Source organism: Nelumbo lutea, chromosome 1 (assembly GCF_056320005.1).
Source record: "Nelumbo lutea isolate HS-2025 chromosome 1, American lotus-T2T, whole genome shotgun sequence".
In the NCBI taxonomy this organism is placed as follows: Eukaryota; Viridiplantae; Streptophyta; class Magnoliopsida; order Proteales; family Nelumbonaceae; genus Nelumbo; species Nelumbo lutea.
Genome location: NC_142684.1, coordinates 207,106,364 through 207,394,721, shown reverse-complemented (window position 1 = coordinate 207,394,721; position 288,358 = coordinate 207,106,364). Strand labels below are relative to the sequence as shown.

General features: G+C 38.0%; 11 protein-coding genes, 4 long non-coding RNA genes, 3 other non-coding genes and 2 pseudogenes across 37 annotated transcripts in view; 7 read left to right on the top strand and 13 right to left on the bottom strand.

Annotated features, from left to right (window-relative positions):
• Nucleotides 1-8,561, top strand: part of LOC148880636 (SNF2 domain-containing protein CLASSY 3-like) — an 11,129-nt gene extending 2,568 nt beyond the window's left edge. Inside the window, exons 3-6 of one of the 2 annotated variants that reach the window (XM_088962611.1) lie at nt 1,916-2,074; nt 2,197-4,228; nt 4,498-4,608; nt 5,498-8,561. In XM_088962611.1, the coding sequence (XP_088818737.1) occupies nt 1,916-2,074; nt 2,197-4,131 (2,094 nt within the window). In that variant the 3' untranslated portion in view covers nt 4,132-4,228; nt 4,498-4,608; nt 5,498-8,561. Of the gene's footprint in view, nt 1-1,915; nt 2,075-2,196; nt 4,229-4,497; nt 4,876-5,497 lie in introns of those variants that run through there. The other variant, XM_088962610.1, reaches the window with a different exon arrangement.
• A 3,565-nt stretch (nt 8,562-12,126) lies between these two features.
• LOC148880635 (uncharacterized) lies at nt 12,127-16,345 on the top strand. Of its 3 annotated transcripts, none has more exons than XR_016104615.1 (4): nt 12,127-12,299; nt 12,667-12,740; nt 14,914-15,005; nt 16,044-16,345. It is a non-coding gene; the product is annotated as an uncharacterized LOC148880635 (long non-coding RNA). The 3 variants fall into 3 exon arrangements; XR_016104616.1 differs by having other exon boundaries at nt 12,163-12,299; nt 12,639-12,740; XR_016104614.1 differs by lacking the exon at nt 12,127-12,299 and having other exon boundaries at nt 12,601-12,740.
• Nucleotides 16,346-23,831: 7,486 nt separating this feature from the next.
• LOC148880634 (eukaryotic translation initiation factor 4G-like) lies at nt 23,832-37,086 on the top strand. 8 transcript variants are annotated; one of them, XM_088962603.1, is made up of 11 exons: nt 23,832-23,961; nt 24,459-24,677; nt 24,834-24,961; nt 25,116-25,271; nt 25,522-25,586; nt 25,729-25,785; nt 27,489-28,679; nt 28,771-28,935; nt 29,025-32,287; nt 36,166-36,360; nt 36,464-37,086. In XM_088962603.1, exons 2-11 carry the CDS (start codon nt 24,499-24,501, stop codon nt 36,789-36,791), a joined length of 5,727 nt encoding a protein of 1,908 aa, XP_088818729.1. In that variant the 5' UTR covers nt 23,832-23,961; nt 24,459-24,498; the 3' UTR covers nt 36,792-37,086. The 8 variants fall into 8 exon arrangements, with proteins under 8 accessions (XP_088818729.1, XP_088818734.1, XP_088818733.1 ...); XM_088962608.1 differs by having other exon boundaries at nt 23,876-24,239; nt 24,873-24,961; nt 25,125-25,271; XM_088962607.1 differs by lacking the exon at nt 23,832-23,961 and adding an exon at nt 23,965-24,239 and having other exon boundaries at nt 24,873-24,961.
• Nucleotides 37,087-38,490: 1,404 nt separating this feature from the next.
• Nucleotides 38,491-39,913, top strand: LOC148880633 (uncharacterized). The gene is made up of 2 exons (XR_016104613.1): nt 38,491-38,996; nt 39,694-39,913. It is a non-coding gene; the product is annotated as an uncharacterized LOC148880633 (long non-coding RNA).
• An 811-nt stretch (nt 39,914-40,724) lies between these two features.
• On the bottom strand, nt 40,725-44,399 carry LOC148880632 (metacaspase-1-like). The gene is made up of 5 exons (XM_088962600.1): nt 43,683-44,399; nt 41,669-41,999; nt 41,433-41,553; nt 41,121-41,324; nt 40,725-40,953 (listed from the first exon to the last, which is right to left on the bottom strand). Exons 1-5 carry the CDS (start codon nt 44,047-44,049, stop codon nt 40,894-40,896), a joined length of 1,083 nt encoding a protein of 360 aa, XP_088818726.1. The 5' UTR covers nt 44,050-44,399; the 3' UTR covers nt 40,725-40,893.
• A 3,644-nt stretch (nt 44,400-48,043) lies between these two features.
• Nucleotides 48,044-51,921, bottom strand: LOC148880631 (metacaspase-1-like). The gene is made up of 5 exons (XM_088962598.1): nt 50,990-51,921; nt 50,285-50,615; nt 50,031-50,151; nt 49,659-49,880; nt 48,044-48,396 (listed from the first exon to the last, which is right to left on the bottom strand). Exons 1-5 carry the CDS (start codon nt 51,372-51,374, stop codon nt 48,337-48,339), a joined length of 1,119 nt encoding a protein of 372 aa, XP_088818724.1. The 5' UTR covers nt 51,375-51,921; the 3' UTR covers nt 48,044-48,336.
• Nucleotides 51,922-69,065: 17,144 nt separating this feature from the next.
• On the bottom strand, nt 69,066-69,137 carry TRNAT-CGU (transfer RNA threonine (anticodon CGU)). Its single transcript has one exon. It is a non-coding gene; the product is annotated as a tRNA-Thr (tRNA).
• Nucleotides 69,138-73,538: 4,401 nt separating this feature from the next.
• Nucleotides 73,539-77,553, top strand: LOC148880629 (large ribosomal subunit protein eL43z-like). Its single transcript, XM_088962597.1, has 5 exons — nt 73,539-73,685; nt 75,561-75,600; nt 76,214-76,302; nt 76,406-76,488; nt 77,188-77,553. Exons 1-5 carry the CDS (start codon nt 73,683-73,685, stop codon nt 77,249-77,251), a joined length of 279 nt encoding a protein of 92 aa, XP_088818723.1. The 5' UTR covers nt 73,539-73,682; the 3' UTR covers nt 77,252-77,553.
• Nucleotides 77,554-82,235: 4,682 nt separating this feature from the next.
• On the bottom strand, nt 82,236-90,089 carry LOC148880628 (Histone H3 K4-specific methyltransferase SET7/9 family protein). The gene is made up of 3 exons (XM_088962595.1): nt 88,595-90,089; nt 85,396-85,654; nt 82,236-82,900 (listed from the first exon to the last, which is right to left on the bottom strand). The coding sequence occupies exons 1-3, from the start codon at nt 89,779-89,781 to the stop codon at nt 82,724-82,726; spliced, it is 1,623 nt and encodes a 540-aa protein (XP_088818721.1). The 5' UTR covers nt 89,782-90,089; the 3' UTR covers nt 82,236-82,723.
• Nucleotides 90,090-102,075: 11,986 nt separating this feature from the next.
• LOC148880627 (casein kinase II subunit beta-1-like) lies at nt 102,076-122,240 on the bottom strand. Its single transcript, XM_088962596.1, has 5 exons — nt 121,452-122,240; nt 119,125-119,343; nt 105,975-106,084; nt 105,713-105,878; nt 102,076-102,716 (listed from the first exon to the last, which is right to left on the bottom strand). Exons 1-5 carry the CDS (start codon nt 121,684-121,686, stop codon nt 102,586-102,588), a joined length of 861 nt encoding a protein of 286 aa, XP_088818722.1. The 5' UTR covers nt 121,687-122,240; the 3' UTR covers nt 102,076-102,585.
• A 17,760-nt stretch (nt 122,241-140,000) lies between these two features.
• LOC148880625 (uncharacterized) lies at nt 140,001-156,147 on the bottom strand (annotated as a pseudogene). The gene is made up of 3 exons (XR_016104612.1): nt 155,710-156,147; nt 155,117-155,633; nt 140,001-140,492 (listed from the first exon to the last, which is right to left on the bottom strand). The product of XR_016104612.1 is annotated as an uncharacterized LOC148880625 (transcript).
• LOC148880626 (small nucleolar RNA R71) lies at nt 146,073-146,179 on the bottom strand. The gene has a single exon (XR_016106274.1). It is a non-coding gene; the product is annotated as a small nucleolar RNA R71 (small nucleolar RNA).
• A 2,126-nt stretch (nt 156,148-158,273) lies between the features above and the next one.
• Nucleotides 158,274-160,490, bottom strand: LOC148880624 (small ribosomal subunit protein uS4y pseudogene; annotated as a pseudogene). The gene is made up of 3 exons (XR_016109650.1): nt 160,285-160,490; nt 159,783-160,161; nt 158,274-158,657 (listed from the first exon to the last, which is right to left on the bottom strand). The product of XR_016109650.1 is annotated as a small ribosomal subunit protein uS4y pseudogene (transcript).
• Nucleotides 160,491-160,903: 413 nt separating this feature from the next.
• LOC148880623 (NAD-capped RNA hydrolase DXO1-like) lies at nt 160,904-194,946 on the bottom strand. The gene is made up of 13 exons (XM_088962594.1): nt 194,557-194,946; nt 193,130-193,377; nt 192,551-192,616; nt 192,361-192,439; nt 192,119-192,198; nt 191,995-192,018; nt 191,720-191,844; nt 189,313-189,529; nt 188,965-189,018; nt 164,076-164,122; nt 162,401-162,485; nt 161,655-161,718; nt 160,904-161,546 (listed from the first exon to the last, which is right to left on the bottom strand). The coding sequence occupies exons 1-13, from the start codon at nt 194,882-194,884 to the stop codon at nt 161,437-161,439; spliced, it is 1,527 nt and encodes a 508-aa protein (XP_088818720.1). The 5' UTR covers nt 194,885-194,946; the 3' UTR covers nt 160,904-161,436.
• A 3,599-nt stretch (nt 194,947-198,545) lies between these two features.
• On the bottom strand, nt 198,546-218,495 carry LOC148880622 (uncharacterized). Its single transcript, XR_016105686.1, has 4 exons — nt 218,409-218,495; nt 212,764-212,837; nt 200,156-200,290; nt 198,546-198,764 (listed from the first exon to the last, which is right to left on the bottom strand). It is a non-coding gene; the product is annotated as an uncharacterized LOC148880622 (long non-coding RNA).
• An 8,939-nt stretch (nt 218,496-227,434) lies between these two features.
• LOC148880621 (rac-like GTP-binding protein RAC2) lies at nt 227,435-233,074 on the top strand. Its single transcript, XM_088962593.1, has 8 exons — nt 227,435-228,001; nt 228,091-228,178; nt 228,819-228,928; nt 229,050-229,113; nt 230,026-230,090; nt 232,026-232,091; nt 232,477-232,614; nt 232,780-233,074. The coding sequence occupies exons 1-7, from the start codon at nt 227,903-227,905 to the stop codon at nt 232,573-232,575; spliced, it is 591 nt and encodes a 196-aa protein (XP_088818719.1). The 5' UTR covers nt 227,435-227,902; the 3' UTR covers nt 232,576-232,614; nt 232,780-233,074.
• Nucleotides 233,075-239,332: 6,258 nt separating this feature from the next.
• LOC148880620 (uncharacterized) lies at nt 239,333-248,525 on the bottom strand. The gene is made up of 3 exons (XR_016104611.1): nt 248,214-248,525; nt 247,991-248,021; nt 239,333-239,800 (listed from the first exon to the last, which is right to left on the bottom strand). It is a non-coding gene; the product is annotated as an uncharacterized LOC148880620 (long non-coding RNA).
• A 9,494-nt stretch (nt 248,526-258,019) lies between these two features.
• On the bottom strand, nt 258,020-258,091 carry TRNAM-CAU (transfer RNA methionine (anticodon CAU)). Its single transcript has one exon. It is a non-coding gene; the product is annotated as a tRNA-Met (tRNA).
• Nucleotides 258,092-276,662: 18,571 nt separating this feature from the next.
• LOC148880618 (uncharacterized protein At1g28695-like) lies at nt 276,663-281,194 on the top strand. The gene is made up of 3 exons (XM_088962592.1): nt 276,663-276,923; nt 277,079-277,438; nt 280,562-281,194. The coding sequence occupies exons 1-3, from the start codon at nt 276,735-276,737 to the stop codon at nt 281,051-281,053; spliced, it is 1,041 nt and encodes a 346-aa protein (XP_088818718.1). The 5' UTR covers nt 276,663-276,734; the 3' UTR covers nt 281,054-281,194.
• Nucleotides 280,306-288,358, bottom strand: part of LOC148880617 (Pentatricopeptide repeat (PPR) superfamily protein) — a 15,047-nt gene continuing 6,994 nt past the window's right edge. For 2 of the 8 annotated variants that reach the window (XM_088962589.1, XM_088962591.1), the window contains exons 3-6: nt 284,738-284,814; nt 283,684-283,807; nt 281,374-283,476; nt 280,306-281,030 (exon numbers count right to left, since the gene is read on the bottom strand). In XM_088962589.1, the coding sequence (XP_088818715.1) occupies nt 281,381-283,444 (2,064 nt within the window). In that variant the 5' untranslated portion in view covers nt 283,445-283,476; nt 283,684-283,807; nt 284,738-284,814 and the 3' untranslated portion in view covers nt 280,306-281,030; nt 281,374-281,380. Of the gene's footprint in view, nt 281,031-281,157; nt 283,808-284,737; nt 284,815-288,358 lie in introns of those variants that run through there. The other 6 variants (XM_088962588.1, XM_088962590.1, XM_088962585.1 and 3 more) reach the window with 4 other exon arrangements.

Below are 288,358 nucleotides of genomic sequence, written 5' to 3'. Positions count from 1 at the left end.
GTCCAGACTGCAGATTGGCAACTTTAGAGTTCTGGGAGAATGGCTCTCATTCTCTTACCATGATAGATAGAAACATCAACTCTGTGCACATGGAGTTAACAGGCTGATATGGCATATCATGATTGGCCTAATATCTTCTAGTTATTGCGAAGCATTTGGAGCTGCTGGGTCATATAAAGAAAGTAAAGAAATGGACTTGCTTAGTTTTCAGTATTCTTTCATATGAAAATAAGGAAATTACTTTCTTCTTGATTAAACAGTGCCTTGTTAAATAAAGTAGTTACTTTGAAATAAAGAAATCAGTTTTTTGAACAAAAAATGTTTTTGTTAAATATAAATACCCATATTACATATTCAAATTAATTATTTTTTTCTAAACAAAAGAGGAACACACCTATTTAAAATTATAAATCACCTATTATTACTATTTTTTATCAATAAGACTACTAAAATTTAATTGGCACAAAAATACATATTACTTGCTTGTATAAAAAGGCCATTACCCAATATTGGTCACAGTTATCTGGGGTCTTGGGAGGGGTGGACTGGAATGTACTATAGTACAAGGCACAAAAGTTGTCAAAGGTTAGGCCCAATTGGCTTTGGAAATTCTTTGAAGGCTGAGCTGATGGCTTATTACGAGGCCTCAAATTAGCTAAGCAATTGGGATTTATAATGATTGAGGTGGAAGGAGACTCACAAGTACTCATATCTTGGGCTAAATCCATTATTCCTCGGTCCCTAAAGTATATTCTAAGGGAAGTGGAAACGATTGCAGAAGAAATAGTGGCTGAAATTAAATGGATTAGAAGGAGTGCAAATGGTTTAGCTGACACCTTAGCTAAGCAAGGGGCTATGAAGCAAGGACTGTTTCGGGCATCCTTGTAATTTGGAATAACAAAGTAGGCTAAAAAAGTTGTACTTATCTTTTCTTATTTTCAATTTTTTTAATAAAATCAAATTTCTACTGATAAAAAAAGGTTAGGCCCATATCCAGTCCACCCCTCCCAAGACTTCTGATGTTTTATGTTTCTCATAACCTTAAAACAAGACATAAGTGAGAAAAATAGAAAGTAAATTGGATATGGAAAAGATAGTTGAAAAGGAAGAGGGGCTATTTTTTCTAGCAGGGGAAGAATTTGCATGAAAGATTTTAAGGAGCTGGAAAAAGTATGTTTTTGGGTGTGGATGGTCCAAATGTAGTTGGTTGATGTTTGGGTCATGACTGGGGCTTGGGGTATGGAGGAAGATTTATTGCGTATTATGTGATGTTTTAGGACTTTGGCAGCAAGGTTCTTTACTGGTTTAGGGCCTGGGAGGGGGATAAGTTTGTATTCTAAGGGTTATAGGAGGATGCTGGTGAGTGGGATTTGAGTTTTTTCTTTTTTCATGTGGGTGATCCTTATCACCTTTTTTGTAATCTTTTCTTATTTCTTAATAAAATTTTCCTTTTATATTTATTACTAAAAAAGAGATAAGTAATATATGTGAATATGTGATAAGATGTATTAATATAACATAACAATAAGATGCACATTTATGGGACAGTCACCTTGTAACTTTTGTCACCTAGATGTTTTCTTTATTACTTAGTGGATACCTTTCTAATAAAGCTCATGGTTTTCAGTCTATGACTAGACAAAGCAAACTTTATGATTGGACCCTATTCTTGTATAGATAACATGTAAAATAACCAAAACAGCCTTGCTGCCCAAATACAAAAATATATAAAAGTTCAAAATGAAAAATCCTATATTTTGTTCTTTGGCTTTGCAACCACTTCATGTATAGATGGATATGATTGCATTTCTATAGAGAGTGCAATCTTAATGTTTAACCTGTTCCTTTGTTTCAAAGTTTATGCATGCATATCATATAATAAATTGTAATTTAGAGGCTGGATGATGGTTTGCAGGTAGAAAATGAGTACTCTAATGTACCAGAGAGTGAAATGAATCAAGACACTCTTTGTCGTCTAGGGAAGCATGAGCTTATCCTTGATGAGAGGATTGGGATCAGATGCAAATTTTGCTCTTTCATAAAGCTGGAGATCAAATATGTATTACCACCTTTGGTAAGTCATTTTAGTTTATGTGGTCATTCTAATAACAATTAATGTTTCATTTAATTGCGCTTATATTAATTGAACCACTAGTTTTCCTTTTTCCTTTCTTTATTGGGTTTTGCATGTTATAGGGTACAAATCCAGTAGAAAGATCTGGCAAGAGAACTACTTCTGCTGAGGATGACGCCTCTTTGTTGGATGGGCTTCACTTTGAAGATGCAAGTGTTGATTTATGTGGTTCTTCAGTTCGTACTAAAGGTACGGTATGGGACATCATTCCTGGTGTCAGAGAGACCATGTATCCACACCAGCAGGAAGGTTTTGAGTTTATGTGGAAAAACTTAGCTGGAGATGTTGACCTTGAAAATCTGAACAAGTCTACAGGTTCTGATGGTGTGGGTGGATGTGTCATTTCACATGCACCTGGTACAGGGAAGACCTTGTTGACAATAATTTTTCTCCAAACATACATGAGGCAATATCCTAGTTGCAGGCCACTCATTATTGCTCCTCGCAGCATGCTACTTACTTGGGAAGAAGAATTCAAAAAATGGAAGGTTGACATTCCATTTCATAATTTAAACAAATTAGAGTTTTCTGGCAAGGAAAAATTGGCAGCTCTTTCCCTGATGAAGATATCTGCACATCGAAATAAGAACTTCACTCGTATGATTAAGTTGTTTTCATGGAATTCGGAGACAAGCATCCTTGGCATTAGCTATCCTTTGTTTGAGAAGCTTGCTGGGGAAAGATTTGTACTTGATAAGGAAGGTGAGCAAATAAGGAAGATCCTCCTTCAAAAGCCTGGTCTATTGGTCCTTGATGAAGGGCACACTCCTCGTAATGAGCGCAGTCAAATTTGGAAAGCTTTGTCAAAAATTGAAACAGAGAAGCGCATCATCCTCTCTGGGACTCCTTTCCAAAACAACTTTAACGAGCTTTACAATACACTATGCCTAGTAAGACCAACATTTGCAGAGAAGATCCAATCTCAACCAAGGAAAATCTACCAAGGAAAATTTGTGGCAGAAAAGAAAGAAGCTAAAGGGAAATGGACTTCTCTAACCAGTTCTATTGGAAAACATGATGATAGATTGGAGGAACTTCGGGCTATGATTGATCCATTTGTTCATGTTCATAAGGGGAACATTCTTAAAGAAAACCTTCCGGGATTGAGGGATTGTGTCATTGTGTTGCATCCACCTCCTTTGCAAAAGAGACTTCTTCAGTCCATTCAAGGGATCCAGAATCCACTTGAATTAGAGTATACGGTATCTTTGCTTTCTGTTCATCCTTCCTTGTTAATAAGCATGAAGGGTTCGTTCCCTAGAAAAGAAGAGTGCAACATTGAAGAATCAATTAATGAAGACATGCTAGAAAGGATCAAGTTGGACCCCAATGAAGGAGTAAAAATAAGGTTTCTCATGGAACTCATTCGGCTTAGTGAAGCAATGAATGAGAAGGTTTTGGTATTCAGTCAATTTATTGAACCTTTTTCTTTTATAAAGGAACAACTTAGATCTTTCTTTGGCTGGACTGAAGGAAAGGAGGTTTTGCAAATGGATGGGAAACTTGATGTAAAGATTCGACAGTCCTCAATCAATCTTTTCAATGATCCAACTAGTGAGGTTAGAATATTACTTGCATCAATGAAAGCTTGTTCTGAGGGAATAAATTTGGTTGGAGCTTCACGGGTTGTTCTACTTGATGTTGTTTGGAATCCATCAGTAGAAAGACAAGCTATAAGCCGAGCTTATAGATTGGGGCAAAAAAAGGTTGTGTATACTTACCATCTTATTACATCTGGAACGAAGGAGGGAGAGAAATATTGCAGACAGGCTGAAAAGGACCGGTTGTCAGAGTTGGTTTTCTCATCTAGGCACATGGATGGTGATAAACTAAACGCTTCACCAACAGTCTTGAAAGATGAGATGGAAGATAAAATCTTGGAAGAGATGGTTCGGCACAACAAACTAAAGGGCATGTTTGAAAAGATCATATATCAACCAAAAGATTCAAATTTATTTGGAGACTTTTGGCTCAACAACTCTCAGACAAGCACCTAACAGAGAATCTGTTAATGTGGTGGTAAACAATGTCCTTGCTGGTTGGCATTTGAATGCAACTGTCTTTACTCAACAAGGCCCTAGTGGCTACATAATGGCAAGTCTTTCAACTAACTGTTTCTGTTTAACTAGTGAATACTAAATAATCTTGATCCTGTTCTTACATGGTATAGTTTGTCTACCTAGGAGATATATACTAATTGCATCTATACTTATACACTTGCTTAGGCTCTGGTGCTTTAGGGGCTGTTTGATAACAGGATGAACAAACTATACCAGTCTTAAATTTGCCTTCAATTTTTTTTGGAGTTCAAGTTCTTTTCATATATGATTCCTTATTCTATTTTCCTTTTATTTATGTTTCAGGTCCTGTTGCTAAAATTCGATCGCCGAAAAAGGTGTATTGCAAAATTCCTTTATAGGCACAAGTTAGAAGTGATTCTGAAAATCAGATATCCCCTCTTGCACTGGTAGCAGGTAGTCATTCTTTTGTGGCTAAGCTTGTAAAGTTCTATAGAACTGTCACGTTTTGACAGTATACATTTCAGCTTCTTTATTGTTTATTAATTTCAAAATTTCTCTTTTCATTTCAGTTGTAAAGATTCCCATGCTTGTATAAAAGCAGAATCTGTATCTCTTCTAGTCATTTTATTTCATTAATAATTTTTTGGAGTTACCAGTATTGTAGAAATTTGCTGTATAGATGAAAAGCTGAAAATATACATTTGGAGTATAGTTCATGCTGAAGATCCCTAAGACCAAGAAATTGCAGAACCCTCTGATACATGCGTTTTCTCTTCAGCAACAACAATAATGCCATCAAGGCAGTAAAAGTTATATCAAGTATAATCATCTATTTGGAATCCTTTGTAGGACACCAATATGATCGTCCCATAATGCACTCTGGATGTGCTGGTCTATTGACTGGATCCAGTTCTGGATCTCCAATGAGAAGATGACAGGTATTGGGTGTGTGTGAGGAGGACATTTGAGACTAAAAAAGTTGAAAAAAAATTTTGAATTTTAAGAAAACCCAAACCCTAAAAGTAATTGACAACAATTGTCTTTCCTTTCCCTTCCTTGCTGCTGGCCCTCTATTTGAATCACATACCCAGCAGAAGGTTTCCTAATAATCTGAAGTCTGAACAGGTATACAGCTTTCTCTCTCTCTCTCTCTGCTGCATCATATTATGTTTTTGTTCTAATATTTCAGGTATTTAGCAAAGCTCATGGTTCTCTGCAAGAACCCCTGATTTCAGATTAAAGTGCATTATTTTTTTCTGCATATTTTTACTCTTTGAAGTATTTTATATATTTGCATATTTTCTTTCTTTTTCTTTTTTAAATATCTCTTGTTCTGTTTCAGGTATTTATCCACCTTAGTATGCAACAATAGGCATTTTCCCGACTGTGTGGTAGCCCAGTGCACAAGGCTCCTGCCAATGAGGGCTCTAGTGAGGGACAAAAAACTTCCTGGCGAAGCAAATAAAGATTGAAACATGGGCATAATTTTGATGTGACCATCTTTTTGTAAACCAAAGATGGAAAACCTATTTATTTTTCATCTTCTCTCTTTTTTGGTCCTCTTCTTCCTTGTTAAGTTTATTAATATTGCTAGGAATTCCCCTATAATTACTCATTTACTTTGAAATGATGTTTTTTTATTTAATATAAGATTCTAGAGGAGGCTAGCGAATTGTTGAGTATTTTGGGAAACTTTCAAGAAATTTATAGGCAGGTTATAAATTTTAAGAAATCAGGAATTTATTGGAAAGGGGGTTGATCATAAATGTGGTAAGATGCTAAGGAGACAATTGGGCATTGGTAATCTGAATAATTCAAAAAATACTTAGGAATTCTTCTTATTTTGGGCAAAGAGAAAACTGAATCTGTTATTCTTGTTATAGAAAAAATTAATAAAAAAATTGAAACTGGAAAAGAAATGTGTTGTCTCAAGAAGGGAGGGTTACTTTTAGTTCTTCAAACCCTACAAATTATTATTCAATTTCATAATCTTCTCTAAAGCTCAATGATGAGAACACACAAACAGGCAATCAGAACCTGATGCCATTTTGAATGTCTGCAAATTTCCATGGTTCAGGGTCTTTTCCCATTGCTTGTAGGAAGGGGTTGGGAGATTTTTTGGATCTGCATTTTTCGTTTGTATTCCCATGGCCGGGATAGGATTTTTTGAATTTTTTGAAGTGGGTTCTCTGTAATTACCTGGGATGGGTTTTTCATAAGTTTTTGTGTTTGGTTATAGGGTTGGCTTTGTCGAAAGGTTTTTTGTTGTTAGGGTGGGTCTTTGCTGGGTGATTTCTTATTACCCTGTTGTATCCTTTGATTCCTTTCTCTCCTTTTCCTTAATAAAGTTTATTTTTATTTATCTTCAAAAAAAATCTTCTCTAAAAGAGATGGATAAAATTCAAACAAATTTTTAGTGGAATAAAGATAAAAAGGACTATGGGTCCTTTGTTGGTGTTCATGGGATCAACTTTGTAAGAAGAAGAAAAATGTTAATAAGGCTTTACTATTCAAACTGCGATAGAAATCCATTAACTTTAGGGATGCTCTTTTGGTTAGACTTTTGAAATCTAAGTATTCGTCTAATAATGATTGGTGTCCTAGAAAGGTTAAAGCTCACGACTCGCCGATTTGGAAATGTATAGCTAAAAGTCCAGTGGAGATGAAGGTAATATGGGAGAATGAGAGTTTTTAATCAGCCTTGTTGGGGAAGTGGGTATTGGGGTTTGGGTGGGAGAGGGAGGCATTGTGGAGGAGGGTAATTGTGAGCAAATATGGGGTGGTGAATTTTGAATGGGACCCGAGGGATGTATCTTCTTCTTATGGGGTGAACGTTTGGAAGGGTATAATGAATTCCAAGCTTCAGTAAAAGCTTGTGTTTCATGGAAGGTGGGAGATGGTCCTACAATTTGATTTTGGGAGGATGAGTGGTTAAATGTAGGGAAGCTTTGTTGTGGTCTGTCCTAGATTATATAGGCTGAGCAGAAAAAAATATCACCATTGATAATTTTTTTGAATGGAGGCAGGGTGAGGTTTGCTGGTGCCCACTTTTAGAAGACCTCTCCTGGATAGAGAGGTGGAAGAGTGTATAGTGCTGCTGGTCAGACTTCAAGAGACAGCAATTCAGCCCGTTCTGATGAGAGATGGTGGAAGGAGAGCAAAAATGGCAGATTTTCAGTTAAATCATTCTACAAAGCCTTGGTGGGGAATCAGCTGGAAAGTGATCACATTGGAGGCATGTGGGGTAACCCAATTCCCCCCAGAATTGAAGCTTTTGCATGGCTGGTGGAAATGAACAGCATCCTTACTCAAGATCTTTTGAAAAAAACGGTTCCTTGGCTAAGAGATACATCCTCTGTGAAATGGATTCAGAAGATGCGATGCATTTGATAGTCGACTGTGTTTATGTGAGCTATATATGGTTATTCTACTTTTGCCTCTTCAACATGGGCGGATGCCGGATGGGATACCCAGTCACATAAGGAGATCTTTGAAAAGTGGCCAGGAATCATTAGGAGGAAAAGCTAAAATTATGTGGAGTTGTGTTCCATTTGCAGTCTGCTGGGTGGTGTGGAAAGAAAGAAATAGAAGAATCTTTTCCAACAAAGCAAGAGGAGAAGGAACGGCTTTGTGCTGTTATTAGTTCAAGACTGGTGGAGTGTATGTTATCTCTCCTAGAATTCAAAGACTTGAGGAGAGAAAATTTTGGTTCTGATTTCTGGATTTCTTTGAGTCTTTGTTAAATGATGCAAGAGTATATGTTAGTCTGTTATTTTGTTCTTCTTTATGTCTTATTTCCTTTTAGCTGTATTTTGGGTGATGACTTGTCACCTGCTGCATTGTACCTTCTTCTCATCTAATGAATTTTCTTTCTTATTTATCTTCAAAAAAAAAAAAAAGAAAGGAAAAGATTCAAATTCAAGTATGTAGAAATTCTTATCTACCTTTTGGACTAATGCATGGATATTGGGCAAAAATGGTTTTTAAAGTTCAACGGGTCCTGCGGTTTTAAGACTAATCTAAAAGTGTGAGATTTAATGGATAGTGAAGGTGGTAGGTGCCTAGGTGGAATTTTGGGATGTTCAGAGAAATATTTCTTGAAGAGACTGTAAATGATATTGCTCAGACATGTATTTTTGCAAAATTCAATATGGTTTGATTGAATAAAAAATGTGTTATTTCTGTCAAAGATTTCTGCAATATTTTGCAGGTTAGAAGTACTTCTCTGAATCCTATGGTGTCTAGGTTAATAAATAAGGTATGGAAGCTTAAAAACCCTCTGAGGTTTATGCCAAGGTTTTGTGTTTGTTAAATGTGATTTATTTAAATGGGTGTAATTCAGATAGTATGGAGGAAACTTTATATCATCTTTTTGTAGAGTGTCCTTTTATGAGGGCTATTTTGTTTACCTGTCCTTTAGGTCAGGGTAAGTAGCACTTTAGATAGCCATGCTATTATTTATACTTTGTGGAATATATTAGATTCTCTTCATAAAAACGTGTAGAGAATGCATGTCTTGTCTTGGATAGCTATATGGTTATTCAGAAATGATAGGATTTTCAAATCAAAATAATGTTCTGTTAATAAGATATGTTTTCAGGTAAGAGGAGATTTAGTTTTTATTGTGGTGAAAATTTTAGTAACATAGACAAAAGGAGTTTCAGTTTCAGGTATTTAAATGGGTTGGTCTCTTGGTTGATTTGGTCAAGTTAAATTGTGATAGTGGAGTTAAAAATGATGGGCCTTCTACTATTGGTTGTGCTGCAAGAGCTAATGAAGGTATTTTTCCTGGTGCTGCAGTTGTAATAATTCAGAAGTCCCTACATGTACTGCAATTGGAACTCTTAGGTGCTATTCATGAGATTGTAATTATATTTAGGATGATATTAGGACCTAAAGTACTTTTTTTTATTCTTTGAAGTTTAGTTTGTAAATAGGAGTGGTAATAGAGCTGCACATACTGCAGCACAAAATATGAAAATTTTCAATGGGATGATGTACTGGTGGAATAAGCCTCCTGTGTGGTTGGAGAATAAACTGAACTCTGTTTCCTATTGTATCAAAAAAAAGAAGAATGTACTTAAGTCCAGTCTTTGTTGTTTTAAACTTTTAATTACCAAAAATAAAAAACCGCCCCTTAACAGAGGCATTAGATACCCACACGCTTGCCTACAGATGTACTCTAGACATCTATCGTCTTCTCACTAGGGATCAGGCAGTAAATAAGTAACCAACAGATCCTGAATGGAAGTGTCTTGCTTTGAGTGGCGAGAAAGCAGTCAAAGCAGGATTTGATGAGGCCAGGGATGGAGATGGAATGAGAGGCCAGACAGAGTTGTAGCCAATACCCATTACGAAGAATAAGACATGAAAAAGAAATAAGTGAGGAACTTTCTGCAAATAGTAATTCACTAGCATAACTCAAATAATAAAAAAATAAATAAACGAATGGAAGAAGGTTTCTTAATTCTTAGTCCTATGTCACCTACCAATTTTCGACTTTCCCAATATTTTATTATAGAAAGTCAACATTATAAAAATATGAGTGATTAGATTGAGTGTTGAAATGGTGGTGTCCCCGTTGGAGATTTGGATTGATTAGCACAAGTGCCAAATCTAGCATGCAATTTTTGTAGTATTACAGATATCATTGATGTGGAAGGCACACGATATTCAACATTTAAAGATTCTTCTTGTCTTTTGCCTCAATTTTATAGCTTTAATGTCAATTGTTTGTGGGAGGTTTGGTGGTTAGGTGGGTATTACCATGTACTTTCCTTGTGGGATTCGTCTTTTCTAAATCACGAATAAGACATTATTTCTTCCTGCTTTTAGTCTCTCACCATCATTCATCAATCACCTAGAAATGATAAAAAAAAAAAAAAAAAAAAAAATTCAACTATGTAGTTGCTAATAACCAAAAGCTACAATTAGTTATTGAAGAATCTGTGATTAGCTTGGGTTGTGATGGGTGGAATTGGCTCAAATAGGGGAAATATTTGGGTCGCATCTTGAAGCTTGAATTCTGATGAATTCTAATATTTCTGCAGTCAAATAGGATGTCATTGTGATAAAAGATTGTTTTTATGTTTGGACAATTTATCTTTGAAGTCCAATTACTCTTTTGTTTGAGTTGTTATTTTGTTGATGGGTGTGGACATGATAGTTTCATCTATTCAAGCACGGATACAAGGAGTATTCTTCTTATTATGAAAGTTTTAAAATGCTAGAAAGAGTAAGGTTGTTTTTGTTTGCGGTGCAAATCTGATTTAGATACAAATTTTGCACCCAGTCTAGAAATCCATTTATTTGTAATTATTATTTGGACTCCTACCTAATACAAAATTTATGCCTTTTTCATCTCATTTATATTCATTCACAATGCAAATTTTACGTCCCAAAAAACTGCAAATTTTATATCCCAAAAACTGATGTAAAAGACCGAGTAGAAAAATTTTATATTAAGTGGGTGTACCACAACATGGTTGACTTTCAGAGGCGAAGATAAATTTAAAATGTTTTTTTTTTTTTTTTCTTTGAGTTGAAAAGATAAATTTAATTAGTTCGACATAAGAAACAGTATTTCATAAGTCACCTTTGTCTTAACTCTTAAGTTGAACCGTCTATTTATCAAACAGAAATGGTCAAACCTAACACAAGAGACAAATATATGATAGTTTGCTAATCCAACTAACTCCAACCACATTCATTAAGACCAATAATATGTAAAACCAAACTTTTCTATGAACATAAATGGAGAAACTGGTACTTTCAACCCCTTGGGTCGGTCCACCTCAGCCTCAGCCAACCCAATGCAGCTTTGGTTTCATTTGGGGGGCGAGATGTTTAAGAAACGAGTCTGGATCTGATCCTTATTCTTCACACTAATCTCACAGCATATTCCAGTTACATGTCGGGAAAATCTCCCATCTCCGGTTCTTTGTTATTTTTTATGGAAGATGTTTTTAATACACAGTGAGATGTAGTTGTGAGGCCGGCTTGAAAAGCGTTTTATAAAGAGCAGATCCCAATTTTTAAGGTTAGGATCAAAGCCTCGTGCAAACAAACCCAACTGAACTTGGCTGGGGTTTTAAGTCTTGACTTGGGCATTGTGAATAATACACATGGGTGGAAGGTGCTGTGCGGAGAGAAAAGTGCCAAGCAACTGGTTGGTGAGGTTTCCTGAGATTATAGCGGAGATTTGAGATCGAATCCTGCCTGCACCTGAGTTGGGAATGAGCTAGTGTAGGCCTTTCAAAAAGAATAAAAAAAAAAAATTATTCATTCATCTAGAGCTAAAACAATAAAAGGAAAACTTGGTATATGGGCCAGCTAGGGTTCATGGTCCCACCATGGAAGCTAGTTGGGTCAATATGCCAGCTTTAAAATGGCCACAAGTGTTCAGTTTTTCATTTGTACTCTTGGATAGAAAGTAAAAGCTGCAAATGCCAGAAAGCTTCGAATTAACATGATTAATTATCCGTTTGGCTTCTAGCTTTGCAAGATGGTCCCCACATAGAAAGTCCTGCAGCTATGTTTGGTGAAAAACCCTGAAAGTCCCAATTTTCTTTCATTCAGTAAAAAATCAACTTTCTGTTGAAGCTAATTTTAGTAGATTTTCAAAGCACGCGTGTAAAAACAGCTCAATCAAAACCGAAACCTCCCAAACAGGCCCTAAAAATCTTCTAGAGTTCTTCACCGCGTGTTATTTTATATGTACTATTTTGGTGTTTTTGTGTTTAATCGCCCAATTTTGTTTTATACATGTAAAACAAAGTCTTTGTCCACAACACGATATGTATCCGAGTGAAAGTTACGTGTAAAACAGAGCAAGTCCGAGTGTGTCCATGTGGCGTTTCATGCAAACAGAGTATATAGAGCATCTCTTTGCATGAAAGTTACTTGTCCGAGTGACACGACACGTGTCCATGTGGCGTTTCTCCTCGCTCTCTGTCTTCCCGCTACCTACCTCTCTTTCTCTCTCTCTCTCTTCTTTCTCTTTCTCTTGTAGCGTTTCTTTCTCTCTTTCTCCTCTCTCTCGTCTGTCTTCTCTCACCGTGGATTCTTGGGAGGGGAGCTAAATATTGGGCTTCAGATATGTGGCAATTCCGTTAGACGGCTTGGGGTTTTCCGTGTTGGAGAAAGTCTGCTTATTTAAGATTCATTTTATATAATTTATTGCCTTTTTTTTATCGCTCTATTTAGGATTTTTGATTAATCTAGGAATTGAATCTTTTGGTTTTCAGTATATTGGTTGGGGCATTACTGATTTACTTTTGAATAATGTGCATGCTAAATTAATCATCATTCCAGTATTTGTGAAACATTCTGCTTTTCACCCATGGCAGCATTATGTTCAGAGACATGGTCTCCTTTTGATGATTCAGTAATTGTATTTTATCATTGGTATTTAGTTGTCTTGAAGTTGTTACAGTCACGGAATAGGAGAGGATAATTAATGGTGAATTTAACCTTCTTTTTAGATTACACCAGTCTTGAAAATGATTGCAGAATACAAGGACCTGTAGATGAGGCAGAACATGACAATCAGAAGAATACGGTGAGACATCATTGACACTGACAGGGTAATTTCAAGTTTGGATAATCTCATCTATTTGTTTATGTTTTAGCATCTTCAATTGCATCCAAATGGCATCATGCAACATTTCATTTTAATTGTACTTCATTTCATGTTGGCATCGCTTTAATTCCAGTGTTTGGTTCCTGAGAACACTTGTTATTTGCATTTTTTCTGTAAAATTTGTTTGTTTGTTTATGGATGTGCAAGATATGTTATATTGAAGTTCTTAGGAAAACTATAGATCTGTTTAGGGAATCCATTAATTTTCCCCAGCAGAGATTAATACATTGGCTCTAGAAAACTTTTGGGAACTTTCAATTACTTTGTTAGCACTGCTTGTGTTATGGTTGGTTGGTGGTTCTTAATACTTGAAGGGCACATATTATTTACTCTCTGTAGTTATGAGATGTTAGTTGCCAACATTTAAAGATAATAATCTCAAGAAGGAATCAAACCTGTCATGGGTATTAATGGCCCCAGGAAAGTTCTACACATTATTTAGAAATATAAGTTTTCCATGCCGCCAACCTTCCTTCCCACTGCCACTAGATTTGAATCACTAGTTTGGGCATTAAATTTTAGAATTTTGAGAAAATACTTGAAAATAAAAAATAAAGAATTATACTCAAACGATGAAGAGATTTCACCTAACCGGTACATCCATATCAAAAAAGAACATACATCATAAGACAATTGTAGTTCTAGAGGGGTTATTAATTATTACAATTGATACTTATAAAAGAAAAATTAGCTATTGCTGTTGATTATTTCATATTTTCTGAAGTTATGGAAAGAAAAGAAAAACAGGGAAGGGGTGACTTTTTATATTCATGGTTTCTTGAAAAAGTAGTAGAAACTGTAGTTGTGAATACAAGATCTGGGCAAAGAGGTTTCAAAAAAAAAAAAACACAATTTGGGGTGTAGGGTGGAGAAATATCCAATTAGATTTTTGGGACCTTGGGTGCAAATCCACAATTTTTGCCTTATTGATATCAAGTAATTGGAAAATGCCAGAAATGGTTAGCAATGTGGAAGAGGAAGTACATCTTTAAACAATAAATGAGGAAGACTTATGCTCGGGCAAATCTCCTTGTTTTCTATCTTTTAGTGTTCCAGAATCCTAATAAGTTGAGGGACCTTAATAGGATTGGATATCTATGTGCGAGGAGCAATCAAACCTTTGGACATCCATCATCTGCAAGAAATTTAGGATGAACACAAATGGGTGGGACAATAACATCAACTCACACCATTTTTGCAACTATAGTTTGAGATCCTCTTTCCCATGCATATTTCAATTTACCTTGCATAAGGATGCTATAATTTTTGGCTTCATATTTCATGATGACAATGGTTTGGACTGACATTTACAATTAAACATCTTCCTACGAATTCCAAGATAGAGGAATTTGCCTCTCTTATCAACAGTCCTAGGGATGCTTTTATTCTCCATCTACCCTTGATACTAGAAATTGGTTGCCCCAAACCCAATCATTATGTCTCTTACCACTAAATATTTTCCCCATAGGCCCGGACTTTGATTTTTAACCCTGATTAGCATGTATTGCTTGGAAAAAAAACTGCCTTTCTTTTGTTCTACCTAGAGTATGCTTCTCTTTATGGTTGGCAACCCTAGGAAAGATTAGCACTTTTGATTCAGTCCTAAAAGATAAGGATGCCCATCCTATGGTCAATTTGGGAAGAGAGAAAATAGGTTCTACCTAGGGCAAGAAAAATCCAAGGAAGCACTTGTGGAGGTTGTCACGATCAATTACAAGCAATTTCTTAGAATTTTGTACGATCTATTGGTGTAATTGAATCATTTTGATCTTTGATCTCTCAATGGAAGTTTTTACTTTGAAACCTGTGATTAAGCAGTGCTTTCAATGATCAAATTTTATTGCCTTCTTTTCTTTTCTTTTTTCTTTTTTCTTTTTTTTTTTTTTTTGTGAAAATGTGAACTCCGACAATGAGAATGATAGATCTCATGACTATTAAGTAGGTAATTGTCATTTGTCAATGTCACCAATATTCTTGAGATTACTTTTGTTTCTTTTTTCTTTTTTACCGGTGCTACAAGTGTTTCGAATTTAAAGTTAAGCAGAACATTCATGAGTAATTCTTTTCCTATGAATTAGGTAGGAATTTTAAATGTTTGATCTGCAATGCATGGGCAGTTGGGCTTCTAGTATGAATCAACATGGTTAATACCGCTCGGGAGAAATTGGCCTGCAAGTGTGCAACAGATTAAAAAAGCTCAACCATGTTGGTAAGCTTTACTTTGTTTATGTTTGTTCTAGCTCTCCCCTCCTCTTCATTTTCCCCCTTGATTGCCATTACTAGCTATCTGAGGTGTCTATATCAGGGTGCTGTTTTGCTTTCACTTTTATTTTTATTTTTGGGTTGATTATAATTCACTGCATTCTATATAAGTGCTATCCAGTATCAGGATTGATGTAGAAAGCTTATTTATTTATTTTTAACAAACTACACATCTTTTTAGATTGGATGAATGAAACATGCTAGGTTGATTTTGGCCGATGCTTTTTCACTGACGAGGAACCACCACCAAGGCAAAAGATATTTCTTAGTTTCGCTGATCATAAGAGATATCTCTTAGTTTCATTGATCAGAAGAGATATCTCTTAGTCTCCAATTAAGTTTACCCTAATTTCTACTCCTTTATTATTTAATTCATATTGCATATATTCTGCTTTTGTTCTGGTTATTTAAAAGCCCTTTGTCTCTAAGGAATTTATCCATAATCATATATAATTTTATGTTGTGAATTATCTGTAACTATTATTTGTGAAAATTATTAAATTAACAAAAATTTGTCATAATTATTTCAATTTGCCACACTTATCATTCATTTATTGCAATGATAAAAAAAATTGATAAATAAAAATAATAAGAGTAATTTTTAAAATATTTTTTGTTTCTTTTGTAATTTGATAATTATGGAAATTCCAGTATTATAGTAATTCTGTTATTCACGAATTATTTTAAAATTTTCAAAATTCTGTAAAATTTACAACAACAATTATCATTATACTATTTGTAATAACTAACAGCAAATTATTTTTAGTTATGGGTGAATTATTAGAAACTATTGAAATTGTAAGAATTATTTGTTTCAAAATTAGTTTTTTCCAATTTCATATAAGTTAATCTCATTAGAAAATATAAATAATAATATAAAAATGTGGATTCCTTCACCGAAAATGTGCAGTATTTAGATACCCTAGACATTGGGGCTGTCTTTTAATCACCTTGGCCTTTTAATCTAATTCTGATATGGTTCCAGGCATTGATCTGCTCGGTTGTGCTGTTGATCGTTGTAGCTGTTCTTGTTTTTTAACTAATGGTGCTTCAGTTTCACCAATGCTTCTCACCTTTGTATTATCCCAGTTCCAAAAGAAGGCCCCTTCATTTGAACTTAGAACTTTAACCAAGAAGATGATAGAGTAATGAAAAGCTGAAGTTTGGTGTTTTCCTCTATTGCATGCTGCTGGATCAATTTAAGTAGAGATGCATGCAGGGAATCATTGTTAACAAAATAAATTGAATATGAATTTTAATTTATTTTAAGTAACTTTTTTTCTAAAATACTTTCACTAAAAAATAACTTCCCAACTTCCTTTTTTTCTATACAATAATTTCATTTCTCCAAGAGCCCCTCGGCTAGTCAATACGAATTCCGAATGCACACCCAAACACAAATCGGAAGCGTACGCGTGTTGATAATGTGAGACATTGACATGACTAATGGGGGAAGAGAAAGAAAAAGACATCAACTCAAGAGATGATTTCAACCGTTTGATTTCTGTTGACAGTGGAAAACTCTCTATAAAAGTTACGATATACGGACCAGATGGTAAAGATGATTTAACCATGCTGATCTCATCAATTGAACTTCAATATATTAATTGCTTATTCATGCCAAGCCGGTTGGAGGGATTGTCTGCATCTTTCACAGCTGCAATGGATACCTCTTGATGTGGCTGTTAATCACAATAAAAAAAAAACACTTTTTTTTTCTCATAAAAAGTAGCTTTTTAAAGTTCCTTTCTTCTCCTTGTAGAAGGTATAAAGTCTTCCTTTTTTTCTCTTTTTTCCTTTTACCCTTTCTAAATATATATAATTTTATTTGCTATTCAAAGACTGATGAAATGTATGAAGGAAAATAAGATCTTTTATCTTGTGAAAAAGTATGTAATTCCGCTTTTTCATGGTGGATGGCAAGAACTTGAAATGTTGGATGAATTGGTTTCAACATTCATGTGAAATGGAAACTCCTATTTACTTTTGGTCTTCCATGAAGGAGTGAAATAAAGTCCTATCTCGTGGATGAATCACCCTTATTAGTCCCAAAAACTGACAAACATATGATATTTGACCAATCATGTTATGCCTCATCAGCCTAATATGGACCCATTTATACCAATATTTTAAAAATCAACCCAGAATTGGAATTGTTTTGGCCATTGGTTCGATTGCCTAATTCGAACAGACAGCCCGTTCTGACAAAAATAAATAAAAAAATAATTAAAATAAAATGGTCAAAAACTGTTGAACATGTCAAATTGGTCAATTATTCAACCGTCTGAGTCAATAGGTCAATGACCAATTCAATAGTTTTTTTTGCCAGAAATCAGGTTTGGGGTAAAATAGAATCGGTTGCCTAAATGGTTTTCGAAACGGTTTTAGATTTGAAGAGTCTTAGGTGACATGGTGTATCATGTCACCTAGATGAATGACGATTCAAGAGCATTGACTTATACAAAGCGGACATGGTGTATTTGAACCAAAGATAAAAGACCACTCTCTTGCCATTGTTTTACATGTCATCGTATAAAATTTATGACATATACTAGATTATGGTTCATAAAAACTCCCAAATGCATCATGCTCGAGCTCGATTCGAATTAGAGACTTGAGTTCGACTTGAGTCAAAAACTCGGAAGTTTGAGTTCGATTACCTTTGATTACAAGTTAGTGTTGAACTGAGGTTTTTCTAGTATGCGGTGTGTCAAGCTAAGGTCTCTCTTAATTGATAAGGTGCTGAGCTGAGGTCTCCCTTAGTTGACAAGGTGTCGAGCTTAGGTCTTTCTTAGTTGTCGAGGTGCTGAGCTGAGATCTCCCTCAGTGATCGAGGTGCCTAGCCGAGGTCTCCCTCAATGGTCGAGGTGTCGTCTAGCTCAAGCTCGATAAGAATTAGAGACTTGAGCTTGAGCTTAGAAGTTCGAGTTTGGTTCAGCTCGAACTCGACTACCTTTGGTTGTAGGTCCCCTAACAACCGAGATGCCAAGTTGAGGTCTCTCTCAGTTGGAGAGAGAGTGGCATTCTTGTAATTTATAAGGAGAGAGAGATGGCAATCTTGTAATTTGTAAGAAAAAGATAGAGAGTTGGTAGGAGAGAGAGTGGCATTCTTGTAATTTGAAAAAAAAGTAAAAGAGAGAGAGAATTGGTAGGAGAGAGTGGCATTCTTGTAATTTGAAAGAAAAAAAAATAAAAGAAAGAGAGTTGGTAGAGAGTGGCATTCTTGTAGTTTCTATGAAAAAAAGGTAACAAATATTGTTATATTCAATTTTCCTCATACTCAGGCATTCTTACGTATACATCTCAGCTTAATATATTTATATAGATAGTTCACTCGTTTCCATATAAAAATTAAGGGATTTGAACCACCACTACTCACATTAAATAAAGTTCTTGAAACTATATCATATCAAACTACAAATCATCTTATTAGAAACAAGTTTTTCTTAATCATATCCTAAAAAGAAAATTCTCTCTCTCTCTCTCTCCTAATTTACTTTTTTTCTCACTTTAGTTCGATCTAGGTGTTACACTCTTGGCCTAGCAAATGGGTTTAGTGATAGGAGTTCAAATCTGCGCCCCACAACGTCCCACAAGCCACAACACATCACCTTCGTGTATTGGGAACATCTCCCGATGATGATATCATCGGTTTTGGTACTATCATTGGGAGATGTTTTCAATACACGGCGGGGATGTGCTATGGGACGTTGTGGGGCACCCCCTTGTGGGGCGCAGATGTGAACTCTAGTGATAGGGTGTGTAGATGATGCCTATTGGCACATGAAGTGGAGAGTAAATTCGCATAAGTGCCCCACATATAGTGCCCTACATGCACCCCACCACACATCCCAACCATGTATTGGTAACATCTCCCCATGACAAATAATCACTCTAAGATGCCTTGTGGAGAGCCTACTTTTATGTGGGTTGAACCTGCACCTCTTTAATCCTAAGGATGCCTTGAATTTGCATGGACTCCCCACAGCACAATCCAACCCCGTATTGGGAACATCTCCCATGAATCCATAATAAGTACGGAAGATGTTTCCAATGCATGCTGATTGAAATATACATGTGGGGTGCCAGTCTAATTTACCCTCAGGATCTACTTGACATTGAGTGGATTGGCTTTTTCTAGTTAAAATAATCTATTTCTTCTCCATTTCATCTTTTTACCTAACAAAACAATTCCTTTTATCCTTAAACTAGTGATCTGACACGTTTATTTTCATGTGGTGCTAAAGCACCCGCCTTCATGTCTAAGCACACTCAAAAAGAAGATAAAGAGGTCCACTTTATATAGTTTTGCTTTATATGTTGTAATTGCATAAAAAAACAAGGTTCTTTGCTTTTCTAATAATCATTCGGAGATAAGAGGAATCAAGCCCATTAATGGCAAGATCGGTTAAGATATTTGTTATCTAAAAAAGCCTTATGTATCTTTATTTGTTTTATTAATTCATCTACAATAAACTTGATTTAATAAGTAAAATTTGAGAATATTCTTATTTATGCTCTGTGGGTTGATTTATTTTCTTACATCAGAATTATGAATAATTCATCTTGTTAAAATATTCTTACTAAAAGATGTAAACAGTTCATTTAAAAATCAGATCTTCTTCATGTAGTTCTTTTGGGTTAACTATTTAAAGCATCCATGAAGTTTAAGAACCTAATTAAACCCTGAATTTTCCGAAAATTTTAGGTATTGTTTGGCAAGTCTTTTTAGGAAGATCTTCTGACAGCTTAGATGAATAAAATATGTAATAAGCTTTTGGAGTCTTGTCTTTAAAGATATAGATTGTTTGGTAAATATCATTGTCTATCATGATTTTTAGAGTTGTTGGATATAATATTTTAATTAGGTGTAGAAAGACAGGAAGATTCATTTGAAGTTTTCATATTTTGAACTTTCATGAGCTTTTTAGGGCATAAATCTTTTCTAGCTTCACGTCTTTTATTGCCAAACAGGCTGACTCCATTTGGCAAGTCTTTTTAGGAAGATCATCCAACAACCTAGACTACCAAAAGATGTGATGAGCTTTTTAGGTATTGTCTTTAAAGCTATGTTTGGTTTGAAGAAAAGGTAGGGAAAGGTAGGGAAACTCATACATGGTTTTTAAAGGTTTCCCTACTTTTTCCTTCAAACCAAAAACAACCTAAAGATCTAGGCCATTTGGTAAGTATCTTAGTCTACCATGATCTACATAGCTAATGAATGAAAGATTTTAGGCGTAGAAAAAACAAGAAACTTCATTTGAAGCTTCCATTTTGGGCTTTCATGAGCTTTGTAGGGGATAGATCTTTTTGGATTCATATATTTCATTGCCAAACAAAGAAAGAGCTTGAAAGACCACACAAAAAGACTTATCAAATGCCTCTACTTTTTTGTAAATCGTGTTAAACCAGATAGAAGGACTTTTTTTGCCTTCAATTATTCTTCAATATTTCAAGGCTTACCTCCATTGAACAAAAACATGAAATCTAAACTGCTACATTAATTCTTGAAACCACACTTGGTCCATTACAAATATTCATCATTTATTTGTTTAATTCAAAGTTTCAAGGAAAAACTTAAGGTTGTGTTTGGTTGCAGTGCAATTTTATTTGCACTAGTACAAATGCATGGGAGTGCAAATGTAAAAAAAAATGCAAATTCTCATTTAATTTTGTTTTGGGTTTTGCTTTATTCTGCTTCATGTCTTAATTTACTTCATTGTACTGCAACCAAATAAAACAAACTAAAATTTAAAATAAAAAAGGTCAAAATTTGCATTCAAGTATTTGCACTGCCATGGCTTTGCACCAGTGCAAATTTATTTGCATTGCAACCAAACATAGCCTAAACACACAAACCAAAGGATCAATGATTTGTAAAGGTGGAGCAGCTAGAGCTAAAGAGTCTCACACCAATTTTTGTAATTTGAGGTTGAAACTAAACTACATGGAAAGCCATGAAAGCAAAGGAAAATAGAAACGCTTGGCTTTCATATTCTTTCTATTCAAGAAACTCATTTCAGGAAAACTGTCCAAAGATCCTCTTCTTTACCTGGGAATTTCTTTTAATTCAATAATGGATTCGGTTCTCTATCTGACTCCCTAAGGCTGAATTTGGCATTCCTTATTTTAAAGACTTATCTCCTTGTGGCCATTAAAATACCCTTATAAAGGGGTCGCTTGGCAAGTCTTTTTGGGAAGATCTTCTAGTAGTTCTGATAGTCAAAAAATGCATTTAGCTTTTGTATGAAGATCTGAGTAGCTCGAAGCTAGTTTGGCTACCGTGTATCTTTTTGTGTCTTTCTGCGTGAGAGTAAAATGAGAAATATGCAAAAAAGTTCCATTTGAAACTTCTTGAAATCAGCCTGAAATGGGCTTCTCACATCTTTTCGATGCACAAACTTTTGATGGCTAGATCTGTTGTTATGAACCAAACGGAAAAAGTCTGCGGCGCAATCTGCCCCGCTTGTAAACAGCGAAAAGACACACCCAATGGAGTCTGAGATTTTAATTACAAAAAAGAGATAAATTTTTAAAATAAAGAATGCCAAATACAGCATAAGCATTAAAATAGCAAAAAGCCAAGACTCATCAATGCTGAAATTTGAGGGCTCATGCCAAAACCAAAGTGGATTACTGTATTTCTTTTTCTTTTTGCAATTCTAATCAAACCACTGAAACACACAGAGAACTGAGCAACCTTCTGTTACTTTTGCAACGCTGAAACACTGGAATTAAGGTCTCATGCAAAATTGACAAGGCTATTGCCATTTTCGGTTCTGGCTTTCTCTTTTTTAACCTCTGAGTAATCGGATATGAGTTCTCTTCCTCCAAATTGATTTTAAATCGAGTATTTTCTAGTGCACTAGAGAATATATATATATCAATACGTGTATCAGGCAATATCGGCACTTTTTTTTTTTTTTAAATCTAATTCAAGGGATTGGTTTAATGTCCTTCCAGTCCTGAACCAGTCAAAACCCCAATACATCCTCTATAAGGATATATCGGAGTGTTCCCGATATAATATATATCAACCGATATAGATTGATACGTAACGATTTTTTGAACTTTGACCAGAAATATTTTAGCTAAGCTCGATTCTCCACTATCTTCACCACTTAATGGCTTGAAAAAAATGAGAAATAAAAGCACTACTCTTTCACAACTTTTTGGGGCTGTTTGAATGATGGTTTGATTATGAATAATGAATAATCCAATTCATCCAATTACATCAAACAACCTCACCCACCAATGAATTATAGACTCATTACTCATTTAGGCTATGTTTGGTTTGATAGAATATGAGAGAGAATTCGAGCGAAATTTCTTAACAATTTCCCTCAATTTTTTTCTTCATTCTCTCTTACTTTCTATCAAATCAAAAACATCATGTAATCTACGCTGCAGGCGGAGTAGGATATGCTCACAACAGAAATTGTACCAACATGTATATCTATATCCACTATCCACACATCTCACCATGAGGCTGGGGTCCACCATAAGAATGGAACCAATGACTTGGCTTTGATAACCGATGGTTGGACTGGTTGACATGAGAACAGGTCCATTCCACCCTAAAACTGTCATTGGGACAAAAACCATTGAATTGGTCGATGACCCAATGACCCTGGTGGTTGAACCATCAATCCATCGACTCAGACAATGATTTTGACTGTATATTTTATTTTAATTAATTTTTAATTTTTATTTTCCATAAATCAGAACACACCATCCGTTCAAATCAGACAGTCAGACCGTTTGACCCCAAAACCATTTTTTAAAACCTTAAGCAGCCATATCTGGAGGATGTGCGGACACAAACCATGTTAAAACAAATTTTTGTTGTGAGCACATTCGGCTGATGGCGGAAATGCACTTATTGCTTTGTTTTTTAATGGATAAAAATAGTTCTATGTATATGTATAGGGGGTTTAGTAATCAACTCAATATGCTTTTCAGCCGTTAAACAATGAATTATTCAGTTCAGCCAAATTATATCAGCCCCACCAATGTTTGGTTTGATAGAATATAAGAGACGATCTGAAAGTTGACCAGATGTTCTTTGAAATTTCTTAAGAAATTACCCTCAGCCTTTTTGTTTCTCTCTTATTTTATATCGAAACAAACACCACCTTAATCTTGTAAAATTTCTTAAGGACTTTGGCTCAACTTTCTGTCTCTTATTTTTATATCAAAACAAACACAGCCTTAATACTGGATCAGGCCCAATAAATTAGTCATATATATTTCCATCAAGGGGATTGGCACCCACTGGTAAATAATGAAAAAGCTCAAGGTGTCAGACTCATAGTTTCACTGATTAACTGGCTGACCAGTAGAGTAGGGCTAGTCCGGCCCGAATCGGCCCAACCCGCAAATCTCTAAGCTTGGGCCTTAGCCAACATTAAGCCTGAAAATTTGCTAGCTGGGCCTGAGCCCAATACGAAACACGGGGAAGATAAAAAATTTGATACAAAGGGACTTAGATGAGAAAGATCCTAAAAAAATGCAAATATCTAACGGCTAAAAGCCATTGATATGTGTCAAGTTAAGCGGGACCCAGGTTGCATCTGGACTGGTGGCTCCCGACCAAGGCGCTCTCTAGAGAGCAGAGCTAAGTAAACAGGTAATAAAAAAAAGATTTGAGGGTATTTTTAGCATAAAGCCATAAACCACGTGTTATTTCCTCAATCTTCGATTGATAGCGCAAAATTACACGAACGACCTCCGTTATTTCCAACAATTACTGCAGAAAGTCGGTTGAAGCCCAGCCCAACGTCACTCCTCACACAAACAGAACTCCTAGGTAGAGAGGAGAGAGATATCAAACTCCTCCAGAGAGCGAAGAGCGCAACCCTTCGATTTTCTCCCTTAAAAACCTACTTTTGACCGTCTTGCAGGTTGGTTTGTTACTCTCTCTCTCTCTTCCTTGTTTTTTAATCCTTCTCTCTCTATTCTCTCTCTCCTTTTCACTCTTTTCTCTCTCTCCATCCCTTTCTCTCTCTAAAACACATTGATACCAAAAACACCCGAATCGAGTCTTGTTCATTCACTGTGTCTCTATTTCTATTTCTCCTTCACTCTCCCGCAGCGCCATGATTCCCGCCAACCTATTTCATCCGTTTGGCACTTTTTAAAACCCTAATCTTTATTCGTCTTTCCCATTTCATCACTCTAGGTAAGTCGTTCAAGCCCTCCAATGTTAAAATCGAATCGACATTCTCTTATTTTATTTTTCCTCATTTCGTAATCTCGCAATTATCCAACTTTCATGGCAGTTCGAGTGTAATTCTGATTTTTAGGGTTTGCGCGTTGATTTGGCAGTGTTTTGATTGTTTCTGTGGCCTGATCGGTGGATCTGTTTCTGATTTTTCTTTGGTTTTTGTTTTGGGTGCAGATAACAGAAGAAAGAAAAGGAGAAACGAGGGTCTGGATTTATGTCCCTCAATCAATCCAGGTCTGACAGGAGCGAGGCCCAGTTAAGGAAGCCTGGTCGATCCGGAAGCTCCGGTCAGCAGAGGAACTTCTCAAGTGGTGGTGGGAAGGGCGGCGGTGGGACCGCCCCTCCACCCTCTTCTTCGAGTAACTTATCTTCTTCGTTGTCTTCGAATCGAAGGTACTTAACCCTTTTATGTTTTTTTCTTCGTTATTTTCTAGTTATTCTTCGACATCTCTGTGGGTAATGATGATTTCGAGAGAATTGTATCGGAAGGTTAGGGCTTTTTTCCCCTTGTATTATCGGTTGTGTGGTGTTGCCTGTATCCTCTATTAGTTTTAAGAAGTCTAGCAATGGACATGGAGGTCAATCTAGGGTGAGCGCGGGAAGTGCAAATTCAGAATCCAATGCTTCTGCTGACCGTCCAGTGCAAAATGGGGCCTGCGTACAACCCCCATTACATGGTATGTAGTTTTATCTGCGGCTCCCACTGCTGTACTTGTTTTGAGAATATGGAAAGGAGATTCTTTACAAGAAAGAGAGAATTGGTGTTCATCTTTCTTTTCTTTTCTTTTTCAAATTTATGGATTCCGTTTTCTCTTTCCTAATGGGTTATAGGTGTGCAAGATGCACCAGTTTCAAGTGCTCCCTCGAAGTCTACTGACTCGTCTATTTCAAGAAGTACCCGAACTGCACCTGTGCCAAAGGTTCCATCATCTCAAACGGTGGCTTCTGGAGGTTCCGATTCAAATGCACCGAAAACACCTGCCAAAGGTACCTCTTGACTTCCCCTGTCTGTACCTTATCCTTGGATAATAAAAGTTCTTCTCTAGATCGTCCGAAGTCCACCTTTTTTCTGTATGGCTCTGATTGCTTGTGCATCATCATAATTTTCTCGGTCCCCCAGTAGATTTTATTTGTGTTACTGCCGATTCAAATTCCAGTAGTTTCTTGTAGGAGACCAAATTATGATGTTATTTTAAACTCAACACTGGTTGTGTTTTGCATCGGCATTTCCCTGCAGATGTGTCTAGGACATTCCCTCTTCAATTTGGGTCCATAAGTCCTGGTTTTATGAATGGGATGCAGGTAAATTCCCTCTCTTTTGCATTTTATGCAACTTACTAATTCTTTCTTTCCTCTCCAATTTTCTTTTCCATATTGTTTGTTATTTTATCCTCATTCTAATCTTTATAGAGGAAAGAAAAATGACTTCTCTTTGTGCTTGCAGATACCTGCTCGAACAAGCTCAGCTCCCCCAAATTTGGATGAGCAGAAAAGAGACCAGGTTTGTGATGTCTGAAGAGGCCATGTGGTTATAACTTTCATATCAGGGATGCTTTATACCCTGCCCCCCCGCCAAAAAAAAAAGATTTCTATCCAAACCTTAGTGCCCAGAACTGTCCATACATATCCTGGTTCAGTTTTGGTTCACTGATCATACAGACCCGAAACAGGATTGCAAGTGAACTATGATGCAAATATATTAAATGCAATTACATATTTATCAGTCATGATTCAGAGAAAAAGCCACACTTCAGATCTATTATGCACTTAATATTCTATCCACTTTTGCGTTCACACTCCCTATTGAATTTCACTTATTCACCAAACAACCGATCTACTAAATACTCTCCCTCTTCTTTCTCTTTACATCATGCCAATATCTCACCCTTCTTTCTCCTCCGCCCACTCCTACCACATATCAACCACAAATGCACTGCTTAAAAACATTTGTCATTGTCTCATCATACACCAAAATAGTTGATGGTACAACTACTTGCTTAACTAAACATTGTCCCAATCATGTGGGGTAGGCTAACATGAAACTTGTTTCATTCATTGCTATATTCATTATTAAACTATGAGCCCTCGAATCATTTTTCACTACTTTAACCCATCCCCTTTTGTCATGGCCTCCTTTCTTAAGGACGCTTCAACTTGCAATCTTTAACATGCAATGTATCACCCCTTCTGTGGTTTGGAGTATCAAAGATCAAATTGGTGATATAACTTATAATCGTTGAAGTTTGAACATGGTCATATTCAGTAACTCCTAGTATTTCCTATATTGGCAAGGTCAAAAACTGATACGCGTATCATATGATACAGACATACAGTACAACAATGTTGCTAGATGTATTCATGTAGATGTATGATACAGACATCCTAGTACATATCATATGATACAGACATACGCGTAGTCTGTATGATACAGACAACCATGTGCAGAATTCATGTAGATGTATGATACAGACATACGCGTATCATATCATATGATACAGACATACTGATACACGTATCATATTCATGTAGATGTATTCTGCACATGGCCAAATCATCCTAGTCTACTTTTCCTTGTTTTATCGCCTACCGGGGATACTCTTAGGTTCCTAGAAAGGTGTTCATTTCTGATCTATCTTTTTTGGTTTTCCCACTCATCCATCTCAATGTTTGCTTTTTTGCTCCACTTGTATGGCTATTATCATAATACATATGCAAAATAGACTCCAATGATTTGATCCAACTCCTGGTTCTTGTCATCAAGGTCCAAATAGATGATCATTTTTCTTTTGGTTCAATGGTAAATGATATGCCTGGAATTTACTGCATGGTGAGGAATTGTGGGTGGTAAACTATTGTAATTATGAAAAATTATTAAAAAAAAAACTGTTGTAATTATGAATGTGAATATTGGGGGTGAAGGGACTCAAGTACTTTGCTAAAATCTCTGCAACATCTCTGCAAGTGTCTTACCATGTATATGAGAATAAATACCTTGTGAAAGAAACAGCTATGTGAAAGTTGGGTGTAATTTATGCTCTTTGAGGTGGAAGCAACCAACAAATGGTTTTTATTTGTTTTTTACATTATAAGGCCCTAATAACTTGGTCATATTTGGAAAATCAAGTATAGCATTCCTGAAGCCATTATGTGAATCAAGAGATGCTAGCCATTGTTTGTCTGAGACTATAGTTCTTTAAAATGCAGGCACGGCATGATTCTTTTAGAGCTGCCCCTACGATGCCAATTCCTTCTATTCCTAAGCAGCAAGCGAGGAAGGACGTGGGTAGCGCTGGCCAGTCAAAAGCTGGGGAGTCCCATCCCTCTTCCCAGATCAAAAGGGAAATGCATGCTCAGGTTCCATCTGCACCTGCTACCGTGGCAACACAGAAATCTTCTATTCTTCCCATGACTGGAATGTCTATGCCAATGCCATTTCAACAGCAACAAGTTCCTATACAATTTGGTGGACCCAATCAACAAATTCAGTCACAGGGTTTGTCCACTACTTCGTTGCAAATGCCAATGACCTTACCAGTTGGAAATGTCTCTCAAGTGCAACAACAGGTGTTTGTTCCAAGTCTTCAATCTCATCCATTGCAGCCTCAAGGGATAATGCATCAAGGCCAGAGCCTTGCTTTCACTCCTCCGATGGGTCATCAGCTAGCTCCTCCGTTGAGCAGTATGGGAATTGCGATTACCCCTCAATTCACACAACAGCAAGCTGGAAAATTTGGTAGTACTCGTAAAGCTGTTAAGATTACTAATCCTGTAACTCATGAAGAGTTGAGGCTTGATAAAAGGACAGATTCTTATTTAGATGGTGGGTCATCAGGCTCAAGGTCTCATCCTAATGTTACACCTCAATCCCAGCCCATTCCGTCTTTTAATCCTCCTCATCAAATAAACTACTATTCTGCAATTCCACCTAATTCTTACAATCCCATCTTCTTCCCTACTCAAACATCTCTTCCTCTATCAACTAGTCAGATGACTTCTGGTTCTCCAGGAACGAGATATAACTATACAGTTGGTCAGGGTCCACAAACTGTTTCATTTATGAACACTTCTGGTCTTAATTCTACTAAGATTTCCCCCCCGATGCAGAACACTACTGAACCAACAAAGTTGGAATATGCTCATGATACTGTTATATTAACATCGTCTGCTCCATCAGCTCCAGTTCCAGTGACAGTAAAGCCATCTTCTGGTCCACTTGGGGAAAAGGTTGGATCATCTTCAACTGTAGTTGGCAAAAGTGAAACACCAAAAATTTCCATTACTTCACCTGTTGTAGGAAAATCTGAATCATCAAAACCTTCGAGACTACCAATAGGAGTTAGGTCAGTTCATCCAGAAAGGGACTTAGATGGTAGTTTGGAGAACTCCATTCAGCAGGCAAAATCTCTTTCTGAAACATCATGTTCTATTCCATTATATGTAGCAGGTAAACAGTCTTACTAATTCACTTGGTTCTGTTTCTGTGCAGAAACCACTTTCTTCTGCTACTGCTGCCTCTCCTGAGGAATCCTTGTCCACTATGACCAATACTGAAGGCAAAGGAAAAGAGACCATTAGAAGGTCAGACTCTATCAAGGACCATCAAAAGAGACAGAGCAAGAAAGACGTGCGACATTCTCAACCCCAAAATCAGGTTTCATACTGTAATGTTCTTTGTGGTTTTTGTAGTTCTTCCTTTTTCTTTGTTGGTTTTGCTTTATTTACTTTTAGATGCTGGCTTAGGTGCAGGCAGATGCCTCTGATTTTGCTAGTATCTCAGAGTCCTCTTCATCAAGGGTTTCTGGGGAAGTTTCCCAACACCGTAAGGATATTCAATCTCCTCCTTCAGAAGTTGGTGGATCATATTTGAGTTCATCTTCTTTGCCATTAGATGACCGTAGTATTTTGAGGGATGGAGTTTCTGAAACTGTAGGAGGTAAAGTAGAAACTCAAACTTTATCAGAATCTTCTGGAGAATTATTAGACACAGTACGGGAACAGGTGCCTGATAGTTATGCAGGGAATGTTGATGCTTCTGAATCAGTGATAAGTAGTGTTCGAATTGGTGAGGGATCATCCTATGAACCATTGGACACATCTGGTGTTGGCACTGAATTACCTGAAGTGACCAAACAAGGTAACAACAATTTTGAAAATCACGCAGGATATAGTTCTTCAGAATCCCTGGAAACAACTAAACAAACTGAGCAGAAGGGTTCCAGTTTGAAAGAAACAAATCTTGGTACTGAAATTGGGTCTAATACTGGGCAGGAGTTAAAGGAAGACTCTTCAAAGTGTGTTTTGGAATCTGGTAGAACAACTGATAATTTAGTACAAACTTCAGTAACAACGTCTGATTCCATCAATGTTGAAACAACAACTTCTAGTGTTGCCTCATCAACAGTTTCTCGTGAAGATAGCTTTTCAACTTTGGATTCCTCTTCAACTAGAGGTGAACGTGTCAATCGTCAAGGTGATTCTGCAACAGATTCTGGTACATTCCACCTGGAGCAAGCTCCTATTCCAACTCAAGTTTCCTCTGAAGTGACTGCAAAACTTGAACGAAAGGGTATTGAGAATACAAATGGTGGCCCAGTTTATGCTGTAGTTTCAGTCTCCAAGGATAAACCTGTTATAGAATTGAATAGGGTCAAGAGTATTACTAAGGGGAAGAAAAAGAGAAGAGAGATTCTTAAGATAGCAGATGCTGCTGGGACAACTTCTGATCTCTACATGGCATATAAGGGTCCAGAAGAAAAGCAAGAAACTTCTGTTTCTTCAGAGACTGCAGAGAGTACTCCCAGTGTTTATTTGAAGCAGGCACATGCAGGAGATGGCACTGAGAAGGATGCTATAGCACATGAAGAAGATGGTCAAAGTAAAGCTGAACCAGATGATTGGGAAGATGCAGCGGACGTATCCACACTCAAACTGAAAACCTCAGATTGTGGGAAGCTTGTTTGTGGTGGCTCAATGCATCAAGAGGAAGATGGAAATGATGTTATGGGAAAAAATAAATATTCTAGAGATTTTCTATTGACATTTTCAGAGCAATGTAAAGATCTTCCTGTAGGTTTTGAAATTGGATCTGATGTAGCTGATGCTTTGTTGTGTGTTCCTGTTGGTACAGCTCACATTATTGATCGTGAGTCATATCAGGGTTTTGGGAGAATTATAGATAGGTCTTCTGGAGGACCAAGGCCTGATCGTCGTGGAAGTGTTATGGGAGATGATGACAAATGGAGCAAGTCACCTGGTCCTTTCTCATCAGGAAGAGACATGCGCTTGGATGTTGGTCCTGGAAGTGCTGCTGGAAATTTTCGACCAGGTCAAGGTGGCATTCACGGTGTTTTAAGGAACCCACGTGGCCAACCTTCCCCTCAGTATGTTGGTGGAATTCTCTCTGGTCCAATGCAGTCTTTTGCACCTCAGGGAGGGATGCAACGTAACAGTCCTGATGCTGATAGGTGGCAGCGTGCAACTGGTATTCCAAAGGGTTTGATTCCTTCGCCTCAGACTCCTTTACAGGTAATGCACAAAGCTCACAAGAAGTATGAGGTGGGTAAAGTGTCCGATGAAGAAGACCGCAAGCATAGACGATTAAAAGCTATACTTAACAAGCTAACCCCCCAAAACTTTGAAAAGCTTTTTGAGCAAGTCAAAGAAGTTAATATTGACAATGCAGTCACACTTCGTGGTGTCATCTCACAGATCTTTGATAAGGCCCTCATGGAACCAACTTTCTGTGAAATGTATGCAAACTTCTGTTATCATCTTGCTGGTGAGTTGCCTGATTTCAGCGAGGACAATGAAAAGATCACCTTTAAGAGATTGCTACTTAACAAGTGCCAAGAGGAATTTGAGAGAGGGGAAAGGGAACAGGCAGAAGCTGATAAAGTTGGGGAAGGTAATGCTAAACTATCTGAAGAGGAGAGGGAGGAGAAAAGGATTCAGGCACGAAGACGGATGCTTGGTAATATAAGATTGATTGGAGAGTTGTATAAGAAGAAGATGCTGACTGAGAGAATAATGCATGAGTGCATCAAGAAATTACTTGGTCAACATCAGAATCCTGATGAGGAAGATGTTGAAGCTTTATGCAAACTAATGAGCACAATTGGGGAAATGATAGATCATGCTAAGGCCAAGGAACATATGGATGCATATTTTGACATGATGATACAGCTGTCAAACAACATGAAGCTATCGTCTAGAGTGAGATTCATGTTGAAGGATGCGATTGATCTGAGGAAGAACAAATGGCAACAGAGGAGAAAAGTTGAGGGGCCAAAGAAGATTGAGGAAGTGCACAGGGATGCAGCCCAAGAAAGACATGCACAATCTAGTAGACTTGCTCGTGGTGGTTCAGGAATTAGTTCTTCAGGAAGAAGGGGGCAACCCATGGATTTTGGCCCACGAGGGTCAACCTTGTCTCCAAATGCTCAAATGGGTGGTTTCCGAGCATTGCCATTTCAGAATCGTGGATATGGTGCCCAAGATGTTCGGTTTGAGGATAAGCATCCATATGAAAGCAGGACATTGTCAGTTCCTTTGTCACAAAGGCAGATGGATGATGACTCTATCACTCTTGGTCCCCAAGGTGGTCTTGCAAGGGTTATGTCTATCAGAGGACAGCCACTGATTTCCAGTGTTCCAGTGCCTGATATTCTTCCTAGTTCTGGTGACTCCAGAAGAACGGCAGCTGGTTCAAATGGTTATGGTCCTGTATCTGAGTGGACAAATTATAATTCGAGGGAGGAACTCATGCCAAGATACATTTCAGACAGGTTCATGGGACCACCTGCTTATGACCAAACAAGTTCACAAGAGCGCAATACATATTCAGGGAATCGGGAGTTAAGACCACTGGAGCATTCATTTGATAGATCTGCAGCACCTGCCACACAAATGTCAGCATCTTCTGCTGGCTCGCAAGCTTCAGAAAAATTGTGGCCTGAAGAACGTCTTCGAGACATGTCCATTGCAGCAATTAGAGAGTTTTACAGGTATCCTCATGTCTTGACATCTGTTTTGGATTATCCTGTCATTTATCCTGCTGCCTTGGTTTCATTGCTTCAACCATGTAGACTTTGGTGTTTCTACTGGGTAGGTTCACACTGTATAAATATTAAAAAACTTGTGGGGGTGACTATTAGGAAGGGGTTGCCTCTTTTCAGCCCCAACCTATATAAAAGATGTTTTCGAAACTTTGGGAGGACCATCCCCTATTCACCCCAGCTCTACCCTTTCTTCCCTGCTTGTCACTTGAAGAAGGAATTTTGTTTATATCATTTCCCTGTGATGGGTGCAGCTTTTTTTTTTTTCTTTCTATTATTCTGATTCTTCATTTTGATCCTTTACTAAGCATTGCTTAGAAAAAAGTTATCCTCTTATTCATATTTGCCTCATTTTTCACTAAGTAAGACCATTGGCTGGACTGGGCCGGGCCCGGTCCAGGTATGTAAGATATCTATGTGTGTGTGTGTGTGTATGTGTATATATACATACACATGTAATTTTTGGGTAATATCACATAAAAAATCCTTGGGTTCCCTTTACTCTAAATAGTCAAAAGTACCACAAGAGGAGCAATTTCTTTTCTGAGACCCTGCAACTGTCAGCTCGAGTAAATCTTCCACTGATTCTGGGTTATAGCCAATCACTCCAAGAATGCCTTTCACCCTAGTGTTTTAAAAGCGCAAGGTGCAGGGGTCAATTTGTGCCTGAGGCACAAGGCGAGGCGTACGCCTTTTTAAGCAAGGCATAAAAATTAATAAAAAAGGCTAAAAATAAAAAGCCAAAACAAATTAAAAAAATGCAAAAAAAATTATTAAACATAATATTAATAAAAATATAAACTTTAATTTTAAAATAAATGTTTTAAAAAACCTATTATCTAATATTAAAATACATAAATATAACATGTAAACCATATTCAAATGAGAATTTAAAAATAAAATATAAAATATAAAATCAAGCATATAAAACCCACAATCTCTTTTTTTTCTCGATTGCCCTACTTCAAGTAGCTAATGTGATGTAAAACATATTACATTCCTGACTCTACGAGTTGCCTTTGTACCATGCCTCTCGAGGCAAGCCCAAACAAATTCACGTTAGGTCTTAAATTCTTAGTTCTCACACAAAAAATAATGATTTTATTGCTTGCTCACCGAAGCTTTAAGAACCCCCTATTTGGTAATTCTATTCATTTATTCATCGCAAAAAGTTCAAAGTTTCAAAAGGTGCACGCCTAGACTGAGGCGCAAGGCACACCAAGCGCACACCTAGGTGCACCAGGCATGCGCCTTTTGAAAGGGCTGCGCGTAGGACCTGGGCGAGGCGCCTACCCTAAATGTGCCTCGCTTGTGCGCCTAGATGTACCTTTTAAAACACTAGTTTCACCCACATCCACAAGATGGAAGAGTTTGCAATAGATGAACTAGTGATTTAAAAGGCGCGTCTAAGGCTTGCGTGGCACATTTTAGGGTAGGTGCCTCACCCAGGTCCTAGGCGCAACACTTTCAAAAGGTGCACGCTTAGTGTGCCTAGGCATGCGCCTCAATTTGCTAATGTTCATTCATTCATCTTAATAAAATATCCTTTTAGAAGGCAATTAAAATTATAAACTCATTATTTTTTGTGTCAAAATTAAGAATTTAAGACCCTAACATGGACTTGTTTGGGCTTGCCTCAAGGGGCGTGGCACAAAGGCGTCTCGTAAAATAGGGAATGTAATATGTTTTACATCACATTAGCTACTTGAAGTAATGCAATTGAGGAAAAAAAGAGATTGCGGGTTTTAAATGCTTGAAAATGTTTTATATGTTCGATTTTATTTTTAAATTTTCATTTGAATACGCTCTACATGTTATGTTTATGTATTTTAACTTTAGATAATAGGTTTTTAAAACATTTATTTTAAATTTTAAGTTTAAAATTTTTATTAATATTATGCTTAATATTTTTTGAAATTTGACTTTTTTTTTTTAATTTTTGCACCTTGCTTCAAAAAGGTGCACGTCTCGCCTTGTGCCTTGCCTCGGGCGCAAATTGACCCCTGTGCCTTTTTTGCACCTTGCGCTTTTAAAACACTGAGATGAACAAGTGATTTGCATTCTCTGTGGCCTCAATACACAAAGAATCAGGTGTCCCTTTGCTTCTCCACTCCCCTCCTAATCAGATTTCCTTTAAAGGATATTTTCAGTCATTCAGGAGCCTTCTAAACAAAGGCCTCTGAAGAGCTCTGTCATCGATTCTTTCATAATTATCCTTAACAAGTCCATTGCTGTCCTTGTATATGTTGTATAGCTAAGGAAAATTTCCTTTAATGAACTGTTATCCTTGTTGAATATCAATCCAGAATCTGACCCTATTGCCTTAACCCGATGCTGAACTTAATCCCTTTTGAAAATTCTTTGTTAGCTTTTCCATTACCTTTCCATATAGGTTTCTGTGGTCACATTTATTTTTTCATTTTACAATTTATGATCTACTACTACCCACTCAAGTTATTCAAAAACTTGATGCCCCATCTTATCAAGAACAATAAGATGAAATAGGTCAGAAAGGAAAGCAAGTGGCAAGTTCACCAATAAATATGTGAGCTCACTTGCTGATAACTTGAACCATAGGGGAGGGAGCTCCCCACAGGTCAGCAAGACAGAGATTGACAAGATCCTTTGGAAAGTTATTTCTCATTTAAATGGATGAACTTGGCCTTTATTGTTTAGCAAGTTCGTTTGTCTATTGCCTTAACTGTGGATATGACTGAACTTCGCTGCTAGTCCAGCTTCTTGAACTAGACTCTTGCAGTCTTCAAGTAAAATTTTTAACCTCCAACAAGGTTAACTTTTCTCTTTATTTAATTTCCTTAGAGAGAGAACAGTCAAAGGGGTTCTAACTTGAGTGGATAGTAGATCATAAATTGTAAATAGCACCGCTCTTAGCTTTTATTCTCTGCAGTGTTGCAGATATCATTTGGGCATCTTTCCTCAACCCCCATGCACCCCAGCAAACAGTGAATGCTATAATATTCCATAAAATATTAGGTCTTTTATTTTTTTTCTCACAGGCAAAGAACAGCCAAAAGGATAGATTCTTGTAATGTTGAATGTAGAGGAAAGACGCCAAAATGGTATCTGCAACATTGCAGTGAATAAATCTGCAACATTTCATTTTACAGCTGTCCAAAAATGTTCTATTAACACCACTCTTAGGTAATTCATCTGCTAGTCTGTTTGGGTGTTGCACCTAAGCTACACTGATGGCAATTGCCCTTGCTAAACTTACACACTGCCATGTTGCATTGCTGCTGCCTCTAAACCCATCCCACTACTGTTTTTGAATTGCCTTTCACGACCAAATTTCTGAAATTAGATGCTTTCTCAAGCCTAAAGCCCATGCAAAATAATAGCTTGTAATTCTTTAATAACATTCCAATGACCTACCTGAAAACATAGCTAGTTATAACAGCTACTCATCTTTTCTAAACACCCCTCTATACATAATTGCTCTGGATTCCCTATACTGCATTCAGAACAAGGTGGTTTTCTCCTAATGACATTTCCTTGACCTATTTGTCCTGAACAATTGACTTGCCACTTGTCTTAATGATATTCAGAACCACCTATCCTAATGACAATTGGTTGCCATGGAATTGAGATACCACTTTGTGAAATGGGGGCAGCCATGTCCAAATGACATTCAGAACCACCTATTTTTTGTTCTGCAATGAATATTTTGAAAGGTTTTGCAAGTTTTGTTCAAGTTATACATATACAGAAAGAGAACAGCATGTTGTAGGTATACCCTTTGTGAGTAATAGATTCTTCTATTGCCGTTGCAATTTATATGCTAAAAGTATACTGGTTTTTGTTTTCAGTGCCAAGGATGAGAAAGAGGTGGCTTTATGCATCAAGGACCTGAATGCCCCAAGCTTCTATCCATCAATGATTTCAATCTGGGTTACAGATTCTTTTGAGAGAAAAGATATGGAGAGGGATCTTTTAGCCAAGCTTCTGGTGAACCTCACCAAGCCTCGGGACGGCTTATTGACTCAACTTCAACTAATCAGAGGGTAAAGTCCCATATTTGATAGTGATAAACCAATAATTGGTTAACTTGGCCTCTTAAACTTGAATATCCTCCATCTTATTGGTGTTTGATTTTGTATAAATCAGGTTCGAATCTGTTCTGGCAACGCTGGAGGACTACATTACGGATGCCCCAAAAGCAGCTGAGTTTCTTGGCGGCATCCTTGCCAAAGCGATCTTAGAGAACGTAATTCCGTTGAGAGAGGTTGGACGGGTAATACATGAAGGCGGAGAAGAACCAGGGCGCCTTCTGGAGATTGGTCTTGCGTCAGAGGTTCTTGGCTGCACCCTTGAGATAATGAAAGTAGAGAAAGGAGAGTCGATCTGGAATGAGATCCGATCCAATTTACGGTTAGAGGATTTTCGACCCCCAGATCCAAAAAAATCAAGTAAAAAGTTGGATGCATTTCTTTAGAGGACGGTGACGACGGTACCAACCATTGTAAAAATGGCAAGAAGAAATCCATGTCTAGGCTCTAGGGGCCTTCTGGGTTTTGCTCGGGGGTATATATTTGGATCAATTCTTCGCCATGGCCTATTATTATTATTATTTTTCTTCAATAGCTCTCTTAAATGGCCAAGGTCCAATTGAGCATACAAAATGGTGGCAGGTGGCGTGGCTTTACTTCACACATATAGTTTTTTATCTTTTCTTTTCTTAAACTAACCAATAGATTATAGAATACACTAGCACCTTGACATCTGCTGCATTTTTGCTCCATTTGGGTTTTGAGAGATACGTTGTCTTTCTACAAGACGCCTGCCTATCCAATTTCAACCTACCTACCTGAGAATTCCGATGTAATCTTGGTAGTTTGTCGTTGTCAAGCAACAGAACCCAGGATAGCCAACACCAACGATTACTGATTACTTACCAAGGATCAAACCCGTGTCGAGAGTATTGACATGGAGGGGCCCCATCTCAGTCTGTTAAAGCAACAATAAACAAATAAATAGTGTTCATTTTTTTTCAAACATCAGCATTCATCGATGATAAAAAATATTTACATGATTTTTAGCAGTAGAGTTATACGTGATAGTGACTGGGCCAGCTTGTTTCACTGCCTATTAATGAGTAACTTTGTTGATGCCCATGGTCACTGTATCGGATCGAATGCAATTAAAACATAAAAAAAAAGGATTTTTGGACTGCAATCCCCCGAAGAAATTCTTCTCCTATAAACCACATCCTAAAATTTTGTTTTATACAATTGGATTGTTCCATTGCGACTTGGTGATTGGGGTTCAAGTCTTGGAAACAGCCCTTCTATATTTACAGGGGTAAGGTTGCTTTTATCTGTCTTTCCTTAGGCCCCACATTGGCAGGAGCCCAGTGTAGGGGTGTCAATGGACCGGTTTTGGGTTGGACACCGTCTGAATCGGAAGTGATATGGACGGACTAGATGGTTTTAAAAATGATATGGACGCGGAACGGTCTGAATATGAATAGTCTATATATAATACGGACCGAATATAGACAAAACCTTTGAATCAAATGGTCCGTTCATTTGTTTGAAGTTCTCTCCCAAATTTTCTTCGAAGATCTAGCGCTCTACGCCAGTACACCTCCACCGCTCCCTCCGGCAATCGAACGAAGAAGAAGGTTTCTCTTCGGCAGTGGTATTCCTCGAACTCTGACAGTACTTCTAGCGGTGGTTTCTCTCCGATGGTGGTGTTTCCCTCCGGCGATGATATTCCTTGAACTCCGACAGTACTTCTGGCGGTGGTTTCTCTCCGGTGGTCAGTTTACGTCTAGAGTCTAAACTTTAACCAGATTCCATATGTATTTGGTTATTGCTCAAGGTGCTGTAAAAGAAATTTGCTACTAGGTCAGAAATCCACCAAACTTATCAAAGAAAGTTTCTTACATATATTGGAAGAAAACCAACTTCAAACAATTTTTGTTATCAAAAAATGAAACAAAAGCTAGAATGCAGTAATAAATCAAAACAAAACATGAGGGTTTATGTTTTTCAACCTCAGAGTTGTAGATTATTTTATTGGGATATCTGATGAAATCTGTATTCACTCAATGGAATCAATAAATATTTCAGCTGTAGGTATGGAATCGAAATGATGCTAAGGGAACCTTTGTAGATGGAAATCATACTCTGTATATTGCTGCTCCACACAGAAGGAGAATGACTTCTCAGCTAGATCCACCACCTTTGCACTGGCAAAAGCTGTGACAACAACATTTCCTGTGAACCCATGTGGTAAAGGGGGAGATATCTTGGACCTTATGTCCACTACAAACAGAATGGTCGAAGTCTCATCTGGGTCATCAAACACTGCTTTGGATCTTGCTCTCCATAGGTGAGCTACAATGGACTCAAAGTTTGAACACTTGGCCATGGCCTTGCCTTTGAGGATGCTGAGCATGCTAGAGGTAAAACAGAGGAGCTTGCAACTGTACTTGCTGGAGAACTGTAACAGTCGGGTGCGTTGGTTGGGCGAGGAGAATGAGGAAGTTACTGAAGCTATCTCTAACTTCTCTGTGTACTCAGTATGTGGGTATTTGATCTGAGGTGGATTTCTTGTTTTCAGGCATGTCCTGTCATTGTAGATGGCTTGGGTATTCAGGCCTTCCCCGCTGCAAATGGATGCTTTTGCCTTTGTGGTGATATCTTTCACTCAAAACTGATGGACTTGTGAATGGCCAGATTAATTGTCTTAAAACTGTTTAGTAACTGTACATATGCATTGACAACATTTTGTTTATTTTCTGAGAAATTAGGAAAAATCTATTCTTTATTGAGTATTATTTTCTAAGGAAAACATTTTGTTTTTCTTCATTATTTTAGTTGCAACCAAAATATTTTCTAAGGAAAACATTTAATTTGGACCAGATTGGGTCCAATCCGATCCATTTGCATTTCAAGTGGACTGGACTGGATTCGGTTTGTATGAGATATGGACCGGATTTGGTCCAATCCATTTGTAAATGGACCTGGACCAGATTGGACCAAATCCAGTCCAATTGACACCCCTAGCCCCGTGCACTGGGTTACCCTTTGTATTATAATATACTAAACATGTGTTAAATTATGCTTCATTGTGACCTTGTTGATCAGGATTCAAATCCTGGAAATAGAAACAGCAGGGGTAAGGTTGCATACATTTGTCCCTCCCTAGACCCCGTATTGGTGGATGCACTAGGCTGCTCTATATATCTATTATTGTTTTTTTTTTTTTTTGACGCCTTGTATTATATATATATGTTTATATTATATGCAATTACATAAAACTTATAACATGTGTTGAGTTAAAAGTAATTATTTTTAAACTTCCTTTTTTTTTTTTTTTTTGCATTTCAGGCATAACAAGGAAGATGCTAATCAAATCCAAATCTGATTCGAGTATGTCATCAAATTTTGGATCGTAGGAGATTTGCTAATCGGATTGAACGTGGACGGATTGAATGTGGATGTATTTGTATCCGGTCTGATTACAGCTTTGGTGTTGTAGTTCAAACACTCCCTTAATCTAGTGTTAATTGAAGGTCAATTCTGAATGGATTGTGTTGGATAGCTGACCCGTTTGGTTCCTCTTTAATTTGAAACTAGTTAGTTAGATAGATAGCCACGTCTTTGAAAATACAGATAGATAGATAAGCACTAGTAGAACTTGTGCATGTGCACGAATGCACAAGTAAATATAAAGAAATATATAAGAGCAGGCTTCCGGGGAGAGAGAAAGTAGGAGACACAGGAGACAGAAGATTAAGGAAAAAATGGTTTTTGGAGTGGAAGAGAGCTGGTACGAATTCTATGAATTGGAAGCAAGTTAGGAGAGATGACCATAGTGACTAGTGACTGGTCATTTGTCAAGGAAAGAAAAGATAAAAAGAGAAAATTGAAAATACGGAGAGGGAAGGAAAACACGCACAATCTACATGTGAGCTAAATTTTACAATTGTTTTAGAAAAAATATTAAAAACCACAGTAAGAGCAGGGTAATGTCTCCATGAGGCTGAACTGTTTTGCTGCTGGGTTCTGAACTGTCCGGTGATCAACAGGTCAATGGTTCAACTGCCCGGTTTGGATGGTTTTTTACCAGATTAACGGTTTTTACCAGACTCAGGGTTTTAGAAAAGGTTCAAATGGTTCATTTGTCTGGATCAACAGTGGTTTGAAAACATTAGTACGGATATATCATATTATTTGACAAGGTTATTTTTTAAGTGAGCCAATACATTAACTTGTTGAGAACCAACTCATAAACATAATATCTAGTTGTTAGGGATCTGACATGGACCAGTTTTTTCATTCCATTTTGCACTAGAAATGACCAGTCATTGAGGAAAAAATTCCACAATACAAGGCATGTTTAATGTAATGATTGAGGGTTGAGTAGAAAGTTGAATTATAGTGGGAAAAGTCCTCTTCTTTGTATAGATGTGACAGTCTGAAAGAAAAAAGAGGGATCTTCCAATATTTAGACATTACAAGTTTCACAGAACAATGTAATACAATTTGGAATCAGAACTCTGTAGGTCATGAGAGAGAGAGTATGGGTCATAAGGAGAAAGGTTTGTTATACACATCAAATTGATTGCTGGCTGTTAACTGCGGCTCCTGTAACAAATGAAAAACAAAAGGCCTATAAATCAATTTGTAACAAGAAAGATCACCCCATTGTGCAACTGTTTGTGTGTGAAGCAAGCTCATGTTCACATGATGCCTAATTCTAGGTCAGTATCAATGTGGTAATTAACAAGATTTTTGGTGGTGGGAACTGATACCTGTCTCACCCTGCCATTGAGACTGCTTCCTGTGAGAAAATTCGAGAGAAATGTTATTCGACCACCACCACCATCCTTACCCATATCATCAATAGTACTCCTAATTGAATTTAGTATGCTCCCATATGTATTACGGTGTCCGCGCTCAATTGCTTGAATGAAACCATAAGTCATGGCACCCGTATAAGTAGTTTTTGATAGAACCTGTTCATTTGAAACATTAGCTTTAATTGATTGCTTGGTCAATTAGATAACAATGGAACTGGGAGTAAAATAGGGGGGAAATGCCTAATCGGAGATTGTTCCATTTACCATAGTGTCAATAGATTTTTGGTAATCATCACAAGAACTAAAGCAGATTGCTTCTCCACCATTTGTACCTTTCCACACTCCTGATGGAGGATTATGATCTTCCCACCTATACCTCCCACTCCTGCACTAATAAAGGAAATATAATTAGTAAGTAGGATTGAGTGAACATTGGAATGTGGCGTCCATGTTTACAAACCCAGCCATCAACCAAAACTAGTAAGCAAAGAAATACTGACTTGTCCATTCTGCAGAAATATGGCAAATCTAGTGCAGTTCCACTATGGCAAGCATCTATTATTGCATGCAGCTTCACCCCATGAAGAAGCGGTCTGACAATCAATGCATTTAGTTCATCATCAACAATCATTCCTTCACTAAAATAATCTAGAGGACAAAGGCATTCATCATAGCCATCAACTTCGTCTCCATTATTGTTCACCAGCTGTAAGCCATGGCCAGAAAAATGGAATACCAGAGAATCTCCGGGTTGACAATCTTGTACTAGCCAATGCAATGCCATCATCATGTTTCGTTTGGTTGGAATTTTGTATGACTCAGTTGCATCTTCTGCAGGTCAGATTCCAGAAAATTGTTAAGGTTGTGAGTAGGAAGCATATAAGAAGATCCATACACCAATAGGAAATTTAGCACAATTTCATTCTTCATAAGCAAAATAAACTTAAAAAGGAAGTAATGCAACAAGGAAGATCATCTTACCCTCTAATCATCCTTGAGAGAAAATTCCTAGAAGGGAAAACAGATTGTCACAAAGAAAAAACAGTTATGTAAATGAAGATAATAAAATTTTCTCTGTGTATGTGTTTGTATGTATGTATTCTTCATATTTACAAAAAAAAAAAAAAAAACACTAGAAAAAGGTTGGGTTGATTAATTAGTATTATACAAATTAACCTCCATGAAGGGAAATCAGCAGAGTGATCTCTATGCTAGGGAGTCTAATCAAGACAATATACCAAGCATGCATTGATATTATGCCATGATTTTCCCACTTATCAGTATGTGATAACTCCCAAGAGAATGCAGCACTGTAGATATGGAAGCCCAAAAGAATAGTTTCACCTCTTGAAATGTAGGGTACCAACCATGGAGGAGTCTCTGAAATAGATTGCGGTAAGAAAAAAAATGGACAACTCTTTTGAGTGAAAATAGGGCAAGTTATATTAATCACCGGAGATGTGCCGGTTCATGGATTTTGAAGTTGAAGCCAAAATTTAATTGATCTACCATTTTATAACTTGGCTCAGAGAAGGTTTGAAAGAAACAGATAAACTGGTAGAATTAGAGCCTAAACAAAACAAAACACAAATTTCCAATATACGACATTTTATCATGATCACAAAAGAACACTATCCTGGTATAAAGGTAGAGGCATTTCTCCAACCTAACAGAGGCAGAACTTCGTACAAGACACTTAAATTTGAATTGATCCCATATATGGTGCATTTCTCAATAATAAAGAGTTCATTATTTAATCAGGGAGGACAAGTATGATAGCTTAATCTAGTTTGTCATCTACATTGTTTTCACTTTTGAAGCAGTTTTGGGCTTCCATCATCTCTTTATCTGGTAACACATGGTTCCTTGGTTACAAGTCATAGTCTACATTTGAATCCAACATTTGTATTCTCAATCATCAATATGAAATTCAACCATAAGAATTTTGATTTAATTATATTTAAAAATGACAGGTTCAATCCTTATGTGTAGGGGATGGTACCCTTGATTATTTCTATTAATATATTACACAACACACACACACACACACACACATATATATATATATATATATATATATATATATTTATCAATGACAAATCCAACCCTTGAATACAGGGGATGGTATCCTTTATTTTTTCTTTTAATATATATACTCACTACTTTTAAATGAAAGAAGAGTTAAATCAAATGCCTGTTAATTGAGACATTGTCCTAACCAGCTAAAGAATGTGGCTCCAGATTAACTGTGTTTGAAGCACAGCTAAGTAGGAAGCTTGGGGTCTTGGACAACCTTGTGGATGCTAATGCGAGAAATGGCATAACTTCAATTAGAAACTCTCTTAGGGAGTAGGTTAATGAGAGCACAAGATGCCTTTGTAACTGAATACCAAAATAAAAAATGAAAAAAGAAAAGAGATCACAAAGAGCAGACCAGTGATATGAACTGCATTGCAGCAGTAGATATATCATATATGGACTAGAAACAAGAATCAACTCAATTTTGAGTCTTGCCTGTGAGCATGAGGATGGAGGATTCCGGGAAGTCGAATTCTTTCATGAGGAGGTGGCGCATGCATTGGGCGTCGTTGATGAGGCCAAGAAGCTGTTGCTGGGTGTTGCGATACGAAATGCCACATACGACCGCTTTCTTGGGGATGTGGAGAGACGGAGGAGGAAGGGGCGGAGGGACGCCGCCGTAGGGTGGAGGAGGCGGGTAAGGGGGGATGTAATGGTAATTATGGTAATGCGGAGGAGAAAGGCAAAAGGGGTGGAGGGTGCTGGTGATGGCTCCGCATATGGTGCATTGAATCATGTTGGCGACCGGCGGGAGCTGCAGTGCCGCCCGGCAGTTGGAACACTGGACGAGCATAACATACATCGTATAAGAAATTCAGAGAGTGAACAGTGGCGAGTTTGGAAACAAAGCTTTGATAAACCAGGGAGAAAAGCACAGAAACAGACGCAAAGAAAAGGAAGAACAAGGCTGAAATCCTGTTCTCTGCTGAATGTTCTGAGATGTGTTTTTTGGTTGTAGAACAGTACTAGAAGCAGAGTAAACGCGTGAACTGATGCGTGATTGTTATTGACTTCGGCACTGAGTCGTCGGGGAGGGAAGTTTCCGGGAGATAGAAGTTACGACCGTTTCTTTTTTTCGTTTTGGGTAGTTAACAAACACTTAACAGGGTTACAGGGGACTCACTTGAGTAAAAAAATTTACAGGACACAGAGAAGTTTTCTTTCTGGCTAGTTATCATAGAGAAACATAACAGGGGGGATCCACAGTAATTCCCAGTTGATCAATCTCTGACTCCGTACGTCGCCGCTGGCTCGTTCCAGCCCAATAGTAAACTCCCCGCGCGAGACGGCGAGAATCGAGACTATGGCCTATGGGTGCAAACCGGGCAGGCTGGGTCGGGTTTAGGTAAACCCAGGCCCAACCCCAACCCCAACCCAAGAGGCTAAAGCCTGGGCTTGGCCTAGGCATGAGGTTAAGGCTTAAGTTAACTATCCAATGCAAGCCCGGTCTGTGTTAAAATTTGATGCACTCGGATTGGGATTGGAACTGAGTCGGGTTCGGATTGGTCTATCATTTTACACTAAAAGTTGATATATATACATAATTGTGCTGACCTTGGGTTGGGCTAAAACTATCTAAAGACTAGGCCTGAGTTTAATCCGAAAAATTAAAAAGCTTGAATTTGGAAACTAGACCTAATCCCAGGGCTCAGGTTGGACCCGCCTAAGTTACTCCTAAGCATGGATGCCCAATCGCACTTCAAGAACATCTCCACCTGTCCAAAATTCAACCCTACCTGTGAGCCCAACCCAAAAAGGTGGGATAGGGTCTCCTATCTTAGTGACCCGAACTAGAAGGTGACCCAAACTGACCTTAACTGAAAAGGAGCCAGTGGGGGTGAATTGGGCCCCGGTTACCATCCGGTCATCTATTTTAAAGCCAACGCTTTCAAATTGATGTTGACTCGAATAATTGAATCATTCAAACCATTTGAGTTGAATGATTAAACCTATATATATATATAAGCATTGACTTGGTCAAAGTCTAATTGATAGGTGATTGAACCATTGAATCATATGACCCATGGGTCAACTCTTACCTATGTAAGGGACTAGCCTTTGCCGACCTGATAGCTGACCCGACCAAAAGCAAACCCAAAAAATGTCTTCACCTGACTCAAAGCAGATTGGAACAGGATTTTGTTGGGAGGAGATTTGGAAGTTGTTGCTTGTGAGAGTTCTGATTGGTTGGATACAAAATCACAATCTATCATGAGTGAACACATCAGTGTATTGCCTTGTGGGTATGTGTGGGTAGCAGATTCGAGCTTCTTTTCAATATGGCACGGAAGCCAAATCTTGCTTTTTATGAGTAATTTTTTTAATAGAAGTGGAAAGTAGACATGGCAAAAAATTGACCCAACCCGTGAACCCAACCCAATCCAACCTGAGAAAACAGAGTTAGGGTCTCATATTTAGCCACCCAAATGTGAAAATGACCGACCCGACCTAACCCGTAAAAAATTGGGTTGGGTCATGGGTCAACTTGCTGACCCGATTGTCAAGTCTAATTGGGATTATTTATGCATTGTTAGAAGTTTTCACTCTTTAATTTTTTTTATTTAGTTTTTACTTTTATTATTTACTTTTTAAATTGTTAAATGTTTAAATTTTTTATTTTATATTTAGAATTTTAAGGTTAATTCTTTTTACTTTGACATTTTTCATGTAATTTTTCTTAATTTTTTAAATTTCAATTATTTTTTGGAATGACTCGAATTGACCCATGGGTCAACCCTAACCCGAACATTTAGGGTTAGGGTCTAGCATTTGATAACCCAACCCGGAATTCAACCCGACCCGAAGTACCTTGACCCAACCCGACTCCGACCCACACAACCCAATTGCCAGGTCTAGTGGAAAGTTATCCAAACCAAACTACTTTTATTTGGGAGTAGGGATGGCAATTTTCTCCATTTCCCTGATTCTCGTGGGGATTCATCCTAAATGGGGTAAGGATGGGGATGATTTTTCCCCTGCAGGGACGAGGATGGGGAAATCTTCATCACCGTTAGCGGGAACGGGGAGAGTACTCCCCACCCCGCGGGACCCCAATCCCTACTTCATAGGATCCCCACTAATATATATGTATATATGTATGCATACGTTATATATGTAAATATGTAAACATATATCTATGTGTTAATGTTTTTAAAAATATGGTTGAATATTTTTTAATATGATTGTAAATAATTATTTTATTTTTATTTTTTTAAATAAAATAAAAAATAAAAACAAAATGGTTAGCATTATAAAGAATCACGGGGAATGGGGATAACCTTGTCCCCATTAGCGGGGTTGGGGATAATCGTCTACAAGGTTATCCCCGCTCCCTGTCCCCGTCCCCGCCCCGTTGCCATTCCTATTTGGGAGTTCAATTCTTCTATAGACGGTTTTGTTGTAATCCATAATATGAAATTTATTTAATTTTTTAATTAAAGTTCTTGTATCAATACTTTTGTCTTATTTTCATTTCTTTGTTAGGTCTGTTTGGTTCACAGGAATAGAGGTAGTGATATAATCCATTCGGATTTCAACTATTTGGTTGGATGGAATTGGAGTTTCATTACCATTATTGTTGGAATGACATTCCCCTCTTTGAGGGAATAGGGGTTTGAAATCAAAATTGGTATGGACCATTCGGATTTCAACTGTTTGGTTGGATAGTATCGGAATCTCATTACCATTCTTGTTGGAATGGCATTCCCCCTTTGAGGGAATAGGGGTTTGGAATCAGAATTGGTAAGGTCCATTTGGATTTCAACTGTTTGGTTGAATGGAATCGGAGTCTCATTACCGTTCCTATTGGAATGGTCATTTCCTCCCCCTCCCTTGGGAATAAGAATCAAAACAGGTGGTCAAATAGACCATTCCCATTCCAATTCCAACCGCAACCAAACGAACCCTAAGATCATATGCATATTTTCCATATATGTCGCCTGGCCCAAAGATATGGGTATGTCATAATTTTTAGAAAATCAATATAATTAATATTTAAATATATAAATTTCAATAATCAATTGTTTTAACATTTAATGACAAATAACCACATGGATATCATTAGAGTATTAATCTATATCTTCGATACAAGCAGAATAAAGATCAATTTTGGCCAATTTCATCCATGCCATAAATCAAAAGCGATGAAAATTGACTGATACATGTCAATACTTTAAATATTGGTTCACAGGGGAAGAAATGTCAAAAATACAATGCAGGATGGTTTTCAGCCCGTTACAATCATTTGGGTTTACTGTTTTAGTGGTTTTGTGATTCATTTTTCTTTTATGCTGTGTCTGGTTTGAAGGAAAAGGTAGGAAAATGATGGGATATCTGTACAAACCTTGTATAGGTTTCCCTACCTTTTCCAACAATGTCACGTTCGGTTTGATGCTAATTTGTTTCGTTTGAAGTGATGGTGCAGTTATTTAGATAAATTAAACTTCCATAAATGATGAAACCCCAGTCGATCTTACATTACTTGCATGGATCATAAGCCATTATAACTAGCTAGCGTAGGATTTGGATGGATTATTTCTTGGGTTAACAACCACTCTGACTTGAATTAAGGGTTTAAGGGTTGAGAGATGATCACACCCCCAACTGCAAATCGTGTATTAATTGTATGTATTTTTCTTTTCTCTTTTTGTTAATGGATATGCATTTCCTCTGTGAAGATCTGAGCTCAGTTGGCTTATCAAATCTTATTTAGCTCAGTTGCATCAACCCTTTTTTGTGTTCCAGTAAAAATGTAAAATATTATGGTTATGACTCAGTTTGATTCAATGTAAATGAGATTGAGAACAACCTTTACACTATATAAACTATAAAGGGTGGAAATATTAATGAACATTTAGAGTGAACTGTGTGTGTGTTTCTTTTTTTTTTCTTTTTTTTTATGTCCTGTCAACATTGAAACACAGACAGTCTATGTTGAAAACAGAGGAGTTGGTTACATTGGATAAAAGGTAAGGAAGTTTTCAATACACATATTGAGTACCACAAAGAAGTCAAGCACCTTGTCATTCGCCACCATAATCTGAAGCCATTCTGCAACTTTTTAAGTCATGAGGTAGATATAGAATACATGTCATAGGGAGAAGCGCTTTTTATAAACATCAAATATATTGTAGGATGTTAACTGTGGCTCCTGCAACAACAAAAAAAAAAAAATTGATAAGAACCTGTGATATCAAATCTTCCACTTACATGTTGGAATGGTATTTGGGTCATTGTTGAAGCATTTGATAAAATGCATAAATAATTATGTTGATGAATTTTTGTAATGTGTTTAAGGTAATAATTTGTTTTCATGATATAGAGAATCCGGTAATGTAAAATCTTGAAATCTCCCCTGCAATTACCAGGTACAGACAATGAATGGCACAGGCTTATGAAAGTAGCACAGGGAAACATGCATGAAGCTACAAACATGGATACACAGGAATTGCAATTTGCAAAGCTTATATTCAAGCAAGCTAGTGCATGCACAATTTCATTTTTTGAGGGTTCTGCCACTTGCTAAGATAAAATTCTAATTCACTTTTTGGGTGTTTCCTGAATCATCTTATGCTTTATATACTAAATGTATATCATCCTCAAGATTTTACAAACTCCAAACCTGAGCCTATTGCTGGTAGCCATTACCAGTAGAATGTTTATTCATTGAACTGGACTATTACTTTCCTTTGGAACCTCCATATCAAATGCAAAGGCAACCAATAATCTGTTTCCATTTTTTTTCCTTTTATGGGTGGGTTCGATTCGTGGGTGGGTGGGGTGGCAGTAGGAGCTTCTACAGTTGGCATTTAAATAAATCTGAAACTGCAACATGTACAATTAGTCCCTTTAATATTCCTTCAAAATGGCCAAAAAAGGGCCATCCAATTATTCATAATTTTTGTTTTCCAGATGACAATACTATCTATTTAACTTCTTACAGATCTGAGCCTCAAGATTCCCTGTATGTTTAATATCTTAGATGTCTATAAGATGTGGTATACCGACTAAATGGAATGTAGGTATCATTGTCCATGCACTGGAAAAGAAAAATCTTCATCCAATTACAGTCAGTCACTTCCCATGTGCTTTGAAAAACTAGTTTAGGTTCTGTTAAATGATAACACATTAGAGAAAAGGCAAAGGAAGCACAAAATAAAAGCAATGAAAACTCATAAATCTAAAATGGGAAAACAAAATCATACATCCAGAAAAACCAAACAAAAACAATAAAGAAGGGAGAAAACAAAGAATGAACTTAGGCACAATGGAATTAACTTGTATAGTCTGGTTGTTTTTCTTCTAAAAGAATTTCCAACTTTTCCTGATTTCAGTTTTTTTTTTTTTTTTTTTTTTTGTTATGGTGCTGAAAAAAAAATCTGACTGCTGTGTAACAGTAATGGGAGATGATACCTGTCTTGACCTGCGGCTGACGTTACCTCCTGTCAAAAGCATTGTTTGGAGAGATGTCACTGGACCTTCAGCAGAACCTCCAGAAGAACCATTACTTATAATATCACAAATGGCATTCCGCATTGAATTTAACATGCCCCCATATGTAACCCCTTTTCCACACTCAATGGCTTGAATGAAACAGTAAGTCATGGCACCTGATGCAGTTTTTTGAGACAAATCCTGTTCATAGAGAGTACAGATTAAACTTGGTAGGTTAGTGTGTGATTCATAAAATGCCAATCACTTGCAACTGAAACAAAGATGCAATCCATTCAACATTTCCTAATTAAGCAGTAAAGAATATATCCAATTAGAGAGCCTAAACTTTACCGACATATCAACAGATTTTTGATCATCATCACACCCACTGAAGCAAATGGCCTCCCCACCACTTGTTCCTTTCCATACTCCCGTTCGGGGGCGATGATCCTCCCATACACAATTCCCATCCCTAGTTTTATGTAATAAGAAATAAATTAAAGTAGTATTGTGAAAATTGGAATTTAATCCCATCTTAAGTTCAGAATATCAGAATTGTAATTGGCATCTTAATTTTACATTCCCATCCATCATCAAATACTAACCTATGCATTCTGCAAAGAAATGGTAAATCTAGTACAGTTCCACTATTGCAAGCATCTATTATTGCATGCAGCTTAGCCCCATGAGGCAGAGGTCTAACGATTGTTGCATTTATCTCATCATCAACAATCATCCCCTGAGTTTTAAAGTCCAGGGGACAGAGGGTTTCATCATATCCATCAATCTCATCCCAATCATCATCCATTTGCTGTGAACCGTGACCAGAATAGTGAAACACCAGAGAGTCTCCTGATTGACAATCCTGTACAAGCCAATGCAATGCCATCCTTATGTTCTGTTTAGTTGGAATTCTGTATGCATCATTTTCTTCTTCTGCAGATCAATTCAACAAAAATGATTACTGATAGGAACTAGTATGAGAAACAAAAAGTATCAGAAAATCTTAACAGAACCTCTTGCCTTCTATCACCTCATTGTGTATGGTCAATCAAGTTCTTGACTACATTCTGAAAATACAAGGGTGCAACTTTGACACATGATTTGCAAATTCCAACATTACTTGTGTAAAATGAAAGGTATCGTTCATTTGTTCTTAGAAGATAAAATCTGATCATTTGCGGAAAATTCTATTGTTAATGTTGCTGCTGCTCAAAATTCGTGTTGAATGGAAACGGGATCTAATTTTTCTGAATATTTCACAAACGGATTCAATTGTTAATTTTTCTGAATATGTTAAGGGATCGTACCAGTAAGCATGAGGATGGAGGATTCCGGGAACTTGAAACGATTGATGAGGAGGTAACGCATGCACTTGGCGTCATTGATGCAGCCCTTGAGCTCGTAGGGCGCGTTCCGATACGATATGCCGCATATGACCGCCCTCTTGCGGCCGTAGGGAGATGGAGGGGGACCCAGTGGCGCGTGATTGTAGGGCGACGGTGCGGCCGCCGGTGGTCGTGGAGGTTGGTAAGGCGCAGCTGAGTACTTATTACAGGAATATGTACGAGCAGGAGGAGCTCTGCAGGGATCGGCGACGTAGGTGATGGCTCGGCATATGTAGCACCTAATTGATGTGGCGCAGGGAGGAAGTCTCAGTGGCGTCTGGCAGTTGGAGCAGTTAACAAGCCACATGACGGGTCCGATGGAGAAAAGGACTAGAAGCAAAGATTGGAAGCAGGATACCAAGTACAGAAAGAGATGGAAACCTAGAGAGAGAGAGAGAGAGAGAGAGAGAGAGAGAGAGAGAGAGAGAGAGAAGGAAACCCAGACAGAAAGAGATGCAGAGTGAAATGGAGGAGACTAATAAAAACTTGTCATGAAATAAGATCAATCCCAGAATGCTCTCTGAGAGAGGTTTGATTTGATTTATATAATGGGTTTTCAGTAGATTGGCATTTAGAATAATATCAAGAGGAAACAATAAATAAATTCTGTTCAAGAGAGATCAGTGGCTGTAACCTGGAAGGATTTTGCTTTGCAATGTCTGCTGGTTTTTGTCAAGTATTTGATATTTAACTTCAAAGAATAATTTCAGTTTTTGATAAACGAATCAGTTCTTTCGTTTGTTAGCCACCTTTCTACCGTGTTTTTACAAAATTGACCGTCGTTTAGAGACGATCGCGGTTAGTTGCCGGTTGGGACTTCCCTCAACTGTCGATCTGTCCAGCCAAAAACCAACAAATCTCTTGACATATATAATGACATTTGTCGTGTTCATATCTGTCCCAACAGAGAATGAAGTCCGGATCTGAGCGCTCCCACAACCATACACGTATGCCTATTTCAACTATAAATAACCTCCACTAACAGTTGTATGTCAATTTTTGTTGATCATCCCAACACATTTCACGTAGAAACATCAACAGTAATAGACATAGCCTTAAATAAGACCGTATTCTGTATTATTGTTGTTTCGATCAAAACGTTTTGTATGTTGCATTGATTAATATAAACAATTAAGTGTATCAAATAACAGAGAAACGTTTTGAGTTGATTAATACAAACGCTATACTTTTAAATGTTAATTCAAAACATTTCAAAGAAAATCAACAATGGTACTAAATACAACATAAATATGTGCGTTCCTATTAACCCAGATAATATGTTATGTCATCGTGGAATTTGCTTTAGTTCTTACCTGGTTTTCAAAATCGGACTAGAAAAATTGAGCCGTTTTATCTCAGAATTGTTATTTTACAAAAAAACCGTTGATTTGATTAATAAACCGCTGATTCAGACAGTTCAACCATTCAACAGTTTTTGTCTTTTTTTTTTTTCAGAATGGACCATCCGTTCAATTCAAACAGTCGGACCGTTCGACTTAAAAACCAGACCCCTAACCTGTTCGTTTTCCAGTTCCATTTTAAAAACCTTGGTTCTTACCTTGACTCTATGCTGCCAAAAAAAAAAAAAAAAAAAAAAAAAAAAAAAAAAAAAAAAAAAAACAAGAAAAAGAAGTCAAAATATCGTACAGAATGGTATTTTGATTGGAATGTGTCCACTTCTTTCATTGGACGAAAATGGTTGCAGATAATGAGAACAAATTCTGATGTGGTCAATCAGACATGCTTTGCAAATTTCTATTTAAAACTTTATTCTTGTTAAATCCATCACCATCATCAAAGCTTTTGTTCTAGTTTGAAGACTTATCTTTTCACTGGTTGGGGATTCCTATTCCAATGTTCTAGTTTAAAGACTTATCTTTTCTACATCTTTTCCTTACTGAAGCGTAAGCAAAACGTTATTCCTTTTTCTTTTTTATCTAAGAAATCAGATATCAAAGTTTCACAAGGCAAAGCCTGCATTCCTGTGTATATGGAGCTTGAATTTTCAAAGTAAGAGTCCAGAGATAATAAGACATTACTACAACCAATAGTTGTAACTTGTAAATCTTTTTCTTTAAACAAGGGGTGAAGGGTGGGAAAAAAAGTCATCTGATAGACAATGACATATTGCAAATTTCAGGACCATCTTATCATCAATGAATCTCAAATGTCTACTTTCGGCTTCTGTTTTTTCTTTAGCTGGGACTCACTAAAACCTCCCTGTTCAGGTTTGTCAGCGTGAGAATATAAGATTTTAAACATTGTACCATGGTTTTTAAAAACGAACCGGTTAGGGGTCCGATTACCAGTTCGAATGGTCCAACCATTTGACTCGAACAGTCAGTCCGTTCTGACAAAAAAATAAAAAAATTTAAAAATTAAAAAAATTGGAAAATGGTCAAAACGGTCAAAGCGGTTTGAATGGTTAACCGGCCAGTTCAGTGGTTTGCTGACCAAAATCAACAGTTTTAGACATGACTCATCACAAGTAACAGTTCAGCATCATAGCTTGACCGCGACTAAGTAATGAGTTCGTAGGACAGCTTGCTACGTCATGGCTCACTACAGGGAGAGCTCGCTACAACGCGAGCTCGAGGACCCCCGGTGTACTAAAAGGGAATACTCCAAGATGAGTCTACCCCAGCTCACGAGCTAGGATAACCAGCTCGCTCCAATACTTAGGCAAAAAAACTGACTCAAAGGCCACTTCAAGAGAAATCACCTTGCAATACCCTCAGGAGCTTGCGACAAGGTAGCTCACGACAGGATAGCTCGCTACAAGGCAGCTCGCTACTAAGCGACGTGGTATTTTTAGGAAGCTTCTATCTGACAAGACTGTACCTGTCAGTCTGTGCCCACGTCTCTTGACATGTGGTGGTGTGTCTGTCCTTCTGGGACGTGTCACTCATCCGATTGGGTAGTACACTGCAACGGTTACTTGCGCAGCCCTGGCAGATAATGGCTGCGACAGAGGTCCAGTGGCGGTTACGCCCGATTTGATAAGAACGCTCATATATAAGAGCCCCCTAGTTGAAGGAAAGGGCTCTCTCGAATATCTGATATCTTATCTTGAATATCTCAAACTTTCTCTTGAGCTAACTCAGTGATCTAACGCGACCTACACTCTTAGCCTTCTTTACACTCTTTACTACTTTCTCCAGCATTCTAACTTAAGCATCGGAGTATTCCCACCGGGCAAGTCCCCCGGGATTCCTTCACCGCTCTCTTCTCAGGTACCGTCCATCCCCAGCGAGGAGCCAGTCAGCTGCCAGCTAGGAGTGCTCAGATTGCGTAGCATCATTTGGCATTGTCTATGGGAAACGCTTCAAAAAAGCCTTCCTCTAAGTTTCTATATTTTCCCTTCAAGAACATAGCATTCATGGCCTCCTCCAGCAACGTCGGGCATGGTGCAACCAGAACACTTCTGGAGAGCAACCCCAGCTTCCCACTGTCTATATCGAACAGTTGTAGGCTTAAATGCAGCAGTTCCAACAATTCCAACTCAAACAACAACAAGTGTTGCATCAGGTCTCTTAGTACCAATATCAGCAGTAGTTCCTTTCCCTACCTCAGGCCCAGCAGCCACTCCCTCTTAGGCACCCGGCCTCGAAGCAAGCCAAGCCCTCCCACCGGAGCGAACGACCTCACCGGGGAGAAGCCTCTCAAGCCCAGGAGCTGCTCCCTCCTAGGCACCCGACCTTGAAGTAAGCCAAGCCCTCCCGCTAGAGCAAATGACCTCACTGGGGAGAAGCCTCTCAGGCCCAGGATCTCTCCAAGAGCCAAGTCTCTTCCCATGGCAGAAAGGAGAGGCCAGTCACCCCCGCATCGCAGCCTATGGGTAGGTCGGGGGCCTCCCAGCTAGTCAAGCCCGTATCACCCCAGCACTCACAGTTCGAGCTCCTGCTCGCAGAAAATCCGTTTGAGGTCCTAGCCGCAAACATCAGGCAGGGTCCTTCGGTCTAGAGCTACCACCAGTAGTCTGATCCCATCGAGCTAGGTAACACTGAAGCAAGCAGCACCAACGCTAAGCCGACAAAGCAACAACGAAGACGTCGGTGAGCTCGTCGAACTGCTACCCATGTCTCGCCCGAGCTCAAAGGTAAAGAGGAGGTGAGCTCAGGTGAAGTAAAAGCTACTCCTCTCCTCTCAATTCCTTCCTCATTGTCTCTAGAACTTCTTGTTGTCCCCATGCCAAGAGACTTCAAGCTCCCTCCACTGGACAAGTATGACGGATCCTTCGATCCTTATGATCATGTGGACGCCTTTCAGTCCCATATGCACCTGGCAAGGGCTAGTGAATCCTGCATGTGCGTGGCCTTCTCCACCACCTTCAAAGGGGTAGCCTGCACATCGTACTGAAACCTCACGCCCGGTTCGATAAGAAGCTGGGTGCAGTTCGTGCAAGTTTTCACCTCCCACTTTGTCACCAGCAAGAGGTGCCCAAGAACTCAAGAAAGCCTCCTCCGCATAGTTCAAAGGGAAGGGAAGTCCATTCGAAGTTACATCAAGTGGTTCAATGACGCTTATTTGTAGATACCCGATCTGGATCCCGTAGTTCGCCTCACTATGGCCAAGCGAGGCATCACCCACAAAGAGTTCAAGTGGCACGTAGTTGTCAATCAGCCCAAGACTGTGACCGAGTTCCTCAAGCTCGCAGATCGGTTCATAGGGACGGAGGAAGAGGTCAACCAGAAGTGCGAGCAGGCCCTTGAGAAAAGAAAGAGGGAACCAGAGCCCCTAGCTCAGGGCAACAGCAAGAAGAAGAAGGACCAAGCTCGGGGGCAAAGCCAAATCAGCCTTTTCGAGCTACAGCAGCAGAAAGAGACTATACGCCCCTCAACGTGAAGCGGGCCGAGATCCTCATGGCGATCAAGGACGCCTCGTATGTGAAGTGACCACCTCAGCTGAAGGCGGACCTTAATGTTAGAAATAAAAATTTGTATTGTAGTTTTCATAAAGACCATGGTCACAACACTGAGAACTGTAAAAACCTCTGCGACGAGATAGAGGAGCTCATCCGTCGTGGGTATCTAAGAAATTTTGTACAAAATAGTAATAGTAATAAAGCAGGTCGGTAGGGGGAGCAGAGTAGAGATGCTCCCGAGTCTAGCAGGCCATCAGGGAAGAACAAAACCCCCCGAAGCGGCCAAGAATGGAGGACCTCATCTTCTTCACAGAAGACGATGCACATGGGTCCACTACCCCCATGATGACACGCTCATCATAAAGGTGAAGATCAACGACTTCAAAGTCAGATGCGTCCTCGTCGACTCAGGCAGCTCAGCGGACATCCTCTTCAAAGCAGTCTTCGACCAACTTCAGCTCCAAGAGAGCGACCTGAAGCCCGCGAACACTCCCCTAGTAGGCTTCAGCGGAGAGGAAGTCAGGCCCCTGGGAAGGATCACAGTACCTGTGGAAATCGGCACATGGCCTAGCATAGTGAGGCTCAGCCACGATTTCTTAGTGGTCGCAACCCCCTCGCAAATGCTACATCACCACCCTTAAAGGGAAAACCAAAGTGGTCGTCGACCTCGAGCTGGAGCAACCTACAAAGCAGAGCGAGGAGCGAGTTGCGCCCGCAGAAGAGACCACCTCCATCCCAGCCTCGACGGAGGACCTAGCTCGATCACTCCAGATCGATGCTTCCATTGAGGAGCCTCTACGATCTAAATTGGTATGCTTTTTACTCGAAAATTTAGATGTTTTTGCATGGTCTGTGACAGAAATGCTCGGCATAGGCCCTAGCATTATAATTCATAAGCTTAATACTGATCCTGTAGTTAGGCCCATTAGACAGAAGAAATGCAACCTAGCCCCAGAGCGATGGAGGGTAGTCGACGAGGAGGTTGGGAAGCTCCTTGCAACCAATTTTATCAAGGAAGTCCATTACCCAAGCTGGGTGGCCAACCCCATTCTGGTGAAAAAGGCTAATGGTAAATGGCGCATGTGCATCGACTACACCGACCTGAACCGAGCTTGACCAAAGGATTGCTTCCCACTTCCTAGGATTGACCGTTTGGTGGACGCGACCTCGGGGCATGAGTTGCTGAGCTTTCTAGACACCTACTCGGGCTACAACCAGATCAGGATGGACCTGTCATAAGAGGAAAAGACTGCCTTCATACCCGAGCTTGGCCTGTATTGCTATAAGGTCATGCCCTTTGGGCTAAAAAATGCTGGGGCAACCTTTCAAATACTTGTAAATAAGTTGTTTGAGCCATTGATTGGCCAAAAAATAGTGTTATATAGACGACCTGGTCGTCAAAACCCAGTTTTCATGAGACTTGATACAAGACTTGCATTTAGTTTTTGAAATTCTAAGTAGATTTAACATGAAGTTGAACCCGAATAAGTGTGTCTTCTGTGTCACCTCGGGTAAATTCCTGGGATACATTGTTAGGCGTGACTTTGAAGCCAACCCGGACAAAATAAAGGCCATCCTAGACATGAGACCAACTCGAAAAATGAAGGAGGTTCAGAGGCTGAATGGCCGAATAGCCGCCCTGAGCCGCTTCATGTCCAAGTCGGCAGACCGTTTCCTACCTTTATTTAAGGAAATTAAAAGCAAAGGGTTTGAATGGACCCAAGATTTCCAACTCACGTTCAACGAGCTCAAAAAGTACCTCGCTAGCATACCGATTTTAACCCGGCCCGAGCAAGGTGACATTTTAGAGTTGTACCTCTCAGCAAGTGATCAAGTGGTCAGCTCGGTACTAATAAAAGAGGTAGATCGGGTTCAACGACCTATCTACTATGTTAGTAAAGTGTTGTAGGGAGCAGAGACAAGATATCCAAAGATAGAAAAGCTGGCCTACGCACTAGTTATTGTAGCCCGAAAGCTCTGTCGGTACTTTCAAGCTCATACTGTTGTCGTCCTCACCAACAAACCTATGATGCAAGTTCTGCTCAAGCCTGAGGTCTCTGGTCGACTGACGAAGTGGGTCATTGAGCTCAGCGAGTACAACCTCCAATACAAGTTGTGAACTACTATCAAGGCCCAAGCTTTAGCAGACTTTGTCGCAGAGTGCACTTTCAGCTCCGAAGTCCTCAGGCCGGTTGAGCACGAGGCCCCCAGTTCGGGCGAGCTCGGAGCTCCCAGGCCGGTTGAGTCCGAGCACCGTGAGGTAGTAACTAGTGCATCATCTCTCCCAGTTAGGCCAAGTACGAACTGGGATGAGGAGCCCTGGATCCTTCACATAGATGGCTCCTCGAACCAACAGGGCAGCGGAGCTGGAATAGTTCTACACAGCCCAAGTGGCACAAAAATAGAGTACGCACTACGCTTCGAGTTCGCGGCATCCAACAATGAAGTGGAGTACAAAGCGTTGATAGCCGAGCTAGCTCTAGCCAAAGAAGTGAAAGCCAAGAATATCGTCATCTGCAGCGATTCACAACTCGTGGTCAATCAAATCACATGCGAATACGAAGCTCGTGAACCGACTATGATAGCCTACTTAGCCAAAGTAAGAAAGGCTCTGCTCAACTTCCAGTCACACTTCATCAAGCAAGTCCCAAAGTCGGAGAACACTAAGGCCGATGCCTTGTCTCGGTTAGCTAGCACCAATGATAACACCATGAGAACCGTATACATAGAGAACCTGCCTCGGCCTAGAATTCTCGGGGGGGCAGAGGAGGTCGCTCCTGTTGGTCAAGCAGAGCCGAGCTAGATTGACCCGCTCACGAGCTTCCCACTATACGGGACCCTCCCTGTAGATCGCAATGCTTCTAGAAGGGTAGAGCGTCAGGCGGCCAAATACGTCATGATAGACGAACGGCTGTACTGAAGATCCTACACACTCCCCTACTTGCACAGCTTGTGACCTTCTGAAGCTGAGCTCGTACTCTACGACACTCATGAGGGTCTGTGCGGCGGACACTTGGGAAGCAGGGCCCTCGCCTAAAAAGCGCAACGACAGGGATACTACTGGCCAACAATGAAAGCAAATGCTATTGAGCTCGTTAGAAAGTGTGACAAGTGCTAGAAGCATGCCAATATCCACCATCAGCCCGCTGCTGACCTCAAGTATCTCATCAGCCCATAGCCTTTTGCACAATGGGGCATTGATATACTCGGACCGTTTCCACCAACGACAAGCCAGAGGAAGTTCCTAGTGGTAGCAGTGGATTATTTCACCAAGTGGGTAGAAGTTGAACCTCTCGTGACGATCGCAACTTGAAATGTCAAGAACTTCTTTTGGAAGAACATAGTGTGCCACTTCAGGTTACCTCGGGGAAGGAACATACGAGCTCGAAACCCTTGAAGGGAAACAAGTACCTCGGGCATGGAATATTGTCAACTTAAGGCAGTATTGCATGTAACTACTGAGTAGACCACGAGTCACTCTTAGAGACTAAGGGCCAAAAATGCCGAGCTAACAAAGACCTCGGCACAATAAGACCTAGTCGCCTCTATGGCATGGGCTAACTACTGAGTAGACCACGAGCCACTCTCAGATCCCAAGGGCCAAAATGCCGAGCTAGCACGACCTCGGTGCAATGAGACCCAGTCACCTCCATGGCATGGGCAAACTCCAAGAGTGGACTATAAGTCACTCCCTCATGCTAAGGGCTAAAACACCGAGCTAACTAAGACCTCGACACGATGGAAGACTTAGACGCTTCACCGGTAAAGGCAAAGTATTAAGTATCAGAGGCGTAGGCAGCTCGGGTCTGAACCCTATGAAGCATAGCTCGTCTCAGTATATTGGCTGAACCTGACAAGGAACAACCTACGAACATACATTTCAGGCATACATGGTAATTACTTCGAGGTATACTAAAAAAATACCTCAAGCATTAAGGGTTAGCTCGGGGTAACAACTACCGAAAAATCCTACTTCTGGTATGTAGCTCTAACAGTCCGAGTGATGAAACCACTTCGACAAAAAATAAAGAGCACACCATACTTAGCAGAAAAAGAAAAATTCCATTACTAATTCATAAATAAAAACTAGACTTAACAGCCCGAAGAGATTTCAACAAAAGTAAATAGGGCACAACCGCCCAAGAAAGAGATTTTGAAAACCGAGTTCTGACACCCGGGAACCACCAGAATTCAGTCAGAAGAAAAAAAAAATAGAAGAGTCGCTAGCCTCAAGGGTCCACCTCCTCCACCTCGTCATCATCCTCCTGGGAGTCAGGCTCCTCCTCTTCTACCTGGTCCGTCATCTCAAGATCCAGGCCCTTCATCGTTATGTCGTTGAGGTTGAGCCCAGAGAACTTCATCCGGACCAACCAGCGGTAGAGCTTGAATCCGGAGCAGCACGAGCTTGAACTATACTCCACTTGGAGGTCATGATAATCCTAGGAGTCCTTGAAGTCCCAGACCACTTTAGCCCCCTCGGCCTCCACCATGGTCTCAAAGTTCCGAGTTCGGTCCTGAAGCGTAGACTCCAAGTTTCGAACCTGCTGGCGAAGAAGCTCCCTCTCCGCCGCCACCCTCGACAACTCCTCCCTGTAGCGAGTGCTCTCCTCAGAAAGCCTAGCGATCTGCACCTCCTGGTCCCGGACGAGCAGCTCCTGGGCCTCGCTCCCCTTTTGAGCCTGAAGGACTTCACCTCGGGCCCGGTTGAGCTCGCCCTGGAGCTTTTGCACGGTTGACCTCTGAGCATGAGCATCACCAAAGTGGATGTTTGTCTGGAGGGCCATGGCGTGGATGGCGGAGTTCACCTGCCAACAGGAGGCTAAGGTCAAAAAAGAGAAAAGGAGAAAAAAGAAAGAAGGAAGAGAAATGACACTTACCAACATGCAGTGGGCAGAGGCAAACCTGGCGAGCTCCTTGGGGTCCATCTCTCCCCAGCTAGCGACCTCCTCGTGGCAGATCACCCTTCAGCCTTTTCGTGCATCCACGATGTAGTCATTAACATCATCCCAGTTCCCGATAGGGAACTGCGGGAAGGGGAAGGGGCAGGATGGCCCAGACAAAGGAAACTACCCTTGCACCGGGAGCTCGGGCCCTTCTGTGCCACCTTCTGTGGAGACCCCCTCGAATGGGACATGTGGAACCTCAGGTGGTGGAGAAGCGAAGACTAGTCAGTAGACTCGAACTCAGCACCCCCAGAAGTGGAGGCTTGGTCAGGACGCAACCTCTTGGCCTTGCGCTTCTGGTTGCTGGGCAGAAGGCGCGTGCGTCAACACCAGACATGATGGCTTCCAAAAAAACCACAAGGTATTAGTTCAGTAAAAAAAAATTAACAAGGCACTACACGACCTAAAAGGAAACCTACCCGGGCTCAGACAGGCCTACGCGAGCTTCTCCTTAGTCAAGTAGTCCGACCAATGGAAGCCAACTGCTGCCCAGGACTGCAGCGTTTTCTGAACTTCGGGGTCCAACTCAACCCCTGAATCATGGATGACGGCCTTCCAGTGAGCTGGGAAGGGCCACCCTTCGGGGTTGCGAACAACAAAATAGTCCCGCTTCTAGGCCGGGATCCTATTCGGCAGCTCGTATAAGAGCTTGAAGCTGCGGTAGGGAGAAAAATAGTAGGAACACCTTTCTGGAGGCACTCTAGGAGAAGTATTCTTGATGCAGAGGATGGTGGAGAGGATATCAAGATTGAGGGGAAGGCAATACTCATAAAACAGGCGCAGACTAGCCTTGAGTTGTTCCTGAAAGATCACTATCTTGTTGGGATCATGCTCCCAAGGAAAGTTACTAGAAGGGAGACTATAGATGAGGTCTCCGGGAAGGTTAAAATGAAGAACTAAAGATCTAAGTCTCTCCATCGACATAGAGGAGGGACCGATGTTGTCGGGATCCCTGCCCCGAGAAGTGGAAGTCGTCTCGCCAGAGGCCTCCCGAGCCTCTGAAGCCTGCCCCAAGCTCTCCCTGAGCTCGAGGGGGCGTCATCCTGGTTACCGTCTCGGGAATAGACGTGGTACGGATATCCAGACATATTGACAAGATGATAAGACTCACCAAAAAAGAAGAGACGGTGTGAACGGGAAAAGAGCTCGAGTAGCTAGATGGAGACGCGCCTCAGAACTGAAGACAAGGTAAGTTAGCGTAAAAGAAAGTGAGGCCTGGGGCCCCCCTATTTAGAGTCACTATATCGTCAAATCAACGGATCAGATTGAGATAGATCTGATGGTTCGTAGTCAAGCTGACCACACGTCTTCTAAAACTGAAATGTGGCTGGCTGCACATCTTCCATGATTGAGGTAATGATGGCTGCACGACCTCCAGAGTTAAGAGCCACTTTGGCGCTTTTCTCGGCGTTCGAAAAGTCAAAAATCCCCTGACTTCCGCACGCACATTTAATGCGAGCAGTCAATCAAGTTTGAACATCGGTCAAATCCACCTGTCACACTTCGTGAACTCCTCATGCTAAGGTAACACTCTTAGCCTGAGGAGTGGGGGCAATTGATGGAGGGTGATTTGACCTGACCCCTTGAGATAGTGACACGTGGACATGACTCAGCACAAGTAACAACTCAGCATCACAACCTGACCGCGACTAAGTAACGAGTCCGCAGGACAACTTGCTATGTCATGGCTTGCTACAGGGGGAGCTCGCTACAGCATGAGCTCGAGGACCCCCGGTGTACTAAAAGGGAATAATCCAAGACGAGTCTACCCCAGCTCGCGATCTAGGATAACCAGCTTGCCCCAATACTTAGGTAGAAAAACTGCCTCAAGGGCCACTTCAAGAGGAATCACTTTGCAATACCTTCAAGAGCTCGCTACAAGGTAACTCGCGACATGGTAGCTCGCTACTAAGCGACGCGATGTTTTTAGGAAGCTTCTATCTGACAAGACCGTACTTGTCAGACTGCGCCACGTCTCCTGACCGACAACGCAATCCTACCAACCCGACAAGTCTGCGCCCACGTCTCTTGACAGGTGGTGGCGTGTCTGTCCTTCCGAGACGTGTCACTCATCTGATTGGGTAGTACCCTGTAATGGTTACCTGCGCAGCCCTGGCAGATAATGGTTGCAACAGAGGTCCAGTGGCAGTTACGCCCGATTTGACAAGAACACTCATATATAAGAGCCCCCTAGTTAAAGGAAAGGGCTCTCTCGAATATCTGATATCTTATCTTGAATATCTCAAACTTTCTCTCGATCTAACTCAGTGATCTAGCGTGACCTACACTCTTAGCCTTCTTTACACTCTTTACTACTTTCTCCAGCGTTCTAACTTAAGCATCGAAGTAGTCCCACCGGGAAAGTTCCCCGGGAATCCTTCACCGCTCTCTTCTCAGGTAATATCCGTCCCCAACGAGGAGCTAGTCTGCTGCCAGCTAGGAGTGCCCGGATTGCACAGCATCAACTCCCTCCATGTATTAAAATGCCATTATCCAATGTTGGTCCCATCTATTTGGGGATCTTGAGATGGGCATATTGGATATCATCTAAGCTTTTGGTAATTTTTTGTACAAAGTGGCTACTCTTGAATTGAATTCATTTTTTTTGTGATTGTCGACCTGGGATTTTATTATTAAGCCGAGGTCCCATTTGTTTTCTAAATTCTTAAGGGGAGAATTCAGTCAATAGAATTGTGGTTCCCATTGATTGATTTTCCCATGTTTTTTTTTCACATATTCTAGCGGGATCCATAGAAAAATCACTTACTTTGCACACACAAAAAAGTTTCCAACACATGATGGGATAATATTCTCCTTTCTTTTTAATTCTTTATTTTTAAGAATAGAATGGTCATGGTCTCACTTACCAAAATAAATGCATTTACCTGGGTAAATGACCAAAAAGAAAGAGACCGGATATGCTCCTCACACAGGGCGCCTCACATCGACCTCACACATATCCTATCATGCATTGGAAACATCTTCCATACTTATAAGTTATTATTCACGAGAATTGTTCTCAATACACGGTGGATGTGCCAGTGAGGCGTCCATGTGTGAGGAGCAGATCTCGTTCCAAAAGAAAATGAATAAGGCCTAAGTAATTTCCCCTTTAATTATTATAAATTGTGCATCTTTCATCTCTTGCACCTCAAACAACAAGCTGGAATCACAAAAATGGTAACCAATGAGGGGTATTGACCAAAATTCATAGGGGATTATGTCTTTCCAGCACTCTGGCAACACAGATTTTTCCATTCTCGCCTAAATGCTTCAAAGCCTATCACAATAGAGGAAGATGATAAGTAAGGAGCGGATGGAATATCTCTATTTTCCATTTTGTATCCCTCTATTCTTGGCTAGTAGTGAGTTCAAGTATGCTATGTAGCCAGACAAAGAAAGCTCATAAGTCATAACTATAAGTTGTCTGTGACATTTGTGTACAACTTATGCATATGGAGTTTGGATAGACTATAGTTAAAGTCTGTGCATATGGGCCCACGTGAACACTGACATGTTTTTACTCTTTGATAGGTTGCCTAGTCAAATGTAGAGGTGTAAAATGGGTCGTGCTAGGCTAGCACGACCAAAGACCATGCAGGCCTGGATTGGGCTGGTCCGTGGACTAAGCCTTGGACCAGGCTGGGTTGTAGACCAGGCAAAAGTTATTTATTTAAAAAATTGAAAAAAAAAATTTAATTTTAATTTTATATGAATTTTGATGTATATAATTGCTTATATATACAATAGTTAAATAAAATTGAAAAAATTTATTTATTTTATTAATATATTATATACTATATTATTATATAATTATAATTTATATACTATATTATATTATATATATAAATATATTATATAAAATATATATGGGCCATACCAGCCCGGCTCGTTGACCTGAAACCCCAAGCCTAGCATGGCCCATCGACCCATACAATCATGTCGGGCTACGACATAGCTCGTGGACCATTGGGTTGGGCCAGCTCAAAATCGTGTTGGGTCGTGTCGGGCCGCAAGCGGCATGGCCCGATTTACACCTCTAGTTAACTGTGCATGATTTTTAACTGCAAAAAGGAGATAAGTCCTTAAAATATGGAATGTCAAATGCTGCCTAAGAGAGTCATTGTCAAGGAGAAAAGGTACAAGTTAAAACATGGTTCAAAGGCATCGTTCATTTGCATCTTTGTAACTTACCCGGGTAAGTGCACTTACCCAAGTAAATATTTCCAAGGTAGCATTTACCTTGTTAAGTGTAGTTGCCCATGTTCTTTTGATATATAGGATTCCAAGGTAAGTAACAAAATGACATTTTTATCCAACAAAAGGCTAATATAAAAATGGGCAAAGTTGTCCCATTATGCTATATAAAATTTCCCCCTCAAGTGTAAAAGTTACTCACCCGAAATATAGTAAGTTTTACATAGGGAAGTGGAGTTTATTTTACCATGAGAGCCATTTGTAAATGCAAAAAGAACATTGTAAAGTTGGTCAATGAGAAAAAGATACCCCTTGACCAATTTTCCCAAGATTATTTACCTGTAAACCACGGGCCTCAACAAACTCGATTGTCAATTTCTTAGTATTAAATGTTTTACCAATTGAAACCAAGGATTAAAGTATTGGTATCAGGTATCGTATCAAACAACTTGGATATGGATACGGACGGATACAGATATACTTTGGAAATGCATGGATATGGACGAGAATATGAAAACACTTGGATATATACATTAGGGAAACATATATAAATTCCATAAATACATTAACAATACTACATGTAAAATTAAATGGCTACAAATAATGTATACATATATAGAAATGTATATTTTAGTGGTATATGAAAAAAATATATAATAAGTTATATAAGGGAAAATTTCTTAAACTACCCTTATGGTTTAGCTAATTGACTAACTCTACCCTTACTATTTACATATTATCTTAAAGTACCCCTATTGTTTCTGATAATTGATATCACCTAGTAATGGAAAAACATTGTATTAGCATTCAGACTCATGATCAATGATAATTTCTCAAGTTTTAGTCATGGGTTTCGTGTAGAACATGAAAAATAATAAGTGGGTATTTATTAAAATTGCGATCAACTTGAGAAAATTTCTTTATTCATCTCTAACTTTTCTATTATTCCATTAGCTTCTTTTATCTTCTAAGGTTTAAGCTAATTAATGAATGCATGGAATCTAGCTATACTACTAAGTTCTTGATACAAGAGCGGAGATTCTCATGCACACCATACAACTATTGTGTCCTCAAATTCACAGGGATACAAGGGCGTGTATGGATGATTTTGAGGGCTGGATGCAACAAGAGAATGGAAAAGGCCAGGTGGGGGAATCATAGGGAATAAAAAGAAGAAGTTACCGTCACTCGATAAAAAATTTACAAATTTTACAAATTTTTTGTAGATGCACGTAGGATATTTTTAACAAGGCTAACTCACCATTCAAGGGCAGTTTGGTCATGAAAATTGTATTCACGCTGATGTGACAACTTCTTTTAATCATTACAAATGGTGCTCCAATGGATGATTAGACATGATTGTTTTTTGAGATTTTGAAAAGTTATGGTGAGTGAGCTTTAGACAATTTCCTTATAAGTTTTATATCTCTCATTATTAATGGCAGAATTAATTTATCAATAACGACAACTTTTTAAAATGGTCATTAAAAGATGTTGAACAATACCAAAGATGCACAAATTTTGACGTTAATAGTGTCTTATAATAATGAATTTTTAATCATGTCGTTAAATATTGGTTGTTAAAAAGCTTATTTATCATAGAAGATAAACCTTGACAGAAATGGACAAACGCCAAGTGGAATATAGGGGAATTCCAAGCATCTAGTGGATGTGTAGAAGATTAAATAGATACACTTAAAGAACAACATAGAAATGGAGTTGCAGGTGGAGACGAAGACAAAGACTATAATGGAGTGGAACCATAAAAGGGTATTTTAGGAATTTTAAAGTATATATATGTCACGTGATGTCATATGTGAAGAGAGTGTAACAGAAAGTTAACGGTAAGGGAGGATTTAGACAATTGTTAGAAAACTTAAGGGTGAGTCCAATTATTTTCTATTTTACTTTTTTTTTTTACATTAACAAAGAAGTCAACCAAATTTTAATTCTCAAATGCAAATTAAAATATCATTAATAACTTATAAAAATATATAACCTCAACTTAAAATATATCAAATCTATTAAAATTTGTAAGCTAAATATCACATGAAAATTTATAATTTTTAATTACTAAAATTAGATGAAGATATCAAAACAAAACCATATGTATACTTGCGATGAGCTCAAAAATCCATCCCAAGCTTGCGACGAGCTCAAAAGGCTATCTTAAACCTATAATGAACCCAAAGAGTCGTCCTAGACCTGACACTTGAGAAAGCCATGATGCAATGCCTCGAGAGTGATCGAGCTCACAACTAAACACGCCAGTCATACCTGGATCTTGCCTTTTCCATGTGACTACGAGGAAACCTATGCTAGATTGTAGCATGCACGTGCCAAATGAGGATCATTAGGAAAAAAGAAACTTTGTCCTTGGAGAATCTCATTGGACACGTGGTGTAACCCCAAGAACCGAACCCTTTTTGGATCATTCTCCTTAAAGTCTTGGGATCCCCCTTATAAAATGAGGGGAAAAGAACAATGAGCACACATTCTTTTACTGCTTTTGTTGCCCAACTCTATTGAATCTCCTAACCGGCGAAGCAATACCCATTATCTCCCCTTGCGACCCTAGTCCTAGTCCTTCTTCATCCTTCAAGGAAACCACCCTACCTTGCCTCACCACAACACTTACAATATTCTTGAATATTGTATAAATATTTTTTTATTTTTATAAAATAATAAGTATGTTGTTATTTAATGTAAATTAAAATATTAATTAATAATTATAAATATATATAATTTTTAAGATATATACCATGTAAAAATTTGTAAATTTTAAGTACTAAAATTTATTATTCTATTATTAATATTTTATTTGTATTAATTTCTTGATATTCAAATAATCATTTGATATAAATGTAGATTTGATAAATTGTTTACTCCATTATTTTGTAAAATACTAATTTTGAATATTATTCTTTTTTAATTTTTAGTTGAAGTTGTTACTTTTTAGACATAAACGTGTATCGCTTATTAGGATTGCATTTAGAGAATAAAATTAGTAAATATTATTTTATTTCATTTTTAGTTCAAAAAAACTAAGTGGCTTAATGATTTAAGGGCTTAGGTGTTAAATTGCTAAGCACACTAATCAATCTAGGTTCCAATCGCCCTAATGTGTTTGCCAATACAACGCAATATGGGCCAACACGTGTCCATATCGATCAGATACACATGATTTACAGGACACGTTACAATAAAGGAAGTATTGATACGTATCGGGCCATATCAGCTGATACATATTGTGCCAATGGCTTACCAATACGTCCCTCTAGGGATTGTATTGGGTCAGCCGCCGGTTTAGAGGATAGTTGGACCTTAAACTGAACCCTCTAAATCGGTTTCAAAAAATAAAAAATAAAAAAAATATACCAACACAAGCCGATACACTGACCCTTGTCAATATTTAGAACCTTGGCTACAATATTTAAATCCTTGATTGAAACTTTTTATCCTTTTTTTTTCTTTTTATATTAAGATGGTCATTATTATTTAACTCTAATCTATTTTATGTACTAGTGACCTTGAAATTTGATATGTATCATATACCATTTATATTTTTAACCTTCAGCTAAAGAATTTATATGGCTGATCTCATATATTTAAGACGAGGCTTAAATGATGATGATATTCAATTAAAGATGGAGAATGTAGTTCTAATTCTTCATAAATCGCTAGGATTAATTTGCATAGATCCAACAAAAGAATTTATTTCTAACATTTGTCAGAATAACTATCTAACTTTCTTAACATTTGTTAACTTTATTTTTATCAATGATCAAATTTGTGGTATAACATTTATCGTTTCTTTTGAATTAAACAGGTATTTTGGGAAATTTTTAATAGAAAAAATATATAAAAATGTATCCCAAAATCAATTTTTGAAAAAAAACAACTAAAAATAATATAAAGGCATGTGGTTTTTAGTACTGATATTTTAAAATTTAAACATTGATTTTTATATGAAAAATGATTTTTTTTTAAGGAGAGCTCCTGGCGAGGATCGAACTCGCGACCTTTCGCTTACGAAGTGAACGCACTACCACTATGCTACGGAAGTAACCCAATTTATTAGATTTCACAAAAGCCCCATTCCATGCAAAACGCTAAAAGCGGTAGGAAGAGAAAAGCTATGGCTAATGGTGAAAAAGAAAAACCATCCATCCTAGGTTGTTTGAGAACCTCTTTCGCATGACACGTAATTAAGGGTATGGGGTAAAAGAATAATTGCAAAGGGACTGAGTGGGGTAATGTGTCAAGTCAAGGAAGCTTTCAAACTCAAACACCTCAGACTGTCCTCCTAATCAGCCAAAGTTATCCCATTGGTAATGCAATTGATCCTAAAGATGTGAGGAAAATAGACCTGTTCATGGATCGGGTCAGGCTTGGGCTAGGCTTTGCCTCTTTATCAACAGAAAATGTGTAGGCCCGAGCCCGAGCCTAGCCCAACCCATGATCACCACCTTTTTAATAATAATAATAATAATAATAATAATAATCTTGAACAAATGAACAAAAAATGGATATGGTCTAAAACTCACTATGACTTTTTTTTTTCATTTCTCATAATTTCATTAGGACTTTTCAAAACCTCCAGAGAGCTCCTATCAACGAGTTTTATTGTCCAAAACTCACATTTTGTTAGATTTTTGTTAGATCACTATTGGTGACCAATATAATCCATGAAAGCAAGTATGGGACAAGCCTAGGCTCAACTCTAAAATTTATAGGCCTAGTGTGGGCCCTAGTCCTTCATGGGTAAATTTATTATTAAAAAGACATTTAATAAGCTTCATTGGCCATTCAAGGGTAGTTTGGTCATGTAAAATACTTAAACGCTTACATGGACAACTTCTATTAATGGTCAATAACAATGATCTAATGGAAATCTTAATGAAATGGACTTTTGGACAATAAAACTCACTAACAAGGGCTCCTTAGAGGTTTTGAAAAGTCATGGTGAATTTTAGAAAAATGTGAAAGAGTCATGATCGGGTTGCCTGACGGGTCAGTCTAGCCCGATACGTTATTTGTCGGGCTTGGACATTATTTCAAGCCTGTGGACTCGGGCTCCAACCCAAAACACTAGGCCCTACTTTATTTTTGGGTTGGGCTTGGGCTTTCTCAAAAGAGCTTGGCTTGAGCCCCGCAGTAATATTTAGTATAACAAAATAACATGTTTTGTATAATAAAAATATATATAATATATTTTTTTTCTTTGTTATTTTTCCCTTTATTTGCAATCCATGGTGAGATTTTTCATCATTTTTAAGTTTTAAGGTCATTTAATAGGAATAAATCATTTTTTTGAGTTATAAAGCCCCAAGTCCCTCTTGGGGAACTTGGAGATTTAGAAACATTTTGGCAAGAAGAGAGGTGTTAAGGGATGGGGCATGCTAGAGTGTGGCCATAGGGAAGGAGTTGTCTTTGTGGGAGGACATGTGGATTGATGGAATCCCTCATTTCAAACCAATGGGTCCTCAACCCAGATATAGTGAGAAAGGTAAAGTAGCTGATTTGATAGATATGCAAATCATAGAAAGTTACTTGAAGTCTTTGACCATAATACCATTGACAACATAAGTAAAATTGAAATTCGTAGGCTTGGGGGGTGGATATTCTAATGTAGAAGCTAGATCCAAAAGGCAAGTTCTTAGTTAAATCAGCTCATCAGAGTCTAGCTAATAAAATGCAACCAGCTATTCAAAGAGTAGTCCAAAGCCCCTCTGGCAGCAAAATTTGGAAGAAAATTTGGGCCCTGAAAATCCCTCAAAAGATAAAGCGTTTCATTTGGAAATGTTGCCATGATAGTATAGCTGTGAAGCAAGTCTTAGTGAGAAGGCAGATAGGAACTGAAGACCTTTGTCCAATCTGTGGTAGAGTATCTAAATCTGTTATGCATGCCTTGTTTATGTGCGGTCATGCTAGAGCAGTTTGGTTTGGCAGTGAATTAGCCTTTCACATGGACATTTTCATCTCTTTTAACTATTTCTATGATTGGTGGGAATGGTGGATTAGTCAGGATCAGCTTTTGTCTTGCGTGGGTGATGATGCTCTGGAATTATCTGCATTTGTTCTGTGAAATATATGGAAAGCCATAAATGGCTTCATCTTTGATTCTGCATCTCCCAACCCTTATGTTGTTCGCAGGTTGATGATGGAAGTGAAGAGAGTTTCCCTTCCAATATCAATAGACTATTCTTAGCCTAAAAAGATGGTGGACAAGCCTTTTTTGCAAAACTAGATGGAGTGTGAAAGTTGCATTGCTATGACTGATGGAAGTTTTTGGAGCTGGTAGAAATGCCTATGGTTTTTGGTTTTCTATTGATAGAGGGCATTTCATTTTTGCTAAGTCTAGACCTTACAAAATTACTTCTGCTCTCTATGAAGAGGCCACAACAGTTCTTGAGTGTGTTTTGTTTATTTATGGTATGGGCCTAAGATTTGTTAATATTTTTTGTGACCCCTCTACTATTGTTTCTATCATCGCCAGGAACTCTTTTGAGTGTGATCCAGTTATTTGGCCGATCCTTCACAACTTGTATGCATTGTCTGACTTTTCCTTGAAGGTAAGTTTAGCAAAAAGGGACTCTATTGAAGCAGCACATAGACTAGCTGCCAAGGGCCAGATTGGTGTTCAGGAATTTTGGGGGCAACCCCCACAATGGATGCTTCCCCTCTTTAGTGCTGAAGATGTTTTGCAGGTGTCTGACCTGGTGGGAGGGGTTTTTGGCCCTCCTTAGTTTTTATGGTTTTTTTGTTCTCTTTTTCTATTGTTGTGTTTTATTTGTTTGATCAATCAAAAAAAGTAGGGTGTTCATTTTCAACCCAGAGCAATGCCCTGAAAATTTTAGGCAAATTTTCAAATCAGGTCTGGCCCGACCCATGATCACCTTTACAAAATTATTATTGTAATAATAATAATAATAATAATAATAATAATAATAATAATAATAACAATAATAACTTGAACAAGACAAAACTTTGCAAAACCTCCAGAGAGCTACTATTAATGTGTTTTATTGTATGAAACTCACTTTTTATTAGATTTTTGTTAGATCACCATTAGTAGCCATTAATAGAAGTTATCTACGAAAGCAAGTATGGGATAGGCCTAGGCTCGACTTTAAAATTTGTAGAACTAGTTCGGGCCCTAGCCCTTCATGGGTAATTTTATTATTAAAAAGACATTTAATAAGCTTCATTGGCCATTCAAGGGTAGTTTGGTCATGTAAAATACTTAAATGCTTACATGGACAACTTCTATTAATGGTCTGTAATGACGATCTAATGGAAATCTTAATGAGATGGACATTTGGACAATAAAACTCACTAACAAGGGCTCCTTGAGGGTTTTGAAAAATCATGGTGAGTTTTAGAAAAATGTGAAAGAGTCATGGTCAGGTTGTCTAACGGGTCAGCCTAGCCTAATACATTATTTGTTGAGCTTGGACATTATTTCAGGCCTGTGGGCTTAGGCTCCAACCCAAAACACTAGGCCTTACTTTATTTTTGGGTCAGACTTGGGCTTTCTCAACAAAGCTTGGCATGAACCACAACCCAATAATATTTGATATAACAAAAAACATGTTTTTGTAGAATAAAAATATATATAATATATTTTTTTCTTTGTTATTTTTCTCTTTCTTTAGAAGCCATAGTGAGATTTTTCAACATTTTTAAGTTTTAAGGTCATTTAATAGGAATAAGTCGGTTTTTTTATTGAGTAAAAAAATATATATATATTTTCCCTATTTGTTGATCAAGCTTTAGGCTCGGGCCTGGGCTTTGAGATTTAAGCAGGGTTGGGCTTGGGCTCAAGTTTTAGGCCCAATGGTTGGGCCAAGCTCAGGCTCAGGCCTAGATGTATTTTTTGTTATTAAAGAGGCAAAACCCAACCCAACCGAGGGGGGCTAGGGATGCAAACAGATCGGATCAGATTCCAATTAGGGTATATCCGAATCCGATCTGACACTATCAAGGGGAGATCCAATCTGATCTCAAAAACGTGGATTTGAATTTGACTCCAACAAGATTGTCAGATTTTCGGATATAATCTGATCCGATATGATTTATTTTTTAAATAATTAATTTAGTAAAAGAAAAATAAAATATAACAATTTAAATAAAAAACACAAAAAATACAAGTATCTATTCAACTAATCATATATATACATCTTTTTTATAAAAAAATAAATAATATAATAAATTTACAAAAATACAATACAAATAATATATTTATAAATAAATAATATATTATATTACATAAATAAATAATATATATCGAATCGACTAAGAATGATCTGAATCCAATACAAAGATCCGAATTCTACAAAATAAAATCGGAGCTCAAATCATGACCCGATCCATTTGCACCTTGGGCGGACGGGGTATTTTTAATTTACCATTTTACCCCAAAAACATTCTTCCTCATAAAAGCTTAGCCTGGTGCGCATTGCGCACTGCGGCGCAAAATTATAGCATGCGTGCATATAGTATAAAAACTAAGTAGCCAACGACCAAAGGTTTTCCCGACTTTGCTTCTGTCTAGGGTTTCAGCATCTTTCGGTCTGCTACAGTCGGCCTCCGCTTTACCCCAGCCACAATGGTACATGAATCTCTCTCTCCTTTGTTCTCTTCTGTCAATGTAGAAGTACCTCATTAATTCTACTTAAATTTGATTTTTATATCAAAGAAGACATTTACATTTTCTGCAATCTTCATCTGTATTTATGGTTTTCTATTCTTTTACCCAAAACAAAATGATTCTGTACACGATGATATGAACTATGAAACATGGACTTGGTAGATCTTTTAGAGTGATTTCAAACGACCTAGAAGCTCTAGCTGTTTAGTGCTTACTTGCTTCTATATGACAAAAGATGAAGCAAAAATAAAAATAAATAGAGCCTGATCTTCCTCAAAAGATAAGATAAAAAAGTGTCAAACGCGTAATCTGCTAAAGGAAAAGAATTAGGATCGTTAACTTTTTGGGTGTGTGAACTCCGAATAGTAGTTTTGGAGATTATGTGGCTGAATGTCATTTCATTAGATCTTTGAGCTTGTTATACTTGGTCCATGATTGGTAATTTGGATTTCTGGTATTTGGGTGAATCAGGGCCGGATGCCTGTATCATTGTTTTTGTGTGAACTCCGAATACCACCTTGTCTTTTCCAGATGCCCGTATCAATTATTTTATTATCTGCTTCACATGACTTCCTGTATATTAGGGTACCTGCTTTGTGCGAGGTGGTTGATTCAATTGGGAGAATGTCATTTTAAAACATCGGCCCTCAGCCCTCTCTTTCGGTTGTAGGCATTTTCATGGCCACTTCTATCGAATAGTCTCTAAGGCTTCTCATTACACTGTTGTTTTTGCCCCTTAACGGGTCTCTTACCACTCCAAGCACTGGTCCTGATGGAAGAAGGGGAATTAATAGACTTAATAGAAGCAATTCAAAGTTGATGACTGATGAGTATCTGATAGAAGTAATAGGATATGCAATCTATTCAGTCAAGTATTACATTTAAAATTTGTGATAAAACGGTGCTGAAAGGTTAATTTAATGTGGGGCTTTAAGCCTCTGAGAATGTTGGCGGAAAACTGATCTTTGGTAAAATTAATGTCTTCTTTAGTTAACCATTTAATAGATTAAGTAGAAGAAATAGAAAAGATGAATGACTATTTGACAAAGAGTTAATTTGGTCTCTAATTTAGTTGCAAATTATCCATCATATACTACAATTTGATCTAAACGTTGCATGCCTAAATGACTGACTTGCTTAACCAGGGACAGTGCCAATTATTCATTAAGGTGGTGGTTAGCTATATAGCATTTTAATCATATTGTCTTAAGTTTATATGCTGTGATGTTTAATTTTATATACCTGAGACTATTTATCCTTGGTAAATGTCTTACTAATCGTTCTCATTAACAAGTTAAGCAAGAGTTCAGGTCTGATCCCTTCCTATAGGGTTGGTTGTTGGGATGAAAAGGAGAAAAAGAACGGGATGGGGTTTTGACGCAAGGACCAATATATGAAATTAGAATTTTTTATTAAATAAACGATATAGTATTTCTCTTTTATTGTTTTTAAATGTGCCAAGTTTCTTACCACTTTTATTTCTTTAAGTTGATAGATAATTAGATATTCTTTAGTGCTGGTTGACAAGGTAATCAATAGTTGATGACAACTATGCAAATATATGCCAAACAGCTGTTATGGTTAGAACTGCAAAGATGTATGACAAGTCTTTGCATTATTGTTGCCATGTTGTGTTGTACCATAGTGATGATCTTTACGTTAATAACATGTATAGTATTTTTTGTTTGCTTCACCATTATAACAAGGGGGATATATGCATGTGAAAACCTAACTAAATATGTCAATTGCCTTAATTGTTATTTTGTAAACTGAACTTACAGTGTTAAGATTTTTTACCCAGATTTGAGTTTTAATGACACTCTTGCTCTGATGCAGACGAAGCGAACAAAGAAGGCAGGCATTGTTGGGAAATATGGTAAGTGCAATTCTTTTTAATAGAAAACTTATCTTTTGAAGTATGGACTTTGTCCAACATATGTCCTATCCTTTTTTCTCAGCTTTTAGTTTCTATGTTAGACCAGAAGGTCCATCATCAGTTGGTACTTTTTCAGTGCTGATAAATGCCGACTCATCAAATCTCCTGGTGGAGCTAGCTAGGCTTACTGAAAGTAAATAATTCATGGTTGATAAATCTTGTTGAACTCTTAGCAATTGAACATTGTTTTCCCCACTCCCCCCTTTTCCCTTCTTTGTTGATTTTTGGGCAACAAAAATGGTCTAGATCAGATGTGCTCTCTCTGTCTCTCTCCCTCTCCCTCGCTTTTCAATCTTTCCATTGCAATGTAATGAGGTACTACATGCTAGATCTGTTGTTTCTGGGATCACAGTAGCAGATAGGGTCCATTGACATACACCACATGGGGAGCTTGTATTTCTGCAGGTTTGAATCCTTTTATCAATGTGAGTGGTACTGACTGACCACCTAAACTACATGGTCATTGGTGATAACTGGCTTCTCTAATTGAGTCTGATATATAGTACATTTATAACTGTACTCGGTAATGGTGCTTATTTGATCTTTATTTCAGGTACCCGTTATGGTGCTAGTCTTCGGAAACAGATTAAAAAGATGGAGGTTAGCCAGCATAGCAAATATTTCTGTGAGTTTTGTGGGAAGGTACTTCTTTTCTTTCAATCTTACCCAGGCATTCAGTTACGTTGTTTCAATTTAATGATGTCAAATGCAAGTACTTATTCTAATGGATGGTGAGATATTTCAGTATGCAGTGAAGAGGAAGGTTGTTGGAATTTGGGGCTGCAAAGACTGTGGCAAAGTTAAAGCAGGCGGTGCTTATACATTGAAGTGAGATTCTGATACCTTTACCTTTCCCAACCTCCACCTCCTCCCTTCAGAAAGGATAAATTACATATTACCCCCTAGGGTTTGGGGGTAGTGACACTTAGCCCCTGAGCTTTCATTTGCAATGAAGACCCCCTTAACTTTTGGATTCCAACACTTTACTCCCTTGTTAGCATTCGTTAGCTTAGAAAAAGATTCTTGTGTGACTGTCATGTGCTTGTGAAACATCTCTAAATGCCCAAACTACCCTTTCCTTATTTATAGGACCATTTTGCCTTTTCTCTTGCATATTTATGTTTACTTGTGCTTTTGTTTGATTAGGGTTTAAGTTAAAGTTGGGCATTTTAGTAATTTGAAAGGGCGTTTTAGTAAATTAACTATGACAATCAAGTTTAATGAAGAAGGCCGAAGTGTTTCAATCTGAAAGTTCAGGGGGTCTAAGGCTGCATTTGGCATTCCAATGCCCCTATTTACACTGAATTTTTAATTACAAAAGGGACACAAGTCCTTCAAATAAGGAATGCCAAATGCAGCCTTAGTCACATTAAATTTTGGGGGCTAAAGTGTCTCTACCCCTAAAGTAGGTGGTAATATCTAATTTACAGAAAAAAAAACGATAAAATCTTACTCCCCTTGACATTGTAATTGCCTTTTCCTTTGTGATACTCACTATTCTTTTTCCCCAATTTTTCTTTGATGCAGCACTGCCAGTGCCGTGACTGTTAGAAGCACCATTCGCAGGCTGAGGGAGCAAACTGAGGGCTGAGACCCTTCGCTCTTTTTTACCTTTGCTTTTTTTTTTTTTTTTTCCATTTAGCAACATTGAAACTTTTGTAGGGATTTTTTCTATTTAATTTGAGAATCCGACTAGGTTAGAAGTTAGATGCCAAACTTGATGAAGCTATTGGATCTAATTTAAATTGTTGTTGAGGGAGGGGCTTATGAGTATATGGCTTGGATTGCCATTGTGTGAACATTCTCAAGTCAGTGTTGTGAGATCAGGGTTTTTTTTTGTATTTTGAAGGTGATAGAAATCTGAATTTAAAGTAGCAGCAGTCAGATTTAACACATTTATCTGTACCATGAGGTCATAAAGTGAATACGTGCCTTGTCTTTGGTACAGGTCATAAAATTTAAATATTTACACCTCACCTCTATACCATGAGGTTTCTTTTAAATATTTACACCTCTCTATTTTGAAACCTCCCCTGCGCCCTTATATTTGATATTTCCATTAAAATGACATTTTTCACGTTCATTGTACTTCAAAATTTCAAATAAACCCACTGAAACTAAAACACCCAAATTACCGAGTATCGGAAGCCTCATTTATCTGAATTCATTTTTGCTGTAAGGGATAGGCAAAACATTGCCGCAAACCTCGATATTCACGGTTTTGTTTGCTGCAACACCAAAGACTAAGCAACTGCAGAAAACAATCCATAAGATTGGCTTTGCTTGTTTTTGATTCTGGTGCAATACCAAAATCAATTTTGCTCATCTCATATCTGGTGTTGCATTAGAATTAATCTCATTTCTAGGCTACTATGCTTCTAAACTCAAGCAAATCCATCTCATATTGATGCATATTTCAGCCGCTTGGTCTTTCTTTTACTCTTTAGCTGTCTCACTAACGTTATTGCATTGTATGAGATTCAAATACAAGTCTAATATATTGGAATCCATTCCGGAAAACTCAAAAAACCTCTAAGGGGCCTTCAGCTGGTTTTTTCCTATCCCAAACGAGCAAACAGAAGGTTTGATCTTTGATTTATTTTCAGAATCACAAGGGACTTCTTGTTTCAAACAGACCATTTAAAAGAAATCCCGAAGGTTTGGATAAGGGGCAAAGTTTGGTTCTTCAAAAATTTACTTCTACTTTATATTACATGCAAATGGATCTTAATAAATTGCTAACTGAGGCTGATGATATCACCCCATAAGGGGGTTATAGCCCATTTCGAAAATAGGAGCGATGTTTTATTATTTATTGAAAACATGAAGGGAGGTTTAAGTCTTTTACCCTAAATTTTATTATATAATGTTAGATTGTATCTTTATTCTGTATGTGTACATGTGTATTAATGTATAAGATATGCCCTTACACTAATTTTATGAACAAAAAAAACTTCCGAATCATACAAAATCCAAAGATAAACATTGTGTGAGAAACTGGTTGTGTATGAACTGCTCAATCCCTTTGTGGGTTTACTGCAATCATGGTATTCCTCATTTCCTCAATTTGCACAAACATCAAATTCTACCGTGGAAGACCTAACAGGAAAAGGAGTAAGGACCCTGAATACCATGAATACGAGCTTTCTGATGAGCTCTAGCATTAAGGATTCGACTTCCTAGAGAGATCAAATTATCAGTTGCAGAGTATCGGGATGTATAGTTTATTAGGATAGAAAACCAGTAAATGTCATGTCACAACTAGATGGAATGAGATTAAGTGATTAACCGCACCATTTAACTGACCTTAACGATTTCGTACCTGATACCAATAAGTCGAAAACCAAAAAATCAAACCGAAAATCGAATTGGAAAATGTGGTTAAGCAAAGCTATCGATTTGGTATTTTTGAAAAACTAAAGCATCGGTTTATTTTCGGTTAACCTATATATATATATATATATATATATATAATATTTATAATATATTATATACCATTTATTATTTATAATATAATATTATACATATATTTATATAATATACATTATAAATATAAAAAACCAATGAACCGAACTGATCAAAAACTGAAATTGACGGACCGATTAACCAGTGGTACTGGTTCAGTTTGCAAAAAATTGCCCACGAACCATGGACACCCTTACTGATAGTAAGTATTACAACCATATAATAATGCATCAATTGAGAGAGAATCCTTTCCCCAATAGTCCATCTTAATTAGGGGTGCTCACGGTTCGGTTAACCAAACCGTGGGCTAACTTTTGAAACTGAATCGGGGTTACCGGTTTTTGAAAAACTAGTAACTGAAATGGAACTGGAGTTGATTGGTTAACCGGTTCGGTTCGTCGGTTTTTCAGTTTTTTATTATTTACAATGTTTATTATAGAAAAATATATAAATATATAATAAAATACTAGAAATATGTATAACATTATATTATATTTTAAATAATAAATAATATATTATAAATATATATTTATATATAATGCATATTTATTAATTTATAATGTATAGAAAATGTATAATACAAATATACATAAATATATGTATAACGGTCTGTTCAATTAACTGCCGGTTTTCTATTTTGGTTAACCAAAACTGAACTGATACCTTCGATTTTTTTAAAATATTGAACCAAAACTAAACAGACCGATTTGATTAACCAAATCTTTGGTTCAGTTTCGATGGATTTTTTTGATCAATTCGGTTTTTCAGTTTTTTTTACTCACCCCTAATCTTAATGGTATAATTCAAACTCCAGGGTACCGCTCGACTAGAACTTCTCTTCTCTGGTTACCCTCTTCTCCGTGCTATACTTGATGTTGAGGTTTTGGTTGCGAGTTATGAGTTTGCAATCTTCATTGATTAATTCCCATCTCCACGTAGTTTGCAGCTCTTCTTGATGGTGATCTTTGAATCTCCTTCAAATGTAATTGAGCCTTGAGTCTTAGGGCGGCCCACACCTCGGCAACTGTGATTGTAGTTTTACCTATTGCCTATTGGGCCTATTTTAGCCCTTATGATTTCTCCTTTATTTATTTCTAGCTATGAAATTTATGTAAACTTCATTCTGATTAGGACCTTTCCATTTAATCCATGTCATGTTTTTGGATATGTCTCTTTTTATTCCATCTTTTGTAGAGTTTGCACTTGATACTCCATCAGATTTGGGGGGATTGAATTGAACCTCCTATTGTTGAATTTTTTTTTCGTTTTATTTTTCTAAAAAAGGTAACTTATTTTTATTTTCCAAGAATAGATTGAATATTCACTTTTCTCCTGTCATTTTGTTCCACCATTCTACCACATTTTGATGATGGCTGTTAATGTGAACCTGGCTTGGGAGGAGTTCATCTAACTTTTCATTATATGATCCTTGTATTGAATATCACATACTGAGCATTCCAAATGCAAATGGCCCCCACTGTTAAATCACATCTTCCAATGAATATCATTATTGAAGATGGCTTTGGAGCGACTGTCTTTTTTTTTTCTCTTTGGTCCTCCATCTGCCTAACAAATAAATAAATAAAACACAGACTACAGTAGTGCAACTGATTACTTGCCCACTCAGATTCAAGATTCAACCAGGGAAAGGGAGCAAGCAAGTATTCGTAAGAACCAGAAACTCTTTTCTAATAGTCAAAGATATCAGTCAAAATCTGAGAAAGATGACATGACCACTTAGATGCAGTATGGCTCCCATCCAGAGAGAGAGAGAGAAACAATACATTAACAATGCTTTGTACAAGATAGATTCTATTTGTTTCCTTTGTACAAGAGTGGACCCTAGTTGTAGAATGAATATATCTTTGTTAGAAAGCCACACTCCACATGATATATATGTGCTAAGATCAGACATGAGTCATGGCATATGGTTCATGCTTTCCCCCATGCTGGCAGGTTGGTGCCATGGCCCTGTGAGCAGTGATTCCTTTTGCCGTACAAGCTACAGACTGAAAGCTAGCAGAGATCTACGCAATTATAACAACAAGACCATTACTTGTTGCAGAGTTCGGTCAGGAACATTTCATAACAATGAGTTGCTCTTGGCAGTTTAGGTTTCAGAGAGATGCAGGTTGATACAAGCCAGCCATTCTGTTTTTGTATTGTGTTGCACAACTAGCCATATGACTGCACTGTGGAGAAGCATGCATTTCGAGCAATGCACCCTATTTACAGGCTACCTACCCTACTAGCTGTTTTTGTTAATAAGCACCCCTGATCTTTGTAGATTCTTTTTTTATTTCCTAATAGAATCTGAATGACCGACGTTTGGGTCAACATTGGCTCCATAAACAGTGTAGAATCTAATGATCAATTTGCAAATAATCAATCTCTCATTGATGAATTTATGCATACCTTCAACTGAATAAGCCAATGCACTGAATCAGTCAAATTTTACTTAACCAACCAACCAATAGGTCTGATACCCTAAGATTGATGAAATACATCAAGACCAAGCTAAGACATTTATTTTTAGAATAGCACAGCAACGCATTAATACATCAAACCAGCTAATGTACCACCACAATCATGAGCATGATTGTTAAAATGAATCAGCAAACAACTCATGAAACATAATTAGTGATTTAATATGTTTAAATCGCTAAAGAGTACCAGGATGTCTGTCTTGATCACAAACGTAAAATATACCTACTCTGTACAAAACGAATCACAGTCGGGTTATGAATTACAGATAGAAAGGATTTCTTAGTCCAGCATAAGACCACCCAAGGGTTGATGAGAATGACGACTTGTGGAATTGCTGAAATCTCAAAAAGAAAACCATCATCCACATGTCAAAACATTTTGTGAGTAGATGATTCCCTTAGGCTATATTTGGTTTGGAGGAAAATGTAGGGAAAGGTAGGGAAACCTTTACAAACCTTGTATTGGTTTCCCTGTCTTTCCCTTCCTTTCCCTACCTTTTCCTTCAAACCAAACATTGCGTTATCTTCTTGGGATTGCTAGCTGCATCAGAACATTTGATGATAGTTTTCCTATGAGAAAAGTTGAAATAAAGAAAGAATCAAATTATGTTGTGGAGAGAGGGAGAGAGAGAATCAATTACATTAACTCCCCATTATCTTCTTTTAAGCCATAGTTCAGATACAACACCGTGGCCATGCTAAGTTCAACTTTAGCACCAGCCACCAACATTACATCTACCCTTTTACAAAGAAAAAAGGACCAAATGGAATAACAAAATTAGAACTCTTTTACACCTAGCACTTTGTTAGTGCCAGTCTTCATACTCCTCTATCACTCATCCTATGTACATATTACACTGAAGCAAAAAGAGAGCCAACATGCTCCTCAATCAGGCAACATTTTCCAACTGAAAGTGGTTCCAAGCAGGCACCTCACAATTGCTATCCTCTTGATGGGAAAAAAGGCAGGAAAATGCAGAAGAGAAAATAACAATATAGAAGAAAAAAAGACCAATGGTAGCAAAATTTCTTTTGGTTTAGTTCAATTATTCGCCTCAGCTGCAGTGGAAACAAGATGTTGATGCTGCTGATGGTGGATGGAACATTAGTTGTCACACAATTGGAATTGGTATGTCATCGCTACTGCTATGATGCATTCGCTTCTGGACAGCCTTTACAGCAGCAACTCTTGCTGCATTGGCTGCCTTATTAGCTGCCACTACAGCCCTGTTCACCCTCTCATCAACTCTGGGAACATCATATGCCTTCTCTGCTGCTCGTCTAGCTTCCTGAAAATAAAAGAATCTAATCAGAACATTCCACCTAATATCTTCAATGGTTTTATCAAGTGTTAAAAACTATGTGATACCCCTTATTCCCAGCACCTGCTCTTTCATGGTCCAGCTTTTATATTTTCGAGATCTTGTTGGAAACAATGATCAAAACTATGTGATACTCGAGGGATGGATCCTAATCCATTTGACCAATTGTTTGCTCTGCAATGGTCACTAATCAGGACTACAAGATCATTCAATATTATGGTGGTAAATGTGAATTGCATGGTAGGTCAAAGTGATCTCCATATAGTTTCAGGCCACTGTTGTAACAAAGGTGGGTAGTACTTCCAGGTTGATTAGCATAGATGATTAAAAATATGGAGGCATGAGATAGGCACCAGAGCTTTTAGATGTGAGAGTCTAAGTCCTTGAGAAAAACATCAAACTAATACAAGGAATAGTGTAAAAATATGTATAGAAAGGGTTTTTTTATTATTAAATAAGAGAAGCTTATAGCTGGATAAATGATCATATACACAAAGGAGCTGGGAATATTAATGAGCTTTAAAAAAAGCAATAGCATTCTTACAAATCATCCAGGGAGTCTTCTGTACTGTAGTCTTGAATAGGTATGGTTTGTTTCAAACCACTAGGCCCCACTGTGGTCTTTGAAACTACAGGTTTTGGAACTCACCACACTCCACACCTTTGGTAGTCCTCTGTGTGTTGTGTTGTGTTCCAGAAAATCGGGATTTGAAATGTGTTGGTTTTTAGGTGATATGTACTGAAGCAATGACAAATAAAGGCAGAACAGTATGGTGCAGTTGGGAACACGAGAAATAAGTGTTCAGAAACTTGCAATACTTTGATTTCTATGACCATGAATTGCTGGTACCAGAATGAAAGTGGCTTAAAAAAAGGCCCATACACTTTGGCGTGTTCTTGAACTGGATGAAACACAAAAATAACACTACTAAAAACACCTTAATAACTACTAAGGAATTCTATGTGTTAAGAGCTAAAAATGGCCTGAAATATGTTAAAGCACAGATACAGGGACCTAAACATACAACGAAGGAAGGAATTTGCTTTCTACCTTTAGGTGTGGACCTCAAGGCTGAGCTTTGAGGTATTTTCCTTGAGGCTTGCCTCATGGAACATGTGGAAGCCTCATATGCCTATTAAAATGTTGGCACTAATTAAAGAATGGCTATGACCAATTCGATTAGAACAGTATCCTGTATCTTATGTAGATGTATCAAGATTATAGCTTGATGTGCATTTTTTAGGTTTATATACAATAATAAGCAATTCAGTAAGAGCAAAAATTTTGGCTAACCATTGAGGGGACTTCCAAGTAGTCATAACCTGACTACTGTTCCGGATTGAAGTACCATGATGTTTAGTTTCTTGCTTAGAAGCCAAACACCTGAGTGCCTTGATCAGGTTGGTTCTAAGCAAGGTTTAAAGTATCAATATGCAACGAATGGCAGTGCGTATTGTATCAGTATCAAAAGTTTTTTTTTATCAATACAGTATCAAAAGTTACCAAAATGTGAAATAATGAGATTTAGGGGGTTTTGGATGTTTCAGATGGTGGAAGGCACCCTCAGAAGCCTGTCTCTCAATTACCAGGCTGAAAAATTATATATATATAGAGAGAGAGAGACCAATAGATACACATGATATGCGATTTTTTGTTATCATGCATGTCAATATTTTAAACTTTGGTTCTACGAACAGCCAATACTCTTGCTAATAACCTGGATTAGCAAGTACAGATCAGCAAATACTTTGTCAGATATGTTAGCTAAGCAAGGGGTAAATAGGGAAGAATTATTTTGGGCTCAGATGTGATTCTTGTTTTTCTTTCCTAGTTTACTTGTAATATTCAAGGAGGGGCTGCAGCTCGCGCCTCTCGCTGGGATGATGTATGAACTCACTCTAAATTTGCTTCTGAATCAATAAATTTATTATTATTCATAAAAAAAAATAACCTGGATAGTACTGGGGTTTACAGGGAAAATGTATATGCCTAGGCCTTGGTCTGAACTGCTAATTGTTATCTTTGAAATGTAACTGGGGGATCAACTTATCCTGTTTTCATTTTTGTACATTATTCAGTTGTTAATTCAATAAAAATCTTCTTATTACTGTTTCTTATCAAAATAAACAAATAAATATTCCTTTTTTTTAAGATACTAAATATCCCATTATTCAGTTTGCTCCTTCCAAGAATATTGGTTCTACATCAAGAGGCTAATGTTAAGCCATAACACATTACTTTTCTATTATTGTCCATGCATCATTGTGTAGGCCATGTCTCATGGAGCATAAAAAGGCCTGAGCATTGCCTAATCCTGGACTACATTGCTGGGTCAATGCAAATATAAAATAGCAAATTTGACTGGACAGACAATTGCTTTTACACCTTCACAGTATAGAAACATCATGTTTGCTAAAACTAGCACAAGCCTTTAGACGAGGGTGCAGGGAAGTAAAGTTACCTGGACTGCATTGAGTACTTTAGAATGATTAACAGCAACAGGAGATCCAGGATGGGTGTTCTGTGTGCTTGGAATGTCGAGGATACCATTTTGCCAATGGCCAGATTGTGTCTCCCCATTCCTAAATGTGTACATCCCAAGTCCTTGCCTTCTTCCTTCATGCCAAGCTCCTTCATACCGATGCCCATTTGCAAAACGATAGACTCCAAAACCATGCATCTTATCTGCAAAATATTCTCCAGCATAGGTGTCCCCATTTCTGTGATTCATAGAAATAAGATGGATCTTGATTAATAAACTTTTTTTTCTTTGAGAAAAGATAATGTATAATTTCATTAATTAATGTTTGTGTAAAGAAGGAAGAATCCCCATACAGTGAGAAGCTGTACAAGTATGCATCATTCACACAACGTCAGAAGTATAGTAGATGCAAAAGGCTATGCAGTATAAGAGCTAGCAGAATTTGTCCACAAAGTGATATTCACAAAGATATTCCGGCAGACTTCATCTAGCTGTGAAGATTTGCCATTAAAGACCCTGATATTTCTTTCCATCCAGATGCACCAAAGGGTAGCTGCAGGGATGAGGCACCAAGAAACCTTGGACTAGGGAGGAAGATGTTGGACGTGCCAGCTCTGTAAGGCTTCAGAAACAGATTATGGGAAGACCTAGCATGGGTTCGGACTTTTAAAGAAGTGGGTCCAGCACAAGACTGGAGAGCATGCAAGTTGGAGAGGGCACATTGACACCTCTTTTGGTGAGATGAGGACATCCCTACCATATCCCATTTGAGATCTATTTCCCTCCTTATAAGCTTGTACACATCAATATTTCATCTTGTATTGCCATCTAGAGAAAGAAAGCCACTAGGGGGTACAGCTTAATGCAATTGCAAAATCTCGGGCTGACAAGCATAAGAAAGCAGGTTTGAATCTGAGAGTGGCCACTTAGTGCAAAAAAAAAAAAGGCAAAGGTTAAGTCTATATCCAGGATACTCTCCCAAGACCCTGGAAGGGGTAATGGTCCTAGAAAGAAGGCCACACTATGTGGAGATGTGGACATGTTAATAACAGCATCTTTAGGACATTATTGGCATTATACCTTGTACCTTTAAATAAGTAACAAAATGAGAAAATGTTGCCTGTTGGTCAGTGATGCATGCTTCTGCACTTCCATGATTGTGATAGATATCAAGCCAAACATCTATCACAATAAACGTATAGAAAGCAAATAAATAGAGACCACCTAGCTGGTGACCAGGGAAAGAAAAACAAAGTTATAGCTCCCCTATTTCTCCATTGTAGCTTTGTATCTCGTATCTGGAACAATTCCATTAAGCTATTTCATATCTAATGTCATACGCAGAGAATAGTGCACATCCTTGATATCCTCGGAGAAGGAATCACTTAACCTTAAGGACCAAGGGAAGATCCAATGGAGCTTTCCTACCAATGTGCAGGCTACCAACATTTTATTGAGGGTGACTCTCATATAGTAATGCCTTGGACTTGGAGACTCAAGTTATCAATTGTGCAAGGCTTTGGCTCTGACTGGTAAATTAAGGAGTAAATCCATGAAGCCAAAAAGGACTGATACTGGAAGAGCTTCGACCAATCAACCTCTCAGGTGAATTTTGCTGAATGCCACTTGATTGGTTACCACTTTATGATACCATTTGATTGGTTATAAGTTTCTCTGTTATTATAACATTCCAGTATAATAGTCGAGCCCTAGATTAATCCCTCATTCAGAAGGTAACCAATTGTTTCCAATTCAACAGTGGATAACATAGCATAGAGGTGGATCAGATAAGAAATGAACTATTTAGGGCCCCTAATATGTCAAAATAGTTCTTTTTCCTTGTATATGATGTACATGGGGAGCCCCATATTTTTCAATTGGTATAAGAGCACCTTATTTTAGTTGTCACTAGTATAAATTCACAAGCTGAACAGTCTTGCGAATTTGAGGTTTTACTTTCCATTGTTAGGGTCAGAAGCTAGGTTTTCATTGGGGGAGGGAAGTTAAAGATTTAGTCCTAGTATTAATATTAGAATTTTTCAAGGTTTTGACTTTCAATTACCTAATGCAAAACAGAATAATGTGTAAAAGAGTTTCAACACCAACAATGACAATAATGATTTGACTTGCTTAAAAAGGAAAGAAATGGTTTTCAAGGAAATGTAAAACTGAAAGAGAGTTTGGTTATTGCTAGTTATTTGTATTTCTTAAAATTGATAGAATTTAAATATAGAACTATGGTCTACGGATTAACCATTTAAACTCAGTGGCAGTGGAGACTTCCAACACAACTAAAGAATTATTGCACCAAATTTGACGGTGGATGAGAGGCTAGATCTTTTCAAGCTGTCTCATGGGGTATTGGAAGAGGAAGACAGTTAAGACAAATATAGAGTTGTTACAAAATTGTGTTAAGCAATATTTTTAGCTCAAGCTTTTTTTTTTCTTGACTTGGCAAGCAAAGGTCTTATACTCCTATTACAAAATCTTCTTAGTCTTCAATTCTCCATGCCTTAACAGGGATGGCCTTGAAAAGAAGTATACAGATCTAAGAAGGAGTAGGATGCAGAAAAAAATAATAATAATAATCCCTCAACCCCTATGGGGCATGTGACATATTCAAAATTCAAATAATTGATAATCCCTCGACCCCTAGGGGGTAATCACCCTATGGTCGCTATATTTCAGCTTAGGAAGGTGAGGAAGAAAAATATAATGTAATAACAAAGCAGTCTGCAAAAGACAATGGTCAACATAAATGAGGGAAGTTATAAAGGGAAGTTATAATAAATAACATAATTATTTATTATGTTATACATAAAACTGCTTAACTATTAATAATCAATTTAGGTTATGTTTGGTATCATTGAAACATTTCTGGTTGATCAATAACCTAGAAATTAGACCCAAGATCCAGATATCTTTATATTTCATGAACTCAAGAATGTAAAATCAACCATCCATGTCTATTCTGCAAACACTATTAGAATGAAGGAGATTCAATAACCCAGAAAAGTTTGCATAAGACAATGTGACATTGGAAACTTAAATACCAAATGATCATTGGTCACTATTCTATTAAACCAGTTTGATCTTGGAAGACTAACAAAGCCCCGGAAATAGTAAACCCGTGTAATTTATTTGAATAGAGAAATCTAAAGACTAATATCTATAATACCTGAAATGATAGTGGCCCAGGCCATGCTTGACACCCCACTTGAATTCCCCAACATATCGACTTCCATCCTCGCAGGTATGAACGCCGCATCCATGACTCTGCCCATTCGACCACTCTCCAGAATAAACGTCCCCGGTGTAAAATCTATACACCCCAAGACCATGCCTTAAACCCTGTCTGTACTGCCCACGATATCGACTCCCCCTTGCCCATGTCTCCACCCCATACCCATCATACCTCTCATCAACCCAATCCCCTTCATACCTCCCACTCATGTAATAATAGTAAACCCCGCTCCCTGAGCACTTTCCTTTATGAAATTCACCCTCGTAGACGTCTCCATTACTGTAAACCTGAACGGAACACCCCGAATTGACCCGTTTCTCCGTTTTTGTCTTCGACCCAATTGACCAAAGAACCGGGGGAGGAGGGCGGGAGGAAGGAGAAGATAATTTGAGAGGGAAGGAGCGGGACAGGAGGAGCCGGATTGAGGGTAGGCGAGGGAGGGTTAGGTTAAGGGAAAGGAGGAGCACGGTTGAGAAAGCGAGGGCAGAGAGGAAGTCGAGGAGGAATGAACTGCGGGGGTTGGAAAAGAAAAAATAGAAGGACGGGAGGGAGAAGAGCAGGAGGAGACGGAGGTGGACGCGAAGGCGGCGAACGTGGCGGAGGTGGCGAAGGAGACGGAGGGCGGCGGCTCTGGTGTTCGGCGATATATGAAAAGGAGACAGGTAAGAAGAAGCCGGCGATGACGATGACAAATTGGAAGGATACGGTGAGGCATTATGGTGGTGCTTGTGTTGGTGGAGGGAGGATAAGGTAGGGGAGTGAGAGAGCGTCGAAGGCGTGTGGTTCATTATGGGTCTCTTGTGAGGGGCCGAGAGAAGGGTTTTGGCTGATGGACTGGATGTGGGTTCATCGTGAAGTTGAATTTGGGTTTCATTCTGATGTGCTATTACCGTTATCGATGTTGGTGCCGGGGATGCTGTTGCCAATATAGATGGAGAGTAGTCAGGAGAAGATGGAGGAGGGATATAGATTTGGAGGAGATTCTGGGTTTGTGGGATTTGATGGGTTTGAGATTGGAGATGCTTCTGGTAAACTGGAAGGAGAGGCGGTGTTGGGTTGAAATCGGAAGAGACACCGCTGCTTTCTTTCCCGATCTGATCTTCGGATTTCTTCTGATGCATTACATATAAAACTAATCTCTTTTTCTTCTTCTTCTTCTTCTTGTAAATCGTATATCGTAGCAGAGTAGAGATTACTGTTTGGTTGAGATTAACGTTTTTTCTTTCGCCTTCCTTTTCTCTTTGGCTTCTTCGTTTTCCCTCTCTCTCTCTCTCTCGCTTTTCGCTTTTGAGCTTTTTATCTCTCTGCCCAAAATTTTCTTTTTTGTTTTCCTATGTTCGTTTTTTGGGTTTGGTATGACGTTACAGAGAGAAAATGGATGTGTGAGGATGAATTGATTTTGGGAATGACAAATGCCAAATGGGCCTCGGAAAACTGTCCTTGGATTCGTTTTAAAATACTAAAATGCCACACTATTTTCTCTTTTTGCATATTTTTCGGAAATGACAAAGATGTCCTTTTGCCGGTTAAGCTTTTCAAAATTCAAATTACGAACCCACCCCTCTCCCCATTTTAAAACTGCTTTTCAAGTTGCGATTTCCGAAGCGGGTGGAACCCATGCGAGTAGGATAGCCGGGTTAGCCGGAATTGGTTGGATCGGCCGGTCAGGTTGAAGTTCGGGTTAGGGTTGATGCATTGACTAACCTCTTCTAACCCAAACCTGATAGTTCTTCGTATTTATATTTATTTATAAATAATATGAATTGGATTAGGGTTAGGGCTATTTATATATATTATGAATTTGGATTTGATCCTCATAAGACCGGCCTCTTAGCCCCTTACAGCTGTACATAAGAATATCTCCCATGAATAAAAACATATAAGTATAAAGATGTTCCCAATGCACAGTTATAAATTGAAATTTATATATAAGTTTCAACAATTTTATGTTTGGAGGCAACAATTTTCGAGTGTGTTTGTCATTGTATATATAATAATGCCAAAACAAATGAACATTGACCTCGGGATCTAAAAAAAACATTTTAGCAAAGTGAAGCAAAGAAACAGGGCCAACCCAAAAAAAAAGTTGGGTTGGATTAAGGTTTAGATTTGGGGGTTCAACAACCTGACTTAACCTAGACTACCTTACAAAAGAAAAAAGACAAAAAAAAAATGCTAGTTTAGGTGGTGTTTGGAACCAATGCCATTTCTTGAGAGGCGTTTTCTCAAAAATGGTGCTAGTAAGTATCTTTCTCAGGTGTTCTATTTGGTGTCATTATTGTTGTTGCCATATAAGTGTTTTTCAATGCTATGCCAGCATACTGTTATTAATAATAGTAGAAAAATAGGAAAACACAAAAAAAAGGGCAGGTTCTCATGCCACACCTTTTCCTGATTTTTAAGGTATGATCCAAAATAACATTTTTCAAAAACAGCTAATCAAATAGCAGTTTTCACAAAAAAAATAAAAAATAAAAAACGGATTTCTGATATAGTGCTGATGTACCCCGTTTTATGAACGATGCCAAACTCCTACTTAATTGACCCAGGTCCAATCGTAAAGGGTCCACCTAAGCCAGAACCACTTATGCTCGGTTTGGATGGTTCAAATTACTAGGTTGAACCTGTTACAAATAATTTTTGATAATTAAATGATTTATTTACCATATTATTATTATTATTATTATTATTATTATTATTATTATTATTATTGAGGGTACAAAGTCAGATGCTCTGAAACAAAACATACATTCCATGAGTAGAGAGAGGTAAGCCCCGTAATTTTGAGGAGAAACAAGGGTGTTTAGAAGGCCTGACTCCCTGGTTCCGATCCAATCGCTGGACCCGTCGCCTCTTCCCACTTCACTTGCGGAAACGACAGAAGACCCGTTCAAACACGAGAACCTCAGATGAGCCATCATCTTCCTTTTACACGTGTAAGAACCAATAGGTGACACGTGGTAACGATATCACCCTCATTACCTACCATAAATAGAATATAAAAAGTAAAACGGACGCGTCCGTACTCGAATTACGGAAACGCCACACTCTGCCTTCCCCTCCATCCACGACTCACGAGAAATAATCGGCGGACCGCCGGAGCTTAAGGCAGAAGCCAAGGCGGAGCGCGGCTGCAATCCGGTTGATCGATTTGAAAATTTTCAACCTGTCAGGCTCGGGTAAGGATTCGGGTTATCCCACCCATATTGTACCCATCTCCCAACTCCCAAGCCCAAGGATGGGTGTGATTCGTAAATATGGAAAAGGTGGAGGGTAATTTTTTAAATGCTTACCCCTGTATCATTACCAAGAAGGATAGGCAGAGAATAGGTGACCCATCTTACATGTTACATCTGACACCAAGCACCAGCTTTTCATAAAGGATCTCATAAATATGGAGAAGCTTTTTTAGACGTCAGATTAGAATCCATATCTCACTTGATGTGGGGACCCCCAATTCAATTCTTTGAATCGAATCGGACAGACACAGACCAGCACAATTTCTTATGAGAAAAGTGAAAAGGCGACCTTCAGTCCAAAAACATCCTTTTCAGGAGTTTCTCTTTAATCATCTGTTTCATTGTAGACAACTCAAACTCTTTATGGGTTATGCAGAAATTAGTGGAAACGGTGAGCTCATGGCTAGTCCAAACTCAACCCATTTGTCTGTATTCTCATTTCAATGAATTGATCCAATACATGGTTTTCGAACCATTGTTGATCCGGACGATCGGATCATTCGGCCCGGGAATCGTTCAGCCAATTGATTCCATTTTATTTCAAACTCAATCTATGGTAAAAAAAAAACCGTTAAATCAATCAAATATCCGTTGATTCAGGCGGTCGAACCATCAATCCATCGACTCGTAAAATAGTTTTTTATAATTTTTTTTTATTGTCAAAACAGACCGTCCATTCAAACTAGACAATTAAGCCATTAACCTAAAAAACGGTGGCCATAACAGTTCCATTTCTATATCATTTTTTTTTAACCATGATCCAATATATGTTAAACATTGAAGGATTCATATTTTTTTTTAGATAGGGGTGTCAATAGACCGATTTTGGGTTGATTCATATTAGACCGGATGAGATTGGACCAAATCCAGTCCAATTGACACTCCTACTTACAAAGCACACCTCGTGCCAATTTCACACTACACTACGTTTTAACATTTATATTGGAAATAATTCTTTTCAATAACAATACAATATATGGGAAATATTTCTAATGTACAGGTAAAAATGCTGTAAGATTGATGTGAGACATGATTTGTGAAAAACAAATCCGAATCCACACAATTAGGAGTAATTCATACCTAGTTGGCATTTGAATTTGATCCCTAGTCAGATATTCTATCAAATGAGTCACCATCGATTTGTATATTGATGGATTTGAAAACTACATTCTCTAAATATGTAGAGAAATGGTCATTTAAAGATTCCATATGGTTGGGATAAGGATTAGTTGTTGAGTTGAATTGGATGCAATGGACATCGTTGTAGTTTTATATTTTTTTTTGTCCGACATGATATTTAAATTCCTAAATTTTCAATTATTCAACAAAACAGATGGGACTTTGATCCAAACTTGATTTATGTTTGAATCGAATTAAATCTTATAATTGAATTCAGATGGGACTCATTACATACCATTCGTAAATTAAAATCAAAATAATTATAAGAATTTCTATGATACTGAAAAGACACGTGTACCTGAAAAACTTCAATCAATCAAAAACCTACGTGAATCTGAATTATTGATCATTGATGGGTTACCGGTTTTTTAGGTACTATACCTTTTCAGTACCGTAAGTGACTTTGAAACATCATGACAAGATGGTTGCAGTGAGGTGGAAATTCAAACGTATAGACTTAAGAGTTAAGGCTGTGTTTGATTGCAGTGCAATTTTATTTGTACTATTATAAATGTATAGCAGTGTAAATAAAATAAAATGCAAATTTTTATTTAATTTTATTTTGGGTTTTATTTTTTTCTCTCTCATATATTAATTTATTTCATTTGTATTATAATAAAAATAAATAAATTAAAATTTGAAACAAAAATATGTCAAAATTTACTTGCATTGCAACCAAACACAGCCTAAATATTATTGCATCTCCACATATTGAATTGGGGCGACTTGCAAGTATAAATGCATCAATTTGATATCATTAAATTTGAATATAGACAAATGGACAACATTTTCAGCCTCATTCATCATCCCATCTCCAAATTTTGGTCTGTTAAGAAATGGGTCATGGCCAAATATGCCCATTAAGGAGTGTTGGCAAATGTGTATGGTTTTGATTTTTCGAAAAGAAAACAAAATAAGCTCTCTGAACATGGAAAATCTCGTAGTAATTTCTTAAAGCAAAAGAGAGTGGACCACATAAAAACTTATCTGGAACCCATGTTCCTCTTTAAATGTTCTTTTCCCTTGGTAGACATATAACGTGGAGCATTTTGATGAGGTTACTTATGATGTTAACACCACCAGGTTAGGGGTTGTTTGATAGTCCAAATCTGTTGATTAATATACCAATATTTTCGATGTGCAATTGCATGAGCGTGGCCAGCAATGTGTTGTGATCAGTATAGTTGAAATGGTATTTGACACCATAGTGTATTTGTTTGTTATTTTGGTTCTAGAACATATTATGGTATTTTCAAGTAATGTTTTCGAACCATCATTGATTTGGACAGTCAAGCTGTTCAGCCCAGAGACCATCCAAGCAACTAGTTCCATTTTACCCTGAATCCAGTTTTTGGCCAAAAACCGTTGAACCATTAATCCGTTCAATGGTTTTGTCCATTTTTTATTTTCTGTTGGAATGGGTCATCCATTCAAACCAAACGATCGAACTGTCAACCCAGAAACCGGTGGCCAAAATGGTTATGATTTCAAGTCAGTTTTTAAAACCTTGTTTTCAAGTGTTCTGTTGGGGTTTTGCTGGTTCTGAAATTAGGGGTACAACTTTGGGTCATGTTTAGTTGGGAAATTATCAAATTTTCAATAAGCCCAAATTTGATGTAGTTGAAATTCTTAAAATCAAATAACTGGACTTAAAATCACAAATTTTAGACAAAAGTTATGGTGAATCCTTTGAAAGACATGATTGGCCAAACGTGATGATAAGTACACCTTGTTAAATGTGAAAGAACATTTTATGAAGCATGAACTAATGAAAATTAAACAAAATTCAATATGATTGATTGAGATTTGGATTTAACATGCAACTAATATATTAATCAGATGCAACGAGGAACTCTAAATATTAACATATTACTAATTTGTTCATCAAAAAACAGAAAAAAAGACACCATACTTAAATGGGCTCCATTAACTATTCTAAAACGAACTACGATATGCTCTTCACACCGACCTCACATTATATCCCACCATATATTAGGAACATCTCCCCATGACTAATAACATACAAGTGCGAGAGAAGTTACATTCCCGATATACGACTGAGACATCTTGTGAGAGTTCTGTAACATACCAACCATTAACAAAATAAAAAACAATTTTAGGCATCAAAAAAAGAATATGGAAATTGAAAGTAATGAGCTTTTAAGGTGATGCTTGGATAGACACTGTTTTCTAAAAAAATAGCGCCACATAGGTGCCATATCAAAGAAAGTAGTGATTCAAATAACATCCTCTTGTTTGGTACCGTTTTTCAGGAAAAAAAAGTTGTTTCAGATCATGCTTTGAAAATCGGGAAAGTGTGGTCTGGAGAAACACGAAATTCAATGTTTTTTTTTGAAAAAACGGTACATTGCTGCCAACGGTGCAATGATGTGACATCATCTTAAACATTGGATAATATAAATCAATATTGAAAATACTGCTGCCAGCATTGTTACCAAACAAAATCAGTGTTGTTTTCTTGGAAAATGCCTATATGACAAAACCAGTTCCAAATAAAAATTAAGTACTATGTTCTCTTACAACTTCAAATATTCAACACCATTTTTATAAAAAAACAGTTAAATATTTTGAACACCGATGTCAAACACCTACTAAATTACATTTTAAATAGTTTGGAAAGCTTTATGCCTCCTTTTGCATTTGTTTTTGGGACCTTTGTAACAAAGGGTTGGGATATGGCTAAATGGATAAAGATGGATTATGACAATAATGCTTATTTAGATGGATAAAGATGGCTGGCCGACTTCATTCAAGATCAATGACTAGGTCGATCAAATGCACTTTTCATCTGTATTCATTGGATTGATACATCACAAGTCACAAAATCACAACTGACACTTCTTTTAAACCTGTTTGGAATGAAAACAAATATGAATAGATTGCATGAATTGACAATTTAATCCCTTCTTAGTTTTAATATGTATTTTGTATTGATTGGGGACCCGTTTGATCTACAGGATTTGTTTAATGAAATATTTTAATTAGAATTTTTCTCAATAATAATTAAAAAATCATCATTTTTAAGAAAAATAAGTATCCATCGAGTGTAAGTTGGCAAATTATTTACAAACTGTTTTTATATTATCTGTGTATTCTAAAAAATTATAAAAAAGAGACACAAATAACCATAAAATTTGTTAAATTCTTAGGTTGTGTTTGTTTTCAGTATAAATGTGAATCAACACAAAACTCTACCGCTAGTTCCATTTACATGTGCTTGTTTTCAGTGTAAATACAAACCAATGTAAAACTCCACCTCTGGTCCGTATTTTCCATCGTATTATCTACATCAATTATCACAATGAAATTTACACCAAAAACAAACGCAGCCATAAATATAGCAATTGCTGACATCGACAACTGTGTTTCACATTTACTATAAATAAACCAGATTTTGCATGTGGATTAAGAGATGGGAATTCTTTACCTAACCTGCCGTCCAATTGGATTCAGCAAGGTTTTATTCTAAAACTGGAATATCAGAGCTGCTCCCAGTGAGATGCTCAAAGAAATAAAATCAATTCAATAAATGAATTAAGGCTTCAATATCTCTGATGATGCATGCATTTGGGTTGGCTAATTGGCTTCCCTCCTTCTGTTCTTATCCAACCACGCCTCTCCTTTTCACTGCTTTCCAATAACCCCCACCTTTGTCCTTATCATCCCTCTCATTCTCTCCTGTGTTACCCTTTAAGAAAGAAATTATGACATCAACTTTTAACAACCTCCCTCTCTGCTAGATGTTCATATTTGCTAGAAATTGAATGGGATAAGAAATGGGATCATCCATTAGATTTTTTTTTTTTTTTTTGTTTTTTTTTTTGTGGGGGGATTGACAAAGAATAGACTACTCAATATAACTTGACAAAAAATGAAGGGGTTGGATCATTTCATCAAATTGCTTTTACAGTCAGAGAATTCTCTTAGATGCTCAATGTCAAGCAGTGGGTCCCAACAATGTCCATGTCATGAATATGACAATTGGAGATTTAAAGTTGGTTTTGTCCCTCCACCAAGTATACAAGAAAACGATTCATTTTGTTTTTCATTCTTTGGTTTATGCTATTAGAGCTTCATTCTTTTATTAATTTATTATTTATAATAAAATAAAAATATATAAATTTTGCTTTCATTTTATGGGTTTATAGGTAATTGAGACAGATGGAGGCTATTAGGCTACCATGTTTATATTTTATGTCCGGATAAATAGAAAACGATAATGCATGCAGGAGAAATCATAATAAAAAAAGAATATATATATTATTTGACTAAGTTAAATTTTTTAGTGTTATCACATTAAAGTAACTGATTAGGTTAGAGTCACTTCCAATAGATGCCTCAAATAAAAAAATAGTAATGTGAGTTCACCTTTATAATTAGCTATTGTGGTTTGGGCTTTTATGTTTGGGATGATGCTCAGATCATCACCTGGTCTCTCTTGGAGTGATGACCCGATTAGGAGTGTAAGTTGGGTTAAAGAACTTCAACCACCTCAAGCTCGGGTTAGGGTTAGGCCCATTTAAAATTTAATAAATGCTCGATTAGGGTTGGGCATCTCAAGAAACATCAGACTAAATAAGGTCAGAAATATTTGATGATAGGCTCCTGCAATTAGCAACTAATGCCTAAAGACTCCACCAACAGCAGCTTAGGCTGTGTTATGTATTATTTTGTATACATTTGTACTGTATATAATTGTATTTGTAGTTTTTCCAAACTGAGCCTTAGGCTGTATTTGGTTGCAAATGCAAATAAATTTGCACTGATGCAAAACTGTGGCAATGTAAATCATTTGAATATAAATTCTGACATATTTTTGTTTCAAATTTTATCTTATTTTGTTTGATTGCAGTACAAATGAAGTAAATTAAGACATAAAGTAGAATGAAATAAAATCCAAAACAAAATTAAACAAGAATTTGTTTTTTTTTTTTTTTGTTTTTTTTTTTTACATTTACACTCTCAAAGCTACAGGGAATTCCTAAGGATATTAAAAAAAGTATGATGATATTAGGAGTTACTGTAAACTTTTAGGTTATGTTTGTTTGTGGTGCAAATTTAAAGCCAATACAAATTTTGCACCTGGTTCAATTTTTCATCTATTTGGTTGTAATTATGATTATTATGATTGACACACACACACACACACACACACACATATATATATATATATATATATATATATATATAGTGCTAACTTTGCATCTAAAAAAAAAATATATATATATATATATAGTGCTAACTTTGCATCTAAAAAAACCGATGCAAAATTTGTGCAACCTTTCTCCTATCTGAATTCTCTCATATAAAGCTCCATAAATGGGGAGCACATCATCTTGCTTTCTACCTCACTTCCAAACAGATAACCTTACACCTACCTCCGTTCTCTTTCATATAAGATGAATACTTCATCATTTTACTTTCTATTTTATTTCTCAGAAACAAATAAAACAAAGTCAAACTTGAATAAAAAAAATAAACAAGAATTTGCTTGCTGCTTGTTTGCACTGCCATGTATTTATACCAATACGAATGAAATTTGCACAGCAAACAAATTGAGTCCAAGTTAGTATATAACAGATAAGCGACATCAGCCGATTCCATTCCACTAACAATATAACCAATTACATCATCAACAAAAGAGAAAAAAAAAAAAAAAAAGCAAGAGACCATGTCTAGGTCAAAAGAATGTGATGAGTGTTCATTCATGTATTCATGTGTTGATACCCATTTTGCTTGGACCTTAAATTTTGTATTATTGATGTATAATCAAAGATTAAAATTTCATCACGTATGGGGTTCCTCCAATACGCCCTATACAGTGTTTTGGGACCCCACATATTTCAGGGGTAGACCGACCCCCTGAACCAGTTTGAGAGGAAAAAAAAACTAAAAAAATAAATAAAGGCAGGCAAGCTATATTGATATTTTGAAACTTGTGTATAATGTATTTGTGTATGCATACACTACGTAAAATTCATTCTCATTTAGAACCCCGTCCTAAAAGCAAAGGGTTGTATGGCCGATTGTTAATTTTTTTTATATTATGTAAATGAAATCTTATAATCTTTCCATTTTCATGCTTTTAACCACTATCATTATAAATTTAATTAATTACAATGATACCACTAAAAAAAAACAATCAAGGTTTTTAAAACCAAACCAGTCAAGGGTCCAATCTCAGGTCAAACGGTCCAACCATTCAAACCGAATAGACAACCCATTATGACAAAAATTAAAAAAAAAAAACCGGCCAAACCATTGAACGATTCAAATGGTTCAACTACCTGGATCAGTGATTCTGGGGTAAAATAGAACCAGTCACCTGGCCAGTTCCCAATTTTTCCAATTCGGCCGTCTAGTCCAATCAGGTTTTGAAAACCATAAAAACAATCATAACTTGTCATTTCTCCTTTTCCTCTTTCATATTTGATACCAAACATGTAATTATTTACAATTGTGCCATTGCTAACTATTTACAATGGCGCTGCTAAATTTCTATTTTTTTCCACATTTGTTAAAACTTATCTCTCATTTTATTTACAAGCAGGCCGTGTTAGGTTGTGCCGTGCGAGCCATGCTTCCCTCCTCCCCTAGGATACTTTAGGGGGTCAGCCTGACACAACCCTCCGCTTGAGCTCACATAGGCCTGTGTCATGCAGCGAGTCAAGTCTTAGGCTAGGCTAAACCATGAACCAAGCTAATCCATGTTTTTCAAAAATTTTGAATAAATAATGAAAAAGTTAAGATTAATTAAAAAATAGATAAAAATAAAAAAATCCTAATTTTTTATTTTATATGAATTTTGATTTATACAATTATTTATATATGCAATAATAAAATGAAATAACATAATAAAATTGAAAATAAAATTATATATTATATAATTATTGTATATAATATATGACCCGAGTCGACACATTCTTAGGCCTGGCTAGACCACAAACCAAGCTAAATCATTTTTTTTTAATTCTGAAAATAAATAATGAAAATTTTAACATGAATTAAAATAAATAGTCAAAAAAAATTATCTTAAAATTTTATTTTATATGAATTTTGATGTATACAATTGAAAATAAAATTATATATTATATAATTATCATTGGGCCACAAACCGGGCTAAGCCATGTTTTTATAAATTAAAAAATAGATAATAAAATTTAAGATCTTAAAATTTTATCTTATATGAATTTTGATGTGTACAATTGTTTATACATGAAATAACAAAATGAAATAATATAATAAAATTATATATATTATATAATTATTGTATATAATATATGGCCCAAGCCCGCACGGGCCCGTGCTATGCTACAAACAAGGCTGGTCCATGGGCCAAGCTAGGCTACAAATCAGGCTAAGCCATTTTTTTTTTAATTTTTGAAAAAAGTAACAATTTTTAACATAAATTAAAAAAAAATAGACAAAAAACTAACAATGTTAAAGTTTTATATTGGCCCGAACACACACAAGCCCATGCCATGCAACAGGCTGGGCTGGTCTATGGGCCAAGTCTTAGGCCAAACTGGGCCATGAACCAGGCTAAGCCTGTTCATGGGCTCAATAACTTGATATTTCAGCCCAACCCATTAACAACACTAAATTAATTAATTAAATAATTTGATATAGCCTTTACCAATCTTGTATTGACAATACATAAAGTTTTATTTCTTTATTTACTTATTTTACTAAATTATTTAGTTAATTAATAATTTAATAATCTAACAAGTTATAATTACTAGCAAAGTAAGACAGAGAATCATGTAAATATTTATATATATTTACTCTCACTTTATTGCCTATTCATTTCATTTATTTTATAAATTTATTCATTAAATTTATTATTATTTAATTATTTATAATCATTCCACTATATAAAACAAAAATACAATGACAAAAGTAATCTCTCCCACTTTCACTCTATTGCCCAACGGCAGTGATTATTTATCTATTGCTTTATTTTATTAAATTAAATATATTATTATCTCTAAATTTTTATTATTTTAAATTGATCTTTTTCTCAATAAACTTTTAATTAAAAAGTTTCACAAATTTTTTCCTATACAATAACCCCTCCGCTAGTTTTAATTTTTTAACAACAATGTGACTAAGCGCGCTGGGCTTCTGAAGCCTCTATCAATTCCGAGTTGCGACAATACACAATAATGTTTTCACCGGCTAAAGGATTACTTTACAACTTTATATTACATCAAATTGAAATACTTATCTAGAAGCAAGGTTCAAAATATCAATACGCTCAATACGCCGGTATAGGCATATCAGGAGAATCGATACTCTTTTTTATGGTTTTTTTTTTTCGCCAACTGGTTCAAGGAATCCGGTTTAGGTCTTCACCACACCCTGAACCAGTCAGACCACCAATACACCCACTGTAGGGACATATCGGTGGGGTGCCGGAATGATACGTATTAGCCAATACAGGCCCATACATGTCGATACTTTGAACCTTATCTAGAAGCCTATCTAGTCCAGCATCAAATTGTATGACTATTCGGTGGGGAACAGTTCGCCTTCGAAGGAACAAAAAAGAGGCAACTAAATAATAACAGCTTGGGCAATAATCCATTCTAATACATGGAAGAAATAAAGCATTTGAAATTTTGGCATCGACCTGCTTGAGAAAAGACCCAAAACAAGAGAGCACCGAGATTACATGGATCGGAGTGGAGAATGCAAACGTAAAGCATTGCCAATCTGACGTTTTCTAACCCTATTACCAACATAGAGCATAGCAATCGTCTAAATATGATGAACCTTAAAAACAATTGAATAAAAAAAAAAGAAGAAAATCATCATCCCAAATGAATTTCACAAACTCAGAATTACTCAAGAATGTGCAAACAGTGACCGCCTCTACATCTCAACTTTCGATATAATCTCCTCTTATCTTCGTGAATTAATGCTCTGAACCGATGTCTTGCATCCAAATTGGTTGACTACTTTTGACTCAAGAAATTTCATGAAAGCATAAGCATTAATTAAAGAAGATCTAGTAAAGAAAAATGAGGAAACGAAACCAGCATTAGAGAAAACAGGAAAGAAAATGCTATCCCTCGAATTTAGATGGTTACCTGAGGGACCAATGATCTTGAAGGGGGAAGGGGGGGTAAGGGTAAATAAAACACCCAAAAAAAGAGTGAAATCAAGACCACGGAAACCCTCACTGGAAGGCATCTCGAACACTTCTCAACCAAGGGAACAAAAGAAAGAAGAAAGATTACAAATGATTTGTGAATACATGGCTAAAATTGAAAGGAATAATAGATCGCTGGGTAGGTCAAGTTGCTTTTAAACATTTTCCTTTAATGTAAAAAGAGATGAAACCAGTTGCAATATTTTTGGAGGCTTTCGAACCCTACCTTGCTCTCTCAAAAGCCATTTCTCCCCCAACAGCAGCAGCATGAAGAGATTTTTGGATGTTTAAACTTCACGATTCTGATCTAATTGCAGCCAGCAACTCCAGCATCATGGTTTATGAATCTTGAAGCCAAATATTCGCGGAACATAGTTTTGTGGTGCCTTCTGTGGCTTGAGATGTCCATAAGTCATCAGAAAAAGGTGAGGAAATGTAGTTCCGAAGTAAGCTCCATCAATGTCTAGGAATAGTAAAGGAAACTTCGAGCAAAGCAACATCAAACAACACATAAAAGGAACTGAGACATGGTTAATTCGATCCAAGCATATGCTTTATTAAACTATCTTCAAGCACAGCATGTACTGCAGTAACTACCAGCAAATCTAACATCAATGCATTCGTATATGCGATGAGTATACCTAATTCAAAAGCCCATTTTTTAGATGGTCAGACTATGGCAGCTGCCTAGGAAAGGTTTCCTTAGCCATGCATGCATGCCACCCACTTGCATATTTAATGGTTATCAAGATGAATGAATTGGACAATACAAAGCAGCAGAAGAGAATGCATTTTCCTTGGTGATTCATTATTCTAAGTTCAAACCATTTATCAGATGTTATTTTTGAGCAGTTCAAAAAAGAGAACCAACAGGTCAAACACAATTAGCTAATCATGTCAAGATCAATGAGAACACTGGAACTGCCTACAAATTCATGAGCCTCAACGTTGAGCCTGTAGGTATTATTAACCTTAGAGCCAACCCTCATTTGCTTCTTAAACACTGATTCCAACATATGGTACCAAAAAACTATGGACCTCTACAAACACATCATCAACTCAAAATTATATTATAAACAGCCTACAAACACGTACACCTCAACTGATTCATACCTACTAGAAAAACCAAAATCTAAAGTTCTCGATAGATATGAAAAAAGGGCAGCCCAGTGCACAACAATGCCACCAATTATAGAAACTATAGAAATGCCCCTCCACTCCAGATCCAAAAAAAAAAAAACAAAATTAATGTCCCTCCACTCCAGATCCAAAAAAAAACAACAAAATTATAGAAATGCCTCTTCTAGATCCACAAAATTCCCCAAAATTAATGCTTGAAAAATCTATTGAAAATCATAGAAATGCCCCTCCAGATCCAAAAAATCAACAAAATTAATGGGGTGTTCATGAGGGTTGGTTTTCCTTAGAATCATTCTTCTAGTAAGAAATGATTTAACAACTAATAGTTTAACAGTTAATAGAATGGATTGCCAAATTGGGATTCATGTTGCCAACCTCCATATAGTTGGGATAAGGCATGGATGATGAAATTAAATTTTTGGGAAGACCTCTGGTGGGAAGATGTGCCTCTTAAAGACATATTCCCTTCCCCTTGTTCCCAATATTTGTATAAAAAGAAATTAGTTTCTCAGTGTCTCTCATTCTTTAATTCTATGTTAACTTAGGACCTTGTTCCAAGGAGGAGCCTTTGGGAGTCTGAAACTCTTGCTACTATGGATTTGGTTTCTCTTCTTGAAGGTATCATGACCATACCAAATCAGATGTTAGGATTTGGCCTCACTGACCCTTATGGCCTGTTTATGTGTATCATTTCTCAGAGTTAATTCCATTCCCCATCAGATTTTCCAAAGAAAGCTATTTCCTTTTCAGTTCCACCATAAAACCAGGAAATTTTCTTGGGAGGTTTATCACATGAAGATAAATATTGATGAGGTATTGCAAAACAGAAGACCAAATTGGTGCTTATAACCTAGTACATATTCTTATTTTGCAAATCAATCTACGAGACTATTACCCAGCTTCTAATTTCACATTCTTTTGCTTCTAGTATTTGCAAGCTCTTTCCTCAATTTGGTTGCAGGTGGGATCATCTAGTAGATTTCAGTAGCCTATTACAGGCTTCTCCTCACCCCCAATCAGAGAGGGAGGATTCTTAGGAAATGCACAAAGGCAGCAGCATTTTGGAATATATGGGAAGATGAAAGCAAGGATATTCAAGAAAAATGAGGAAATAAGAGGGGCTGTAATTGAGAACATATTAGTAAAAATAGCTCAGTAGGTAAAATCAATTGTTTGTTTCTGTCTCCACAGATGATACTATTAGAGATGGTAAGGTATTGTAGATTCATCTTTGGCAAGGAAGGCTGGCTTTATTGATTGTTTTCCTCCCCCTAATTTTCTTAAGCCAAACTTTGATGGATGCATCATATGAAATCCAGGAAACAAATCTTGACTCCTCAGAACCGGCTGGTTATGGTGATTCCACTAAGGCAGAACTTTTAGCCTTACTACATAGACTCAGATTAGATCATTCTCTCAATTACAGGAACGATGGTAGAAGGAGATTCTAAGCTGGTCATCGGACAATTCAGAAATGAAAACGATAGTCCAGGTTTTTCATTGTATAGACATTTTTTGAAAGAAGCAAGATGTTTAGCAGCACAGATGAGAACAAGCATTAATTGGACAATTATCAACAAAACAAAACACGCATTAATTGGACCCATAGATCTTCCAATTGTTTACCCGATGCTTTGCCTAAACAAGGAGTGCAAAGAAGGCCGTTGTATTAGGGAAATGTGTAGGATAAATAAATCAAGGGGCTTAGGTGGCTGAATCCGACCTAAGGTTCTCACAAGGGGTTTTGGCACTACTTGTAAACAATTCTTTTTCCAAAACTAAATAAAACTTCATCAGTCTGAACCAAAAAGGTTGATAGAACAATCTCATATGGTTTTGTGGTTCAAAACCACAAGTTTGTTACTACAAAAAAAGTAGACCCTTTTTTTTTTAAACAAAACCATGACAAAGCACAACATGAGACAAATACAACCTATACTGACCCTACCAATATCCCAATCTCTTTGTTAGGACCTCCACTAGAGGTTTGCCAACTTGTCTTGCCTAGGCCAGTTGGACCCTAGGATCATTGTGGGCCCCATAGAGAATAGATATGGCACTGTTTCTCATATTCTCTTTCTTTTTTTCTTTCTCATGATCAGATACATCATCTCTGTTTTCATTCCTAAGGAACATTTGTCACATGTACGTACATACACACATGGATATACATGGGATACCAAATAATGAAACTAAAAAACAAACAATCTTAATCAACAAATGAATGCAAGGCAACAAGGATTACAAATTAGAGTTAATGAGACATCATAAAGATGTTGATGGAGAATGCACGCAGTTAGAGCTTATTAATAAGGATACTGCCTTGGTACTTCGATCTTGGATAGTAAATATCTTCACACTTTGGACAGTAGATTTTCACAGTGCTTGACCGAGGAATGTCCGATTGGCCAACCGGAAGGCAGGGCTGCCCACAACAGTAAACCCTAGGGCATCTCCCAAAATCATAGTTCTTGTATTTCTCCAACTGTAAAGAGAAAAAATTTCAAATCTTAGCCAAAGACAAAAACTACACATCTATGGATAGAAAGAGAAGCAGAAATGTTTTATGGCAAGATCTCACCATTGCATTCATTCCTTTGCTGGTTAATATATATCTGACATGAATCAGCCCATAAAGCATCTCGGCAGCTGATTCAACTAATTCATTCTGTTCCTCAGTAAACATATCACCTGTGCCCATGAAAAGAAACCGGTCATTAACAAATAATAGCCAGAAGAGAATTAAAACAGTGCACATATAACAAAAAAAATATTAAAAATTTTTAAATAAGAACAGGAATCCCCAAAAAAAGCTGTCAAGAAAAGAGGAAATTAAGTTGATGTTGGCTGTGTCAACAAAAGCCTCTTCGCAAATGGAATAAAACCAGAAAAAAAAAATACTACTTGCACAGAACAAGTAAGCCTCATGTACATACAACAAAAACCATAGCCAATCATTCTGAAAAACTCCTAGACATGAAACTACTAAAAATTTTGGTGGCCCACTTTAGCAAAGGATAGGAATTTCAGATTCATTTAACAATTAACCGTTTACTAAGCCTTGTCCCAAAACCCACTAACAGCCAATAATTAATCAGATAAAACCAGCAATAACAGACCCATAGAACACAATAAAAATAAACATAAATATGCTGGTTCAATCTGTCAGCAAATCTGATTCTCTTCAAGCATGTAAACTTGGAAAATAGCTTTAAAGTTGTCATTATCCCAAATTATTAACTAATCTCTTTACAAGGTTGTTTCCAACTAGATCATTTCATAGTCTACTTCACCCTAAAATCGATTATAGAAGTATATATTTATCACATAATAATACGTCTAGATAGTGAAGAAAGAACTTCACTACCCACTACAAGTCTCAAACATTCCAATGCATATGGGTGGCCCTGCCATGAGTGACTACCATTCTACTAACCTGTATCATAGAGAGGCAAATTGAATTAAGTGCAGACATGTAGGAGTCAAAAGTAAAGGGTGGACCCCATGTACACAAACACAAAATATAGGAGGCATAGTTTCCCAGGCACCAAGGCAAGGCTAGGCAAGAGGGGGATACCTTGTTGCCTAGGTGAAGGCCTAGATGCCGCCTAGGTGATGGGTTTTTCCAGATAAAATCATGAATCCAAGTGCAATTTCCTAGGTTCCATAGCAACTAGGAACCAGCAACCATCTTTGACTAGTGACCATCTGTAACTTTTTTTGAAGAAAACTATAGATAATTACTAGTCAAATGAACATATTCATCAGAAGAATGTGTTGAATGGGCAAAATTTTAAGTTCTTCCTTGCTTATCAGTTTAGGGTTTAACTCTTGAAGCCTTCAAGGATTCAATAGCATACACCAAAATGTGTGTTGATTGAACCCAACAGAAAAAACAATAAGAAGCTAGTAATATAAACCAACGAAATGAATAATTTAGTTTAATAGTGTCTATTTTATTATTATAGCTAGATGTGCTTAAGCGAGGTGAACCCTCCATGGGCACCTTGCCACCTAGGCATCACCTTAACAACTAAGTAAAAAGGATTATTCACACAGAGACAGATGACCATACTGATGTCAAACATCAAGGCTCTGACACGATGAATTGACCATATTGTGTCAATTCATCACCCAATCCATATCTGTACAGGCTTAATTTTTCAATAGAATTTATTTTCATTTCACTATGAGAAAAATATGCGTACAGCTGACCTGGGGCATGATCATGGCTCATATTTTAAGAGGTCAAAACCACTATTGAATGGATTCCAGTAAAAAGTTAACTGAGAAAAAGATTAGTGAACAAGATGATCATAACTGTGTGATTTTAATGGTTCCAATCTATTCATTTCAATGACCTCTGACCCAAAAAAAAATTATCAATTTAATCATTTCTACATCAGTAAAAATCTCAATAAAGCTACTAAAATTAATGAACATATAAGAAAACGAAGTTCATATCCTTTCACCAAGATGATTTCAGTGATCTTTTAGACGAGACAGTGCCCAATACCCTGAACAAGGCATGTATGGCAAGTTAATGGACAATGATCCCCTAGCTTGTGTTGAAGGGTGTCTACCATCATGGAGACCAAGAACATTTTCTCCTTTAATAAAAGATACCATCTACTTTGCAGTGAATGCCTTATTTCATACATTTCCCCAGATTCCCACTGTAAAAGATATAACCAATAGCCTTGGGTCTGTAGTGATTAATTATGTGCTAGAAAAAAAGGAAAACAAAAAAAAAAGAAAAGAGGGGACATTTATTTAAAATCATAGGGAGAGCCACATGATCATCTCCTTTCCATAATATATTGTATAAATTTTATTTCTATGGTGCATCCTATTAGTTTGCTGATACATCTTAATATCACAAAGGCTGTGTGTGTTACTTACGTGTCATTTTAGGGGTGTACCTTATTTTTTGACATGCAATTGCTCTATTAAATTCTTGTTATTAAGGCTGCCAACAGGTGTCTATGGTCCATGTCAGAGTAGAACCAGTCCCAAACTCATAAATGCCCATAGCCCCAAACAATTTGATAGACAATATATAAGATATTTTTGGTTAAAAATACTTGATTTATTAACGTATAAACAATTTACTATTTTACTGCCATTTATATTAAGGTTGTATTATCAAATAAGTTGTTTTTTTTTTAAATCAAATCACATTTCATTAAGATCAAGAGGAAAATACAGACCCTTGGGGAGGCATGAGATACCGCCTCTCCACACATGAAACCCAAATACAAAACTATAAAAACTAAAACAAGGAGTACAAGATTACAGTTTAGCCCAGAACAGTGTTTCCCTATTTGTCCCTTGTTTCGCCAAAATATCAGCGACGGCGTTTGCTGATCTTCCTGCCCACTGTATTGTAACAGACATTTCTTGTCAGCCATTTAAACTTCTTTAGCTTGTTCTTGTAAATCCATGCAACCTCTTAATTATTTAGCCACCTCACTACTATTTTAGAGTCCTCTTCAATTAGCAACTGCACCACACCCAATTCTTTAGCAAGAAGGACTCCTTGTATGGCAGCTAGCAATTCTGCTCTAACAGAATTCCCAACTCCCAATGGTCCAGAGTAGAGAAGGATGACCTCCCCAGCCTCATTTCTCAAAACTCCTCCCAACCCAGAGGGCCCTGGGTTGCCCTTGATGCTCCCATCAAATTTCAGTTTAGAAAACCTTGTAGAGGAGGGGCCCGGTTTGCAGAAACCCTGTCCTTTATGGATGAGCAGCTTGCTACTGCTGTCCAGTTCCTCCATGGATCATTAAAGGAGAAGGGCTGAAACAGTTCCATAGACTTTAACCAGTGTATTGCCCTATTCATGATGATGCATCCCTTCAAGACCTGGCTGCTCCTTTCATTCTCTAAGAATAATCTGGTATTCCTTTCTTCCCAAACTGTCCAGATCAAAGCTGCTCTTGCACACCTCTGCATACTTCTTCCTCTTTTATCAAATAAGTTGTTGTTAGCATAGATAATTATATATCTCAGTAATCATAGGGTCTAATTGGGCCATACCTGATTATCCCAATTAATAATTGGGACAGAATATTTTTATTTTTCAAACTCTATTGTCTAGCAAAACCTAAATTTTTGCCTAGAATCACCTATACACTGACAACTATGCATGAACATATGAGAGGTTTTCTTTGGGACCAGGAGACTCACAAAAGGACCATCTAGTGAGCTTTGAGGATGTGTCTGACAATACTTTGGATCTGGACCTGAGGATAGGGTTGAGGGGCTCAGAAGTGAGCTTTGTAGATGAGTTGTTCTCTTTGTTAAATTCAGTTTTCTTAGATCATACTTGCCCAGATAATAGAATTTGGTCAGAACCTTCCTCAGGTTTCTTCTCTTGCTCTTTGTCTTTCAATGCCTTACCTCAGCCTACTAATGTGTCTGTTTGTTTTCCTGCTAAAGAAATGTGGTGTACTCCTGTTCCACCAAAGACTAAGGCTTAATGCTGGAAAGTGGTTCTCCAAAAGACCAATACTATAGGCATGCTTCAAATTAAAAGGCCAAATTGGTGCCTTTCCCCACATGTCTGTAGCCTTGGCTTAAGAAGTGGTAAAACAGTGACTCATCTATTAATCTCTTGTCCTTTTTGTTTCTTATACTTGGGAATGATTCTCCTCTCTCTTTGGTTTCAGGTGGAATCATCCCTCATATGTGGTGAACCTTTTTTTACTCTAGTTTCTTTCCAATAAACAAAGAAGAGGGGTAGAGTCAAGGCTACATCCCACATTTCCTGTAATTTGCATGGTGTCTGTGTCGGTGGTGTCTAGCCACATCCTTGGATATGATTATGTGGTGATAAATTCAAATATTGTAATATTCCCTCCCATATAACCCTCTGTCCTTTGTTCATGTCATGATTCTCCTGCATGTGAGTTAAGAGAATGGGAGAGGAGAGAAACTTCAGGCTGACGGGGAAGTGGCGATTGGAGATGATCATTGAAGCAAAAAACTTCCTATTCAAGCAGGGAAGGACAAAGGAGAAGGTTTACCTGAAAATCAGAGAAGGTAGCAGGGCGACAATTTTTCTACCAGAGGAAGAATGCTATTGGTTGAAAGGATTTGTTGATGGAACTGTTAACACCATCTGAGAAGAAGGATGGAGAAACTCAGTGGTCTGTTGGGGAAAAAGATTTGAATCAGTACTAAGAAGGAATGAAAGAGGATGGCTTATCATGGTAACATAACACTTTGGAATTAACAAAAGGCAAGTTATCTGTATACCGGAAGAACAGAAGGGGCAAGGATGGGTTTCCTTTGTTCTTAATCTTGGCGTTTCTCATGGAGCTTGAGAGGAAAGTTGCAGAAGAAGAACCTGATAGCAGGCCAGTAGGAAGTAACCCAACAAATCTTTGTGCCCCAGAGCTTTACAAGGAGCAAAGTCCTGGAATATTAGTAGCTGGTTCAACTGAACACCAGAGAATAGCACTTGAAGAAGGGAGAGGTAAGTGGGAGACCAAGATGGTCTTAAGGGCAGATAGGGAGATAAAGGACTGGACGAAGGTTCTAGATGCAGTTGCAGAGAGACTGGGCCTAGAAGGAGATGCGGTTTTATTACCCTTTGCTGAGAAGAAAGCCATTTTAGAAATTGGCGACAAGAAACTGAACTTTAGCACAGCCCAAATAGAAGGAAGACTGATACAGATACAGAACTGGGTTCCAGTGTGCAATGAAGTAGAGCCAAAAGACGGTAGTTTCTTGATCAAACTTCTAGGGCTACCCTTCAATCTCTGGAACGAACCAACTCTAAGGAAAATCGCCAGAGCTCTGGGTGGTGTTCTGTTGGAGGTTAACATGAGAAGCCTGCGTGTTGTAGAACTCAAGGTTACAGGGGTAAAACCAGAAAATTTGCCCCACTCATTTGAAGTGCATTCAGAAGGCACATGGTACAGAGTCTGGTTGACCTCAAAAGCTGAGACATCGCTCTGGGGAAGACGAACAGAGGTAGGAGACAGAGAGGAGATTGCAGGATGGAGTACACATGGCTCTCAGGGACTGGCGGGGAAGTCTGATGCGCGTGCGAGAGTGAAAGAGGAAGGGGAACTGTCACAGGGGAGTCCTAGGTCTCGAAGCCTTTCAATTAAGGCTATTAATTCAAATTTATTTGAAGCAGGAACGAGTTATGGTGGTGGCCCTTCCTATGTTGACGTGGACAGAAGGGGAAAGGTTCGGGCAGGTCTCAATAAGAAAGCATTATTTGAACCAGTAGTAACAAAGACCGAGCCGGCTGGAAAGATGGGTGAGCCAATAGGGGAACCCTATGGCAATATTAGAGGCCCATGTGACAACTTAAGTCATCACGTGGGGCGGGAAAAGGAAAGGATGATAGATGAGAGTTTTCATCTATCATCGTCTAAGTCTGGTTTGGCCAAACAGATGGAGCTTCAGAAGAGGCGAACGACAGGGGAAAAACGATCTCTAAGCTGGGTAAGTCAACCGGCTGGTGACGAGCAAAACTGCCATGTTTTTTATCACCCAAAACCCACGCTACATGAGAAACAGAATAGAAGAGAGGGAAGAGGACGACCAAGGGTGGATAAGTTGCAGTTCAGAGAATGATTGTGATGAGAAATCAGAAGAGTGTGGGAGTTTAGGCAGCTCGGAAGATGAACTTTATGAAGACCAAAACAAGGGGATTTTAAATCTGGAACACATGTTCCTTGGGGATACGTTGGGGGAACAATGGAGAAAGGGGAAGTGTGGGTGAACGAAACAAATACCTGTAACAGAGCAGTCCATAGCCCAAAACTGGACGAGCCCCTCCCAAGTTCTAGTGCTTTGCAAGAGTCTGCAAAGGAGATAGCTCGACTTTACTCAAAACTGAACAAGAGTACATCACAGAGAGGTAAACAATTGGGTACAAGAAGAGGTCTTTGTGTAAACCAAGTGACGGGGAATAATTTCCTCCAAACTGAGGAGACAGAGAGCTCCAAATTCTCAGAACAAGGAGTAACAACCAATTATCCTCAATTGCATACTCCTCACAACCCTCAGTTTACCTCAGGTAAATCTGTCAACTCTGTCAATTCAGTTTTTGCTACTGATGAGTGTTCTGTGTCCCTTGTTCCAGATTCCCTTCTCAACCAAGAGTCGGAGGCCCATGGACAGAAAACCACAGTGAGACTACAAGGGGATAAGGAAGGGGAGGAAGTGGTGGAGAAAACATGCAGGGAGACAAAGATTTGGGAAATCATTGAGATATTAATGGGTGAAGTGGAGAGGAAGGAACTGCAGAAGGGGATTACGGAGGGGGCAGAAAGGGTTAGTGGTGGAGGAAATGAGGAAAGTAATGAGAAGATTCCTAGGAGTGAGAAGAGCGGAACAATAGAGAAAGAGGAAACGAGTAGGGAAGAGTCAGTTGCAGAATTTGTGGAAAAGCTGGGGTGCAAAATGAAGAATCCGATTGATTTAAAAGTTTATCTACAAAAAAAAAAAAAAAAAAGAGGATAGCAAGATCAAGAAAAGAAAGTTGAGTGAAGTTGAGAGATTGAAATGAGATATTGAGGGGGACAAGAAGTTTGAGGTGAAAGGGGATAGGAGGAAAGGGTTTAAATAGATTTTGGAGGAGTTAGGGTTGAACTTAAGAAGTAAAAATGAGAATCCTAAATTGCAATGTGAGGGGATTGGGTAGTGTTAGAAAGAGAGCAACAATTAAAGAGGTGATTAAGAAGTTTAACCTGGATGTGGTAATGATTCAGGAGTCCAAAAGAATGGATTTTGATTGCAGATGGGCAAGGAGTGTGTAGAGATCTAGGGGATAAAGTGGAGGGTTGCTCCTTCATGGGGATCCTCAGGTGGGATTGTAACATTGTAGAAAGAAGATATACTAATCAGCGTGGAGGAGTTAATAGGTGATCATTCTGTTTCCGTGAAATTCAAACAGGTGGAAGATGGGTATGAATGGGTACTTACAAATGTATATGGCCCCAATGACTATAGTCAGAGGAAGAAATTATGGGAAGAATTGAATGATATTAGGGGCCTCTATGAAGGACCATGGTGTATGAGAGGGGATTTTTATGTAGTGATTTACAAAGGAAACCAACAACCACAGACAAAGAGTGACAACAAGTATGTGGAAATTCAACCAATTTGTGGATACATTTGAGCTTCCACTCCTAAATAATAACTTCACATGGTCCAACCTTCAATCTAGGCCAATATGCTCTAAGCTAGACAAGTTTTTGTTCTCAACAAACTGGGAGGAACATTGGGGTAATCTAACATCTAGGGCACTTCCAAGACTTACTTCAGACCATTGGCCTATAGTGATGTGTAAGGAGGAAATGAGAGGTGATGGCCCTACCCCATTCAGGTTTGAAAATATGTGGTTGACCCATCCGGGATTCATTAAGAATATTAGATAGTGGTGAGAGCAGTCTAATCTAGTAGTAGAATGGAAGGGAATGAGTTTCCACGAGAAACTTCAATTCCTAAAATCACAAATAAAGGAGTGGAATAGGTCGGAGGTTGGAAGAATAGAGGAAAGAAAACAAGTAGTACTGGAGCAGATTGAGGAATTGGATATGAAGGAAGAAAGAGGATCCTTTGGAGAGGAAGACAGGAATATGAGATGAGATCTAAGAAGGCGGATAGAGGATATTCTAGTTTAAGGAGGAAATAAGTTGGAGGCAGAAATATTAGATTTTTCCATTCAATGGCAAATGGGAGGAGAAAAAAAAAATTCATATCAAAATTGGAAGTAGAAGAAGCAATTTTGTCCCACCCGGTAGGAATGGCAGAGGCCTTAGTAAATCATTTCAAATCTATATTTACAAGGCTTTTGAATGAGAGGTGTGGTTGGAGGTATTGAAATGGCCGACTCTAAGTGCAAAGAGCATATGAGAGGTGTGGTTAGAAAAGAGTTTTGATCTGGAGGAGATAAAGGAAGCAACATTCTCAATAGATAGGACAAAAGCTCCAGGCCCAGATGGCTTCACAATGGCATTTTATCAGGATTGTTGAGATATAGTGGAGAATGATCTTAGGTCAATCTTTGAGGAGTTTCACAGAAGGGAAATAATTAATCAGGACTTGAACTCAACTTTCATTGCTTTGGTCCCAAAGAAGAAAGAGCCATCACAACCAAAGGATTTTAGACCTATCAATTTGGTGAATAGCTTGTATAAAATAATTGCAAAAGTGTTGTCTCTCAAAATAAAGAATGTCATTCCCACTATTATTGCACCCAACCAATGAGCTTTTGTGGAGGGAAGACAAATCACTGATCAAATCCTCATTGCAAATGAGAATTTGGAGAGCATTAGGAAATCTAAGAAGAAGGGAGTGGTATGCAAATTGGATTTGGAGAAGGCTTATGACCTAGTTGATTGGTCTTTCTTATTGGAGGTGTTGATAAGCTTTGGCTTCGGAGAAAGGTGGTGTAAATGTATATGGGGTTGTATTAGGACTTGTCACTATTCTATCTTGGTGAATGGAACTATGGTTGGCTTCTTTCCTACTTTGAGAGGTATAAGACAAGGAGACCCACTCTCCCCCTTTCTATTTACCCTGATTGCTAATGTACTTGGGAGATTGATCCATAGAGCATATTCGAGGAATTTGATAAAAGGGTGGCGAGTAGGAAGGGAGGAGGTACCACTGACACATCTACAATTTGCAGATGATACAATTTTGTTTTGTGAAGGTGGGGACATAAATTGGATCCAAAATTTAAAATTGGCAATACAACTCTTTGAGCATATGTCTAACTTCAAGGTGAACTTTGATAAAAGTTGTGTGGTGGGAGTCAATGTGGAGGAGAGGGAGTTAAGGGAATATGCAGGTGTGTTAGGTTGTGCAATCTCGGATTGGCCTTTGACGTAATTGGGCCCCCCTTTAGGAGATAATCCTAAGAATGTAAGCTTTTGGAATCCGGTAGTGGAAAGAGAAATTATCTTTCCTTAGGGGAGAGAGTCACTTTAATTAGGTCTACCCTAGCTAACCTACCCGTTTACTATCTGGTGTTTAAGATCCCCACTAAGGTTTCTAACTTATTGGAAAAATTAATGAGGAATTTTTGTGGAAGACTAAAGAGGAGAAGAGAGATCATAAGGTGGGTTGGGAAGTGGTAATTAGATGTAAAAAACTAGGAGACCTTGGGATTGGAAACATCAAGAAAAGGAATATGGATTTGCTGGGAAACGGTTGTGGAGCTTTACAATGGAAAGAGAAAAATTATGGACAAAGATCGTGGCTAGCATACATGGGCTGGAAGACAATGGCTGAAATCCTGGAATTGTGGCAAGGGCTACAGCTGCTTCTACTTGGAAAACCATTCACAATCTACTTCCACTTTCTCCCCTTGGATCAAGTACGGTCTTAAACTCTGGTAATCGAATAAAATTCTGATGAACAACTTTGGGTAGGGGTTTCACCTCTGAAGGACCAATTTCCCTCCTTGTATGCTCTATTAAACTTGAAAAATGAACCTATCTCTTCTTTCTTAGGTCCTTCAAACTCCACTTCTGGTTTTGGGTGGAAAATTGGCCTGCGAAGGGCAATTAGGGATACAGGTTTGGACAGCATTTTACCTTTGTTAGCCATCTTTGAGAATGTTTTCCTAGATCCTAATAAGACACCAGATTTTTTACCCCTTCCACCTTAGGTACCTTCTCTTATGCTTCATTTTTTGAAACCTTAACTTAGTCTTCTGTTCCTCTTGGGTTGTCCTTTCCGGTTAAGGAAATTTGGAGCAAGCCCATTACTCCTCGGGTTGGTATTTTTTGTTGGGAATTTTTCCTGGAAAGAATAAACACAAATGATTTACTTCAGAAAAAGAGACCCAATTATTGTTTACTTCCAAATAGATGTTCTCTTTGTAAAGCTGATGGGGAATCCAGCTACCATCTTATGGTCTCTTGTAAGGTTACTAAAACTGTATGGGAGTGGGCACTTTCCCACTTTGATTGTTATTGGAATCCTCCCGAGAGTGTCCAGAGTTTGTTCTCTCCTTTGTTTTTCAGATGGCGTAAGAAGCGAGGGAAGATTATGTGGAGTATTAGGGCAGTTGTGTGTTGGTCCATGTGGAAGAAAGAAATTCACGAATTTTTTCTGATAAGGAAAGAACTCTGGAAGACATATTAGACCTAATACTTTTTAAGGGTTGCCCACTGGGTAAAATCTATGGAATTGTTTTCAGACTTTCCTGTGGCTGGCTTTTGTTAAGAAACTGGAAAGATATATCTACCTCTGCTCAATGTAAGAAGACTCTTAGTCCCTATTGGTCCCCTCCTCCTTCTGGATTTATAAAATTGAATTTTGATGGCAGTAGTTTAAGGAATCCAAGGCCCTCTAGGATTGGGGGAGTATTCAAGAATGAGAAAGGGATTGTTATTGCTTTGCTCTCAAACCCTATTGGAGAAGAAGACTCTCTTAGGGCTGAGATCCTTGCAGCTCTAGAAGGAATTCAAAGAGCAAGGGAACTAAATATCAGTCATTTGATCCTAAAAGGTGATTCAAAGGTGGTGATTAGTCAGTTGAAGAAAGAGGACAGTGGTTTGTGGAGCTATAACAATGAAAAGAAAAATATCTTATGGCTGTGTAGGGACATTGAGATACAATCAGTTGGGTGAAGAGGACTGCTAACTCATTTGCATATGGGTTGGCCAAGCATGGGGTGAATAGGGAGTCTATCTTTTTAATTTCCCTTCATTGTATTTTGTTGAAGGGCGAGCCAAGACATTTTGTCTTTTTTTTTATGAATAATAATAAGTTTATTGATTCAGAAGCAAATTAGAGTGAGTTCATACATCATCCCAATGAGAGGCGCGAGCTGCAGCCCCTCCTTGAAACTTACAAATAAACTAGGAAAGAAAAACAAGAATCACAACTGAGCCCAAAATAATTCTTCCCTATTTACCCCTTGCTTAGCTAACACATCTGACAAGGTACTTGCTGATCTCCCCACCCACTGTACAGTGACCAACATATTCCTTGTCAACCAACTAAATTTTATCAACCAGCTAAGACATTTTATCACCCCCTTTCGTATCTAAAGCTTCACAAATCTTCACATAATTAATAAAGTTTCTGTTACTGAAAAAAAAAAAAGAAAAAAGCCATGTGTTGAACAACAAGAGCAGTTATCCTATGATTGTTAATGGTTTGAGAAGAAAGAAATAACATGACCTTCCTAGGGCAAGAAAAATCCAAGGAAGAACTTGTTTGAAAGCATTACCATCAAGATCATACATTGGCTGAAATCTTTGGATCTTTTCCAGGACTTCTCTTCTGTTGACTTAATTAAGGTTGGAGTGTTATAGTTGGTTCCTCTTCCTCATCTCCCATGGTTCAAGAGAGTTGATTGCCGCCTCTACATTTTTGGGTAAAACTGAACTTTGATGGAAGCTCTGTGGATAACCCAGATCCTTCAAGAATTGGGGGTGCTTCAATGAGGAAGCAAGAGAAAAGGCCCGAGTGTTGGGCCCAATTGGGTCGGAGATTCTTTGAAGGCAGAAGTGAAGGCCCTACTCGGCTATTCCAAGGTCTCAAACTGGCATAACAATGTGAGATTGCAACAGCTAGACTCCAAGTTGGTAACAGGATGGCTGCAAACACAAAGCTTGGGAATGTGGTCCTTCAAACAACCTCTAAGAGAACTTATGTTCTTAGTAAGGGAACTTGGGGTGCAGTTTAGATGAATGGAATGGTTGACAATTTAGCTAAGCCAAGAGTCAATAGGGAGGCTTTGTTTTGGTCTTTCTTGTAAGACTGTTTATTTTTAAGGGTTCTCCATCTATTCTTTGGGTGGTGACAGTTGTACTCTTTATTAATCTAATAAATGAAAGTCATTGTTTCTTATCAGAAAAACTATGCATGAACTTGATTATGAAGCTTAGGTTTATTGCTAATATTCCTGGAATCTGGCCAATTAACTACAGTAATAATCTTGACCACTCATATACAAATGGCACAAATTCAGCTGGAAGGACATATTTGATGGAAGATGTGCCCATATTCCATATGTTAAAAAAAAAACATGGGAATGGAAAATGTTTCTTAATATAATCCTTTCAACCACAACCAATGGCATTACCAAACTATTATCTGTGCTCCCCTTATCCCATCCTTTAACATGATCTTTTAGATCCAAAAGGATGCCATCACCACCACTTCTAGAACTTGACATGTATGATATCCAAAAAGTGGATGAATAAACCCCAATTTCAATACCATAATCCATAAATAAGGAAACAGAAGATGTTAAGAGCATTGAATCCTAGCATTTATGTGCCCTATCAATTTCTCTAAAATAATTCAAACTACACAGCTTTAGATGCAGAAAACAAAAAGTTCCATGGTTTTACATCTGTCCACTGGGACTCTTCTTGGAGTTTCTTCACGTTAATAATGATCCACCAGATGAGCAAATAAAATTAATATGAATGCAACAGCTTTCCCAAAAAGCATATATATGCCTGGGAGTAAAATGAACAGGCATTGCACAAGTAACCATGCAATTGCATCAATCCATATCACAGGCATGTCAATAACAATTAACTTGTGGCAAGCCTTTCACACAAAAAGAGTAATGCCTACCATGAAAGGATTGAACATCCAAATCAAATCAAGAGAATAGTCTTAGTAGGGAATTTGAACTTTATATATAACTGGTAACTGGATAATTGCATCAATTGTATAAAATCACAAAATCAAGTTTTAGCAACACATCCAACAGGAAGAACAATGCTTACCATGAGAGGATTCAACATCCAAAATCAAATCAAGTGCATATTCATAGTAGGGAACTTGGCTGCTTAAACCACAAAGGTTGAAGTCATCTTGGATGTATTCATCATCAACTTCGCAGAAAAATTCATTCCCACGAAGATTGCAAAACCACGAAATCCAAGATGTGTCATCACCATCAGAACCGCTAACATCAGACTCTTCACTATCTGTTTCAGATTCCTCTGCAATTAATGCAAGCAATAACGTTGTTAACAATCAAGGACAGTAATGACATTACATGGGTGCAAAAAATAACCCAGAATCATAGTTGCTACCTAGCAAACTAATGTGATATCCCCATGAACAATATGTAGTGAGTATCAAAAAAATATGGGACAGACATAAGACAGAGAGAGAGGGGGAGGGGAAAAAAACTTAGAACCTCCATGGTTACAACCTTAAGTGAATGAAATAAAACCAAAAAGAACATGACCAACATTGAGAGAATCTTGTGAATTATAGCAACCGAAAGAGAACTGGAGAAATACAGCAGAAAAGTAACCAAAAGTCATTTCCCCGGCAAGCTAACATGTTCTATGTGCTTAAAGTTAGCAACTCGTAGGAATTGATCTTTCAGCAAAAATCATATTATGCAATAGAAGCCATCCATACAGAATCATCGGAAATCCATAACTGAAGTTTGTTAAACAATAAGAATTCTTTTTTGAGGTTAACCTCAGATCACAAATGATGAAATAGGACCTTCCCCCTGACCATCTGAAAGATGAAATCGCACATTACAAGCTTACCAGAAGAGGGGACAACTGAAAAACACCTTTAAGAACTCTATCAGGACAAGATTAATTTTGTATCATTATTTATCCTTTTCTCAAGTAGAAGTGCATTCTATTAAAATAATACAAATATCAGGAAAACCACTGGCACAAGTTTGATTCTGTACATAAGTTAAAGGTGCTACCAACAATGCAAAACAAATCATCACAGCTTTCTCAAATCTCCTTCTGAGTTCATCTTAGTTTTGCCTAAACAAAAGGCCAGATACTATAAATTTCTTTGGGGTACATTCCCAAAGCATAGGAATCTTTCTTTTCTTTTTATGTAACAGTATTAGCAGGAGCAGTGGCACTTTGTCATGAAAGGTTCATCTATTCCTACATTTCAAATATTACAAGTGGACAAGCATTAAAATAGCTTCCTACATGTTAACCAAAACGTGGTCTATTAACTTAAATATTTTTTGAGTTGAAAAGCGCAACTTAAATATTTTTTTATCAATAACATGATCAAAGAGAGTACATTAAGAAGTAGCTAAACCCCTGCTCAAAGAGTAGCAGAGAAAAGTACAAAACAACAGTATCTGCTGAAAAAAACATAAAATAAAATATTATATTATTTTTCATTTTTATTTTACTAATAATTAATAAAAATACAATAAAGCAACTGGTGGAAAAGGTCCCTAACTCAGCATTGGCCTCTGGTTTGTTGTGATGGAAATGTTCATCTATCTAATGGACCTGGTGATCCACCTAGCATTACTCTTCAATTTCTGCATTTATAGATATCACACATAGATTTAGATGGCCTCCTATCCCTATAGCTCTCAAGTTCAACCAATAGTGATCTGTATGTGATATTAGCAAGTATCAATACTTTAAGCCACATTTCCTGTATTGCATAATTCTTGTCTAAGTCGGTGTCCACTCATAAGTGGAAACTCAGTCAAACAGTAATGAGTCATATACACATGTTTAGGTCATGAGTGGAAAACAAAAAAAAAATGGTGCATAAAAAATCAAGAGGTTTCAAATGCTCCCCCTCCCCACCCATACAAATATATATTCCAAAATCCACATGAACGGCATAACGTAGAGCTAAAGCCTGCTTAGATTCAGCAAGGTTCTGTTTTCTTGCCAAATTGTAAAATATAGAAAGTGGTGGAACCACATTTCCTTTTACGTAACATGCTAACGTGTTGCTGCAATTCAGAAAGAGCCTTAAATAATTATGTATATTAGCTACACCTGCATCCAAGATATGCTCTAGTAGAGTAGCTCATTCTTGAAAATTAATCACATAAATTTGAATTGGTCTCTTTGCATGCCAAACATGCCGTATAGCCTATCTGAACCAAGATTATTATATCGGTAGCATTTCCCAAAATCAAAATATACCTAAATAAGAGTCCAGAACCCTAGGGGCTAGTGTCTAAACTGGTTAGCTTGATAGTTAAAAAATAACAGAAAATTTATCAATTATACCCCAGCTTGAACAGAAAAACAACAAAAATGTAGAGAAAAAGAAATCAAGAAACTAAGAAGTGAAAACTAACCATCCGAGCACTTGTTCTTGGAAAGAGATACAGAACGAGTGTCCCTGTGATCAGGCGGTGCCTTGCCGGCGGAAGTGGACGGGACAGATAACCTATCCTTATCCTTGCCGTTCAAACCCTTAGACGTCGAAGGTGACGATTTCTCCAAAACCTTGTCTAGGGCATCATTGATCCGCTTACGATCTATAGGCCCGATCTCCGACTTCGATCCACCGCCGCCTCGTTCTCTATACATGTCCTCCCCTCTTCTCTGCTCGACTGCACACTTTGTGAATGGAAAAGTGTATCAATCCCCTCCTCTCAACATAATATGACAACACCCGAGCAAAAATAAAGGTAACCAGCGACCAAGTTAGGGCTTTTAGAGCAAGAAACCAGCCAAAGAGATGCGATTTTGATTATCAGAAAGGTCGAGAACCCTAGATTTGCATAAAAAGACGAAGAACAGATTCGGAGTAGAGGAGAATATTAGGGTTTGGATGGAACGGAGAGAAAGAGAGCGAACCCTCCTCTCTCTCTTTGGCTTTTTGGGCCTCGCTCGCTTACAAGAAAAAAAAACACAAAGGAGAGAGAGGGAGAGAGAGAGAGAGAGAGAGAGAGAGAGAGAGAGAGAGGGGGGTGTGAAGGTTAAGAGGTTCGCACCCCTCGGCTCCGGCGAGATTGCCTAGACCGGCGGGGGCTCCCTACTCTCCTTTTAATCTTTTATTTTAATAATTTAAATTTTATTTATAAATGGAAATTTTGTTTATATAAACTGACATGGTTGTGTGGTTTCATTTCTTTTGTCTTGGGGTACAATTTTGGACTCTACATTGACTAGGAATAAGAAGAGTCATTTTAAGGGACACTCTCCCCACTCCGCATTTTGCCAAATTGTGCCAAAAAGCAATTTTGCTTACCTCATTACCCTTTTATTCACTGTTGATCCAACGGTTTGGGGGCACTTTGGTTCACTCGCGTGGTCAATCCAAGCCGTTCATTTTACCTAAATCTGGTTCAACCGACACTTGGTTTGTTGGCTTGTTTATAACTTTGCTTCGGGTTTGGGCCTAAAATCCAAACCAATCAAAGCTTGGGATGGATTTGGGTTCGGGCCTTGGTTTGACCCAACTCATACCCTATCCCCTATTCATATATAAACTTCTAAATATATTGACAACTATCCAATATTATTAGGGATGGCAATTTTTTCCATCCCCATCAGGTACCCGACCTTCCCGATCCCATTGTTTTGGTGGGGTAGGGATGGGGATTAATAGGAATCCCTAACCAGGGTTGAGGTTTGGGATAGGGAATGAAGTCCTTGGCCGCCCCAACCCTGATTATTTATATTTTAATCTTTTTGTTTTAAGTAGATTTATTTTTCAAGAGATTATGTTAAAAAGATTTCAAGGATTCAGGTCTTTGCAAGAAACCCACCTCCATCGGAGATCGAAGATTGAGGACAATTGTTATCCCCAGTAGGGATCAATGTCAAGCATAGGGATTTATTTCCAAATCGGGATCAAGGACGAGGAATATAATCCCCACCCATTACCATTCCTAAATGTTGTTATTGAATAAGAGGATCTCCTACAAACAAAAACTCTAGACACACTTTGAAAGAACTGGCATCCACCACAAATTAGGATATTTGCAACAGATATATTTTTTATGTATAACTGGATGAGGTGTACTCAATATTTTTACTTGAGGAGTTCTAGGCTCTATTCTAAAGTTCTAACCACTCATAAATTCAAACCCATGTTCCCACACTTGTTGAGGAGTGATTTTACTACCATTGGACCATTACAAATAATTCTTAGTAACACATCCAGTTCAATTATTAAGTAGCACTAAACAAATGGATGTGTTTTAATTTGGTTGCTCAAAGGTAGTTTTGCCCATCCTTTAGAGTTGTAACTTGTAATTATTAATTTTCTTCAACATTATAATAAAAGTTTGCCTTATTTTATTAGTCTTGCAATTGATCCTAAATCTTACTTATTAGTCTAATAATTTGTTCTTGTCATAAGTTCATTTTATAGCCATTTCCTGAAGCAAATAACGCATTAAGGATGCGTTTGGAAATGATGCAAATATGTAGAGTGTAAAATGGTCCATATAAATTGCAAAGTTGGATTAGTTTTGCAATGAAAATTTTACCTTCTTACCAAACAAACTTTTAGCTATAATGGATGCAAACACAAATTCCAATAAAGCATATGCCTTTTTATCAAAATCTCACTTGAATGCAAATTTACTTCTTTTTTATTGATGTGCTTTTACATCTTATTATCAATGTAAATATGCATTAGAAAATGTGTTTTTTTGTATTTGTCAATGCATAAATGTAATGTTGCCAAACACAGGCAAAAGTGAACCGAAGTGCAAATTTACCCTGAACTGGGATTTACACTCCATTTGCATCATTTCCAAACGTAGCCTAAATACCATTATTTATATTTGATCACATCTCTTATCTCATCAAATTCTAAGACTCCACTGTTTTCCTTCCATATTTTATAGTAGAAATCATGATTTAGTATATAAATGATAAGGGTTCAAGCATGACCTATAAAACTTGTGTGGCATCGGAGGATTTCAATCTACACACTGTGTGACGGTTGTAACTAGCTTACTTTGCCATGTGAATATGGTTTGTTGTATCTCATTTTTGCCCTTTCTTATGTGGATCTAACAAAATTTAGTTTTTTAAATATCCAATTCTGCTTCATTGGTGACCCATCCAAGTGCTTGATTTCTCGAACCTAGGTCTAGTTACCTCTTTAGCCAATTCTAGCTATCCCTTTTAACCATTAAATATTATTGTTTTTTCTCTTTGTGACAATTTGTGACTAACCCGACTATGTGTGTAACCGCCAGGGCAGCATGTTTCCTCACTATTTCATTTCATGAAGGGTCCATTCTCACTGTGGGTGAATAGTTCTCTTGGGCTGGTGTGATAGGAAAGTCAATTGGTCTGGAGAAGTTGAGAAAAATGGCAAACCAAAAAGGAAAAGGCAAGTTCAGTAAAAACCAAGATAACACTATGAGTATCCAACTGGCTCAGATGCTTGCTGAGAAAGTTGTGGTTAAAGGGATTCATGTGGAAATATCGATGGAAAAGTGCTCTGAAGCAAATGACGTACTAAAACACTTGTTAATGGGAAGAATCTTCCCTCGCATGCAAGCTTCCAAAGAACCTATTGAGAAACATGTGAAGGCTATATGGAATCTTCGCCATGAGGTCAATATTAATTTCATAGAAGGGGGCAGTTAGAGATATTTATGGAAGACTTCACGACAAAGAGTATTGAATGGAGGGCCATGGTTTTTTAGATCTAACTGGATACTAATTGCTCCTTGGACTAACTCGGAGGATGGAACGATTGGAAAACTTCATCACCAGAAAATTTGGCTACAGCTCCACCTCATATCAAGATCTCTTGTGGAGGACACATGAGTTAAAGTACTTGATATGATGGTTGGGGAAGTGGTCCAGAATCAACCACAAATCCAAAAAGGTCAACTAATTCAAGGGCTATACACGAAAGTCTAGATTAGCATCGACACCCGCAGAGCCTTGTTCACGGGTATGTTTGTGAAAGTTGACAACAAACAAAAGTGGATCAGATTATCTTATGAATCTCTCACAAAGATTTGCGCCTACTGTGGACTTTTGGGGCACCGCTAGCATCGATGTAAATGTATTGAAACCTCTCTCAAAGTGGCTAAGAAGGAAATGGATAGCTGAGAAATAGATCACCTCAGTGAATGGTTACGAGTTGAATTTAAACCCGACAAACCATTGACAATTCCCCAATATAAAGGACATCAAGAAACCTACATGCTACCCTTTATCAATACAAATGATAATGGGTCTGATGAAGATTCAAAGGACACATGCTTGTAGGAAAAGTGTTGACGTCGTCAAGGTCGATTGCCGGTGGTAGTGAAAATTGGAGGTAAATAGTCAAACTGTCCAAACTCGAAGGTGGCACAAAACTCGGATGAGTCAACTCGCGGGTCAAAGAAAAGACAACATGGATGCGTGCAAGTGCAAAACCTGGAACATTGCATCCATGTGGAATATGCAAACTTTGAATGCATACTAAATGGCGAGGCCACGAAGAAAACTGGACCAGGGGTTACACATCTGTCCTACATGCAATAGGGAAAAAATCAAGGTGCCCATATGCAAACACGTGGATGGCGAGGGTCTGGAAAAGTTATCTAACCAAATCTGGGCTTGGTTATGTGGACCCGGAGCTGGGCTTAAAGAAACTGGGCCGGCCACATAAAACTATTTATGACTCGGAATTAAAATTGATTTTATCAGTGGTTGATGGGTATTTGGAATGTCTTGCCAAGGACGAAAAGAAATCAATAATCCTGCTCAACTTGATGCTAGGGCAAACCATAGAGTAGGGAAACGGTATTATTTCGCACACCACCAGTATCAGGGGAGCAAAAAGCAACCGGATGGAGTTGATTCCATTTGACTATCAGATCCAAGAAAATCACAACTTAGTGTTGGACGGAGGAAGTGGAGTGATGGACCAAAATTGGAACAAAATAGAAGGAAATGTGCTGCCTTTCCAAACCCAAAATCAACCTTGTATATCTGTCCCCACTCCAACTTCTAACCATCAGGTATGTTCTAAAACCCCAAAATCAATTACATTGCGTTTTTTCTTCCCTAGTGCTCTCCTTTGTGTTTATTGGCTACTAGACCTTTCTGTCATGAAATTTCTAATTTGGAATAGTAGAGGGTGTAATAACCCTCAAATGGGTAGATTTTTGTGTAAATCCATAAGAAAATCCAACCCTAACCTAGTTTTCCTATCTAAAACCAAATTAAATGAGATTAAGGCAATCATATTAACACGAAGACTAGGGTACAACCAAAGAGTAATCATACCATCCCATGGGAAGGCGGGGGTATTAATGTGTTGTTGGAGATCCGGGCTTCTTACAAAGATCATTAGCTCATCAAAGAGAATGATACTAGCTTAGGTTAAGAACACGATCTCTAGATTCGGCATGGGGGTTATGCCTCATCTATGGCAACCCAATCAGACACAATTGTCCTATTTTCTAGAAAAATCTCAACTCAGTAATAGAATGATGTGATAAATGGCTACTGATAGGGAATTTAGATGATATAATTGATGAGTCAAATTTCCGAGGTCATGGATGGAATGTTAGAAAACCTTCAAAAGCTCTAATACAGTCAATAGAGAACCATGGCCTCCAAGAAATAAAGATAGTGGGAGCTCAATATACATGGTCAAACCACAAAATCAAGAACATGTTGGTTAAAGAGAAGTTGGATAGAGGTTTAGCATCACCATGGTGGCATGAGACTTTTCCATATGCAAGAATCTTCTCTTACCACCCCCACCATATTTTCATACCATCTTGTCCTTGTTCTAGAGACAAATCGCACTATGCTAACTGGCCCAAAACAGTTTTATTTTTTACCAATGTGGTCGGAAGAAGAGGAATGTAACCAACTGATCAATGATGTTTGGGATTTGGAATAAATGAACTCAAACTTCCCCCTCAAGCTGAAAAAATGCAAATTGGCTCTAAAGTAAAGGAACAAAGCTAGATTTGGAGGCATAAATGAGAAATTAAATCATTAGAAGGAAAAATTGTTGCGATTCAATAGGGGGCAGCCAGGCAAGTAGTGGGGAATTGGCAAATTTGAGAAGGGAATACGACAAATATAGCAAATTAGAAAGGAACAACTATGGAGATTAAAATCCAGAGAGTTATGGTTAAAAGAAGGGGGCCGGAATACCAGATATTTCAACCAACTGACCAAATTTAACTGAAGAAGAAATAATCTAGAGTTTTTAAAAAATGATAGTGGAGGAATCATGAACCTTGAAGAGGTAGCAGAGATGTTTAAAACTAGGGTCAAGGAAGTTGGTGATTGTCATCACAAGTATGAAATAAATATCTCGGGGCTTTTTCATAACAAAATACCTATAAAGGAATGAGGAGCCCTCCTCTTGCCCCTCACAGAAGAAGAAATTATGGGAGTAGTTAAATCAACGAGACCCCATTCTGCTCCAAGACCAGATGGGTTTTTTCCCTTATTCTTTCAAAGATACTAGCCCTTAATAAAATCAGATGTGGTAAACTTGGTCCAAAATTCTTTTAGGAATGGTGAATTTCACCTTGAAATAAACTCAACCAACCTAGTCTATATCCCAAAAGTTGAAAACCCAAAAAACCCTCTCATTTTAGGCCAATTGATGTTTGCAATGTCATTTACAAAGTAGTGTCCAAGTGCTTGGTAATGAGAATGCAGAAACATATTAATGAGCTTATCTCCCCCAACCAAGCAACTTTCATTAAAGGCAGACAATGTGTAGATAACATAATAGTAGCTAAGGAGATTATTAACAAAATGAAGAAACAGAAGACAATGGGTTGGCTTTTTATAAAAGTTGACATGTCAAATGCATACGACAAAATGAGGAGGGATTTCATCCTAAAAGATTTAGAGGAAATGGGATTTCTGGAAAAAGGTGTAAATTAGTTGAAGTTTGTATTAAATCTTCAGGATTTGCTATAAAGATCAATCCTTTAGTCTAAGGAATGGTTTAAGACAGGGAGACCCCCTTATCGGGCTTAATTGAAAAAGTTGAACGGGAACACAACTTGAGAGGCTTCAAGTTTTGCAGGGATGGCTTGCCTATAACCCACCTCCTGTTTGTTAATGATTGTGTAATGTTGTGTAAAGTTGATCCAACTTAGGTTAATAAAATAAAAGCTTTATTAAATGAATTTGAGAAGATGTCTGGGTAGTGCATAAATTTGAATAAGTCTAGAGTGTAGTTCAGTAAAGGCATTAATAGGAGGAAAATGAATTTATTGACAAACTTACAATGAATTAAATGTATGGGGATGAGAGAAGTATCTGGGTGCTCATATACATTTTGGCAATGAGACTAACAATGAGAGTCAAGAAGTAATAAAAATAATGAGTTCTAGGCAACGAGTTCTAGGCTATCCATGTGGAAAGCCAAACTCCTCTCTCAAACTGGCAGAACAACAATGATCAAATTTGTAATGCAGGCACTACCTACCTACATTATGGAGGTTTCCATTCCAAAGAAAAAAAACAACTGATCAATCAGAGGAAATTCAGAGGGATTTTTGGTGGTCATGAAGTTTAAATAGAAAAACAATCCACACAATAGCATGGGAAAATATATGCATGCCTAAAAAAGAAGGGGGATTAGGCTTAAGAAAAATGAGAAAATTTAATAAGGCTCTACTTGCCAAGCAATTATGGAGGTTGTTATCTGATGACTCCGGACTATGGGTTAAGGTCATCAAACAAAAATACCTAAAGAACAAATCTCCCTTCACTGTTAGAAAAAAAGCAACCGATTCACCCCAATGGAAAAATAGTGGACGCAATGGACCTATTTAAGAACAACTTCATTTGGTAGATTAAGGATAGTTCCAATGTCCACATTCTGGATCTTTGGATCCCCTCTTTCCACAATGGATCTCCCAAATTACAAGAAGGAAACCTTAATATAGACTAGAAAGTAAGGGACTGCTTAGATAATTTTGGCAACTGGGACTTACAAAAACTAAGAAGCCTATTCACTACAGATTGTGTTGAGCATATTAGTCGAACACATATTTTCTCAAATTTAACCAAGGATACCTTACTATGGAAGGGTTCCAGAAAAATTACATATGATGTTAAATCAGGTTATAGGGTCATCCTTAGAAATGCTCCCTCTACCTCAAGACATCAACAAACTGGAATATAATCTAGAAAACTCATACCCCTTTGAGGTTCCAAATTTTTATGTGGAAGGCCTGGTGGAATGGGATTTTGACAAAGGACAAATTCACATTTCTTTTTAGTCTAAAAAATTATGTCCTCTATGCAATAATGAGATTGAATCATGGAGGCATTTATTCTTTACGTGTCACTATGCAAGAGAAGTCTAGCTACCGGCTCAGGTAGGGATAGTTCTAGAGGACATGTGTCAAAATGAATTACACATCTCCATATCAAATTGGATAGGGAAAAAGTTATCCCAACTGTCAAAGGAGGAACAAACAAGTCTCATTGCTCAGTTCTTAGTTTTATTTCGTCTCATTTGGGATATGAGAAATGCAAAAACAAATGGAGCTTAGGTGCTGAACTATGCTTAACTCATGAATCTTTCCCTTCAATATCTATTACCCAAAAACTTAGAAAATATAAATAACCCCCAACCTACTCAGGGAAAACCATTGCAAATCACAGGTTACAAAATATCTGTGGATGGATCTTTTAATTTTGGTACGAGCATAGCAACAACAGGCTTGGCTTTATTTAATCATCAAAACAAATTGTTTTATGCAACAAACAGAAGAGTTCGTGCCCTGGAAGTTGGCAAGTTGAATGGTGGGTCGTCTTCGATGGATTGAATAAGGAAAAAGATCTAAACTTATTGTCTTTTACTATTTTGTCTGATGAAAAAGGAATAGTAGATGGTCTAATTGAATGCCAAGAGGTGGAATGGTCTGCCAAGCACATAAGAGATGAGATTACCAAGTTGATAACTACTTATGAACCTGTAACTTTCAGCTATATTCCTAGAGAGCAAAACTCTTATGCTCATAATTTAGCTGATGATGCCTATAAATATGATATAATAATGGGCTAGGATGTAAGAGTTAACTCTCTTTGTATTCCTCTTGAAGATTAATATAATTATCTTTTTCTGGTTTTAAAAAAACTTGTGTAATCAATCAATTAGTATCATAGAAATGGCAACCAATCAGGTGGTATTTATCAAAATTCAAGGGCTGTTTATTTGGTCAAATTCCTTATGTTATCATGTATTTCTAGCAACATAGACTTTCCCAAATATTAAATATCTTACAAATCTTTTTTTAATATCTAACATACAAGAGAAATAAAAGATACAATACAATTAGGAGTTTTTCTCCATTTATATGAGAAAAGTCCTCAAGACTATATCGTCTACCTCAAACAAGTTGTTATCCTTGAGTACGAGTCAGGTAGGCACAACTTTATAAGCACTTTAAAAAAATGACACTTATCCCTTAAAAATACCCCTAGCCTATCCTTGAAAAAGATTTAAAACCACTTTTGGCAGTTGTCAAATATTCATCAAGTGCTCATTAAACGTGCTTACTATATTGTGCATTCTAGATCATCAAATATTCATCAACTTTCAATGGCATTTTTTAAATGAAATAAGTAATTGATTGCAAATTGAACTTAATTTAATTTCCTAACTTAAAATAAAAACATGAACCATTTGCAAATCTTAAACAAAATAGATATAGTTGCCTCATACTTAGTGTGGGATGGTCACTACTCACTACCTAGTCAATTGTATATTTTGGATTAGCCAGACAAAATGACTATTTAGTAGGATGTGGCTCCCCACGCCTATTATGAAAAGCTTGGAGCCCACAATGAGATGTTGAATGGTTGTGGGTCGCATGCATTTTATAATTGGTGTGGGTCATTATCATTGATTCCACATACCATTGAACAACTCTTGCATTCAGCCATTCAGCTAATCCTATCTCTCATTTGTAATAGTAGATAGTATGGGCATGGATTATTTCCAAAGAAATAAACAACATCAACGATAACATGATTCAAATTAGCAAGCAGGCCTCTTAATTGATTACTTGATCCAATATGCATGCTCTCATTGTGGTTAGCAGTTAACTAATTGTAGGAATGGCATAATAGATCGGGTTCAGGGAGGGTTTTGTAAATTGTAGACCCTATCGGCCTCCCTAAACCTCCCAAAGCCATACCTTCCCCAAAATCCGTAGTAGGTTCGATTTTGAGAATCCAAATCTTCACTAAACATGAAAATGCAAAACCCTCACTGCATTCACAAATAGGGCAAGTTGGGTTTATAACTCACATCTAATTTGCTATTATTTCTTATTATATATAAGCAACAAGTAAAATAGCACAAACAAAACAACAAAATTTCAAATGATTTGATTAAAACATGTAAAAACATGTAAACTATCAATTACCCCCACATAAAATTCAAAATATTATTAAAATCAACACCTAATATATAAAGTTTATATGCTTTCCAACAATATATAGGTCAGATTTAGCTTAATACCATACCCTGCCCGTGCCCATATGAGTTCTAGAATCTAAAAACCCTCCACCCAAACCCGTCTTCAAGCATATACCTATATATGTGTGTAATCAAACTTACCTTGAGGTTTGAGCTCAATTCAAACTCGATTAGAATCAAACCTAATCAAGCTCAAGACCAAATTGTTTGATTAAAACTATATTTGATTGCACCTCTACCTTGGGATAGTGGTATGGATCAACCAAGGTGGACCCTCATTTTACAAAAAGAACTTCAATGATAGACTTAGAGTCACCACCCCAAGAACTAATGGAATTCATGGCATGTTATGAGCCAATTTCGAGCCTTCTATAATTGCCATTGTTTCAAATTCAATAGGATAAGAGCAATTAGTGAGGAGCGCTCAACCAACTATGAGATAAAGACATAAAGCGCGTTATAAAAAGTAAAGCCTCTTAAAATTGCAAAATCCGATTACAATAAAGATCTACTCATAGGCCCATGCTTTTTAGGGATGCAAACAGATCAGATCGGATTTGAATCAGGGTATATCCGAATCTGACCCAACAATATCCATGTCAAATCTAATTTGATAGGCCTCAATTTGAATGCAAAACCTATCTGTAAGTCGGGTCTTCAGAAATGATATGATCCAACTTGTTTTGTTTAAAAATTAATAAATTATTAAAAGAAAAATAAAATATACCAATTTAAATAAAGAAAAAAATAAAAAATACAAGTATTTTTTATTATTTTCATCACATATATACATGTTTTAATAAAAATAAATAAAAATATAACAAATTTATAAAAATATAATATAAATAATATGTTTATAAATAAATAAAATATATATGTATTATAATATATTTATTTTATAAATATATAATATATATATTGGATTGGATCTTCTTGAATCGGATAGGGGTGATATGAATCCGATTCAATTTTCTGATCGGATCATATTATCCGATTCGAAGACCTGAATTCGATCAAATAGGATCAGATTGTATCATGGTTCGATCCTTTTGCACCCCTAGAAGCAAACAATAATGGATGCACTAAAAAAATAAATGACCAATGGAATCCATGTGAAGATGGCAAAGCCAACATTTAGGGTCGATATTTTGATGATCTCTTAGCCATTAAACAAGGTTCAGATTATCCAAGGGCTTGGCCTAGGCCCAACTCGAGGATAAAAAATCCAAGCCCATCATTGTGCAAAACTTCATGTTGGATCGATTTGGGCTTAGGTTAATTGGGGCTATCTAAGTTACACCATATCATCAGGTCAAAGTCAATCCTAAATCCAATTAATTTGAGTGATATAGAAACTCAGACATATATATACACTACAAAATTATATTTTATATATGAATAAAGTTGAATTAATTGAGTTTCACACAAGTATTTTAATTCATTTTTTCATGAAATATAATATTAAAGTTTTTTATTAATTTTATTAATAATATATAATAATTTAATCATTTTAAATTTGACTTCTTTATACTATTCAATACTCAATTGCAAAACAAATTCTAGTCCAATATATATACTAGTAAGCATGCACAAGCTTTGAAGGTGACAATTCTATGTGATGATAATGATATGAATAATATATCTAAAATTTTATATAAAATTCATGTATTTTTATTTTTATGTTTTTTTGTTTTTTCTATTAATCGGATGCGGATTGCAAAATCTGAATTTGATTACATAAGCATTTCATATTGGGCTGAAATTTCTGGGTATCATTGATAGGCAACCCACTTGGATGGACTCTTCTTTTTGTAATGTTTTATCTTATTAGTGTATATTTTTAGTTCATTTTATCAAAAAATGTAAAATGTAAAGAAAGGGAATTAAATGAGGTGAAAATTGTAGTTTAACCTACATTTTAAACATTAGAATCAAATAGAGATTAAATTCAAAAAGTGAGTATTTTAGTCAAAAAAAGGTTTCTCAATCTTATTCATATTTTTAATAGTAGTGTAAATATGGAGTTATAGATGTGATCAAATTTTTCTCTCTGTATATATTTTATTTTTATGTGTATAAAATTCATAATATTGTTATTTACACTTATTTTTTGTTTAATATGATATATATAGGATATTATACATGTGAACAAATATATATTTTTTTTGTAAAATTTATGCATTTCTTTTATTTTTTTGTGTTTTTTATATTTTATTAATTGTTATTATTTAATTATGACACTAAAGGTTGGTAGGTTTGATACAAAAGTTGAACTATTGATCTCCACTAAATAGGAAAATAATTTCAGTTTTGGTTAGTTTTAGATTATGTATTTCACATTTATCATCAATAAAAATAATTCTTGTTTATTACACTTGTTTTTAATTTGATTAATAAAAAATCATAAATGTATCTATTTTTTCTACATTTTTTTATAATTTACTATATTTATTTCTATTTAAAAATTTTATTATCTACCTATGACTTCATGAATTGGCTAATTTGATTCGGATAGTTGAATTGCTTGGATAAAAATGATGAAGTATTCTTCACGCATGTTTCCATCAATACAAAGTATTCTTCACGAATGGGATACAAAATATGGTGTGGCCATATCACACTAAATCACCGGTGATGTGCCCAAATCAATTTTTTATCAAAATTCAAATAATTTATATGAACATATTGCATGGAATCATAACAATGAAGCGGTGATCGTATTTCTACATTCCTTCAACCTTTTAATAGAAACACTGAATCAACGAAGCTGTCATTTATTCTTTTGGATTTCAGCCAGTCTACGTTATAGAATTGGAATCCAAACTCATACGTTGAACTTAGTTAAGATTATCCTCTTTCTCAAAATTATGTCTTTTTTTCCACAAACCAATTAAAACCACCATGGAAACCAAAAACCAGAGATGAGTAAGTCATGACTCTGCAAACCCGTTTCAAGCTAAAACATCTGAGGCCCCATTTGATTTGTGGGGAATTGGAATGGATTGTTCCCGTTCCAATTATTTAGTTAAGCGGAATTGGAATCTCATTTTCATTCCTGCTGAAATGGCATTTTCTCATTTGAGAGAATGGCCATTTTAAGCGCTTCCCTTAGGAATAAAATCTCATTCTTACTAATTTCAATTTCCATCTTCATTCCTGTTTGAACTAAACAGACTATTAGAATAGTTCTGATTCCTATTATGGCTTTGAACCAAACGAACCCTGAGTACTTTTGAAAGGTTAATATACCCAATTCCCATGCTCAAAACTCATAACCCCCAACCCGAGTGACAGTGGAATTTGATATCAAATCTGCATTACAACCAACCAAAAAACTTATCTAAGCCAATAAAATAAAGGGTCACTGCGAATCTGTTTGTGATATCTATAAACCTACTCAGGAGGGGGATAAGATAACCCAAGCTTACCATCAATCGTCATGCAGAGGGTAGCCGATTGAAGCCACAACGATGCTTCTACAATCAAAGTGAGAACTCAAAAGGTCGGAATCTAGACCGATAGGTGCCTCGTGAAAGGCCATATTTGTCCCGTGATCTCACCAAACGATAACCCAGAGGAATAATCGTCACCTATTATAAACAAGAGGATAAATCTCTGATCTGTGATCTATCCCTGACGCCGACCATGCCTGAAAATGTTGAAAAACCACAAGGCACTAGAAAACAAACCCAGTGTTAGGCAGGGGTAGGGGGCAGGGGCACCATCAACCTCAATAAAATCACGGGCTTTCAATTTTCAAAGGTGCAATCGTATCCCATTCCCATTCACATATGAAAAAGCAAAATAACAACGGTAAACTAGTACTTCGGATTTCAGAAGCAAATACAAACAGAGGCAGAGTGAGTATCGGCTCTGTTCTATAATTCATTAACAACCATGCTGCCACAGGACAAAAACTGCTTGCCTGTACAGAGGCTAGTTGTTGTTGTAGGGCGGCCACCCAGAGCAATTGGGCTGGGAAAAGGGGAGAGAGGAAGGGTATATCTGTAGCCCAAAGATGACAACTTGATAAATATCAAGGGGAAGAGTCTTAAGCTGTGTTTGAAAATGATGTAAATAAGTTTGAATGCAAATATGTAAAGTGTAAAATGGTTCATATAAATTGTAAAATTGGGTTAGTTTTGCATTGACAAATTTACTTTCTTATCAAACAAACTTTTACCTATAATGGATGCAAACATGAATTTCAATAAAGCATTTTTTTATTATATTTTATCAAAAGCCCACTTGAATACAGATTTACTTATTTTTTATTGATGTACTTTTTACATCTTATTATCAATGTAAATATGCATCGGTTTGTCATTTGTCAATGCATAAATGTAATGTTGTCAAACACAAACAAAAGTGAATCAGAATGCAAATTTACCTTGAACCAGGATTTATACTCTATTTGCATCATTTCCAAATGCAGCCTAAAGGAAAAACAGAGAGAGTGATTGTACCCTACCGGCCTAGGGTCTCGGATCTATCACCCACTACTTGTTCGGTTGTTCACACATCTCAACCCACAGGACATAACAGTTTTGTGCATTGGGAATATCTCCCTTTTCATTCATAGGGAGATGTTTCTATTACACGACGACCGTGTTAGGTGGGTATAGATGTGAGAACAAGTAGTAGGTAGCCTAGGGGCTATGGGACCCATAGAAGACAAAGAATAGAAGAGAAGGCGAATGGGTTAAGTTTTAGTTCTTGGATTCTACATATGTTAAAAATTTAGTGGATGTTAAACTATCAACACGGTTCCAACATTATGTGTGTTATATCTCACCATGAGACTGAGACCCATCATGTCTGTAATGTGTGAATATATCATGTTGGTATAGTACTATAGTTTTTTGTTGTGAGAAGATCATTTCAATAATACATCAATGGCATGTAGTTTAAAAAAGATAAATGCCACACGGACAATTACACTATCAAATCATATTCCTATTTGGTGGATTGATTGGGTAAATAAGTTTCCTACTTTTTCTTACCACGGTACTCACCGTTTGCACAGTCCCTTTTAGCCTTACATTGGGAATATTCCCTATGAAAAATAATATACAAGTAAAACTGTGCGACTGGTGTGGGTACAGTCATGAATACTGAAGCCCATCTCCACCTAATGAGGCCCAAATAGCAATTGTATGCGATAAAATGCAATGAACAATTCAAATTGGTAAGTGAAGAAATCTATCACAATTCAATGCAATAAACAATTCAGTTTGGTAAGTGAAAAAATCTATCACAATTCAAAGAGAGGGATACTGTTGTGGGGAGATCGGATTTGGTCCTTATAACTATAGAACAGTCTAAAACCTATGAGTGGCTCCCACGTTAATAAAATATCTTAGTATATCCTTAGTATTTGCATGTTACCATTGATGGGATCTAGATATTCTCAAGAATTCACATCTGCGCTCCTCAGAGGGCGCCCCATATCCCAACCGTGTATGGATAACATCTCCCACCGACAACTTTGGGAGATGTTTCCAATGCACGTTGAGATAGTGAGATGTGCATGTAAGGCATTTCTGGGGTGCAGATGTGGTCTCTGTTCTTAATGTACAACTGTAGCATCCAATGGGTAGGAGATTTGGATATGTTGACATCAGATTGGGGCTTGGTCTGGCCAATCCAATTTAGGCTGGATAATCCAACCCCAACTTACCTATCTGACACGGCCACAACCACTGTAGCACAAGATAGAGAACTTGGGGCAGGTCTCGATTTCAAGCTAGGGAAGAATCGGTCCCCCAAAAAAGAAAGATGCATCCCACCCAAAGGATTTTAGGTTAATTAGCTTGGTAAATATCTTGTATAAGATCATTGCAAAAGTATTGTCTTTGAGGTTGAAGGAGGTATTGTCAGATATCATTGCATATTACCAAGGAACTTTTGTGAGTGGAAGACAAATTACTGATCAGATTTTAATTGCTAATGAGAGTGGAGAACTTTAAGAGGGATAAGAAGAAGGGAATGGTCTATAAGTTGGACTAGAAAAAGGCTTATGACATGGTGGACTGGGATTTCTTGAGGAAAGTTTTGACTAAATTTGGGTTTGGGGCTAGATGGTGTAAGTGGACCATGGGTTGTGTCCGGAATTGTCATTATTCAGTACTAGTGAATGGGACAATGGTAGATTTCTTTCCATCCAATAGGGGTATAAGACAAGGAGACCCCATCTCTCATTTCTTATTCATTCTAATTGCGGAGGTACTGGGGAAACTGATTCATAGAGCAGATTTTAGGAGGCTCATTAGGTTGGAGAGTTGGGAGGGTGGAAAACCCCCTCACTCACTACAATTTGTTGATGACATGATTCTGTTTTGTAAAGGTGGTAATGTGAGATTTATTAGGAACTTGAAGTCGATGATACAACTGTTTGAGCAAATGTTCATTTTGAAAGTTAACCTTGGGAAAAGCTGTGTAGTGGGGGTGAATATGGAAGAGGGAGAGATCAGGGAGAGTGCTGAGGTGCTGGGGTGTGAAGTCTTGGGGTGGACTTTGAACTACTTAGGGTTGCCAATAGGTGATAATCCTATTAGAGAGAGCTTTTGGAACCCGATGGTGGAAAGGTTTGAAAAAAGACTGGTATCCTGAAAAAAGAACTACATCTCTCTTGGTGGAAAAATTACACTAATTAAGGCCACACTTGTTAATTTATCTATTTTTTCCTGTTGGTGTTTAAAATCCTTGTGAAATTTTCTATGGGAGATGGGAAAGGAGAAGAGGGATCATAGCGTTAGTTGGGAGATAGTGTATAGGAGTAAGACTTGTGGTGGTTTGGGGCTTGGGAATATTAGGATAAGGAATATGGCTCTTTTGGGAAAGTGGTTGTGGAGGTTCCCTATGGAGAAGGAAAAGCTATGGGCTAGAATGGTGGCAAGTATAAATGGGCTGGAGAACAACGGATGGGACGTTGGAATCAGAGCTAAGATCACAAGCAATTCCCCTTGGAAAGCCATTGATGACCTGGTACCAATATTCTCCCCTAATATTATGTATGATTTGAATTCTGGTAATTCCATAAAATTTTGGTAACAAACCTAGGTGTGGAGTGCCCCTCTAAAGGATCAGTTTCATTCTTTATATGTTTTATCTGATTTGAAAAATGAACCAATCTCAACTTTCACCACCCCATCCTCTTCCACTTCTAGGATTGGGTGGAACTTGGGCCTAAAAAGGGATTTGAAGGACTCAAACTTTGATAGCATTTCGAGCCTTACTACACTTCTTGATAACGTTGTCTTAAACCCCATTAGGGCGGATTCTAGAATTTGGACACCTAACCCCAATGGCATATTTTCTTGTGCTTCATTCTTTAAAGTCTTAAGTCAATCCACCAGTCCTACTTTCCCCCTTTCCCTGTTGATGAGGCTTGGTGCAGAGCAATACCTCCTAGGGTTGGTAGTTTTTGTTGGTAATCCTATCTAAAAAGAATCAACACTAGTGATCTACTCCAAAAGAAGAGACCCAATACTTGCTTGTCACCTCATTGGTGTACTCTTTGTAAAGTGGATGGGGAGATTGGTTTTCACCTACTGGTGTCTTTCCATCTTGCGAGGTCAATTTGGGATTGAGCTTTCTCCCTATTTGAATGTAACTGGAATCCTCCATCAGACTTGCAGGGCCTTTTTTTCTCTTATTTTTTTAGGTGACGGATAAAAAGGGGAAGGACTATGTGAAGAGAACTAAGGGCTGCAGTATGTTGGACACTTCGGGAAGAAAAAAAATTCTAGGATATTCTAAGAAGTTGAGAGAGGAACAACAGATCTGAGGGCTACCATACATATTAGGGTTGTATAGTGGCTGAAATCTTTGGAGCTATTCACAGATTACACTGTGGATGACATGTTGAGAAAGTAGGGTGAAATTGCAAATTTCTCACAGACTAAGTCAGTAATGAGTGTGTCTTGGACCCCTCCATTTGTTGGGATTTTTGAAATTAAACTTTAATGGGTGTAGTAGGGGAAATCCGAGACAATCGGGGATTGGGGGTGTTTTTTAGGAATAAGAATGATGTCATCTCTACTATGTTCTCAGGCCCAATTGGAGTAAGTGACTTCCTTAGAACTGAGATCTTTGCAGTTATGAAAGGAGTCCAAAAGGCTAAGGAGTTAAACATTAGGAAACTCATAATTGAAGGGGATTCAGAAGTGGTGATAGAGTGGCTGAATAAAGATAACAATGGCTTATGGAAGTACAGTAATGAGGGGAGGAAATTTAAGTGGCTGGTGCAGGAGATGGAAGTTAAGATATACTGGATTAAAAGACCGGCTAATTCCTTAACTGATGGTTTAGCTAAACATGGGGCAAAAAAGGATTCATTGTTTTGGGCTAAACTGTAACTTTAGTATTTTTTTCCTTTCCTTTTTCCTTTTCTTGAGGTCCTTTGTTGCTCTTGGAAGATAAGTGTGCTTGTCTTCCTCTTGTAAATCTTCTATTGATGATTTAATGAAAGTGTTATTGATAAAAAAAAAAAAGAATCGGTCCCCCAAACAGAGAGCAGATATCCTGTATACATCAATTAGTTAACAAGTTCCATAAAAAAGATGGACACCATCACCGATTTATATACAAGAACCAGCAAATGTTACATAAAAGCGAATTTTCCAGGTATACAAAGCCAGGCAAAATTGGCAGCTATCAACCAGAGATCTGGGATTTCAAGCTGCAACTCTCAATCTTCAGCGAAGTACCTTTCTTCAGCATCATGGTTGGCCTCCCTTAGCCAGTGATCATCCAGCGTCTCATCATTATCTATTTTAGAATAGTCTAAATGGTGAGAATCTTCTCCTGACAAAAATTTCTGCTGCATCATATAAGTGAATTGTTCCATCCTATCTTGCATCTCGGCAGAAGATAGAGTTGATCCCTCATGGACATTACTGTTAATCTTCTGAGAACCACTTTCTGTCGCTTGATCTGCAACCACCTGCGTTAAAATTGTCAAAACAAAAATACATCATATGTTTATCCATAAAAAGTGGTAACACAACATGCAACTGTTTCTGACATCGCATGCTAGCTATATATATAAGCAAAGGTCAACACCACCTCACCAATAGTCCAATTGGCCTGACGAAAAAGACAGGAGGCACTGATCAGCCAGCCCAAAAGGGCAGTAGATTAGGGATGGAATTAGGTACTCGTTTACTATGTGTACTGTCGTGGTTATTGTCTAGTTAGATATCTACTGAACAGAACTCTGAAAATCTTAGGGGTCACTGAGTAATGGCTGAAGTGACTAAATTGAATATCTTGTGAATAAGCCATTAAGTTGTGATCTCCTTAATGGACGAATCTACTTCAGCTATTATGCAAAGAATAGAAAAATGTCCATATTTACTCTTTAAGGATAATAGTTGAAATTAAATTCCAAATAATATATTAGCAAAAGAATTTCAAAACTCCAGAGAGGGTACTATACTGACGATTATCAGAGAACATATATATATACCACTGCAAAACAATTAAAACTTCTTCTGGTCTAGTTTCTAGCAACATCTAATCGCTATTCAGCCTATACATTAAAAAGGATGATAAAAATGTCTTTAATCAACCCAAGCCTTGTCCCAACTATATGGCATTGGCTACAAAAATCCTGTTCTGCTAGACTGCTCTATCTATTAGTGCCATATCCATTGTTATATCTCATCTGGCCTTAAGCCATTTCTTGTGCCGCAATTCCTGTATCCAGTTGTTTGTTGCACTCTTTCTTTTCTTTTCTTTTCTTTCTCGCTTTTCTAATGCCACAACATAACTAAAAAGCAGATCCAGGGCTAGCAATAATTGGTTGAAATTTCAGAATATCATAAATTCAGTTTCCTTTTTTTTTTCTCTCTTTTTTTTTTTTTAAATATAAACCTTGATCTTCAGTTCCAGATATAAATAACAAGGTGATATGATGTTAGACTTGGCAAACTGAATCTTACCTGAAGCAGATCCAGGTTTATGAATCACCCAATCGGAACTTTAGAAAACAAAACAAATGAGTCACCAGACCATGGGATGGTTCATGAACATAGAGTGGGATCAAAATGCTGGAGAATGAAAATTAATAAGCTCCAAAATCTGGGAACAGTACGCATGCAATTTTAAGTACAGGCAGTGTTTTAAAAGGCACACCTAAGCAAATAAGTGAGGTGCATTTCAATGCATGCACCTTGACTGAACTTGGTCACAGCCCCTTTCGAAAGGTGCACTTGGTGGCTCGTGCACCTAACCATGTGCCTTTTCAAAATGTCTTTTTTTTTTTTTTTGCTATTTTTTAGGGATTCAAACTTGTCAATGGTTTACCAACTTCTAAAATAAATAAAAACAGATGCATTTCAAATACCTAGAACCTTAGAAACTTTGCTACCTGGGATCTATTTGCAAATAGCTCTTGCAAATGGAAACTTGAACTTCAAAAGAAATTAAATGTTTTAAAACCTGGCTCAAATTAATGTACATAAACATGACATAAAACAAATATCAAGTGAAATAATTGTTATGAAAGCAAACATATGGGAATTGTACCAAAATGCTTCAAGCACTCAATAATTCAAGCATGTGAAACCTTCAATCTGTTTATTTATCTGCTAGTTGTATTACTACAACTAGGTACTAGCTAGTGTTATGTTAAGCACTTGCATTCCTAATCCTGGGAGACTGGCTCTCTACCTCTGTAAAGATCCCTTGAAGTGTGAATCCAAGGGAACAATGCTAGATAGCCATTGAATGTGTATTGATGACATATGACTGCTATGGATTCAACTCTTATATAAGGTATTAAAAGACTTGGTAAGCCTATCACATTTTTCTTCTACCATGTGATTACAGGCAACATACTTATGAATACCAAATAAAGGAAAACTGAATATAAGATGGTAACAGAGTTACTAAAAATTGAAATGGGCTTTCAATACAAAATTCATAATTGTGTGTGGAAGGGGCAATAAACCATCAAAAAGGTTCCTACCCTCCTACTAGATATTAGATAAGAGAGTAAATGCTGTTGTTATTATCTTACAAAACCTGTATTTGGCACTTGAAAATAACCATCAAGCCTTACTACAAGATTTAGGACTATAAAATCAAAAGCCATGAACCTAGAAACTAAGATCAGAAACCTTGATAAGAGTAGAAATTGGGTTGCTTAATTTGAAGAATTTCGAACAAGAAGTTCTATTTAGGGATTGCACCCATTCAAATTTAACAAATGGCAAACCCAACCCAAGGTTGCACCCCTATTCAACAGAATGTCTCACCTATATCTTTAAGCCCATGTATCTAAAGAGAGAAGAAAAGAGACAGCTAATGGATCTTTCCATTTTACTAGCACCCCTTTAAATTAGGAAAATTCAATTCCAGGACCAATACGATAATGGGCATATCATATCATTCATATCAGCAAGTTCCTGATAGTGAAATGGAAAACATATGTAATTTGGGGTTTTTAGTCTTTTCAGGGGGTAGGCAGGTCTAAGAATGACCCCTGAACAATTTTTGAAAAAAAAATAAAACTAAGAAGAAAAGGCTATGTGCCTTGAATACACCCAATAGGCAAGTTCGTGTATATCAGGTGTATCAATACTTCATATTCCGTTGGCATCCCCCAATATGCCTGATGGGCATCTCACCACAACAGTAACATGGGAGACTTTTTTCTGGAAAAGGGTGAAGTATAATTGTGTTAATCAGTATCAAAAAACATGGGTCAGTAGAATGAGATTCTGTACATAAGAAATCAACTATCCCCAAATAAGTTTACAACCAAAATAGTAGAAGAGAGTTCGTTATCCTGTAAGCACCCCTGAACGGCTACAACCTTGAATGTGAAGCTACAATGCAGGAGTAAATGATTGGAACACTCTTCTTTCTCCAAAGAGAGGGAGCAGAGGGTTTCTACAAGATTTACACCCTTTCTTATATGCATTTGATTGGTTAGACATTTCTTCCAAGCTACTACCCAGGTGAAAATATCACTTTTGAGGGGGCAGCATCTGGAATCTTGAGATAGAGAATAAACAGTCTAAGATTGAAGCAACCCCAGCAGCTCAGAAACCTTGGTTAGTTCCCAGTCATTAAAAAGTTTCCTGATGGAAATAGGTTAGTTACATAGTGGCATTAACAACCATCTTGAAACAATAGAATATCAAGGTCCTTGATGGTTTTCCTCCCCATTCACGAGAACAGGAACATTTAGTGCCCTTTATTGTTTTCAATATGTAAAAATGAAACCAACATATTAAAAAGACAAACGTGTGAGATGATGCTTTAGCTTCTCCAAATGTATAAGGCATGAGTATTGAAGCTTAAGGTTTAAGACTCATGACACATCATTTTCCTTTCTATAAAGCATGATTTAAGTGAAAGAAAAAGTAGACAGGATATGGAAAATGCATACAGCCCCTTTTGGGTTTTTGGCCTCTTGTTGTCATGTACATCCTTGCATGTATCTCTCCATAAAAAAAAAAAAAAGGACGGCTAGCATACAGCCAAGATTTTTGGCTTTGGCATAAAGCCAAACTCGTATAATACCCCCCCCCCCCCCCAAAAGTGAATTTAGTAAAGTACCTACTTGTGGCGTCAACCCCCATAAATTGAGTGGCTCAATTTTTGGCCTTACATTAAGACAAAAACCTTTGGTTGCACCATAGTAAAACACTAAAGATAAATAACTAATTCAAATGCCACAAAAAGTTAATATTTAAGTTATGAAACTGATGTGTGTATGCTACACATTGTTTTTACTGTCTCATATATGGTTTTTATGATAAATTTTAATGGTTCTTGCCCTAATTGAGCTGAATTTTAGGAAAACAGGAGTTTGGAACAGTTTGGGGTTGATAGAGCATGAAGATGTGATATTGCTGCAAAGACGCACCTTCGGCATAGGAGAATAGAGGCACAGCCACATGTTATCTGGGAGGCTCCAAGAGGCGATTAATTTTAGCAAAGTTTGAAGAGGAGTAGGACTCTAAAGCTGCAAGAAAGAGTATACAAGAAAAAGAAAATGAAGAAATTAGGGTTCCACTTCTTGTCACAAGAACAAAAGGAGAAGTGCTGGGAGAAAGATCACAAGGCTGTTGAAAGAGAATTGGAGAGGAGATCGAGATTTCATGTAGAAGTTTTAGGTTGTCTTCTTTAATTCAACGATTTTGGTAACCTAGGTTCAACTAGGGTTTTCTTTTGTTTGAATCTTTTATTCTTTCTACCATGCGAACCATGATTGATGTTACTTAAGTTTTGTGATTAATCTTTTAAGCTAATCCGATTGATAGTTATTCAGTTATTGGGATTTCTTGATTAGGGTTTTCAATATTAAGAGTAATTTCGACCAATTTGCTCTTATTTCTTGAGATTACTTATATTGCTTGAGAAAGGGTTTAGGTAATTGGACTAGCTGATCAAGGGAATGAATTGAATGAATCTTAGAGATAATTTACATGATTTGTTTGGCATTCATTCAGCAAGAACCGATAACATTCGATTTTCTTGTGTTTAATGCATCTATAGTAATTAAACTCTTGATAGAGACATAAGGGTTATTACTTGTAGATAGATTGGCATGTGCTCGAAAGAGACTGTTCATAACAATAAGGAAATCGCCAACCCATAATTGAAATCAACTTCGATTGGATAGTTTAATGAGATAATTAATGAACTGATTCTGCGATCAATTGAGTTTTCGTGAATTGCTACCTCCATTCAGTTAGGGTGGTTTAATTCGAGAGCACCTAGGATAGTTAGCTAATTAGGAAGTAATTCATTAATTTTTGGATTATCAGATAACATATGGCATATTAAGTACTAGTAGTTGTTGGATTAATTCTCGTGGGAACGATACTTTACTCATCAATATATTACTTGATCGGCTAGTGCACTTGCTAGTATAGTTCTAAACGCATCAAGTTTTTGGCACCATTGCCGGGGATTATCACAACAATATTAGGAATCATCTACTATTATTAATTTGATTTTGTATAATATATCCATGTTGTGTGTGTTATAGTATCTTTACGACTTTGACTTGTTCAGTATATGACATGCAGTAGTGGGAAAGAGAGCATCATCTACGATCCGGAGATTGGCCAAACTCTTCACTATCGCCTTAGAGCTTTGAAGCAAGGAAAGGCTGAAAGAACGAAGATGGCTGAGCAAAGGACCATGATGGACTATGCCAAGCAAACCCTCACCGGGGCAGCCTCGAGCATAGTGAGACTAGCTGCAGCTGCCAACAACTTTGAGATCAAATCGGCAATCATCCAGATGATTCAGAACACGGTTCAGTTCTATGGATTGGCCAATGAGGACCCCAACACTCACATTACTAACTTCCTGGAGATATGTGACACATTCAAACACAACGGAGTTAGTGATGATGCTGTGAGACTCAGATTAATTCCTTTCTCTTTGAAGGACAAGGCTAAGACTTGGCTCAATTCTCCACCAGCTGGATCGATCTCAACTTGGGACGAAATGACCAGCCGCTTCCTATCCAAGTATTTCCCTCCATCCAAGACTGCAAAGATGCGTAATAACATCACAACTTTCACTCAGCAGGACGGGGAAACATTATATGAGTCATGGGAGCGCTACAAGGAATTATTGAGGAAGGTCCCTCATCATGGACTTCCTGTTTGGCTCCAGGTTCAGACATTCTACAATGGATTGACTGAAGCAAACAAGACCATCATGGACGCTGCAGCTGGAGGGTCCATTAACAACAAGACACCTGAGGTTGCTCATGCACTTATTAAATAGATGGCTACAAATAACTATCGGTGGCATTCCGAGAGAGCCCAAGTTAGGAAGCAACCCAATATTCACAATGTAGACACTTATACAACATTATCTACACAAATCGGAGCCCTCAACAAGAAGATCGATGACATGCAACTGATAGACATGCAAGTTCAAGTAGTAGCCTGTGAATGGTGTGGGGGAGGTCACATCAATACCAATGCTAAGTTGGAAATCAATTCATGCAGTCCCCTGAGCAAGTGGATTTCGTAGGGAATTTTCAAAGGCAGCAAGGAAACCACTATCCTCGTGCCTTTAACCCCAGATGGAGGAATCACCCCAATTTTTCATGGTCAAATCAAAATGTGGTGAAATCTCCTCCTCAAAATTTCGCTCAACTGGAGAAGAAATCCAATTTAGAGGAGCTGATGACTAAATTCATATCAAGTGCGGAAGCAAGATTTCATAATCAAGAGGCATCGATTAAGAATTTAGAGACTCAAGTAGGGCAATTGGCACAAATGATATTAGTTAGAGTCCAAAGTGCCTTGCCTAGCAATACGGAGGCGAATCCAAGAGAGCAAGTGCAAGCTATTACCTTGAGGAGTGGTAAGGAACTGCAAGAGGTGGAAAAGAAAACAAAAGAAGAAGGTAAGATGGATGCAACTAGAGACCGAAAAGGAGGAAGAGCAGTCAGATTCAAGGAAGGAGACAAGTCAAAAGCCACAAGTACCATTTCCCAATAGGCTTAAGCGACTCAAAATGGAAAAGGAATTTGGTAAGTTTCTTGAAATTTTCAAAAGTTTACATATTAACATTCCTTAGGTAGATGCCTTAGCCCAAATGCCACATTACGCAAAGTTCCTTAAGGAAATCTTGGCGAATAAAAGGAAATTGGGAGACATGGCTACAATCGCATTGAATGAAGAATGCTCAGCAATCCTTCTCAACAAGCTGCCTCAGAAACTAAAAGATCCAGGGGGTTTTACTATTCCTTGCACTATAGGCAGTTTGAAGATAAATAAGGCATTGTGTGATTTAGGAGCTAGTATAAATTTGATACCCTATTCGGTTTTTAAGAAATTAGGGCTGGGTGAATCCAACCTACTAGAGTTGCATTGCAATCAGCTAATAGGTCTATCAAGCATCCTAGGGGATTTATAGAATATGTGCTTGTTAAGATTGATAGATTTATTTTTCCTGTGGACTTCATAGTGTTAGACATGGAAGAGGACATTAACGTCCCACTTATCCTAGGGCAACCCTTCCTAGTATAGGAAAAGCAATGATTGATGTCCAACAAAGACAACTAAGCCTTAGGATTCAAGATGATGAAGTAATTTTTAAGATGTCTGATGCTATGAAACATGTACCATCTCGTGATGATTCATGTTATATGATAGATGTTATTTACTATGTGGTTGGTGGGTGTTTTCAGGTCAACAGGTCGGCCGATCCCCTTGAGTCATGCATACCAGAAGGAGAAGCCATAATTGGAGACGATGAAGAAATTCAGAGCATGTTAGCATACCTGAATGCTAATCCTCAGTTTCAAGGAAAGAGGTTCATCAAGTTGGAGAGCTTGGACAGACCCTTAATGCCAAAAAGCAAGACTTCAATTGAAGAGCCGCCCACCCTTGAGTTGAAACAACTCCCACCGCATCTGGAGTATGACTTTTTAGAAGCACCATCATCTCTACCAGTGATTATCTTATCAGCCTTGACTCCCTTGCAGAAAGAAAAATTGTTACGGGTGCTGCGGGAACACAAGACAGCTGTAGCTTGGAAGATAGCAGACATCAAGGGTATCAATCCATCCATATGCACTCATAAAATCCTGATGGAGAATAGATGCAAGCCCACGGTTCAGCCCCAAAGACGCCTGAATCCAAACATGAAAGATGTGGTGAAGGCGGAGGTCATCAAGCTATCAGATGCAGGTATTATCTACCCGATCTCAGACAGCTCATGGGTAAGCCCTGTCCAAGTAGTACCGAAGAAAGGAGGCATGATTGTGGTGCCGAACGAGAAGAATGAACTCATACCGACTAGGATGGTTACCGGATGGCGAGTGTGCATCGATTACAGAAAACTAAATGACGCCACACGCAAAGATCATTTTCCTCTACCCTTCATCGATCAGATGTTAGAGAGATTAGCTGGTCATGAGTTCTACTGTTTTCTAGATGGGTACTCGGGCTACAATCAAATTCTGATTTCACCCGAAGATCAGGAGAAGACCACCTTCACTTGTCCTTATGGCACATTTGCTTATAGGAGGATGCCATTCGGATTATGCAATGCTCCAACAACATTTCAGAGGTGCATGATGGCTATATTTTCCGATATGGTGGAGAAGTTTGTGGAGATTTTCATAGACGATTTTTCAGTCTTTGGTTCTTCCTTCGATGCATGTCTACATAACTTGGAAAAGGTACTCAAGCGTTGCAAGGAAACTCATCTAGTGCTAAATCGGGAAAAATGTCACTTCATGGTGCAAGAAGGTATTGTACTTGGACACAAGGTCTCACAAAAAGGGATCGAGGTTGATAGAGATAAAGTGGAGACAATTGAGAAATTACCACCACCAACATCTGTCCGGTTCATGAGAAGCTTCCTAGGGCACGCAGGATTCTACAGAAGGTTCAATGATTTTTCCAAGATAGCTAAGCCTTTGTCCAATCTATTACAGAAAGATGTGCTTTTCGATTTTACAAAGGAATACCTAGAAGCATACAATATCTTAAAAGATAAGCTAACTAATGCACTGATCATAGTAGCACCGGATTGGACACTCCCTTTTGAGTTGATGTGCGATGCGAGTGATTCAACAATTGGAGCTGTTCTAGGACAAAGAGTGAATAGAAATTTCCAGCCAATTTACTATGCTAGCAGGACCTTGAATGGAGCTCAACAGAATTACACCACGATGGAAAAGGAGCTACTAGCGGTAATTTTTGCTTTTGATACATTTCGCTCTTATCTAATCTTGTCCAAAGTTATTGTGTATACAGATCACTCAGCACTTAGGCATCTACTTGCAAAGAAGGATGCAAAGCCAAGGCTGATCAGGTGGATCTTGTTGCTCCAAGAGCTCGATGTCGAAATCCGTGATAAAAAGGGCACCGAGAACCTTGCCGCAGACCATCTCTCCAGGTTAGAGGATTCAGATTTGGGAGGGAAGACCACGAGCGTCCTCCGAGATGAATTTCTCGACGAGCAGCTCTACTCAATTCAGGTAGATACATCCCCTAGGTATGCTGATTTTGCCAACTTTCTCGCAGGAAACATCCTCCCTCCTAATCTTTCATATCAGCAAAGGAAGAAATTCTTCTCTGATGTGAAGCATTATTTGTGGGAGGACCCCTTTCTGTATAAGCTTTGTGCAGATCAGATCATTCGGAGATGTGTCCCCGACGAAGAGATGGAGTCGGTGCTCCGATATTGCCATGATCGAGAAGTATGAGGCCATTTTGGAGCCAACTGCACAACAACCAAAGTGCTACAATCAAGTTTCTATTGGCCCACCTTATTCAAGGATGCTCATAGGTGTGTGTCTGCATGTAACCAATGCCAAAGGACAGGTAACATCTCTCGACACAATGAAATGCCTCTTACTAACATATTAATATGTGAAATCTTTGATGTATGGGGTATTGACTTCATAGGACCTTTCCCAAATTCTTCTGGAAATAAATACATCATAGTTGTTGTCGACTATGTGTCCAAATGGGTGGAAGCCATGGCTTTACCCACAAATCACTCTAGGAGAGTAGTCAAATTCCTTAAAAAGCTATTCACTAAATTCGGCACACCACACGCCATAATTAGTGATAGGGGAACTCATTTTTGCAACATCCGATTTGAGCGGCTGATGCAAAAATATGGTGTCACACATAAATTAGCAACCCCATATCACCCTCAAACCAGTGGCCAAGTCGAATAGTTAATAGGGAATTAAAAATTTTTTTGAAAAAGGCAGTAGACACTTCAAGAAAAGACTAGTCTGCCAAGTTAGATGATGCATTGTGGGCATATAGAACTGCATACAAAACACCTATTGGCATGTCTCCATATAGGTTGGTTTTTGGCAAACCATGTCATTTACCCGTTGAACTTGAGCATAAAGCGTATTGGTCCATGAAGTTATTGAATTTTGATTTGCAGGCCGCTGGTGCACAGAGACGGATGCAACTCAATGAGATGGATGAATTCGAACTTGCAGCTTATGAGAATGCCAAGATAATATAAGGAATGAACCAAACGATGGCATGGCAAGAATTTATTGAGGCGTGACTTTCAAGTAGGACAATAGGTACTGTTATATAATTCACACCTTTGGTTGTTCCTAGGTAAGCTGAAATCGAGGTGGTCAGGACCTTTCACCATATCACAAATTTTCCCTCACGGAGCTGTAGAGGTAACACACCCAACACAAGGCACGTTTAAAGTCAACGGTCAACGCCTCAAACCATATGTAGTGGATGGAGCATTGCCTACCCCATCAACTGTATACCTAGATGATCATTGATCACACTAGAATGTCGAGCTTTAGACAGAAAACAAGTGCTTATTGGGAGGCAACCCAATGTCGATAAGTAGTCTCTCTTTTTTCCGTATCAGTAGAGTTCCTTTTTTTATGATTTTTGGTTTTTACTTCCATTGGTTACTCCCTTTCAATTAAAAAAAATAAAAACTCCTAGTTGCTTTTAATTCTCTGCTCCTAGTTCTTTTTGATCCTTAGCAGCTAGATGGTCCATGACAAAGGAGCCATTTCAGATTTCCGAAAGCTGTTCAGGGAAGTTCTCTCAATTCCCTCAGATTCTTGAGTTCCTTCTTTCTACACTGCTATAAACCGTCTCCATGCTTAATCAATATGAACATTGAGGACAATGTTCATAACAAGTGTGGGGGATGCTATAGTTATGCACCTGCATACATAGATGCATTGATAGGTCGCATAAACTGATAAGCTCCTCGAAATTAATTACTGTCTATAAAGTGAATTCACAAGAGAGAATATGATGAAGTTTGTGGAAAATTACTCTCTGTGTTATAATTTGTTTCTGTGACTTATTCAATTTTGTCATAATATATGAGGATTAGGAAGTCGAATAGGATTTTCATCATGGCCAACACTAATTCTATTCGTGTGCATAGTTGTACTTGATTGAAGTTTTAATGGACACTCGAGCATTTGGTGAACATCATGAACTGTCAATGCATGAATAAATTTTGGCAGTTGAGAAAAAGAGGACAAAGTCCGAACTACTCCGCTGTCATGAATTGAATAGTAAAACTAGCGGCTCACGATATGAGTTCAGTCCCAATTCCGCTGTTTCAAGTCAAATAGTAAAACTAGCAACTTGGAATATGAGTAATGTTCTATCTGCCTCTAGCCTATGACCCTTGTGAGATGGAGCATAAAATGCACTCACAATGAAAAAAAAAAACAAAAAAATTATAATAATAAATTTTCACGGTGACGACTGAGGTTCAAGGGGGCAAAAATGTAGTTGGATATTCAAGTTAGTGCATTGACAGGAATTAAGATCAAGCTCGATGTGATGATTAGTCATGGCGGTCAAGGAGCTACTATATATTGAATGGAATTGAGTACTAGAGCATGAAGAATCTCATGTTCTTCTCTTCCTTCGTTCTTGTGTATGTGGTAAGAGTGGCTTGTCATGGGGATGAATTAGAATACTTATGTATGATCTCCGATCACTTAACGCATTCTCATACCAGAATTCATGTGATAGATAGGAGTAATTTGGGGGAATGGCCAGTTTATGATTATTATCTTTGCTTGAGGACAAGCAAAAGCTTAAGTGTGGGGGTATTTGATGCGTGTGTATGCTACACATTGTTTGTACTGTCTCATATATGGTTTTTATGATAATTTTTAATGGTTCTTGCCCTAATTGAGCTGAATTTTAGGAAAACAGGAGTTTGGAACAGTTTGGGGTTAATAGAGCATGAAGACATTGTGATATTGCTGCAAAGAAGCACTTCGGCCTAGGAGAATAGAGGCACAGCCGCATGTTATCTGGGAGGCTCCAGGAGGCAATTAATTTTAGCAGATTTCGAAGAGGAGTAGGACTCTAAAGCTGCAAGAAAGAGTATAAAAGAAAAAGAAAAGGAAAAAATTAGGGTTCGACTTCTTGTCACAAGAACAAAAAGAGAAGTGTTGGGAGAAAGATCACAAGGCTGCCGAAGGAGAATTGGAGAGGAGATTGAGATTTCATGCAGAAGTTTTAGGTTGTCTTCTTTAATTCAACGATTTTGGTAACCTAGGTTCAACTAGGGTTTTCTTTTGTTTGAATCTTTTATTCTTTCTACCATGCGAACCATGATTGATGTTATTTCAGTTTTTGATTAATCTTTTAAGCTAATCCGATTGATAGTTATTCAGTTATTGGGATTTCTTGATTAGGGTTTTCAATATTAATAGTAATTTCGGCCGATTTACTCTTATTTCTTGAGATTACTTATATTGCTTGAGAAAGGGTTTAGGTAATCTGACTAGCTGATCGAGGGAACTAATTGAATGTATTTTAGAGATAATTTACATGATTTGTTTGGCATTCATTCAGCAAGAACTGATATCATTCGATTTTCTTGTGTTTAATGCATCTACAGTAATTAAACTCTTGATAGAGATATAAGGGTTATTACTTGTAGATAGATTGGCATGTGCTCGAAAGAGACTGTTCATAACAATAAGGAAATCGCCAACCCATAACTGAAATCAACTTCGGCTGGATAGTTTAATGAGATAATTAATGAACTGATTCTGCGATCAATTGAGTTTTCGTGAATTGCTGCCTCCATTCAGTTATGGTGGTTTAATTCGAAAGCACCTAGGATAGTTAGCTAATTAGGAAGTAATTCATTAATTTTCAGATTATTAGATAACATAAGGCAGATTAAGTACTAGTAGTTGTTGGATTAATTCTCGTTGGAACAATACTTTACTAATCAGTGTATTACTTGATCGGCTAGTGCACTTGCTAGTGTAGTTCTAAACGCATCAGAAACATAAAACATTAATGACAAGGTTTGAAAGAACAAAGTATTAGTTTACACTACTCAACTTAACAAAGCCTCATACTGACCATATAGGGTTAGGTGGTTAGCTACTACATAAATCTGTTTTGCCACTCCACTCAAATCATTTCTCACTATTCCCAAATCTATTTGGCATGCCCATACCATTCAACTTGCAACAGATTACTTCCTAATGGAATTGCCATTTGTGGTCTTCTGTGACATCAGTAAACCGTCTTAGTCTACTTTCCCTCATTTTATGACCTATTAGTATTTCGGAAGTTCCTAGATAACAAAGAATATGCTCATCCATCACAACATTTCAACATTGACATCTTTGTTATACTCATTGCTTTTGGACATGTTTATTGACTACCCAACACTATGCTCCAAACAACATTGCTGACCTTTTATCCATTTTATAAAATCTTCCTTTTAGTCTAAGTGTTATTCTTTGATTACATAGCACTCCTGATGGACCCTTCTATTTTGTCCAACATGCTCTAGATGTACAGGAAACACTCTTCTCAATCTCATCCTTGTTATGAATTATCAGACCAAGGTAACAAAAGAGGTCACACTGAGAGATCTCCTGGTTTCCGTCCCTAATTGTCAGCTGACAGTAAAACTTCCGCCAACCAAACCCTTATGAAGATAGAACTTGACTTACCAGAGCTTTAAAGGGACAATTTTGTTTTGGTAGTAAAGAGAGAAGAGAAAACTTACAAAGGGGTAATAAGATATCACCCACACAAATATAAACAAAACCAAGACAAAACATCCTCTACAAACTTCAACTAAGACCAACCATAGCCCGCATCCTGGTAGAACAAAACCAACAAAACTAACAAAACTAATTCTTCCAGCAATTGTTATCCCTTAATGAATCTGACTCTCCCAAAGAAACTCAACAAAGTTAAATCCCCTTTATAAACCTGACCCAAGAAAGAACCATTACATACCCAGACAGATCCTACACAACCTCAATCCCAAATTCCAATCCAAACACCCTGCAAACAAAAAACTTCTTTTTTTTTTATCAGTAACAATTACTCCATTTCTCCAACAGCAAAGAAAGAAACCCTTTGCTTTGTTTTCTTTATCTTCTTACTAGGACCAACCTCAAGGAGAGCCATCTTCAACCTGGAAAAAAACTTTTGAAACTTGGGTTGTTCGATGATGCTTCCTATTCTTAAACCTTCTTACTGCATGATGTTCTTGCTATCCAGGATATTGGGAGGGTAGAGTGGTTATAGGCATACACTTTTGCTTTTTTATCTGGTACAAAGTGGCCACTCTCAGACTTGAACATGCATTCTCACAACTGTTGGTCCAAGAAATGGTCCCTAATCAATTGATGTGGGTGCCTAGAAAATGTAACCTTATAGCTGATCAATTAGCAGAAGATGAAGTGGGTAAAGGTGGGTTTGAATAGTAAGCAAAATACTCGACAATTTTATCAAACTATATCCTTTCTGCTTCCAATACATGAGAGAAATTTATTACTTGAGACCATAAATTTATTTACTCCAGGCATTTATAATCACTGCATAAACCTAAAGACGATATATCATATGCATGCCACTGAAACCGACGCCTTTCGAGAACAATGAATACCAATGCTTGAACACGCTAAAGGCGGAGAGTTTACCGGTTTTAATTATTCTAACAATACATATAGAAATTGTTCTATATGAATAACAGGGTTTAAGAAGAAGGCATTAATTTCAGATAAGGAAATTCACACCCCACATAATAAAGAAATTATTCGACATTTACCTCTAATTTCTCGGCTTCTTCATAATTGTCGCTTTCTTCATCCTCTTCTTCTTCTTCTTCTTCTTCTTCTTCTTCTTCTTCTTCTTCTTCTTCTTCTTCTTCTCTCTTTCATTACCGACCCAATCCTTCTCAACAACACCTAACCTCTGTTGCTCTCCCCTAATTTTCGCAACCAAAATAGCTTCCTCCGACCGTCGCAACAGCGTCTCCGACCACCGCTCCCCGGGTCGTGCCATTCTTCTCCCACTAGGATCCTGAAACTTGCCAACATACTCGTGATGCAAATAGGGCTCCCGCTCTCTCATGGCGTCTTCGGAGAAGTAATTCCCATCACGAATAAGCTTATCCAGGTAAGCGCGACGACGGTTCTTGACGGTAACGGATCGAGAACGCACCTCTTCTGAAGTCGGACTGAGTACGCTCCGGAGGTGCTTCAGATGCCAATTGACTTCGTAATCGTTGTTCAAGGTGTCGAACTCATGAAGCTCTTCGTTGGTCAGATGTGAGCCGTACCGTTCTGAATTCATAATAGAAATATACAACTTCATTTTAGGGTCAGCAGAGAGAGAGAGAGAGATGCCTGAGTAAGATACCTAAGAAGACAGCGGCGTCTCTGGAGAGGAGGTCGAGGAGAATGGATTTTCGCTGGGAAGGATTGACGGCAGTTGCCTGGACGGCGCGGGGGAAATAGAGATCCTCCAGAGAGGAGAGTCTGTTCGTTATGCCTTCCATGACTGAGCTACTCAAAGCCCTTTTCTCCTGCATCTCGCTTCTTCTGCTTCTCCAACAAGTCGATGTTGCCTTGCCTCGCCTTGCCGCAAGAGCCAAGAGGTGCACAAGTTTCTGGAGGGTCCTGACTCCCTACTCCTAAGTAGTCTACCAGGGGAGGGAAAGACGGTTCGGGCACTAACTTGCCACGTGTCAGGTAGATAAAAAAGATCGATGCGTCAGATGCCAGTATGTAGGGACTGCGGATCTCCTGCCCACGCCTATCCACGATACACCACTCCTGTGAATTGGAAACATCTTCCCTGCAAAATACATATTCTCCACGTATGATTCCGATAAACAAGGGCAGGGAATCCGAACTCGTATGCAGGCAGCCCAGGTCCAACTCAACCAATGCACATTGCATTTGGACCGGACTATGGCCCGACCTCAGCCCAAATTGATGGGCCAGAACCCAACCCAATCGATAAAAATTCTGAAACCTACACGGCTAAACCTATCCTCACTCAGAGTGATTGAAGATTGGCGGCAGATTGCACGAGTCGAGTTAAAACTTAGAAGCAGATCAAGGAGAGTTTACAAGGCATAGCCAATTAGGCCATTTGTGCTTATTAGAGTTTACAGGGCAAGTAGGTCATTATATATAGGGTTAAATACTTAAGGTATACAATCTATGCCATTATAACCCATTCGTATGTAATGTCACGTGTTTTATATATTTTTTTTGTCAATGTCAAAACTATCCTTTTGCCATCAATTTTACCCTTCCTTATTTTTTAAATTTTCAAAATAAAATCCAACAATAATATCTTCTCAAAACCATAGGTGAAATTGGATCAGAAATCCCAGCCCAGCCCAGCCACACACAAGTAAGATACCATTTCATTAATTCATTCTAACAGTGTATATATATACACACACACAAATTGCAGTATAGAGTCTTCTAATCTGTCTAAACGATTTGTTTGAAAAAAAAAAAAAAATCCTTGCTCCAAGGCTCCCAACTGCTTAGACAATGTTTTAAGAAACGACTCAGAACCGGAACTGTTCTGACCATTAGTTTTCGGGTTGATGGTTTAACTGTCTTATTCAAATAGACGACTCATTCTAACAAAAAATAAAAAATAAAAAATGGCCAAAAATCATTAAACAGTTCAACAGTTTTACCATCTGGGTCAATAGGTTGTTGACCAATTCAATGGTTTTTGACCAGATACCAGGTTTAGGGTAAAATGAATCCAGTTGCTTAGATGATTCCCAAGCCAAATGATCAAACCATTTGAAACCAAGGTTCAAAATATCGATACGCCCGATATACCGATAGAGGCGTATCGGTAGTTTTTTTAGGTTTTACTTATTTTTTTTCAAAACCAACTCAGGTGTCGGTTTAAGGCCCAGCTAGCCTCTGAACCAATGGCTGATCCGATACAATTCCTAAAGAGATATATCGGAAAGCCATCGGCACAATACGTATTGGCCGGTATGTATCGAAACTTTGGACCTTGTCCGAAACCATGCTGCCAGATTTTAGATTTTAGAGTTCAGGCAAATGCGATTCATGCACTTTACAAGCTTACGATTTTATTCATGGAGGAGTGAGCTCTCCGCATATATAGAATATGAGATGATAAGCTACTTATTGAAGCTACAGGTATTCATCTATATTGCTGTATCACGACTTTTTGGTATGACAGTCGAACCCCTGTATTTGTTGTTTCTAAGAAATACTACAGAAATGAGATGATAAGCTACTCATTACACGACTTAGCATTTGTTGTTTCTAAGAATTGAATTGCCCATTGGATAGTAGGCTAGTAGCTACTACCTGAAAACAATCCTCATGATTCTACCGCCCAACGATCTTGGGTTGATGCGCTCTGGGTTAACCTGAATCTGCAACCAGCAGCAACCAGGCCCCTCTTGCCAGGTTGCGACTTGTTGCAGAAAAAAGTTGGATCCCAATCATGTTTATGGGAATATGTTGGAACATGGAGGATAACTCCAATAACTCTGATATCTGAAACGGTTATTTGATCGGCCCATTTGCGGGGTTCACATATGTAGCTGATCCTCATTGGACAGACAAACCACTTTTTGATGTTACATGGTTTGTTTACATGCTAGAAACCGACTGGTCAATGGAATGAGAGAACATCCTATGGGGCTCAGATACTAGTTACAGACAGGAAATTGAGAGTCTGCTCCCTCTCTGTTCTAAGTGTTGAGGAATCAAGAGTTCGAGACTGGCCGTGGTGTGTCAATGAAGAAAGATGAAGAACTCTCTCCCCTACGGTTTCTCTTTCGAAGAAATAGGCTTTTGTAGCAGGTGGAAGAGTGTATGTGTGTGTGTGTGTGTGAGAGAGAGAGAGAGAGAGAGAGAGAGAGAGAGAGAGAGAGACTAAAGATGCAACAGATAGGACACAATTCGTAGATTGAAACCCCAGCTCAATCATCTATAATACTACTTGGTACTGGCATGTATTCTTGTTCTCGACAATAGAATCTTCTAATAACAAAATCTTAAAACCAAAAATTTTCAACTGCTACCATAGAGAGGAGAAAGCAAACAAGAATTACTCATAAATCATAATCCCTATATCACCACCACTTACCATCAAAACCGATTGCTCAATCCTCGTCCTCTTCATCTCCATCACCACCTGCAGCCTTCTTTGCAGCAGCTTTCTGGTTCTTCCGCTTCACTCTTCCAGGACGGCCACCTCCAAGGGGACTGGTTAGTGAAAAACCAATATGCTTCTGTGAGTCTACCCTAACCATGAATGAGGGAATGTTGACGACCTGCCTCCCAACCCTGTTAGGTAAAAAATAGGATTTTCACATTCAACATTTTCTGTCTCATGCCGCTCCTAAGAAAAGTCAAAATATATCTCGAGGATGCAATACCCATTATTATACCAGTATTTCTTAAGTGAAAAATCAGTAGGTGCAGGCAGAACATTGCTTTAGATTACATATAAATTAGGAGCCAGAAAAGGGTGAAGCATGAATCTTGAGTGAGATAAAAAACCATCAAGTCCTTTTAGTTTGGGAAAGAAATATATTACAATGACATTTTAAAACCAGCAACAAAATTCAAACCATTTGAGAGATGTATTTATTGACAACAGGTTACCCATCAATTCAGAACAGGAACTGTTGACAGAAACAAAGATTTAATATACAACATCCAGAATCTCTTTATCATATATCATATATAAAAATTATAAACATCTAGGTATTTGGATTTATGCAGAAGAAACATATGATGAGAAAGGACCCACAAATTCACTTCATGTTTGATGAAAACTTCAGTAGGAAGTATTATTGATCAATCATTCCATCACAGACTCCTTTCAAATCTAAGCACAGCCTAATAATGCCCCCTTTCAATTAGGCGTGTCAATTGGACTGGATTTTGTCCAATCCGGTCCAGTCCAATGTGAGTCCATTGCAAATGAACCTGGTCCAATCCAGTCAAATGAATATTTTGGACCATTTTAGACCGGTCCAGAGACTGTTCAACCTGTTCAAATTCCTGTTAATTTAGATTGGTTTCAACTCAAACCTGGTCCATTGACACATATGTTCTAATCTTCTATCAATGGATCAGATATTGGCTCAATCCGATGTAAATTCATTATGGACGGACCAGGTCCAATCCAATATGTCATATTGGTCCGTCCAGTCCGTCCAAATTCAATGTGTTATTGGTCCGTCCAAAGTCCAATCCAAAACCGTACATTGACACCCTTACCTTCAATTATCATTCAAAAGAATCAAAACAGGTAAGGTGAAGATGCAATGATGAAGCAACCGATAAATGCCAAAAGTTACAAAGTATAGCAATTACATGAAGCCACGACGGGATTCAAGAAGCAGAAATTGTAAAAAACATCGTTTGCCTTTTTCATTGACGGGTTAAAAGTGTAGTTTATACCTGATATGTCTCTGTCTGATGAGCACCCGGGCATGGTGGATGGACTTTGCCATACCAGACTTGAACACAAGTGTCTGAAGACGGCGCTCGAGAAAATTCTCCAGTCAGGGCCAACACATAATCAAGTTTGCTCTGGCTCTCATCGAAGAGCCCGTATCTTTTCATCCTACGGAGAAGGGCTTCGCCCTCAAAGATACGGCGGGGGTTCTTCTCATCAAGAGTTAGAAGCATCCTCGCGGCATTACGGATGCGGCTGAGCACATACTGAACCCTCCACAGCTCCCTCTTACACCGGAGCCCGTACCCTCCCACGAGCTTCAACTCGGCATCCAGCCGCTCCTTCTCGTACGGACGACGAGGCTTCTTGAAAGTCTTCCATCTGAAACAATCCCAGTACTACAGTTTATTTCATTTTACACAAAAAGGAAAGTCCACCAAAAGAAGAGGGAGGACCTTGACTGCAGTAAGCAGACGCAGTTGGCAAGTCAAAACCAAAATTAACTTTACAAAGAGGAAGCCAGAGATCAAGGTCGAAGAAATTGCAGAGATTGAATGGCTAAAGATGTATGAAAGACGACGATCGGAGAACAACGATCTTAAATTGAACGAATGGATGAGATCCAGATGATCCAGATGCAATAAGACGTAATGCATATAAACAGAGATAGAGGGAGGCTTACAGTTTCTATAGAAACTGACGTGAACCATGGCTCCCCTCCCTTCTTCCTTCTGCTGATGTCGAAGGCGAGGGAAAGGAAAGTTGGGAAGACCGAAGCTTTATATATTCCTGGTTTTAGGGTCCAATTCTGGCCCAGAATTGAGTTGGACTCAAGTCTAATACAACAGAGAATGAAGATGGGCCTGATGGGGCAACCAGGCCGAACGCCCAAGCTAGTCCAATCTAATGTCCTCTCTCCTCACTCATCGATCCACACATGATTCAACCATGGCAGTAGCACCAAGCAAGAGTGGGACTGGTTCCGAGTCGACTTGTGTTCACAGTTTGGTTTGGATTACCTCCCAGGAAATAACATGGGCCGGGCCAAAGCGAGTCCAATTCAATCAGCTAAAGTTGGGTTGGGTTGGGTTGGATTGAATTGAAATGCATCTTACTATATATATGATTACAAGTAATTCTTAAAATTAATTTATGGGTAAATTTGTAACCAATCAACCGGTATCATAAAAGTTATAACCAATTAATTTGGCCAAAACCCTTCCAGTATCATGTCATTTCGGCAGCATAGATTTTTCTAATTTTGAAGACGGTATTTATCAAAAATCATGCTTGCATGCTAATAGCACAGCATCCAGGAGCACATTGGGAACATGTCGCAATGAATTTAACGTTCAAGTATGATATACTCTCAGTGTGTTCGCACGCTTTTTGCTTTCAGCATATCCGGGCTGGTTTTCCCGATCATCTCATGCTTTAATAGTTTAATCAACTCCTTTGTTGGGCTGGTTTCCCCGCTCATCTCATGCTTTAATAGTCTAATCAACTCCTTTGTTGGAGAGCTGCTGCTCTACTAGAAGCAGATAACCACTGACTTGAGCACGCACCGTGCATAGTAAAAAAAGAATTACAGCTTGCAAATGATTTAAATTTATCTCCTTCTCCGCCCATGTATATAAGTATACCAAATTTGCCTCCTTATGCTTGTAACTGCTCTATATGGCTAGTAATTACATCCGGGCAAGACTGGGCTTGAAGAAGCTCCAAACGGTTGAAAGGTGGGGCAAACTGTAAGATGTAGTCTTCATCTGGAGCCGAAGTTCAAAGCAGATCAATATTATCACTTGTTAAAAATCTTAGTTGTAAGAAAAATGATAAAAAAAAACAAGGAAAGAAAGGACAGGCCAAAACTCAACTCTCTTTAACTGTCCCATAGAGCCAGCATAACACCTCGTCAGCAAATGCCAGGCAAACTCCTCCCTGTTGATCAATTGACATTAATAATGATTTAACCAAATTCTTGGTCAGCAATTGCTGTTTTTCACTATGATTGTTCCTCTAAAATGAACATTAAGTTGACAAGGGGTAAAGTAGGACATTTAACTGAACCCACTGATCTAATCATCAAATAGATGGTTCATCCTATTAAGTACACCCCACTATTTATGTGACTGTCAGTAGTACAGTGGGTGGGAGGATGGTTCCTCCCCCATCCCCCCGCAAATAAAAAAGAAAGAAAAAAGAAGACATCATCCATTCCATCTCTGCTTCTGCATTTGTTCAAATGAAATCCTTAGTTGAACCTATGTTCTAGCCACAATAACTTCTTTTCTGCACAGTACTTGTTGGCCCAAGAATCAATGTCTATTGAATTGCTCGAAACAGGCTCAAATAAGCAGATGGAGGGCAACCTATCTTTATGGGTAGAGAAATGCTGATCATAACAACTTCTACATCATATGTTGACATAGATTAAAAAAATAAAGAAAAGAAAAGAAACCAATTCAAATAGGCACTACCAATAACAGAAAATTATGTATAAATACCCCAAAGCTTCGGTCAAAGTTATTGGGACACTAAGATGTCCCATGGAGGAGATGGTGCAGATGATTAAATAAATTTATTTTCCCTGTATTTTGTAGCAGATAAGAAATTCTCATACCTGCCAGTAGCCCTTCATTTTTATTCTCTGTGTAATATCTTTGGTTCGTAGTCTCTCTGTGCGGACAAGACGGCCTGAATCATCCCTGCATCCACAAAAGATAATATCAATTACCATATAGTACCAGTACCAAATATGGATAAAATCAGGAGATATGGGTGCCTTCCAGAAGATTATGAGGGATCACAATTGGCAGCATACATAACAAGCAGCATGAGGAAGGAGAAATATAACATTCAAGTAGCCCACCCTACTCTTGCCCATAAAATCAGCTCAGTAGACATTTTTATCCAATATCCATGTTAATTACTTCAAAGAATAATATATGGGTATCAGTGAAGATAATTGGTGGTGTATACAGTAATGCTCAAAATTCAAATAGGAGCATCAAGTCAGAAGAGTCTCAAATGACTTAAATTTCACATTAGCTAGAATCTTCATTTCATTAGCTGTTTAATGAACCCAAGATTATGGAGTTCTTACCAAGGATATTTTTATCTTTTCTTGCAAGGGGGACTCCATTATGAAAATTTTTTCATAGACAGGATTAGGTGTTTATGTGAGGAACTAAAAGCAGACCTAGGAAGCCTTACCAACTCAAGATGCAATAAAAATAAAAAAGATTGTATAAGTTGCAAGCTATAAATACTCGCATGCACCTTAATTGAGGTAGGGCAAATGAAATAATTTGAGTTCTTAATTGGTAGTTGTGGTGGCTTTAGTAGGGAACAAGAAGTGCTTCCAGGAATGCTACTAGTCCTGTCCTTTATGAACCTGAACCAAGTTGAGATCAACCATATGTTGAGCCCTCAACACTAACCCCAATCTGACCCAATCACCCAATGTAATCACCCTTACAATAACATCACATACCTCTATCCCCCAAGAAAGCAATACATGCACACGAAATATATAGTGCACCAGAATTGCACTGCGCTGCTTGAGGCATCAAATCTAGATCAACTTCATTTTAAAATGGCTTGAACATTCTCTCACATTAACCAGATTTTGAACTCTACATTTATTTTTCAGTTAGGTGAAGGTTTGAGTAAAACCAGATAGAAGTTGCAACCCTATCCAGCAGCAATTTGTGGCATTCACCATGATGAAGTGTAAGAACAGGGGTTCAAGACTGATCATCCACTCCGTGCAAGAAAATGCCAAAGGTTAGGTCCATTACAGTCTACCCTTCACAAGATAGCTAGGACGTAACATTGGATAATGGGCCTTTATCATTGTAATTGCGAGATGAATTTACCATTTCAATAATGGACAAGTCAGGGAAGACTTCTTCAGTGAACAACATTTACAGGTGGTGAAAATTGCAGGAGTTGGAACAAGATTATTGTCATCCTGGAAAATTGCATGTAGTGTAGCATATCTAATGGTGGCCCATCTTGAATTTCAGCCTCTTGAGAACTTTGGACTCATGTGAGAATTATTCATTTAAGAGATACATGAAAAGGACTTCCATTATTATTTACAGCATCTTCTATACCACGTTTCTTTCAAACAGTCAAAAGATGGTCAACTGATAATAGAAATGCACCTAATAATTCAGATCATGACATGTTTCAAAGCTCTAGATACTTTTTCCAGTGGCAATGAAGTGAAGGCATTAATAAATTAAAGGATGGGGGGGGGGGGGACAGAGAGATGTACATAAATGGAATACCTGAATCCGATAACAATGTAAGGAACACCTGCCAAGAATGATTGTATCTGCAAAATTTCAGGTAGAAATGTAATATTCAGATATAACATGGAGAAATTCCGTGCAATAAGATAGACAAGAGAAAGTGTCATACAATAGAAACACATCAAGAATGATAAAGGGACAGAAACTTTAAAAAAAGGGAAATTTGTGTATCAAAAAAGCTGTAGAAAAAGGAGTTGTTAAAATGTGACTGTAAATGCATATTTGACAATACTTATTAGACAGGAGGCTTGTTTTTGTTTTTTTTTTTTTATGGGAAGCGGTAACTTTCATTAATTTTAAAGTACAGCTGTCACCTTCATAAGCAATGTGACCCCTCAAAGTTAAAACAACTTGCAAACAAGCCCAAAATAAAGTTTCCTTACTAACTCCTTGCTTTGCTAAAGCATCAGCCAATGAATTTTCTGACCTCCTAGACCATTTAAAATGTGCTTCAAGCTCCCTTGTTAGGTTCAATATCACCCTTACAGGCTGTCTAAGGGACCAAATGCCCAAACTGTTTGTTTGCATCCAACCTACTACCAATTTTGACTATCCCCCCACTTCTAACTGCTGAAAACCCAATTATTCAGCCAGTCTGATTCCCTGAAGGAATGCCAATACTTACTGCTCTAAGCAAGTCACCCAGCCCTATTGGGCCAGAACTCTTCCTTCCACATCTCTGAAAACACCTCCGATTACACAGGAGCCCGGATTACCTACAGAGCTGCCATCGAAATTCAGTTTAAACTATAATGTAAAGGAGGGGACCAATCTTCACACTATAACATGGACCAATTACATCTCCGCCCTTAAGTGGGTGGCCAGCACATAAGGTAAGCATAGATGTCAATCATGCCCAGCTTGCTTATATAGTGAGTCAATTTTCCTGAAGAAACTCTTTCCCGTATAAAGTGTCTATTGACCTCTATGTGCTTAGTTCTGTCATGCTAAATAGGATTATGTGCAAATTTGATAGATAGTTGTTTGATTGTCACAATAGAGCATCATTGGCTTCTCACAATCAATACACCCTCCCAAAAGTGATATCAGCCACAATCAGTGTTTTAAAAGGCGTGCTCGAGGCATGCCTAGGTGCAGAGGTGAGGTGCTTTCCAGGCTAGATGCCTCGCCCAAACTAAGGTGCACAAACCTTGAACAGGCACTCGCCTCTGCGCCTAGGTGTGCACCTCAGGCCAGGCGACAAGCGGCCCAAGTGAGCGCCTGGATGATGTTTACACAATTCAACAGAAAACAAATTTCGAAATTATATTAAAAAAAAAAACAAAACAAAATAGGAAACTTGGGAAAAAGGAAGCTGAATCGACATGGTTTTTGTCAAAACAACCAAAAAAAAAAAAGTTTGCACGGAAGACTTCCTTCGTCCAAAAGTTTGCACTCCAGAGTCTAAACCAGAGGAAGCTGAAGCTCATTCAAGATCAAGTTCGTCCAAGACTCCAAGCCTGAATCGAACAAAGTTACAGTATCAAGTATGTTATGTATATTTTTATCTTCTTCTTCTTCTTCCTGCGGCAGTCGGTAGTCCAGGCTGAAACAGGGGCTCCGCCCTTTCTCTTCTTCTTCTTCTCCTTCAATTTTCTTAGTAAAACAGGGGCTCCGCCCTCTCCTTCTTCAGTTTTCTCAGTAAAACAGGGGCTTCGCCCTCCGCCCTCTCTCTCTTCTTCTTCTTCTTCTTCTTCAATTTTCTCAGTAAAACAGGGGTCCGCCCTCTCCTTCTTTCTTGCAGTCTTGTTTCTTGCACAAAAACAGGGGCTATGCCCTATTTGTTTTTTCAATTTTTATCATAAAAACAGGGGACCACCCCTTTTTTTTTTCAAATTTTCTCATTAAAACAGGGGCTCTGCCCCATTGTTTTTCAGTTGTTATCATAAAAACAGGGGATTCGTCCCATTTTATCAGTTTTTCTCATTAAAATAGGGGCTCCACAGCCCACCCCATTGTTTTTTAGTTTTTATCATTAAAACTGCCCATTCTTCTTTATAGTTTCTACAAAGACTTGCATACTTGCAGAATTGCAGTCTTGCTTCTTAGTGAGTTAAAACAGTTCAGTTTTTCTAATTATCAAATAGGATAGTTTATTTATTTGTGTTATTATCAAGTAGAACAAGAATAGTTTATTTATTTTCGGAGATAGGTTCACAAATATGAGTATTGATAGTTGCAAATTGCAGTTTGTCATTTGCCAATAGGAAATTTTGCCGACCAAGTAGAGTAAAGAGATGGGAGAAAAGTCCGGCAATACTAAAGAAAGCAATAGGAAAGACCCGGGCTGGAAATATTGTTATTTGCAAGATCCAAAGAATACAAATTCTGTCACTTGAAAATTTTGTGGCAAAGTGACAAATTGAGGAATCTATAGAGCAAAAGAGCATTTGGTTGGTAGAAGAAGAAATGTAAAAGTTTGTCCTAAATGCTCGAAAGAGGTGAAATAAGAGATATTAGCATACAAGCATTGAAAAAAATCAATGAAAGAGGTCATAGTTGGAAGTCAAAAGGGCAGAATTCCTGATTTTGATGATTGTGAAAATATAATTGAAGATGAGATGAGATGGGGGACAAGGTGGAAGTGCTTGGTGGTGCTGATCACATTCCTTCTGCTTCAGGTTCAAAAAGAAGTTCTAAACAGCCCCCTATAAAAAGGCAAAAGGGACCTTTGGATCAAAGTTGTCAAGGCGACGCCTAGGCGACAAGGCGCCCTTTGAGGGTCGCCTCGCCTAATCTCCAAGCAGTTTTGTGCTATGTATTGTAAAATACTTTTTTATTCTTTATTTTTTGACATTATAATTATAAAATAGGCACTATTAAACTAAAATATTCATTTTGTATGTTTATATACTAATTTGTTTTTATTATTTTCTTATTTGTTAGGATTTAATCAATACAAACATTGCTAAATGCTGTGTTGAACCCTCAAAGACTTTAAAACCTGAACCAATAAGTAAGGAAGAACTTAAATTTTGTCTAATCAACACATTTTCTATACTTTAACATGAATTCTATACCTTTCTTATGAAAATTATGAATAATTATTAAGGAAATATGGCTATGGTACCTAGGAAACTACCCTAGGATCTATGTTTTTTTTTATGAATAATAATAAGTTTATTGAATCAGAAGCAAATTAGAGTGAGTTCATACATCATCCCAGTGAGAGGCGCGAGCTGCAGCCCCTCCTTGAAACTTACAAATAAACTAGGAAAGAAAAACAAGAATAACAACTGAGCCCAAAATAATTCTTTCCTATTTACCCCTTGCTTAGCTAACACATCTAACAAGGTATTTGCTGATCTCCCCACCCACTGTACAATGACCAACATATTCCTTGTCAACCAACTAAATTTCTTCATTTCATTCTTGTGTCGCCACATAGCCTCTTCAGAATTTTTCAACCAACCCACCACCACTTAGGAATCCCCCTCGATTATTAGTTGTTGTACCCCCAGCTGGTTTGCAAATTGGACCCCTTGTACAGTAGCTAAAAGTTTTGCCCTGATGGATTTCTCAATTCCCAAAGGACCTGAGTAGAGCAACAAAATCTCTCCCTTCTCATTTATCAAAGCACCCCCCACTCCGGATAATCCTGGATTACCCATGCTGCTTCCATCAAAGTTCAACTTAATTGAGCCTTCGGGTGGAGGAGACCAGCTTGTAATTGATTTGGCCTTTAAAGATGAACACCTTGCTACTGCTGACCAATTTCTCCAAATGTCATTAAAGGAGAACTGATGAAAGATTTCCAAGGTCTTCAACCAATGTATTGCCCTGTTTAACACAATCTTTCAAATTCTTTTGACGGTAAGGGTTGGTGAGTAGAAAGTTGAGAGATGGACTTGAAAAAATAAGCACAAGTGAAGGTTCCAATGGGTTTAGGAGTCCAAACCCTCTTATCTGGCTTGGAGGGATCCAAACGAACTTGATTAAAACACCCAAGCAAAAAAGAAAGAGACTCAATTTCAGCACCCCTAAGTCCTCTACGAAAACCAAAATCCCAAGTAGGGTCTAAGAGTGTTCCCAAGGGTGAGACAAATTTTGAGACCACCTCTTTTTTGTACAAAGAAATAGAAAAAAGCGAGGGGAACAAAACCTTTAACGATGAGTCTCCTACCCAAATATCCTCCCAAAAAAGGATAGAATTGTCAGAGCAAACTTCATACCTAATAAAATTGAGGAATTGAGGAAGGGTGTTGTGAATAGCCTTCCAAGGTGCTGCTAGGTTAGCTTGCCTTGATACACCAGCATCCCATCCATTCCCTGACCTCCCATGAATACTTCCCACCACCTCATGCCACAATCTCTCTTTCCAAAGGCCATCTCCACAACCATTTCCCTAACAGAGCTTGATTCTTTCTAGTTACCCTCCCAATTCCCAAACCCCCCCTCTTCTTTACTTCTACACACAATTTCCCAATTAACCAAGTGATCATTTTTCTCTTGTCCCGGCTCCCATAAGAAGTCTCTCATCAACTTCTCCAGCTTCCTAGCTTCCCTAACTGGTATCCTAAAGATAGACAAATAATAGTAGGTAAGTTAGCCAAGGTAGCTCTTATTAGGGTACTTCTTCCTCCTAAAGAGATATAGTTCCTCTTCCATGAGACTAATCTCTTCTCAAATTTTTCCAACACTGGGGTCCAAAATCTACTCTCCCTAGGATTTGCCCCTAAAGGAAGCCCTAAATATGGCATAGGCCAAGCAGAGGTGGAACACTCGAGACACTCCGCAATAGCCTCGACCTCCCTTACCTCCAAATTTATACCTGCTACGCAACTCTTTTCCAAATTTATTCTCAAATTAGAGACACTTTTAGAACCTTTTATTAGCTCCTTTAGGTTTGCTACCTTTTCACTAAGACCTCCTTCACAAAAAATCATTAGGTCGTTTGCAAACTGAAGGTGGGTGACGGGGACTTGGTGCCTTCCTATTCTCCAACCCCTAATGGCATCTTCGTTGCCAGCCTTAGTAATGATCCTACTAATCACATCAGCTACTAAGGTAAAAAGGAATGGTGAAAGTGGATCCCCTTGCCTGACACCCCTACAAGCCGGAAAAAAATCCCTTATCATACCATTTACCAGAATAGAGTAGTGACAAGTAATGACACACCCAAAGATCCAACTACACCACTTGTCCCCAAATCCACCATTTTGCATAACCTCTAATAGAAACTCCCAGTCCACCAAATCATAGGCCTTTTCAAGATCCAATTTACAAATGAATCCTTTCCTACTAGACCTTTTCATTTTCTCCACACACTCATTCGCAATTAAGATCTGATCTGTTATTTGTCGCCCTTGAATGAAAGCCCCCTGAGTTTCACTAATGATGGTAGGGAGGACTGTTTTGATCCTCAATGAGAGCACTTAAGCCAGAATTTTATAGATGCTTATCACCAGACTAATAGGCCTATAATCTTTTGGGTGGTTGGCATCAATCTTCTTAGGTATCAAGGCCAAAAAAGTGGCATTAATTCCCGGGCTTATAGTGTGATTGTCTGCAAATTCCTTAAATACTTCAGCTAGATCCTCTTTCAACACCTCCCAACAGTCTTGATAAAAACCCATTGTAAAGCCATCTGGACCCGAAGCCTTGGATCTATCCAATAGAAAAACAGTTTTCTTAATCTCTTCTTCCTCGAAATCCCTTTCCAGCCACCTTGCCACTCCATCAATTCTTGGCCAATTCACCCTTTCCATGACTGTTCTCTCACTCAAAGGCCTTCTATAAATTGATTTGAAGTGGTCCACAAATTGTCTCGCTATGTCATCCTGGTTGGTAATCACCTCCTTTCCTATCTCTAGTTTGGTCACAAAATTCTTTCTCCGTCTTCCATTTGCCAAATGTCTAGATTTTTGTCTCCAACTGATTTCTTCCCTCAATAACACCTTCCAACTCCTTTTTTAATTGTCTCCTTAACACTTTGTCCTCCTCGGTCAGCCCATTGTGAGATTCCTTTACATCCAATTTCTTTATTCAAGAGATTAGGCCCAATTTTTGCTCCTCAATTCTACCAAACTGATCTCTATTCCACTCTTTTATTTTGGCTCTCAACCTTTTTAATTTCTTGTGGAACTTGATCCCCTTCCATCTTACCCCCCTCTCCTCCTCACCCCACCACTCCTTCACTTTTTTCACAAAATCTGGATGGGTAAGCCACATATTTTCGAATCTAAAAGGTTTGGGTCCTATAGGAAAAGACTCAGTTCCTATTTGGATAGGACAGTGATCGGAGGTGACCCTGGGTAATGCCTTAGCAACCAAGTTTTCCAAACTATTCTCCCAGGCAAGGTTAAAAAGGAATCTATCCAACTTCGAGCACAAAGGGGTTTCCTGAAGGTTGGACCAAGTGTAACTAGCTTGCAGCAGAGGTATTTTCTTCAGTTCACAATCTTCAATAAAACCATTAAATTTCCTCATGCTTCCTTCACAAAGGCCAACCCCACCCCAGAGCCAATCAAACTTTCTCTAAACACAAGGTGCCAACTTCCCAATGGAGAACCATCAAAATTGAATTTGAATGGTCCATAAGTAACCAATTGTGCACCACTTGCCCGTCTCCAAGAAGAAAAGTTCATGCTAACCCATAACTGCCTCCACCAATGAGATCCATTAAAACACTTACAAAGTCCAAACAATCTTCTATAATTTTTGACTTGATGTTGCACCAATCCTTATGCATAAATAATGGTATCTAGCCATTTAGCAAACAAATATGTAGTATGCAACTCAACTCAAGAAAGCCTTATCCCACCTATATGGGATCAGTGACATGAACCCTATTTCACCATTTCACTCTATCAAAAGCCATGCCCATTGTCAAATTGTGAGCCCTCAAACGATTTCTCACTACCTCCGCCCATGTCCCTTGTGGCCTACTAGCTCTTCAAGACACTTCAACTTGCAACATGTCACTTCTTACAATTGCAGTGGATGCTCTTCTATGCACATGCCTAAACTATCTTAGTATCTTAGCCTAGTTTTGCTCATCCTATCACTTATTAGGGCTGCACCTAGATTGCCAACTACACTCTTTTATTTTTGAGAAAAGGTAATGCATTGTATTGAAAAAAAAAGAAAATATACACCCCACACCTACATAACAAGAAATTGTGCGAACACTAGCTCCACCTGTACAAAAAGTATTGCTCAATCATTACAAAATAACAAAATGAAATTCAGAAAAGAGCTCCATGGTATATCTATAAAACATCTATCTATTCACTGCAACCCAAGAGTGAATTCTACCCCATAATTCCTTTACAATTGACTCTTCTACCTTCTGATTTTTCAAAAGCTTAAAAAATTCTGCCATTTCTTTCCATCCACTTTCTAAAAGATTGCCAAAAGAATCACTTTCCAAACTGCTTTTCCTTTTTTACAAAAGTGTAGTCCAAAAATGTCCAATACTTTAAACCACAACCTTCTAGCAAAAAAGGAGAAAACAATGCAGAAATAAGTAATCATCAAATTCCATTTCCTCATTATAGAAGATGCAGTTAGTGCTATCAATTAAAACACCCCTTTTCAGCAAAATATCTCAAGTTAGACATCTGTTTAGAGAGATTGTTCACATAAGAAAAGCAACCTTCTTTGGAGCAGTTGTACACCAAACACTCTCCCAAGGGAAACTACTCCCCTCCCCCCAACACCACCACCTAGGGGTGAGCAAAAAAACCGAAAAACCGAATCGACCGGAAAAAACGACCAAAACCAAACCAAAAAATCGGTTAACCGAACCGGCCAGTATACATATATTTCTATTTATTTTATATATATTTGTGTATATTATATATATTTTACATATACTTGAAAAGATTAAACCAAAAAATAGATGTTTTCTGATTTAATTTAGTAGAAAAAGAAGAGAGAAAAATGTCATGAATAGAAGAAAGAAAAGAAAGGGTTCGACAGAATTAACTCTCTAGCCCAACCGGCCCAACTACTCTAACTGAAAAATAAATAGATAAACTGCATATATAAAGTGTGGGGCTGGAGCCCCACAAACACTAATAGTCTATCAGCTATCTCTACACCCCCCCTCAAGTTGGGAGTAGTTGTCATACCCAACTCACGTAAATCTGTCTCCAACCTGATTTGTGTGACTGCTTTAGTAAAGAGATCAGCTAGTTGCATGTCGGAGGTAACATAGGGAAGACACTTCTTGAGATGCAACTTGCTCTCGAATAAAATGTTTGTCCACCTCGATATGTTTAGTCCTATCATGCTATATTGGGTTATGGGCAATGTTAATTGCTGTTTGATTATCACAATACAGCATCAGAGGTTTCTCATAGTCAATTCCAAGTTCATCCAACAAAAATTTCAACCATAACACTTCTGCAACACCATTGGCCATGGACTTGTATTCAGCTTCAATGCTGGAGCGAGCAACAAAATTTTGTTTCTTCCTTCTCCAAGAAACAAGGTTCCCCCCTACAAATGCACAACACCCAGAGGTAGATCTTCTGTCATCAATGGATCCAGCCCAGTCAGCATCTGTATACACCTCCCTCTATCTTCATCTAACCAATATTCTTGAAAAGTATGCCTCTCCCTGGGCATCTCTTCAAGTAAGTATTCTTTCCACCACAAGAAGGTGAGTGGTCCTAGGAGAATGCATGTATTGACTGACAGCATATGAAATATCTGGTCAGGTTAGGTAGAGATAAAGAAGTTTCCCAATCAACCTTTGATACATACCCCTATCCTCAAGAGGTTCTCCACCTTCTGCACTTATTTTATGGTTCAACTCAATGGGTGTGTCAGCAAGATTTACTCCTAACTTTCCAGTTTCTTCCAATAAGTCAAAGACATACTTTCTTTGAGAAATAAAAATGCCATGCTTAGATCGAGCTACCTCAATTCTCAGGAAATAGTGAAATTTTCCGAAGTCCTTTACTTCAAATTCTTTGTGAAGATTCTGCTTAAGAGTGTCTATCTCACTAATATCACTTCCCGTCACCACAATGTCATCCACATAGATAGCAAGTAAGGTCAATGAGGAGTTTTGGTTCTTAGTAATACTACTAACTAAAAGCAAATTAGCACTGATCTTAGGGACATGCAAAACCGAGGACAAGGAGATGGCATTAAATATTCTAATATCTCCCTTGCCAAAAATAGGTACAAGAGAGCCGTCAGCAATAGATACTTTGTGTCTACCAGAGGATAAACAGTAGCTAGTAACAAGGTGGATAAACTAGTCATATGGTCAGAGGCACTTGAATCTATTACCCAGAAGGGTCTAGTGTTACCTAGGGCTGAAGTACGATATGTTGTAGCTTTTGTACCTAAGGAAGCAAAAGCTCAAGTAGGATTGGCAGGAGTAGCAGCTGAAGACTGAGATGATGACCCAGAAATACCAGCTTCATTCTCTAATTGTGTAAGGCAGCTCGAACAGCAGCTAAGGCATCTAGAGATGTGGTTCTTGTATTGGAAGACGATGCATTGTCAGTGTTGACTGCCATATTAGCATTTCCCTTCTTATTTCTAAGTCTAGCTGGAACAAGATGAGGGTGCAACTTCCAACCAGTGTCCCTAGTATGATTCAGCCTCTTACAATGATCACAAAACATCTCCTTTTTATCTTCTTTATTTCCTTTTCCTAATCTCTCCCAAATTTCTATATTGTTGCTGCTAGGGCTGATTCCATGGTTTGAAACTGTAACATCACCTTTCTCCTACTCTCTTCACCATGCACTAGTGAATAGGCCTGAGACAATATCACACTATCCCTGGTAAGTAGTTGCTGCCTTACTATGTCAAATTCTGAATTCAGACCTGCTAGGAACTCAAAAACTCTATTTGTTTCAATCAACTTGCTATAAGTAGTTCAATCTCTCTAATTCTCCCATTCAATGGTTTCCAAATGGTCAATTTCATGCCATAGAGATTTCAAGGTGGCAAAGTAAACGAAGGTTGGCTTCTCCCACTGCTTGAGATTATTCACTTCATACTTCAGTTCATAAGCCCTAGCAACATTAAGGGGTTGGGAATAGGTCTCTTTCATATTATCCTAGATTTCCTTAGCCATTTTTGCCCATAAATAATTCCAACTAATGTGGGACTGCATTGAAATGCACAGCCATGTCATCACCAAATAGTTCTCTTGAACCCATTTGGCATGTGATGTGTCTTCTTTGGCTGGTTTCTTTATATCCCCAGTCACATAACCTAATTTACCTTTGCCTCCAATAGACACCATAGCTGATTGTGCCCACTCCAAGCAATTTGTTCCATCGAACCTAACAGTTGTAATCTGAAAGGAACTTTCAGTCATGCTTCCAGCGCCCAACCTTCGCCATTTTAAAAAAGCTATTAAGAGTCACTACGTTGATAAAAAAGGCTTGAACTCCTTTTACGCAAAAAAAAAAAAAAAAAAAAAAAAAAAACTCTGCTGAATCAGAAAATCACAGCCAACTGTGACTACTTTTATGCTGAATTAGAAAAATACTACTTTTAAATACTCACAGCCGAGAATTACCACCAAGAAACACTCCTCAGTCAAGAAGAGTCACCAGGAACCAAAAACAAATTACTGTAGTTGCCCAAGAACCAACCACAGTCACAGAAAAATCTGGGAGCAAGAACTGACTATGGGGTTTCAAAAAACTCAGAGAAAATAACTGAAATAACAGAAATTTGTCAAAAACCCTAAAGAAATAAGCAAAGAGACAGAATTCTATTAAACGCTGCATCCAGAAAGGCTAAAGATTCCTCCTTTTAAATGTCGATCTCAATAAAGATGAGTTTTTTTTCAGAAAAAGTTTGATCGCCACCTTCAATCTTAGTTTAAGCCCTAATCTTTGACTTACCTAACTTCTCTGATCCTTCCTGATCATCGGGCACTCTCCAAAAATCATGTAATCCCTTGGGCACAATTCAAGACTCCAGTGATCCTCCAAGAATCAGGCAATGATGCAAGCTTCAGATTCAGTAAGTTCTCATGTTGCCAACTGGATTAGGCTCACATGAGAGCCCTAAACTGTCCTAGGTTTTGCTCCGGTGCCAACTTGAAAAGATTAATAAGAAAATAGATGTTTTCTGATTTAATTTAGTAGAAAAAGAAGAGAAAAAGATCACGAATAGAAGAAGAAAGAGAAGAAAGGGTTCGGCAGAATTAATTCTCTAGCCGCCCATTAAATCTTATTTATATTGTGATCTAATACAATGACTAAAGTTACCTTGATACCCTTACTTAAAAATAAAAGAAAACAAACAAGGCCCACCCGGTCCAACTACTCTAACTGAAAAATAAATAGATAAACTGCAAACATAAAGTGTTGGGCTGGAACCATACACACACTAATAGTCTATCAGCTATCCCTACATATATTTTATATTTTTTGTATATTATAAATTAATAAATATGCATTATATATATTTAAAATATATTATATATTATTTATTATTTAAAATATAATAATATATATATTTAATAATTTTTTATTTTATATATATATATATTTCAACATATATTGTAAAAACTAAAAAAACCAAAAAAATGACAAACCGAACCGGTTAACCGACTGGTTTCGGTTCAGTTCCAGTTACCGGTTTTCCAAAAACCGGTACTACCGGTTCGGTTCAAGAAAATGGCCCACGGTCCCCCTACCACCACCAGTTTACCAATAAAAATACTTAACTGAAAAACTGCCATTCTTGTACCATCTCCATTCTCTTTTGTCAACTTCCCCTGACCTACTTGGGATTAAATTGTAAATTTTATGCAACAGATAGCGCGGATAAGGGTATCAAGGTAACTTTTAACAAGGAAGCTATCTCTACATGTATTTTATATTTAAGTTCCTCCTGAAAAACTGTTGTACCATTTTGAAGCATCGACAAGCCTGCCACCAAAGCTTCCTTGTTAAAAGCTAAGCCAAATAGCCTGGATACATCTCTTTCAGCCTATTTTCTTGATTACCAGAGGTCAGCCCAAAACCTTATCCTTGTACCATCCCCAATTTTATAACTAATTCCTTTTTAAAAATCTGATTTGGTACTTTGAATACTTTTCCACAAGGCACACCCATATAAGTAAGAGTAAAAGCAGTTTGAACCCAACTTTTTCCCCTTTGATCACATTTGTCATGAATAACTAACTTCCCTCCACAGGCTGTCCATCTCATTATATCTCCGATGACACTTCCCTAAAAGAGCCTTGTTGAAGAGCTCCAAGTTCCTTATTCCCTTTTTTCAGCCCACTAAGTGAACTCAAAACACTCTTAATCAAAGTGACTTTACCCCCTTTAGAAAGGTACTCAGTCTTTTTTTTTTTTTGATAGATAAAAGGTACTCAATCTTCCACCCTGAAACTTCTTTCCACCCATTCAATCACAAGATTCCAAACTGATTTTGAAATGCACTTCTCTCCTAGTGGAAGCCCCAAGTGTCTTGTGGGTAATTTGCCAACTTTACAAACACACCAGCCAAATAATCTGCATTTATCCAATCGTCCATCTGAACATTTGCATCTCCACAATAGTTATTTTCTCAACAGGTTTCTTCTTGAGTGCCTAACACTTTGCTCCATACAATATTGATGGCCTTATTCCCTCATAACAATATCCTTAGGCAAATTGGTATTCAATGGTTAAACAACATTCCAAATGCACAACCTTCCATTTTGTCCACCATGCTCTAAGTCAATGGGTGACATCCTCCTTGGTCTCTCCCTCACTATGAACCATCAAACCAAAGGTAACAAAGGTTGCTACACATATGGCATACTAAACCTCAATGCCTAATCTTACAAAACAAGCATGAATGATTGAAACAGTGAAGCTTCAATCCATGACAAAACCCAGATGACCAGCTTTGATTAGTGACCAGGAGGTAGGATCTGGATTGATAAGTGAGTTTCTTTCTCTTATTGTCTTTCTTGCTAATATAATTAGAATACACAAAACCTTCATAAGCCACAGTATATATCCATTGTATGCAGTGTGCAAGACAAGCATCAAACGACTCCATGCAAGTGCCCAACTTCAAGTAGACAGTTACCTTAGAACATATCTATATTGACACCTACCCATGTCTAGCACTTATGTTCATTAGATGATTGACATACAAGATATTCATGAGAACAACTAAATGTGAAGAGGAAAGCACCATGATATTGATGAAGTACCACTGCCATTGAAAATGAATAGAAGAACAGCGGTAATAGGCTCCAAAACGTTTGAACTAGCAAGGCGACAGAGTTTGCAAGAGGATTCTATTGAGGTGACAGAAAGGGGCAGGGTGCTTGGTCAAGAATTTCTGTGCAGAAGGATGAAATAAAGTGGGTACGAGATTTTTTCCAGCAGGCGCTAAAGTCCCGATCGAAGCCTCTGTTGGATCATAAGCGACCTGAGAAGGGCAGAGTTCTTCTATTACAGTTGAAAGAAAACAAATGGGGGGGGTAGGTTCGTGCAGTTGAGCAGCTGGGAAAAATCAGCTTCTTGACAAAGTATTTGCATTCCTGAAGAGCCGTCAATCGAGGGATGGGCCTTGTTTGAGCAGCTTCTAAGCTTGTTCTTTCCATCAAAAGCTCCTCCCACCTATGAAGGTAGCTCACCGAACTCCTTCCCTCAGTTAGAAAGAAAAGCAAATTAACCAAGCCTTCATATCGGGGGTCATCAGGGAAATCCTTTCAGCAACTAGAATCTAGCTTTCATTTGAACCAAATATCTTTCGCTGAACTGGAGAGAGGTGGAACTAGGTTTGTCAGCAAATTTTCATATGCAAGAGCTTCTGAGGCTTATTCCTTTCGAAGAAAACAGGGCAGTGGGCTTTGCCCCAACGGAGAAGTCGCTGCTCGCCTCAGGAGACGGTTCCTCTTTATGGAGATAGGGTAAAGATTGAGCGGTGGTGGCCAATGCTGAATGCAGTCCCAAGTTCCTTGTCTTTCAGCAGTTGGCTCAGGATAAGAGGGTTACGCTTCCATCTTTGGAAGGAAGAGACATTTGCTCTAATAGGTGGATTCTGTGGAATCATAGAAGATATCGATCCGGATACCTTAAATTTTACCTAGCTCAGTTTCGCCAGGATCAAGGTGCTGAACTGAGGTGTACATGCAGTCCCCCGTTCAATTCCTCTACTAGACAGAAATGTCTAGTTTTACCTTTCAGTGGAGGTGGAGAAGACGAAAGAGTCTACCACTCGACTCAGCGAGTCGACTCATAACAACGGATCCTTTTCCACGTGGCTTTGGTTCAACGGAGTATCAGCCAAAAGTCCCAGACAGGAGTTTACGTGTCCCAAAAGCAAAGTTGCTGGCGGGCTCTCTCTCTCTTGGTCAGACACCAAATTTCCCAAACAATGCAAATTTAGATCTTCACAAAAGAAGGAAGCCGAAAGTCATTTCTTCACAAGCTGCTCCTAAGAAAGTTTTCAAAAATTCAAAGGAGAAACCTTGGCCTCCAAAGGAGAAATCTCGACCCCAGTCGGGCCCAAACTCTTCTAGGGCCACAGCAGATCCTAAGGTTTCAGAGCTCAAACCCGACCCGAAACTAAACCCAATTTTCTATAAAGAGTTGGGCCGAGTTAATTTAAAGGCCCAACTCCCTTCAGAGAAGGCTGACTCTCTATTTCCAAGCCCACCAGAAACCCCTTCCTTTGAAGGCCAAGAGATACATACAATCACCCCTCCCAGCTCAAGAGTCGGAAAAGGGATCTAAACAGATCTCCCACTTGTTCGTTAAGGTCAAGTTACTCTTCTCTCTATGAAGACGAAGACTCTAGGGAAGACATAAGCCCCTACACAACAAAGGGGGGGAGGGGGGGGTGAAAGAAAGTTGGTGAAGTGTAGAATTGTTTAAACAAAGGTCTCTGGTTGATCCAAACTACAGGGACGTAGACTAAGAAGGCCTTGCTAGAAGACAAGGATGGGATTCGCCTCCAAACCTTCTCAACGCTCCCTACAGCCTTCAACCACATACAAGAGTTTCCTCTCCCCCCTCTTTGTTTGTTAGTTCTGTTTTGGCTCCTTTATCTTTATCTCAAAGCAACCATTTTTCCTCTTGTCTTCCAGGTTCAAATGGAGAGCAATCCCAACCACAACAGAGTGATAGTCTTCGCCCAGATTCCGCGACAAGGAAGGCAAATGAACAAATTCAGAACAGTAACAAAAGGGAAGGTTGTTTGGAAAGTGGTACATAGGAGATGGCCAAACGTCCCGATATGAAAAGAATAGAGAAAGAAGAAGAAAATCAGAAAGCAGCGAAGGAAGACAGTAGAATGAGAAGGAAAGATCACGGAGGAAGTGATAGAAGAGGGTCTAAGAGGAAATTGAAACATCTACAGTGCAGGTTGACAGAAACAGATCAGCAGTTAATAGGGTGGCTAAGGGAAATTCAACAAGAGAGGCCTAATGAAGATTCTAAGTTGGAACATCAAGGGATTGGGAGAGCAGATGAAAAGGTGTCTAGTGAAAGAGACTTCAAGAAGAGAACCTGGATATAATTATTTTACAAGAACCTAAAAAGGAGGTAGTAGATAGAAAACTGATCAAAGCAATTTGGGGAATCGGAGGAAAAAAAGGTTAGGGGTACCCGCTACAGGTTCGTTATGAGGAATTATTCTTGCTTGGAATGAAGAAGTCTCAGGTATAGAAGTAGACAAAGGGAATTTTTCTGTCTTGTTCACTAATAAGAAAGATGGCTTTAATTGGATATTGACTAGAGTTTATGGGCCAAATTCCTATTCAGAAAGAGGAAGATTTTGGGAAGAATTGGATTCAATACATGAATTCAATGATATCCTGTGGTGCATAGGTGGCGACTTCAATGTCATAAGGTTCAGCAATGAACACACCAATGGAAGATCTTCAACAAGAAGTATGAGGAAGCTTTCAAGCTTCGTAAATAGACACTACTTGTATGATCTCCCCCTCAATAACGGGAGATTCACTTGGTCAAATCTGCAGGAAAACGCAATAAGTTGCAGACTTGACAGATTTCTAGTCTCTTCAGAATGGGAAGAGAAGTTCCCTAAGCTGATTCAAGAACTTCGCCCTCACTACACCTCAGCTCACTGGCCAATTGCCTTAAAAACAGATCTGAGTTTTAATTGCAAGGCCCCCTTTAGATTGGAAAATATGTGAACCACACATAAGGGCTTCAGCAAGAAGGTGGTTGTTTGGTGAGAGGAATGTAAAGTGGAAGGCTAGGCTGGTTTCAGACTGCAACAGAAATAGAAGTTCTTAAAAAGCAAGCTAAAAGCTTGGGGAAGAGAGGAGTTTAAGGCCTTCGGAGAAGAGAAGGGTAAAATTGTTGTGGAACTAGAAGAGCAGGAGCTCAGAGATCAAAACAGCAACTTAGATGCAACAGATAGAAGGAGAAGAGCTGACCTGAGAACTATGTGGGATAAAGCTTATTAGAAGGGAACAAATTTACTGGAGACAAAGATCACGAGTGAAGTGGCTAAAAGGAGACAATAGTTGCATATTCTTTCACTCTTATGCTTCAGGAAGACACAGGAAAAATCTCATCTCCAAACTCAAAGCAGACCATAGGGAAGTGAAGGATTCAGAGATCTTTACACTAAAGAATTCTCTAATCAGTACACTATTGACAGGTGGGAAGGGCTATAATTATCAGAAGAGAAGAAAATCTGGCTTGAAAAAGAGTTTGAAGAGCAAGAAATCAAAGAGGCAGTATTTCAGCTGTGTTGGGATATTGTAAAAGATCTCTTAGAGGTTTTCAGGGACATCAACTCCTCGGCCATCGTGAACAAAGTCTTGACAGTGTAGCCGGCCAGAGATAGGTGAAAGAGAAGAGAAGAGAAGAGAAGAGAGGAGAAAAGAGAGGGTCTGCAATGCAACAGTGCTGGCGGCGCCAGTGTTTATTTAATATATATAGGGCGACAGAAATAACAAGGGAAAAGACCCTTGTGCCCCTGAGTACAACAACAGACATAACAGAAATAAAAAAACGAAATAAAAAACACTTTAATTGGACAAACAGGCCCTAACAACTGCAACTAAGTTATTCTAACATTATTCCAACACTCCCCCTCAAGTTGGAGCATAGATGTCAATCATGCCCAACTTGTCACACAAATCTTTGTGCTGCACATGATGAAGACCTTTGGTGAAGATATCTGAAAGTTGCTCTTCCGAGTTGACATATGGTGTGCACACTTCTCCGCTTTCAAGTTTCTCTCTGATAAAATGCTTGTCCACTTCAATGTGTTTTGTCCTATCATGCAGAACTGGATTAGCAGCAATATTGATGGCTGCTTTATTGTCACAGTAGAGTGAAGTAGGATTGTTTACTGCAAAACCCAGTTCACCTAACAGATTTCTTATCCACATGATTTCCACAACCCCATGAGCCATCGCTCTATACTCTGCTTCAGCAATGGATCTAGCCACCACACTTTGTTTTTTGCTTCTCCATGTGACAAGGTTTCCTCCTACAAAGGCACAATAACCACTAGTGGACTTTCGGTCATTGACTGCTCCTGCCCAATCTGCATCAGTATATACTTCCACTTTTAAGTGACTGTGTTTCTGGAACAACAAACCAGCTCCAGGAAACTTCTTGAGATATCTCAAGATCCTCTCTGCAGCCTCAAAGTGAGTTGTCATTGGGCTGTGCATGAATTGACTAAGGACACTCACTACATAGGCAATATCAGGCCTGGTCATAGACAAATACAGAAGTCTCCCCACGAGTCTCTGGAACATCTTTACATCTTTCAAAAACTCTCCCTGACTGTCTCCCAGATGGTGATTAGGTTCAATAGGTGGATCAGATGGTTTTACCCCCAACTTGCCTGTATCTTCTAGTAGATCTAGTACATACTTCCGTTGGGAAATAAAGATGCCCTTGTGAGAGCGAGCAACTTCAATTCCAAGGAAGTATCGTAAGGGGCCTAGATCCTTCACCTCAAATTCAGTGGCTAAGAATTTTTTTAGTCTCTGGATTTCAGCCTCCCAATCTCCTGTGATCACTATGTCATCCACATACACAATAAGAGCAGCAATTTTACCTTCACCTCTTTTTACAAACAAGGTATGATCTGACTAGCATTGTTTGAATCCCATTTGTTGGACTGCTACATGGAACTTACTAAACCAAGCCTGAGGTGATTGTTTCAATCCATATAGGGACTTTTTCAACCTGCACACCTTTTGTTCACTGCCTCTGGCACAGAACCCTGGGGGTTGGGTCATGTACACCTCCTCTTCCAAGTCACCATTCAGGAAGGCATTCTTGATGTCCAATTGGTGAAGATCCCAGTCAAGATTTGCTGCCAAGGAAAGGAGAATCCGGATGGAGTTCATCTTCGCTACAGGGGCAAAAGTCTCTGCATAGTCCACTCCATATACCTGTGTGAAGCCTCTTGCTACCAGTCTAGCCTTGTACCTTTCAACAGTTCCATCAGCTTTGTGTTTCACTGTGAACACCCACTTGCACCCCACTGGTTCCTTCCCTTCAGGAAGATCTACCAACTCCCACGTGCCATTTTTATGTAAGGCATCAATTTCTTCCTGCATTGCATCTATCCATTCAGGTTTTGACAAAGCTTCTGCCACGGCCTTAGAGATGGGAACACTATCCACAGAGGAGAGGAAGGCACGGTACGAGGGTGAAACATGCTCATAGGACACAAAGTTAGAGATAGGATGATTAGTGGTACAAGATCTAACACCCTTTCTCTTAGCAATAGGAATATTAAGATCATTGGGGACATGTGAATCAACATTTAAAGGAGCAATGGGAGCAAGTGTACCTGGCTAATGAGACGGATCTGCCTCGGGTGAATCCAATGATGTTGGTTGCATAGTGTTCGGCTCCACGGCTCTTGAACTTTGTTGGCTCTTATGACGACGATGGAAAACCCGGAATGGAGGAGGATCGGGTAAAGAAGGTAGTTGAATCTGAGTCGTCGCTTGTTTCTCCTCAACCCTACTCTCCCCCTGAGGAGAAACCGAGAAGAACGGTTGACTCTCAAAGAATGAGACATCAATGGAAACATAGTACTTGCGGGCAATGGGATCATAGCAACGATACCCCTTTTGAGATGAGGGGTAACCAAGAAAAACACAAGGAATAGCCCGAGGGTCAAGTTTACCACGAGTAGGTGATAGGTTGTGGACAAAACGACAACACCCAAAAACACGCATCGGAATGGTGGACAGCGAGGCTGTAGGGAACAGGAGCTGATGTGGGGCCTTAAAATCTAGTAGTCGAGAGGGCATGCGATTGATGATATATGTCACATACAATACTGCATCCATCCATAACTGTTTTGGCACATTCATATGAATCAGCAAGCCACGAGCAACTTCGAGTAGATGACGATTTTTTCGTTCAGCCACACCATTTTGTTGAGATGTCCTGGCACAAGAGCTTCGCTGAAGTGACCCACTCGAATTAAAGAACTTCGTGAGATCACTATGTCGAGAATAATCATCAATTAGCGTAACAAAATACTTATAGCCAGTCGCAGTAGGTAGAGTAACAGGGCCTCAAACATCTAAATAAACAATATGAAAGGGAAATTCAGATCTTTTATTTCTTAAAGGTAAAGAGCTTCTACAATGCTTACTCAACTGACAAGTTTGACACTGTAACTGACTCACTGACAAGGACTCAAACAACTTTGGGAACATAACTTTTAACGACTCAAAAGAAAGATGACCTAAACGACTATGCCATAAATAGGCCCGACTCTCACTCGATGAACTTGTGGACTCAGTCGCCACTAGACCGGCATTATTCTCCAACACGTAGAGACCATCCACCATGCTTCCTCTACCAATCGTCTTCCCCGAGGTCAAATCCTGAAACACACATGAAGACGGAAAAAAGGTGATTGAGCAGTTCAAATAGTGAGTAATACTACTAATGGACAACAAATTAATAGGTAATTTCGGAACATGCAGGACATTTGGAAGAGTAAGTCCAAGTGGGAGAGATATGGTGCCTCGGCCAGCTATGGTAGAAAAAGAACCATCAGCCAGTCTTACCTTATCTCTCCTAGAGAGAAGGTTATATGTCTGGAACAAATTTGACTTACCGATCATGTGATTTGAGGCTTCAGAGTCAATAATCCAAGGTGAATCAGTAGTATGAGATGACACATGGAAGGTTGTGGCATTACCTGATGTAGACACAAATGAGGTAGAAGGAGTGGGCCCAGAATCCACCTGGCGGAGAGTCCTACCATACAATTCCAAATGTTCACGGAAGGAATTGATAATATCTTCCTTAGGGTCAGAACCGGGATGCCTCTCCTGAGTTACGGAAGGACTACTCTCTGTCGATGCCAGATTAGCTGAGTTATAACTTCTTTGATTCTACTGGCCTAGTTTCTTGCCCTGATCCGGTGCTGACTTCTTACCCAAATCCTGTGCCCATTTAGGTTTTCCATGGAGATCCCAGCATGTATCTTTAGTGTGTCGTGTCTTCTGGCAGTGAGTGCACCAAAGCTTGATTTTATCTTCTGTTTTTTTCTGAGTGTCACCCCTTTTAAAACCACCTCCGACATTTGTATCTGAATTTCCCCGGACCGCTAGGGCAACTAACTCCCCTTCTACACCATTCATCACACTTCTTCTGCTTTCTTCTGACTGCACCAAGGCATACACCTCCTGGACTGATGGCAAGTCTTTACTACCCAAGATCTGTACCTTGATGGACTCATATGACTGATTCAGCCCTAGGAGAAAGGCAAACACGCATTGCTGTGATACAAGTGACTTATAGGCTTTTGCATCTTCATCACACTTCCAATTCACATTCTGATAGTGATCAAGTTCTTTCCATATTGATGTCAAATCAGAATAGTACATCAAGAGACTCCTCTCCCCCTGCTTGCAAGTAGAAGATTCAGCTTGTAGTTGATATATCTTGGCATAGTGTCTCTGTTCTGAATAAGTGGACTTCGCTTGTTCCCATATCTCACAAGCAGTTTCAGCCCACATAAAGGTCTTCCTTACTTGTGGCAGCATTGAAACCAAGAGCCAAGACATCACCATATTGTTCTCTTGGTCCCACCTATCATGCTCAGCACTTTCATATTTCGGTTCCTTTACTCTCCCATTGGTGTATCCTATTCGCCCCCTAGCAGTGATGTAGAGTTTTATCCCCCTAGACCACTCAAGGTAATTCAGACCATCAAAGGGAATGACAGCCATGGGAAAGCTCATATCCATTCCCCCACTCACTCCATTGTGGCTCCCTGAGATTTTTGAAGTAGCAGAATTCTCAGTCGACATGGTCAAGCAGTTACTCAGTCCCACACACCGGATTTAGGACCCCTCCTTACTCCACAAAGCAATGCTCCACTCAATTCACACCCACACACTAGGGTTTACCAACCAGATTGTGCACAAACCGTACCAAATTCTGGACAAAACCGAGGTAATATTCGGTAGTTTCAGACCTGCCTATCAGAATTCTAGAATGGCTAACAGCCACTAATCAGCAGGAGAGATCCTTCTTGCTTATAGTCAACTCAAACCATTAAGAAGACAGGTCAACATTGACCTACAGTTGTCTTAACACACCAACAGGATCACACGATCCAAGACAACTAGGGTTACACAGGTTCGATAGCATTCAGCCGCCCCAGATTCATAGGGTTTTCACTCGGCCCAAGGCAAGGAGAGTAAAGAGGAGAAAAATAGAGGGAGAATTGTACCAGTCGTAGCTATTCTGTAGTCCAGAATCATATTTCCTTTATGCTAGTCTGTTCGACCTATTCTTTGGGTTGATCGATCTTCTCTTGACAGTAGGGTTGATCGGTCTGCTCTCTTTTAATCAGTATTCCTGCTCTGATACCATCTTGACAGTGTAGCCGGCCAGAGATAGGTGAAAGAGGAGAGAAGAGAAGAGAAGAGAAGAGAAGAGAGGAGAAAAGAGAGGGTTTGCAATGCAACGGTGCTGGCGGCGCCAGTGTTTATTTAATATATATAGGGCGACAGAAATAACAAGGGAAAAGACCCTTGTGCCCCTGAGTACAATAACAGACATAACAGAAATAAAAAACACTTTAATTGGACAAACAGGCCCTAACAACTGCAACTAAGTTATTCTAACATTATTCCAACACAAAGGACTGCTGAACTCCAATTTCATTTCTCCATTCCAAAGAAAGGGGGACCTTGGAAGTAAAGAATTTCGGACCGATTAGCCTAGTAGGGAGTTTTTACAAGATTTTAGCCAAGATGCTAACAAGAAAACGACTAAAAGAAGTCCTAGGAGACCTAATCTCCTCAAACCAGTTTGCTTTTGTGAAAGGAAGGCAAATAGTGGATAGCATTCTTACAGAAAATGAATGTGTAGAAGACAGAAAACTAAATGGAAAGCCAGGGGTCATAGTTAAACTATGATCTTGAAAAAGCTAGGGGTCATAGTTAGAGGCTTTGGTGGTAAGTGGGCTAAGTGGATTAAAGGCTGCATTGAATCAACTTGGTTCTCAGTGTTGATAAATGGAGAACCAAAAGGCCACTTCAAGGCAAATCAAGGTCTGAGACAAGGTTGTCCCCTATCTCCCTTTCTTTTCACTTTGGTGATGGATATATTCAACCAGCCGTTCGACAAAGCTAAAAGGATAAACTTGGTAAAAGGTTTTGAAGTGGGAAGAGATGCTCTCCATGTCTCTCATCTACAGTTCGCAGATGACATTATCTTATTTTTGGAAGCATCTCTATACAACATAATCAATCTAAGAGGGTGATTAATTGTTTCGAGTGGGTAACTGGTTTGAGGGTCAACTTCTCCAAAAGTAGTGTTGTGGCAATAAATTCGGTAGAAGCAGATCTGTTGGAATGTTTTAAAGCCATTCTGGGATGCGAAGTGGAGTCCTTGCCAATCCTCTACTTGGGGATGCCTAGGAGGGAACCAGAAAAATCAGCTTTGGGGGGCTGGTGTTGGAAAAACGCAAGAAGAAACTAGCAACTTGGAAGAGCTGCTATTTATCAAAAGGGGGCAAACTCACTCTCTTAAAGGCCTCTCTTGCAAACCTGCCAATTTATTATTTGTCGGTCTTCCAAATCCCAAGGAAAGTCAGATCTACGATTGAGAAATTTCAAAGAAACATCCTTTGGGAAGGTGGTGGGGAAAAAAGAAGTCACTTAGTAAGTTGGGATCAAGTATGCAAACCTAAGGAGGAAGGTGGATTGGATATGCCATCTCAAGGAGGATACTTCCCTTTTGGGGAAGTGGCCTTGGAGATATCCCAAAGAATCAAACTGTCTATGAGCAGCTATCATCTCTAGCAAGTGCAGGACAAGCTCAAACGGTTGGGATAGCAATCTCCATTTGAACTGGGTAAATTCCACAAACCCTTGGAAAGGTATCACTTCTATTGGCAATTTGTTTTCCCCTTTAATTAGGTACAAAGTAGGTAATGGTAGCAGGATTAAATTCGGGAAAGACCTCTGGTGGGGCCACTCTACCCTAGCTGAATCTTACCCAAGACTCTTTAATCTAACCCAAGATCAAGATGCACCTATTTCTGCTTGCATTCCTGTCTCTTCCTCTGAAAACACCCTGAATCTAAGCCTTAGAAGACCTCTAAGAGAACCAGAGATCACTGAAGTAGCAGACCTACTCCAAGCCTTAAAGGAGGTTTACATCTCACCTAGTTCCGAAGACTCTAGGATTTGGTCCCCTCACCCTATAGGTGAATTCCCTTCCAAGTCCTTCTACAAGGTTTTGACTACAGGTGATCAGACCTCCCCCTTCCCATTCAAGAAGGTTTGGAGTAGCCACATCCCCACAAGAGTTTGCCTCTTCGTGTGGGAAGCCATCTTGCAAAGGATCAACACTTGTGACCTTCTCCAAAAGAAAAGCTTCCGAAGATTTTTCCATTTCTCCCCATGCCTACACATTGTGCTTGAGTACAGGAGAATCAACTAATCACTTACTCCTCCACTGCAATGAGACAGAAAATTTGGCACCACTTCCTAAAGTTGGTGGAGTATAGTTGGGTTGCCCCTGAAAGCATCCAGGATTTCATTCAACAATGGCAGGGCAGAGGTCTTAGCAAAAGAGGCAAAATCTATTGGCAAACAATCCTACATGCAGTGTTGTGGGGAGTTTGGGAAGAAAGGAATAATCACTTATTTGAAAACAAGACAAAATCTCATGAGGAGCTAGTCTCTCAAATTACTCTACACTGTAATCTTCGGGCTACTAATTCTGATATGTTTAAAGGATTCTCAGTAAATGATCTCAACAGAAGTGCTCAGGTTCTCTTCTCCCAGCCGATCTCCCCCCCTGCTGTTTCCCGTGTGTTAGTAAGAAGGGAGGGAGGGACAACTCTAAACTTTGAAGAGAGTGTGTCAGGCAACCCAGGAGCAGCTGGTATTGGAGGCATAGTAAGAGATGAAAGGGGTATTATTGTGTGGACTTTTAGTGGTCCAATAGGTGTTGCTGATTCTGCCAAGGCGGAAGTGTTGGCAGCACTCACGGGAATCAGAATAGTTAAAAATCTGGGCATTCAAAACCTAACCATAGCAAGAGATTCAGCAAATACTATCAAATGGTTAAGAGAAAAAGGAGGTCCATGGAAACTAAGTCATTTTTTGACAGAAGCTAGAGAATCTCTGGGTCTGCTGAAAGCTAATCTGGTTTGGATTCCAAGGGAACTAAACTCTATTGCAGATCGTTTAGCTAAGATAGGAGCACACATGGATGTAATGTATAGTGACAACTTGATTCCAGTGTAATCCCCAGGGGGTCCCCCCCTTTTTTGTAGTAAATCTCCTCGTGTACTCTTCTTTTTATTTAATAAAATTCTGTTACCTTTTCTCAAAAAAAAAACTAAATGTGCAAAAAAAATATCGAGGGTATCAATTAATCAAGAAAAATATATACATCAATAGCTAGAGCAGAAAAGGAAATCATACCCAAAACTTCAGCAGTTTCTCTCTTTCATATCTCTCCTCAGTATGATAATCCAACTGTTGTCATGAAATGGAGAAAAAGGTTGCAAATTATGCAATAAGTATATGTATAAGTAAGACTAGAAACTCATTGATGTAGTAAAAACAGTGCAAAGCTACAAACCAGTGCAATTTATTTAGGAATATGAACTATGAAATTTTTAGTTTCAGGAGGACATGCCTTTATGGAAAGTTTTAAGTGATTTAGAAAGGTTGGGCACCTCAAAAGAACATCATTTTCCTAAGCACATGTTAGATGATAAATGAAATGCAGTAGTTTAACACAATATATTACAGAACAGAAGAGTCAACCTCACGACTTGTCTTCAGCTCAATATAAAACCTTCTTCCTTCATCAGTAGAATCACAGCAGTCCATTTCGGCACCCATAATAATACGATGGGCCCCTAACTTTGTTTTAATCACAGAACAGAACTCAACATTTGCATCTAAATGATGTATCCCATCCCCGTCAGGTCCTCTTGAATCTTCAGTGGCAAGGCTTTCAAAGCAGTAGCCCCAATAGCATCTGATTGAACCAAAAATTATTAAAAGAAATTATGGATGTAATGAGATATTTTAAAATGAGAACCAACTCAAGGGAATGGATTTGATAAGAATACATATAATGAAAAGCATCCAGCACAACCTCATTTTGGGGTTCTATGTAGTTTTTCCAAGGGAGCTTCATAAAATCTGGAGATTTAAATCCATTCAATGATCTTAAAAAAAAAAATTCAAGCCCATGGTTTCAATGCCATTTCCTAATACATAAATACATATTGGGGAAGAATGAAAAAGAGGTGACTCACTAAACCATGAAGATTGAGTTCCAATAACATAAATGCTACTAAAAGTAAAGAATAAACTGGGCATGCCCATGTATATTACTCCCCTAGATTTGCAATGCAAGCCATTTCATGGTATCGCCCTTAAAACCATTTTTTCATTAGCATGTAGCACTTTTCTAGAGTTACCCTCTCAAAAAAGGGTGGTTCTGGATTACTCTTTTTTTCTATTAGTCAAGGTGATCCTGGATGCCTTCCTTCCCCTCAATGTTATTTGTGATTGTGCTACCTTTCCTTCCGCAATTCCTCTCTTAGAAATTATCCTTTTTTAATTATAAAACCAACCTCTTCCTAATCTTTCTCCATCTGTGCCTTATCTTTTCCATTCTTACCAGACGGAACTGGAAAGTATACCATAAGGCTAGCAGCTAAATTCAAAATGGTTTGGCTAACATTCATATGGTCTGACCAATGACATGCATTTAGCAATCACATTACAGGGCTACAAGGCACCAAAAGAATTAATAAAATTATATAAAGGAAGAAAAAAAACACTCAAAAAACTTTGGACAACTTGCAAAAAAAGAAGACATTACTAATCTCCTGCCCTTTTGTTGTAGGTCTTTGGGAGAAGCTTTTTAGTTGCAGGTGGTCAATGCCGATGCAGGTTAGCAATCTCTTTGAACCTACAACCTTCATGTGGCCTAAGAGAAGAGGTAGAATTTTGTGGAATGTACTAGGGCTGCTTTGGTTTGGACTATTTGAGAGGAAAAAAATACCAGAATTATTTATGAGAAGGAGAGGGATTAGGTTAGTGTTTGGGACTGTATAATTAATAGAAACCAGGAATCGGTTGCCAAAAGCTCTATTGTCAGAGATAAACTGTCAGTGGAATGGAAACCTCCTAAGAAGGTGTCATCAAGTTCAATTATGATAGTAGCAGTCTAGGCAATCCAGAGCCTTCCAGTATTGGTGGGGTGTTTAGAAACATAGAGGGTCTAATTGATGCTTCATTTTCTGGTCCTATTGGAGTGGAGGGTTCATTTAATGCAAAAATCCAAGCAGTGTTAAGGAGCATAAATTGCAAAAGAACTAAATTGTGAACAGCTATTAATTGAAGATTATTCAAAATTGGTAATTGGGTGGCTGAAAGAACCAGAAAAAGTAGTCTAGTCTTATAGGGTGGCTTTGAGAATATTCAAATGGCTAACCACATACATGACGGTCAGTTTTCAATGAGAAAGGAGATGAGCAAATGGATTAGCAGATTCTGTAGCTAAACAATGGGTGCATAGGAATCAGCTTTTTTGGGCTAAACTATAACTCTGTGTTGATCTGAGGCTGCATCTCATGCCTCTTTGTGGGAAGATTTCTCGGTGTCATTTACTAAATCTTATTCTTGATAAAATATTGTAGTGATCTGTCTGCTCATTGAAATTTCTGTTTTTATTTATTTATTTTCCTAATTTTCTTGGTCACTTGTGAATGTGATTGATTTGAGTATAGTCAAGAATACGAAATCTGATCAATAGAGTATTTGCATGAATATTGAGATTTCCTTTTTCCCTTTTCCTTTTACTGATTTTTATCTGCACCTTGTTCTTGGTGGGAGAAGAAACAAGAATACAAAGTATGTTCTATATGTAAATGATTGAGAAGTCCTACTTTTTTCTATAATTTACTGTCACCATAATTTTGAATAATACTTATGTATTTATTATATTGGTTCTAGCCTCAAACCAGACAGTTTATAAAAGCCAGTTGATTTGGATATCTTTCTGAAAAAACAGATGGATTGGGATCTTCCATTCAATTTTATTACAACCTTCCAACAGTCAATTTTTAAAACAATAATTCCTTAGGAGTTAGGACCAGCTTGTTTTTTATCAAAACATAACCAATAAACTTTCTGAATAAGGCAGCAGAAGTACCTCCGACGATCTAGCTCATTCCGTGGCCTTCCTGGAAGATTATGCACATCAAGATAGACAACCCCATTTTTCTTATGAACCCCCATCTCCCATGGTTCATGTCTAATATAGGCAGTAGCCAATATCTACAGAAAAGACAAAAGCAGAAATATGACATAACTTTGAAAACCAGGGGCTGTTGTTCACTAATTTCCATAGAATATAAAAGTTGGTTGCTTTCAGCAATACATAAAAGTAAAACTGGAATTAATAAAATGCAGGAAAGTCCATATTACCTTGTTAAGATTATTTCTGAAAGTCTGTGGAACAGGTATAGACAAATCCAAAAATTAGCAAGCTTAATAGCAGTATTATTTTTATCTGGACAGATGCAGCAAGAACCAGAACAGTTTTTCTCACCACAAAATGTATATTTTGAAGTGGTATATTTTTGTCTCTTATGCAACTGAGAAGATCACCAAACCCATGACAGCTGATTTCTGATTTAGAAAGAACAACATAGAATTGCCTGCATAAATCAGCCCTCATCCAAGAAGCCAGGAGAAATGAAGTCATAATTTACAGGTATCTCTAGATAAATTTTCCCCTAAGAGTTCTTTGATTCTAGAAAAGATGGTGCACTTTATGGACATAACATATACCTTTTTTCTCAACAAAAGACTCAAATCCTTCATTCAAATCAGCTCCAACATCTTCAGTAATAAGACGTTTAAAAAGCCTCTGACAATGAGGAAATAATAAATATGACATAAATGGGTTAATAGGCAACATTGGATTTACCGAAAATCCAAAAAAAAAAAGCTGCAAGGTTGGGTTGTTGGGAGGGATTACCAAACTACGGTCATCAAAGTAAACATCTCCACCTTCTACACGACTGTAGCACGCAATTTCACAAGGCTATTAAGAAAAACATTAAAACTGTGTAAGCAGTTTATTATATAATGTGTCTGTATGCACACATACATATACAGATATTACACAGCTACATAATATGAAGTACTTTCTGGTGGTCTATAAGGATGATCTATTAATGCCTTACCAGTGAACAAAATGCAATTTAAGATGACGGAACCAACCATTCAATAAGTTCCCAGCAAAATGTATATGTTATTCTAAGAATAAACAATCACACAACTAAAGCCCCATCTATATTCTAAAGGACCATCTTCCTTTTTTCATTTTTTTCCTCTTGTTTTGTTTGTCTGAAATAATGCAATATGAATTATGAAAGATGGTTCATATCCAACCATATATATTTTCACAATAGTTTGGTAAACCATTTAAATAAGGTTATGGAACTGGTTTCTATGCAGCATGTATCAGTTAGGCAGTTAAACACAGATCTAAAACGGTACATAATAGTCATGGTGGATGTCCTTAATCCATAAAAAAGAAGAGAGGCTAAATTACCTCCTGAAATGCAATGCATTTCCTAGATAGAGTTTCTTCACTCTTTGAGAGCTTCAACTCAGAAACAAAACGTTCGTCTTGACGTCCATTGGAAAACCTAGATCCGAAACCATAGTTCTGTCTATGATGATAAGACCCAGGTCGTGGCAGGATACCATGCCCCCTATCATTTTGGTGTCCAGATTGCCAACGTCCACGTCCAAAAGTTCCTCTAGTATGATTGTTAGAATTTCGTATTGGAGGTAATACTGCAACAAAGAAAAGAATAAGAATTCATTAAAGCTCAGAGAGATCAAAGGCAGGGGACTCATCAACTCCCTTTGCAAAAATGTTGTAAAACCATCATCATCTAAGCCTTGTCCCAACAGTGTTGTAAAAGTGCAATTTACTTGTTCATAATGTTTATAAAATTGCCATGCTTTTATGTGCAGGTCTGAGTATTTCTTGACTAAAATACATAACAATATAGTGCAAAAAACACCTCATAAAATGTCTACCCAGGAATTTGCTTTCCAAGCAAAATAGATGTGGCACCCACTTGTTTCAACTGTTTACTCTCACATCCACTAGGTGTGCCAACTCTTTTTCACATCTAGTCACATGTCAGTGTGTTGCAAAGCTATCAGCATCATTTAAAATCCCATCAAAATTCCAATAATAACAATAAGAACAACAGTAATAGGAATTAGCAACTACCAGTTCTTTGCTAGCTCTCAGCAAGCTGTTTATGCTAGATGCCTGTGGACCATTCAATTATAGACCCAGGTACCACCATAACACCAATAAACACATGGAGAATGATAGTCATGGCACAAAGAAGTTTGCAAAATGAAAAATGCACTTCTCACCTCAATGCAACCATATGCTTTTAATGAGATGCTAAAATATGCTCCCTGCTCAGCTCAACTCTTTAAATGTACCAAAAAGCAATCAAATATCACCCATGCTTGAAATTATAAAGAGGAAGAAGATAAAAAAGATATCGTGTGGATGGAGGTAACAAAGAATAGCACAAAACAGGAACCACATTCATCTTAAGGTCAAATCATCTTAGATTTCAACAAATGGATTTAGTTGTTCAACAGGTCATTTTTAAATTAGAACATGTTTTTCACTTCAACACACATCATATGGAGTTAACTACTCTCGTCCGTCGAGAATTGGGTACTAAAATAAGCTCCGACAATCAAAATTAAATCTTCCAATGTGTTGAACAGAAAAGAAGAAATGCACGATAATCCATTCCAAATAAACACAAAAGTGATAACAATAACAACCAAACACAGACACACAAACAAATAGAACCAAAACTGAGGATAAAATATTGAGAAAAAAATACAAACTGGGCAAGCTTCAAAGTCCATTATAAATTAGTTCCAACCAATTAAGCAATCCAAATTAGAGGAACGTATCTGGCAAGAGCTTACCGGGCACCAGATAACGGCTTGAAGCTGTAGTTTTGCAGTAATCTTTGTTATCGGAACCGAAGAGATCTCTTTCTTCTGAGCCACTTGCCTTCCCTGTGTTTGCGTCGTCTTCTTCGTCCCCTCCATCGCTGCTGCTAGCACTACCGCTACCACTTCCGCTACTGATCTGTCTACTACTACCAGTAGAGGAAGAAGATGCAGCCGACGACGACGAAGATGAAGAAGAAGAAGAAGAAGAATCGTGGCTGTCTTCTTCCTCTTTCTCTCTCTCGTCGTCCTGTTCGAACTGTTCGCCGAACACACTGGCGTATTGTTCTGAGAAATCCATTTTTTTTGCTTGGTGGAGGATATCTACGATGAAGAAAGAAACCCAAAAAACTTGATCGGTCTCCGCGACGAAACAGTAGCAATATATACCGTGAATAAAACGTGTAAGGAAGTGGACTCGTTTTGTGGACGAGTTCAATTACTGAGTCATTTCGAACACGAACTTTTTTTAATTTTTGACTCGACCGATTTGGGCTCCGTTTGGGAAGAGTGCAAATATCGGTTTAGTGTATATATGTTTGACGTTTGGTAAATATGCATTTATGTACGAAAATAACAGTTTTCACAAGTTTCAAACTATAGTTGCACTTAAATGACAGATGTAAACTTTGCATTCAAAATTTATCAATGTTCAATTTTGGGATTGGTGTTTGCACCCTTTACAGCAGAAAATTGTTTTGAAATGGAAATTAAATTTATTAATACAAAATTAACCCATCTTTGCATTTTGCGGGGAATACATTCTACATATTCGTATGTCTACTTTATTTCTCTCTATATATATTACCATTAAAAGTGTAGATGAGATTGTGGAACTTTTGTTTGATTAAATACTTTAATTTTTTTAATTTGGTATCTCTTTAATTGTAAGGATAGGCATGTAATTTGAACTATCACTTGTCTCATTATTTCAATCCCTCTTATTAAGGGTTCATTTGGCAAGTCTTTTTGAGAAGATCTTCTTGTAGCTCTAACAGTGAAAAGACGCATTGAACTTTTAACGTAAGTTCTAGGCAACCCAAATACCGTTTGGTAAGTGTACATATTCGTCAATCTGTTGGAAGACATTATCAGCCCAAAGACCGTCTGGTAAGTGGTGGTTATTGCACATTACTGATTTGGGCTACTTGGTTCATGTTTGACACTTGACCCATCATGGTTGGTCAGTCATAGTGGCCCAAAACCATGGTGGATCTGGGTCTTGTGGGACCCATCTACAGTAACAATGTGGGGCCCCACATATATTGAGTACTATCTTTCATTTTATAAACACCTTGTGATTCCCATATGGGTTTAGAAATGGGTGGGTTCCTCATGTCCTTAATGTGGGATCCACAAACCATTTGTGGGGCCCACTTGGGTTAATTTTAATTGGTCCAACTAACAATATGACACTTGATCAATCATGGTTTAGTCACAGTGACCCAAATGACAGTTGATTCGGGTATTGTGGGTCCCAGTTACCTTGCATTGATTTGGATACTAAGTATATATGGGCACATACTTAGTACCATATTGCATTGATTATAAACACCATACGGTTCCTATACGACTTTAGCATGGGTGGGGTCCTCATGTCCTTAGTGTGGAGCCCATAATCCATTTGTGGGGTCCACTTGGATTCATTTTCACTGGTCCAACTAACAATATAATATTGTATCTCTAAGTAGATGTACCTTACATAAACATGTTCATAAGAGTTTGCAAAGAGTATCCTTACAAGTCATTTCCACGGCAACATGCACATACTCCATGTGCAACTTCATGTTTCTTCTTATAATCCGCATTGTCATGAGCATTGTTATGTTGTTCAATGATCTACACTTGAGGTTTGTCTAATGTATGATTATCCATCCACATGAAGTCATAATCATGTAGCTGAAATATAATAATAGCAAAAAAAGTGATTACACATTACTCATTTTTCATATTAAGTAATATGGCTCACAAATATTGATTTGTTGGTTTCGTACCTCACCACTAGGGCACTTATAAAACCATCTTTCATAATTTTTTTTTCGGCTTTTCCCATGAATAACCCTATACATCCTCGTATGCATGCACAAATAGGTCCCTTATGAATACTGTCATTCCACAAATACAATTAATTAATACCATCCGAACATTAACAAATACAAACAAATAACAACCAAGACAGTACACATATAAGTTCAAACTAAAACAAACAATGGGAAGTACACATGCAAGTTCAAAGAGAAAACAAACAGTCCAAATATCAAATCAAAACCGACACAAGTTATGTAAATTGTCTCCTATTTCTTGGTTGATTACAATCAACACATAGGTTGTAGTGATTAGCCATCTTGAACATGATTTTATCTCTAACTTATTCCATCCGTCTAGTGGCCTATGACCCAATGTCAATAGGAGTATGTGCTACACTATGAAACATCCCTCCCTCTCCTTCAACAGGAACATCCTCTTGTAGGAACCCATTCCAATACGGATCCTTTATCCGTGACATAGGATGAAATTGTGCAGTACACAACAAGCAAATACAACCTAATTTGCTTATGAATTTGGTAGGGAGGCATCAACTTCAAAATTGGGAAACGTACTTTCAAAACTCCAAAACACCGCTCCATGACATTCCTCAATGAAGAATGCACATAATTAAAGTATTATTTGTCATTCCTTTGATGACCACCTCTCCCTTGAAAGTCTCCCAGGTGGTATCTCTCATATTAGTATGGAGATAGAAATTCAGGCATATTTGTCTAAATCGAATCAACAGCATAATACTTTCCTACACGAAAATGCAATCATATTTATTAGTGTACTGGTGACTTTAATACAATCATAATTAGTTATGGTTGTTTTACTGACCTTCTGGTGGTAGAGGAAACCTGTTATCTGGGTTTTGAATTGATTCCAAAAATACCCTTAAATCATGAGCAGCACCCTCCCGTCCTGCTACAGTGAAAGTGAATAGCATGTCAAATGAACATGCACACATCACATTCTGGGTGGTGATTGATTTGCGTTCCCTAAATGACACTTGTTCACTAGCTGGAACACATACATGGACATGTGTACCATCTATAGCACCAACACAGTTCTACAAAAGAGAGGGAGAAATGCAAAAGTTTTATTGTAGTGGTTCAAAGAGAAGTAAAACATCTAACAATTAAAATGATTTACCTCAAACCATGAAAAATACATCAGATTATTGAGAACTTGGGATGGAACAAAGCACTATTAAAGTGTTGTGAAATTATTTCACTAGAATGTTGAAAAAGGTATGAAATACCTCGATTTGATTTGTTGTACTCTATCACTTGCAATAGAATCACAACTTGCTCATCAATTGATACATACTGACTGTCTTTCACTAACCCTCTCTATCTCAATGAGGCTACTAATCTAAGAAACATTGTTGGTGTCACTCTGAACATATCCAAGCATCTAATGCCACCACTGTATATGACATTCTTTAAATATTTTGACCTTATCAGTATGTCATCATGGTAGGGTGTCTTAAGGATTGACATATGTTCTTTCTCCAATTCTATTGCAATGAGAACATTTATCATCATTTGTTGCTCTTCACCATCAATTGCAGCAATTATAATTGTTAAAAGCAATGCCATACTGGTTGGGTTGTCAACCATTTTGATATGGCATATGAATAATGATTGACTATAATATACATATCAAGGTTGGATCATGATGTCAAATGACAAATGCTTATGGTGGTAACCGATAAGCATACATTGACATCTACATCATGACAATTAGACACATGTTTCTCATAGCATTCAATACCATCTCTTTGATGGTGCATATGGGAAAAAAATAGGCATAAAAGTATACCCAACCATTCATTAATCATCCACCTGCCTCAAGCCCATAATATTGTCTCAAGCATATAACACCTAGCCATACATATCTACCCAACTCATCCATACACCATGTACATATGTCAAGTGTAACCATCAAGGAAAAAAACATACAAATAAGAGTAAATACATATGCATTCATCATACATCTCTCCTCAAATCCATCCATTCACCATGTGCCTATGTCAAGTGTAACCATCAAGGAAAAAAAGCATACAAATAAAAACAAATAAAAACAAATAAAACTACATTCATCATACATCTCTCCCCAAATCCATCCATTCACCATGTACCTAAAACCTGCATTCACCAACATCTACATCCATTCAACATGTAATTATAACCATAGCAAAATAATAAAAAAGATGGCAAAAATATATATATAAACCTGTCTTCACAATATGTATCTATCAAACCATCCATTTTCCATAAAAAATAAATAAAAACCAAACCATCAATTCATATGTGTTTCAAGGTTAACCATCTAAACAACCGATTCCTCACAAAAAAAAAAACAAAAACAAAACAAAAACTACCAGTCAACTTTATCAAAGTAAGACAACCACCATTCAATGACCTATGGCACTCATCACCTAACTCTTCCCAAGGGTGGGGGGCATATTCATAAAAAACTCTCTCGCATCTAAGTCATGGAAAACCTCATATATCTTGACATAGTCATTATGGTCAAACCCTTTAATGGTGTTGACCTCTACTAGCACACAAGACATGGATGTTGGACTCTCTACCCTTGTTCGCAATCCATTTATTGCCTCAACCATCCTATCAAACCTCTTATCAGCTGATGTAGCCTAATCAACAATTGTTTCACAAAACTCGAATGGTCTCTTCCTAAGTGGAGTTTTGGTACTTATAGCCAAAATCTTGTCAGTGTCACAATTTCTTCGTTCATCAACTCCTATTGGTGGTTGTTGGGTCTCATCAACAGGTGGGTCAGTTGAGATGTTACCCTCATCTCGGGGTGGGGACTCTATGCCTCGTGCCAATGATGTTGAAAACCTTCTAGTGGGTGTTGTTCCCCCAAATATGACCTCTAGGTTGTTATACTCCGGGCAACCCACAGTACGAAACATTTTGGCCTTGGGATTAGCTATAAAAATAGACATTGGGACACCAATCAATTTATATGTAATGTATTGAATTTAAATAAAAATCACATATGTTTGGCAAATACCGATAAATAGTTATTACCTGTCTCTAGTGAGGCTACAACCACTTGCTTCTCTTCATCCCAATCAAATCCAATTTGCCCATACCTTAACTTTGTAAACTCCTTTTATCTACTCTTTAAGTCCTATATCTTGTTATTAAATGATTTTGTATTGAACTTCAACCCAAATTGTGTGAAAAAAGCTTTGTCTCACCTCTTTCCAAGCAGTTAGTTTAAAACAACCTGCTACCATCCCCCTACTCTAGACTTGTTGTACAAGTAAATCTATGAAAACATTTTCTTGTGTAGGTGGGGCATTTTCAAATGACGTATTAGTTACACTAGTCGCCATCTAATCATCATGAAATAAACTTTCGGCTACTGACACAATATTGTTGAAAATTTCCAGAAGAATATACAAGAGATGGTTGAGATACACATTGTAATGGTATTGACATTCGATCACATTTTTCCAATCAACAAAATACAAAATAAAATCTTTGATGGTTGTATGAGTCACCTGAAGTAGCTATTCTCCTTGAATGTTCATAAGTGGATAGAATTTATGATCTTGTAAGCAATAACAATGGTACTTCGATAGATTCAGAAAATTGCCGGTACAGCCCACATTAACCAATATGTACAACCCATACACCTAATAACAAAGCAATAAAGAAAGTCATAGAATAAAACAAACACATGCTTGTTGATGGTGAAATTTGACTCTTAAGATGCAATGCTTGCAAAGGATGAAGCTTGTGTGAATGTTTTCTTCCAAAAAGTAGTCAAAGACAAGTAGTTGTTATTGGCTCACTTCTTGCACTAGATCAAATTCTAGGGGAGGATGCAGGGAAGCACTTAAATCAGGTAATAAGTTGTTAATCCTTTCGTTTAATATATATAATTATAAATTTATTCATTGCTAAATAGTATGAAAATTATGTTGGATCTAACAGTCATCATGATCCTAGTATTAGAACTTCAGCCAAGCTTGCTTCCCAGTTTCCCATCTCACCCAAAAAAAATGGGAGCATTTATTACTTAAGAAACGAAAATTTTATGGAAGATAGTTTTATAGTACAGTCATGTACACTGATGTGTCTAAAAATAATCAATCTTGTGTTGTTGTTTTATCAATCTAGCCCAAAATCTGAGAGGTTATCGGAGAAATAGATAGTCCTTGTTCATCAAGCTGTCATCCAACTAGTCCCCATGCATCAAATTGATACAAAAATGTCATCTCTCTCCCTCCCTCCCTCCCTCTCTCTCTCTCAAATGGGTTTTCTTGATTACTGAGTTGGCATTGGAGTTGGGTACTAGGTACAATTTGACACCAAACTCTGGCAAAAGTCTTATTGATGGACTGGCCAAAGCAAGGGTAAAGAGGTGTTAGACATATTGGGGCTTAAACCATTAAGAAGGTAGTTGTAAATTTATCATTGTTGAAGACATTCTAAGGGTTTAATCCCCTAAGGGTAAAGAGATTTTAGACATATTGGGGTTTAAATTAGTTTTGCCAAGAAGGCCATGTCTAATGTAGAAGTATCATTGTCGAAGACATCACAAGAGTTTGCAGTGGATATTCTTAGTACTATTTGTTCATTGGTTGGGTCAGCAAGTACAACCACAAGCATGGAAAGTGATGGAATGTAATTACTTAGTATTACTCAGCTTGGGGTTCACGTGCATTAACAGATAATTTGAGTTCAGTTTAGTCAGAGTAGTCTGTCAATAGGAGACAATAGTAATTAAATTGGATATAAGCAATGAGTACAAACAAAAAAAAAAAAACAAATGAAAAAAATGATTCTTTCAGTATCCACTTGAGTATGAATAGATGATTTACTCATCTGACTCTGTTTCTTTTAAAGGAATTCAAAAGCACGGAGGGAAGACTGATGAAAGTGTGTGACATCTTTCCTCAACCCATAATGCTTCAGGTGATCAAATATCACTTTATACAATGAGATCCCCAAGAGCACCCAAATTTAAACACCCATCACTAAATCACCCATTTCTCCTCTCCCCGACCAAACAGAACAAGTCATAAAAATAGAACTCACACCACCAATGAAACCCACTCCCCCACCTAGGTAACATACCAATAGATCTACCATTCATCCTTACATAAAGAAATAAATATCCTAACATCTACAGCTTATAAACTTCTGCTTCAAAAACCTCATATGTTTCCCTAAATCCAAGGTTTATTTAAGAAAAAAAGGTAGTGTATTGTATTATCTACAAAAAATCGAGATTAAAGTAGATCCCAAGAATTCCATACAACTGTGTTGTCATGGATCTCATAACATTCACTAACCATCATTTGATGATAAAATGCTGATGCGGCATGATCCGGAATATCCAAACATCTACAGCTTGTAAACTTCTGCTTCAAAAACCTCATATGTTTCCCTAAATCCAAGGCTTATTTAAGAAAAAAAGGTAGTGTATTGTATTATCTACAAAAAATCTTGATTAAAGTAGATCCCAAGAATTCCATACAACTGTGTTGTCATGGATCTCATAACAATCACTAACCATCATTTGATGATAAAATGCTGATGCGGCACAATCCGGGCACTCCTAACCGGCTGCTGACTGGCTCCTTGCTGGCAACGGACGATACCTAAGAAGATGGAGAGAAGGATTCCTAGGGATTTACCCGATGGGAATACTCCAAAGCTTAAGTCAGAACGTTGGGGAAGGAGAAAAAAGAGAGTGCGAAAGCTAAGAGTGTAGGTCGCGCTTTATCAATGTGCTCGAGAGACTAACTCGCGAGCAAGTAAAAGACTCAGGTTGAGGATATGACTGTGGAAGTATTCAAAAGTCTGAGAGCCTTTGTCCTTTGTCCTTTGCCCCATGGGCTTTTATAGGGGAGTTACTGTCAAATCGGGTGTAACCGCCATTGGGCCCCTGCCGCAGCCGTTACCTGGCAGGGCTGCGCAGGTGATCGTTGCAACACTACTCTTGCTCGGATGAGTGACACGTCTTAAAAGGGAAGGCACGCCCCCACCTACTGAAAGACGTGGTTGCAGACTGTCGAAAGGACAGGGACTGTGCCATCAATCAAGAGATGTGGTGCAGTCCAAATGGTACGGCTTGTCAGATAGAAGCTTCTTGAGAAACGTTTGCGCTCGCTTCAGCTCGCGAACTAAGGAAACGGGCTAAGGAAACTAGCTCGCTCTAGCCCCTCAGCTCGTGAGCTAAGGAAACTAGCTCCTAGTCGCTTGGGATGACACCGGCTTAGGGGCTGGAGCGAGCTAGTTTCCTTAGCTCACGAGCTGAAGTAGACTTGGGATATCCCCTTCAGGGTAGCTCGGGGAACCCGGAGCTCGCATTGCAGCGAGCTACCCCTTCTTTAAGCTAGGATATAGCGAGCTATCCTACAGGCTCATTACTTAGTCGTTGCCAGACTATGATGTTAAGTTGTTGCTCGTGCTGAGTCAGGTCCACATGTCATCATTTCATAGGTCAGGTCAAATCATCCTCCATCTATTGCCCCCCACTCCTTGAGCTGGGAGCATTGCCTTAGCGCAAGGAGTTCATGAAGTGTGATGGAGTGATTTGACCGAGATTCAAACTTGATTGACTGCTCACATTAAATGCGTTCGCAGAAATTGGGAGATTTTCTAACTTTCCGGATTCTGAAAACGTGTTGGAGTGGCACTTAACTCCAGATGTCATGCAGCCGTCACTACCTCGATCGTGGGAGACGTGTAGCCAATCGCTTTTCAGTTTCAGGAGGCGTGCAAACAATACGTCTGGGAACCGTTGGATCTACCTTAATTTGGGCCATTGATTCGTAGGTGTGGAGACTATAAATAGGAGGGCCCTCTGGGTCTCATTTTCTTACGCCATTTTGCTATCTTTGGGTTCTGAGGTCGCACATCTCTCAAGTCTACTCGAGTTCCTCACTTTGTCCCGTTCTTTTCGGTGAGTCTCCATCACTATCTGTCATGTCTGGGTACCCGTACCATAGTTGCCACCGGGGTGGTGACTAGGGTAATGATGCTCCCTCGAGCTCGGTGGGAGCCTGGGAATAGGTATCGGGGGCCCAGGAGACCTCTGATGACTTAGCCTCCACTTCCTGGGGAAGGGAGCCTAATACTTTCGGCACTTCCTCTATGACAAAGGGGAGACTTAGGTCTCTAATCAGCTATTTCCACCTCCCCAGGGACCTTGTTTACTGCCTTCCCACCGGTAACTTTCCATGGGAGCACGGTCCCAATGAGATAGTTATCTATCAGGAGTAGCTCAAGGCTGGCCTACATCTCCCCTTGCACCCCTTGAGAGTGGAAGTGCTAAACCACTTTAACGTCACTATCGATAAGCTTCATCCCAACGCCATTCGGAACATGGTTGGGACTATATCCTTGTGTTGTGAATACTGTCTTCCTTTGAACCTCGACATTTTTTCTGATATCCTCTACATAAAGAATGCCACTCCCGGGGCTCCACCAGAGAGATGTCTCTACTACTTCTCTCCCCGCCATGGCTACAAGCTCTCATACAAGCTTCCGAATAAAATTCCCACCTGGAAGCGAGATTACTTTTTGGTCCACAACCTTGAAGGGTGGCCTTTCCCTACTTCTTGGAGGGGCGCCATCCAAGACTCCGGGGTCGAGCTGGACCCTGACACTCAAAAAACGATATTGTCTTGGGCATCAGTTGGCTTCCTCTGTTCAGATTACTTGACTGAGGAGAAGCTCGTGCAAGCCGGCCTGAGCCAGGGTAGGTTGCCTCTTTACTTTGTTCTTACCGAACTAATACCTTATGGTTTCTTCTTGACAGCCATCATGTTTGGTGTTGACTCGCGCCGTCTTCTTTCAAGCAACAAGAGGCGCAAAGTGAAGAGGTCACGCTCGACCAGACTCCCCCCTTGGGGGTACCGAGTTCGAGTATGCCGAGCCAGGCTTCACCTCCCTGCCGCCAGAAGTTCCGCCACCCCCATCCGAAGAAGGTGCCGGCGGGGCCAGCCTCGAGGAGGGCAAGCTCCCGCAGTAGGAGGTATTCCCCCTAGGTCCTTCTCGGTCGTTTCCCTATCCGCGACTCCTAGTGGTGAATTGGGAGGGCGTAAACAACTTTGTTGTGGCTCGTCGGAGGAGCCGGAAAGTGATCTGCAATGAGAAGGTCGCTAAATGGGGAGCGATGGAGTCCGAGGACCTTGCCGTGCTTGCCGCCTCTCACTGTATGGTGGTAAGTGATCCTTCTCTTCTCCTTTGTCCTTCGCTTCCTTTTGTTGTTCTTTGACTCCGGTCTCTTGTTGGAAGGTGAACACCGCCATACATGTCATGGCCCTCCAGATGCACGTCCACTCTTGCGATGCTCGTAACCAGAAGGTCAACATTCAGAAGCTCCAGGGTGAGCTCAACCGGACTCGGGGCGAGCTCCTTCACACTCGCAAGGGGAGTGAGTCCCATGCGCTGCTCGTCCGAGACCAGGAGGCGTAGATTGCCAGGCTTTCTGAAGAGAGCATGCACTACAAGGAGGAGGAGTCAAGGGTGGCAGCGGAGAGGGAGCTCCTTCGCCAATAGGTTTGGGACTTGGAGTCCACTCTTCTGGACTGGACTCGGAACTTCGACAACATGGTGGAGGCCGAGAAAGAGAAGGCGGTCTGGGACTTCAAAGACTCCCAGGAATATCAGGACCTTCAGGTAGAGTATGACTCAAGTTCGTAAGCTCCAGGTTTAAGCTCTGTCGGTGGTTGGTTCGGAAGAAATTCTCTAGGCTTAACCATGACGGAATCACTATGAAGGGCATGTCTCCCGAGACGGCGGACCAGGCGGAGGAAGAGGAGTCTGACTCTCCGGAGGATTGGGTCTTATTGCGCCGAGGTCATGTTAGCTCGGCATCCTGGTTCTTAGGCTCCAGGAATGACTCATGGTCTACTCAGTAGTTCACCCGTGCCATAGAGGCAACTGAGTCTCATTGTGCCGAGGTTGTGTTAGCTCGGCTTTTTTGGCCCTTAGGCTCTAGAAGTGACTCGTGGTCTACTCGGTAGTTATAGGTAATAATATTCCATGCCTGAGGTACTTGTTTCCCTTTGAGGGTCTCGAGCTCATATGTTCCTTCCCCGAGGACTCATTTCACTCGGTAGGGTCCTTTCCAATTCGGTTCGAGTTTGCCAACGCTGGGCTCAGGTACCATAAATTTCCGAAGGACCAGGTCACCAATGCGGAGGTTCCGCTTCTTGACCCTGGCGTTATAGTATTGGGCTACTCTTTGTTGGTAAGCTGCAGTCTTGATATATGCGAGGTCCCTTACTTCATCGAGTAGGTCGAGGTTGGTACATAGCTCGTCTTCATTTGTCTTAACATCGTAGGCTTCTAGTTGTAACAAGGGAATCTCGATTTCAACTATGATTGCTTCGGTGTCATAGGTGAGGTTGAAGGGAGTTTCTCCTATGGCGGTCTTTTCTGTAGTTCGGTAGGCCCATAAAACACTGGGTAGTTCATCTGCCCACAATCCTGTAAATCGATCTAGGCCCACTTTCAGTCCACGAAGAATAGCTCTGTTCGTAACCTCTGCTTGACCATTCGCTTGAGGGTGTGCGACCGAAGTGAAGTTCTATCATATCCCCATGTCTTGGCACCAGTTCTGGAATTTTATGTCATCGAACTGCTTTCCGTTGTTAGAGATTAGCACTCGAGGTAAACCAAAGTGGCACACTATGTTCTTCCAAAAGAAGTTCTAGACGTTTCGGGCTGTGATTGTTACAAGGGGTTCAACTTCTACCTACTTAGTGAAATAATCCACTGATACCATTAGGAACTTCCACTGGCCTGTCGCTGGTAGGAACGACCCAAGTATGTCGATACCCCATTGTGCAAAAGGCCACGAGTTGGTGAGGTATTTGAGGTCGGCAGCGGGCTGATGATGGATGTTGGCGTGCTTCTGGCACTTGTCGCATTTCCTGCCGAGTTTGGTGGCGGCTGCTTTCATTGTCGGCCAGTAGTACCCTTGTCGTAGTGCTTTTTGGGCGAGGGCCCTGCCCCCCAAGTGTCCGCCGCACAGACCTTCATGAGTGTTGCAAAGTACGAGCTCGGCTTTGGAAGGTCACAGGCAGCGCAGGTAGGGGAACGTGTAGGATACAACCATTCGTCTATTATGACATATTTGGCCGCCTGACGCTCTACCCTTCAGGCAGCATTGCGGTCTGCAGGGAGGGTCCTGTGTAGTAGGAAGCTCACAAGTGGGTCGATCTAGCTTGGCTTTGCTTGAATGACAGGAGCGACCTCCTCTGCACCCCAAGAATGCTAGGCCGAGGCATGTCCTCTATGTACACGGTCCTCATGGTGTTTTCGCTGGTGCTGGCCAACCGGGACAGGGCATCGGCCTCAATGTTCTCCGACCTTGGGATTTTCCTGATGAAGTATGATTGGAAGTTGAGCAGAGCATCCTATACTTTTGCTAGGTAAGCGACCATAGTCGGTTTGCGGGCTTCATATTCGTTTATGACTTGGTTGACTACGAGCTGGGAGTCACTGCAGATGATGATGTGTTTGGCTTCCACTTCTTTGGCTAAGGCTAGCCCGGCTATCAGCGCTTCGTACTCTGCTTCATTGTTGGATGTTGCGAACTCAAAGCATAGTGTGTACTCCAACTTTGTGCCACTTGGGTCGTGCAGAATTATCCTGGCTCCGCTACCCTACTGGTTGGAGGAGCCATCCACGTGAAGGATCCATGGCTCTTCATCCCAGTTCAAGCTTGGCCTCATTGGGAGAAATGCCGCACTAGCTACTACCTCACGGCACTCGGACTCAACTGACCTGGGAGCTCCAAGCTCGTTCAGACTAGGGGGCCTCGTACTCAATCAGCCTAGGGACTTCAGAGCTGAAAGTGCACTCTACAATGAAATCCGCTAAGGCTTGGGCCTTTATAGCAGTTCGCAGCTTATATCGAAGATCATACTCGCTGAGTTCAATGGACCACTTCGTCAGTCAACCGGAGACCTCGGGCTTGAGCAAGACCTGCCTCAGAGGTTTGTTGGTGAGGATGATAACAGTATGAGCTTGGAAGTAAAGGCGAAGCTTTCAGGCTATGATAACCAGTGTGTAGGCCAATTTTTCTATCTCCGGATATCTCGTCTCTGCTCCCTTTACTAACGTAGTAGATAGGCCGTTGGACTCGGTCTACTTCCTTTATTAGTACCGAGTTGACCACTTCATCGCTGGCCGAAAGGTATAGCTCTAAAACATCGCCCTCTTCGGGCCGGGTTAAAATCGGAATACTGGCGAGGTACCTTTTGACCTCGTCAAACGCGAGTTGGCAGTCTTGAGTCCATTCAAATCCTTTGCTTTTCATTGCCTTAAAGAAAGGCAGGCAATGGTCTACCGATTTGGACATGAAGCAGCCCAGAGCGGCTATCCTGCCATTCAACCTCTGAACCTCCTTCACTTTTCGAGGTGGTCTCATATCTAAGATGGCCTTTATCTTGTCCGGGTTGGCCTCGATGCTGTGCTGGTTCACAATATACCATAAGAATTTACCCGAAGTGACTTCAAAGACACACTTATTCGGGTTCAACTTCATATTGAATTTACGCAGAATTTCAAAAACAAAGTTCTAGTCTTGTATTAAATCACAGGAAAGTCGGGTTTTGATGACCATGTCATGTACATAATATTCCACCTTTTGGCCAATTAATGGCTCAAACAGTTTATTTACAAGTCTTTGGAAGGTCGCCCCGGCATTTTTTAACCGGAAGGGCATGACCTTGTAACAATACAGGCCGAGCTCGGTTATGAAGGTAGTCTTCTCCTCGCCTACTAGGTCCATCCTAATTTGGTTGTAGCCCGAATATGCGTCTAGAAAGCTCAGCAACTCATGCCCCGAGGTCACATCCACTAGGCGATCAATCCTGGGGAGTGGGAAGTAGTTCTTTGGGCAAGCTCAGTTCAGGTCGGTGTAGTCAACGCACATGCGCCATCTACCGTTAGCCTTTTTCACCAGGACGAGGTTGGCCATCCAACTCGGATAATGACCATCCTCGTCGATTGCCCTCCACCACTCTGGGGCTAGGTTGCATTTCTTTTGCTTAACGGGCCTAACTACAAGATCAGTGTTAAGCTTATGAGTTATAATGCTGGGGTCTATGCCGGGCATTTCTATCGCGAACCAAGCAAAAACATCTAAATTCTTAAGTAAAAAGCGTACCAGTTCGGACCACAGAGGCTCCTTGATGGAAGCGCCGATTTGAAGCATTTGGGTAGGGTCCTCTTCTAAGGTCAGAACGAAGACAGTCTCCTCCGTGGGTGCAGCTCGCTCCTTGCCCTGCTCCGTAGGCCGCTCCAGCTCGAGATCATCGGCCACCTTAGCTTTTCCTTTGAGGGCGGCAACGTAGCACTTGCGGGACTCAAGCTGGTCACCTCGTGCTACCTCGATACCGAAGTCCGTGGGGAACTTCATGACCAAGTAGTAGGTGGACACCACAGCCCATAAGGCATGGGTAATCAGCCAACCTACTATGGCGTTATATGGGGAGGGGGTCATGACCCCCAAGAATTCATGGCTGAGCCTTACAATAATAGGTCAGGTGCCGACTTCCACAGGTGCTGTCACTCTTCCTAGGGGCCGAACTTCCTCTCTGTTGAAGCCGACCAGGGGAGTGCTTGCGGGCTTTAGGTCACTCTCCTGAAGTTGGAGTTTGTCGAAAGCCGTTTTAAAGAGAATGTCTGCCGAATTGCCTGAATCAATGAGGACTCGCTTGACTTCAAAGTCATTGCCTCATCTTTATGACGAGCGTGTCGTCATGCGAGTAGTAGACCCCGCGCGCATCGTCCTCTGTGAAGAAGATGGGGTCTTCTGTTCTTGGTTGTTTTGGAGGGTTCTGCTCTTCCCTGCTGAACTCATGAGTTGACGCACGAGCTACTGGTGAAGTGCACCCCGCCACAATCGATCCTCTGACTATGACGTTGATGATCCCCCGAACTGGTCTCTCTCCGAGGGCGGCTTCTACAGTTGCTTTGCTTGTCGGCTTGATTCGGGGGTGTCTCTGCCTTGCTCCCCTTGTCGACCTGCTTTATTATTATTATTACTATTATTACTTTGTACAAAATTTCGCAAATATCCGCGACGGATGAGCTCTTATATCTCATCGTGGAGGTTTTTACAACTTTCGGTACTATGATCGTGATCTTTTCGAAAACTACAATACAAAATTTTATTTCGGGTGTTAGGGTCGGCCCTCAGCCGAGGTGGCCACTTCACATACGGGGCGTCCTTGATCGCCATGAGGATCTCGACCCGTTTGGTGTTGAGGGTTGTGTAGTCCCTTTTTGTTGTTGAGGCCCGGGTGGGTTGGACTAGCCTTGCCCCCCGAGCTACATCCTTCTTCTTCTTGTTGTCGCTTTAGGATGGGGGCTCCGACTCCCTCTTCCTTTTTTCTAGGGCCGGTTTACCCCTCTAGTTGATCTCTTCATCAGTCCCAATGAACCGATCTGCGAGCATAAGGAACTCGGTCGTGGTTTTGGGTTGGTTGACAACCACGTGCCACTTGAACTCCTTATGAGTGATACCTCGCTTGGCTGTCGTGAGGCGAACTACGGGATCTAGGTCGGGTATCTACAAACAAGCGTCATTGAATCGCTTGATGTAGCTCTGGATGGAATCCCCTTCTTTCTGCACTATGCTGAGGAGGCTCTCTTGGGTTCGCGGGCACCTCTTGCTGGTGACAAAGTGAGAAGTGAAAATTTGCACAAACTACGCCCAACTTCTTACCAAGCCGGGCGCGAGGCTTCGGTACCAGGTGCGGGCGACTCCCTTGAAGTTGGTGGAGAAGGCCACGCACATGCATGGCTCGCTGGCTCTGGCCAGATGCATCTAGGACTAGAAGGCGTCCACATGGTCGTTTGGATCGAAAGACCCATTATACTTATCTAGAGGAGTCGTCCACGAGCGACTCCCTTGGCATGGGGACAACAAGGAGTTCAGAAGATAGCGAGGAAGGAACTGAGAGGAGGGGGGTAGCCCTTACTTCGCCAGAGCATACCTCCTCTTTCCTTCTGAGCTCGGGAGAGGCTCTGGATGTGGTGCGGCAGGCTCATCGGCATCTTCGCTGCTGCTGCTTTTCCGGTTCGGCGTTGGCACTTGACGCTTCGGTGTCTCCGAGCTCGATGGGCTTGGACTACCGGTGATGACTCTAGACTGAAGGGCCTTGTCTGAGATCCATGGCCAAGACCTCAAATGGGTTCTCTGTGAGCGGGAGCTTGGACTGTGAGGGTTGTGGCGACGCGGGCTTGGTTGGCTGGGAGGCTCCAATCTTGCCCATAGGCCGGGAGGCGGGGGCTGTCAGGCTTTCCTTCTTGCTAGGGGAAGAGGCTTGGCTCCTGACAGGATCTTGGACCTGGGACACCTCTCCCCTGCGAGATCGCTCACCTCGGTGGGACAGCTTGGCCTGCTTTGCAGCTGGGTGTCGGGGAGGAAGCGGCTGCTGGTCCTGAGGTATTGAGGGAAATTGTTGTTGGTACTGGTACTGGGAGACTTGGTGCAGCACTTGCTACTGGTAAAGCTAGAACTGCTGAAATTGTTGCATTTGAGACTGCATGGACCGCATGCACTACACCATGTCCTCCAGTTGGTTCGGTTTGGTTGCTAAGGGCACAACCGAGGGTTCAGTGAAGGTTGCTCTGGTTGTAGTAAGGAGTGGAGCAACAACGGGTGCCCTTGCAAGAGGCACGTTCAGACTAGGAACTCCGTCCGCTGAGAGAGGGACGGTAAACTGTCCAATGCGTTTGCATTGCTAGAAGCTGGGGCTGCTCCCCACTAGCATTCTGGCTGTTGCCACGTCCAGCATTGCTGGAAGAAGCCATGAAAAATGCTAAGTTTTTTGGAAGAGAAGTGCTGTAAAAGCTTGGAGGAAGGCTTTTAGAAGCATTTCCCACAGATGGTGCCAAATGATGCGGCACGACCCGGGCACTCCTAGCAGGTTGCTGACTGGGTCCTTGTTGGCAATGGATGACACCTGAGAAGATGGAGAGAAGGATTCCCGGGGATTTACCTGGTGGGAATACTCCAAAGCTTAAAGGTAAGAGTGTAGGTCACACTTTATCAATGTGCTCGAGAGACTAGCTTGCGAGCAAGTAAAAGACTCAAGTTGAGGATATGAGTGCGGAAGTATTCAAAAGTCTGAGAGCCTTTCTCCTCTGCCCCAGGGGATTTTATAGGGGAGTTACTGTCAAATCGGGTGTAACTACCACTGGGCCCCTGCCACAGCCATTACCTGGCAAGGCTGTGCAGGTGATTGTTGCAACGCTCCTCTTGCTCAGATGAGTGACACATCTTAAAATGGAAGGCACGCCCCCGCCTGCTGAAAGACGTGGGTGCAGACTATCGAAAGGACAGGGACTGTGCCATCAGCCAAGAGATGTGGCGCAGTCCAAATGGTACGGCTTGTCAGATAGAAGCTTCCTGAGAAACGTTTGCGCTGTTCCCTCGTGAGCTACTTTGTAGCGAGTTTAGGGAAACTTCGGAATTACCCTTATTAGAGTTGGTCCCTTGGAATGACACCGGCTTAGGGGCTAGAGCGAGCTAGTTTCCTTAGCTCGTGAGCTGAAGTAGTCTTGGGATATCCCCTTCGAGGTAGCTCGAGGAACCCGGAGCTCGCATTGCAGCGATCTCCCCCTTCTTTAAGCTAGGATATAGCAAGCTGTCCTACAGGCTCGTTACTTAGTCGTTGCCAGACTATGATGTTAAGTTGTTGCCTGTGCTGAGTCTGGTCCACATGTCATCATTTCATAGGTCGGGTCAGTCATCATCCTTCAAATGCCATGTATAAAGTTGGATAAATCACCATGGTCTGAGATATGACCAACACCATAATGCAAGCATCAATGATCTCATAACAATTCTATAGGCAAACAACAATGGATGTTCCAAAAAAAAACCTAATGTAAATATCAATGATATGAGATGTAACCAAACACCATAAAATAGGAAACAACAATGGTGTACGATGGACCTATGCAAACAACAATGGATGTTCCAAAAAAACCCTAACAATGATATGAGATGTAACCAGACGCCATAAAATAGCAAACAACAATGATCTGAGAAGCACCTATGCAAATAATAATGGATGTTCAAAAAAATAAACCCTAACAATACATATTGGGATGGGAGTTGTACCTACACAAACCACTAGCTGAATGACAGACGACCAATGCCACAAGAAAAATGAGCACCGATTGAGTTGTAATCTCCTGCAAAAGAGGGGAAAATTATTAGTGGAAATGTGGTGGATGCGACAATGGAAGAAAGACGAAGTAGAAGATGGCGACGACGACGACGACAACGACGACGACGACGACGACGACGACGACGACGAAGAAGAAGAAGAAGAAGAAGAAGAAGAAGAAGAAGAAGGGGAAGGAGGTCGAGGAGGAAGAGGGGGAAGAAGAGAACCTGTGAGACATGAGGCATCAGGTGTGCGAAAGAGAGGGGTTTTGGGGGGTTTCATCGAGGGTTTAATGTTCATAATTGTGTGCTGTGAGCGGTCGCCCACGTATGGTGAATCTTCGAGAGGAAGCTATGATCATAGCTTCCTGAAATCAGCCCAAATTGGGCTTCTTCGGGCTTTTCGACGCAATGTCTTTTGGCAGCGAGATCTTGCGCAAACTGAACGGGAATAGATTGATTTTTGGTCTTGCGAGCTTCTAAATAGATAGAAGACCGAGTGGAAAGACTTGCCAAATGGGCCCTAAGTCTTATATTTAAGGCAATAATTCCCATTATACTTCATTAAATCAGGTTCTTGACTAGAATATTCTTTTTTTTTAATTTGTTCTCTCTGTAATTGTGAGGCACAAAATCTAATTTGGGCTTTTACATTTCTCCTTATTCAATTCCCTCTCATTAAATTTCATATTTAGGGTATCAACTCTCATTCTTTCATTAAGCCTTATATTATTTAACAATGTTAAAGAAAAATAAGTTTAACAATGAAAAATTGTTTTTATTGATAATATAAATAAAATACAAACTTGAAGCCAACGAATAATTCAACCTTTTGGGTGAAAATGTGTCTATCATATATATCTATATATATATATATATATTTTACCTATTCATGTCAAAATACCATGGGACATCTTCTTCAAACTATGAAACCGATTGCAAAACCCCACTCATTAATACCTACTTAGCCTTCCTATCCCATCAACGTAAGCATAGAGGTGTAAATTGTGATGTGCCACTTGCGACCCGACATGAATTTGGACCAGTTCGGAATGGCACGACGGCCCATGGGCCGTGTCAAGCCTGACATGATCGTGTGGGTTGTGTTGGGCTTGGGTTTTAGGCCGGCAGGCTGAGCCGACATGGCACAACCGAGCGTAATGTACCACCCACGACCCGACCCGACATGGCCCAACACAACCTATATATATTATTTATATATTGTTATGTATAAAATATAAAATATAAAATATTATATAAATTATAATTACATAATAATATATAGTATAATATATTAATAAAATAAACAATTGTTTTCAATTTTACTATACTAATTTATTTAATTATTATATATATAAGCAATTGTATACATCAAAATTCATATAAAATTAAAATTTTAAGTTTTTTTTTTCAATTTTTTAAATAAATAGCTTTGACCCAGTCCACGGTCCAACTCGGCCTGCAACATGACACGGCATGGGCCCGTACGGGCTTGGGCCATGGGCCATGTCGATCCAACTCTCCAAATTATCCCATGGGAGGATGTCACGACCCGTTTTACACCTCTACTTAATCACCACCCTCATAAATAATCTAGTACACGTTCTTGAGCACCCTGCCATTTCTCCACATTTATTTCCTATGGAAAATTTAATATATGCATTTCTACCTCCCATATATAGGAACTAATCGGTGTGTGTGACCACCTTCTTGCAAAAATGAGCTGAATCCACACATCTAGTGTAACATAGATTTGCAAAAAAAAAAAAAAAAAAAACATGAAAGGAGAGAGAGGCATGGGAGAAGGAAATGGAAGAAAAGGAAAAACAAAAGGAGAGAGAGACTTCAAAAATCACTTTTGAAACCCCAATTGAGACAGATTTTGGTAGCATAGCAAATCTCGCGATTTGAGTTGAGCAATACATGGGCTTTGGTTACAAGGCCATTTTCTATAATGAAACAGGTTAGGTTTCAAAATGAAATGGAGAGTCAGGTTTCTCTCTTCCATTTGTTGTTTCTCCATTTCTACAAAATGATCTCAAACTATAGTAATAGTGCATGGTATTATTGTTCATTTATGGAACAATAATCAAGTGCATGTTTTGAAAATTTAAGGGAAAATTCCAAATAGGTACCCTGTACTTTAGGCCGAGTGCCAATTTAGTACCTGAACTTTAAAATGCGACAATCTAATACTCGAACTTTCATTTTGCGACAATCTAGTACCTGGAGTTAACTCACTGTTAAGTGTCATGGGAAAAGACACAAATGCCCCTTAAGTTTTATCTAATTTTTTATTGTTCACCGCCATTGTTCATCGTCTCCTTCGTTGAATACCACCCTAATGTGGCCATTATGCCACCGTAAAACTCCTCCTCTATAAGAATGAGACCGTGAAACTCATATGCCTATACCTTTGCAAAGCTACACACATAGAGAGAGAAAAGAGCCCCAAGAAAAGACAAATACAGAGAGAGATGGAGATGGGACCTACAAGTGCAACTCTGCTTGCATCTGCTACCACCTGATTCAGGGGATGGAATTCTCCACTACCATACCTCTTCTCCTCCTCCAGGGGAAACCCATGAACCCAATGAGGAAACCAGCATTGGATAACTCGACTGTGATGATTGATGAGATCAACTTGCTTAAAGAGAAGTTGACAAAGAAGGAGAAGCAATTGGACATGGCTCTTGAAAAAGAAGGCGAAGGAGGCAAGATCTGCTTCTTTTCTAGTTATGGAGGAGGAATCCACTCTAAAGAAACACTGGATGAGGACTGGGAACACTATCAGATCTGAAGCGGGAAGTGGAGCATGTGGATCAGTAGGTACATATCCGTTGTGATTTAGAAACACCAGAAGAAGTTGAGGGTGTAGACAGAGCAGTGGAGGAAAGCATCCGATGAAGCAGTGGCGGTGTTGGCTAAAGGAATGGAGATGAAACTGAGGAGAAAACAACAAAGCCCACCAACCCACCGCCCGACACCAAGTACAGGGTTGTCATCCTCAATCTCGAGGACAATGAGCCAACATTCATCACAAAGCCCGTCTCTTCACCCAACATCAGTAGCAGTGATGAAAAGAGACCCAAGAGAGAGTGTTGGATTTTAATCTCATAAGAGATTAAATCCAATGAGTTTTATTGGTCAATTACATGAGAAATTGCACCTACACACTTGATTCAAAAGTTAGTTTTTCTCTTACAAAACCCAGTTTTGAACTTGTAGAGGAGCTGATTTACACTCATTAGAAATAGTAGAGGAGAGTATGGGGATTTGATACCTTGAAACGCACGTGCAAGCGTGTATGCAGCGCAATGAAGCGCTTTAGAGGCGTACTTTGCTCGCACTTCACGCACACCTGCGTGGCTCACGAATGGCAGCTTTGGTTTTGGTGCGATGTTGATTGTTGATCACCGTTGACGATTTGATCAGGTGTGATCAAGAGGCACAATTCAAAGTTAACAGTCATTAACTATTAACTACTTTTTAAACAGTCAAAATGTTTGAAATTGTGACTATTCAAGGTGCCTTCTCTGAACTACCACCTACCTTTTCTTCATACCTCTTCATAAACTATTTAATGAGCATGAATTAGACTTCAAACTTTGATGGTTGATACCTCTTCATAAACTACTTTTTTTGAAATCCACTTTCTCTCTCTCTCTCTCTCTCTCTCTCTCTCTCTCTCTCTCTCTCTCTCTTTCTCAATCCGGTCTGCTACAGTCTAACAGAAGGTTTCTTCGAAGATTCTTCAACTTTGATGGTTGCAGATTCTCGCCCAAGGCTTTGTTGTATCCTCGGAACGGATTTGCTTGTAACCCAACAGCAAACTCAGTGAAACTGAGTGAGGGGCAAATAACGTTCTAAAGACAGTGTCTTCAGACGCGCCTCAGAGCTTCTCCTCCAAAGTTACAGTGACCCCATTTTCAAACAATTTTAGAACGTTATTCTGCAATGGAGGCGAAAGCAAGCATGACTTCGATCAAGATGATGAACCAAGATCTTGTTTGACTAGATTAGTTCAATAGAGCAAATTTCAGCCGATGGCAAGACAAGATGATCTTCTTTCTGATTACACTAAAACTATACTATCTGCTAGACCCAAATCTGCAATTACTTCCTGAACCCACTGACAAAGACTCAGAAAAAACTAAAGAAGGAAAGAGCAAAACGAGAAGATGACTCACTTTTGTGCCGAGGACACATATCGAATGCCTTATCAGACCGGATCTACAACTTCTACAAGGAACTTACATCTCCAAAAGAAATCTAGAAGGCCCTGGAATTCAAATACAATGTGCAAGAAGCAGGTACGAATAAGTATCTTATTGCAGAATACTTTGACTTCACCATGAACGACCATAAACCCATATTGGAGCAAGTTCATGAACTACAGGTGATAGTAAACAAAATTCAATCCCTTGACATCATCATTCCTGAATCTTTCCAAGTGGGAGCAATCATTGCCAAATTTCCACCATTTTGGAAGGATTACAGGAAGAAGCTCCTACACAAGGCTGAAAAACTTACCTTGGAGCAAATTCAGCAACACTTTCGTATTGAATAAGAGTATCGAATTAGAGACAGTAGGGATAAAACCCTGGCCGATTTGCAAAACTCTAAGGTCAATTTTGTGGAAAACGGATCGAAGAAGACTAACCATGCATTACAAGTGAAGAAGAATGATGGTAACTTCAGGAAGAACGGCAATAAGGAAGGATCTTGCTATATTTGTGGAAAGAAGGGGCATTATGCCCGAATCTACTAACATCGGAAAGGTGGAACCAAGTCTGCAAACATGGTAGAAGATAATCTAGTGGCCAAGATTACTAAAGTCAACATGGGTGAATCGTCTTCTAGATGGTGGTTTGATTCAAGTGCCACAATTCATGTTTGCAAGGACAAGTCCTTGTTCAAGACATATGAAAAAGTGACTGATGGCCAGGAGGTACATATGGGAAACCAAACATGTACAAAGTTGCTGGAAGAGGTAGTGTAGAGTTGAACTTCACCTCTAGAAAGACATTGACTCTCCTGAATGTTCTTCATGTTCATGACATTAGAAAGAACTTGGTCTCAATAAATCTTGTCTGTAAGAGGGGATTCAAAGTTGTCTTTGACTGAGACCGAACCGGTACTATCGGTTTTTGGAAAACTGGTAATCGGAATCGAATCGAAACCATTCGGTTAACCAGTTGACCGGTTCAGTTAATCGCCAATTTAGTTCATTAGCTTTTCATTTTTTTATTTTATTTTTACAATATATATTATAAAAAAATATGTCAATATATAATAAAAAATTATGAATATATAATCTTATGTTTTAAATAGCAAGTAATATATAATATATTATAAATAAATAAATAAATATATATATATATATATTTATATATATAATGCATATTTATTAATTTATAATATATAAAATATATATAATATAATATACATAAATATGTAAAAAATATAGAAATATGTGTATACCAGTCAGTTCAATTAACTGCCGGTTTTCTATATTGGTTAATTGAAACCAAATTGACCGGTTTGGTTAACCGATTTTTTGGTTTGGTTTTGGTCAATTTGGTTTTTTTTCTCACCCGTAGTGATGGACACTGATGCTGCACAATTTGGCTGCCCCTAGCTGGCGATGGCTTAGCTTCCTGTAGACGACGGGCATGTAGAATATGCACAGAAAATCAGAGAACCCAGGGGTGCTTACTTGGTGAGGTCGCTACGATGCTTAAGTCAATATATGCGAGCTGAGAGTAATTAGAGAGCAAGAGAGCTAGTAAGCAACAATTGCGTGTACCTTTGTGCCCCAAGAGGGAGGCCTTTATATAATGGATTCCTCACATGCTCTATGGAGTAGTTCCGTGATGTTTGCCATGATAGAGTTCATTTCCGTATTATCTGGAGATAACATTATCAAGTTGATAAGGCTAATCACTTCCGCCCGAATTGGATGGGGAGATAGTGCTTAGTTGTTGCGAGACGTGATCCCGCAGAATTCGGGAACCGTTGGAGTGATTTTTGGGATTGCATTGAGGGTAGATCAATTTACCCGAGCTGGTTTCTACCTCGAACTGATGTTCTCGGGCTAAGGTTCGTACACCCCAAACTGAATAGGTGCCGCGACCTAGCACCGAGGTGTCCTTAGCTCAGGATGAGTACCGAGGTGCTCTTAGCTCGGGATGACTTCAGCTCAAAGGATCCCTAGCTCGGAGTAGTGGAGTACTACTTTATAGCGAGCTGGCTATGCCGAGTCACATCCACGTGTCCCCTTATTACGAGGTCGGGTCAAATCACCTTCCATCAAACAGCTATTAAGGGCACTCATGCAATTGTTTTGAACTATTCTCATTTCTTCTTCCCTTTATTGCATCACTTTTCTCTTTCTCTCTCTTCAATATTCTTCTTTTCTCCTGTTTCTTTTCTTTTAATTCGGACTATTTGTGGTGTGATTTACAACACATTTGTACTAGCACAAATTTATAGGAGTGCAAATGAGTAATTTGCAAATTTTGGGTTTGTTTTTGTACCGGCTTTTATGTTATTTAGCTTTTTATTCCATTTTACTTCATATGCATCACAAATAAACAGAGTAAAGAGAAACCTATAACAAAATTAAGCCAAACAAAAGGCCCTTAATGTTTTCTTCAATCTTAACGGTTAAATGCTCTACAAGGCATTTAAGTAGTTTTGGAAATCATGGGGCTTTTTTTGGGGGGGATGTCAATAGATAGTAAAGAAAAAAAAAAGCATGCTCAACAAAGCTTACATGGGATTAAACAAGCCATCATATAAGGGGTCCACGATACGCCAATGAGTGGAGTATAGCAAAATAAGCAATGGGAGGAGTTCGAAATGATGTATTTGCAATATGTAATCAATGACCTAATATGTCAAGGAGGTTTTGGGGTGACCTTCAACAAAGAGTTGATCATAGTAAATGCATCTTCCTCTATCTAAATCCTATACAGATCAAGAGAAAAGAAGAATCACAGTGATTCCAATAGAGTTGTAGATTTCACTTTCAATCGATGAATTAGCATTTAACTACAAATCTATAGTGGCCTCACAGTGGAAACAAAGATTATCAGTGGTCTCTTCACCATTTATACAAATGCTTCAAGTGGTTAAAACACTTGCTTTTCTTATAAATTTTGTTATATAAATATAACCGATTAAGACCCAAACCGATCATATAGCCAATCATATATAAATATAGAGTTCTCTTGTTTTTCTTATAAATTTTGTTATATTTTATGTTTAAAGGGATAAGTTTCCTACAGCATATAAGATAAATATGGTTAAAACACTTGTTTCATAATAAATTGTCTTTTTTATTGAAGGTTACATTATAAAAACTAAAGTTCCAAGGTATTGTCATATGTATTTTTAGGTGATATTTGGCATCAATGCTGATTCTTCCTTATCATTTTTTTTTTCATTCAAAAACCAGTTTTGAGTCTATTTGATATTGATTTTTAAGGGCTGTTTTTTTTATTAGAGTTACTATTCAATGCCATGTTGGATGCCATGTCATCCTCAGAAAAAATTGAGCCATATAGATCAAGGTGATGCTTGGCATCAATGATGATTTCCTAGAAGTAGATGCCACATCAAATCCACATAAGCATTGGAAGAATTAGTGTTTTTTCATGTTTGGTTGGCAAATTATGCCAATTTTTGGGAAATCAGCAAAAAATTGATCCCCGGAATCGTCATGGGCAAGGGATCACGGAATTTGGTGATTCCTTGATTTTTAGGCGATTATGATTTTTGTTGGTGAGGTGGCATCCTACGTGGTAAGGGCAAGAATTTGTTATAATGCGCCAATGAAAAACAATCACTCTTGAAAATCAATACCAAACAATCTAAAAAATTATTTCTAAAAATGGGTTGACATGGAGGAAATGATACTGATGAGGGCGGATTTGGCCCTCCAATGACATTGTGACATGTGGCATCTTGGAACAACTAAGTGACACTCGAAACCACTTAGGCGACAACTTACCTTAGCTAAGATGATGGTGTCCCAACCTAGCGACTTGGCACAAGCGCCGAATTGGCGACCTGGCACAGGCGCCGACCTGGCAGCCTCAACCACGACTCAGGTCAGCTAGAAGCACCTCATCCAGGGCCAACCTGCAGCACCTCGTCACTGGCCGAAGTGACCTCGACACAAGGAGCGACCTCCCTCGAGGGTGTGCCGGCCTAACTGAGGTCCTGGTGGCGACCTGGGAGACGTGCCCGACAAATTTGGCATGCATATCCCAACACTCCCACGATCCTTGGAATTTGGCCCACGTACCGAACGTTCCGGAGGGTGGTCAACGTGCATGGCGGTTGCCTCTGGGAATCACGGACCACTTAGGTGACCTCTCGGAAATCTTGGATGCGGTGCGTGAAACCCACGTCAAACAATGCCTATATAAAAGCACCAACCCCAATGACATAGGGGGGCAAGTAAGCACATTCTATCTCTCATAATTTTATGATTTTTAGCTCGTGATTTACTACCAGTTTACTAACTTAAGCATCGGAGCGACCTCGCTGGGTTAGCCACCCCGGGTCCTCTGACATTGATTCCTTGTAGGTCTCTAAAGAACTACGAAGTTCAATAATCAATGTAGCTCGGCCTGGTCATGAAAGGATGAGAGATCCATCCCATGGTCGCCCAAAGATTGCGGAATAAGGGGCGAATTTCAAAAATTTTTCTTCTCCCTTCAACTGGGAATCACATTCCCTATTTAGAAAATCATATTTTCAAGGATAAATCTTAAACCTTAAACTGAACCAGATCTGAACCAAAAGGAATGGGAGAGAAAAATACCTGATACAGAGAAGTAATATCTCCCAATGAAGGTGTTCACGCCCAAGGAAGGATCCAAAGACTGCTCCCACTGAAGATGGCGCAGTGCATGATGGAGCGGAATCAGCAGTGTTCTTCCCCAAGAATTCTGTCCTTCGCAAGAAACAGTAGAATGGAATGTGAGCACAACTTCCTTTTCAATCCTTTATCAAAGAACAGATGTCAAGATCCAATCTTGACTTCTCCCACAGCTGGAGATCGAACTGGCAAACAGGGTGACAAGAGCAGGGAGGCGGCAAGAGAATATTCGCTGGCTGCAGAATTCTCTCTTCTTGATTTCAGCACTAAAGAGGATCTGATGTGTTTCTTGTTGGTCTCTCTCAAGGCTGCCGCCCCCTCCTTCTTTTTGTTAACTTAAAAGATCAGGTCCTAATCCCATTAGGAGGTGCTTATCCAAATCATATTTGGATCAGCCTTCTCTTCTAGTGATAAGGATAAACCCTTATCCTATCTGTAGATTAGATTAGCTTTATCCTAATCCCATTAGGAGGTTTCTAGATCTGAATCACATTCAGATCTGGACTCTCTGAGTGGATAGGATTAAGACCCTATCCTATATGCTAATCCATCTCAGAATTCGCCCCTTTAATTAACTAAATAAATAGCCCAGTTCGAAATGGGTTTTAGGCCCATTAAACTTATGTGGTCACTCAACCTTCCTAACTGCTGCCCAGTTGGGCTTCCTTGTATGGCATGGGACCCAAGCATTGATCTACACATCAACCACATGGGTTCGGCCCAGCCTTTGTTACAAGGCCTGGCCGAATACACTGTTAAAGATAGTGCACCCCCTGAAACCTGTCAAATGGGCTCTATGGGCCCAACACTTACCCTAAGTGGTCCTTGGGCCAAGCCACATTGTAACACCCAGGGACTGTGGGCAGATGCAAGATTAGCCCATCAGGTATTATCCTCAATGGTCTTACACTTTACCTCTCAGCCCTTAATGATCATACACTGCCTGACAAGAGAGGACCTCTCCCTCGGCTGCAAGGAACAGTGTTGCACTCTCCACTTATATGGATCCCGGGAATTAAAACCTTTTTGCAAACATTTTAGAAACCATAATATATATACTTTTATATCTCATATAAAATATACTTTGCAAAACAAATCTCAACGGTTGAAATCGGCTGTCGGCAGTCTTGGTTTCCAACAGTGAGAGCGCATCCCCGATCATTACCTTTGTCCGACAAAGGGGCTGATCCTGTCACTATGATCACCCACTCAGATGAATTCTCGGATTGTCCCAACATACCCAGGTTTTGACCCCCGCTAAGGATCTCACTGATTGGTACATCAAAGACACCCCGATCCAACACCTAGTGCAGTATCATAATCGAGTCTAGGGGTCGGGTGTAGCTTTCCAGTTTTGCCCATCAATCTCCAAGGTCCAGGGCAATACTGGAAATCTGGTCCAGTTCAAAGATTCAATTAATCCCACACTGTATGTGCCTAGGGTCTCACCTCGGTAGCTGAGACATGCCACCCCAACCGACTTGGTGGCACCATAGTGTCAGCCTTGTCAGGATAGGTCTCCCAAGACTGACCCACTGGCTGTGAATATTTTAAACTAACACGAGTCTCAATAAGTGTTCAGTTTAAGGGTATTACATAGAAACATACCAAGGGAACATGAATCAAATATGCACTTTTATTCATTTACAATAAACTCATAAAGTACATCAATTTTGATTGAAGCTAAGGGCATACAAAACTGTCTAACATGTCAGCTCGGCATCCAGGTCCTCACCCAGCAAAATTCTCCACTTCGGCCTTTGAGTCGTCGGCCACTTGGAAGTAGACCGAATGACGAGGTACTTAGCCCAAAATTGATTCATCAATTGGCGTCGTCTATGGGAAACACTACAAAAAGCTAAGTTCTCATCTTCTGAAAGGCTAAGTCCTCTTCTTCTAGAAAGGTAAGTTCTCACATTTTAAAAACTAAAGTTCTCACTTTCTAGTTTCCATTTTTTATGAACTCAAAGACTAAGCAGGAAGTTGATGGCCAACAGACTAAGCAGCTCTGCCGACTTTATTTCAACTCGGATAAAGCCTCATCAGTCCTCTTTGCGAGGTACCCTCTACAAGATGAGCTCTTCGTGGCTTCCGGGGGAGTTGGCGGCCAATGGACTACATGAACGCCCCTGCCGGTCGAGCCTTCCAAGGCTCCCGTGCAAGCTAGTGACCTAAAGTCAGTAGTGTTGCCACCATAGGTTGAGGTCCCAATAGCTTCTTGTAGGAGTGAGTGACTGGCATCACTAACGAGGCTGATGCAGTGCAGCCGTAGCTCTAAAGTGTTGAGCTGATAAAAGACCTCGGCACCGCATAAGACCCAGTTGCCTCTTTGGCATGGGAAAAATCAATGAGAGTGGACTACAAGTTGCTCTTAGAGCCTAAGGGCTAAAGTGCTAAATTGATAAAAGACCTCGACACTGCTTTAAGACCCAATTGCCTCTTCGGCATGGGCAAAATCAAGGGTAAGGAGAGTGGACTACAAGTCGCTCCCAGAGCCTAAGGGCTAAGGTGTCGGGCTGATAAAAGACCTTGGCACCATGTGGGACCCAATTGCCTCTTTTGCATGGGTGAAATATAAAGCAGTTCACATTCAACACGAGAAAACAAAGGAAAAGACTAGTTCGCTCTCAGCACCATGATGGATGCAAACTTGATTTCTTCACAATTGACCTCCACCTCGGTTGCAAGCTCCGCATTAAACTCACTAGCTAGGGCCAGCTCGAAGGATGCTGCGTCGAAGTCTACCTAGGTGGAGCGACCTGATAGAGAGGTCACATAAAACCCCCTCTTAAGGATTGCATGATGAGCTTCACTCTTGAGGTACTTAGCCGAATCGCAGAACCTCTTGATGGTCACATCCCTAATAAGGTAGATGTCATCGGGGTATCTACTCCACCTCTCCTCAAGCAGATGAATTCGCTCTCGGGCCCCTCGAATTAGTCATCCCAGGCCAAAATGAGCAATCTACTCCCTTTGCCGAGTTACTTTCAGCTCGGGAGTGGGGGGCAATTGATGAGGGTGGATTTGGCCCTCCAATGACATTGTGACACATGGCGTCTTGGAACAACTAGGTGACACTCGAAACCACTTAGGCGACAACTTACCTTAGCCAAGATGATGGTGTCTCGACTTGGCGACCTGGCACAAGTGCCGAATTGGCGACCTGGCACAGGCACCGACCTGGTGACTTGGCACAGGCGCCGACCTGGCGACCTAGCACAGGCGTCGAACTAGCGACTTGGCACAGGCACCGACCTGGCGACCTGGCACTGACGCCAACCTAGCGACCTCAACCACAACTTAGGTCGGCTAGTACCTCGTCACTGGTCGAAGTGACCTCGACTGAAGGAGCAACCTCCCTCGAGGGCGTGCCAACCTAACTGAGGTCCAGGTGGCGACCTGCGAGACGTGCTTACTGACAAATTTGGCATGCATATCCCAACACACCCACGATCCTTGGGAGTTGGCCCACGTACCGAACGTTCTAGAGGGTGGTCAACGTGCATGGTGGTTGCCTCTGGGAATCTTGGACCACTTAGGCGACCTCTTGAAAATCTTAGATGCGGTGTGTGAAGCCCACGCCAAACAATGCCTATATAAAGGCACCGACCCCAATGACATGGGGGGGCAAGTAAGTGCATTCTAGCTCTCATACTTTTATGATTTTTAGCTTGCGATTTACTACCACTTTACTAACTTAAGCATCAGAGCGACCTCGCTGGGTTAGCCACTCCAGGTCCTCTGACATTGATTCCTTGCAGGTTTCTAAAGAACTACGAAGCTCAATAATCAATGCAGCTCGGCCTGGTCAGCTCAGCATCCAGGTCCTCACCTAGAAAAATTCTCCACTTCGACCTCTGAGTCATCGGCTACTTGGAAGCAGACCGAATGACGAGGTACTTAGCCCAAAATTGATTAATCAGATACCAAATGACAAACAAATAGTGATGTATGAAAAACCACTAATTTCAATAATCATCGATTTAAAAAAAAAAGGTATGAAGAATCATCATTTGCCAAACATCGCCTAATAAATTGCCAAAAAAAGGTGATGCGTGAAAGTGGCTGATTTCAAGAATCGATTTTTTGGTCAATTTCTTAAAAATCGCCAAAATTGGCCAACCAAATAGAAATTTCAATATCAATTCCTCTAAGTTTCTAAAACTGATGTAGAGGTGAAAATGGGTTGTGCTGGGCTAACATGACATAGCCAATGAGTCAGGCTGGCCCGTGGGCCGAACTGTGGACTGGGCCAAAGTTATTTATTTAAAAATTTTGAAAAAAACATAAAATTTTAATTTTATATGAATTTTGATATATATAATTGCTTATATATGCAATAATTAAATAAAATAGTATAATATATAGTATGGGCCATGCCGGCCCATGCTATATAAAATTTTAATTTTATATGAATTCAGGTGACGTGGGACGGCCCATGCTAACTTGCAGGCCATGGGCAGCCTGAAACCCCAAACTCAACACTACCCATACAATCATGCTAGGCCACCACACGACCCATGGACCATTAGACTGGGTCGTGCTGCGACACGGGGGGCATGACCCGATTTACCCCTGAATGACGAAGAGTGATTGTGAAGAAATCATCATTAATACCAAACAGGTTAATTTGATAGTTTATTATATAAGATCTATTAATGATTGATTCAGAGATGGTCCACACCTGTCCCGAAAGCAGACCCGACCCATTGACAACTCTATCAAAACCCGAGCTGACTGACTATATAAAATTAATACATGTTTGTTTTTTTATTGCCCCACTTTATTACATTTCCTCCTCATAATAATACTTGTATAATTGTATTACAATCAAGTTATCGTTTCCAAATGTGTCGATAATTTAACATTCTAACTTAACAAACCTATGTGTTCTCAACACTAGATTGTCAATTATAATCGGGTCAGATCCTTTAGTCCCGTATAATAATTGGCTTGGTTGATTATACGACTGATTTGGATCCGAGAAATGAATGTATGGTCAATCATGACGCTTCTCCCATGTGATGTATATTTTAATTTGCCACATCATTCTCCTACGTGGCGGAAATATGGTTTGGTCGTGTATAAACATTCTCTTCTTGACCCGTCCAGTAAAGCTTTATCGGTTTATCCTATTTAGAACACAGAGATGTTCGAAAATGGGGGCCATATAGCTCCTTCAGACGGTGAATAACAAAACGTTTGGATGACGTGGGCAAATCTCTACCGGCCGAGACTGGTGAGTAGTGTTTGTCTTCGTTGTGCAGTTGGTACTTGGTAGGATACAATTTTCCCCATCCCCATCATTCAATTCTCTACACGAACAATGCTCCTCTTTAGTCAAGCATTAACCCTCCCCCACCATCTATTTAATATTCATCGTGCCAGATCCGATTACCTGTCTCGCAACCTACCAAAACAATTTATCTCCAAAAAGTCAAAACCATATTTATATATCTCAAATCTGAATGTAATTTTGAGATGTAAAAGATCAAATGGGTTTTAGCCCATGTAGATTTTTATCTGCCGAAGTCCGTGACTCTCTGATCAGATAATGGAGCAGGTAGAATCGGGCTACAACTACGCCAACAAAATTGATTTACATTGATCTCCGCAACCAAACATAAAGCTCCAATCTCTCCTGTCTTGTGAGTTGTGACCACTGACCAGAGCGACAACTCGCAATCCATGGGGTTCCATTAATATTCCCTGGTTTCAGTTTGTCACCCTGTCACGTCTCCATGGTTTACCCACTTCAGAAGTTAACTTCAGTTGAACGATGAAATGACCAGAATGCCCTTCTTCCCCCTCCTGTGGAGACTGGAGAGGAATTGTGAAACAATTATAATAATCCAAGGTAGGTGCAGAGACAGACAATCATTCCAATGTCTCGGGGTTCCGCTTTCCTTGCCACTCTGACAACTCAGAAAAAGTCATCACAGAACATTTCTTCCCTAAAAAGGCTCAAAGGCTCAAAGCAAAGCTGAACTCTATCTGTCTGTAACTTCACAGAGACTCTAGACTCCAGAGGAAGGACCGAAAGAGGGAGTCCTCAAAAGGGTAAACAGGTTTCCTTCGTTTCGGCGCCTTCCCAAGTGATAGACAGGGGAACCGGCACCTAGTGGCGAGAAATTGAACTTGTCAATAGTGCTTTTTCAGTTGGGGTTCTGGGCTTTCTTGCTTGTGCTTGATCATGAAATGAGCACCTCAAAGTTTATCAAGTGTGTTACAGTCGGAGATGGAGCTGTTGGGAAGACTTGCCTTCTCATCTCTTACACTAGCAACACCTTCCCTACTGTATTGGCTTGTTTTCGCTTCTCTTCTCTTTTCAGTTTTCATCTCCCCGTCCCCTCTGTCTCTGTGTAACTTTTTCTTTCTCTTGGCAGGACTATGTTCCAACTGTTTTTGATAACTTTAGTGCAAATGTTGTGGTTGATGGCCAGACGGTGAATCTTGGGCTCTGGGATACTGCAGGTACAATCTCTAAATTTCTCTGTTTTTATAAAATTATAACTTTCACTTCCGACAAAATATTTCCCTCATCCTCTTGGTGCCTTCTTGACCCTGTTATGAAACAATAGCTCTGTTTGATGTTCTTTGCTGGGTTTCTTCCAAACATTTTAATGGGATCTTCTGATTGGGGGGAAGGAGATTTTTCCGGTGAACATTGGAGCCTTGGAGGAACTTCATAAACACAAAATAGTTACTCATAAGAAAAAATGAAAGAGAAAACGGGTCCCACTAATTAATAAGGTTTTGAACATTATGCATAAACATGCAGCAACACTATTTCTCTTCTTTAATCAAGGAGGTTACATGTGAGTCTTTTGCATATCTTCTGAAACATCATTTATGAACTATAATTTGGTTTTTGAGGTTGGTGTGGTTCTTGAGATTTATTTTCTTGTCCTTTTCCTGTTCTTCAAATTACAGATATCAATTACCTCATTTCCTGGTTCTAAATGTCTGCATTTATTTATTTGTGGAGTTGTATCAGTCAACCTAAATGTAGTTCTATGTAGTAATTAAGTATGCATGATGCAACACAGAAGGTGCACACGTATTGCAGGCTTTCTTTCTTTTTTTTTTTTTTCTTAGAGATTTTGGCATGCAGGTCAAGAAGACTACAACAGGCTAAGGCCTTTAAGCTATAGAGGGGCTGATGTTTTCCTTCTTGCTTTCTCCCTCATCAGCAGACCTAGCTTTGAAAACATAACAAAAAAAGTAAGCCTGCATTCTTGTCTTGTTTCCTTTTATCCTTTTTTTTTTTTTTTCTAAACAAAGGTAATTTTGATTATCTTTTCCCCTCTTTTTGGATTTGTGCCCTTATGTTATGTGGGAGAAGTGGGTCCCAGAGCTGAGACATTATGCCCCTTCAGTGCCCATCGTGCTTGTGGGCACCAAACTAGGTAATGCATTCATTCTTTCTACATGATTCACCATTTTCTGTAAACAGATAATATACCTCAACCACCCATTAGCTTTTTATAAAAGTATCCCAGTTTTTAGTTATTCTGTGAAAAGGACCTAGAAAGTGTTGTAAAATAAGTAATATGGATGCCCGATGCCATAATAATAACAATAACTCAAAGGCAGGGGATGCCTTTCTATCTTTATTCACAAGATGAGAAAACATGTAGAGAAAGCATCCATGGAAAATATATACTATTAAAACAGTTCATATTTTTTCGAATTCTAACTTTATATTCTGCAAAAAAGAGGGGTCTAAATGTAACGTTTGATATAAAAATAGCATTCATCTTGTACATTAGCTGTTCATTTATGTCCAAAAGGCTAGGACATAGAAAGGAAATGTTATATTGATCAAAAAAAAAAAAGAACGGAAATGTTACATAGAACTGACCTCAAGAATTTGTGGAATGTTTGACTTTGACACATGTTTGACACCAAAATGTCATCTACTTAGAAGAATACATACAACACTGGTTTCACATTTTTCTATTAATTTTTTTTGGATAGACCATAGAGAAGAAGATATAGTTAACCATATTCTGAAACCTGAGTAAATCATGGACAATTTATAGGCCTGCAACTTGGGAAGGCTTGGGTTGAGCATTTGCCAAATTTTGAATGGGCTCATCCTGAGGGGCCTGGCCTGATGCTATGCAAACTCTTCAAGTCTGTTACCCAACTTGCACCCCTAACAATTGAGTTCCACTACTGAAGGATGACTCACTTATACAAATAAGTAAATAAGCAAGAAAAAAGAAGAGAAAGACTCTGGATTTTACTAACATTTTCACATCTTTATTTATTTTAATCCTTCTTTTTGTCATGGTTCATGGTCCTTTGGCCGATAGATTTGAGAGAAGGCAAACAGTTCTACATGGATCATCCTGGAGCATGTACTATATCAACAGTACAGGTAAGTCTGATGCAGTGATCTTTTTCTTTTATGAACTGTAAGACAATGCATTCAATAATAACTAGAGATGGAAGAAACCATTACTTAATGCTTACTAGATGTAGTTCAAGTTTTCAAGGGATTATTTGAATGTGTTGGAAATTTCACAAAGAACATTTCAGCTAGTTTGGAAACCAGGCATGCTTGCCAGAAAAAGAGCAACTCTAATAAAATTTGGCTTGCCAGAAAAAGAGCAACTCTAATAAAATTTGGCTTGCCAGAAAAAGAGCAACTCTAATAAAAGTTGGCTTGCCAGAAAAAAAGCAACTCTAAAAAAAGTTGGCTTGCCAGGACAGCAGAGAAGGTCTGCCTAGAATTGCACCTTAGGAAACTTTGGGTCAGACATGGTCTTGTTTTCATTTGCTTGCTAAGTCGGTGAAAAGTGCCAATCTTTAGAAGTTCAGCAGTATCTAGCTAGAGTGGGTTTAGTACTGCTGTTTCTGAACATATTAGAATCAGCCTAACTCTTGTTAGGACTTGGGAATTGGCTGAACCAGATGCTTGATTTTAACCGGGTGATCTAGGTCATAGATGCTCCAATTGTTAAAAAGTTGCTTGCTGCATTTTGGTGAACTGGGTTGGTTGTGTTCTCAGTGGTTCTACTTTTATTTCGGTTCTTTAATGTTTTGGTCCTCTTCATATATCCTACAATGTTTTGGTCTGAAAGTTGAAAACTCAAGAACTGTATGGCAACTCCCGGTTTCTCTTAAACTTGCTTTTGAGGCAAGGTGAATCTCTGATGGTCCCTGGATCCTATGATGTTGGTTGGGACTTGGGAGAATATAAAGCTTCAGCCTGAATGGCTCATTCTGGTGGATTTCAAGGACATGCCAATGACATTACCAACACATTTTTCAGAGGGAGTGTGTTGGTAATGAAGATCAGCAGGGTCCTTTGATGAGAATCTTCGAGTCCAGGCTGTGGCGTAAGGCCTAGCGAATAGTTGTATTTTCTTTTTAACTATGAGCCAGCCCTTGTTTTAGTGTCCTCTGTTCTTGAACTTTTCAAGGGTTGAGATCTCTAGTCTCACATTTTCTTTATTAACAAAATCCCTTCCATCGAGCTTTCTTTTGAGGCAGGTTGAAATACTTTGGAAGTTGAATGGGACTATAAGGTTGTATATTGGATAGTTAACTAATTCTGAATCTCTGATGGTCCCCAACGAGGGAGTTGTTAGACCTCACCAGAGTCCTTGAATGAGGATATCCAGGCTGGGGCTTGAAGCCTAGAAAATAGTTGTATTTTCTTTTGAGTATGAGCCAGCACTTATTTTAGTGTCCTTTATTCTTGAACATATCAAGAGATGAGATCTCTCTCTAGGCTCTTGTTTTCAATATTAACAAATTCACCTTCATCTAATGTGATGGATTAAAAAAGACTATGGGATTCTCAAATTTTGGAGAGGTGGATGCATGTTTCACTTGCTTGTTCGGTTATGTCTATATGTGGCACAAAAAATAGGTTATACAGATTCTCTATGCTAGGTTAAAAATAGAAGCATCTGACCTGACCTTTGCCACTTTGCCATTGCCAATTTAGGTTTTTCCAAAGAGCTGCTAATGATAGTCTTTTATTTTGTCTCATCCTTGTTTCATCCATGTCATGAAACCTACAAAGTTGGGGTATAAATGTTTTAGGTAGTTCTTCAATTTATGTGTTAAGTATTAGAGAATCCATCAAAATATAAATTGCTTAAATAGAAGAATTTGATTATCTTCTGCATTTAATATGTTCTCTCTAGGGTAAAATTCCCCCATCCCCTCCAAAACAACAAAAGATAAAACTAAATAAAAAACTCTGCGTGTATTTTGTTTATTTGGTGCTTCTTGCTATAATGCATTTTGTGCTTAATGCCTTTGCGGGACTAATAATTTTCCTTTTTGCTTGGATTTTCAGGGTGAAGAGCTGAAAAAGCAGATTGGAGCAATGTCATATGTAGAGTGCAGCTCTAAGACACAGCAGGTTATATGTTTTTTTTTTCACGCTGAATATAAGGTACTCATCCTGTAGACCAGAAAAAGTTTCGTCTACTTTGATGGAGGGAATCTCAAGTGGTCGAGACCCTCCAGTTACCCTGATGCAGCAGGTGGTAATCCATAATTTTTTTTTCAAGTGTGCAAAGACGGTATAAAGTCCAAACTGGGTCCATGAACAATGGTCACCATTCCAGAAAAATGAATTGAGTATCAAATGGTGGTGCCATCCTGCATGTAATCTCACCACTTGTAGACGATTTATATGGTCTTCTTGATGAGTACTTTATGTGTTTAGTTTTGCTGTTTGTTTGACATGGACAAGGCAATAAAGCTTGGTATTCAGAAGCATTAAACTTTGGTTTGAAATGCAGAATGTGAAGGCTGTCTTTGATGCAGCAATCAAAGTGGTTCTCCAGCCACCGAAGCCCAAGAAGCAGAAGAAAAGGCAGAGGATGTGCCGTGTTCTTTAGCCAAATTTCCCAAATGCCCCGACTGTTAAAGTATTATGGGTAAAATTTGAAAACTGTAGAAACTGAAAAGGTCTTGTTTGTCCTTGTTTTTTCAACCTTGAGTAAGTGAGCTTATTGTGTTTTTTTTTCCTTGTGGTGGAAAGAAATACACCCTTGTTTTGGTTGTTTGCTTGTTTATTTTGTAACAAGATCAATTTTTTTCAGCTTCAAATGACACAGTAGCAGTAACTCCAGGCAGCTTTTTTTTTCCCTCTCTATAGCCTATTTGTAGATGAAAAGGAGATAAAGAACAATTATGCTGATGCTGTGTTCTGAGATTCTGAAAAAATGACAACTGTAGCCAAAATTTGAAAACTGTAGAAACTGAAAAGGTCTTGTTTTTTCAACCTTGAGTAAGTGTGCTTAGTGTCTTTTTTCCTTGTGGTGGAAAGAAATACACCCTTGTTTTGGTTGTTTGCTTGTTTATTTTGTAACAAGATCAATTTTTTTCGGCTTCAAATGGCACAATAGCAGTAACTCCAGGCAGCTCTTTTTTTCCTCTCTATAGCCTATTTGTAGATAACAATTATGCAGATGCTGTGTTCTGAGATTCTGAAAAAATGATAACTGTAGAAGGAATTTGAATAAAAAACCAAGTGGAGGAAGCTTTTCTCTAAGCTATCAGAGCCAGGTTTCGATCCTGGGACCTGTGTGTTATGAGCCCACCACGCCTCCGCTGCGCCACTCCGATTTCTTGTTTTCTGGACACAACTTAATTCTGAAAACGTAAAGAAGTTGATGGACAAATTCTAAATGAATAAATTCCAAGCAACGGAACAATTATTTTTCAGTAATACGGAACAACAGGTTTTGAGGTTTACTTTCGATGGTGTTATTAGGGCTATTCACAAATAAATCCAAACCGATCAACCTAGCCTGACTCAACCCGAGTTGGTCGATTTTTCTTCACAACTGGTTGGTTTTTTATTGTAGAAATGAACAAATTGATAATTCAGTTTGGCTTTGATTTTTATATGTGAAAACCGAAATGGAATCGAACTGAATCTAGTTATGTAAAAAAATATATATTCTGAAAAAAATATCTGTTAAAATATAGATATTTTAGTTTTAAATAATAAATATATATATTTTGAAATATATCAGATATATATTTTCGAAATATACATTTTCAGAAATTAGAAAATATACATTTGGATATATTTGTATATATGTTTTGGTTTTAAATATATATTTCTAAAAAATATATTTTAAAATATTATATATAATATTAATATTTTGACTTCATGTGTATTGTGCAAGCTTAGAGTTGGTTGAAACCTAAACCAACCTAAACCGATTCAAATCGACCAAACCGATTTTACTTAATAGAGAGTCAATTTTTGTTTGGTTTATAGGTAACCCGACCAAATCGAATTGATTAGAAAAATATTATTAAACCGATACAACCCGATCTATGAACAGCCCTAGGTGTTATCTCTTTTGTTGCTTGGTGAAAGCTTAGACGGGCCACTAGGTTCAAAAGGTTTCCTATAGCCTGGAAGACAACCTTGCGAGTTGCGACCATTTTCAGCCATCGGATCGAGGATGACTGAGAACGACCCTTTTGGGGAGACCCAGATCATGGTCCCCAGTTGTTTTAATCACGCTGTGATGAAGTTGTCGTGATTCATCCACCACAGGTCCATAGGTCAGATCATGGGTCCCACCTTTCTAACATGCTCTGGTCTAATGGTCATAATTCATCCACCAGTCTCTTTAGGTTCCCGTTTTTACCCTTGAAGCAATGTTTTGAAAAACGATTCAGAATCGGAACCGTTCTGGCCACTGATTTTCGGATCAATGGTTGGATTGTTCAGATCAAATGGATGGTATGTTTTGACAAAATAAATAAAAAATAAAAATAATTAAAATTTAAAAAATGATTAAAATCATTGAACGATTTGACAGATTGATCATTCGGGTCAATGAATTGTTAATCGATTCAATGATTTTTAGTAAGGAATCCAGTTTGGGGTAAAACGTAACCAATTGCCTAAATGGCTCCTAGGTCGAATGGTCCGACTGTTTGGAACAATTGCGATTTGAAAACCATGCTTGAAAGCAATAAATGATACAAAAAGCTTCGTTTCATTTTCACAATTAATATAATTAAAATTCCTATTTTTTTGATGGGTATATATTAATGTATTTCTGGAGAAAAAAAAAATAAAACAAATGAAGCAGTGAATTTGGATGATATTTTTATACAAATAAAGCTGTGAATTTTAAAAGTGGCATTTGTTCAATGAGCAGGTTAAATATACATTTAACCCTGTTCAATTCAATTGCAATTTTTTTGGTATAAATAATCTAATTAGGATTTAATAAATTAAGATGCTTGGTCACGTGAAAAGAAGTGATATTACACTTTGAAAGGGATGAAAAGGTTAAAGAACGAATCAAGGACATGGTCTTAAATAGTAATGAAATGATAATGATTTGAGTGTTCATAATTTTAACATAGCATAATTAGAATGGAATTGTAAAATGAGAAATCTGGTTTTGAATTTGAGATTTGACATAATTGAATTAAATTTGGATAATTTGAATATATAATCGGCCGAATTTGGATATGACTTAATCTGATTCGATAAATATCCAAATTCGACCAATTATTTAAGTCTTATATATAATATATAAAGTATTTAAATGTTTTATATAATTTATATATAAAATAATTAAATTATATAAATAATTTATATATTTATATACTTTATATAAATAAAATATTTATTTTATATATTTATTAATTACCAAAATAATTAATTGGTCAAATTTGAATTGAATCGAATATTCGAATATTAAATCGAATTTGAATTCAAATATTAATTTCAATATCTGTCGGATATCGAATTTTCTAATTGGATTCGAATTGGATATTGACTGATGTGGTTTGAGTTTGAACCGTTTACACCCCTAATTCATGTAGCTTACCCCATGTAATTGTGATGATGTATTTATAAGTCAAAAAGCAAGTAATTTATTGATAAGTATTTACTTTTTTTTTTTAATTCCAAAAAGTGCACAAAATGGATTGAGATAAGAAAATTCAAATTTCAATAAGACCTAAGGGTTCGTTTGGTTTGCAATTAGAATCAGAGTGGTCTATTCCCATAGCCTATTTGTTTCATAAAAGAATTGGAATTAGATTTCATTCCCAAGAGATGGGGGTGGGGGAATGACCATTCCTTCAAATGGAAAAATGGAATTATGATTCCACCCAATCAAACAGTTGGAATCAGAAAGAACAATTCTGACTCCGATTCCAAACCCCTATTCCCACAAACGGGCCCTCAAATGTAGTCCAAGACACTCTTAGGTCCCATCATATTCGTATTTATGTTTTGATTAATGAAGATCAGATTTATACGGACAATTCCCATAAAATCCGATCGGATTAAAACCCTATTGATATGTGTTCACGGTTAACCCCTTTGCATGATTAAAAAGTTTAGGGGTTAATTACTCTATTTTTCAAACACAATTTACACAGAAAAGTATTTTGGTTTTCGTTTTAAGTAATCCAACTTTTGGAAAAGTATTTTCTTCGAAGTCTAATGAGGCAAGTTTATTAAATTACGTGCAAAATTACAATCTCTCACAATACAATTTTAGAGGAAGGATGGATAAAATAAGACCTGGTCAGGACATGTAAAATGGACAAGTCATGCTTAACATGATGCGCTGAATGAATATATATGTTCGAGAGTTTCATCTTCACCACTATACCTGTTCAGGGCCGGGTAGTCCGACGGGCTGGCTCGGTTCGACTCGTTTTGAATTGGGTTTTGACAAAAATTTAAAAACAAGTTGTAGGCCTATTCATGGGCCAAGCTTGGACCAGGCTTTGACTATTTATTAACAGAAAAATGTTAGGTTCGAACCCGAGTCTGGTTTGATCAACGGGCCTACAATTTGGGCCTGAGCCCGACTTTGATAAAAAGCCCAAAACCCGACCTAATAAAAAAAAATCAAAATTTTCCCTATTCAAATAGACATTATCTATTTTAATTCAGATGTTTTTTCCCCCATTTAAATGAACAATGGACCTACAAGTGAATCAACAACCTTCTCAAATCAAAAAATTTATTCAAATGAACATCACATAGGTTTTTTACTTAGGTTTAACTATACGTCGGGCCGGGCTATTTTGGCAAAGCCTGAGCCCGGCTCGAATTTTATGCGGGCCAGGCTTTTTGGCCCGAGGTTAAGCCCGCGGGCCAAAAAGCCTGTTCAAGCCCGTCCGGGGGTTGGACCGGCCTGTTGGGGCACCCGGCCCATGAACAGTTCTAAGCACATGGGCATAGGTTTGGGTCTAAAAAATGGGTCCCATTATTTTTTGGGTTGGGTTTGGGCTTTTCCAAATAATCCTGGTCCGATAATATTAAATATATAATAGAAATTTAATATATATGTTAATAATATATAATATATATTATATGATAATAAAATTAATAGCAAAAAAGTATTATATATACTAAATGTATAGAATATTATATAACATATAATATATTATTAATAATATATAATTAATATGTTACAAAATACTTATCAAAGTTGGTCTTCGGGCTTTATATAGGGATGGGCTTGGGCTCAAGATCTAGGCCCGATGGTCGGGCCGGGCTTGGGCTCAGGCTCAGGCCTAGTATTTTTTTGTTTATAAAGAAGCAAAGCTCATCCCAAACCCAGCCTGACCCATGAACAAATCTATTCACCACCACATAAATGGATTGAATCGCACGGTTTGAAAATTGGACTGGATCGGACAGTCAGGCTGATTGAACCATAAACCAGTCACAGACCCAGCTTTGGTTTTGGACCCCAAAACCATCTGACCTGGGTTTGGACCAGACGAACAGTCTTGAAGATCGGCAGCCAAAATAGTTCTATTTCTGATCCGATTTTCAAAACTGTGTGAGTGTTACATGTTTGAAATGCCAAAATTCCTTCTAAGAGATGCTTCCCAAATGCAGTCTCAAAAGAAATGGTTGCCCTTATCAGGCCTAGTTCATTTGCATTTTTGCAACTCACCCACGTTCTTTTGATTTTCAGGATTCCCAGGTAAGTAAAAGAATGACATCTTTACCCATAAAAGTTAATAGTAAAAAATGGGCAAAGTTGTCTCATTATACTTTATAAAATTCCCATCAAAGATGGATAAGTTTTACCTGGGGAAATGTAACTTATTTTACCATAGGGCCAAGTAGTAAATACAAAAAGAACATTGTAAATTTTATGAAGAGGAAAAAGATACCCATTGACCAACATTCCCAAGCTTATTTACCATTAAATGAACAGCGCCAGTGGAGTCCAAATCACCTAGCAACAGGAAACCATCCCAACACATTCCAACAAGATCTACATCTGTGAGATTGTGTGAACAGAAATCATGTTTGAATCATATTGGGACAGTTTTGTAGAACCATGATATTTCTACTTGAAATGTTTTGGATTGATTAATACAAATTGGTGAAAGATATGTATTGTCACATTATGTTTTGTGAGAATTACTTAAGCTAAAATGGTTAAATCTTGGGGATGTTTGGTATGGAATGGGATTTGCTCCTCACACATGGGCGCTTCACAGGCACATCCATTGTGCATTGGGAACATCTCCCGTGAATAATAATTTATAAGCACGGGAGATGTTCCCAATGCACGGTAGGATGTGCATGTGAGGTGCCCTATGTGAGGAGCATATCCGGTCTTGTTTGGTATGGCTTCCATTTATTTAATAAATGTTTGTATTTGATTTGTCTTCAAAGTTGAGGAAAAGTGGTTGATAAATGTTTTTCTACTGTTGGTTAATAGCTAGGCTTCATGGTTTTTGAACCACCGTTGACCCAAACTGTTAGACCGTTTGGCCAGGAACCGTTTAGGCAACCAGTTCCTTTCTATCCCAAACCCGATCCCTTGCCAAAAACTGTTGAATCAATCAATGACCCATTGACCTGAGTGGTCGAACCATTGACCTGTTCAACAGTTTTTTGTCGTTTTTTTTTAATTATTTGTTTTGTTTTTTTTTTAATTTTATTGTCAGAATGGGCCATCCATTTGAATCATCAACTCGAAAACTGGTGATCAGAACGATTCCATTTCCGGGTCATTTTTTAAAACCATGCTAGGTGTCATTAGTCAAGAGATGGAGGGAAAGAGAGGTAAAGAAAGAAAAAAAGACAACCCAAAATAGGAAAAAGTTGTTGCTAAGTTTAACGATGACAATTGTTAGGGAAAGGGAATGAGAGAGAACGACGGGGAAGGAGACGGGGAAGGAGAGGGAGAGTGAGAGAGGCAAAAAAACATTTCATCATTTCCATTACAATGACAAATTGTTAGAAAAAGCAAGGGTGATTCAACACAATAGTTAAACATAAGGGTACAGTTTATTAATTGGCTAAACATTACAGGTAATTTAAGAAATTTGCCCATTATAGGTGATCGAACGAGCCAAAAGAACAAATCCTATTCAAGTAAGGTCGTGGCCTCATTTCACTTGGATGCTTTGAGCAACTCTTGTAGATACTTACTAGCAACCGATGTGGGACAAATTGCATTTAATAAAAAAAAATGCAAAATTGGAAGCTTATGTCATTTACGGCCGAAGCCACATTGCGAAGATAGGGCTTTGGCCTATTTCTTTCTTCCTTTTTTTTTTTTGAAGATTTCATTCATGTTTCATTCATTCAAGAGATTGGTACAAAGAGATGCCAAGTAGGTAAAATAAAGAACAGAGATACATTCTTAAGAAAAACAAAACAAATAGATGGAATTAAGATAACCATAAGAACTTCTGCAACCAAAGCAAGATGAATTAACATCACCAACACAAGTGGATAAAAACATCTCCAAACTAATATAACTGGCGAGCAAACTGACATGAGGAGTTAACAACCAAACTGAAAACTGATAGAGGAGGTTACATAGCCACAATAACTTCCAACCATGCCAAAAAACAGTAGAAGGCGCATCATCTGTAACTGTCATCCAGCACACCGAAGAACTGCTAACTGCAAGCTGTCTTCCAACGAAAGCTGGAAAACTGTAACATCCATCCACAACGTCGGAGAATGGAACGTCCATTCGCAAAGCTGAAAAATGCCAGAAAAACTGTAACTGCCATCTGGAAATCCAAAGAATTGAAACTATCATCCAGGACGTTGGAACACTATCACAACCATATAGGACGCTGAAGAAACACAGAAACAGAGAGAGAACTATCGTCAGAGCACCATCTCAGCTATCTCGAGAGAGCATGAGAGAAAACCTCTCTAGGAACAGAGAGAGAGAAAATGGGGGAGGGGGGGGGGACCCACTCTGGCATATTTCGAAGCATTCAATTCAAGGGGACTGATAGATTCATTTAGTTTATTTGGTGCTTCACCTACATAGTTGGGTGTAGATGTTTTAGGTAGGCCAGCAATTTAGAGTGTTTATTATCTTTCAGAGAATTCATCAAATCAAAATACAAAAAAAAAAAAAGAAAAAAAAGAAAAAAAAGCTTAAATACCAGAATTTGATTACTTTCTGCATTTAAAATGTTCTCTCAGGGGAAAAATAATTCCCCCACCCCTCAGGAAAAGAAAAAAAAAATCAAGGAAAAATTTAATGATTAAAAAAGCTATCTGCATGTATTAAGTTTAATAGTTTATTTGGTGCTTTATTTATCTTAGTGGTTGTTGTAATGCTTATTGAGCTAGCACACTTTCGAAAATAAATTGTTTTTCGGAAAAAGAAAATTGTCCTCTTATATCAGAGTCAGGTTTCGATCCTGGGACCTGTGGGTTATGGGCCCACCACGCTTCCGCTGCGCCACTCTGATACTTTAATTAACTTATCCAACTTAACCCAAATAATAGTGATTTAGTGGTTTAATAGAAATCTTGGGAAGTTTGTGATTTGATTCCATTACCTGCTGGTCACCCATGGCCTCTTGACTTTTGTTTTGTAGAAGTTTAGGTGGGCCACAGCCACTGGGTCCAAGAGGTTTCGTAAGCCTGCAAGAAGAAAATCTTGCGACCATTTCAGCCATCAGATTCGGATGACTAAGAAGGATCTTGAAGTGGAGATTATCTCTCGATGATAATATTAGAAACAATAATGATATCATCGGGAGATGATCCTAATACACAGCGGGGATGTGCTGTGGGGCATTGTGGGGCGAAGATGTGATCTTGTCTCTCACAGTCATAATTTATCCACCAGCAACCCAGGCTTAGGTTCCTGTTTTCTTAGCTTCATTTCATTTTCCCGATATAAGTATATAACTAAAATTCCAAATTTTTGGAAAGTATACATTAATGTATTTCTGAAGAAAATAAGAAGAAAAAAAAAGGCTCTCACCCACAAGCATCCAGAGAATCAGAGATCACATTTACTCCCAACATGCACATCTCAATATGTACTGGGAATATATTCTAAAATTGTCAGTGAGAGATATTCTAAATATACGATTGGGACATGCTATGGCTATGGTAAATTGTGAGGCACAAATTTGAATTCCAAGCATCCAGTGGTAAATTGTGCTCTTGACTAGAACTTGAACAACCATTTGTCTTTAAACAATTGGGCGTCAAATAAGTGGACAGCAAATAAATACCTTGGTTGCCTTACATTAAATTTAGATAAGCATTTATCTAATAAATAAACTTATGAAATAACATTTTGCGACAAATACCTACACGACGATGAACTAACACCGTTTATCCAGTCATCTTTATCTCCTAGAGCAATAAGCACATTTTTTTAGTAAACAAGCACGAAACACCAAACAAGCAATAAGCACCATCCTTATCTCAAATGACAATTGCTTTATGTAGAAACAATATTGGTACCAAACACAAGCCAAACTGCCAAAGTACCCGATGTGGCATTAGTGAATAGCCCAAACCAGGTTGTCTTCACTTTGGATTCCCTGAAATTCTGATTTGTTAGGTGGCTGTACACATAACTGTATCAAACTAGTGCCCTGTATGGTTGGGCTATGGCTGGACTTTTGAAACCCATAAAGCTTAAAAAGGATCTTTTGTGATTTGGTACGTTGTTCTTTCAAAGTCAAAGCTCTGTTGAATCTAAAAGCTCAAAAAGACTAAAAAAAGGAAGCTTCAATTGATCTTTGGCTTTAAACTTCTATTCTCACTATCTCAGTTTAATTCTAGTCGAGACAAAAAGGTTGAAACCTGTGAGACAACTATGTGACCATCTCAGCCATTAGATCAATGACCGAGAACGATCCTCTACCGCTAGGGGGACGTAGATCATGGGAGTTAGGGATGAGCAAGAAAAATCGAAAAATTGAATTGAAAATTCAGTTAACTGAATCAATTGATTAGGAATTGTTTTGGTATTTAAAAAAAATTAAAGGTATTAATTTGGTTTCAATTAATTAAAATAAAAACCAGCAATTAACCGAATATACTGATAAATATATATTTATATATATTTTATGTATATTATATATATATATTATAAATTAATAAATATGCCTTATATATATTTTTAACATATAATGTAATATTTATTATTTAAAATATAATATTTATAATGGGAGCCAGGTTGTTAATCACGCTCTGGTCGCATGATATAACTTTCACTCTTCTCTTGGATGCTTTGAAGAAATATTTTAAAAATTCTGAAGTCACCGATGTGGGACAAAGAGCTTCTAATAAAGTTTCGCAAAATGAATTGGGTCCGTTCATTTCAAAATTTCGACCAGACCACCACTAAACCAGACACTAACCAAATTGAGTCAATAGGTTATATAGTCAGCTCGAGTAGTTCTCCGGCCCATTTAAGAACAATTGGATGGTGGGTTCCGATCCAGTACTTTGATGGTTGGGCTGGTCATACCTCACACATAAATCCATAAAAAAGATCATGGTTTTCAAAATTAGACCGGACCAAAAAAATCGGGAACCGGTCAGTTGACCAGTTTCGGTTTTCTCCAAAATTGGAAATTTGCCCAAAACTATTGATTTTGGTCAGTAAACTGCTGACTCGGGTGATTAACCATTCGAACGGTTTTGACAATTTTTTTTTAAATTTTTTATTTTTTATCAAAACGGGTTGATCATTCGGTTCAAACGATCAAACTGTTCGACCCGATAATCGGACCCCTGACCAGTTTGGTCTCTAGGTCGTTTTTAAAAACCATGAAGAAGATTTATGAAGGAAATAAGCAAGCGAAGGTAAATGGGAAGCTTCGAAGAGGAAGCTTCCATGGAGGATTGAAAAATGAAAATGGATCCTAACCCTACTTGGATTTGGTAAGCACGTAAAGAATTTTGGATGCTGCTTCTTTTCGAGCTTGTTTGAAAGAGACAGTATTTGAGAGCTTTCTTGTACGACCATGAAGATGCAGAGATGGACGGCTGATGCTTGGGCACTCTAAACCTGCATATAAAGAGAAAAGTGTAGCTGCCACATAATATGGGATCCAAGACACCAATCTCTCAAACAAAATGTAAGAGAGAACTGCTGAATCTGATTAGAGCCAGAGCTGAGAGGATCTTTTCCATTCTCAGTAAAGAACTTATCTCATGTATTTGAAGCACTTGGGAGTGATCCCTTATATCAACGTTAAGTTCCCTAAGAACAAATAGTAACCAAAATAACCAATTGAGATAAGTGCTCATCAACAGTAAAATTCATGCTCCATCAGATTTGAGACAAGTGTCTCATGTTGACCAAGGATCTAACCATTTGGCCATCCGTCTACACTGGACCAAATGAATATCCATTTGATCCAATAAGTGCTGGAACTAGGATCCATAGTAACCCAACAATATTGGTATCTCTATGCATAAAACATTTTCAAGTAAACAATCAAATAAATTTCTTTTTATAGAAAATAAATAAATAGATTATAATTTAAGAAAAACAAGTGAATGATTGTGTGTGAAAGTGTTGCATAGAGATAACTATAAAATAATCATCTTCCATCAACATGTGGCTTGTCACATGGCCAGTGGATATTCCAATATGTTGAGGATTAAAATGAGGGCCTATGGCCACTCTACCAACATTTCCTTCATTGTTGTCCATGTTGCCATTTGTGGGTGTCCAAGTTTATAGCCACAAAGGAACACTGAAAGTCTAGAATCAATCTTGTTTGTGGCTTTGCTGGAAACTTTGCCAGGGAATCGGGGCCGTTGGATTTTTTTCTTATGATCCATTTAATTGCCGAGAAAGGACGAGATGAGAAAGGAATGAGATGAGAAGAGATGGGGTGTGATGGTGTGTGATCTGGTCACTCCTAGCTGGTAGGGGCTATGCTCCTAACTGGCGGCGAACAAGGTACCTGCGAAGAAAAAGGTGAAGGATTCCCGGGGAGCTCTCCCGGCAGGAACACTCCAATGCTTAAGTCAGAACTCGGTGGAGAGTTGAGAGGGAGAGAATTGTAGAGAAATAAGCTAAGAGTGAAGATGCGCAATTACCTCTTCCCTTGGGGGTTAGAGCTCTTTATATATTAATGCCCTGTCAAATCGGGTGTAACTGCCTTTGATTCTTTGCCACAGCCGGTATTTGCCAGGGATGAACAGGTAATCGTCACAGGGTACGACCCTGTCAGTCGAGAGACATTTTTCGAAATTGGCAGGCACGCCGCCGCCTGACGAGAGATGTGGGCATAGTCCTCTGGATTGGTAGGTGCCGCACCGTCAGACAAGGTACGTAGGAGCAGTCTGATGGGCATGGTCTTGTCAGATAAGAAGCTTCCCGAAACCTTCGGATTGCTCAATAGCGAGCTACTTTGTAGCGAACTGCCTGGTAGCGAGTTGTTAGGCTGGGTTTTAGCGAGCTCATTACGCCGAGTTGTAGCTAGGCTGTCATGTTGAACTGTCACTTACGTTGAGTCATGTCCACGTGTCGCCTAGTCAGGAGGTCGGGTCAAATCACCCTCCATCAGGGTGCATCCTATGTTTGTTTCTTTACAAAGAATATGCTCAGGATTCATTTTCTTGCGTTTGTTTCTTGAGAAAAATTTTCAGTCGTGCAATGTTTTATTATCAACTGCTTGACATTGTTCACACCAACAAAAGCAATAATATGATATGTTCACTGACATGTACATGTATTTTTGCCACGTGGCCTACAAATAAAATAGTTCGTATTCCATCCGTTGCCACGTGACAACCAAATTTGACAAAACGACAGTTCGTATTCCCATTTGTCCTTTACCGCACCCCCTAGACTAGCATCCATCTCCTTACCTGGTATTTCCAGTTGCAGCTCCGTTTTTGTAATTTATAATTTTCAATGATAAATGGTCATATATTTTCAAATGTTGTGCTGTTTAGGTCTTTGTTCATTCTTCATATCAAATCAACAATCAACGTCTTTTGAATTGAATCATTTAACATGTTAAAGATATAAATATTATAAGAAAAACCATTGTGTTTGAACACTTATTTTTTTTAACCCCATCAGAAATGATACATGAAAACTTGAGGTTAGGTTTAGCTCTTGGAAGGCAGTTTCATGGACAGACACAGTCAGTATGTGGCTGGGAGTCTAATTCATCGAAATAAAAGTTAAAAAAAACAATACACTCAGGGACATAATCAAAATTAGCATTTTACCCCCTAAAATTTTCTATATTTTGTGAAATTTTATCCAGAAAAATTCTACCCTCAAGAATCCATGGATTGTGATTGTCAGAATCTCACACATGATAGGTTTTTCATCTATTTAGGACAGTCCTCTAATACTACTTAGAGAAAGGGGAAGAACACTATCCTCTTGGGGAGGAAGGATCAATTGAGACCATTGGAAGGTGTGGGGATACCTCACATATTCTTTCTTCTCTTATCCTTTTCATATCTCTTCTCTGCTTTTATCTCTTTAGCTTTTAGTGGGTTTTAAGAACTTTTGTAAAATGATGGTAATTGCCCTTCTTTTGATAGAGGAATTTATTAAAAAGAACAAAGAGAAGATGACACACTGTAAGCCAGTACCTACATACAAGAGAATCAAGCAACATGCTCTAGGCCTTTACACAATTACACCAAAGATACAGCCACCCTAACTAAGTATTATAAGTAATATTGTCCAAATCATTGCATTAGTGGAGAAAGGAAGGGCCATCAAAATCCTTCAATGTGGATGCACAAGAAAAAAGATTGTTCTTTCAACTATGCAAATCGTCCTTTGAGTCTTTTGCTATTTCCCCCTAAAAGATCTTATAGTTTTTCTCCTTCAAAATGTGCCAACAAACTACAAAAGGTACAAGATTTCACAGGGTTCTCCCTTTCTTGCTAATGCCTCTAGGTGAGCAAGAGTTGATTCAATTGTGAAGGTTTCTAGGAATGACCTTTTGCTGCTAAAACAGATTGACGAATTGGTACCAAATTAAGGATGCATATCTGCAATCAAGTTTTTCCTCATGGGGTAATTTAGAACTTTCTATTAGACCTAAAATCAATGCTTTCAGAGGCATTCAAAGCATGAGCCTTGAGCTGTGCCTCAATACAAGAAAGAGAGCAATCTGAACTCTATTACTCATCTATATCTGTACTATCTATAAAAGTACGGATATATGTTATTGGCTTCTGTTATTTTCACTAGACTAAAATGCTCCAATTCTAAGGTTTGAATAATAGAAGGAGCAATGATAAATATGTAATGTCTTTTTCTTATTTAATGTTTATCATGAAACTACTTCTTTCTCCTTTAATGCTTATTACAAAAAAGACAAAAAACTCGATTCTTTTTGTTCATAATTGTAAAACAAGTTAATGGCAAAAATGTTATTTAATTAATATTCTCATTTAATGCTTGTTAGGGAAAATATAAAAAAAAACACTCATTTTGTTCAATAGTTGGAAAATAAACCATGATAATTACTGAAACCTCCTTTGAAGTTCCTGACCATTGCCCAAACCTCCCTTGAAGTTTGCTAATTGCAATCGTCTCCCCTAAACTTTTTGACAGAGTTGCAAGTAGATCCCCTTTGTAAAACTCTCTAACAAGAGGCATGAAGATGTCCAAAATACCCATGTAATTATTATTGAGGCCAGTTCATATATAAAAAACAATATAAATTTATGAACAACAAAAAATGAGAGTTTAAAGTTGCAAGTTTACCTTTGAGCAATTGATATGAAGGGCAAATTTAGAAAATATATCAATTTTGAAAAAAAAAAAAGAGATTAGAAGGGATTGGTGTAGTGATTGATATGAAGAAAAAGATTGGAAAAGAAACATTTTGGTCAAAAGTAACTACATGGGTATTCTGGATATTTTTGTGCTTTTATTAGAAGATTCTAACAAAGTGTCTACTTGCAATTGTGCCCAAAAGTTAATGGGAGATTGCATTTACCATACTTTAGGGGGGGTTCAGTAATGATAAAAAAATTACGGGAGGTTTTAGCAATTTACCCTTGCATTTATTTAAATTAAGTCTTAGTTTGGGAAGAGTACAATATGTTCAGTGCAAATACAACAAAACAATATAGAATACTAGGCTTTGTACTTTACATATTTGAATTTTTACTCCTTCCAAAATGAACCTAAAGGAAAAAACTAAAAGTACATCTTATGTTTTCAATGGCCAATGTTGGGCCACATTAACCACCATGAAGAGATTTTCAAGTTGCAAATGGATGAGCAATTTATTCTTTAAACTATTTTCTTCTTTTTCTAAATATTTTTAACCTATTTTCATTGGTTCAGTTCTTGATCATTAAGGTAGTAGACGACTTTCTCTTCTTTATTCCCACCATATGGTGGGTCAATTTTTCATTTTCGTTACTTTAAAGCCCACATCATTGGATGACAAGATATTTAGAAGAGTAAGTGATATTTTTTATAGAAGTTCATTGTAAGATTTTCAGAGGTTGAAGGAGGTGAAGTTTGATTTATTATATAGAAGTTAATTCTTGCAAAGGTAATGAGAATTCAAATAAAATTCTGGTGAAGGTAACTGATAAAAATCATTAATTTTATTAATGAACCAATATAAATAAGAATAATAAGAATTTTATTAATCCCTTACCTTTGCAAGAATCTTATTTGGTCATATCTTTTTATTAATGAACCATAATAAATGTTATAAATAAGAATAATTTTTATAGATGTAGAAATATAGAAAATGCAAAAAAAATGAAATATATTATATATTATCATCATCACAAAATTTGATACGTGCAAAGCACGTACACAAATACTAGTTAGAAAAATGACGAAATAGAATAGGGTATTTAACACAACAATAGCCTGTAATAAATCTAAAAAAACAATACAAATAAAACTTTCTGATGATCGAATGGATGATCTACGAAAAAGGGGGAAAAAAACTACACAAAAATCTAACATTTTAAGGTAGATTTGTAGATTAAAATAGACATTCAATCATTTTCTATAAAAAGATGAGATCTCTTACCTTGGTTCAGTTTGGCAAGAATATTTCAACCCTACATGTAAAAAATCACAGAATAACATTAGATCCACAAGATAGAAGTGATATCTGTAAAAAAAAATCAAGTTAAACCATCGGAAAGTTTGGGTTGTGGCCGACAAACAACCAGTTCTTCCTGCTGGCATGAGGAAAACGACGACCCCAAAAGTGGTATGAAAATAGTCACTGGTCATGGTTATTGTCGTACCTTAATTGGAGATCGACGGAAATGATGCTGGCGACTTGACCATTGTCGACGCAAGTAGGTGGTGATAGTCAGTTGCGTGGGGCAGAGAGGAAGAACCAGATAAAATTTTCTCACCAAGGTCACACCATTTCAGCGTGACCCCTCCTCATTCTCTTTGGGAACCTGTGTCCCATAGTTTTCCATCCCATCTACTCGAACAAACACCGAAAAAAAGGGAATTTAATGGGAATATTCCCATTTTCCCATCCCCATCGTAAGAACAAAAAAAAACCATTGCAGTAAAACCACCCTCAAGAGCTTGATATATTTCTTCTTTATTTTTTTTCTTTCTTTCGTAGACTTTAGTGTATATAAACCCATCAATATTTGAGTATTTGTATATCTTAATATGGAAGAAAAAAATATAGTAGTCCTATTAAATTTAATTTATTTTTTGAGGGCCAATTTTAGTCATTTTTATGGGATAATTGTAGATCCATAATTATAAAAGGGTTATTTGAAATTCCTTCTCACTATTTTTAACCCGGGAAAATATAGAAAATTTTATCCCTTTAGGCTTAGTACGGTTTGTGAAGTGGGAAGGGAGAATATGGGATATTCTGGAATATTCTTCTCTTCACATGTTTGGTTTATGGGATGCCATGACATGGGATTAGAAAAAGGTGGGATTATATATAAATCCCAATTCTTGGGATGTGGAATACTGGAATCCCACCATTTTGGTGAGAAACAAGTGGGAATGGAGGGGTAAACTTGTTTAATAAAAAAACACCTTCATTGTAGTGTTTCTAAGAATTAAGAACTTAATATTAGACTCATGACCCATTAATAAATTATTATATATTTAATAACATATAAATAAAATAATTTAATTAAAAATAATTAGTCAATTAAAAACAATTTAATAATTAATTAATATTTCATAATAAACTATTAAAATCATTAATTAAGACATAAGTATTAATAAAATAAAATATTGATAATAAAAATTAAAACATTAATTAATTGATTACGAAGAGAAAATATGCATGATATAAAACAAACCTCATTTGATTATAAAAATAAATAAATTAATAACTTCAATTAGAAATACTTCTTAGCAAGGTTTTAAAGTTCTGATACGATACATCCTATATCCTTGGCCAACCAAAACGCATTTTTTAAGGCTTTTCTAGAAACATAGTTTTTGTAAGTGTTAAATACCCCTAAAATTGACTCCCTATAAAAATGTTAGAGTAACAAATTGGTCGGTGTGGGAACTGACTTTCGAGAGACCCGGGAGTGATGAGATGCATGAAAAATTGGTCGACGAGCATGTCTCCCCGCCACCTGGACCTCAATTATGTCGAAAAGCCCTCGAGGGAGGTTGCTCCTCATGTCGAGGTCACTTCGACTGGTACTGATGATGTACCATTGGTCAACCCTGGACGAGGTGCTACTAGCGACCCTGTTGGGGTGCCCGATTTGTGGACGATGTCGCCAGCTAGGTTTCCACTAGGTTGGCGAAGGCAGGGTTCCAGGTTGGTGGTGGAGGCAAGTCGCCAAATCGACAACAGAGGCAGGTCGCCAAGTCGGCGGAGGTAGGTCGCTAAGTCGGCGGTAGAGGCAAGTAGGTCACTAGGTTGGACTCCATCATTTTGGCTAAGGCAAGTCATCTTCAAGGTGATGTCGGGGTGTTATCCAACTGTTTTGAGATGCCATGTGTCATGATGTCAATGGAGGGCCAAATTTTCCCTCATCAACGGGTAAGAGGTTCAATTAAGGTTGAACCATGATGACATGGCATATACATACATACATACATATATACTCTATATGTAATATGTTTTAAGCAATATATAATATATTGCTTGAATACTATATAATATATTTTATAACTTGTAATACATTTAAATATGATAGATAGATGGCAATTTCCTTAATTTTTAAAGCAAATTAATAGGGTTAAAGTCTCTTAGTTTACATTTTTATTAAAATATGTGTAATAAAATAATATATACAATAAAGAGTCATTAATTAATATAAGTAAAGGGGTGGATTAGTGGTAATTAAGTTATATATAGAAATAAAGGGTCATGGGTTCAACTCTTATTAAATGAATTTTAAAAGCTGGGCGAGCCCCTTCTCTATCTCAGCCACCCCTAATACGACAGGCCACCTCAGCCTCGCCGAAGCTAGGTGAGCCCCAGCTCAGCCTTGGCCCCACTCTACATCGATAGGTCAGCTCATTATCTACTTAAGTACAAGGGAAGAGAGTCAGGCGAGCCCCACATGCCACTTCGGCCTCTCCCCATCACAGGCCTCTTCGGCCTTGCCTATGTAAATGCCTAAAAGGGTGTTAGGCCAGATAAGCCCCGGCTAAGCCTCGGAGGCTTCGCCTCAGCCACCCCTTCGCTATGCTCCTAACATGAAAAGTAGAACAAACTAAAGGGAATTACACTTGTCTTACGCTGCGAATACTCTTTGGAGGGATAAGGACCCTTCAGAAATGAAGCAAAATCACAAGTGCAACAAAAACGCAAAAAAAAAAAAAAACACAAGGAATTGCAATGCAGCAAAAACACAAGCACACAAGACGTCAAAAAGTGCCCACTGAGTTTCATTCATTTCAAGTAATCCTTTGGCTTTACAGAAAGTCTCACGGCCCCTTAGGCTGAATACATATGCATGTACAAAAAAAGAAAGAAAAAGGGAGGAAGCCTAACTTAAGCCTCGCTGCCAGATGGAGGGAGCGCGAAGTTGGCAGCCTCTTCAGGAGTATCGGGGATCACCTACAGAGTCTCAACATTGAAGTCTGGAGGCATCGCCAGGAGTGCCTACTTGGTGTCCTCAATGCCATCTAATAAGCCCCAGAAGCAGCCTCAGCTAGCTCAAAGGCTTGCTTCTCCACTTCTTGGACCCTCTTCTCAGCACCAGTTGTCTTCTTCGCTCAAAGGCCCTCCTCGCTGCCAGATGACGAAGACGCCACTCGAACAAGGACAAAAGGCTCTCAAACCAAGTCCTCTCCACCTCTTCCTTGGTGAGGAGATCCTGTGTCTTCTTTAGCTTCTCCACAACATGGGCAGCCATCTGCTAGAGCTTCTCCTTCTTTGCCTCCAGCTTGTCCATGTTGGCCAGGGTCAACTTCAACCGGTCCCCAAAGCTAACGTAATGAAGGCAAACCTGTGATGGAAGAAAGCAGTCAGCACAAAAAAAAGAGGGGGGGAGAGAGAGAGAGGAAGACAAACGAACAAAGGAAAAGAAGAAGGGATAGACTATCACCTCGACCAGGTTCTGCAATCCTTGGTTATATAGCTTCTCGGGGACCATCCCCATCATCCGAAAGCGGTCCCGAGATAGCAGGGCCCTGCTCACCAAGGCCGGGCCAACTCCCTCTTTGCAGACTGAGTCCCCCTCGTGGACCTCTCACTAGGGACGAAAGATCTGGTGGGACCGCTGGGCGAGCTATTCCAGAGGCGTGGGGGTCGAGAAGGGCCCCATTCGCTTGCTGTACGGCCTTCCAGAGGCGTCACCCATAAAACTCGCAGCATGAGAAGTCTTCTGTTGTGGTTGACCCTCTACAGGCCCCTCGACCGTTCTCTTCCTCCTTGCCTCACCCTCCTCGGTGGGTTTTCTCGGCCCCTTGGCTGGCTGCTGCAGCGCTTGCTCCTCCCGCGTTGTTGGGCCTCCTCGACGAGACCCTTCCCTTCGCGGTGACTTGTGAGGTGGCCCCCTTAGCAAGAGCTGAAGAAGAAGCCCCCTTGGCGAGCGCCTATGTCTTCGTCCCTTTGGCTAGGACTTGTCAAGCTGAACCCCCCTTCGTTGGGGGTAGAACCCTCTCCCTCGGGGTAGAAACATCCTTGGTGGCCCTCTGAGGGGTCTAACCACCGGTCTTCGCCCTCTCTTTCTGCATGGAACGGACACGCTCCACTATGGCCTTTCATGCGTCCATCGGAAAATCTGCAAACAAAGCAACGGTTAGTACCACTATACAAGAGCAAAAGATGAGATTGTGCCGCTCGTCCTATCGAGGGGGGCAGGGCTGAGCCCCGCGAAAACTAATGGCATCTCCTCCTCCACCAAGGGATGGGTTCGGACTCTTCCCAAGTTGAGCAACCGCGCGAGGTCGTCACTCTCCTCACTAGTAAGTAAAATGGGACATACTTCTCCGTAGACAAATGGGGTTTTCCCCACCCCAATTTGAAGGACCAGCCCTCGGGCAAGACATAAAAAAAATACTTACTCTTCCAATTATGTACAGAAGAGGGATTATCTGCAGGCTTGGACTTACGGGGTTGGAAATAGAAGACACCCACCTCGGAAGTATGTTTCCTCAGCACAAAAATTGCTCAAAAGAGCTTCGGCGTCAACTCCACCCCCTGGAGCCGAGCTGCCACCAACATTGCCACAATGGTCCCGATTGCATTGGGCGCAAGCTGGATAAGGGTAATCCCATACATCCTCAATAGGTCAGAGATCAATGGATGTAAGGGAAAACGAAGATCGAATTGGAGGAAGTACTGATAAACGCAGATCCCCCCTCCTTAGGTGTCCATGGCCAATCGTCTAACTCAGGCACCCTCACCCCGTAGGATGAGGGATTGAAGTACTACCCGGTCAGGGCCTTGACCTGATCTTAGTCTAGAGAACCTCTAAACTCTGGATGAGAAGGTCAGTCTCAGCCACCACCCTGGCAGCACTCTTAACCCTCCTCATGGGGACGGGGTCCGGGTCCTACTCCCCCTTAGCTTTTGGGGACCCCTTGTCCTCCCTTGGCGTCACGGATGCGACGCTCTCACAGGAAGGGTCATAGCCTTGGCGGACGCGTTCGGCTCCCCCAGAGGCTACCCTACCCTGGAGCACCTCCACCTCATGCTGAGGGGGCACGAAGACGAAAAGACTTAGGGGGGAAAGGGGAGAAAGGGTTTGAGAAGAGCTCCCTTCCAATACATTCGGAAGTTCATAGCACTCAGGTCCGAAATCCGAGAAAGACATTGTTGATTACCTAGAAAGGAGGTGCAAGGAAAAAGGAACAAAGACGGAGTGTCAAGAATTGGAAAATCTGGGAGTTGAGTTCACTTGAAGAACGAAGACACTTGGAGGAAAAATGACAAGAATTCCACCATCAAAGCCACTATTTAAAGAAGAATGAGTGGCACAGATCTCTCAAGATCCAATGGCTAATAAGCCACCACCTCCACGATCCAATCACAACGCACCTTGTGACGCTCACCCTCAAAAGACGAAACAATGCGTTGGCAACGGTTTGGATTATCGCAGATCCAACGGACAAGGAGCATCTTCGCACCTGCGATCCAGCCGTGTTGCACCCCCGAGCGCTCACCCTCGGAAGACAAAACGCTGCTCAAGACGGACCAGCGAAGTCCACCCAAAGCAACCTGCCAGTCTGAGAGACCCACTCTCACGGATGCGCACATCGGCTCAGTTGGAAAGTTGTCTCACGCACGGATCCTTGGGCCTCTTCGGGCCCCCCGGCTTCACGGGTCTTCGGCCTAAACAACCTTCAGCTCCCTCTAGTCCTCATCCTAGATGATGATGCCCGAACAATCTGCATCGAGCACGCAGTGCCACAGATCACTCGCAACCTCGGCCCGACTCGTGAAGACGAATCGGGAAAAGCCGCAGAAAATGATGACATTGTAGGGAACACCTTGGCTATCGGGCCCATTGGCGCTCACCATTACTACTCCTTTCGGTCGAAGCCGAATTCTTCTCCTCGGCCTCGGGAGTGGGGGGCAAGTGATGTGGGTGACACAACACAGCCCATTCGAGGCTGGAAGGCCCAGTCCACAAGCGCCAAATTAGGGAACGAGATCCGCTACAGCTGGGATTACCCTGCTCCCTTCGTACAGAACCAACCACATCGCTATCACATGGCCCTGCCAGAACCACTGACGACCCCCGTACGGCTCCCATCTCAAGTGTTCATCTCCACCTACCTCCACACTGCTCAAGTATAAATAGGGGTGCCCCCCTCTAGGTAAAGGGGATACGATTTGAGGATCCTACAACTATTGTCATAATTGCTCTAGCCTAGAACTAACCACTAGGATCCTCTCCTGGTGCTCTCTCTTCGTACCTTGTACTAACTTGACCGTTAGAGACTTTGCCTCGGGTTCTCACCCGGGGTCCTCTAACGAGCTCCTGTCTTCCAACAAAGATCGGCCATCTACCTTCGACTTCTATCGTACTCGGAGACCACTTTGCCTTGGCCTCAATAGCCTCCTCTCCGAGCCCTCAAAGACTTCGACCTACCTTTGGAGTCTAGGGATGAAGTTACCTTGTTGTCCTCGGCCATTCCCAGAAGCAACGCCTCCCATTTTGCCATATCACCAAGGGTTTTTGCGTTAGGCCAAATAATTACAGCAAATTACAATGTCGTGATAGAGGAAGAAACTTCCCCAATGACCAACATAGAGGAAAAGGGAACTTGCCCATGTTTCCTTCTTCTTTCTTCACAATGTTCTCACAAACAAAAATTTCTCTTCCCACTCCCAAGTAAGCCTAGGGGTGTCCACGGTTTGGTTAACCGAACCATATTCCCTTTTTGTAAACCAAACCGGTAGTACCTTTTTTTTCATTTTGCTAAACTAAAACCAAACTGGTACCACCGATTAACCGGTCTGCTGGTTTCAGTTTTTGACCGGTTCGGTTCTTTGGTTTTTCGGTTTTTTATATTTATAATATATATTATAAATAATAAATCATATATAATATATTATAAATATATATATATATATATATATATATATAATATTTGTAAATAGATCATTATAAATATAATATAAGTATATATTTATATATAATGAATATATATTTATATAGAATACATAGAAAATATATGACATATATTAAAAATATTTATAAAATATGCATATAAGTATATATACTGGTCAATTTGGTTAACCGTAAGTTTTTTTATAGGTTAACTGAAAACCAAACCAGTCCTTTGGTTTTTCAAAAATTCCTAACTGAAATCGAATTGATCAGTTTGGTTAACCGCATTTTGTGGTTCGGTTTTCTCGGTTCATTTCTATTTTTCGGTTTGTCATGGACACCCTAGGTAAGACCACAAAAACACTGACTTAAGTTCTTGTTTCACACTTTTTCTTCATTCTTAGTGTTGTTCATATGTTCCTAGTGGTTGGAGAAGCATTTCATGGAAAACAACAAAAAACCAAGACTAAAATGGATAGTCCCAAGTGAGATGCAGTTGTTAGAAAAAATATTGTACTATGTAGGGCTGTTCATAAAAAGACCCAACCCGACCAAACCAACCAACCCGGACGGACCCAATCCGATTCAGCCGGGTTTTCTTTTGCACCGGTCAGTTTTTGGGTTATAAAAAAATCATAAACCGATGATTCGGTTCAGTTTCGGTTTTCATGTGTGAAAATTAAAACCGACCTGAACCGAACCGACTTAATAGTTAGTTCCTATTTAGTAATTACAACCTATTTAATTACACTATATATCTCTCATCTCTATAGTGTAAGTGGACACCAATTGGCCAATAGTACTCTCAAACTCTGCTCCCTCTACAACTGGATCCATGAATAGGCCACAAAACATTAAGGAAATGCTGGTTTCCTTTGGGAATGTAGAGGCAGAAATGAACACTTGAACAGCAACTAAATCACCACTAAGTAGAGCCGAAACTGACCCAAACCGATCAGGTCGGTTTTACTTAACACAGGGCCGGTTTTAGTTTCAATTCCAAGTAACCCGACCATATCGAGTCAGTTGAAAAAACATTAATAAATTGACCCAACCCGACCCGTGAACAGCCCTACTACTATGTCAAAGGAAAATTGAAATAAGACCCTAGCAGGCAAAGTCGAGTGATTCAATACCAAAAAATATGTTAAAAATATTAAAATGCCAAAATAATGAAGTTTATTCCAATGACCCTACGGCGTGGCAGTTAGTGATTTACATCCACATTCAATTTCCGATAGGGCGACGGTAAGAAATGTTGCAGATCAATTTCCCTAAAAGTTGGTTCAAAACTTTGTTATACGTACGTAATTTTTTCTCCAGTCTCAGTTTTGTCAAGAGAAAATAAGCATGATATAAAACAAAACTTCAATTGATTTACAGAAAATTATATAAATTAATAATTTCAATTAAAAATACTTCTTAATGTAGCCAAAAAGTTGAGTCTGACGGACAACCGCAGCCATCAGATCAATGACTGAGAACGATCCTCTGCCGCCGTAGAGACCCAAATCATGGACCCCCAGCTATTATGCACGCTCTGATGGTATAGAAAAGATCCTGTTCAAATAAGGTCGTGCCCTCTTATTCTTTGCTTTGTTTGGAAAATCCTTTTTAGGCTTTGTTATTATCGATATGGGACAAAGTTCATCTACTGCTAATATAATAATAATATTATTATTATTAAAACTTTTTCAATAACTATTAGTGGTTGAACATTCATTGGAAAGAATGAAGACAACATTAGAGAGGTTCTGCTGTCTATATATAGCACTGTTTTCAAAACCGGATCGGACTGGACCTGACCGGTTCTGTTTTCCTTCAAAACCGCTTCTGTTGCCACGCCCTGATTACATGGTTGTTCGGTTAAGTTTTTTCAGTCTTTGGTTATGATTTTTAGAATTAAAAATTTGGTTAATCGAATTAATCAAACTTTTTATTACTATATATAATATATAGTATTATATGTTATAATATATTTATATATAGGTATATTATTAAAATTCAGCTTTAACCGAAATAACTAAAAACTAAATAAAAAATTTCAGTTTTTTTATAATTCGGTTTTCGTTTGGTTTTAATTTTTTATTTCAGTTTTTAAAATTTCGGTTTATTCAGAATGGAATAAACCAAATACTCATCCCTAGTTGTAATTCATCCACAAGATTAAGTGTATATTTGGTTTACAGTCAGAATCGGAATGGTTTATTCTTATAATCTATTTGGTTTAAACAGGAATTATAATGAGAATTGAAATCACAAAAATGAAATTTCATTCTCAAGGGAGGAGAAGAAAATGACCATTTCCTCAAATAAAAAAATATCATTCCACTAAAAATAAAAATTAGATTTCAATTCCATTCAACCAAGTTCCTTTGAGATCATTTTTGCTATTTGAAAAAACAGACTGGACTGTTTTGGGAGCGTCTACACATGACACCCAGGTTAAATCAGCTCCTCATTTGCCTTTTAAACTAAAAAATTATTGAATGTAAATATTATTTTACCCATATTCATTATGACTACTTTATGAATGTCAGGTTCCCATAACAGTCCAGGCTACAGCCAAAATTTTTCCACTTCATTTCACGTTCAATCCGTCTATTGTCTTTTTAACATAGTCGGTGACAAGCATCAACTGCCAAGTGGGGCTTGAACCAGACCATTTGCGCTTGAGGTGATTCTATAACTATGCAATCTCAATGTAAACTGTGCTATAGTATAAATAATGGTAGGGGTGTTCACGGTTTGGTTAATTTAAATATGGGTAATTTTTTTAAAATAGAACTAATTTTATGGTTTTTGTTTTTTTGAACCAAAATCAAACTGGTATCAGTGTTTAATCGGTTGATTGATCAGTTTAGTTAACCATCTTTTTTTAGGTTAATAAAAAATTGAACCGATTCTTCTTTTTTTCAGAAATATCAATTCAAAAGCAAACCGATCAGTTCGATTAAGCACATTTTTGGGTTTGGTTAGCAAATCGCTGACCTGTGTGGTTGAACTGTTCCAACTGCCCAATGATTTTGGTTGGTAGCAAAGTTAAAAATTTGGAAAACATGACTTTCACATTCCACTGCAAACTTGAGTATCAGAGCCAGGTTTCGATCCTGGGACCTGTGGGTTATGGGCCCACCACGCTTCCGCTGCGCCACTCTGATTCGTTATTTATTAATAAAAACTAATTATTTAATAGAAATATCGACAGATGAAACCCAAATGAATCAAAACCAGTGTTCATTTTGACTAGCAAATGGCAATTGGTACCTGGGTTTTTAAAACCGATCCGAAGACCAAACCGGTCAGGGTCCGGTTATTGGGTTCAACCGTTCGATTCGAACGGTCATTCTATTCTGACAAAAAAAATTTAAAAACGGTTAAAATCGTTCGAACGATTAATCACTCAATTCAGCGATTTATTGACCAAAATCAACATTTTTTTTTAAAAAATCTAATTTTAAGGAAAAACAGAACCGGTCACCTGACTGATTCTCGGTTTTTTCCGGCTGACTGTCCGGTCTGGTCCGGTTTTGAAAACAATTATCGGTACAGTATACTGGACAGTTGTTAGGAGCCTACTGAGAGACCAAAGCTCCAACGATAGAATCCATGAGTTTCCATTGGACGAGCCATTTGAGCAGTTCTGAACTGCAACTTAATCATAGTCGCCAGGGAGTAATTGCGCGACCCAGATAATCTAGCCAATTAAGGCTCCGTTTGGTTTGTCAGAATTGGGGTTTGGAATTAAAATCGAAATGGGTTATTCCAATTCTAATTATTTGGTTGGGTAGAATTAGAATTTCATTTGCATTTCTGCTGGAATGGCATTCCCCCATTTGAGGGAATGGCCATTTCCTGTCCCTCCTTTGGAAATGAAATCTCATTTGTACATTCTTTCATTCCCAATCCTATTCCTGTCTGAACCAAACAGACTATAAAAATCAAGTAATGGATAATTCCAATTCTGATTCTAAAAGATTTCATTCCGACTCCAATTCTAACTGTAAACCAAACAGACCCTAAGTTTCCTGTAAAGAAGAAGCAAAGTCAGTAGAAGTAGAAACAGTACTGTAATGGTTCTGAAGGACGAGATTAGCAAATGACAAGGTGCTGCATGCATTGCCCTTCTGAGGACAGTCATGGCGACAAAGGGACTAGACATACATGCAGTAGCAAACGAAGAAAGAAAGGAGACAAAGCATGAGCATCATTCTTTCCAATGGTTTCCACTTTGCACTTGTTTCAAAGTTCACATAGAATGAAAAGGAGAGATTTTCTTTTGGCTTAGTTTATTTGAACTTTGAAGCAAGCATGGTTTTTAAAAACGGACCGGTCAGAGGTTCGGTTACTGGTTTGAACGGTTCGGACGATTTGAATGGTTCAAATGGTTAACCAGCTGGTTCAGCAGTTTGCTGATCAAAATCTACGGTTTTGAGGGAAAAAGTGGTTTTGGAGGAAAACGGAACCGGTCAGGTGATCAGTTCTCAGTTTTTCCGGTCTGATCATCTGGCTGGTCCAGTTTTGAAAACAGTGCTCTGAAGTGCAAATTTTTCAATAGTACAAATGGGTAGACTACAAAAGCATAAGGATTGATCCTTCCAAAAGTATTGAATATGTTAGCATCGTATAGGCTGTGGCAAGGTTTTTAAAACTGAATTGGACAATGAATCAGTCAGGGGTCCGGTTTCTGGTTGAACAGTCTGACCATTTGAATCAAACAGACGGCCAGTTTTGAAAAAAAAAAATAAAACTAGCCAAACAATTGAATGGTTCGACCACCTAGGTCAGCGGTTTACTGACCAAATCAATGATTCTTAGGAAAATAACGGTTCTGAGATGAAACAAAACCAATCACCTGACTGATTCTCAGTTTTCCAATCCGACCGTCCGGTCCTGTCTCGTTTTGAAAAGCATGGGCTGTGGAACAAAGTTTTGACCCAATTATTTCCGAATCTGGAACTGAACTGGGCCCAACTATGGTTTGGATAAACATGCTGGGCCTTCGGAATTCTTCCATAAACTCCAATATCTTCTAATTCTATTCCATCCCCTTAACAAGAAATGGTCCATCTCTTATTCAAAAGTGCAAAAAGAAACGAAAGGAATAAAAAAAGAACAATAACATGAAATTCAATAAAATTTGAAATGGATCAACAGGGAGGCTTTGTAAATTTTAAACGTTCACCATGTTAGGTATGTCATTACCCAAATTTAGATGTATAATCATGTCTGAAGCTGATCTCCATTCGGAATCAATTAAAAAAGGAGGCACACTATATTCGATTTTATTATATTATTTAATTTTATTATTACATATATAAACAATTGTATATTTCAAAATTCATATGAAATAAAATTTTTTAATTTTTTAATTTTTGTCTATTTTATTAATTTATTTTAATTTTTTATTTTTTTCTAAAATATATAGTGCAAAACCTTGTATTTTGTATGTATTTATACTGTATAAATTTATGTTTGTACTTCTGGAATTGTATAGTTTGAAAAATGTTTAATAGCATCGCCCTTGATTATTGATGCTGCTCAATTTGAGGTGGTGCACGAACTAAGGAGAACAACCAAATAATCCATGCTGACTAGGCGGTGCCGCACTATGTATCCTACAATCAAGAGAAGTCAGAGGCCCCAGGAGTTGTCCCCAAGTAGACACTCTCACGGTCAAGTTAGTGAAAGGGTGGTGAATGGTCAGGCCGAGCAATGAGGGTGCTGGTCCAAGCATAGTAACAGTATGGGTGCTAGAAGTTGGAATCCCTTACCTTGAGCATGGAGCACCTTTTTATAGCCAGGGTTTCATCTCCTAGTCGGATTAGGCTTCCGAGGAAATTGGGATGGAGCTCTCTGCCAAGGTTACCGGGGTAGAATCCTACTCCTCGGTGGAGCTATCTTCCCACCCCCTTGTCCGTGGTTGAGCTTATCCGTCGAACGAGATGGGGGGCCACGATAATAACATAGCTCAATCGAGCCAAGCCGACATGGCTGGGCGATGATTGGGCAGCCACGTGTCTCTCAGGGCTAGCTTAGCAATGACCCCAACCCCACTCCCCCAATTTTGAAGTCGAGGGACAAGGTTCTCCTGGTTCATTGCCCAGCTAAGGAACTTCGAAGCTATTGTCTGGTTCTTTCGCTATCCGCGCAATCCTCTGATCGTTAGCTGCAAAACTTGAATAAGAACCGAAATTTCTATTCCGGAACCACTCCCCCAGTTCTGCTATCAAGGAGGGGAATGCTCGGTCGGGCTGTTGCGCGGCCGTGTAGCCTTGTCCGGCGTAGGGCTCAGTTCTGGTCGGTGTTGAACATTCTAGTTGGGTTGGCATTCTTGGGCGGCCCACCCAGGATCTGTGTTGGTGGTTGGACCGGTGTTGAGGGTTAAATCGGCGCAATTAATGGTTGTAACCGTTGCATGTTGGGGCCGTCTCTTCGGTTTCTGGTGCTTCGCGCATGCGTCATCGATCACGCTGATTGGCCTTTCGAGGCGTGATAGAGATCATTGCTGACTGGGAGTGGTGTTGGGGTCATTCCTGATCTGGCCTTGAGAGACACGTGGCCACCCAATCATCGCCCAGCCATGTCGGCATACCTCGGTCACGTCGTTTTGGCTCAACCGAGCTATGTTATTATCGTGGTCCCCCGTCTCATCCCTCCAGCCACATCAGCTACACACCCCATGGATAAGCTCAACTGTGGACAAGGGGGTGGGAAGACAACTCTACCGAGGAGTATGACTCTACCCCGGTAACCTCGACAAAGAGCTCCATCCCGATCTCCCTGGAAGCCTAATCCGACTAGGCAGCGAAACCTCGGCTATAAAAAGGTGCTCAATGCTCAAGGTAAGGGATTCCAACTTCTAGCATCCATACTGTTACTTTGCTCGGACCAGCACCCTCATTGCTTGGTCCGACCATTCACTGCCCTCTCACTAACTTGAGCGTCGGAGTGTCTACCCGGGGACAATTCCTCGGGCCTCTGACTTCTCTTGATCGCAGGATACATAGTGTGGCACCATCCTTGTAAGCTCGGCACCGCCCAATCAACAAGGATTATTTGGTTACTCTCCTCAGTTCGTGCACCACCTCGAATTGAGCAGCATCAATTATTTATTTTGAAAAAAAAATCTCCTTTACTTGCTACCTACAATTGGTTTGCATTTAATCTCATTGTGATGTCTTCGCCATTTCAAAATCGATGTTTGGTTTTAGCATAACGAAGTTGAGAGAATCAGAGAACCATGGTTTGCCTACAGCGTATCTTTCTTATTCAAAAGAGAGAACAAAAGTGACCGAATAGAGTGGTTGCCTACATTTTACTGGGGGCAAAAACAACATTTTAATTTTATTTTCTTTCAAGTAAATTTATTTTAGTGTACATTAAGGTCAAAACTGTCATTTTCCACTTCCATCTCACTTAAAGTGGACTAAGGGGATGTTTGGAAGAGTGGGCGTTTTTCTTAAAAATGGTGACATGTCAGATCCACGTAGGCGATTCCACAAACAACTGCCTACATGACTATTTGGTCCAAGCGTTTTTTGAAAAAACTCTGAAAAACATGCATGCATCATAAATCGCATCCCAACCATTGCACGAAATGTCAAATCACATAATAAATCGTAAAATTGGCATTTCATGCATTGGTGAACCCTTGCCCCCAACGGTTGAATGATGTGACGCTTACGTGTATGAAAAACAGTGATGAAAATCACCTTACCAAACAGCATAGTGTTGCTCACAGCCTTCATGGAAGAAATACTACCAAACATACGAAGGTGTTTTTTTTTTTGTGAAAAATGGGTCTAACAAACGTGGGCATTTTTTTTTTGAAAATCGGACCCAAAAATTCCTGTGCTTCCAAACACCATCTAAGTAAATGGACTGGATAGGGGGTGTTTTAGTAAATAACATTTCTTTTGTAATAATTTTATTTTTCATTTAATGTTGATTTATAAAAAATAATCATTGTTAATTGAATACGAACAAATATTTTTAATGAAAGTTGTTTTATTAATAACTTGTAGTAATTTTAATACTTTTTATTCTTTTTTTTATTTTTAAATAAAATTTTGATTAACTTTAAGTAAATAAAAATAATTATAAAAGCTAACATTTTTATTAATTCCATTAATAATTAACAATTATATAGTAATGACAACGGGGTGGGTTCGGGGCTGGGCACCCCATCCCTTTCCCTGCCCCATAGTCAAGACACTCTACCCCATCCCCACCATGTCCTCAATGTCGGGCAAGTTCAGGGGCAAGGCACCCCACTCCTCATCAAGGATAGAGAATCCTCGAATTTCTCAGTCCCATCCCCAGTATTGGGCGGGTTCAAGTAGAGGTGTAAATTGGGTCATGCTAGGTCGGCACGACATGACCCACATGTGGCCCGCACAAAGTGCGAATATTTCCATGTTGTCCAACGAGGCATCCCAGGCCATGCCTCACTCGTCTAGGATAATTTGGGGGGTCAGTTCGGCATAGCCCATATCCTGAGCCCGCATGGGCCTATGCTGTGCCGTGGGTCAGGCTAGTCCATGGGCAGAGCCTTGGGCCAAGCCATGCCGTACATCAAGCCAAGCTTGAGGCAAGGCACCCACTCCCCGTTCAAGGTTTTTAAAATTGAACTGGAGAAGGAATTGTTCTGAGGTTGAACCATCTGACTATTCGGTCTGAACAAATGACCCGCTCTGATAAAAAAATAAAAAAATTAGAAAAACAAAAAAGGCCAAAAATTGTTGTCTAGGTTGATGATTCAACTGCCAAGTCAACGGTTCACTAACCAAATAAACGATTCTCAATTTTTTCGGTCTAACCATCTAGTTTGATCCAGTTTTGAAAACATAGTCCCCGTAAACCCAATATTCAATTTGATGATAGAAATGATCAAAAGGATATATTGAGTATCAACCACATGGTAAATTTCTAAAAATACACTAAATTGTCTTTAATATTCAAAAATGTAATTTTATGAAAATTTTGGAAAATTCATTGTACTTGTGTAATTTTGAAAATTTATTCAAATTTATTTCAATTTTTATTTATTAAATTATTTTCTTTTTAAATGGTTTACTTACAAAATTATACTAATTTATCTTATAATTTATAATATAAACTAACCAATAATTTCCTTTTTTCAATATTATACTAATTTATCTTAATAATTTGTGTAATTATTTGTTCGAATTATAATTTTCCATTTCCCATAGTCATTTATCTTTAATAATTTTCAATAATTTGCAATGAAAATTACATAATTTTTCAATGGTTTTCCAAAATCTATCAAATGTAATAAATTTTCATAAAATTTCCAAAATATTCTAATAATTGTCAATAATTATTTAATGCATTTTAAATAAACTTTCAAATAATTTATATCTTTTAATTTCAAAAATGTTGTTTTACAAAAATGTAGTTTTATGAAAATATTTGAAAATTTTATTACATTTGTGTAACTATAGGGATTTATTGAAAATGTTTTTAAATTGTTATTAAATATATATTTTTAATTGGTAGTTTACTAATAAAATTGCAATAATTTATCTTTTATTTTTCAGTATAAATTAATTAATAATTTCATTTTCTAACATTATAATATTTTTAATTGTTCCCCAGTATAAATTAATTAATAATTTCATTTGTATTTGGTTATTAATTATAATAATAACAATAACTAAAATTTTATACTTTTTCATAATTGTTAAATATAATTCTCAATTTTTTGGAAATTAGTTAAAGAGTTTTCAATTTCAATAAAATATTGTTAATGAATTAATTAATAACAATATTTATTAATTTTTGGTAATTCACTAACTATACTAATAAGAATATTTAATTTTTGGTAATTTACTAACCGTTTTTATTAACCTTTGGTAATAACACTATTTAATACTCATTGAATATGTGTGGGATTAAATATTAACCATATTTAACTATTTATTAATTAATATGAATATTTTAATGAGTGAGAGTGGATATAGATTGGGGGGATGCATTTTAGGAATTGATTAGGGAGTGGGGCAACATTATACTTTCCTATTGGTTTAAATGAGATACCTTAGGAGATAGATTATAGGAATATTTTTAAGTAGTTGGATGACATGGCTTAATGGGAGTGGTGGGAAGGGTAGAGGAGAGAAAGTCAAAGAGAATGCATGGTGGGGATAATGGAGCAAAGAGAGGCATGGTGGCGTGGACCCCTGTGATGCACAAGCTTTGTTAAGCAAAAGTTAAACAATAAAAATACATAAGAGTATATAATTGCTTTATATTTTAACTTTTCAATAAACAATTCGATCAAATTCAACTTAAGTTGGTTTGTTTTCTAGTATTTCACATTGGCTTTGGTTTAATAAATATATATTAATATTTTATATTTTAAATTTAAATTTTTAATATGAAAAAGTAGGAAATTTCTCATATTTCTTAGTCTAAACTATTTTATGTCGTAGATTTAATTTTTGTAATTTATTTTTTAATAATATCATTGTAATTTATGAAATTTAAAATTAATTTTTAAGTTTAAATCTTAAGAACAAACAAACTAAATCGAAAATAGGCCCAAATTGATACAACCCTAGTTTGTGGGTTTTCACTAATAGTCAATCGATTTCGAGTGGCAAACTGCAGATTTGGCTAGATCGATTTAGTTGATGAAATAGCCTGCAACTAAACTGAACAAATCATTGAACATTCATAATTTCAACTAAATTTATAGTATAATCTCTAATAAATAACAATAGTTTAATCTCCAATAATTATTGAAAATTTATAGCAAATGTACACAATCATTAAAAAATAAGTTTATAATTAAAATATAATAGATATATAATAAAAATACAATAATTATTAAAAATATAATAAATACTGAAAATATACTAAACTATTCAATAAATAGTGTAATCTCAAATAATAGTTTAATCTCTAATAAGTATTAATCTAAATTATAAAAAATATAATCACTAAATATTGAAAATATACTGAATTTGTAATAAATAGTGTAATCTAAAATAATAGTTTAATCTCTAATAATTACTAATCTATAAATTATAAAAAATATACAATTACTAAAAATAAATTCATAACAAAAATATAATAAATACGATCAATTAAACTTCAAAAGTTAAACAATAGTTGTTTAATCTCCAATATTATTGATAATTTTCTATTAAATAACAAAATAAAAATAGATTTATAAATATTTATTGAAAGCATATTTATAAAAAACAATAAATAATTACTAAAAATAAAATAAACATTAATTATAGTATATATATATAATGAATATACGTTATTATTATTACTAATAAATATAATTTTGTTGATAGTTATTTTCTATAATTGTTCATTGATATAAGTGAAATTAGTTATTTACAATAATATTTAGTTATTGAAATAATACTGTTATTTAAATTCCTGAATATTAATTATTTATTGAATTTAATAATCCATATAATTATAATTGTACTAATATTACATAATTCGTTATTAATTTTGTAAAATATTAAATTTTTATTATTATGAATTTTATTATATTATTTTCTACTTTTAAGATTTTTTTTTAAATTTATTACATAATTTCGATATTTTAACTATTTAAAATTTTGTCATGTTATATATTTTTTTTATTTAAATATTTAAATAATATGTAAAATCTTTAAAATTTTTCATTATTTTAATATTATTTATATTTAAGTTATTATGCAATATTAAATATTTTGTTATATTATTTAGCTATTTTTAAAGTTTTTAATTTAAGATTTTTAGTTATTGAAATATGTAAATAATGTTTTATTTTTTATGTTAAATTTTTGTTATTTGAATAACATTTAAATTGAATAGTTCATAAAATTATAATTTATATTGATACTACATAATTTCATGATGAATTTTGTAAAAATATTGAATTATTAATAATATGAATATGATTAAATCTAATAATTTTTTGTGTTTTGAATAAATATTTTAAATTTAGTATATAATTTCGTTATAACCTTTAAATAGTTCTAATTTTTTTAATTGAAACTTTCTTTAGATAGATATGGATAAAAAGTGGGGGAGAAGATAAATAATAATTATAGATAGTTTAGGAGAGAATATCTCCACTAAGTTAGAGATAATTTAAGAGATAAATAGGAGTTAGAGATAATTTATGAGATAAAAAGGAATTAGAGACAATTTAGGAAGAAGTGGGGTGAAGTGATGCCACTTGGCTAAACATTAGACAAGCAAATCCTTCTTTCTTTATAGTTTTTAGAAATAGTTAAGCATATGTGATTTCCTTATTGTTTTAATGGGCAATTTTATGGAATTAAAAAAATAAAAAATTCAAAAAACAGAAAATTAGAGAGTGGGTTTGAAGCAAGGAGAGATATGGTGACGTGGACAGACCAATTTTAATATATACTAGGAGGGACCCTTGCGATGCACGAGAAAATCTAAAAGATTTAATAAATTTATTTTTTGTTTAATATTGATTTATAAAAAATAATTATTATTAATTGAATATGAACAAATATTTTTAATAAATTTACTTTTATTAATAATTTTTATTCTTTTTATTATTTTTAAATAAAATTTTGATTAACTTTAAATAAATAAAAATAATTATAAAAGCTAACATTTTTATTAATTCCACTAATAATTAACAATTATATAGGAATGACAACGGGATGGGTTCAGGCCAGGGCACCCCATCCCCACCCCGTCCCTTGTGTCACACAGGTTCAATGCAAGGTAACCACTCCTCAATGTCGAGCAAGCTCAAGGGCAAGATACCCCACTCCTCATCAAGGATGGAGAATCCTTGAATTTCCCTACCATGTCCCTAGTATTGGGTGGGTTCAAGTAGAGGTGTAAATTGAGTCGTGTTGGGTTGACACGACACGACCCACATGTGGCCCGCACAAAGTGCGAGTCATGCCATGCTGGCCAATGAGGCGTCCTGTGCCATGCCTCCATCTTCTGGGATAATTTAGGGGGTCGGATCGGCACGGCCCACAACCCAAGCTTGCATGGGCCCATGTTGTGCCATGGGTTGGGCTGGTCCATGGGATAGGCCTTGGGCCAGGCCATGCCATACACCAAGCCAAGCTCAAGGCAAGGCACCCATTCCCCGTCAAATGTTTTAAAATTGGACCAGATAGGGAACCGTTATGGGGTCGAATCGTCCGATTGTTCAGTCTGAACGAATGACCTGCTCTGATAAAAAATAAAAAAATAAAAAATAAATAAAAAAGGCCAAAAACTGTTGTCCAAGTTGACGGTTCGACTGCCCAAGTCAGCGGTCCGCTAACCAAATAAACAGTTTTTGGACAAAAAGCGATTTTGAGGTGAAACAGTCTCGTTCCCAATTTTTCCAATCTAACCATCTGGTTTGTTCCAACTTTGAAAACACTGTCTATGTCAACCCAATATTCAATTTGATGATAGAAATGATCAAATTGATATATTGAGTATCAACCACATGGTAAATTTCTAAAAGTACAATAAATTCTCTTTAATATCCAAAAATGTAATTTTATGAAAATTTTGGAAAAATTTTTGTACTTGTGTAATTTTGAAAATTTATTCAAATTTGTTTAAATTTGTATTAAATAAATGGTTTTCTTTTTAAATGGTTTACTTACAGAATTATACTAATTTATCTTATAATTTCTAATAGAAACTAACCAATAATTTCCTTTTTCCAATATTATACTAATTTATCTTAATAATTTGTGTAATTATTTGTTCAAATTATAGTTTTCCATTTCCCATAGTCATTTATCTTTTATAATTTTCAATAATTTGCAATGAAAATTACATAAATTTTCAATGGTTTTCCAAAATCTACCAAATGTAATAAATTGTCATAAAATTTCAAAAATATTCTAATAATTTTCAATTATTATTTAATACATTTTAAATAAACTTTCAAATACTTTATATATTTTAATTTAAAAAAGGTTATTTTATGAACATGTAGTTTGATGAAAATTTTTGAAAATTTTATTACATTTGTGTAACTATGGGTATTTATTGAATTTTTTAAATTTGTTATTAAATATATATTTTTATTTGGTAGTTTACTAATTAAAAAAATTACATTAATTTATCTTTTATTTTTCAATATAAATTAATTAATAATTTTATTTTCTAACATTATAATATTTTGCTCCCCCATTTGTATTTGGTCATTAATTATAATAGTAACAATAACTAAAATTTTATACTTTTTTTGTAATTACTAAATATAATTCTCAGTTTTATAGAAATTTGTTAAAGAGTTCTCAATTTCTATAAAATGTCGTTAATGAATTAATTAATAGCAATATTTATTAAATTTTGGTAATTTACTAACTATATTTATTAACTTTTGGTAATAACATTATTTAATACTCATTGCGTGTGGGTGGGATTAAATATTAACTGTATTTAACTATTTATTAATTAATATTAATATTTTAAATGAGGGAGAGTGGATATTGATTGGGGGATGCATTTTAGGAATTCATTAGGGAGTGGGGCAACATGATACTTTCCTATTGGTTTAAATGAAATACTTATGAGAGAGATTATATGAATATTTTTAGGTAGTTGGGTGACATGATTTAAATATTTTGAACAAACAAACTAAACTGAAAATAGACCCAAATGGATACAATCCGAGTTTGTGGATTTTCACTAATGGTCAATCAGATTCGAGTGACAAAATTCAGACTTGACCTCGATTTGGTTGACGAAACAGCTTGCAACTGAACTAAACGAATCATTGAACACTCCTAATTTCATCTAAATTTATAGTCTAATCTCTAATAAATAATGATAGTTTAATTTCCAATAATTATTGAAAATTTATAGCAAACATACACAATCATTGAAAATAAGTTTATAATGAAAAATATAATAGATATATAATAAAATACAATAATTACAAAAATATAATAAATATTGAAAATATACTAAATTGGTCAATAAATAGTGTAACCTCAAATAATAGTTTAATCTCTAATAAGTACTAATCTAAAAATTATAAAAATATATATAATTACTAAAAATAAATTTATAACAAAAATATAATAAATATGATAAATTAAATTTTAAAAGTTAAATAATAGTTGTTTAATCTCCAATAATTATTGATAATTTTCTATTAAATAACAAAATAAAAATAGATTTATAAATAACTATTGAAATCATATTTATAAAAATAATAAATAATTACTGAAAATAAAATAAACATTTATTATAGTACATATAAATATATAATGAATATACACTATTATTGTAAAATTATTACTAATAAATATAAATTTGTTGATAGTTATTTTCCATAATTATCAATTGATATAAGTAAAATTAGTTATTTACAATATTATATAGTTATTGAAATAATGTTGTTATTTAAATTCTTAGAATATTAATTATTTATTGAATTTAATAATCCATAAAATTCTAATTGTACCAATATTACATAATTTGTTATTAATTTTGTAAAATATTAAAATATTATTAATATGAATATTATGAATTCTATTATAATTATTTTTCTACATTTATGATTTTTTTCTAAATTTATTACATAATTTCGTTATTTTAACTATTTAAAATTTTGTCATGTTAAATGTTTTGTTATTTAAATATTTAAATAGTATGTAAAATATTTAAAATTTTCATTATTTGAATTTTATTTATTATAATGTTATTACATAATACTAAATATTTTGTTATATTATTTAGCTATTTTTAATGTTTTTTATTTAATATTTTTAGTTATTGAATTATTTAAATAATGTCTTATTTTTTATGTTATATTTTTATTATTTGAATAGCATTTAAAATGAATAAATCGTAAAATTATAATTTATATTGTTACTACATAATTTCATGATAAATTTTGTAAAAATATTGAATTATTAATAATTTGTGTTTTATTAAATATTTTAAATTTATTTTATAATTTTGTTATAACATTTTAATAGTTCTGAATTTTTTTAATTGAAACTTTCTTTATATAGGTATAAATAAAAAGTGGGGGAGAGGATAAATAAGAACTAGAGATAGTTTAGGAGAGAACCCCTCTACTAAATTAGAGATAATTTAAGAGATAAATAGGAGTTAGAGATAATTTAGGAGATAAATAGGAATTAGAGATAATTTATGAGGAAGTAGGGGAAAGTAGTGACATATGGCTAAACATTAGAAAAGCAAATCCCTCTTTCTTTATGGTTGTTAGAAATAGTTAAGCATATGTGATTTCCTTATTGGTTTAATGGGTAATTATGTGAAATTAAAAAAAAAATAACAGAAAATTAGGAAGGGGGTTTGAAGCAAGGAAAGGACAGAGGCACAGAGCTGGAAAACCAGTCATTATGCGGAGTCCGGATCTGCTCCTCAGTCCTCACCCACTACACTTCAGAGCCTGTCCTGGCTGCACATCAGGAGCATCTCCCAATCCATACTTACATTTATTATTCATGGAGAGATTGCAGAACATCTCCCAATCCATATTTACATTTATTATTCATGGAGAGATGTTGATGTAGTTGTAAAGTTGGTGTGAGGTACACTCTCTTTGAGGCGCAGATTCGGACACAAAAACCAATCATTATGCATGAGGTGATATCATGCAAGGATGTCACGTAACACGTTAGATTGGAATCCTCTTTCTTAATTAACTAGCAAATGACCCCGTACTAACTACGGGGAAGATATATATAATAAACATTAATGATTTTTATCACCATTTTTTATTACTATTTATAAATTGTCATTTTTTAAGACATCCATACAGTCTACCGGTCCACATAAATTGACCCCTATATGTCAAACCCGTAAAATTATACAGGTCATTAAATTCAACTTGAACTATTTTATTACTTTAATTTAACCATTCTTATTATTATTACTAATTTATTTTAGCATTTAATTTAAAATTTTTGTTATATATAGTAATAATAATAACTAAATTCGTAATTACTTAAATATTTACTTAAAATAATTTTTTCCAACCGAGTATAATGTTTATTAAAAATAAACATTAATGATTTGGCTTAACAATTTTAATGACTGTTAATAAATATTGATTCTTATTTAAGGTTTAATTACTATATTTAGTAATTATTATGGGCCATGCTTTGAATAAACATTAATGATAACTGATGATTGTTATTTCATATTTTATTATTTACTTAATTAAGTACTTGATGATTGTTATTATTATTAATTATTTCTATAAATAATTGACTGTTATTATTATTTAATTAATCCAGTAATTTTCAGCAAATAATTATTTGATTTAATTTGAATTATTTCATTTTTTAATTATTTATAATAGACATTTAGGGTAGGCTCTTTATTTGATTTAATATACTTACCATGTTTTATCTAGACAATGACCCCATACTAAGTAAGGGGCAACTACAGTATCATTTAATTTGAAATTTACTATTTAACAATAAAAAATCAATTTCTTGTTGAGCAACCCACCCCCAAAAAAGTATCAATAACTTTGAAATCAGTAATTTATTTATAAAATAGTAAAATTAGATGGATATTCACAACAATATCACCAATACTGCTTAATATTTAGGGACATATGAATGGATAAAAAGCATTTAAATGATATCCATTCAAAGAGGCAAAGAATGAGGAAAATCATTCAAAGAGCTGTTAAGAAAAACAATCCATGCCAAACAACATTTGCAAATGCATCCATCCTCTGAAGTAAGAGATGAAAAATATATGACTATAATCAAATCATTATCATGTATGGCTACAATCAACTGATAATATAATCAGGACTCCAAAGCGGATCCAATAGAAGAAACATGAAAGGAAGAAGAATAATGAGACCATCCTAAGTATGGAAGTCACTTCCAAGTTAGGTGGCAACACTTCTTTTGGTCAATCATGGTTATAGATTTTAAGTCTAAGCTCCCCACGGTGCGCGTAGACTAGCTAGAATTTATCTTTGGGAAAAAGGTAGGGAAATCTGTATATAACTTAATGGTATGTTTGAATTGTGGGAACTGGAAGATAGAAATAGGAAATGTAGATTGAAATTATAATTTTGGGCATGTTAATGTGTCAAATTCAAGTCAATTAGAATACTCATAGATATTTAGTTCATTCATTTAGTGGTAAATTGAATTTTTTTTATTCCATGTCTTTATTGAGTAATATAAATTAATAATATATTAATAATTATGAAATCATTAATAATAATAAGTATATTATTATTACTATTATTTACTAATATTATATTATTATTATGTGTGTATTGATTTTGAAATAAGTAATATTAAATTATTATTATTTATTTTTATTTTTATTATGAAGTAATTAATTTGTTATAATTACAATTTTTAGTTAATTCCTGAAATAGTAATTGCTTTTATAATTATTTTATTTTAACAATAATGAATAATTGAAAGTTTATAAGTTAACTTTCACTAAACAAAATATTTATTAGAGAATAATAATAGTATTAATTATAATTACTTATAATAATAATAATAATAATAATAATAATAATAATAATAATAATAACAATAAGTAACACTAATTATATATTTATAAAATAATTAATATGAATTAATATAAATATAAAATGATTATATCCCAATTAATAGTTAACATTATTAAAATACTTATTAACTATCATTAATTAATTAACATTCCAAAGTAATAATTATCGTTGCTATAATTAAGGAGTTAATTATCAGTAAGTAATTATAATCAGTAATTATTTTTTATCAGAAATCATTATTATTAGTAATAATTAATTATAATTATTGATAACAATATAATTATATTAATTAATATAAGTATTAATCATAATTATTGATAATAATAATAATAATATAATTAATTGTTTCATATAAATGTATGAATTATAATTTCTGATAATAATTCTAATATAAATAATTAACATTAAATATTTATTTTCAAAATAATTAATATGAGTTATTATAAATATAAAATGATTATTTCTGAATTCTTAATTACCATTATGAAAATCATTATTAATTATCATTCCAAATTAGTAATGAGAAAAATTATCAATAATTAGTTAATATCAGTAATTAAGTATTAGCAGTAATTATTATAAGAAATTATTATCAGTGAGTTATTGTTATTAGTAATTAATAGCTGAAACCTGAAATTAATTAATTAAAAGTCATTAATTATTATTAGTACCCCTCTCTTTCAAAAAGTTGATTCATCATCATTGTCATCATCAATAACAACAACTTGATAAATACATAATTTGATAAAAATAGGTAAATATCATTAATTTATTTTTTATCTTTTGGAAAACTGAATAAGAGAAAAATAAAATGGTTAGCATTGCAAATGAAAATTTATTTGGATTTTTGCAAAAAAGAATTATTGAACATAAGAAACCAATTGTTCAAAAATAAGGTAGTTAAATCAAAGAGTAATTAAAATTATTCAGTAAATAATAATTTTAAGAAATTAAAATTTATAATTAATTATCTGTCCGAATTAAAATGGATAATTTCAGAAAATAATTTTAAGTAATTAAAATTTCCTATTAACGTTTTTTAATAATAATTAGTATTATTATTACTACTACTACTACTACTACTACTACTACTACTACTACTACTATTATTTTATTTTTATTAAGTTATTAATTTGTTATAATTACGATTTTTAGTTAATTCATAAAATAATATTTGCTTTTATAATTCTTTAAGTTTAACAATATTGAATAATTGAAAGTTTTATAATTTAACTTTCACTAAATGAAGTATTTATTGGAGAATAATAATAGTATTAATTATAATTACTTCTAATAATAATAATGTAAATAAGTAACACTAATTATATATTTATAAAATATTTAATATGAATTAATATTAATATAAAATGATTATATCCCCAATTAATAATTAGCATTATTAAAATGCTTATTAATTATCATTAATTAATTAACATTCCAAAGTAATAATTATCATCATTAGTATTAGTAATAATTAATTATAATTATTGATAATAATAATATAATTATATTAATTGATATAATTATATTAATCATAATTAATTATAATAATATAATTAATTATTTTATATAAATGTATGAATTATAATTTTTTATAATAATTATAATATAATTAATTAAAACTAAGTATTTATTTTCAAAATAATTAATATGACTTAATATAAATATAAAATGATTATTTCTGAATTATTAATTACCATTATAAAAATATTTATTAATTATCATTTTGAATTAGTAATGAGCAATATTGTCAATAATAAATTATAAGTAATTAAGTATTAGCAGTAATTAGTATAAGAAATTATTTTTTGAATTAATAATGAGTAATATTATTAGTAATTAATAGCTGGAATTAATTAATTAGAAGTAGTTAACAATAATTATTATTAGTAATTAATAGCTGGAATTAATTAATTAGAAGTAGTTAACATTAATTAATTAGTAATTAACAATAATTGTTATTAGTAATTAATAGTTGTAATTAATTAATTAGAAGTACTTAACAGTAATTATTATTAGTAATCAATAGCTGGAATCAATTAATTAGTTTAGTAGTTAACAGTAATTAATAGCACAATTTCCTTTTTTTTAGGAAATGATTGAAAGCAGGAGCTTCCCACTTCTCATAACTCTGCATGGTGGTGAGCTCCACTCTGCATGTTAATGGGCTCTTTTCTTGAACTACCACTAATCAGAATTTGACACGTGTCTGTTTTGTTTAGGGGTAATAGCATATAAGGGCAACTTTTGGGGTTTAATATCAATATAAGTAATATTTTTAAAAAATTTCAAAAATAGGTTAACTTTTTAAAAATAATATCAATAAAGGGCAAAAATATTGTGCATCATCTTCTTCTTTCCATTTGTTCACAACACCGCCATCTGCCGCCGCCCGCCGCCACCCTCCACCACCGTCTGCTATTGCCCGCCGCCGCCTCCGCCTCCAGCAACGTTGCGGTGGTGAACAAATGATAAGAAGAAGATAATGAACAGTGTTTTTGCCCTTTATTGATATTATTTTTAAAAAGTTAACCTATTTTTGAAATTTTTTAAAAAATATTACTTATATTGATATTAAACCCCAAAAGTTGCCCTTATATTATCCCTTTTGTTTAAATCTTTGAAATGGCAAATGTCTAACTGTAGATGGGCCACATGTCTGGTTATAAGAGGCTTTGGCCTCAAATATATATATATATATATATATATATATATATATATATATATATATATATATATATATATATATATATATATATATATATATATATATTAAATGGGTGATATTTATTATTTAAAAACTTCTGGTCCGGTTTCAAGAAGTTGTTATCCACTCAAATCAATCCTTATTTACCCGAACCAGACCAAACCCTACTTTTTTCGTGATCCGGGCGGTTTTTATTTTATTTTCCCATGTTCAGACCATACCCTCCAATCGGATTGGAGGAAGTAGTGAAGCAGAAGCTGGGGTAGAAAATTCACAAAATCCCTGTTGCTTAGAGCACGTCTTGCTCGTGAGTCGTGACCCCGGTTAAGTAGAGTTACTCTTCCGAGTTCCAGCCAAGTGGCAAGGCGTTGGCCCGAATTGTAGGTCCCACCACTACCATCATATCATATGCACATGCTGGTGCACATAATGTGCTTGATTTAATTGTCACCCTTCTAAATATATATACACAAGAAAAGCAATAAACCAGATTTCAGCAGGATTTATATTCTTTTTCTCAATATACTAATTAATTGATGTATCTTTTTCCTATTTTGGCTACAACACTTCATTAAGGTGCATGTATGATGAAAAGTTTACTCTTGAATCCGAGGTTGGCGATATGGATTTCTTCAAGAGCAACGCCGGAAATTTAGCTCTACTGTCTCTTCTGTTGGTTGGAGTTCTAGCTGCTTCAGTTCTGTTTCCCTCCATGCCTAATGTCTTCTCTTCAGTCAAGATGAACAACCCATGTTCTCCATCAGTCATGGTAAGCACTAAGCAGCATCTCTCCCAGATTCAGAACTAGCTTATTTATCAAGTTCCCTTCTCGATTATTAATCGTGGGTTCTGTGTTTTTTTATCCGATTTTGTTTTATTCTCTTCCTTCTTTTGTGAATTTAAAACACCATTGCTGCTTCAAAGGATGATCTCGAGAAGGTTTTGGAGGAGGCTTCAATGGCAGACAAGACTGTAATAATCTCTATGGTAAACAAGGCTTACGTCGAGAGTGAGGAGAAGACGATGCTGGATCTCTTCATGGAGAGTTTCTGGTCGGGAGAAGGTACTCGGTCATTGGTGAATCACCTGCTGCTTGTGACAGTCGATCAACCGGCTTTCGATCGCTGCATGTTTTTAAGGCTGCGCTGCTACAGACTTTGGATCGACGACATGGATTCCGAAGGAGAGAAACTGTACATGTCTGATGAGTTTATCAAGATGATGTGGAGAAGAACCCTCTTCCTTGCCGATGTTCTGAGGCGAGGTTACAGTTTCATCTTCACGGTACGTCATTCAACTTCATCGATGTTTCACACCAAAAGGTCAGTCAGCGTTTTAGCCACGTTTCCGGTGGATTTCCGACGCCGGCAGAGGAGTCGAATACGATGAACACACTCATGGGAAACGATTTTTCTCAAAACATTAGTGGACAACACACTAACAAAGACTCAGAGAGAGAGGGAGGGAGGGAGGGACTACCGTAAACGCTAAAACCCTAGTAAGACGCCAGCTGTAGGGATCGATGTAAATGGATCGATTTTGGGTTGGATCAATCCAGACTTAATGGTCTCAAGTATTTATTGAACTTGGATTGAACCTGATCGTCTGTAGTGAATTTATATTGGATTGGGTCCGATTGAACCAATATCTTGCTTCATTAATAGAAGATAAGAATAAGGTAGAATCAGTCTAAATTAAAACCAATTTGAATAAATTGGACGGTCAAGACATTGAATTGAATTGATCTAAAATAATTCAGAATCTTCATTAGATTGGATTGGACTTAGTTCGTCTATAATGGACTTATATCCGACTGGATTGGGCTAAATCTGATCCAATTGACACTCCTAATCAGCTGGATAGGCTACCCTCATTGGGTAGCCCATGCCCATGGTACAAAATAAAATAATAAAAAATCTAAACCTCTAAATCCGAAATTTTAAACCCTAAAATCTAAGTTTAGAAAGTATTTGGTGGGACACATGTCTTTACTGCTTTTGTTTTTAAAGCAGACTTCTGATAAATCAAATACAGCCGAACAATGACAAAATTGAGTATGAGGTGCCCAAGGGACACATGGAGACCAAATAACTTTGGCTTTCCACATCCGATAGTCCCTGCTCTCTACAGACTATAAGGGATTTCTCCACCTGACATGTTAGTCTATCAATTCATGCCTTCAGCATGGTTATTACTGTTATAATTATTTTATTTAGACTTTTAAGGGTTGTTTGGTAAGTTTTTTGGGAAGATTATTTGATAGTCTAACTGTCAAAAGACGTAATGAGCCTTTGCATTAAAATCTTGATAGTTTGATTCAGATGTATTTTTTCATACAAGAGAAATCGAAAAATTCTGAAAAGCTCTATTTGGAACTTTCCGGTCCATTGACAGAAGATTAGAGTAGGTTGCAATGAACCAGGTTTGGGTTGGTCATACAACCAACTCAGCTATCAGTGGATGGGAGAAGAATGATGAACATGTTGCAAAAAGACATGATACTAGAAGGATTTGACCCATCAAACCCATCAAATCCATATGGTTGATAGTGGGTGTCAAGGATCCTTGCGTCCTGTTACTGAAAGAGTGAAAATTTTTAGGATAAAATATAAAACCTCCCCTAAGTTTCTGACAATCATAAAACCTTCCCTGAGATTTCACTTTCACAAAAACCTCCCATGCACTATTGAAAAAACCTGCAGTCTCGTTGTCTTTCACAATCATAAAACCTTCCTGTGGTTTCACTTTCACAAAAAACCTCCCATGTATTATTGAAAAAACCTGCAGTCTCGTTATCTTGGAGTGAAATGTTGGCACAATGCATTAGTTTTTTAAAGTATCCATTTTACCATTTTATCTATCAATTCAGATGGAAAATTACTAAAACACCTCCAAAGGTATTTTTCACTTTTAATAAAAAAAATCCCCAAGTTAATTTGAAAAAAAAAACAAAGTAATTTTACTCTAAAAACATTTGGTCTCGTGAAGTTTAGAAGGGAAAATCTATCATTTTGAATTATATTAAAACATGCCCTATTACTGCAACAAAGATGGAAGGGAGGTATCTACAGGTTTTTGTGAATTACAGACGATGTTTTTGGGAAAATAAAACCTCGGGGGAGGTTTTTATGACTGTCAAAAACTTTAGGAGAGGTTTTTATATTTTACCCAAATGTTATTGTGCTATCAAACTTCTTACCACCTCTGCCTTCTCGTTTCATGGTTAGGTTTTAACATCTCTAATATTAGCAGGTATCTCTCACTCTATGCTAACTTGGCATTAGAGGTGATCATGGGTCAGGTTGGACTCAGCTTTGGAATTATGACATCAAATAATATTTATTTTTTATTTATGCTTAGTTTTAAAGGAGTACAAAACAAATATATATGTTATAAATACATACAGGATGTTTGTTATATTTTCCATGTAATTCTATAAGAACGAAATTGTAGTAGGGATTTTAATGCTACCCTCCTCCACTCCCGTCTGGTCCCAATGAATAACGTCCCCTTCTCCGGAATTGTTTAAGGAAAGCATATGAGAATTTGGTTTGCCTAGAAAAAAGTTTGAAAACAATTTCTCGATAACTGATATCTATCAATGAGAAAACCTAGTTTAATGTTAACTCAGGATAGTCCCCTTTGGGAAAGTACCTAGGAGTCTAGGACTTTGGTTTCCAGGACTGGTATTTGATATCAAAATTCAGTCTCAACTAATAAATGGGCTTCAGTGCTCACAAGACCGTATTCACACCGTTTGCGGTCTTTTACAGCCTTGCATCGGGAAAAAGCATGAAAATACGGGCGTATTCCAATTACAAGGCTGTGCGAACGGTGTGAATACGGTATTTAAGCACCGAAGCCGATTTCACTGGGCAGGGCCTATTCATGGGACTGGGCTTGAATTTTATAATTAGGTCTGATGCCGGCACCAGATTGCCACACTCAACTTGTTATTATCAGAACCATATGGGAAATAAGTTAAATCCTGTGTATATGATCCTAAAGTGTTTATTTCAAAAATAAGTGATTACTAAATAAATGCTTATTTTAATAAGTGCTTAGGAGGATTTGGTGAAAAAGAATTTATTTTAAACAGGGATACTATAAATATTTTTAAAATGATATGACAGGCCAAGACAAACCGGAAAGAAAATAAACACTTATTGAATAAGCAATTAAAAATAAACCCAAATTTTGGAATTCTCAAATAGGTTTTTATTGTTAGAATAAACACTTATTTTGGGCTTATTTTCCCAACGCAAATAAGTAATTATTGGGGATGTCCCAGCTCAAAATAAATGATTATTCAAATAAATACTTATTTTTAAGCACTTCCAAACTTAACCTAAGTCCTAACCACATGATCAATCGATTCTTTTTCTGATTTATATTTGGGCATCACAGGACATGGACGTAATTTGGCTAAGAAACCCATTCACGAGGTTGTCTCAAGACCAGAGAGAGGATCTACAGATCAGTTGTGACAGGTTCTATGGTGATTCCTGGTCTGCTGCTAACCCCATCAACACCGGCTTCTACTACGTCAGATCCAACAGCAAGACAGTGGCATTGTTTGAAGCTTGGTACGCCATGAAAGCCAACTCCACGGGAAAGAAAGAGCAGGACGTACTACAGGAGATGCGAGACATGGGTGAGCTCTCCAGGTTAGGGATCAAAGTGAGGTACTTGGACACCCTCTATTTCAGTGGCTTCTGCCAAGGTAGCAGAGATTTTGGAGCAGTGATCACCGTTCACGCCAACTGTTGTCGTACTATAAATGCAAAGGTGGCCGATCTCTGGGCCGTGCTTCATGACTGGAACAGGTTCAAGGCTTCCACCAACCAAACATCGTCCTTCCAATGGTCGAACCGTACTGCTTGTATTCAGTCATGGTGATCGGTGTGGGAAACAGATTCAAGTACAATTATGTTCCAATCCGAAGTCCAAAACAAGGAGATTGTGAGAAAGACAAGTTATGGCAATGTTTATGAGAAATGTTCTGATTCAAGAAATATGTAGTTTGTTCTGTTTCTCTCTTATTTTCTATCAAACCAATCACAGCCCAAGAGTTGATAATTAAAACGAAGACAAAAAAAAAAAAATTATCATTCATAAAAAAAAAAAGAAGACAAAATTAAGAAAGATATAAACCAATCTGTTTTAACAAAGAATAAAGAACCAACTTATAGGGCTTGGATCTTTCTAGGAGTACTCACCAGTCTCTCAATCAATGCCACTCCATTTCCTAAATGCCCGGACGTGCTCAATCCTTTCCTTCTGAGCCTCAGTTTTGGCCTTTGATGCTTTTAAGTTTCTGTACAGATCCTTGTGAAACTTCAGAAACACCCTCTTATACTTCCGCTTATCAATATACATGTTGTGCTTTGTCATGTAAGATAGGACCTCCATCGCTCTCTCAAAATATCCACCTCGTATAAGATTCCATAGCACAAAGTCATGCAAATCCCTGTCAGCTGCTAAATCTCCGGTATCCATTCTCCTCTTGATCTCACCCCACAAGATTGTGATCTCACGATACATCTCCAAAGAAGAATATCCATTTACCAAATTAGCAAAAGTATGCACAGTTGGACATAATTTCCTGTCTTGCATCTTACGGTATGTCTTCAATGCATCCTCCATCATTTTAGCCTTGCAGAAGAAGTAAATTGAAGAATCAATTGTATAAATTATAGAGGAGATTGTTTTTTCCTCCTCTCTTATCTCTTGGGTCAAAGACTCAACCAAACCCAATTTTCCAACTGATGTTTCAGATTTCATATCAAGAGCACCAATCTTACCTTCTTCTAAAAGACACGAGGAGATAACCTCTTCATCAGACAAATCAACAAGCAGACCAGCCTTCTTCATTTGTTTTAGCACTACCATTGCTTCTTTAAACATATTTTCTTTGCAATAGGCTCTAAGAAGAAAAACATGTGTAGCAGAGCCTATTGTCATACCTGCTGATTCCATATCATCCAAAATGTCATGAGCAATTTCCAGCCAGCACAACTGAATGCAAGCATATATCACATCTGATATCAAGTCCACTTCTAATGAGCCTGACATCTTTTGAATGCTAATTAAAAGCTTTGAAATTTCACCAACCTTTCCTTCTCTCTTATTGCCAACTATGAGTTTGGCAAGGGCCTTGTTACTAAGAACAAATTTCCCATTCATGAATAAAACAAGTTCTGGTCGGTTTTCCATTTCAAGAACAAAATCTTTCTGCAACCGCTCAGGCTCAATACACATTCTCAATCCTGCTCTCAGATTGCTAGATCCAACTGGAACCAAGTGAGGATTTTGAGGGTCCTTCCTATCTCTTGGAAAAAGCCCATCAGAGCAACAGCAAGACCTTTCATGATACATGTCCAAAACAAGCCTAGAAGCAGAATCAATGTCATTAAATTTGAAATGCAAGTTCAATAGACTATCATAGAACAGCCGATAATGGCGAAGAAAAGGAGCTGAAACCACATCAATGTGCTCTTTAAATTTTTTCAACTCATCCCTCTGTCCATTGATCTCATGGATCCGGGAAATTATCACAATTGAGTTTGCATCAGCTACAACGCCTACCTGTGCCAACAACTCTACTATTTGTTGAGCCTTCAAGGTTGATTTGAACCTTACACATGCATCCAAAACAAGGTTGAAAATCATTGTATCAGGATTTATCAACTTACCCTTGAAACTTTTTTCTCTGCGATATGCCATATGATTCAGGAGAAAATCACATATCTCAACCAAGATATCAGATGCAAGGTATGTCCCAATTTCTGTCTTGACCATATGAATAAAGACCATCCGTAATACATCCTTCTGTAGGAATTTGTGTTTTTCCATCATCAATCTGAGGACCGTGGATGCAGGAATAGGCATTTGAGCTCTTGCTAGGGAGAGAGCCAGCAAGGTCAAGCAATCATGATTAAGAAAAGTGGATTTCTCTTTTGAAATCAGGAGGACTAGATCATATGCTTTTCGAAGCCAGTGGGAATCAGATGAATAGGAAAGCTCAGTTATCAACCTTCTCACAAGAGAGTGTTTAGGAAAACCATATAAGTTTCTAAAATCATTAAATGCATCCAATGCTTCACCCATTTGTTGATCTTTTAAAGCATTTTCAAGCTTTTGCAGTAAAATTTCATGGGAGGAAGCTTCCCAACAAATCTTTCCTGGCTGAATGGCAGAAGAAAAATATCTAGAGCATTGATGCCTATATGATTTATGGAATATATGTGATAACCTTGTCCCCAAAGAATGATGGATGTCTTCTCCCATGTAAATTGATCTTATGCCAGCCTGCCAAATAACTGAAGCAGCATAAATTCCAAACTGAGAGCTTTTTCTGAAAGAGAAAGGTCCAAAGACCACTCTTCTCATAGATGATGCCATTGAGATAACTTATTGAAAATATGCATACAAAAAAGAATATATTTAATTTCACTTAGATAATCCAGTGCCAAAGAAGTAATAACTTGAGAACATCCTAGGACTCAGGTAAAGATCACAACCCGAACCTGTACTCCTTAATATCTTTAACCCATATATGATAATGTAAGCCTCCTACAAAATTTTCTTGTCATTGAATTTTAGAGTATGTACTCTGTCTAATTTGCTGGTGTGCACATTTTTCATCCTCATCTGTTTCAAGAACAAAAATAAATTAACCAGAAAATTCAAATGTAAAACCAGAAGGATATGAGGCTTTAACTTTAACAAAGACACTATGCTATATGCAGCCAAACCAATAAAATGAAAGGGCTTCAGGCTTCTATAGTGATGGGATTCTGAAACATCTACCAACCTCTCAAGAACATAACTAAGTCAGAAAATCCTATCCCTTATCCAAAATTCAGTTAACTAGTAATAATGCTCTTGCAAGTTCTTTTTTGCCCCCTTCTGTAGGCTGCCTTTTGGGGTATTCACTCTTGTTTTGCTATTAACTTATGTAGGTTTTATGTAAATGGTTTTCTTTTAGGAAAAATGGGCCTTTCTCCTTTCCTCTCTTCATAAATGAGAAAGCAGAGAGAAACAAGTTTATTGTGCCACAAATTTAATGGAAATCCTCAATTTTCACTTCCAAAATTTTAACTTTTATCTTTGAGGCACTTAATTGCCATAGCAACAAGGAGTATGGATAATCCAATTGACATTTGGACATGAATGTTTGTCTTACCTAATATTTACAAAAATAGTAATCATTTAAATATGCACCGAGTATTTACAAAAACTATTAGTAAATAGTTGTAATGACAATTAAATAGTTATAATAATAATAACAAAGGCGTTAAAAACATTTAATCTTCCACAATATATGTCAATGAAACAAGAAAAGAAAAGAAAGCTTATTGGGTTAGAGGCTTAGAGCCCACAAATGCCAATCCCAAGGTTCAAAATTTCAATACAATACGCCTTGTATCGAGTGTATAGTATCATATCGGCAAGTCCCTGAAACGCTTGTTTTAAGGCTTTTGGGAATTCTGGTTTGTTTAAATGTTTAATAATAGAAATTATAACCCCCTTTGAAAATATGAAAACAAAAGATAATAAAAAAAATGGCATTTGACTCACCTGAAACACACAATATGCATTTTCATCAGTATCAGGTGTATCAATACTTTGAACCTTGGTCAATCCAATAGCAACACCTAAGCAATAACAATATCACAAGTTATTTGAGAAAACCCAATGGAATTTTGAGAGACTTTTTATGGTACAAAAAGTCCATTAAAAGAAAAAGGAGATACAAGAAAACACAATAAGAAATCACCTAAAAGATGAAACAAGAAAAGAAAAGCTTTTTATAAGTGAAAAGAAAAGTTTCATTTGATTAGAATTGGTTTTGTAATCAAAGTTTGGCTGATTAAAATCAGGGAGAGGTTCCAAACATTGGCTCTCCCACAGCAAAGCAGCAGCCAGCAGCCCCAAATAAAGTTTCATTTGATGTACATTTGAATCAAGGTATATTGAAATCCGATCCTAACTATAGGTCTGATCTGATCCGAATGGATCTCATAAATACTTATTTGAATTTGAATCCGATCAAGAGGCCAGATATCCGAATTATTTAAAAAAAACTTAATAAAGTATTAAAAAGAAAATAAAATATAATTGTTTAAATAAATAAAAACAAAAAATACAAGTATTTTTTCAACAATTTCATCAATATATATACATGTTTTTTATAAAAATAAAATAAACAATATAAAAAATTTACAAAAATGCAATATAAATAGCATAATTATAAATAAATAAATAACATATATGCATACATATAAATAAATAAATACATAACATATATTGGATCGGATAGGGGTGATTCGAATCCAATCCGATTTTTAATCGGATCTGATTATCCGATCTGATCCAGAAATCCAAAACAAGGATATCTGAATCAGATAATATAGGATCAGGTCGGATCATGATCCGATCCATTTGCACCGCTACCACAAACTATTTGGGGCTGCCACTTGGGGCCAAATGTACATCAAAAGCCATCTAGAATCCAATCTTAGAGAGGATGGATAAAAAATTGGCCACACGGAAAGCAAGGTATCTCTCCAAAGATAGGAAGGTGACTCTTACTAAAAGTGTTTTAGCAAGCCTTCCAACTTATTTTATGGCTCTCTTTCCGATCTTCTCAGAGGTAGTGGAGAATTTAGAAAAGAAGATGACAGATTTACTTTGGTTGGGTTGAAAACACCACAAGTATCACCTTGTGAATTGGGGCCAGATTTGCAAGCCCCAATCACAAGGGGGTCTGGGATAAGGAATTCAAAGTCCTTCAACTTAGCTTTATTAGGTAGTTGGCTTTGGAGGTTTGCTACTGAGCCAGATTGCCTATGAAAGAAGGTAATATCTGAGAAATATGGGCTAGACAGCAATGGTTGGGATAGTGGTTCACTCCCTTCGACCTATGGGTGCAGCTTGTAGAAAGGAATTTGTAGGGGTTCCACCCTTTTCAGAAGATGCGTCAGATTTAAAATAGGAGATGGCATAAAGATCAGATTCTGGTTAGATCCTTGGACTGGGGAGAGCACTCTCAAAGAGCTGTTTCCTGCTTTGTTCAATATGGCAATTGATAAAGAGGTACTGGTAGCTGAATCTTTTGTGCTGATGGATAATAGCATTTGCTGGACTCCTTTTAGAAGGGACTTTAATGATTGGGAGGTTCAGCAGGTAGGGAATCTCTTAGCTCTTTTCCAAAATCAGGCTTTAAATTTACAAGCACAAGAATACAAGAGTGTGGAAGTGGAAGCAAGGTTCAAAGTATCGATACGACACGCGTATCGATACTTAGAAACACCCAAGACTCTTTTTTTTCAAAATTTGGTTTTTTGGGAAGTTAAAAAGCAGGCTTTTTATTAAAAATGGTTGGGGTTCCGAAACACCTGGAAACAGGCATTTCAGAGCATAACGTTTTCAAAAGATACGATACGGAGCGTATCGTATCGATACTTTAAACCATGAGTGGAACAAGTCATGAGAGTTCTCAGTTAAATCCTTTTACAGCTTAGGAAGAAAATATTTGGGTCAGAAGCCAGCCTGATCTTCTGTTCTGTTGTACCCTCTGTGGGTTCTCTTTCCAGGGACACAAAGAAAGTTAAACAACCAAATGTTTCAGCAGTCCAATTGACGTGGCAGTTAAGAGACAAAGGGGGGGGGACCTTGGAGATTAAGTCACTATTTAGAAGAGGCCAGGGACTCTTTGGACTGCCTAAATGTAAAGTTAGTTTGGATTCCTAGGGAATACAATCATACAGCAAATGGCTTAGCTAAATGTGGTGTGTTCTTAGAGCAGCTATATAGCAACAAGCTTCCTCCTTTGTAATTTGTAGGGGTTCTTCCACTGCTTTGTACATCTTCTCATGTACCTCTTTTTTTATTAATGAATCTTGGTTAACTTTTCTCAAAAAAAAAAATCCTTTTACAGCTTTGTAGTGGGAGAGAATGAAGTCCCTTTTCCTAGCCAGGGCATTTGGGAGATAGTGGCACCCTCAAAAGTTAAGTTTTTTGTATGGGTGGCAGCTTTAGAGAAATGCCTTTCCAAAGAAATGTTGCAGAAGAGAGGCTTTATCTGCAATAACCTGAGATGCAGCCTTTGCAGTGTGGAGCTGGAATCAGTTAATCGTATCTTTTACACTGCAAGTTTGTCTCAGAAATTTGGAGCTACTTTTTGAAGATCCTGAATTTAAGTTGGCACATGCCTGCCTCGGTGAAAGCTTGCTTGGAGGTAATGGCATGTACCCGGGCTGACAAAGAAAGGAAAAGTCTGCTGGTCCTCCATTCCTTTGGCAATTTTTTGGGCTGTGTGGCTAGAAAGGAACAGTAGGATTTTTTAACACAGCCTCCTCTGAAGCTGAGGTCATCAACATGGCAATAGGGTTTGTTAGAAGTTGGTTGTCTATACATACATATTTCAAAGAAGATACATCTGATTGTACTTTTTTGAGGTCCTTCTGAACAGTTTTTTGTACAGCTTTACATTGTACAAAGGACCTTTTGGTTAATCCAATTATACTTTACGTCTTTACCCTTGCTCAAAAAAGAAAAGATTAAGAGATGGGGGCCGAGACTGAAAAGCAAGAGATTGAGATCAGGAGTTGAAACTAAAAGATCCTTCTCTATTTCCCTTAATGTTAACATATCTTTTATTGTGAATAGTAATTACAGAAATCAACATGCCTATTTTTTATTCATAACCAACAAAATTAACCTAAAATAACTTGGGTGGTGTTTGGCACATCTTTCGGTCTTCAGGAAGTTCAAAAGACCAAAATGGCCTTTTCCATTTGGTATCGCATAGACCGAAAGACACAAAGGCAACCGCACAGAAATAAAGCTTCTGGTCTTTCACGCTGAAAATAGCCTTTCCAACTGTTTTTAACAGCCCAATAGACCAGGATGTGAACCAAACAGTCTTGATCTTTAAAGAGAAGACCCAAAAAGCTCAGTGTCTTCTTGTCTACTGGGCTTTTAAAAGATCTACCTAGAAAGACTTGCCAAATAGCCCCTTGGATTTCAGAGTTTTTCCAAAAACTCATTAATTAACAAAAGACTTCAATGCATCACAGTGATCTGGACCTAGAGGTTGAATAACCATATCAGATAGTTCACAGCCATTGAGTAGTTATGGTTGAGTATTTTTACCAACCAAGACAGAATATAACTACCCGGTTCTGGGCACGATGA

What these genes read in the sequence shown, in the direction of transcription:
- LOC148880634 (XM_088962603.1), top strand. Translation starts at nt 24,499, where the DNA reads ATGTCCCTCAATCAATCCAGGTCTGACAGGAGCGAGGCCCAGTTAAGG. An exon ending in ACCGAAAACACCTGCCAAAG is followed by an intron (nt 25,272 to 25,521) that starts GTACCTCTTGAC and finishes ATTTCCCTGCAG; the next exon opens with ATGTGTCTAGGACATTCCCT. An exon ending in CAACTTCAACTAATCAGAGG is followed by an intron (nt 36,361 to 36,463) that starts GTAAAGTCCCAT and finishes TGTATAAATCAG; the next exon opens with GTTCGAATCTGTTCTGGCAA.
- LOC148880632 (XM_088962600.1), bottom strand. Translation starts at nt 44,049, where the DNA reads ATGTATGTTATGCTCGTCCAGTGTTCCAACTGCCGGGCGGCACTGCAG. An exon ending in CTCCATCCTCATGCTCACAG is followed by an intron (nt 42,000 to 43,682) that starts GCAAGACTCAAA and finishes TCTGACCTGCAG; the next exon opens with AAGATGCAACTGAGTCATAC. An exon ending in TATTTCTGCAGAATGGACAA is followed by an intron (nt 41,554 to 41,668) that starts GTCAGTATTTCT and finishes TTATTAGTGCAG; the next exon opens with GAGTGGGAGGTATAGGTGGG.
- LOC148880631 (XM_088962598.1), bottom strand. Translation starts at nt 51,374, where the DNA reads ATGTGGCTTGTTAACTGCTCCAACTGCCAGACGCCACTGAGACTTCCT. An exon ending in AAAAATCTGTTGATATGTCG is followed by an intron (nt 49,881 to 50,030) that starts GTAAAGTTTAGG and finishes CTCTATGAACAG; the next exon opens with GATTTGTCTCAAAAAACTGC. An exon ending in TCAGCCGCAGGTCAAGACAG is followed by an intron (nt 48,397 to 49,658) that starts GTATCATCTCCC and finishes TTGTTGTTGCAG; the next exon opens with GAGCCACAGTTAACATCCTA.
- LOC148880629 (XM_088962597.1), top strand. An exon ending in AGGCATTGTTGGGAAATATG is followed by an intron (nt 75,601 to 76,213) that starts GTAAGTGCAATT and finishes TCTTTATTTCAG; the next exon opens with GTACCCGTTATGGTGCTAGT. An exon ending in GGCGGTGCTTATACATTGAA is followed by an intron (nt 76,489 to 77,187) that starts GTGAGATTCTGA and finishes TCTTTGATGCAG; the next exon opens with CACTGCCAGTGCCGTGACTG.
- LOC148880628 (XM_088962595.1), bottom strand. Translation starts at nt 89,781, where the DNA reads ATGCATCAGAAGAAATCCGAAGATCAGATCGGGAAAGAAAGCAGCGGT. An exon ending in CTGGGCCACTATCATTTCAG is followed by an intron (nt 85,655 to 88,594) that starts GTATTATAGATA and finishes TATGAATCACAG; the next exon opens with AAATGGGGACACCTATGCTG. An exon ending in AAGTACTCAATGCAGTCCAG is followed by an intron (nt 82,901 to 85,395) that starts GTAACTTTACTT and finishes TTTTATTTTCAG; the next exon opens with GAAGCTAGACGAGCAGCAGA.
- LOC148880627 (XM_088962596.1), bottom strand. Translation starts at nt 121,686, where the DNA reads ATGTATAGAGAACGAGGCGGCGGTGGATCGAAGTCGGAGATCGGGCCT. An exon ending in GGATGTTGAATCCTCTCATG is followed by an intron (nt 106,085 to 119,124) that starts GTAAGCATTGTT and finishes TCATGGGCACAG; the next exon opens with GTGATATGTTTACTGAGGAA. An exon ending in AAGATCGAAGTACCAAGGCA is followed by an intron (nt 102,717 to 105,712) that starts GTATCCTTATTA and finishes TACTATTCCTAG; the next exon opens with ACATTGATGGAGCTTACTTC.
- LOC148880623 (XM_088962594.1), bottom strand. Translation starts at nt 194,884, where the DNA reads ATGGATTTCTCAGAACAATACGCCAGTGTGTTCGGCGAACAGTTCGAA. An exon ending in ACTTTGATGACCGTAGTTTG is followed by an intron (nt 192,440 to 192,550) that starts GTAATCCCTCCC and finishes CCTCATTGTCAG; the next exon opens with AGGCTTTTTAAACGTCTTAT. An exon ending in TCAGAAATAATCTTAACAAG is followed by an intron (nt 191,845 to 191,994) that starts GTAATATGGACT and finishes TCTTTTCTGTAG; the next exon opens with ATATTGGCTACTGCCTATAT.
- LOC148880621 (XM_088962593.1), top strand. Translation starts at nt 227,903, where the DNA reads ATGAGCACCTCAAAGTTTATCAAGTGTGTTACAGTCGGAGATGGAGCT. An exon ending in CTAGCAACACCTTCCCTACT is followed by an intron (nt 228,002 to 228,090) that starts GTATTGGCTTGT and finishes TTCTCTTGGCAG; the next exon opens with GACTATGTTCCAACTGTTTT. An exon ending in GCTTGTGGGCACCAAACTAG is followed by an intron (nt 229,114 to 230,025) that starts GTAATGCATTCA and finishes TTTGGCCGATAG; the next exon opens with ATTTGAGAGAAGGCAAACAG.
- LOC148880618 (XM_088962592.1), top strand. Translation starts at nt 276,735, where the DNA reads ATGTATGATGAAAAGTTTACTCTTGAATCCGAGGTTGGCGATATGGAT. An exon ending in CATGTTCTCCATCAGTCATG is followed by an intron (nt 276,924 to 277,078) that starts GTAAGCACTAAG and finishes GCTGCTTCAAAG; the next exon opens with GATGATCTCGAGAAGGTTTT. An exon ending in GTTACAGTTTCATCTTCACG is followed by an intron (nt 277,439 to 280,561) that starts GTACGTCATTCA and finishes TGGGCATCACAG; the next exon opens with GACATGGACGTAATTTGGCT.